Consider the following 285795-nt stretch of genomic DNA (forward strand, 5'->3'; position numbering starts at 1 on the left):
GAAACTCGGGTTTTTTCCACAAACAGCAAATCGACCACAGATCATAAGTAATTTAGCATATTATACACGAATCAATGTGGCCTAAGTTGCTGATGCGCCTAAACCCTGCAACGAACTATCGTTATATAATGTTCATAAATGGCGAGCAATCTATGGTGGGTTTGCCTGTCTTGTTGGATGAAACATTCTAGTTTCGAAGAGGGAAAGATATACAATGACAGCCCAAAACAAACTCTGTCACAGTGTGAAAATATCGCATAGAAAAATTAATCCCTTCTTAACGAGATTCGCACCCAGACCTTTTTCCATGCAGTTGAAAGGACAGCGATCCTAAATACGATGACGCTTTCTGTTGTGATGTTTTCTTTCACTCGTTTGGCCGAGGTCTGTAATCGACATCAAGCAACCCCGCAAAAAAGAGATCGATAGAATCATCGATCTCTTTTTTGCGGGGGTGGCAGTCGCTTCCGAAATGACCACTCAACCGCACCACGATGTGCCATCCATCTGCCGCTTAGGTTCTTCTCCAACCACTGGCTACACGGACAAAATTAAGGATCGCACTGTTCAGCAGGAACCAAACACGTCTAGATATTAAAGGCATTTCATTAATTTAATCTTCCAGTTGTGAGAAGGAGAATCTTCTACCCAATGGAGATTCTCATCGCCAGTACAGTAATTGCGTTTTTGGGTAGGGCCATTAAAATGATTTCAATGATAACGAAAAGGAAAAGTTGTTTATAAAATGTATTATCCTGTGGGCTCTGCTTCCCAGATTTTCTTCCCCTGTAGCAACAAATACACACCAAGTCCCTACCATTATTTCCATCGACATTTTCCCCCTCATTAGGTCCTGTAATGCTTCTTTTATTTCACATTCACTCGACGCATTCTACACAAGTTAAAGAATTCAACTTTATACAGCGACATTCGAGGAATAATTATCTCTAAGTAATCGGATAATGTGAAGCTATCGTTCTGGAAGAACAGATTTTACAAGTTCTCTGGAAGAATGCTTATGTAGCTTTACGAATACATACATTAAATCACAGTATTCTATAAAATGGCAATTCAAATAGAAGCGTAAACAACTCAAAGTTTAGAAAACTAAAAAAAGTACTTCTTTTTTTCAAAAACGGAGGCGGTCCAAGCTTTTATTGAAGCCCTGGTGGCCATTTTATAAAGAAATAAAAACAACGCTCCCAAATCGATGTTAATGCGATGTTCACATCTGTGAGAATCTCGCTAGCCTCCACTCTCACCACTTCTCCGCATCTGGAGCAAAAAAAAGTAAACACGAAATACATTCAGAACGCAGCCACGGAAGACAGGGGCGGATTAATATTTATCTGCCCGTATTCACCAAAGGTGCAAAGAAATTTCACGACTTAAGTTCGTAGTTTCTTGATATTTTCTTAGCACGTCGAATTCATGAGGAATCACACGAATAAGGCACGAGACAGTTCCAAAAAGAATTTCGGTCAATGGAGAAGAATTGATCTTCAACACCGAACAACAAATATTTGAAATAGAAAATACCGACTTTGATGCAATGTCTGAAGAAAAAAACTGATTTGCAAAATCGATTTAATACGAGTCATCTCTGAGGAGAAAAACCATGTCACGAAAGAAAAATAGACACGCACTAAACACGCACATTTTTAACGAAAAAAATTTCTTTACATTGCCCTCGTATATTTTATCTAGTACTGCCCGATAAACTCAACTATTTTTATGATGCGTAACGTTGCAAGTAATCAACTAACATAAAACCCCAAACGTTTTGTATGACACCGTTATTTTGCTTTATCCGTACTGATCAATCACACTGTTCCATTGTCAATAACACACATTAAACAACTGCCAAGTACGCGAATATCTTTGGGCTTGTTGCTTGAAAACTAATGCACATAAAATGTTCTGGTTTTTCTTATTTTATCCATAATATTTGTTTGCCACCGTGGATAACAGAAAGTAGATTGAAGACTTACAGTATGTAAACAACATATTGTTTTCATCGAAGGTTCTGGTCTCTGAATGATACTGGCCACAAACAGAAGAGATCTTGAAGCTGTAATATTGTTGCAATAGTGTTTTTAGGAGCAGAAACAACAACTAAAGATGAAGGCCTAAGGCCTTCATCTTTAGTTGTTGTTGTCAATTTTCTAAGGTCCATTTTCTGTTCGCTGGATGAAAAATCATAGTTGCCGGGAGAAAAAACCATAACTCAGCCACGTTGTGAAAAAGGCCCATAAAATTCCTCACGTCATCGACGGGACTCGGTCTTTTCCACCTGGTGTGGGGAGAACGGTGATTCTACCAACTGTGCTACCCACGTGGGCCTGAGCTTCGTTATTTTATGAACTGCACTGGAAGATCAGTTTTCAATCCTTTTAGCTACACCTCATTTTATTATTTTAGGTTACGACTGCTGGGTGGCAGTCGCAACCAAAATACGATTCACAGTGGTAAAGAAACATTGACAATTCGTTCGTAACTTTGCGAATTTTCAGATTTAGGAGTTGGTTGTGTGACAACTATGCAGAGCTAGAATAGCGAAGCAGAGGCCAAAAGAACGATAAATTCACATTTAACACTGTCACCCTGTTCGAGGACGCTGCATGTTTAGAAAAGCATGAATTCATCTTTATTACTGTCGCTTATATTGTCCCATCCGACGCTCCGTTGGAAGAACGCTCAATATATGTACAGGAGCCATTAAGACCTAATCCTGCCATTCTTCTTGGTCAGCTTTCGTTAAATTGATATTAACTGGGCCATTCGTATACCTTCAATGCCTCAAAATTCCATGTTTCGGTGCGTCATTATTTTTCTCTTACAAACACTAAGGAAGATTTAATGCTATTTTCTGTGCTATAATCAAGGAAGCGGCTGAACTTCACAACCCTACCCAAGCCGGGTACAATTTACAACTTCGCTTCAGGAAAATGCGTGTACAAATGCATAAAACGAAGCTCTTTCCGTTATTGATAAAATTTTAGCTCAGTTTCTGAGTACTGCAAGTTTATTCATGCAGCTCTAATAAGATTTTGCTAATTCGTCTTTCTAATAATCATCCTGTTATTAGAAAAGCGAATGATAAAATCAGTTTTCGTGTTTGACAAACTCTTAGCTAACCTAGGTGATGAGTCGTCGGTAACTTTTTATTTTATTTACGTAAAGTAGAAATGTTCACGTCAGAAACATGAGTAGCTTGAGAAGGCAAGTCCTCGATAACAGTAAAAAATACACTCATGAGCTAAAACAGTATAACCACCTAACTAATTACAAGTTGGTCCGACTTTCGTGTGATAACCGCTTGCACCCAGTGTGGAATCGACTCCATGAGACAGCAGAGCTGCTCTCAGGCATCTGAACCAGTTGGACAGGGCACCAGGAAGTTCGCCAAAGGAAAGAGATGCATTGGCGTAGATTAACGAATGCTGCATTCCACCGCATAAACAATTGTTCAATGGGATCGTTGTCCGGGGAATTTGGGGGACAGGAGAGCACACAAAATGCTTGGACATGATCTTCAAACCATTCCTGCACAATGTGGGCCTTGAGATGGAGCGTTGACTTGTTGAAAGAGTCCAGTGCCATCTGAATATACGGTCACCACAATAAGGTCAAACTTCATTGGAAACAATGAGGAGACAGGATCTGGCGGTGAGAGTGTGTTCAATGGAGATGAAGGGACCTAGTGATGTCCATGAAAACATGATATCACCGCCGCCGGCCTGTTTTCTTCCAACCTTGCAGTCTGGTTGCAGCTATTCACCTGCTCGCAGTGAAATACCCGCACCTTCATCGGCATGATGGATATGGAACCTCGATTCATGAAAACGCGGGACTCTCTTCCAGTCGTCCAATGTCCAGGACCGGGACTCCAGTGCCCACTGTATGGGAAGGTGTCAATGAAGGTCGATCGATATGGATACATGAACAAGTCACTCACTGTTTAGGCCTACCCACAAGAGCGTCCGCTTGATGGTATGCCCTGTTAGTAGTCTGCCGTCAATTGAAGGATCGTGATCGTACGCGACCTTCGAACAGCAGACAATGCCTCGGTTACTGACACGCTGGCCAACCTTTCTAGAGCCGCAAATCATTCCCCGTTCAAACTCCTTCAGGGTCTTCTCTTTCGCATTGTATGGGCTTCGAACTGGCGAACCCACATTCCCCACAGTGAGGGAAGTGCATTAAGCGACAAAGCAATTAAAGTACTGAGGGGTTGGTATATATTGTCTCTAAACTCCATGTATGCTATAGTGGATTTGACTGTTTGCTGGATGAAAAACCAAAGTTTTGAGGATCGAACCCGTACAAGCGTCGCAGTTATTGAGTTTGAGTGTTTTAGGACCGTCAGCGACTGAGCCCATATTGCTCTGTGTTTATGTGTTTATTGTCAACAAATTGAGTGCGTTCTTCTGTGGTTGATTTTCTGTTTACTGGACCACAAATCCGAGTTTCCGGGAGAAAAAACCATGCTACTCTCATCCGAGACCAACAAACTCAACCACTTTGTGAAAAAAGTTCATGAAAATTCCTCATGCCATCGACAAGACTCGAACTCGGTCTTTTCCACCCGGTGTGGGAAGGACAGTGATTCCATCAATTGTGCTACCCACGAGGCGATGTACAAGCGTCGCCTGCGATCAACTAACACAGCCACGTTGTAAAAAAGCCAATAAAAATTCCTCACGTCATTGAGGGGATTCGAACCCAGGCATTTTCTACACAGTGTGAGGAGGCCGATGATAATATCCACTGTGTTACTCAACAAAAGGGAATAAATGATTATATCATATCTATATGTAAATTGTGTACACCGTAGTTAGTACCACGACGGCTGGGTGGTAAAATTGAGGATCGAATTTTAATGAAACAACGCCATTATAATTAACTTCTGGTAACTTACCATGTATGGACATTATGCATTTGACTAACTTATGTCTGCAAATTTTTCTGCACTCTGAAGGTTTTAGTCCTAATTCTTATACAAGTTATTACCCAAGAAACCTCTTATTCTAAAACTAATAGTTCATTTTCCAGAGGACATTAATTAAGCTCATTCTCCAGATACTCAATAGTCTGAATCTGGGACTAGAAGTTTTTGGGAGAGAATGTTCCAAGTGTTCTGTAAACCATCGTGTATATACACGTGTCTGGCCCAGTGGCATAATGTATTTTTTCTGGTAAAAGGCACCATAGCCGTTAAAGGAACGTTGGTGGGTGTACTTACTTCACGATAATGTTTAGATAAATCACACGCTATTACACCTGAAGCGGAGAACCGAAGGATTTTCTGAGCACCGCTGCCATCATCCTGCAATTTGTTGATTATGTTCACTGTCCAGCATCTGACAACAACTGCTATTTACAACACATAAATAACAGTTGTTGGCGATTGCTCGAAAATATCGACCAGATTTAAATCTCTGCTGTTATACACCAAGAAGTGGAGCGTACATAAGCACTGTATCCTATAGGAGATCTGTTTGTACTGCTAGAGATTGTAATCCATGGTGAGTGTCTCCATTCTTACTGGGACATGCACTAAATATTTCACTCTTCTCTCATCCATTACGTCCCCTCTTTCCTTTTACCATATCGCTTGCGATAAGTGGTGTCTTGCCATGAGTTCCCCGGTCCATTGAGAGAGAGAGAAAGAAAGTACTGTACTTTCAACAGTTAGCAGCAGCTTAACAATTAGTTTTAAAATTCAAGTTTATGTGACTGCTGAATCACTACGAATTTCACTTTCTGAAAAACAACTTTCTTCCATCAAATTCGTTTCAGTGAAAGACGAAACTGCCTGCCACTGGGAATCGCTAGCAATTTGTGTGAATGCGGCTGGCACGGCACGGCACCGCTCTTATGAAATAGATTCGCCCGTTGAAAGGCTTCAGGCATTTAACTGAAAATGAGGCAATGACTGAAAGACCACGCGCATTAGGTGCACCCGAAAACACAACCGCTGTGGAAGAACTGATAATGTACGGATATGGCGTGCATATTTGTGAATGTCTAGAGTTCACTATGCAATCACTACGCATGTGCAAAAATCAGTTCGCGGTGGCTGCTAGGAATGCTGGTCGGTTTTAAAAAAAATGGTTTCGCTCGCTATTAAACCAAAAATTAGGAGGGTTTTTTTACACAAAATGACCCACTTCTTGCACAATGCATTTATTTATTTTCTTTTAACGTATAAAAGGGCGAATCCGACTCTAAAATATATTATTAACAATATAAAATGTTAATAACATAATATACTTTTTTAAATGTAATATTATTAAAAAAATAAGGTAATTTGTTCATATACCCTTTATGACCACAATAATTCGGGCACACGCAGGTAGTTGCAAAAAAGGCTTTCAATTCAAAAACATAATGCATAGTAAGGCCACCTTTGGGCTGTAACCTCAGACAGGCTTAGTCCCTTTGGATTGATTTTGGTTCGGCCAAATTCGGCATTCCATTTTGTCCCACAGATGTACAGTGGGGTTGAAGTCGGGCTGTGAGCCTGTCAGTCCACATCTGCGAAGTCACTGTCCACAAATAAGCCCTGTGTGGCACTTATGACATGGAGTATTAACTGGCTGATACTAACAGGAGCTGTTTCCATGGTACTGCCACAGTGTGGGTGACGCATGATTGTCCAAACGCCCAAGTAGGTCATAACTTCCTTGTTTCAGGCACCACTAACAACGGACCAGGTCCGAACCAACTGAAACAGGTCCATATAATCTGATCACTGCTACTAAACCTTGAAACAATGTACTCCGAAGTGCTCTCTGGGCAATCTCCACCATCGAAAACACTTCGCCCTCATGGGTAGCACACTTGATAAATTACCGTCCTCCCAACACCAGGCGAAAAAAACCTCAGTTCGAATCCTGTCAATGACTTGGAGAACTTTTATGAGTCTTTTTACCACAATCAGCTGAGTTATTCGGTCTCAAGCGAGGGTAAAATGGTTTGTTTTGTTTTTTTTGTCCTAGAAACTCGGGTTTGTTTTTTGTCTAGCAAATAGCATACTATATTATCAAATCGCATATTATATACTTCTGTCTGCCTAAGTTGCCGATGCGCCTAAAACCCTACAACAAATAAACAAACAGGTCCATCGGAAAGAAACACTGCGCAGTCTCCTGCCACCGTTTGGAGTCGATGTACATCGGGAATAGCAAAATGCCGTTTCGCAATGGCGACCTTGATAATCTGACATTGATGGGGGACCTCAATAGGTTTGGGTTCCTGCGGCTTCTTGGACAAGTTCTGTGCTCTTCACAGCAGAGACGATATGCATGAGGCTCAAACTACTCCCTTTGGGCCGTGTGTACTGGCTGTAAATTGCTTGTTTTCTGAGATCGATTTTCTGTTTGTTGAACGAAAAACCCGAGTTTCAGGGAGAAAAAACCACGCTACCCTCGTCTGACATCGACTAAATCAGCAACGTTGTGTAAATGGCCCATAAAAATTCCTCACGTCATCGATGGGACTCAAACTAATGTCTTCTTTTCCACCTGGTGTGGGGAGGGCAGCGATCCTACCAACTGAGCTACCTACGAGGGCAGGTGTCACCTACGGTCTTCTATCTTTAAATAATATCCGCCATAGCGGATATTTTTGAAGTCCAGAGAAGTCCCATTTGCCCGCAAAGAAAGGTTACTGATATGGCATCCGACCATTACGCAACGTTTAAAGTCTAATTTCTAATCCACGATCCATAGTAGTTTTTAACATACTGCTTGTACCCAGGCATACCCGCGAGATTTATATTGGTATTTCTTACGCATGCGGGAGGGACTTCCAGCAGAGAATGGACTCGTAGACCTGTTTTATGCTATTCACAGAACAGACAAGTCCAAGATACTACAAGAAGATAAAACTAATCCCACCAGTTACCATTCCATCGCCATATTCAACAATGTAGCCAAAATCTTCAAAACTAATTTTCAAGAATCTCATTGTCTGCCTTATCTGTTTTTTCAGCAGCCACCAAAACAGGTTTCTTCTTAGAGAGAGACATATCGGGTTGAATTCTATTCAACCCGATATGTCTCTCTCTCTCTAAACTTTCCACTGATGGAACATGTTTGTATTTACTGAATCTGCTTGAACAGTTGCTCAGTAATCGGCATTTATCAGTCATCGAAAGTGTACCTTGATTTCCTTTTACTGCAACGCACGGTGTTCCTCGAGGTCTCCCTTTAAAACTTCATCTTATCATCTATCAAATTAAGATAAAAACTGAAAACGAGCCAGCATATAAATATTGCTGGAATCAACTGTAACGTGTTTCAAATGTCCCCATTTTAATGTCACAGTTCATACACCAATGCTAACGAAATAACTGGTCACTAAACGAAAATGAACTAAATTTCTAAATATTTAAAGAAGAATAAGTTCATTATTATAAGTTTTTTATTATAATGGCAACATAGCAGACCTTTATGTGCAAGGCATCCACAAAGGAAGTCCACGATCGCAGAACTTCAATCTTCTATTAGAAAAAACACTTTATAACAAGCACAAACACAAGTGAACAACCGAAAGTAAAGTCCTTCCATTCCACAGTTCACAACATGATGGTGCATTGCTGAGATATTCTTTTGCCATTATAAGGGGCATGAAATCTAAAATTTTAGAATGAACTCCAGTACCTCCTACAAGTCACATTTAGTAAAGGTCTAAAGTGTTCAATCAGCCAATTTACCTTTACATTTTAGCGCTCTTTTGCAAAGACCAATGGGCGTGCTCATATAAATGATTGCAACAAGAAAGAGAAAATTGTTGGCAAAAATAATGTCATCTTCCAATATGAACTGTTTACAAACATAATTTGAAATGTGCAGAAACGTTGTTGTAAGCTTTTAGGCACTTCAGCGACTTAGACCACGTAGGTCTTTAAAAACTGCGTGTGTCATACGGTCGATTTGCCAATTTCCTGGATGAAAAACTCCAGTTTCCCAGAGGGAAACCATACTACTCTCGTCTGAGACCGACTAACTCGGCCACGTTATGAAAAAGACCACAAAATTCCTAAAAAAAAGGAGGAGGAGGGAATAAAAGACAAGGAAGAAGGGAAATATAAACGTATTTACCCTAAAAATTGATCATCCACGTAATGGAATTCTCATTAAGGATTCGAATTGCACTGATTTCTCTTTCCCGTGCCAACGCAATCATACGGTAAGCCATCTTAACCGACATTTTTCCTCGAACAAACTTTCGAAACTGAAACAAATCTTCCCCTACATTTAAATGAAAAGATACCGGAAATTCCCAGCAGTGCCTCCAGTAGTTCACCTCATTCGTCTCATAGTTCATCCTTCCCTGCATGCATTATCGGAGAACAAAGATTTTTATTCACGTTTATCTCGGAATGTTCTGTTTACATAAATAATAAAAAATCTGTCGTATTCCATGCATATTTCATCGAAAACGAAACCTCACTCGAAAAAATCGATACCTTTCGGAAGCGTGAATCAGAAACACATTTAAGGAAGAAACGTTTTTTACCTGCATTTCGTAACACGAATTTGGGTAAAGATTCATACGGTTTCCTTACCATAATACAGATCTCGATTTCTTATTAAAGAAACATAATTTTTCCCTACATTCTGTTACTTAAGAAACGTTTTAAAATCTTAGAAGTCTCTTACATTTTACGAGTGTATCACACACACGATAACACCTCTCAATCGACACAGAAAAAGGAAATAATCTGAGCAGAAACATTACTGAAAATGTTCGCCAGGTGGTGTTTGTTCCTTAATCATATTATGGATTAAAGACAGGCGCAAAAGGTGCAACAGGTCGCAGCCTAAGCATGTGATGCAGCATATAAAATTGCTTAATTCAGAGGTGACCGAATCGTTCGTGTGGTAAATGACGCAGTAGACTTTTCATCTCTTCTAGATGGAGTGAGGTGTTCATTACATCACAGCTGCTGACCCGCAAAGTTGTTCTCCGAATAGTTTCATATACGAGTGGAGATTCCGATTTTCCCAAATACATCGCACAACTCCGCGTCTCTGTAATCCAGTAGCTATCACCAACGGATATAAGAAATTGGACACCGTAGCACACAGCGTGGAAGAAAATGATAAACGACTTTAACCGCGTCATTTATCTGTCTGCAGTGTGGTGAGTGGTCGTAAAGAAGAACTTCATTTTCAAGGGGTATAATATCTGAAATAAAGTACTCCAATAAACAGTCTCTTTCGAGTTTCTTTTCCATCGATTTACTTATATATAATTGAGTTTCTTTTTTCGTCAACCACATCTGTCGTCTGACTGGTTACCAGTCCATCTCATTTTGCGAAGGAAACTTGGGAATATCTAACGAAGTTCTGGAAATAAAAAATAAATAAATAAAATAAAAATTGAACATATTCACGTATTGGTCCAGCTCCCATCTACAGTGGCGAACAAAAAAAAAAAAAACTGCATCATCTTAAAAAAATAGCATTTGTAGAGAAACGTATAAGATATTGTTTGATTACAGTCATTTTGCGTCAGATAACGCTTCTATTGCATCAGACAGTAATTGCAAGGTATTGCATCACTCTATAAATACGGCTTTGGAAGGGTATACACGCTCATTAACATCCTGTTTTGCGGGGGTGTAAGCATGGCTCCATATGTTTAAGTTGACACCAAGAAAAAAAAGTGTAGCTGTTGCTCTGTCCCAGGAAGGACTTTCTACGCGTGCTCGCGCTGATAAAATAGGCTGTCAACAGTATCCCGGGTGCTGAAATTAAAGCGTGGAACCGGTGATGTGAACAAAAGACCGTAAGAGAGTGACTACGCCTTCCCACGATCGATATTTGAAACAGCTATGCCTTCGTAATCATCATGCTAGTGCTCCTGATCTAATACTGGACTTTGAGATGGCCTCTGGTGTTGAAACAAGTGCACGAACTATTCAAAGACGGCTTTCGGAATGTGGTATGCATGCCTATCGACTGAAGAAGAAGAAGCCTTTGTTGACCCAACAAATGAGGATGAAACGATTTACTTGGGCTAAAACGCACGTTTCATGGACCAAAGAGCAATGGGACACTGTCATCTTTTCTGACGAATCGAAATTCAACCTGCATGGCTCAGATGGGAAGCGATATGTCAGAAGACGAAAATCGGAGGCATACCATCCTGACTGCATAACACCGACTGTAAAAAGTTCACCGCCGGTTAGATGGTCTGGGGATGTATAACAAGGAAAGGCGAATTAAGTTTATTAACGGAACGATAAATGAAGAAACCTACTCTGCTGTCTTCGAGGAGTGCCTGCCTGAAACCCGTTATTAGGGATCATTACACAGAGGTCCAAAACCGCATTTTTCAACAGGACTCAACACCTTACCACACAGCCAAATTGGTAATGTTTTTTTTTGTCCGTCACTGTATATAATGAGCTTAAAATGTATATGATATGGAAGTCCTTAAATCGGTATTTATCAAAGTGAGGGTACATCCTTCTCCCCAAATAAAGAAAGAATTGTGCCCTCTGAAGGCACAATTCTTTCTTTATTTGGGGAGAAGGGACCTTGAGATAATCCAACCTATAATTACCGTTCTCAAATTATGGTGCCTCCGCCGAAAATACTGTTCCTATGTAAGAGGTCTGCAAAGAAACCTAATTCTTGTCAATTTTTTTAATTCCTGGGAGTCCAGTAAATCCCAAGGATAAAAGCACCAAAAGCCGGAAGACTTCGTCCTATTTTAATAGGATGAACAACCTTAAAAGGTGAGTTTGGACATCGGTCAAACTCATTTTCATAGAGTCATTAATAAGAGATCGACCACCACGAATATTCTCAATATGTTATTCAAGTTCCAGCACACGCTGAACGCAAAAAAAGCCAAATGTATGTCATATACATCCATTTGGCTTTATATCCCTAGACAAGGTTCGCATTCGATAAGGTTGAAGAGACTTGACTTGACTCCCAGTTCTACTTACAATCCATTTTAAAAGAGCTAAAGAGGGGCGCTTTTATATGAAAAAATAAGCCACCGAAATATTTTCACGTCTATTTAATTTATAGACATCTTATAGCCATTCACCAAGAACATAAACTGGATTTCATCGTATCAAGAGGTATACCACAAAGCATATCTATTGATACGATGATCTGCTTGATACAATGAAAAGATTGATCTCCCCTTTTACCACAAGTGGAGGTCCTCTCGCCGATCCTCTTCGCAATGGCATTAAAGCGATTTCTCTGCTTCCACTCTGGGTTTGTCTCTTATGCTGATGACAAAGTGGTCAGGGACATCCAGACACATCCCGGTAGTAAACAATGATGCAGCACAGCTGCTATCCAGCTTGGAATATGGTGTAGAAGTAAACTGTAAGAAAACAGAGCAGAAGACCTTCATTATAATGATGTCAGTGTACATCGATGGTGAGATGGAACCTGGATTTAATTCGGGATGAGAATATCATATCCCAGCAACACTTCGCTGTTAGAAGGGCAAAGGCCTATGGCAATGTAGATCACCAGACCAGGAATTAGTACGATTCTTAAATACTAAGCTCACTAAACTTACTGCCTTCGTGGTATATGCTTCTGCGGTTTGTTTATCGGCACTTCTTTCCCACCTAAATATTTCTACGGCCTGTAATATTAGATCCAGTGGTGATTTAATAACCACCGGCGAACCTTTCACAGTTTCAAGATCAATCCTATATGCCCACTTGGAAGTGCACTGTGCCTGACGTGAGGAAGGTGCTCGTAGTTCGCATCATGCCGAACCGCAGGTATATTTGAGTATTTCCAATACAACTGAGAAGCAGATTCCAGCAAGACTATATTTTATTTATAATTAACCCATATGTATAAATTAACTAACAAGGGGTTTAATGTGTGACTAAGTTGAATTTTAGGTCAATAAACATGTATATGGATCTAAATTAATGAACAAGACGATTCTGGTGTCATCCACTGAACCGTTTATAAAATTCCACATTTATTTGTACGACTAATTTATCTTATTTGCATTTGGTTGGGATTTTGAAGACGGGAAAAAAACGTGAAGATGGTGAATCCTCAATGAATGGTCTTATAAAAACAAACATGGTAAAAACCAGCAAATGCGAAGTATTTATATTTATTTTAGACTTGAGTACAACTGTAAATGGTGAGGAACCTACTCAGTGAGTTGTTTAAGCGTTCTTGATTTAGACAGCCAAAAACTAATAAATTAGTACGTCATCCGGAAATAAAACACGCTGAAATCTCGTGGTTTCTTCATAAAAGTCACTACGCTTCCATCTCAAGTTCTACTTTCTACCTTCCAAGTGTATTAAAAAAAACTGAGAGATTTGCTGAGTTTATGCTCCTCTCAGCAATTGACTATTACGACAATTATTATAGATTAAACTATCGTAATAATAATAACATAATATTCAACTATTATGAGTGAAACCAGTGAGCAACAATTTAAAAAATCGGCTTTCAAGTGATACAGTATCCCTACAACATATTTATGAGGACCTTAATGAGTAATTTGTCTGAAAAAATATAAGAATCTCCTTGTCTTTCAAGTTAATCAAGTCCTGATACACGAGGACAGAATAATGCTCTTTTAATAGACTACTCTGAGAGAACGCTTACAGTTTTGGATAAAGTACCATGGAGGTTAGTAAAGCTGAAGATCTTTTTAATGATACTGGGAGCTTCAATAAATTTGTATTCAAAATCCTATCGAATTAGAGTGACGAAGAATAAAATATTCAAGGAATTAATCGAATTGGTCCATCCTTTTTCCGATTATGTAGTTGTGTTATACTGCTGATAAAGTTTACTTGGTAAACCAGTTTAAGGCAAGCTTAATGAGGAAGGAAAGAAAAAAAAAAAAAGAGTATATAATTACAGAAATATAGGAAGTTGTGTAATGAAGTAGGAAACTCAAAATATCCTGAATAAAATTCAGGCAGAAGTGGCCTCAAGAAGCCAAAAAAGAATCTGGATTATAGAGTAAGAAGAACTGGATAAACGGGAAATTTTAATTTTGCACGATGCACTTGGCTAGCTTTTAAGACTGCTCAGGATGATTTGTAATAAACAGTCAAAATAAAATAAATAAAATACAAGCTGCACAATAGGGGGTGGATTGGAATGGTTGGATGTCAGTTATATTGTGCCATATAAGAGGTAGCTTCCATCAAGTTTTCTTGCTTCTCAGACGATGCATTTTCCACCCATAATTCTAAAAAACAAGAAATGAATTGCGGGTTTTCAAACCTTGTGACACAAGAAAGCGTCATTCACTGTACACACCCTTGTACACAGTTCGTTTTTAACGCGAAGTAATAACTGCCTCTTTCAAAGTTAGTGGTGAAGAACGAAACATGAATGTACTTTCTTTTCAACAGGTGGAGCTTATAACTAATTCTTCATAACAAAAACAAAAAAAAAACTTTATATTACGTTTCTTATAACAGCAGCGAGATCTGTTGAGGAATTCGCAATTACGTAAATGATGTAATTCGCATGTAGAGGACATCATATAAAAGAAGAAAAGTAGACTTCTTAAAGTACTGGTTATCTAGAGAATGGCGATTAGCAGTTTAAACGACTACTCCTGTGTATACACCCCTTCGCTTCCAAGGTGACCCTAAAACTGAGACTACTTAAAATCTAGAAATAGTTTTTAGGCTACTGTAAAATGTTGATCTTACAAATTAAAATAGAAATATTTGTTTTGCTAAAATAAATCCAGGAAGGGCGATGGAAAATGAGAATTAGTATTAATTCCCGAGTATTAAGTTAAAGATAGTAAGTGTTAAGATTGGATATTTAGTTTTAATGTAAATAAGGTTAAAATTTGAAGAAACACTGGATTTAGGAATGGGCAGTTTTAGGCGTGGGAATTAAAATAGTGGCTAAAGGTAAACAAGTAATTTAAATAATACAAGAGAAGAAATAGAGACATCGCAATTACTAAGAAAGAGGGTGCCATTTGAGAAGAGGCGTGAAAGGATTGCTAAGGTCAAGAACAATATCACCGTGAAACGGGATTACGAAGCGTCTCTTTTGATCTAAGCAACCGTTAGAAAGTAAACAGGAAATTAGTGGACGTCCAGTGTTCGCATCAAAACGAAACGGCATCAAGGTGACTGATATTTGGAAAGTTGGCCATATTTAGCAGAGAAGGTGTGAACACGAAATTGGGTGTTTTGGAGGTGACCGGCAACATGAAAGGGCCATACTAACATGTGAAAAAAATAAGAAATTTCTAGAGAAGGGTCGGTTTGTACGCTAGGGAGACAGATGGGTTGAGTTGTTTTAGCAAATAGGAAGGAATGAAAAAAGTTAAACAGTATGGGGATTGGTTGCAGATTTTTTGGTGGTCTGAGTTCACATCTCGTAGCAGAAGATGAAGAAAAAAAAAACATGAGAAAAAAGAAAGCCTTGTCCGGCTTCAGAGGGCAGTGATAGGCAGTGAAGGCGGTAGTTAAGTTTAAAGATAAATGAGTCAAGAAGAGAAAGAAAACCTGGTTCGGCGTCGGAAGGCAGTGTGCCCAAGAAATGAAAGAAAACCTGTCTGCCATGAAGGAAGCCTGAACGCAAGGAAATTGGAAGTAGCGACCATTCCGGAACGTAAATCTGTGCCTGTTTTTTTCTCGAATCCTGAACTCATAACCTAGCTCTGAAATAACGTAAGGGTAGTAAAGAGGAATGAGTAAGATGGTAACTTAGAGAGTAATTAAGGTGGAATGAGTGATTTGTAGTAAATATTACTGATGTAAGAGGATACCAGTTTTAATATATTCCATGGGTTAAAAGCTAAGAGATCTAACCAAGTAATAAGAGTTGAAATGTGTTTTACTGATGACAGTGATAAAAATTGGTAATGGCAGAGAATGATTGAGTAATCATCGAGGCGTCAAATTAAGTAAAATCCAACTGATACGAACTGATGTTAATAATTTGTAAATTGGGAATAGTTGATGAGAGATAGTGTTTTGTACTGTAGTATGGTTCAAATATATGGAAATTGGTATCATTTTATGTAATTATTTGTGTTTTTTTTTTAATTTAAATGCTGTATACAATATTCATTAAAGGTTGTAAATGTTTTGTAAATAAATGTGTCTTTAAATGTTCTGCTAACACCCATTTTACCACCCTAAAATACAAAGTTTTCTGTGAATTGAAGTCAGATTTGCATAATGTGAGTGTGACTGTGACTTCAGTAGTATGGAAGTGAATTGCAGTTAATCACATTTTTATAAATCCCCCCCCCCACACACACACTACCATATCATCCTGAGAAGAACGTCTAATATCGGCGAATACCCAACTATTTTACTAAAAGCTCACAATTCATTATTTCACCAAACTCTGTCTTCTTCGATTTACTTACAGCAACATCAAAGCATCGCAAACGTTTGTGTCCATAACAGTGTTTGAAGTCAAGGCTATACGTCTGGTACATCCACCTCAATTATTTATTACACCACTTTTCAATGGCCAGGTGTTATAAAAGCAAACCCTACTTCCAAAACCTTGAAAGGAATCCCAGGTCAATTTAGAAAACCAGCAAACGTGATCACTCGCTTCCAAAGCTCATGCGTTTCGTTGACATGCCAAATTCAGTTCCTTAAGATCAACAACTCAAAGCCTCCGTAATGTAAAATCTCTCTCACGCGCGCGCACACACACACACCTTTTCCCTATTTGTGTCCACAGTGATTACGTTTCAAGGCTACTGAGCTATGCTTCCAGAGATAATGGAAATACATAAAGCATTTCTTTCATTGGGAATTTTTCGGCAACTTTCTCCGCTCTGCAACACTTCTGTCACTTCCACTTCTCTGTACAGACATTTCACGCTCTGCTAAAAGCAATTTTGCCATAATGACGAAAAGAAATACGTTTCAACTGGTCTCACGCCACTCGGAGAGATTTTTGCTTGTCTGCTCTTATTTCATTATTGTTATTTGGTTTCTTTATTTTTATTTTCTCGATATTCTTCAGCTTAACTATCGAATTTTAATGCTGCGCATGCCCCAGCCAGATATGCAGAGCTCAATAGCCAGGCAGAAATATGCGGTGAAAGCTGAACTCGATCGCATCAATAATTTGGCTTCATCAGCATTTGGTAGCGGACGCCGATGCGCATGGAAGTTAGGAAATTGCCTTTATTGAATCAGTCTTAAAAACTCGCGAAAATTACGTTAATACAGACTAATTTCAGGGTCCTTGTCAACTTTTATACCATCAGATACCTACACACCCACCGATGAAAAGCCAAATAGCCCTGAAACGGTGTCGGTATCCACTGAGAATAAGTAACAATAGTCTTCTGTATTGGGGAAAAGTTAGTTATTCGAAGTATAATCGAATAGGCAACTCGTTGCGAAGGCATTCAGAAAACGAGACGTAATCAGACGATGCCACTGCAATAACGTCGGTTAATTTATCGGTATTAGACATCTTGCATTTTAACTAACTTATATTTTTGTAAATTTTCCCGCAGTCTAAGGCTTTAGCCGTGAATTTTTATTAAGTATTCTTTTATGAACATTAGAATCCCCAACAGCAACCACGTTAATTTAAAAGCGAACAGATTGTTACTGTACGCATAAAACGCGGATCATTAGAGAGGATTAATATGGAGTATCGCTGTTTCTAATTATTTTTAGAATTGAAGCTCTTTGCTATTGAAGGTACAACCACAGAACTATTTATTTCAGAAGCGTTCAAGACAGCAGGACCTTTATTGTTATTTGATACTTAACGGTCTGGAGAAACTATGGATGTCTCTGTGAGAGTAAAAACAGAAAAACCAGCCTTAAACATGATTATCCGGATAACTAGAAAACAATACAAACAAACTGAGAAGACGATACATGCAATGTAACATCTACTAACAAAGAAAACAGGCACTATTTGTTTAATATTTTAGGATACACCAAAGGATACACGAAAATAATTTCGTGTATCCTTTGGTGGGTTTGTCTGTTTTCTGGACGATAAATCCAAGTTTCTGGGGTGAGGAAAAACCTTGCTATCCTGGCCTAGGACCGACTAACTCAGCAAAAGAGTGAAAAAAATAGCCCATAAAAGTTCATCACGTCATTGGCGGGATTCAAACCTGGGCCTTCTCAATCCAGTCTGAGGAGGACGGTGATTACAACCACTGTGCTACCTACCCGCGTGGACTCTGGTGGAATAGGAAGATCCGGTTGCATGTGCCTTTTTGATCTTTTATGAAGAACGTTTATTTGAAATAATTAACTTTATTCTTCAGAATTGTTTTTGCAAGTAATATGGATTAGTGACATTATCAAAACTGAAGCCTTCTCGCAATGGGTCGCAATTTCTCAGTCTGGCCATAATAACTGCAAAGAATCATTCCCGAATATTGAAATTCTGGAGTTATTCGTGTTTTCGAAAACCTCATGCAAATCAATGAAGCCGAGAAAGTTCGTTTAAATTCCTATATACATCTACAGGTTCATCGGCAGAAATCCAAATGCATTGTGGTCCAATATCACGACGAATTTAGTGAATGATACGTCATAAACAGCATTAAGATCATTTATTCTCAAGAGAGATTCATCTGGAACATTTTGATTTATACAATTTTCTCCTCAAAAAATCATTGGAAACGTGGATTGCTTATATTATTTAAAAGGGATATTGTTATTTATTAAGGTAGGACACAGACTCTTGGAAAAGTTTACTGTCTTCTTCCACAACTTTCATCCATGGCTTGGTTAGGAGTGACTCATCGGGCAACTTTTCTTTCGTTTTTCTACCACAATGTGCGATGTCGTTTTCACGTGTTGATCGATATTTCTTTACGTTATTTTGCAGCAACAACTGAAGTTTCGCTCACCAATTTTCACGCAAACTCATTGTCCAGTGCTCTCGCAAATGGTTAATTAAATGCAGCGCATGGAAAAAACTGACTTCAAACGTCAGAAGCAATCGACTGAACTATAAACACGCTTGGATAGACAATAACGTGTCAGGCGACATTTATCTTGGCACTCCACCCTTCTCAGATCAAGATTGAATGCATATTTTCAATAAATTGCTGGAGAGGTGAGATTTATCGGCGATATGGATTCAATCTCGATACTTTTTTGATCAGCCGTCGTATTCCATTTTTCCATATGCCCTCTGCGTAAATTATAAATTTTTCATATTTCCCATCTCCTCTAGAAAAGTGCAAAGAAGCTTAATTTAATTTAATTTTCAAAATGCTTTTGTTTCTTCCCACGAAATCAACAACTGAATAATTTGTTCTTTTTCTCATAGGAAATTCTTCACCCACTTTAGAACTCCTCTCTCTTTTTCTCATCTATTTTCTTTAGAGACGAGTTCTCAGAGAAACGTGACTACAGTGGAAGAACTCACTGTCCAAGTCTGTGATATTCATTTGAGTTGAAAAGTTTATCTTTTCAGGTTTTCCTAACTCCATAACTACATTTCTAGTGACAGACATTTCTGGACACTTCGTATTTCCTTCGAACAACATTCATTAATATGTCTAAACCAAGAAATTAAAACCTGTCCATCATCCACCACCTCTTAGGCTATATTTCCACCTAATTTCATGCCAATGATGAAAAACTCTATTTTAAGGAAGAAACAAACATGCTACCCTCGCCTGAGACCGACTAACTCAACCACGTTGTGAAAAAGCCCTATAAAAATTCCTCCCATCATCGAAGGGACTCGAACTCAAGTCTCTTCCACCCGGTGTGGGGAGGACGGCGATCCTACCAACTGCGTTACCCACGAGGACACACCATACTGAGCCATCGCCTATTATGTCTGTACAAATGTGTGTATATAGGCCAATTTGCATGCTCGGGCTGAAAAACCCGGAATAACTCACGGGGACCTCTGTTCACTCCACCTGAAATCGGATAACTATAGTTTCGACTGAAAAGAACTGTAAAATTCCTTCATTCTTCCACGGGACTCGAACCTAGACCTCTCCCAAGAGCGACAAGTGATGAAACCAATATACTGTAACAGAGGACATTATTTGCAGTCATACACTGCAGATTAATTAGTATATTACTGATTTAAACTGAATCATTTAACGAGCATGATTCCAACTATTGGCTGATTTTTATTATTTTAAGTATAAAAGCATCATCTAACCAATTATCAATCCCACAACCTTTGTCAACAGCCAGCGCGAGGTTAATCCCACTTTTGAGGGCTTTTATTAGTAATTAATCCCCAAATACTAAATATGTTCCAGAATGCACACCCCTCGGGTCGATCCTCTTGGTTTATATTAGACTTCTCCTCCTTCTCCTCTGGCTTTTCTTAAATATTTCAATTTAAGAAATTAAATTCGAGATTTCATTTAAAACAAAATTATTAAAATCGTAATAAATATTATTAATATCTGATTAATAACGTATCTAATTAACAATATTTTATTATTTGAATTTCATCAGTAAGTACCGTATATTTCATTACACCGCCACCTGACACTTTAGCGCGTTCACCCAGAAAACGTCCTGTTGTTAAAATATGCGAGATTACGAAAGAGAGAGAGAGAGAGAGAAGAACAGATTACAAAAGGCAAACTCACAAGTACACAAAATCACGCTCAACTGCTAAAACCAAACCCCTTTTGAAATCTTATTAAAAATCTTACAGTGCGGACACCAACATCTCGGCTGTCTTTCGACAAACCGCGGTTTCGTAAGCGTTCAGAAACATCTGGGTAATGCGTGACCACACCAGTCCCAATACAGGACACCCCCAGTTTAGTGCGCCTTCCTTCCTTCGCGGTACACAAAGGCATCTGTGTTCCATTCGAGATCACTCTCTTGCGCGAGCTCGGTTATCAGGTCCTGGCCGCGCACACGTGCCTACCATGCCTCGCTTACGTAGTATTTGGTAGTGGAGCTGCGCTGGTCGCCGGCCGTGAATATGTGCGTGAGTGTGTGTGTGTGCGCACGCAGTTTTCTCGCGAACATCGTTAAATCGCTAGCTGTGGTAAAGATGAACAGATATCAGTCAGAATCTTGAAATACGTGAAAGCGCCCGCATTTCTCTGGATGGTGTAGGGAGCTAAAGCATTGACGGTTCACCCATCATCGTAATGGGAGTCTATCATTACTCAATGGTAAGTGTTTCTATTGCGTGATTTGTTGTAGTGTGCCTTTTAAGTGTCACGCGCTGATGGAAATATCCCTTATGACCAACTGTTAGGATTTAACGAGATCGCATTACACTAACCAGACTTCTTCAGCATCTGTTTGTGTTATAACCTCAGCCCATCCCTCCCTCACTTACGTTATCCCAATTATACGCGAATTTCTACAAAAAAAAGTTGAAAATTACTATGGCAATAACAACGTCTAAGTACGATGCCAAGTTTAAAATACAAGTTTGGGACACTCCGCATCAGCGAAAACATCCACCTCACCAAGCTGGGAGGTGACATCAGAATGCCGAAGGCAGCAGCGTGGTGTCGGCAATTCCAAAGTACAAAAGCTAATTACCTTGAAGCAAATGAATTCAGAAAGTGTTTCATTATTTGCAATTGAAAGTGGTAAAAAAAATTGTAATCCGCGTTTCAATAGTCTAATGCAAACCACAAACATCTAACTGGTAAGGTGATAAAAAAATTATTGACTCGTGTTTCTAATGCAAACAGAAACATCCAATTGTTAACTGTTGGTACAACTGCATTTCTAATTTCTCATTGGTGTTGTGTTTCGGCGAGAATTACAATTATTTTAAATGCTAAACAGTGCGTTAGTGTTCCTTTATAACGCTTTTACCGACTTCAAGAAAGTATTGCTCGGGGTGTTTGCTGCTCGCACTTTAAAAATCTGTCCTTAAACAAACGGAGCATTTAAATACACAAAGACTTCCATTTTTTTTCTCTCTTCATTTAATTAAAGTCCCAGATTGTCTCTGTGTTTAGTGTAATCAATTTATGGCATTAAAAAAGTTTAACTTAAGACGAAGATTAATAACGTATTTAAAATAAGTTTTGTATGGGGTATTAATAGGCTTTAATACGAGGATTATTGATCTCGTCATGGAAGTAAACTATAGAAACATATAGATGTAAACGTGATCCATCCATCCTTTGAATCCTATATCTATACCTGGGAATCTTTCCCAAGAAAGACTAATTATTGGCCAGGTACAGAAAATAATTCAATATTACTCAATATTGTAAGAGATATGAGAAATCTCATCAGAATCGAGCTCGCAATTTAAGTGGTCTTGATCACTTTACCACAGCCACGATCACATTTCTGTTATTAATGGAATTCAGGTTTTACACATTATAGACATATTTTTGCAGAGTTAAAAAAAACTATATATGTATCTGACTTCACTGATAATCTCTCAACTTCAGACAAAACAAAAAATCATGTATACTCCAATTCTGTGAGAACATTCCAGATTTGCAGTGGGTTGTTTTCGTTGTAGGGTTTTATGTAAGGTGCTCCGAGTATATTGTCTGTAAACTGAGTGTGTTCTGAGGTTGATTTTCTATTTGCTGGACGAAAAACCCGCGTTCCCGGGAGAAAAAACCAAAACCACGTTACCCTCGCTCGAGACCGACTAACTGGGCCACGTTGTGTAAAAAGCCCGTAAAAATTCCTCACGTCATCGATAGGACTCGAACTGAGGGCTTTTCCACCCGGTGTGGGGATGACCGCGATCCTACCAACTGTGCTACCCACGAGGGGCTTGTAGTGGGCAATTATGACAATGATTTGTTCACTGACGTGTGATTTTAACATAGCGCCATTATGTTCGATCTCTCCAAGGGTAACCGATATAATTTTTGATTCCTGCTTGTATGAATCATTGCAAGAGCTTAAAATTTCGTTAACTTTAATAATTCCCCGGATCAACTGTAAGTTCGTTATGAAACTCATCTTGGTCAGTATGAAGTATAAAGTGGAAAACATCTGGGCAATTATAATTAAATTATTCGTTTTATACAATCATGATCGCCATATACAGATCACAGGAGTTTACAACTATAATTATCCACTGTCAGAATTGCATATTTCTGGAAACTTGCAGATTTAAACGAGCTAAGTGCAGAACTTTGTACATGCACTGACCACTCGTCTACCGCTAGACATTTACTTAAGCTATAAAAACTGAAACAAAATAGATTTTAATTTTCCAGTTGCACAGTTAAGTATAATTCCTGTAGAATTTCCATACTAAAACGAACAGTGGCTGGGGATGAATCTAAGTGTCGTCTAAGATATTCAACGGGTTCACCAATTTTTAAACGGTCATTTGTTATTATTGAGAAATTCGAACGTCTTCGTGTTTTCTTTTAACGAAACAATTCTATACAACGCAACTGAGGTGTACTATCAAAACAGGAAAATCTGACCCTTTAAACGAATACTGGATTCGCCACTAGGCACTCGTTTAGAGAGATCTGGATTCAAATCCCGGCTGAAAGTGGAAGAATTCTTAAACCTCAGTTGGGACTGTAGTTGGACGAACTTTCAGAGGTAGCAGAAAGTAAAAAAGAGCAACCATTAACCCCAGAGTATTATCAAATCTGTCAAGAAATTCTTTAATTTTAAAAACTCAGATAAAAGCACACCCAAATGAACAAATTACTCCGCAGTTCACTGGCATTTTCAACCAACACCAGAGAGTGAACGTTGCATCATGTGTGAATATCAAAGACGATGACTCGTCACTTTCCAACGTTAATACGCAGCACTAAAAGGCAGTATCGTGCATATGCAAAACACCAAAGATGAGAAGATGGGTCGAGCTAGCTATATAAATAAATAAAGAAATAAATAGCAAGAATAAAAGTTTGATGATGGTGGTTTAGAATAACCACCAAGAGACTAAATCCACGAGGCATAGTATATAAAGTCTGTGGGCTGTGTGTGTTCAATGGTCAGTTTGCAAGTTATCTGAGATGAAATAGCTGAACTCAGGTTTCCAGCTTCACTTAACGGCAGCGTGCTCTTGCTGCTACTCAGTTCTGAAAGATGATCCAAAACAGCCGCGGGAGAAACTATTAAAATATAAATCTGAACTACGTACAAAAAAAAAATGAGATGTATTAAAGGGTCTCTATTCTATACGTAATTCTATTGAAATTATATAAACTTCTATAAAAGCAACAGTGGATTTTTTTTTCCTTGAAATTAGTATGTCGTCCGGGAAAACTGAACTTTGACAGTAAATAAAACAAACAGGAATTGAAATTTCCGCACTTTATGACTCTGAGATAATATAAAGTACAAATGATGCTTCCCTTGGGTTACTGTCAAGATAACAGCAGCTGGTGGCCCGGCATAAGATTATAACGTACTCCACTTACAAACGCGCGAGCAGAAAAGATCTGCGATATCCTCCGTAAATTCTCACGTCTCAAAGATAACGCCTATTGTATGTAGATGCTCACGAAGTTCCAAATTCCGTGCAGCCTCCCCCCTCTTATTCCTGATTTTGGCTTCAGAGTATTAATAAACATTAGAGATCGGCCATTTTTAATTACAGGAATTTATATATGTACAGCGTATTTATTATATTGTATCAACATATTTTGGCAAGATACAGAACACGTGATACTATCATTAACCATTTTATTGCTAATATGAGTTTGCTTTACTTGTATTACGTAGCGCTTGCAGTTGGTCGATTAGTTGCGGTACTCTCTATCTACAACCTTAAATTGGGACCGAATGAGTGAATTTTGGACGAATATTTCTTGAATTGTATCGTGTACTGGTAATATAATTCGCAGAATGGCAGCGCCACCGTACAACTACCCGTGTTTCGATGAGCTGTCGATATCTGGCAGGAGAACATAAGTCCAATAATAAACTCTGTAAGGCTAGAAGAGTTCACAAGAGAGAGAAATTGTAAAAAAAAAAAAACACCGTATTTTTATTAAATACGGTGAATGTTTTCTCGTCGGCTTTTATCGCGGTCACTCAAACGCGTGTACTTCTGTACCCTATCGATTGACCACTCGGTTGAACAGGCGCAATAGAGAAGGTCAATAATCTGTGATTGACGACTTGGCGGCCTGAACAGTCCAGGGGTTTCCACCATTCCTGAGGAAATTTCAAAGGCCCAGGAGATTCTGAATGAAGGCAGGAGAAACGCACTCAGTCAGCGAAGCAGCAGAATGTCCACCTCATACGAAAGTGCTACAGATTGTTACAGAGCGCCTTAAAATGTCAGGAATCTGTACTCGCTGGATTCTACACCATTTGAAAACTTATCAGAAGAAACACTGGGGATAACATTGTTTGACAGACACAAAGAACAACTTAGTCGCATTGTGCCTGGACGACAAATGGATCATTCACTTGAACATTACCTTGGAGGAGGAAACTCGCCTTCTTATTGCCCAGATCAACACTAATACATTCAAGAGTTATCACCTCCACCATGTAATTCTGATTTTTCACGGGGCCTGGAGCAGTTGAAGATCCACCGAGGAGACTCAAGGTCAAATACGATGCAACTGGCTACATTCTGTCCCCTTCTCTTTTGAAATCAGAAAGCTGTTCAGCCACTGGAGTACCAAAATTCACCTTAATTGATTCGTTCTCGTAAATAATAACTGGATGCTTAGTGCTCTTCGCAAATATTCGCGGTATGTGAAGTGTTTCCTACATTAGAGACTAATCTTATTCGTTGGACTGTGTTTGCCTTAAAAGCGGTCTTAAATATTTCGCAATTCAATAAAGACGATGCAATTAACCTGTTCGGTCGGTCACGAAATAGGATCTTCTGAAAAACGAAAGCACTGAGCACATTCCAAACAGCTGCGTAGGATGTTTTATCACTGAATCGACACGGGCTGTTCAATGAAATTATCTACCGCAGGCAGTGCAGCTAAAACATTGAAACGAACGGCTATTTCTAATATTAGGTTTCACAAGATGAAACCTGATATTGACTCTTTCTGAGTTCTTCACAAAGCGATTCGCTTCTTAAGTACTAGATGATTGCATGGGCACGTTCGTAAACACTTTGAAATGAGTTTATATCAAATTTTTCAGCCTAATTATTACAGAGTACAAAAAATACTTTAAACAACCCATCAATTAAATGAATAATACCACTCTTCTTCTTTTACCTTTTACCACTCTTAATAGTTTTCAATGTTTTGCAAACTAACAGCTGTTTTTAACTCGGTTTTTTTTATGCTGATTTCAGAAATATTTACAAATCGTTTCAGTTGATGTCATGAATTGTGGTATTGAATGTATTAAGTTAGGAATAAATGCTGGGAATTTGTAAATTAAGTCTTCACATGGTGTCCACACTACCTTCAGGTCATTTGTTTCTTGACCTTGAGAGCTTGCAGCAGTGCTTATCGGTGTGAGCTCTTTTTTGAGGCTATCGTGTCAAACTTGTGCTGAAAAGTGAGTTAAATATTTTCACTCAAGTATTTGAACAATCCAAAGTTATTTTTCTGTAAGTTATGTAGTCCTCAAGCAAATTTCTGTATATATTACAGAATTTGTAAAAAATGTGTATTGTGCTTATTTTGGAGTGAAATTCGGTGACCAAGATAAACAATAGGCTCCACATCAAGTTTGCCGAACCTGTGTTGAAGCATTGAGATTGCGAAAAATGATAAAAAAAAATAGGCTATGCCATTCGCAATTCCCATGATACTTGGACAGCAATCTGGGTGCATAAATATGACTTGCCTTTTGTGTGAGTGGGACAGTCAAGAAAATAAAGCACTGGGATGTCAATGACTGGCCAAAGAGTGTCAGTTTGTTGTCTGGATCAAAGAACATAGTTCACAAACCACTGATAGACCCCAAAACTGTCCTCTTTCCACCCTTGCACATCAAACTGGGTTTGATGAAACAGTTTATGATAGCTTTTGTTCGGGAAGTTCCTTGCTTCAACTGCCTTTGTGCTAAACTCCCATTAATCACCCCAAAGAGTTAAAACAATGTATTTTTGTTGGATTTCAAATTCGCAAACTGATGAAGGACCGAGATTTTGAGGGAACTATGAATTCTTTTATTCATAGTTCCCTCAAAATCTCGGTCCTTCGGAAAAAATTACGAATGCACTTGATTAGTGAGTAAACATTAGACGAATCAGAAAAGTTTTGTGAAATCAGGATAGTCCCCGGCCATACGGGGACATCTTGATCGCTGGATGATTGTTTATTGAAGTTAAATTTTATGAGGTAAAGATTATTAGACCCGCTGACTAAAATTTCAAAACATTTCACAATTTATAATACCATTATGAATAAAATAAAATACCGGATCAATCGAAACAACAAGATTAATAATACTAACAATTTATGAACCCCATTTACATTTATAATTTTAATTAATGTTATACAATACCAATGACAAATTTGGAATTGCTTTTGGAAAACCCAAAAACGAGTATAAATAAATAAAATAACAAAGTAATCTTATTTCGCGATCTTCCTTGCTCATCAGTGACCATTTTATGGTGATTGAAAATATCGACAATGGACTTCAATTTGAAATTCACTGTATTCAAGTAACGTATTAGGATCCGTATCGGTACAGTGAACAAGAAAACCAGCTTGTGTGGCACCAGGAAAAAAAAAAGTAATCAATGTTACCTTCTCTCACTTCATTTATATATTTCTTCCTAGTATTTATTCAATCACTCGTAAAATTTAAATAAACATCAACCACCACAAGATTAAGAAAGTTTTACAGTCAACTTGAAATACCTAAATCAATAATAAATATCAAAAACAGTGAGGGACCAAGAATATAACCTGCTGGAACCCCACTCATAACATTAGTGCATGAAGAGCCATTTACAACTAGTCTCTGTCACCTACCAATTAACCATTCCTTTATCCATACTTGCCCTTAATGCCACACTGCTCCAATTTATATACAACAATCGTTCATATACCAAAAGTACCAATCGTTCATGTACCAATCGCTGTACCAAAAGCTTTACTGAAATCTAAGTAAATGATCTCAGTTATTCCTTCTAATTGTTCAATGGCAATGTCGAATCCATAGTTGATATCAGGCGGGGGTTACATGGTTTTTCTCCCAGAAATTCGAGATTTTCGACCATAAAAAGAACAAATCGGCCACAGAAAATACGAAATTTACAGATACAATATATTGTTTAGTGCCAGCAGCTAAGGCCTCATGGCCTTAGCTGCTGGCACTAAACACACGTCTAAATTAACCGAAATAAGCAAAGAAATCGTTGTTACTGAACACTTTTAGTAGATGATTTGCAAGCTGAATAGTTAAGAAGAAATTTGTTAGCACTAGACTTCATATCAGAAGGTTGGCTGTCACAGGGTGGTAGCAGTATAGAAAATAAAGAAAGAAGGAAAATAACTTTAGATAAACGGCAGTCCGATTCGTTCAGACAATATATACATAAAATATACGCAGTCTCTCAATCCAGCGAAGTCTTAGCAGATTCCAGGATCCGTTTTAATGATTAATCTTCAAAATAAAATTGATGTTTGGTCTCACAGTGAATCTCACCATATCTTTAAAAGGCCGCATGATAATGGAGATAAGAGATAGAACTTTGTTCAGTTGTGACAAACATTGGCTTAGGACGCATTGAGTTTCACACAAGCAAGACAATGGTTTTGCACTAGATGATGAAAATCATCTACCGCCTGTTATTATCACAAGTTCACAGTGTCCCTACCTTCCCTCTGTATGGTATAGATACCGGCACTCGACTCCTACCTAATCGCATATACACCCCTAATTGAACACTGCCAGGTGAACCGTCTTTTGTTTGAGATATACTAGGGTTATCAACAGTCTGACACCCGCATGAGTACAGAGCTAATGGAGAACGACTGACTTGGAGGATTTCTGCACATGAAGGTTGAATGGACTAATGCGTGATCTCATTTTCAGCACTATAAAACTTTCTAAGATTACGAGTTGCGACCGGTTTCTGCGTTACGTGCCTCTCTGATAATCTTTCGAAAGATCTTCATGACCACTCAAGGCCTAAGATTAAACGTAGCTGTCAGTTTTAAGTATGGAAACTTCGTTACTTATAATTAGTATATATGTCACGTTTATGTGCTGTTTTCCGTCTGTGCATATTTTAATATAATGGTTATTGCTTTTTAATTGCCCTTTTAATTACCAATCACTATGTACGCAGAGTGTTTCAGTTGAAAGAACGCCTGGTTGTCGATCTCGTTGATTTTTCGGTTTAGGCTGTTTGTTGTCTGGGTTTTTCTATCAAATTTCGGCTAAAGTTTTTAAGAATTCAATATTAAAATTGGACTAAGTAGAATTCTCGAATTAAAAATCTGCCTAATCAACATTTTTTTTCTCAGTGCGAAAGTTGTTCAAAGTCCACAGTTTAGTCTTAAAACGTCATTGGTATAACAAACGTAAAATGATTTTATTTGAAGAAAAAATGATGTTCCGGTCTTCAGTAAACGAGTTTAGCTGTGTATAACAGTTCGGTGTACAAGGGCAGCTTATACTGCGTATCCTCACGCTATAAGCATCGTATTGTTATTTTTTATTCAAATAAAATCGATTTATGTTCATTTACAAGCACCCCAATTATGTTTTTAAACTATACCGAGGACGGAGAACAACTTCCCCACTATGAAAAAAATGCAGATTAGGCAAAATTTAAATTTATAATTGCCAAAATCTAAACGATAATACTTCGCTCAGTTTTAAAATCAAATTCAAAACTTCTCAGCACGAATACAGCAAAACAATCCAGATGGTAAGTAACCTAAGCCTAAAAATAAGAGAAAATAGACCGTGGTGCCTTTTAATTGAAATAACCTTTTTTTAACTCTTATACAGAGTTGTCAGATTCGATACACAGCACTGTACACAAGTGGTGTCAGATAACAGTACAGAATTACATAAGCTGGATGTTAAGAGTCCACACAATACAAAAAAAAAATAATAATAAAATAAATAAAACTCTTTGCTTTTTGCTCTTTTACGTTTGTAAAAAAATAATAGCCTAGAAGCGATGTCTAGATGTATTACCGAAATAATTACTATTTATAATTACTTAATAAACGAAACCATTAATTATTTAATCCATTATTAAATGGATAGTGGTCAAAATGCAATATTGCGCAAACTTTCCAAAAGAGATTAAATACCGATTCAGAGACTTCTTTAAGTGCTCTTGACCAAGTGATATTTATTACCACTCAAAGCATCTCTCGAATATTTTTGTTTTTTTCCTGTATCGCTGGCAGAATCCTTTTAAATTAAGTTAAATAACAAAGCTCTCAGTGATTTTTATAAATAGTTTAACGTTTAGTTCTGGTGTTTATTTTCGTTCTCAAGAGGACTGTGAAAGAAAAACGCCTTTATACGAGGCAGTATCTCTTTATTCAGCGAGTCACTGCTTTGCATTACACTGCCAGCTGGTGTCGAATCGATTCCCTTTCACCATGTATCCTTTCAGAACGTAACACGAGATGCACCACACTTCAACTTCCCACCATTTAACGCATGTTTGATGCTATCAACACAGATTCAATTCACTACCACTCTTTAAAAGGTCGTATCAAACGTCTGATGAGATGAAGCCACGCTGAGGTTATTTTCTCATTGTGTTCACTGAAACGTGTTCCGTTTTCGTTACTTCAGAGATTGTTACTTTAAAAGTGAATTAAAAAGCTACTAGAGGATCTTTAAACAACTGCACGCACGTCACGTGTTTTGGCCGGTTGTGTTTTTATCGTTATACATACAAAGGGCTACTGAAGTGAAAAGCAACACCGAATGATATCAATTAACCTCTCGACTTCATAACTGCGTCTCTTCCCCTAATTCACAGACTTTATCGGATAACTTGTGGGATGTTTAATGACGCTATCGATCGTTAGTTGGATGTATTATATTTGTTTTATGAAAGGACCTAAGGAGACCCCATAAAAACTTCTTAGCGCACTGAACACTGCCTTAACTTTTATGATTTACCCAAAAAAATCAGCAGACTGCGATGTGCTACAGGGAATGCTCTGTCGCACGCAAGACGTAGTAGAAAGAGTTCTCTTTAACCACATGCTGAAGCCACGTATGAAATAATCCGGGAGAAGTCAAAGAGATATTAATGCAGCTTTTCCAAAACAGATAAGGCAGGCCTTTCTTGGTACAAGGTTGAGGCGACCGCATAACCAAATTAATGTTTCGAATAACACGCAGCCGTTCTCAGAATGCAGCAAATCTCAGTTCATATATTTTTCAATTGTACTTCATAAAAACCACAGCAATGCTACGAAATACAGACAGAAATCCCATTGTTCTATCTCTATAAAACTTACGAATTCAAATGTTACTCCTCAGATAAAAATATTATAATTTTATATAAAATGTATATAATAAAAATACATTTTATGACGTATTATAATATCTATTATAATCATAACGAATTTTACAGCAGTAATATTAAAGTGATAGCAATTTTAATACAGTAGAACGTCGATTATCCGAACGTCAATTAATCGAACCACCGCCCCCCAAAATTACAGTATCTACTTTTAGTGGCCTGATTGTTGTGCTGAAATATTACTCCTGCTGCTTAATGCATTCGTTTCCGATTATTTATTCGACGATGTATGTAGTATAGCATAGAAATAGGCTTGATTTGTCATTATAGGAGTTAAAAATCAAATGGTGGTTTCAGTTACTGTGTGAACCCAGGACAGTCTCCCTTGACCTTCATGAGTCATTGCCTTTGGTACCGCTGTCCGTTGTGAGCGCGGGAGTATGGTGGGGGAACGGGTGTCTTTCTCTCAGTCTGCTGCGAGCCACTGCAGTGTGAGGTTATTGCAGGCGTTTTGTTTCTAATCACTCTATGTTCGGGTTTTTGTTCATGGCTATTTCAAAATGAAATACTGCGTCATTTTGCTTTTTAATTTTGATTAAAAAGCAAAATGACCGCGAAAAAAAAAAGACAATCTCGCATGGTTCAAAGAAAAATTCAAGATTACATATTTTAAAAAATAACCTTCCCAAGATTCATTACTCTTATTTGTGTGCAATTACTTTTTTTTTTTTTTTTTTTTTTTTTACATACATAAACAAGCAAAGTGTGATTTATAGTTGAAACCATGTAAAATAATTAGGTAAGTTCAAAATAAATATAATATATATTGTCTGTTCTAAACGTTTTGGTTATTATTTACAAACTATTTCCTAAATCAATTATTTTTTATAATATTTCATATTTCAAAATACAGTAGTAATAACCTTGCGTACAATAATTGAATTGTAGGCCTAAATTACACCGTTTCTTATAAACTGGGTATTCTCATGTATGTTTGATTATCCGAACTATTTGGTTAAACGAACCAACCCTGGTCCCATTTAGTTCGGATAATCTACGTTCCACTGTATTGCTGTAATTAATATATGATTCGTTATAATCATATGAAAATTTACATGGTCGCAAAGCTGCTAATCATGCATTTCTGCTCTTATATAAAAGTACAAATATTTCTGATTATCGTGTTGTGCTGTTGGCACTGTGCCAACTATTTGCAATAATAGGAATTTGGCTAACGTTCTGACGTTGGTGTTCGTGGATCATGCTGACGTCATCATATGCAACGTTTTAAACTGTCTCGCAGTAGAAACACTTGCTTATGGCATGCAGTCTTAATCCATTACAACAGTTCTAATTTAGATTGAAGTAATTTTATTACGAGAAGACTGGAATGATAATTTGCTATAATTATTTTAAAATATAAGCATTTTACTTCATCTTCGGGCATTCTTCATATTTCTAGGGTTTCTTTATACAATTTATTCCTTTTTAGTGTCATTTTGAATTACTTTCAAAACAATTCGAAATAATAATTATTTCATACACACTGTTCTTTATATCACTGCTTAACGGGTTTACACAAACATTAAAAATAACAGCGCTTACTGCTGAACCAAGGACTCGATCGATTAGAAAAACAGAATCAACAATATTTCTTATCCTATGTATTAGAAAATTAAGGGCCGAATAAGGGTCGTGTCGATCCAAGTGACTACTTAAAATGGGGCTGCGCTTCTAATGTGAATCCCTTCGCTAATCTACACCAGGAATTTGTTTTAAATTCTGTAATAAAAAAGAAAAGACGGTTTTTAGCGAGCCAATTACACTAAAATCTCGAATTAGAAAAACTATTTTAATGTAATTTATTTCTGCTAATTAATACAACCACGATATCTAAGGGGCGCATGAGCGTGGAATGTCACGTGAAGGGGAAGGAAAGAATGAAGTTAAAACATTCATAGTGCTTCAACTGTTTTTACAGCCAATAAAGCTATAAAACAACAATATTTTTTCTGGATTAAAATACAAGTACTGTACTTCTTTTCGGGCTAGCAACAGTGTGTAGTCCGCAATAGGCTTACGCTTTCCATGATACCTGTTCCACAAGTTTCTTTCATATTGCGCTACTAGAACTTCGTAAGGAAATTCTGATGGGCTTCCTGTACAAGAAAGGCTTCGCAACTATTTTTCCAATAACTAAACAGAGTGGGTGGATCAAATCATCAATTTACAGGTGAGAAAAAGCGAGTACACTCAACAGAAGTCTGGGTGATATAAAGCTACTGCGTGTTATTATAGTACTGTTCGCATGACATGTTTTCTATCCATCGAAAATGGGAAAAAAATATTAAAAATCATGGGTTAAGCTAGCAAACACTGGCATACTTTTTCCATGTTTCTTTTTCTTTTTTTGTACACTACACCTTCTAAATTAGCCTTCATTATACATCTAATCTGACACTAATTAACGGGTGGTTTTTTGTTTTGTTTTTTTTTTTATAGGAAAAAGTTTCTGAAGACGGGATGTTTTATCATTAATCGTTTAAAGGACGTAACACATTTGCCGTAATTCCCGCTAATGAAAGCTTTAATTAGATAAGATTATTCAAGCTAAAGAGATTAAAAACGTAGGTTTTTGGGGATAGAAAAACCTAGCTTTTGTCTCGCAACGTACTGTGAATGTAAACTTCAAAATTAGTCATTCGTTTCTTGATTATGTTAAGAAGTTTGTGTTTCAGCCGTGCAACAAGTAAAGGAGCGTGAAATAAAGTTATTATCTCTTAATGACCTTGCAGACTCGTTGTAACTTATTGGGCAATGTGAGGTGCAGCGATCTTGCGTAACGATTATTTCCTCTAAAATTGGAGTCGAGTCCCCATCTGTTAGACTCGAACACGGGCCTTTTCACACAGCGTAAAAGGAGGGAGATCGTAACCGCTGTGCTAGCCGCGAGGGCACCATGGCAGGACTGCTCGAGCTCGAAGTTTACCAAGCAGATTATTTTTATACTTAACAGTTTTGAATATAAAACATTTTTAATGTAGGAACTCTGAAGCAATAAAAATGTGGGGAAAGAAATCAGTATCGAAAAATAAATGAGAATCCACATAGAATATATTATACAGTAATCATCTTGTATGGCAAAATCTCAAATGCTTCAGGGCTAAAGGCACTTCAACATATGTTAATCTTGCTGGTGCTACTACTAGTACCAGTTCACACGAAATAAAGAATTTATTGTTTAATTAAATAACAGCATATAAAAACAACAGCAATATATTAACACTTTGAAACAAAATCCCACATTAGCCTTTGTTTTCAACAAAAATAAGTTATCTTCAATAGATGACGGCAAGTTTCTTACCAGCTCCTGCATTTTCTTTCTACACTTTGCTTTAAAAATTCAACAACTGCAACAAGTAGCTTGCAGCATTTCACTTTAACTCAATTCCTTCAGAAGTCATTTCTACTTGGGAAAAAGCTAGTTTCTTCAGGAGTCTGCACTTCCATTAACACAGGACTTTTTGTCCATCTTTTCTCTGTAGGAATATGCATTTTCAGCTGACTATGCAAGTCATTTCTTTCCTGTTGTAATGCACGGCACAACTTTTCTAGCAACTCAATTCGTTGTTTGGCATTTGTGTCTTCATGGTCTCTCTTTTGTTTATCTTCTGCCATTTCAATTAGTCCACGATTGCTGTTCTCCCACTTCTGTTTCCATCGGCCTGTCTCTTTTTCCAACTTTTTTTTATTTTCTTGGAAGTTGTTTCCATGTCTGCTTTGAATGATGCAAACACCTGGTTGCTTTTATTCAGAACACTCTGAAGCTCTTCATACTTGGATGTATACAAATTTGTATAAACTAAGTTCAGTTCTTAACTGAAGTTCATTAGAAGACAAATCCGAATATCTTTTCTGCAATTCATTCATTTTCTCTAAAAGGAGCAGTTTTTCTCTAAGAAAAGTCTCAGTTTCTTGTTTTTGTTGCAAATTTGACTTTACAAGTTTTGCCTTGTCCAACTGTTCTTCGAGATCCTTTTGTTGAACTACTTTTTCCATATGTTTTTCCCACATTTCATAATGTTCTACTAAGGATTTTAATTTCTTTGCCAGCTCTCCATTTTCTTCTTTTAACTGTGAATTTCTTTGAGAATTCTCTTGCATTAGAGTACTGATATCATTCAAAGTTGTTTGAAACTTGCTAGCCACTTCCTTTCTTTTTTCCTCCTCTTCACGAATTCGTTATAAGCTTTCTTCCTTTAATGCTTTATTTTTTCTCTGAAGTTCACGACACAAACTTTCTAGCCTACTTCTTGCAAGTATTGTAGTAAACTTCAAGTAATTCAACATGTTTTCTACACAGAACTTGTAGATTTTCTTCATATGTAGAATTATTATTCCGTGATTTCAACACTTGCTCAACAGTTTTTTCTCCTTTTTTCTTACTAACACTGCTACTTTTCTGAACCTTTTAGGCGACTTTTCGGCTTCACCTAAAGATGAACTTGACTGCTCTGTAAGTGACGAACTGCTATCTTCTATTTCAGTTTCTAGTGCATTTTCTTGAGAGGTAGATTCTGCATTATAATCTCCACCAGTCAGGCAATCCCTTGTTAAACTACCGAGTTCAGTATTTTCAGGGTTTTTTATATTTATTGTACTATCTTCTTTAGTGTCATCTTTAATATTATTTTCATGCAATGTGTCATTATGACTGGCATTTGTAGATGAGACTGATGTGACATTCTCTGTTAATGAGCTGCTCTGTTGAACTGTCTTTTCAAAATCAGCAATTTTTTCTTTCAGATTTTTAGCTAACTGTGAAGGGAAATCATCAGGTTCAGGTGAAGGCAATGGTATTTGTCGTGATTTAAGAACTTCGGTAATATTCTGCTTAATTTGTTGTGCTGTAGACGAGCAAGCACTCATGATGCTATCTAGAGCAGCTGCTTGGACAAAGTCATTCCACAGGCACTGGATCTCAAGTTCCAGCTTGAGATCCAGTGCCTGTGGAATGGCTTTGTGTGGCTCTAAAGCTCTCGGTCTGCAAAGGAAAACTAAATTTGCCTAATATAGAATATTTGCAAATCCTTCAAGATACTTTAAAGAAATGCCAGCAGCAGAAACTTTTTTAAAATGTAACCTGCAACAAAACCCTCTAATTCAAACGCGAAAAAAAAAGGAATACGAGAAATTTTTCCCTGTTTTTTTGGAACCATAGAGAAATTTGTCTAATACTTCACGATTTCTTCAACATAATAATAAAATTTAAGTGAAAAGTTATTTTTTTTTTTACTGTTATGGTCAACAAAAGGAAAATATTTTGCATTTTTCAAATATTTAAGTGATTTCTACGATTCCCATGCATAATGAGGGTTAATATTTTCCGTACATTTCGTAATTTGATGATTAGGTTATTAAATGCGCATAATTACTTTTACAGGTGCGTTTTCACGCATATAACCATTCTGAGTGCCCACTTGTGTAAAAAGACCTTGTGAACATTGATGGAGGACTGTCCTCTGGATGGTTTTCAGGTGCAACCAGATTCTTTAAATTTCTTTGTCGACCGTACGCAGCAGGAAAATATGAAACTCAATGAAATCTACATAATGACACAATATTCCCAATAAATATTTGGAATACTGTGTTCAAGTACGGAGACTTCATCTGAAAAAAATAATTGCGCTTCTTGAAAGGGTCCAAAGACGGGAAATTCGAATGGAGATCGGGAAAAGGACAACCGTACGAAGAAAGATTCCGATTATGTAGGCTACAGAGCACCTCAGAGGTGACATCATTCGGTTTTGAGACACTGAGAGGGATTAGTAAAATGAACGAATGTGGAGTTCTCGCTGGTATAAAGAATTTCAGGACTAGGGGACATAAATTCAAATTACAGGGGTTGAGGTTTAGATTAGATTGTAGGAAGTTTTCTTTCAGATAGCGAGTTGTTGATTGCTGGAACAGGTTGCCTTCACAGGCAGTTGTGGCTGACAGTGTGCTTAAAAGTAGTTTCAAAGAGGGGCGTAACTACCTAGATGCCCAAGCCCAGCATGGGACCCATTTGTTCCTGTTTACGCTACGCATCACATACATATTCAAACATGAACTCGAGATGAAACATTGTAATAAGAAACCGATAAATTTTCCTCCTTAATTTACGTTTTGGCTATCAATGGCGTCACCATGGGTTTTTAGCATGATCTTGGTCGCTGCTGCGAAATAAGAAGTACTTGTTTCAGTCATATAACTCAAGGATACAAAATACAAAAATAACTCGAGCGCAATGCTAAAAATGCTTTAGTACTCCTGAATTAAATAAATATATACTCTTTAATGAATATGCCACAGCCTATATGTAACAGAAGAAATGTCCAGCGAGCAAGGGGCCAGGGACTAACAGGAAACATCACATGCATATATGTAATGGGGTTTTAATATTCTACTTCAAACTGCAAAATCGGAAAGCCCAATAAACATTGATCAAAACTAAACAAATTCATTGAAGAATTGCCCCAATCCTTGAGGAAACCCCTAATTTGTTTAATTTTCTTCATGACGATACTTTAATTACTTGACAAACCCGGTGAGATACGCCAGTAAGATCAGACCTCACGGAATATATGAGCAAAAGCGAACAGTTTACTATAGTAAGGCGTGTATCATCATCGTGGTATCATCATTGCTCTGATGTAACACATTCTCTTCAGTAGGAAGATACGACCCCGTACCCACATTAATCACCACTAACAACTTAATCATTGCTCCGCTTTGTTTGGGCTACTTGAATCTCTGTGTGACCATTAAACGCACGCACTCATTAATAACATTTAAATACGAGTTCCTTGTGTGAACCGCTGCAGCACTTTACGTATATTTAAGTGATATAATGCTTAAACTATGTCACGCAGCGGGATTCAGTCCTCCATCAACTTAATTTGACTCGAAAATGCTGTTAACTGTCTTAACTTACACATAAAGGTTCGGAGTGCAAAATGGTGGAGTTATTGGAACAGCGCCCCACGCTCGCAGTAATATATTCTATCGCAAAGTAGCTCTAGTGTATCTTGTCCCCCATTAGCAGTCCTGGAAACAACATCGACATCCATGAACATCAGAGCGCTTTAAATAATAAAAACATTCTAACATCCCTTTTTTTGTTCCCGATTTTTTTTTTCTCTTCTACGCTGCTCGACAAAATTAACGGAACAATGTTTTTCATGAATATTTTATTGTGAATAGTGTCACTGAAGGGGAATATTTGATATAATAAGCATTGTGGCATGCTAATTCCGAGTATCCAGTAGGATTCGATTTGCCAACTTACAGAGCAGCACATTATGCAAATTATTCATGCCTATAAAAACAAGGATTATGACCACATCACTTAATTCCCTTTTTTTTTTTTTTCTGGCTAGCTCAGTCTAATTCCCAGTGGAATAGTCACATCTCCTGTACTCAGGATGGCAAGTCATCATCGTTTAGATGATTCTTTGATGATGGCTGGTCGTTGGACGACTTGAAGCCGGGCAAGCGAAGGTAGCACGTGGCTTAATGTGTCACGTAGTGTCATCTCGGCACTATGAAGCGGTTTCAGGAGACCGGAACCATTACAAGAAGAGCTGGCCACGTTCGTCCGAGGACTACGTCAACAAGAACAGACCGCTATCTGGCTCTAACAGCAGGACAGAACACTACGATGTCCTCTCATCACTGTCTCTTGGGATTGCTGCAGCCACAGGTGAAAACATTTCCAACCGGACTTTGTTAAGAAGGCTCACTTCAATTGAGCCTTCTTAACACAATTCAAAAACAGATTCTAGAAGTTATTTCATCTAGAGACAATGCAGGGATTGTGGTACCATCGCTACATCAGAGAAAGGGACACTTATGGTGCAGGCGGTGTTCTCGTGTAGGGCGGAATAATGATCCATAGTCACATCCCTCTTCCTTTTTTATAGGGGTACTGCATCTGCGCAGAGGTACCGAGAACAGATTCCCGAACTCTTTAAAGGTGCGGTTGGCCCAGATTTTCTTTTCGTGCACGACTACGCCACTGCACATAGAGCTCAAGTGGTGGAGGAATATCGAAACTGAAGATATAAAGCGACTGCCGTGGCCAGCACGATAATCAGACTTAAATTCAATTGAACATGCGTGGGACACCCTTGGGCGCATTGCACGCCAACAGCAAACTCCACGGTCACTTAGTGAGTGAAGGTCTGCGCTGGTGGAAGAAAATGGGATTTGTTGCGACAGAATTCACGCCAACAGCAAACTCCACGGTCACTTAGTGAGTGAAGGTCTGCGCTGGTGGAAGAAAATGGGATTTGTTGCGACAGAATCTTACAGACACTCTTATATCGAGAATGGTTGACCGCTGTCAGGCCTGTTTAGCCGTTGGAAGGATCATACCGTACTGATATTATGTGACCATATTTTCGAGCATCTTGCATCGACTTCTGTAATGTGACATATTTGGTAATTCTTATACAAATTTTGTACAACCCCTATAAATGCCCCTTTATACCTGACCAAATTTTCTCGCTCTCATCATTTCCAAATTATGTCCCGCTTCATCGCAAGATGCACGAGTTACACGTTTTTTACGTGTTCCATTAATTTTGTCGAGCAGTGTATCTTTCACAGAAACAACATTACTGGTGTATGCATTAATTAACGTATAAAAATTTCATTTTTATAATCTCATTTGGACAAAAAAATTTTTAAGCTCATTTAGACTTTCATTTTTATGTCTAAATGAGTTTATATTATATGTCTGGGAATCAGACATATAAAAGTTTAATTTTTATACGTCTAATTCCCAGAAAAAGTGCATGAAAACTGTGTTCGAAAAAAACATAGCACGTGTAGGTAAAAACGTCACTCTGTGACATTTCCGCCAGCAAACCGCTTGTTTAATTCACACGTTTCAGTTTGTTTCCTTAATGGGATGCATTCTCATCAGATATTCTTGGCACGTTTGTGAAACCCAGATATGATGTAAACAAAATTACACTTACCACTCACTGCTCCATCCAAAAAAAGACTTTCACTTCTCAACAACAAAAAAAGTGAAACGCAAAGGCTGAATCTCCTTAATCAAATGTCATTTCTGCCTCTCTCGAAAAGAGATAAACCTTAATGTTAACTTTTTAAATCCACTATAATAAATTTGTGGCTAAAAAATGAATGTCCAAGTAGTGCGTTACATTTCAGGAGCGTTCTATTTTTTTTTTTTTTTAATGTAAATTAATTTTTTTTCTTTATTTGCGATTAATAGAAGTGAAAATTACAGTTATTTCCTTATCAATTAATTACTAAGATTATAACTTTATAGAAGACTTAATAGAACTCTTTAGTTTTAGATTCCCTAAACTAATCCGTTCAGTTTAATTACAACTATACATTATTTATTACTCTCCACCACGTTCACGAGGTTTACAAAATAACACACGTGAAGTATGCACGAACTGCCCTAAACTAACAACATTGCATAAAACTCCATTTAATCTATGAATTTCCTTTTCTACATACAAATTGTATGGACACAAGAAACAATAATTGCCGGATTTCTATTTGTCCGATTTTACTGAAATGTAGAATGGCAACGCAAATAATTTTAGAAGGCCCAAATATAATATTTATTTAAAATACGTCCACTGGGAGTATAATTTTTACTTGTGGACAGAAAGACATAGTGAAGACAATAGGCGGACATGCTTAGCTTCAATTTATTTCATATTCTCATCTCTCAATCAATTAACTTATATATGTGTGAATAAACACACCTGAAAATTCATATCGAAAGATTTTACACTGTTATTGATAGGTACAGCGTTGAGGGTACTTTTATTCAGTTAACTGGGAAGTAAATTAAAAAAAACTTAGATGAAATATTTTGAATTACTGTTCTTTTGAATTTCTAATGGCTCATATAAACTGCCTTAAAAGAACGCGCGAACGTTTTTTTTTTTAAATATACAATACAGTATACACAGAGTGGTCAGTTTATTATGTACACCCACCTAATAGCTCTTTTTAGCTCAGACAATCCTCCAGTCGATGAGGCTGTATCCAATTCGATCATCAAAATGCAACTTGGAATGTTGGGCTGCATAACATTCTCTCTTTTTGGAAATGAGCATTCTTGTTTCCTAGCAACGTGCCCGATTCAATTTGTGATATCACGATTGTGTGATTTTTTAATTAATTGAAAGAGATGACACCGATGTTGTTTACTGCTCAGTGGAAACGGAAGGCAGTGGATAACGGAGCATGTTCATTTGTCGCCTTCCCTTACCCATAACAGAAATTGTCTAGCACATTAAGTACAGCTCAAGAGATTTCTAAGTTTGGTGCCCCTTACTATATAAAATGCTCTGTAAGGTGCTGCATAATATGGCTTCAGTTCTGCAAATTGCAGCGCATCGACAATATTTTGTTTTTATTTCTTAAAAATTGGAGCGCGGTATATCATACTATTTCGTGATCATTAATTAACCCAACTGCCCTCTTTTGAATGGAATCTAGAAGCCTGAAAGAGGTTTAGAGAACAGATGTGGGAACAACATTTCATGGTAGGGCGAATTTGTGGTTTGTATAGAGTGAACAGCTGCTTAGAAGAAAATCAACGCCGAGTGCGAAAGAGAAAACCGAGTTTTTTAGACGCAGAGAAAGCAATAGTTGTTCTAATGCCAAAAGAGAGAGAGATTAGAAGTCAGGGTAACCCCCAATAGAGATATATGACCTTGCCTAGAAATCAGAGTGTCATCGAAGATAAGCATAGGAACAGAAGAATCCTTTTTGCAAGATATCAGACAGGACTGAGTTTTAGAATGATTGCAATCAAATATCTTTGCCCCGCTGTAGAATTACCTGGAGATCAGCATTTAAGAATGTCGTAGTGATTATTCGAGAAGTTGAAGCTGTTTGTGCAGAGCAAGGTTCCTCAGACTGGAAGGTGGAATGCAATATGCTATTATCAGCTTGGTTTGGTTTGGTTTGGTTTTGGTTTTATTGGCGCATTAGCTACTAGGGCTATAATGCGCCAAGACCATGTCATTAATAAAAATTTAAACTTTCAGTGACCTAACTAGTTAGGTCACCATGTCAAAATAAATAATAACAAAAGTATAAAAGATAAATCAATGGAAAAGAACAATAAAATGTAAATTTTATATGGCAGTAAAAATGTTTATTGATTTTAAAAAGCTAAAAACAGCAGACACATGGTCATTGTCAGATAAAATCTGACTGAGTGTATAAGGCTCAGCCAGATGACTAAAAACGGTAAAGTATAAATCACGTTCATGTCTAAAACGTGGACATACGGTTAAAATGTGATTAATAGATAAAATGGTGTCGCATTGCTCGCACATAGGACAGTCATCTGCCCTCAGCAGAAAAGAATGTGTAAGATGACTGTGTCCTATGCGGAGACGAGCTAGAACAACTTCCTCCTTACGAATCCTGCGCAGACTAGACTGCCACGGTTCAATTACAGGCTTTATACGATATAATTTATTCGCAGTCTGTCTATTCCACGAATCCTGCCATTGGGAATGTACCTTTTGATGTACTATTTGCCTGTAGTCTGTATAGGGGACTAACAGGCAGCGGTTATTATTGGGAATTGCTGATTTGGCTGCGACGTCAGCCAAATCATTTCCCCTAATCCCAATGTGGCTCGGAATCCAGCAGAAGCGGATGTCATATTCACGATCATGGAGAACGTGAATCTTCTGCTGAATGCTAGACAGAACTGGATGGGGATTATACCTCACAGATATTACAGCCTGTAACATGCTAAGAGAGTCGGAATATAAAATGAACCGTTGGTATTGGCATTTACTAATATGATCCAAGGCTAACTCTACAGCGTGCAGCTCTGCAGTAAATATGCTGCATTCAGAGGGAATCTGCTCTGATATAGTGCTGTCTGTAAAGACAGCAGCAGAGCCCACATATGATTCCGACTTCGAGCCGTCTGTGTAGACTGGCGCGAAGTCGGAATATTCAGTTCGGTGTGCTGAATGAAGCTGCAGGTAGACGCATGATGGAGTGTCCGACTTTCCCCAGTTTCTAAGCGACAAGTCGCATGCCGGGACACGAGCATGCCAGGGTGGAAAGGGTTGCTTGGATGTTTGGGCAACCTTGTCTACCTTGATATCAAGTTCTATGAGTAGCTCTTGGAGACGAATACCAAAAGGACGATTAGCAGTCTTACGGGTATTGTACAAATTTTCCCATCGTGGCTCAAAAACGGATAGCCACGTAGGATGGTCTGGCAGGGATTTCAGTTTAAAAGCGTAGTTTAGACACAACTGCTTACGTCGAAGCGATAACGGTGGTTCGTTTGCTTCGACGTATAAACTCTGGACAGGAGATGTTCTATATGCTCCAGTAGCGATACGAAGAGCCTGGTGATGGACAGGATCCAGCCATCGAAGGGCACTGACTCTGGCTGAAGAATATACCTGGGACCCATAATCAAGTTTGGATCGCACAAGTGCACGGTAAAGCCGAAGAAGCGTGCATCGGTCCGCTCGCCAAGATGTAGAGGAGAGCGAGCGGAGAATATTAAGCCCGCGTGTGCACTTTGTGCGAAGTTGACGGATGTGGTGCAGAAAGGTCAACTTTTTATCAAATACGAGTCCCAAGAATTTTGTGTCCGCTGCTACTGGAATAGCATTTTGTCCGAGCATTAATTCAGGTTCAGGATGAAGATTACGCTTGCGACAAAAGTGTACGCAAACGGTCTTCTCCGGCGAGAACCTGAAGCCATTAGCAAGTGCCCAGGAATTAAGGTGATCAATGGATTTCTGCAGTTGTCTTTCAATAACCCTCATGTTGCATGACTGACAAAATATGCTAAAGTCATCAACATAGAGGGCACAGTTTACAGTTGGAGGAAGTTGTTCTGTGATGGAATTGACTTTGATGGCAAAAAGCGTGACACTTAATACTGATCCTTGTGGTACTCCCTCCTCTTGGCTGAAGGGACGAGAGAGTGAGGATCCCACACGAACTTGGAAAGATCGATTGGCTAAAAAGTTTTTAATAAAAATGGGGAGTTGCCCCCTAAGGCCAAGGCTATGCAGATCTTTTAAGATGCCAAATCTCCAAGTTGTGTCATACGCTTTCTCCATGTCAAAAAACACCGACACCAAGTGTTCGCGTTTTAGGAAAGCATCCCGGATGGATGCTTCCAATCTAATAAGATGGTCCAAAGTGGACCGGTTCCTTCGGAAGCCGCACTGGATGTTGGAGAGAAGGTCATTTGATTCGAGATACCATATTAAACGAGAATTAACCATTCTCTCCAGAATTTTGCACAGACAGCTGGTCAGAGCAATAGGACGATAATTGGTGGTGACTTTTGGATCCTTTCCTGGCTTAGGAAAGGCAAGAACGATTGCCTTTCGCCAGGAGTCCGGAAACTGGCCTTCAATAAAAATTCTGTTATACAGAAGGAGCAGACAATCCATAGATTTTGGTGGGAGATGTTTAATCATTTCATAATGGATGCCATCTGGTCCAACGGCACTTGCTTTGGAAAGAGTGAGGGCTCTTTTTAGTTCCAGAATAGTGAAATCCCCATTGTAGAGGTATATGCTCTTAGATTTAAAGCTAAGTGCCTGTTTTTCGATTTTATATTTCAGGACCAGGAACTCTGGGGAATACGAAGATGTTGCCGAGATGTTAGAGAATGTTTCCCCAAGAGCATTGGCTATTGCAGTTGGATCTGCAATAGCGCATCCATTATAATCTAGGATTGAAGAAGGGTGGGATGTATATTTTCCCTTCATTTTCCGGATTTTATCCCAGACTACCTTAGAATTGGTAGACTGGTTAATAGATGATGTGAAACGGATCCATGATTCCTTTTGACTCTGACGGCGAATGTAGCGTGCTTTGGCTCGTGCACGCTTGAAGGCTATTAGATTAACAGTGGTAGGATATCGACGGAATATCCCCCACGCTTTGTTTTGAGCCTTTTTTGCTGCTGTGCATTGTGAATTCCACCAAGGTTTGGGAAATGGTGGAAACCGGGCAGATGTTTTTGGAACAGCATTCGCAGCTGCTTGGACAATTATTTCTGTGATGTACGTTACTGCGTCATTGATAGGCTCCTGACTGACTGTACTGAGGTCAAAATTTGCCTGATGTTGGAAGGCATTCCAGTCAGCCTTATCAAACTTCCACCGTGGTAACCTAAAAGGAAGACATGGTCTCCCACTGTGTAACAAGGTTATCACAGGGAAGTGATCACTTCCGTATGGATTCTCCTCCACTTCCCAAGTGAGTGAAGGGAGTAGAGAAGGGGAGCAGATAGAGAGATCAATGGCAGAAAAAGTACGGGTAGGCATGTGGAAGAAGGTGTTTGTTCCAGTATTTAGAAGGGAAAGGGCATTGTCATTGAGCATGTGCTCTATGACCCGTCCCCTTCCAGTGATGTTAGCACTACCCCACAGGGTATTATGTCCATTAAAATCCCCAAGAAGTAAGAAAGGGGGAGGCAACTGCGTTACAAGATCATCAAGGTCTTCCTGGGAGATGTCAGTCCCAGGTGGCAAATAAATAGAGCAGACCGTTAATAGAAATCCCACTGTAAGGCGAATTGCAACAGCCTCTATGCTGGTTGTAATTAGCAAGGGCTGAACTGGGGTCTGATTATTCAGAAGGATAGCCACTCCTCCATGAGCAGGACCATCCGCAATTCGATCCTTACGAAAGATTGTGATGTTATGCATGGTGGGATCATCATTTGCCTTTAGATAAGTCTCCTGCAAGCAAAAGCAAACTGGCTCGTGCTTTTGCAGGAGGGCCTTGATGTCATCTGTATTTCGCCGGAATCCACGACAATTCCATTGTAGGAATTTAGCCATTATTTTGGCTTGGTGGGTCCATCAGGCGGCTTCCGAGGTGCTGAGGGCTTACTTTTATCAGTCTTGGCTTTATCTTTTTTGGGGAAGAATGGACGCTGTCCGGTGTCCATTTCTTCCTCCACGAAGAGTTGCAAGACTGAATCATCCGGTACCTCCTTTTCCTCTACATCCATTGATTCTCTTAATTTTGGTTGCTCTTTTTTACCACTTGGTTTTGTTAGTGGTGGAGCACTAGGAGGTACGGATATTGGAGTAGCAGCTGATTGTGTTTTTGTGGTGGGTTTTTGTGAACTCAATAAATAGCGTGCAATCGGCGTGAATGACTCTCTTGGTGGTATAGTCATATCTGTTTGTGTACCGATAGTGCACTTCGCAGAAACCTTCTGAGCATATGAAGGCTTCCCGCTATTTATTGGTTGTATGCGTTTTCTAGCCTCTGGGTAGGAGATGTTAAGCTCCGTTTTTAACTTTTGTATTTCCTTTTCGTCCTTCCACCGCTGGCATGCTCGAGAGTATGCAGGGTGCTCTCCTTGGCAGTTAATACAGTTAGGCTTAGGAGCTATACATTCCTTGCTCTCGTGATCTTTAGCACCACATCGAGCACAGGCAGGGTTACCACGACAAGCTGTTTGTGAGTGGCCGTACTTTTGACATTTAAAACACCTCAGTGGGTTTGGAACGTAAATCCTCACTGGGCAGTTTAAGTACCCTGCCTTGATGGAACTTGGAGGCCTTGGGATGTTGAATGTTAGGATGAGAACTCGGGTAGGGACAAGATTCCCATCCTTACGCATGGATATTCGCTTGACAGCTGTTACTCCTTGTTCTTTTAATTCAGAGCAGATCTCTTCTTCAGAAACGTGAAGAAGATCCCACTCTGATATCACACCTCTTGAAGAGTTCAAAGTTTTGTGAGGGGTTGTGATGATGGGTATTCCCCCTATAGATGTGGCTTTCAAAAACTTTTCAGCTTGATTAACATTTGATGCTTCTATTAGAATATCTCCAGAACGCAGCCGTTTTACGGATTTGGGTGAACCTGCCATCCCTTCTAATCCTTTCTGGATGAAGAAGGGTGACATTTTCCCAAGTGACTGCTCTCCGGTGGAATGGAGAATGAGGAAGAGAGGTGTCACAGATGTTGTTTTCTCCTCAGTTCTGGCTCTTTTAGCTGAATTACTTTCGCTCTCATCTAACGATCGATTAGGTAGGGGCCTTGTTGGGGCCCCAGAAGAAGAATTTAAATTACTCATAGGAGTAAAGAAAAAATGTCTGATGCCTAAGTACCTCACCCACCACGGAGCCCTACGAGGGGGCGCCCACTCGTGAACTAGCAGGTACTGCGTACACGAATGGGACGCCGAGTTCGCTTAGAACACCATACCCACGTTACCAATAAGTCTTTATCCCGTCCCAGGACCAAAGGGAGGGAGACTTATTGGAACGCAGTTGACCCTAGCAGTATAGAACCACCCGCCGATTGATCCCAGTCGAGCCGGTCCGGGACCGCCCGTCTTGTCGAAGCAGGGGCCAAAGTGGTGTATTAAGGCTGGGCCCCTCAACCACCAGGATCCCCCTTTCCGCTTCCACGGGTCGCGGCGCACGGCTGCACACGCCGGATTCCAAAGATGTAACCCTGGAACCAAGGTATGGGCGTTAGATCCCAGTGATGCTAATCTGGAAATCCAGCAGCATCACTGGGAGGTCCCCTCACCACGTACAGGTGCCCACGTCGAGGGGCTATTATCAGCAAAACTATGGATAGGATTTCCAGTCAATGGAAGAAGGTCATCAAAATACAAAAGGAAAAGAGCAGGAGAAAGAACAGAACCTTGGGAAAGACCAGCATTAATGGAAAGATTACAAGACAGAGCCATCTAGCATTACTCGCAGTGAGCGATCAGAGGGAAAACTGAATAACCAATTATAAAACACAGCTGGCAAATCATAAGATGGAAGCTTATTTAGAAGATCTTTATACCAAACATGATCAAAAGCTTTGGAAATGTCAAGAGAAACTGCTTAAGTTTCACCAAACTTTTCCATTGAATTTGTCCATAGATGGGTAATATAAGCCAGAATATCACCAGTGGATCGATACTGACGGAAACCACACTGGCGATCATTAATCAGATGGAAGGTTACCAGATAGTTTAAGATTAATTAAGGTTAAAGTGATCTCTTCATTACTCTAGAAAAAGTAGAAGTAGTTGCAATAGGATGATAATTTTGGATGGGAGGGATTTGTCATCCTTTTTTGTTACTGGTTGGATATGAGCAAATTTCGAAGAAGGAAAAACACCTTTAGAATAAGAAAGTGAATAAAGGTAACAGATAACAGGGGTAAGCTCAGGAGCACAGATTTTGAGACCAAATAGAGAATTTTTTTTTTTTTTTTTTTTGGTAGTTGTTGGTGCATTGGCTTCTGTGGCCATAATTTACCTCCCAAGGTTTTTGCAGTACTTTGATCCAAGCCCGAGGCAGGATTCGAACCCACGACCTTTGGGAAATAGAGAAATACCAACAGGATCTGGAGCTTTGTAAGCATCCAGATTGTTCAAAATCCTTCTAACATCTTTTGGTGTTTGACGAAAAACCACAGGAAGCATCAAATGAGGGTGTACTGGAAACAGTAGGAGGTGGTTTTCAATACATGAAATACAAAAAATAGTAGGATGAAAGTAGGTCTGTTTTATCTTTTCCTGAAGTGGCAACAGAAACAGCTGACTTTGACAGAGGTGGGAATAGAGATCTGCAAAAGTTGCGGCCAGTAGCTTTGGCAAGAGACCAGAATGCTCGACCACCATTTGGACAAAGAGCAAGTTTTCTACTCTTAGCCTGTTCGAAATCCTGTTTGGACTGATTAATAACTGCATTACAATTGTTGCGAGCTTTGATGTGGGCAGAAAATGAAGCTGGAGATTTGGATACAAGCCAACTGCGATATGCAACATTATCTTGAACAGTCTTAGCATATTAATTATAAAAAATTTTAAAAATAACTTATTATATTAGGCCACCCGAATATTTAAATTCATCCCGTACTGCGTTCCTTATGTCTGTTAATTTCGTGTGTTCTATGGTCGAGTTGTCTGTTTTGATGGCCGAAAACGCCAGTTTCTGGGGGGAAAACCTTGATATCTACGCCTGAGACCGACTAACTCAGCCAATGAGTGAAAAAGGCCCATTAAAGTTCCTCGTGTTATCGACCGGACTGGGCGTTTTCCACCCGTTGTGCGGAGGATGGTGACGATACCACTGAGCTACACGCGCAGACAGCACGTTTATTACAAGAATAATTTCACTGACACGATTTGAGCAAACGCTAGAAGATTTTAAACAGTAATCCCACCACGGAAAAGTAATCTCGAAGATCATCCCATTTTGCATTCCTGTAATGTCAAACAACACGAGGTTGAAAATGGCCACGTCAGAAAGGCTCCATTGGAGAAGAGACCATCGCCAATTAGTGATCTGAAGTGCCTACGGGCCACTCACCTCTTCTGTGTACCTTAGAAAGATGTTTGTGAGAAAAAGATCAAGCGTGTTGGCTGCGTTGTTAGGATTGTCTAGTAAGTAAATGAACAATCTTTGCGAGGTCATTAGTAATTGCAAAAGCCTCAGCATCTCCTCGACCAGCTGGGCCAGTGTGACTAGAAAATGGAAGCCAGCTGGAGTTGTGAACATTAGAATCACCAAGGGAAATTGCCTAGCTATTAAGACAGGTAGACCGTGAAATGTAAGTTTCGAAGAGAGGAAGTTAGAGTTCCAAGTGATTAGTGGAGTTGGGAGAACGATAGAGGCGACAGATGAATTTGACAAAATGTGGCAGAGAGATTTTAAGCCAGAGTGGATCGAAAGGAGGAGATTCAAATTACTAAGTCTCTGACAAGAAATATCACAGCGGACATATGCACACGTAACCTTTGAAAATAAAGGAATAATAAAGCGAATAATTTGAACAATTCAGATGGGTAGTGGTTGAATCCACTGATAATCGGTATTCTGTCAGAAAGAGTACATAGTGTTTGGCAGACTAAGTGGAAATGGACATTACTGAGATTGGAACTGAGCCAATAAATATTTGTGAAATGAACGAGGTAGTGCATGGAACGTTTAGATCTTTAAGCAGTTAAGTTTGCTCTATCAGTCCGACAATTCATTATGTATGCATTAGTACGAAAATGTGGGGGGAGGGACATGGTGTATGAAGTAATGAAATTCTTAGATATGGCATACACAAGGCAGGAATGTACCCAGCTCCTAAACATAATGTGTCGTCGTCAATCCCTCCGCATACACACTACTCAGACCCTCCAGTCACTATCTGGCAGAGAAGAAGCAGCGAGATTATACACAAGCTGATCCGGAAGCCTCCAATCAAGTTACCAATAGGTTCGGTCACTGGACTATCTAGCGGCCGGCCTGCAAACATCGTTTTTGAGCTGTACCCTCCAAATATAAGGAAGATTGGGTCTCGCCAGGATGTCCATCATAACCTCAAAAAACATTAATCATACTGCATGATGAAAGAGAGAGTGGAGGGCTGGCGGAGCTTTGTTCTCAAGGCTTACATGGGTTCCACCATTTCAATCCAGCAATAAGAAAAGTGGTGGTATACCACCTGTTGACGGGAATCGTCTACCACTAGTATTGCCTGGTAGCACAGAGGGGTGGCACTCCTCCATTAGCTATGGGGGCCACATCTCGACCACTAATTACGTGTTCGCACCTGGGTAGTCACCTCCGGTATACTAGTTCTGTATTTCAGGACTTGTACATGAGGATTATACTCAGGGTTACTAACAGTCCGACCATCGTAAAGGTGCAAGCAGAGGATTTAGCTGTCGCAGAACGACCAGCCTTTGCCGAAATTGGTCCACTTGACTCGAGTGTCACCTGAATATCAATTCCATCAGCGTTTTAGACTTCCAGGTAGTAACCGCAGCTTACCTGAAAGTACTTGAGGCTGTCTGTGACAGCCTCAAGTACTTTCAAAACTTTGAACCCTCGTGGGTAGCACAGTTGGTAACATCGACATCTATTCTGTATCCCCCACGGGGTGGAAAAGACCTGAGTTCGAGTTGCATCACGTGAGGAATTTTATGGGCCTTTTTCACAACGTGACTGAGTTAGTCGGTCTAAGGCGATAGTTGCATGGTTTTTTTCTCCCAGAAACCGTTCAGTTTTCGTCCAGAAAAACAGAAAATCGACCTCAGAACCCGCGCAATTTACAGACAATCTACACGAAGCACTACGACCTTAATCGCTGATGCACCTAAAACCCTACTACCACAACAATTTCAGAACCTTGAATAATTATGAAAGAACTTTAATTTTTGCAGGAAAAGCAAAAGTCAAGGAAACTAGTATTAATAAAGCCGTACAAAGAATGAAAAAAAAATAAATAAATGAGTTTATATTAAATTTTATTACAAAATTCGGAAAAAAAATAAAGTTATTTTAAATCTGTTTACGGGCTTTATTTTTATCATTTTCGAAATAGTTAGAAATGCTTTCGTAAATATTACAAATAGAAGGTCTAAGGTACTAGTTTACAGATCAAGATATTTTCTTAAAACATCCTTTCGAATCTCATATTGTAGGTATTTGTCATCACTGGATTGTGAGGCCTTTATATTGCCTATCTGCTCAACGATAGGCTCCAGAGCCGAAAGAATTAAAAGCAAGCCGAATGGTAACTCTGCTTCTAGAGGAATCCTCACCAACAATATGCAAATTTTCTTGTTGAAAAAATCCATTGAACTGTTCGTTTTTAATAAGCATTGTCCTCATTATTATTCATTACCTTTTGGTTATACAGCCTCGGACAGAAGTGTCTGCTGCCTATTTCGTTTATTTACATAAAATAATATTTGCATGCTTCACGTGAATGCGAACTGTAAACGATAAATTTATTTTCTTAATTTTAATGGTTATCAAAGGCATATGTCTTCAGACAGTTTCATTTTTCTTGTCTCACGTAATTAATTATAAGAGAGCTGTGGAAAAATAACTGCATTCATTTCAGGTTTATTGCTGCTGATCATGAGTTTATTTTATCTTTATTCTTTTCTGACAAGGTATTTTCTAATTAAATGCTCCATGGATGGTTAATATAAAATACAATAAAGCTCGAATTAGCATTTCATACCGTGAGTCACGCAAGATAAATTATCTTGAAATCATCAGGATTCTTTAACGCAAGTCTTAAAAATTAATTTCTACGTTGCCCAATAATTTTCGCTAAATTTACACGTTTCACCTTTCTCCAAGGAGCTATGAGTACTCACACAGGACCACTGGTTGTCAAGTATTTGATAAAAGGTGGCTTGTGAAAAGTTAACGGAAATCATAATCAGATCGTAATCTATTGGTTGAATGAGTACTTATATTATGAAAGGTGGGAGCACAAAAACTGTTCAATTAGCTTCTTCCAGGCCCGAGGTTCTTCCAGCCTCGGTTTTGTTTAACTCCGTGAAGGATATAACACAATAATTTGCTGAGTGCTCTTTAACTTCCAAGACAAAACAAAAAATCAAATACCAAAAAGGTAGCCGATAAAAATAAATACAAAAAACACCACAAACGCCTCTTCTGTTGATAATCAAAAACATAAGCCTGTACTCTGGTACCTTCGTCTGGCCGCTTTCACCCCCCCCCCCTCACTCCGATCCCTCTCCACACATGCACAAAAGAGATGCGCGAACTTTATATGTACATCAGGGATAAAACAATACTAAATTCAAAAATCCTTCTTTGATCAACACAGTGATCTCTTAATTAAAATCGCAATGCAAAATTTAAAACATTCAATAAACAATAATATTAACATATGTTGATTTTGTTCACATAAACTTTAAATTTTAATCGATTTTAATCTTGATTATACCTACATTTCCGACCAGATAGCAACAGACAAGCGAGAAAATCTGCACTGAGTGGACAGAAATCATGGGATACCTACCTAGTAACGGGTAGGCCCACCTTCTGCCCGGATAAGGGAAGTCACACGGTGAGGCATTGAGTCCACTAGGTTACCCAAGCGTTCCACAGATATTGCCACCCATGCTTGCTTCACTGCTGTCCATAATTCCGTCATTCCTGGGTGGAGGATCCAAAGCTCGAATAGACCTTTCCACGGCATCCCAAAGACGCTCCACAGGGGTTCAGGTCCAGCGAACGGGGAGGTAATTCCATGGTGGTAAAATCTGTGGAATTGTCTTCGTACCATGTTCTAGTCACTACGGCTCTGTGGGATGAAAGAGTTCACTACCCTGTGGGTGCACGATGACCATGAAAAGATGCAGATGGTCTGCAAGGATAGACACGCAAATTGGACCGTTCAGAGACGCGTCTAGACGTATCAGAGGATCCAAAAATGTGCCAGTTGAACACGCCCCAGACCACTGACATGATGGGTGCACAGCTTCTTGCGGTTTCCCCCAGATACGAACCCTCCCGTCCGCTCGAACTAATTGGAGACGGGACTCATCGGATGAGGAGACCCATCTCCAATCGTCCAGGGTCGATGTTCTTTCGCCCAGTTGAAACGTAAAGCCCTGTGTCTGGTGCTAGCAATGGGACTCTTATGGGTCCTCGTATCCTATTGTGGCTAATCATCGTTTGAATGTTTTGGTGGAGACGTTTCTGGCACCTCTCTCGTTGAAGTCGGCGGTAATTTGTGTTACTGTCGCTCCCCGGTTAGCTGAAACAATGCGGGACAGATGTCGACGGCCACGTTCATCCACCACCTTACTCCGCCCACAATGCTGTCCACGATGAGATGTTATTCCGGAAATGGCGTATTCCCGATACACTCTTGATACTGTCGAACGGGGATAGTGCAAATACTGTACCACCTCCGCGAAAGAGTGACCCATGCGTCGGGCACCCACTATCATCCCTCTTTCAAAGTCAGTTAACTCACGTGAAGGCAGTGATGAGGTGTACCTATATACTTGCCAAGCGGTTGGTTCGTTGACTAGCGAGAGAGGTGACAGCGTCGCGTTGCCCAGGAACCCCATGAATTCTGTCCTTTCAGTGACGACATCATTAGAAAGGTCTTTAAACGCAGAACCACCTGCACTGTCAGAAGACTGGGGATCGATTCTCCATGAACCTTAGTGACATCTTAATTCGAGTAGAAGAGTTCAATACCAGTTTCAATCCAGCCAATAATTAGTCCTCTATCCTTTCCAGGTTTGAATTCTCAGTGTAAATTGAACTCAGACTTTCGGTCCTTGGTTTCTCAACTCATCCGATATAGCTTGCGACTTGCGACTTTCTACCATGACATTGCGTGTCACTTTTCCAAGCATTTCTACTCCCTTAATTTAAATGGGCTTCCGTGTTAAGTAGGTTTGTATAAATTACGGTGAGTGAAGTTGTTTTCATTAGTTATGGACGGTATGGTTTCAACGAAGAAAAGTTACAATTTCAGTATTGTCTACCCTGATTTTTCGATATTTGACTGCTTTTTATTTGTTCAATAATAAGCGTGATACTGCTTGAGGTAAAATTTAAATCGCTCTGTCAACGCCCATTCTGGATTCGCGAGGGGTTGGTGTCGTAGAGTATGCGCCGAGTTATAAAAATAAGTCTCTTTTGTTATGTAGCGGTTATTTTATTTTTTTAAAATAAAATTAAGAAAATTATTTTCTTAATATTTCCAATAATCTTAATTGTATCTTAACGGGTAATTTAATTTTATCTTACGGTTTCGTGTACTTAATTCACCGCCCAGTAAGAACTGGGCATCTCCATTATGCAATGGCCTCTTCAAGAGTTGGTCTTTAAAGTTCTTTAAGATATCTTTCACACCACTTAAGCACATTTATAGTTCAAAAATGAAGCGCATCATTAGTAGAGTTTCCTAAATATCGCGTCTAAGCACGAATCGCAAATAACGCGTGTACGTGCTGTTAACATCCTTTTAGCTGATATATCACGTGCCATGAGTGGAGCGCGAAAATGGTCGCGTTATTCACCGTAATGAAAACTTATTAAAGTAGGCCGCGATTGAAGAACAAAACCCATTATGGAGAGGGGCGAGTGAACGCGGAACTATTTTTTATAACACGGTCCGAGGCGCATATGTTAGGCATACAAAAATAAAGTTCTAAAAGCTAAAATTATAGAACAAAAAGTACGTACAGGTGGCGCTGACTGAGCGTGATCATGCTTTGCGAGGTGTCTGAAAATTCGACTGCTTGTTAACCAACTGCGTAGAGAAAAAAAATATAATAATCGCTGTAATTATCAATACCGCGTGCTCAATTTTAGAAAGATAAAGCAAGAATTGGTGGTCCTGAGAAGAGAAAAAAGGTATGAAGTCAATTAAACTGAATAATAATACAGTACCAATAGATTCTAATGCCCATCAAAAGTTCTTGTGATACACAACGAATCATATCTTTTTAAAAGATTGAATTCTTGGCCTTGTTAGAAGTTTGCTCAAAAAGCCTTCACTAGATAGCAATCAAGTCGTGAAAACGTTAAACATTCCAAGAGCCATTCCTTAAGCACGCCAATTACTGTATTTCCTAAACTTGTTAAAGATTCTTTGCTTGATACGATTAATCTCACTGCGAACTAATTAATAAACTGAGCAACATTGTCTTAACGTTAAGAAATTAATGAATCCAGCGCTATTAATGTCCAAAAATGAAGCTTAAATCTAATTAAATATTCTTCTTGCGGTTACATGATTTTATAAACAACAGTCATATAACTGCGCTAATTCACGTGCAAACGAAATTTCGTTTAATTCTAATGCAGCTCTCAGGATAAACTCCAACTTCTTAATAATAATTTTAATAATTCCAGAGGACTCTTAAGTTTAAGGCAATAATTCTTTTTGCCTGGCTAAACGCTAAGAAATTATCTTATCGATAAACTGGCTGACTAAATTAAGCTGCAGCATAACTGCATTATCACGGACCGCGCGTTTCTCAGAAAAGGAGAGTAGAATGTCTGACAGCCCAACTCTCATTAAAATGATTTGTAGCACACGCATTGAAATGACCAAAGCAAAAGTACATTCCCTTGACTGTCCTGGAACTATAATAAGAAATCGTGCGTATTAAAGAAGCTTTCTTTTTTTCTATAACTTCAAATTCTCTCTGACAGCACGCACAACAGAAATCTCATTGGTTCTTCCGCGGGTTTGTTTTGTGTTGAACAGCGTACTTTGTGATACAGGTGATCTTTGGCGTGTTACGTGCTGTCAGGTTGCCTAAAATAGCCTGTGCAGTTCGCTGAGCGCTTTCAGATAGCTCTTTCAGTAATAAGAACACACGTCAACAAAGAAAAAAGGTGCAGAATTAAGAATTTTATAAAATTGTAGAGAGTAAATTAATAATTAAAGTCATTAAGTTCAGGTCAGAAGGGTAATTATAAATTCTGGACTTCCCCCACCGCTCTTAAAAGCAGTACTAAACCATATGGGTGCTGCTTATTCTTGAAGAGGCTCAAAGTGAGGTCTGACCAGGCAGCATCCTAGTTTTGCTGTCTAAAATAGGTTAAAATGATTATAACAACAGACAAATCAAAGCCCACAATCTCTTCACGAGTTAAAGATCAATAAAATATCATTCTAAGTGAATAAATTCGCATTTTGATTAAAAATAGTTGGCAAATCATACTAGGTATTTACTTTCAGAGTTTAGACGAACACGATGAAATCAGAAAGCAGTAACCTTAATTCTGTTCAGGATTCGTTAATTGTTAACGATAATATCAAACTATTTTGGAATTTAGCTAAACTAATAAGTAGAGCGAATACTGAGAATTCCACTTTGTTCACTCTACAATAATAAACGCGAATTTCACTGTGTAGAGCGATATTCGGAATATTTTAACCTATTCCTATGTTAATTACATCTAAACAAAACGTCTCATTATTGGCCTAATGAACAAGCTGAATCCTCGACTAATCTTATCACTAACATCATCAGGTATTATTCATCTTGGTTCTTTGAATGGCCATGATGTATACCATGTTACAGCTCACCTGAAATTAACTGCCGCGTGCGTTCGAAGGGTTTATTTTTTAATTAGCTAGTATGCCAGCTCTACTAATTATGTTCTCTCAAAATGATGTGTTGCTAAATTTTCATTATTCTCAATGGCGCCTTTACAATTCTGATATTAATTAAAATGCAATTTAGCTTCGAAAGTTTCCAGAAGAATTGAGTTAACGCCGTCTCATCTACAACCATGAAAAATCTGCAGACGTGTTAAACTTAAAAGCATTTACTATCGCATGGCATCTGTCAACCGATAATAACCCTCTTGCAACATGGATAATATAATTAATAAAATTCATGGATAATAATATAAATGTTTTTATTTTATTAATAATAATTACACATCGGTTACTGGAAGTATCGGTCTGTGATGACTAACGTAGGATGTATAATTTTTGCATTGAAGAATTCACGACTAAATACGCCATCTATAGTTGTTCCATTACGTGTAGTGTTTACCAAAAGATCTGACGATATGTCCAAGTTGAAGAATGTTTTTTTTTTTTGTATCTTAAAACCTTAATATTTCTGTTTCTAAATTCCTTAGCTTTCCAACGATATGATATATGTCCCCATTATCTCGTTTATTACGTGAGAAAATTTAATTGATCACGTGGTCATATTTTCCACTATCCTGTAAAAACTATTACAATTTTCAGAGGTTTGAAAGTGTTTTCTCTAGTATAGAGCTAAGCTGAAGCTCCGTGCAAAATTTCATCAACTTTGGTCCAGTAGAAGATAAATTAAACTGGAATAAATTTTCGTAACGCTTTTCGCATGACGGTTTTTCGTTACAAAAGTTTTGGAATAACGCCAGTAAAAACGTTTTTTTAACGTCAATAATTCATAAAATGTCTCATTGGGGCCATAGTGCACGTGCGTGTAACACCCCAGAATGTAATCAATGTATTTCAACGCATAAGTCTAAATTAGAGTTTAAAACGTCGCGGTGGAAGACATTCGTTTCAGTGCGCACGGGTAGGACGCTGAATATGACATTCTGCCCGAACTCGCTGATTACAGGGTAATTTTTTTTTAAATTTATCTGAAGTACATAAAATACTGTTTAGAAACGGAAATTAACACTTGAACAATATTTAGCAGTGGTTGGGAAATTTATGCCACAACGTGTTCAATGTATCCTCCACGTTTCTCAATATGTGTCGCATTTGGAGCGTGAACTTGTGAAGGAAATGATCCAACGTTTCCGTCTACACAGAAAAAATTATCTTCAATCGTTGAAGAAAGCGATTGAAGATGGAATGATGAAGTAGGAATGGTGCGTGGATTCTTCTGAAGCACTGTCTTTGAGATAAACCCAGAAATAAGTCATACGGATTTAAATCTGTGATAATGGAGGCCACGCTACTCTTTTACACCATAATCTTGAAGAGCAGCGGTTGGAAACCAACATGTCCCAAATTTTTATGCCTGGCCCTTTCATGTGCTTTTGAAGCCAGCAGTATTTAGGCTGTCTAGTTAACGCAAAGGTTATATCCCTCACATCAGGCAGATCCTGAACTGAAACTGGTTGACAAGACATTGGTTTTTTGGGACAAACTTCGCCTTCGATCATACAACACAATCAATTTATATACATTATATAAGTTGCAACATGGCCTAAGTTGCTGATGCACCTAAAACTCTTCAATAACCAACTAATCTGAACCTGTAGTGCAAGTGTTCATGAACTGCCCAAGTTCGATAGAAGCTTTTCAACCAATATATGACGTATGACGCTGAAAAGATTTTCCTCAAGTGAAACAGCTTACTGCATAGACTGAACCTGTGGGTGATATTTGTGCAGCCATATTTCTGTGTGCTGAAAATCGCCTGCGCTCTTGAGTAAACGACCCTACACTACAAGTTTAGTGTAGGGTCCTTTTTTGTTGAACGATTAATTTTTGTTGAATACATAAATTTTCATGACAATTGGTTGAAAGATGACATAAATCTGTCATCTTTCAACCAATTTGTCAAGTTTTGTATATCAGGAGACCAAAAAACATCGTTCCGATTTTTAAGACAAAATTAAAACAAACGAAAAAAAAAAAAACAAGTTTTGTTCTCTGCTTATATTAGTAAGGTAAGCATGCTCGAATAATTGTGATTGGAGCAGTAATTCTTCTTAAAACTAATAAATCGAATTAAAAATGTTCCCAATGTTAGGAGAATTGAATTTTAATTTTCCACGAGCCAATTAAATAAAAAAAAACGCCTTTATCACAATGCATTTGCGAAACCATAATTTTGCTTCAAAAGGAATCCTTTAGTCAAAAGCCCCATTATAACGCTCTTAACTGTGTACCTTTACTACCTTTTAAAATAATAAATGCATGTCAGACTGTCTTCATCAAAAAAGTAAATTCTGATATTACTTAGCAATAGTTCTTCAAAAAGTATTTTAAGCTTCCGAAATGGAATAACTTTTCCATTAGCTTCGAATTATTTATTTTAACGCAAAAGGGACCCGCTATGGTTACAAATTCCTTGCAACTGGAATTAAAAATCGGGTTTAATGGTACCTCGTCCAAATTATGTTCTTTACTCCAAATCTAGAAAATCTCATTAATTAATCCCAGTGTTTAAATGGAAATATTGCAGCTTGATTGAATCTTTTAATCTTTCACATTTAGTTTCGAAATACGCATTAAACAGATGATCTTTTTTTTAAATTAAAAAAAAAGAAGTTATTATACCATGTCTAGAAACAATATGTTATTAGTTATAAACCTGCTGTAAGACAAATTTCCCATTAATAAGACAGGATATTTCATTAGTCACCATTAACTTAAAGAATACACCTTTTTCATTAAAAAATTTAAATAATGAAAATGGTAGTTACACGTTGCTAGATGTACAAAAGTTCTTATTCAGACAATAGCGTTATACTTTTATAATAATTAAATCTGATTTTCACTGTTTCATTCAGTTTACTGGAAATTAATTTACGATTTTATTTCTTTATACTCGAATAGTAGCTATATGCGCGAATAAATAAATAGCTAAAACTTTGAAATTTAACCAGGAAAACTCGTATGCTTGAAAGAGGAAATTTTCACTGTAAATGAGGTTTCGTCGTATTACAAATGAAATGAATTTAACAGCCAGAACTCATCTAGCAAAGACTTTGAATCGGATCTCGGAACAAAAATGAACTGCTGAAATAACAGTTCATCAGGCTATGAGACGATGGCCCGCTCCATCATCTATACGATTGTCAGCTTAATAGAAAAATGGCCGAATGCTGATAAGAGTCCTGTCTTTCCACCTATTTTTTCCATAAATTCCTTTTCTTTCCACTTACATCCTCTCTTTGCAATGCATTACAAGTGTTTGTGACAGGGTTACGCTGACCCGTGATGCTTGAGTGATAATCGACAAGCGTTTCACTCATGTAGGCTGTTTCTTCGTAAATTGGACTGTGGTTTTCATACTTCGCGCGTAAATTTATTTTCTTGTCTACCTTTTCGAAGTTCATACAGAATTCTAGCTACGCTGGTCGATGTCTAGTTAATATAGACACGCCTTCGCAGTAGATTCATCTTTCATTTCAAAAGGTGCGGTTCATCTTAATTCGTCTCATAAGATGAAAGACGTCTGTATACAGTGTCACCACAATGCCGGCTACGATAATTGAGAGAACTATTATATAAACGCCTTGACATCGGTTAGTCGTGCTAAAATAATTCTGCATAATTAACTGCGAAGTGGAGGAAGATAAATCATTCGCCATTATCATAAAGTTCTCATAAAAGGTGGAAGCGGCTATTCTAAATGCACACGCTGGAATCATCAATCTACTAACATGGAAGGGAGCTTCGCTATTTGAGAAATTCTTTGAGGCAAAAGAGGGGAGGGAGATTATGGCTAGCTGAACTTCAAGTTGTGCCAAAAAAATCTATTTTAAAATGTGGAAATAAATATGGAAATGACTGACTGTTCTACGCGTAAAATACGTTACTGTTTCAGCAGCTGGTGTGTTGTCGTTCAAATCAAACATTTGCATCACGTTGTCACAAAGTCCTCGCAACTTCGGGCAAGGAAGCTAAACGTGCATCCTATCTAAATGAAATAAATAAAATCACTTAACTTCCCCATTTTTTCCTCAATAATCTGTTCAAACCTTCCTTAAATTTATTCAAATTACCCATCTCTATAACGTTAGATGGAAGTTTATTCCAACAATTTGTTGATGTTTAGTTGAAACGGAATTTCAGCCCACCTATTCTGCAAAAAAAATTCCGATTTAAATATATGCGCCCTTGTGTGGGTGGCATTCAGAGTTAAAGATGATATCAGCATTTGGTTAACTTAACCCTTAAAGCACTATACAATTCAATTATGTTACCATAGAGGCTCCCAGTTTCTAGAGACTATTAGAGACCTCAGTTATTCTTGGTACGAAAAAGCTTTTGTACCCCAACTAGCCTCGTTGCTGTTCTCTGCACCCTCCCGAACGAATCTATAACCCTAACCACCAATGCCTTATACAAAGGGGTAATCATCCCTTTGTATAAGGCATTGGTGGAACTATTCTAACAGCCTCTTTGCACTGCTCAAATAATTCCACGTGCAACTACCCCTAGATCTTTTACGTATTCCACTAGCTTGACTGTGGTACTACGCAGGTGGTGTGTTATTCTGGGATAAACAGTAGTACTGCTATTGTGCTTTGCATTTATTACTGTTAAACCATTTTCAGGTGACTCAAAATATATAATTTCAGCTAAATAAAACTCAGTTAGCACTAAACCTGAATACTACTAATAGTAAAGCTAATACAACAGTGATTACACTATTCCCAGCTACTGCAGCAATATGTCTTACGTAAAATTTATAAAACACTACAATATTAACTAATATTCTCACAATCTAACAAAAAAAAATATTCAAGAATTAATGCTTATCCTCCGATTTGTTTACAAACCTTCCACTACATCAATATTGGGGTTTCAAGATGGCAGCGGTCGACCTCACTTATGTTTGACTTTCTAAATAGTCAGATAAATAGAAAAACAAACAGTTCCCCTCCCCGCAATTAAGGCACTTAAAACTATTCCTTTACTACAGATCACAAATTTTTTAAGCAAACCCTCCCCCTCCGAGTTATCACATAGTTCTAAATTTTTATCTCATCAGCGTGAGATAAAAGAATGAAGATAAAGGAAAGCTTAAGAATAAAAGTTAAGATTTCATCTAATTAGCGTACAAGTTAGTGCAATTGCATCATTCATTTAATGAAATTGCATTAAGTTACGAATCTCCACTTAAATCGCACGTAATTTGTGTGGATAACGCGTTGCGCCAGTTCTTCCAGGTTTCGGATGTTTTCGTTGGGAAGTAACGAATTTTCAACACTGAGGAACGGCAACGTTGTTTAGCATCGAGTATATAAATGGATTAATGTTGCTGTGATAAGTTCAAGTATATAAATAGATAAGTTCGAGTATATAAATGGATTAATGTTGCTGTGATAAGTTCAAGCTGATGTTTCACTTTTTAACAACTGCTTTACGCTTGGCGCTTAAGTTTCTTATACAGGCTGATTCTTACTTATATTCAATGGAAAGAGGAATCTTTAAAACAGAAATCCAAGTCTAAAAAACTTTAAATGTTAACAAGTAACGTATTTTCTTTACTTTGTAAGCCCCTGGCAATTTGCTGTGACGGGAATAAAGATTATTCATTTATTTACTTGAAATATCAAATCAAATCAACAAATAGATCATATTTGTGCTGTGACTGTAGAGTTTATTGTTGGACTGGGTTAAAATTGCTATTTTGTCTTTGTCATGTTTGCAGATCATGAAGAACACGAATAGCTAATTGCTAGAGTACACTTTCGAAGAGTTATCTCGTTCTGTATTTGACTTAAGCTACGATAGAGATGAATCTCAGTCGTAGGCATTGACAAACCATTCGTTAGAATAGTCCGTGTCATATGAAAATGGTGCAAAATGCGAATTATTTTAATGGCTCTGGAACTTGTCGCTCATATCGTATTGTTTCATGTCTGCAGAGGTTTGTGTTCAAGGACCGATTTGCATGTTGTGCGGACTGAAAACTCCAGAATAACCCATAGGGGAAATACTTCTTCCTCCGCCTGATATCGGCTAACTGTGGCCTCAATTGAAGACTTCAGAAATTCCTCGAAGTGAATCAACGGAAGTCGACGATGTATGGTGCCGACTAAGTTGTCAACGGAGGACATGAAAGGGGTGTAGTTATTGCTGCATACTGGAAACAGCCATAATGAGTTTTAAACAGGAAGCAGTTTTACCAATAACTAGGTTTTTAGCTGTGGTTTTGTCATGGGCAAAAGCATGCTTCACAAGGATGGAATCCTGAATCTGCATATCCGAAAAATCAAGGATTACCCTGCATACGTTTCCACCAGTAAGGTACTCGGGTAAGAAATCGGCCAAACAATGGCGAATAGATATGGATTGGTTAAAATTTATTTTTAATTATCAAGTAATGATAATTAAAAATAATAAAATAGAAATCGATAACTTCTTTACCATCTAGTGCTTGCAAAGAACCACAAAACTAAAAAACGATTGCTGGAAGCACCAAATTTGAACAGTGCCAGAAGCATGGTTCAGTTTCTAGAAAACGTGCTGTTTCATCAAGACTTCAACAAATTGATCGAAAATTAAAAGGAAACCAAACTGAAAAATCACGCGTACATTAAACTTGCAAACTGAATAATCCGCACACGGATAATTAACATTTTTGTAAAGAGAAAGTGCGACCAGAAAAATGTTTAAGGTTTAATATCAGTTCGTGTTTTCGACTACAGCCGGCCCTTCTTTTGTACCGACTTGGTCAGCGGTACTGATCTCCCCAACTGGGCAAAACAACACACGACACGTGCGGCAAGACATCGCCATATACCCGTGGCATATCGTTTAAGCATAACGTAACGCTAAAAGTTATCCAATTATTATTTTAAGACAGTGGTCGGGTAAAGTGACTTAGTCACCACCACGTACGCGACATTAATTAAATACCAAAGAAACTGACTTCAAATAAACTCGCAAAATTAAGGACAGAAAAATAAAAACAAAATAGTACACTATGGCTATTCTTCAAACGCCTACAAAAAGCTGGTTTAAGGCAAAAATGCTATTACTTAACTTGCTAGAAGCTGATGAAAACCCTATGGTTAAATTTGTATCTTTGCCCACGAGAGTTGAAAAACCTCGGTCCCATGTCTTCCTTTACAATTAAACCAGAAGAAATCACTGCAAATGTTTTTAGATTTCAATACTTTGAATATCTCGGGAATTATGACCTAGAAATTAAATTAATCTAGTTTACGGATAAAGAAATATCAATGGGAGCTTCCAAAAAACGAATATAATCTTATTTCTTCTTGTCGGGTGTCATCTTCACCCAAACCCATGGCAACTGTTGCTCCGATGGACAAATTTATATCCTTAGTGCATATTTTTTCTGTACTGTTTTGGCTTTGTATTCGCAACATCTACCTAGTACCTTGTGGGGGGTACCTTTTCCCTTAATACAGTACGTACACGTCTTGACACGGACTCCACGAGGTGCTGCATGGTGTTCTGTGATAGTGCTACTCATGCGTTGCACAATATGTCCAGTAATATCCGCACAGTCAGGTGGGTTGTCGGAGCATCGAATGTCCTTTTTTTCCGGTAGGTCCCAAATATGTTCAATTGGATTGAGATCGGATGAGAGTTGGGTGGCGGTCATGAGAGGACGGACAATTCGTTGCCACATTCCTAAAACTAATTAGAAATCTACCGGGTCTTGCGGCATGGCGCATTTCCTGTTGACAGACGCGGAGTGGTCTGGATACACCCCATTCATTAAATGGGTGTACTTCTCGGTGACGATTGAAAAGTTGGCCCTCACATTAATCCGTTGATTAACGGTGATCAGAGGATCCAGGGCACGTCATAAAATCAATCCCAAAACCACCCCCTCCAGCCTGCAGAACACCAACAGTGTGTCCAAATACCATGGCATCGTGTCGCTTTCTCCAAAATGCGAATACGCCCATCAGCATGACAGAATTGGAAACGGAATTCCAGCAGGATTTCCACATATCGGTGGTTCAGTGTTGGTGCTGATATGGCGTCTACTACCACAGCCAATGCAAGCTAATGCCAGGCATGTAGTCCATGTGGATATTGGTCTTGCTAGTTCTACATTGTACTGGATGGTTAGCTGTTCCATTGTGCTGTGTTACGAGACGGGTCACACGATGCTCACCATGAACGTCGACCACACGTGGCTGTCCCACGTGTGACCCTTGGCTGGTTACTCGACGGCTGTTGAGCCAGTCACGGTAGACTCGTGACATCTCAGAACGGAAGCCCTTAACCAGCTGTTATCGAGATAATGGCACCTGCATATCTTGCCTTCACAATCATTCCACGTTCGAAGTCGGAAAGATCTCTAAGCCGACCCATTCTTCATCGCAGTCCAAAATCTTAACGTCACGTGTCTTCCTCACTGGTCTGCATTTTTGTTCCATCAGCCATTCCCGAGTTTGACCCTTCAGCGTCACAGACTAGTTTTCTCCTACAAAAGGGGTGTAGCTAATGCAAAGCCAACTCGGCGTAGATTTTAATAAATCAAATCACGTAATACAGTGGACCCCGCTTCAATTGATAATAATAATTGATGGAATAAGAATGCAGCTCTCGGCGTTGTTTGTTGATGCGGAGAGGAAAATACTCTCTCTGCTATTTATTAGAGAAATTCACCAATGTAAATGAAACTGTCAAACGTTTCTGGTATTCCAAGAAAACCATAAAAATTTTTGATATCAAGAATCACAGAACGGTTAATACTCTACTGTAAAACAGTGAGATTGGTAGGAGCACAGATGGGTGTTAGTCGGCATGCTTTAAATTCAGCATGCAAAAAGCTTTCATGATTAAAATGGTTTGTTTTGAAAGTAAAATATCAAATATATTGGGTATAACGACATTTTGATTTTTCGTCATCATTCGGATTTGTAAATTAACCATTTTCATTTTGCTAAAATCATATATTTATTTTAAATTCGGGTGTTTTATCCATAAACAAAGATATGGCACGTAGGCTACATTGATACACTATAAAAAAGAAATATATTTTTTTATTAGCTCGTACACTAACTGAAATGCCAAATTGCTATTCCAGTAGTTGCTTAATTCGATTTCTTAAGAAACCACCCACTTTTTTTTTTTACAATATCCTAGGAAGAAATTCAACAACATAAAAAAGAGAAAGAAAGAAAGAACCTTCCATCCAATTTTCTACTGTTAAATGCCAAGGCTTCTCTAGTGCTCCCTTCTGCGCATTATTTTAGCGCAAACTGAAAGAACGAGACAGAACCGACCCACATCGAACATGCCTCTACAGGACCGCACGGAAAAATAACGGAATTTTATTTATTTGTGTATTTCTCTCCGGTGCCACCAGGGGACACTGACAGATGTCTTTATTTCCGCGCTGTCTCTTCCTTCACCTCAAGAGACAGAGCGGCGAGGCGAGAACAATAGATATTCGTACAAAGCACTTAAATAACGCAGACATCGATGCAAATCTTCTACTCGCCGAGTGAACTCCAGCACCATTTTTCCGCTTTTGCTTTTCGCTGAATCCGCGAACGAACTCGTCCGGTAATTTCTTGAAGGCACAGAACGCAATTGTGAGGGCTGCAGACGTCGTTTTGTCGAAGATAGTCATTTGTAGTACAAAAGTAATCCTTTTGATTCGGCTTTAGAGGTTCCCAGATCTTAAATACAGCTCGTGAGCATTTCTGAAAGGAACCTACGCGCTACTATTTTGCGAGAGATTTCCTCAACTGTACGCATTTTTATTGCCAAGTTCAGAGAATTCCAGAATGACTGCTTTATTCGCTCAACTTCCTTCTACCCGAAGGACGAATGATTACCCGAACGCGAATCAATTAATGATGGAGCGAGCTGCTCGTGTCTCGATAAACAACTCAGTACACCCGTTCTTATGAGTATCTAAATCGAATGATGAAACGTGATACGCTTATTTCTAATCAATAAGCACGTATAGCTTTACAGGTCTTTGCTTCCTTAATGGAAACGATTTTCATTTCACAAATACAAAGTAAATGTCCTCTGCCTAACGATGCACACCTTTTTGTTAGATGGGATCAGAGCAGATGCGACCATTGCCGTTGAAGAAACCTTGAGGTCACTTCTGCCAAAATAACGAAATTAACTCTTCAATGCTCTCGCGGTAGCCCAGTTCGTAGGATCGCAGTCCTCCCCTCACATCGGGTCGAAAGACCTGGGTTCGAGTCCCGCGATGGGGGGAGGGGATTTTTATGAGCCTTTTTCACAACGTGGCTGAGTTAGTCGCTCTCAGGCCAGAGGTTGCGTGGTTTTTCATCCCGGAAACTCGGGGTTTTCATCCAGCAAACAGAAATCAACTTCGGAACACGCAATTTACACGGAGTAATATGGCCTTAGTGGGTGATGCTCCTAAAAACCCCACTACAACAACAACTCTTCATTGAAACGTAATTTCATAACTTACAATTTATAAAATTTTAAATGCAATGATTAAAATTTTCGAAATGATTGTTACCTCGTATTTCACTTCAATCCTCTTAATTATCGTAATCCTAATTTATATTTTAATACTTTACACGATGTGGTTACTAGATCCTACCTATTTTATATTTAATAATATAATTATGCAATTTATTATATTACATAATGTTTAATATGTATAATATAAATTATAAATTTAAATATAATTTATTTAATTATTTAATTGCGCTATAGTTTAAATGTTTAATTATTGTTTTAATGAAGGAGTTTGTTTATGCATGGGTAATGCGCACACATAATTTCTACTACCAAGGTAGTTTTTTTAATGCATCATTTAATTATATCTCATATTGTGAATAACTTCACAACGAGTTGCCATTGTATTGCACTACCTCGAATAAGTAATGCTTCACCGATGGAGAAGACTATTGTTACTTATTCTCGCCGGATACCACCACCCAGACGGTACCGTTTGAAAAATGGTATGGGATAAAACACTATTACCCACATACTGTCCCTGTTAGACATAGGAAAGTGATAGTAGGAGAGGAAAAAGAAGAAATTCCGTCGAAAGAGGAAAGGGACAGTTATTCCTAAATCCTTCGAATAGGTAACCCTTCCCCATTAGGGAAGACTTGTTACCTATTCTCAGTAACTCGAACAGTATCAATCTCCCACAGACAGCATCATTTCAAGGCTTTTTGGCCCCTCTTCGGTGGCTGGGTAGGTATCCTGGTGTTGCAATAATGACAACCCAGTTATGAAGTATAACTGCACAATATGAGAGATGCCTGATGGTGTGGAATGGTTTGGTCTAAATATTCTTCTCTATAGGTGAAGCATTACTTATTCGAGGTAGTGCAATACCATGTAAACTCGTTGTGAAGGTATTCACAATACGAGATATAATTAAAAACACGCATTAAAACTATTTTGGTAGTAGAAATAATGTGTGTATTAACCCATGCATAAGTAAATCCTTCATACCCAGGCTTTAGTCAACAAATGTCTTTTAGACTATTGTTTTCATGTAAGCTTATCTAATATTTTAATGAAATATATATATATATATATATATATATATATATATATATATATATATATATATATATATATATATATATATATATATATATATATTTTGAATAATGATTCAAAACAATCCACATCAACTCTACTTTGAATACGATTATAACGTGACTTCAAAAAAGGCAAACATTAAATAGAACAGAATTCCAGTTATCCGAAATTGCGATTATCTGAAAATATTTTGAAATATAAAAAAAAAAAAAAAAACAATTACCCAGATCATATCTGTCCATCCCTCACTAATAATTTGTCTAATCTTTTCTTAAATTTATTCGGCCTTCCACAGCACCAGAGGGAAGCTTGTTCCAATTCGGATTTCAGAAATTGGCTTTTAAGCAAATTTTGGAAATACGAAATGCTTTACGCTTTTAAACAAGTTTCCGCATTGGACAAAACTGTCAGGTGTTAGACTTTCGTATTTGGTTGTCTATGAAGTTGTCTTTTTCCCTTGCTTTGTAATGCTTTGATGGAAAACATTTTCCTCTCAGATGATTAAATATGAAAAATGAACACTTGCTTCATAGCAAATGTTTAATCTTATTAACTATGTCCACCATAATAGTAGAAAATTCCTCCAAAATCAGAGGAAATCTCTATAAAAGTATTTTCAGAACTGAAACTGCACCAACAACATCGTTTTCTAAATCTGTTCATCAGAAAAAAACCTGATCAGAAACCTCTCTTCCTTTCAAGCACTTTGCTGCTTCCCCCAGATGGAAGTCCATTGGTCCACCTTATTTTCAGAATCACTTGGAATGCTAAACAGAAGAAAATCTCGTTGATTTGTAAACGTCACTCATTTCACACTTTATCTGTAAATTGTCGAATATTCATATGTAGGCAGAATTAACAACTGCAATTAGGAGGGAAAAAAGTGACATGTCCTGATATCGATCAAGGGCCACTTTCATAAAGCATTTATCGCGTTAAGCTTGCAGGTTCGATAACTGACATTTACCGGCAATTAGGCAGACATAAGACTTATGTCTGCCAGTTATAGAACTGACATTGACCACATTCGGCATAACATTGATTGATTTTGATTTGGTAGTTATTGGCGCATCGGCTTCTGTGGCCATATTGCACCTCCCAAGGTTTTTGCAGTACTTTGATCCAAGCCCGAGGCGGGAATCGAACCCGCGACCTTTGGGTTGCCGGGCAGGTACTTTACCCACTCGGTTCGGCATAACAATTCATTGTGAAGTTGTTGAAATTTGATAGTAACCTATTTGGTTAACAATCCTATTGTGTATCTCAGAATCAACAGCACGCATCGATTAGTCAGATTAGATCTAGGTGGCCTTCATCCATTCTTGCAGAAGAACAAGTGTTAGAATTTGTATAAATTAGTCATCCCGGAACGAGTAGGACCGAAAGGAAATAATTTCTTAAATTATGATATTAGGGTCCCCCGCAAATGATTTACATCTACCCATATCTTTATTTTGTATGTAAATTGCGTGTGTTCTCTGGTCGATTTGCCTGTTTTGTTGAACGAAAAAAACCCCAGTTTCTGGGGGGGACCTTACTATCTTCTACCCCTGAGACCAACTAACTCAGCCACGGAGTGAAAAAATCCCATTAAAGTTCCTCGCGTCATCGACGGGATTCGAACCCCGGGCCTTTTCTACCCGGTGTTGTGAGGACAGTGACGATATCACTGTACTACACGCGTAGACAATTTCTTAAGGAAATAATTCATTACATGCGGACGGACTGACAAAAAAATTAATTTTCAGATTTCTATTGGTCCGATCTTATTTAAATTTGGAAACTTCCTACAAATCTTTCTAAAGAGTCAAAATATAAAATTATACGAAAATCCGTCTATTGGGAGTCGAGTTGTTAGACGCAGAAGGACGGACGTGGTTGAAGATAGTACGCGTATTATGCATATATGCTAATACGCCTAAAAAATGAAGTGTTGTGGGGGTGGCGTTTTAATGATGAAACAATCTATCTCTATTTATCCCTGGCTGGGTCGCCAATTGTGGGGGTGGGGTTTCTATCTTATATATATTTTTATATTACCTTTTATTTTGTTATTATTTGTTATTTATATTCCCCACTTTGCATCTGACTGGTTATCTCACAGAAGAATTCCGGTTCTGAGGGAGTTTCTATATTAGAGCACTCCTCCTTTGGGTTTTGCTGTGTGTTCAGAAATGACCAAACTCCCTTTTCATTAAGTGAAATACAATCAGTTTATTATACATACTTACAAATAAAAGATAAGACAAATCATCACACATTATTCACTTCATATATAGGTACAGGGCATGGATCACGTTCCTGGTCATTAGGCTCCCCCATCCATCATCTTCTTCTTACTATAGGCCCACTAACATCTCGTACAATTAGTTTAATTTAACTCTTTCTTAATTACAATTTACATTTATTATTTATCTATTTATATCTTTCTTTTTCATACCTATCTAGCACAATCCTACATTCTTCTTCATGGTTGATACAATTCTTCTTCTGGAATTAAATGTCCACTTTACAAACTATTCTATTCTATTCTCTCCCCAGCACTTTAAAGTTACATGTTAATGAAATATACATGGGATTATTTATTTCTTCATTCCCTCAGGTAAACTTCAGCATATAGCGACTAATTTCTCTACTTCAGTAACATTATATAAATAACATACAACTGTACCTGCTCTATAGGCTAACCCGTCCAAAATTATTACTTTTACTCCATTGATTAATCAGTAAATAAATCATAACTGTAAACCATTCATCATTAACTATTTCTATGATATTTCCTTACTTATCTATACCTTAACTTAACTCTTAACTGTATGCTTCCCTAAATCTCCCTTAATATTTATCTATCATCCCTGCAGTCCTTTGCAATTACATAGAGGTAACTTCGTTGTTTAACCACTTACTTCTGGGGATTTGGATCTTACCGCTAATACAACGTGTGGCCAGTGACTTTCTACTCTGCATCGGGTCCTCCATTGGTTTGGGAACGTTCATCTGGAATGCTAAACTCTGCCAGGGATACTTTTCGCTTTGCCGATCATACTGGTCTCGTATCCTTCTTTGCTGTGCCGGATCATTCAGTAGGGGCCGCTTCCCATCGCTTTATTTCCACAGGACGGTACGGTGTTCTTCTCGCTGTCCTCCTTTCAAATATATCTCTCGGTGGACGCTTTCGGACTTCTGTGTTTCATCTCGAGAAAGTTCCCCTTTCTGTAACTCATCTATACTTCATTAAAACTATCAGAATTTAGTGAACTCACCATAACTGGTTCTACTGGTGGATCGCTTCCGGGGACTGTTTCCTGGGCCTATCTTTCCAAAAAATCACTCTCGAAGAAAACTTTATCATCTTCCGAAAAACTTTATTATCTTCAAAAAAACTTTATCACATCTCGAAAAATCATCTCCGAAAAACTTCATCACATATCTAAAACATCTTATCACACATTTTCACCCTTTCCACACACCGTTTTGCACGCGCTCTTCCCCTTTTATTTCCCAAAATTTAGTAACGCCCCTCCTTTCCTCAACCAATCACTTCTATCTGACCATCATCGTCCCCTTCCGGTGTAGAGAGAACTTCCGTTTCTATAGAATTCTCGAATGTTCTGGAAATGGCCAGAATTTTCTGGAGCTCGGTACCCATCCGGAAAACACCTGCGTCCATTTTCTTGATTCGTCTCGCATTATTATAAAATGACCACACCTGCTCTGTTTGTAGTAAACAAGAGCGCCCCCGCTGGTACCCCTATTGTCATCTCTGGACCAAACCGTCCCTTGCCATACTATCAGTTGACCCCCCACTGTTCCGTCTTGCTATCTTCGCTTGCTGTTTCCGGTGTGGGTACTGATCGTATATCTGTTTCTAATGTTTTTCTTCAAGGTATATTTGCTTGTACATTAAATTTAACCTTCTCTTAAATTAATTCCATTAGGGCGAGACCCATTATCTTAAACAATATTAGTGACTTTAAGTGTTTTCTTTTGTGGTTTACAATATCACTATCTAGCGTTCTTTCTTAAATTATATTTAAATTTAACTTGTAAGACTTTGTGTCTTACAGTGTGCTGTTAAAGTCGAGGAAGTGTTTTAAAAGAAATGAACGGGGATCTCGTCGCTCCCCAAACTTTGAGCTTTCCTCAAAGATCAGTCTTAAGTCATGAGGCACTCTTATGGAGTCTGATTAAGTAATTTTTATACGCTGATTTTTTGATTTTCTTTTCGAAATTAAGTTTTTGTATCTTCAATTTTTTTTATATTAAGTATTAAATCTTTATTGAACAGTGGGGATAATTCTCTTTGTGAGTGGGCCGTTATAATCTTGGGGTATATCTCAAACTTCAGCTGTATTGAAAATTCGAGGGCAAGGGGCTCCGAGGGAATAATTGATTGATATTAAGAACTGTTATTGATTCGTTAGAAAAAAAAACCAAGATTTAACAAACGATATCTTCTAGTGTTAATTGTATTACATACTACACAGCGTGAGGATATTTAAGAATTCTCGTATGAGCTGATGTCATTATCGAATCTGCAAGCTTAAAAGGTCGATAAAAGTTTCAGGCATACCTTAAATGTACCCATTAGCAGCTGTTTGATCTTACTATGAACTCTGTCAACAGTATCACGAGAAAATGCCTCTCAAGAAAGGTCAGCGGAATTCTCTATAAAGGGTTTTTCCACGAGAGGCTATAATCAATCATCCGGAGAGAGGATTCCTGGTTTTTTAACCTTCTGGAAACTTGGGCAAAGTTTTAATCTTTTAAAAATATAACGTCATAAAAAACTGCTTGATTTTCGTTTTCTAAATCCATTAAAAATTCAGTTTCTGTTCTCCCGTTATAAACGAATTCGTAAAACTGATAGGTTTGAACTGTTTAATTAAAATAGTCTGCTCGAAGCAGTCACTAATATATAGTTTATTTCCTGACTTACTGATTTAGTATTACTATTGGCCATACAGTGCAGACAATGATTCCAGTGACTGATGATTCGTTCGCTAAAGGAAGACTTTATTCGACCCTAAAATGAAGAAGAATTACAGAATGGACTGAACAAAGATAGAGTAGGATATATAAACTGGGATTAACAACAAGACCCTCCGTTGGATCAAGGGATGGATAAAAGATAACAGCCAGAGAGTATCATAAATGGACATCCTGCAGGGTGAACCAGTGAAGCAAGTCCCTCAGAACAGTACTGGGGCAACTTCTATTTCTCATCTTCCTTAATGATCTTGATGATGAAGTCTGCTGATGACTTGAAGGTATGAAGGGTGGTTATCGACCAGAACCAGACAGTTTTGCCTCAGAATGGCTGAGTTTAATGCTTCTAAATGTAAGGTTAGTTGAACAGAAATCTTGAAGTTGTTTATAAGCTAGGGGATGCTCCAGGACGAAAACCACTTATGGTTATATGGTTAACGATTGTTATATATGGAATTTTTCGTGCAGTATAAACAGGCGGATAGAAAAGCACACGATGTCCTCTGCGTGATATACTGCCTAAGACCTTGGCAAGTAGGGAGAAAATTGTCATTGCCCCTTTATATAAGGTGATGAGACTGTATTTAGAGTATTGTTTAGGTCTGTTGGCCGCACTTAAAGAAAAATACTATAGTGCTTCTAGATAGAGTTTAAACAAGGGTAACCGAAATGGTGAAGGGATGGGGAGTTCATCAATGCCCCTATGTAGAACGGCTTACTAATTAAATTCGGACTCCAAATTTTGGCAACTACACATCTGGTGAAACCTTAAAGAATTGTTTATGGCCCTGAAGGGAATCGGTAGAATGAAAGAGAGACATATTTTCAGTGGTAGAAGAGATAAGTATGGGACACAAATACCAATTTTGGGGAGGAAACAGAAGGGTGGATCTCATGAAGTTTCTTACGGGCAGCACGTTGTAGATCATTGGACTAAACTGCTTGCCATGATAGCCGAGGCAGAGACTTTGTTAAAATTCAAAGCCCAATTGGACAACCACTTTTTCGCGAAGAGGAAAATGAATGATAGAGATTTTTTTTTCCTTGCATCATTTAATCATACGAATACTTAATCTGAATATATGCCTCCTGGTTCTAGTATCACTTAATACCGTAAAATTCCCTTTTATTAATTTTAATGGTCCCCCCCCCCCCGATCATATTAATTTACTGACAGTTAGCGAGGGATAGTTCATACTCTGAACTATCCCTCGCTAATTCAAGACAATAACTTAGGAAGAGTATAAAGTAGAAATATAATCATGTTGGGCCAAGTATTCTTGTTTGATATACGATCATCGAATTAATCTAAAATTAAACCCAGCCAGCATTCTTTAATCTTAGAGACAAACTCAAGAACTGATCCATAAGTGAGAGTTAATGCAAAAGTCTTACGAAGTACTAGATCATTTGAGGAGACTTCTGAAACGCCATACATAACCCTAATCAAAATGCATTGTTATGAATCTGGATTATCAAAGCTTCTTTTTCCATCCTCCATTCTTTCTCTAACCATATGTCAGGGAAAGATTAAAAAAAACATCCATGCCCATTCACAGCATACGAACTCCTTCGCCGACACTGCAGGTGCCAACGTAGTTGGGATCTTTGCCCAGTGCCCAAGAAACAGATAAATTACTTTATCATCCCACTTAACTTGATTAAGTTCCGCTGTACAAATTGCTCATGGCTAGCAGAGAACATATTTCTTCTGATTTTCTGATACTCGCTTCCGGATTTGTGTGTGTAGTGGGGAAGAAAATTCCCATAGTTTTCGGCAGTGTCAATAAAGCAGCCTTTCTTTGCCACCCTAAAGCAGTTACGTAAAACTGAACAGCGCGTCTCCTGTTAAATTAAACTTGCTAGAACAGAGCTACAATCGAAACTGTGCTCTTCTACCAACGCATTGATTTTAACATGTACTAAAGTAAAATCAGAAAAGCAATCTGAAAACTTAGGTTGCACTTGATTATGGCAGAATGTCATTAAGATGGCTTTAATTCAATCAAAATAAAAAGCCAGTAGACCATATCCCCAAAATGAAGCACAAGGGATTATTCCAACCAAAACTAAATTCCATTTAATAAAAATTCAGTGGTTAAGGAATCGGAGTGGAAAAATAATCAAATTGTAAAACGGGGCTACGAACATTATGGAAATAATTCACTTAAATTGAGCAATTCTCTTTTTGGCTAAGCTGTTCACCTTCGTGGGATATAAAATGAAAACTAGCAATTTTTTAATAGTACTTCACTTTCTTGTATTTCTGGAGCGGTTTTAATCTTATTAATTCATATGCGATCAAGAGCTTCTGGCTTATTAAGTTTCCAGTGTAACGTCACAACGGAACTTGTTTGGAGTCATCGTACACCACTGAAGATAACAGTCCGAGACACAAATAAATAAAATGTTACGTGACATGTAGTTTTTTTTTTTTTTTGAGTTCTTTTTAACGTAATCCCTGATATCGATCCAAGTTACTGTGAACATTCACTGAAGGCTCAAGATGAGTGCTGCTAACTGGAACCATACTGTGATAAACCTCCTTTCCTAGAATAAACTGCATTTTAATGGATGAATGATGAAAAACCAGCAGAATCAATCAAAGAATGTTTTAAATATAAAAGAACCTTAAAATCCTATCTCTCTAATGACAACAGAGAATTTTCCTCTTTTTTTTTTTTTTTTTTTTTTGCAAACAGCAAAACGTGGCTTCTTTGCATCATTTACTAGTCTTTCTTTGTTTTAACCTAGAAAATTTACCAAAAACACACAGAGCTGAACAACAAGTTTAAAGTCAATGATGGCAAACTAATGGCGCATGCCACGAGACATGAATGTGAAAACTTACAGGCAGACGGTACATATTCCGCTTCATCAAACATTCGATTTTAGGATCAAATTTTTATAATATACAGGGGGAGGGCTATTTATTAATTTAATTCTGTTTTTTTCCTCATTACAGCACACAAACTGTCATTTTTATTTATTTGTTCATTTTTGTTTTGGCACGCAGCCCGAAAAGGTTCGCCATAGCTGTTCTGAGAAACCAATTTCTTATTTCTTCCATTACAGTGAATAACGAGCTTGTCCCAACCTTGTTTAAAGATGGCAGTCCGAAAAACCCATGTTAGAATACCTACATGCCTCTCCCCCTCACAAATATGATGTACTACAATTCGATTTGGACAGCACTATCAGCTTCCATCGCAGCTTAGGCGAAACTCTAATTGCCATTTACCGTTTGTTTGGAGAGATCTGGGTTCGAATCCCTTCGATGGCTGGTGGGATTTGTAAAGTCCTCTTCAATCGAAGCTGTACTGAAACAGTCTTAGGCCGAGGGAGTAGGGTTATCCCCCCCCCTTGAGTTATTCCGGGTTTTAAACCCGCATAATACACAATCGGTCTGTGAACACGCTAAAATTCGTCAACAACAATATACACTGTTCGACAAAATTAACAGAACACGTACAAAACGTGATGTAACTTGAGCAGCCTTGCGATGAAGGGGGACATAATTTGATATGGTGGTGTATCATAGAATATCGATGAAATGGGGAGACAGCGAGAAACTTCGGACAAACATAAGAGACATTTACAGGGGTTGTACAAGATTTACCAAAAAGTTCACTTTACAGAAGTCGATACAAGATGCTCGAAAATATGGTCACACTACATCAGTACGGCGTATGATCCCCTCCAAAGGCTAAACAGGCCTGACAGAGATGAACCATGCTCAAAAATAAAGAGTGTCTATAAGATTCTGGGGCAACGAATCCCATTCTTCCATCAGCGCAGACCTTGGCTCACCAAGTGACCCAGGATTTGGCTGTCGACGTGCAGTGTGGGACGCCCTCGAGCGTCCCACACATGTTCCATCTGATTTAAGTATGCTGATCGTGTTGGCCACGGCATAGTGTGCATAGTATTAGGGTCAGGCGCCGCCTGTGGTTTCCCACATCTGCGCCATATGTACACTGTGAAGAAATACAGAACTACTGTAAATGCCAGAAAAATGTTCCGTGTTGAATACGTAGTATTGTGTTGGGTGTCCTGGAATTTGGCCGCAGGGCCCTGGTGGAACCCCACGTTACCCGCACACACCGCTAGGAGGTAGCCAGGCTGTCCATTATTCTCTGGATAGTCTCTGCCAGGGTCGCCTAAGCTTCCTGACAGAGACCAATGTAAAAAAAAAGTTAGTGGGTGGGCTTTAGAGTCGAGAAAGAGGGGACAGGCAGAAGTATGGGGGATGAAGAAGGCGTCCCCCAGGTACAATGGAATACATTCATCAGGGATTTAAGGAGAAAATCAAGCCGAAGTAGCCATGTGGCTGAATATTACTTGCAGCGTTTTAAGCAAACTGGAAAACTAGCTCTAAATCACGAAGACTATCTCTGGAAGACGTCACTGAGACAATCCTCGTGCCACCTACACATAAGGTGACTGCTGTTTGCCTCTAAATGCAAAACCTACGACTTTCCATCAAGGCAACTTGGTTCATGGTTTTCTGGATCTACAAGGGTATTCGTAGCCAATCATACCGTGTACAGAAAGCTCCACAAGAAAGAATTTATGGACGACAACCAATATCTGTGTTTTCTTGGCCCCTTTACACAAAAGAACCCGCATGAATTGGTGCTGACAGCATGTCGACTGAATCCATGGAGACAGGGGTCAATGATGGTCTTAACAAATAAATCAAGATATATTCTTCAGTCGGAATCGCGTCATGCAATAAAAAGTTGTAAATGGTGCCAAGATGCAAAGGAAATTTGATATATTTGTATGTTTGGTTTGAATGGCCTTCCAAACAATTATTATTTAAAGAGATCTAATGTGCAAAAAGTAAGAGGACATGGTTCAAATTTCACGAGGGCAAATGTTGGATACACAGTATCGATTAAGACAGGGGCGTCCAATCTGTCTTGGCTAGGGGCCAAGACAGATAAAACGATGTTGGTTGCAGACCAATGGGTTCTGGCATACAGCAGGCTGCAAGGATAGTCCCTTATCACTAATTACACGTTTTTAGAAATAAAATTTAATTATTTTTATCAATTTGTATTTGCAGTTGTTTTTTCTTTACATTTAATATTAAATTCCAGTAATTCTATATATGACATACTGTTAAATACTTAGAAAGAGACAAAAACATAAGAAAGAAATCAATACATAAACATAGAATATTACTGAATTTTTAATAAATAGACGACAAGTTTTAAATACGTACATGGACAGGTTAATTAATTACAAAATTTGGCTATTGTTTTATATAGTACACAAAATGCTCCAAGGGTGTGTGGGAACTGGGTCTTTTATGTTTTTCCTTATTTAACTATATCTGTCTAATACCCCTATATACCTTGGAACCACTAGTAGTTACTAAGTTTCAATTTAAACAACTGGAATCCTCACCTCCTCCAAGGCCCACAAGCTATCTGACTGCAATAATATCCATTCTCAGAAGATTGTGGGCAAAGAGGAGTTTCTTATTTCCCCCTTTTTGGGATAAGCTTCAGAGGTTTTCTATGGGGCTGCGTGTATTTTCTTGAATGACGAGACATTTTCATTATCAATATAACAAAGTTTATTACACGGGTTAACTTATGTGAGAAATACAAAGTACTAAATAAATCAAAAATACACAATTCTTTCTTCTTCTCTACATAATTATAACCTCTCATATATATTCCTTTCTTTTCCCACACAATCATAACTTTCTAAAATATATAAGCAATAGAAATTACTAAATTAACTTGAATATGCAATCATTCAATTCTTCCTCCTCCACAGTAACACATTTATAACCCCTCATATGTTCTCTTTGTATAATAAAGTATACAGCTCGACCTATCAGTCCTATTTATTGCTTATAAGTTTGACAGAATCAAAATTCCAGAGGACTTACTTTTTCTTTTCTTCCTTACTTTTTTCCCACTCTCTCGATAGGGTTCCTACCTCCTAGTCTCTTTCAAACGGCCATCTTCCTTACTGGTCTTTGCTTATCATTTGCTTGGCTTTCTTTCTCATAAAGCAGCAATCACAAAGGGACTCGACGCTATCTGTATCCTCTTTTCTCTTCCAGCATCTTTATTCCCTCTTCTTTGTCCTGGAAACATTCTGGTTGGTCGGGCTCCTTTATCCATAGCAGCGAATACTTCGATGTTGAGAGGCTTCTAGATCAACTTCTGCTAACGATCTTTGTCCTCTTACCTCTTTCGTTACGCTTTACAGAAGTAACCGCCCCTGAAAGTTTTTTAAATGCGCACTTTGGGGGCGGCCTCTTTATTCCTCACTTCAAAATTCTATTCCTGGCCTGTACTAGAGTTCGGGATCCCTTTCTTCTTTTGGCGTTCTAGCATTTGGTTGCTGGAAAGTGTCCTTCGTTGACCATTACTTAACGAACTGCCTCTCTAAAAGCAATGGCTGCTCTACATTTCCAAAACCCCTAGGTGTCGGGCACTTTATTTACTGGCCCACTCTTACTCAGGCCATTACCAAAGTACTGCATCGCTCGATTCCGGGTAAGTCGCCCTGCTCCTGCAGTTACCCATCTATTGTTTATATTTTCTCCTGGACTCGTTTCCATTATCAAAGATGTACTGCGCTCCCACATCAAACAAAAATCCGCCAAGTGTCTTACGATATGCTCTCTCTTCGTTCAAAGATAGTTTTATAGAATTTATTCCCAAAAAATTATTTAAATTCCGTCAGAAAATAATAAAAAAACAAACCTATAAGATAGGTATCTTACAGATGCACACAAAGGAGTGACTGATGGGCTTCAGCCTCTCACAGACAGTTGATCAAAACGAAAAAAACAAAAACACTTCTGACATTTTCTCCAAAGCAGCAGCTGTGATCCTTTCTTGTCCAACAGATCTTGCTGATATCGTTGAAGTAGGATTTTAGTCGCATCAAAAACTAAGGCCAGATTGCTCCGTGTATATTGTCTGTTAATTGCGTGTGTTCTGGTGTTGATTTTTTATTTGCTGGACGAAAAACCTGAGTTTCCGGGAGAAAAAACCATGCTACCCTTGCCAGAGACCGACTAACTCAACCACGTTGAGAAAAAGACCCATAAAAATTCCTCGTCATAGACGGGACTCGAACTCAGTCTTTCTGATGAATATAACATAATGTGTATCATCTTAGTATTTGATAATCGAATTTAGAAATGTTCTCTCCTAACGTTTTTAGCAACTCCATTATTTTTGCTATTTATTATCAAATCTAAAAAAAATTGTTATTGAAATATAAACAAAATTTTTCAAGTAAAAGATGATGGAAAATCTGAAACCGGCAACATTTAGCAAATTGATACGCTGTTAAGGACAAATAGACATCACGAGGAAATAAAGACATCACCTGAAATAAATACATTAAGGATGTAATCAATGTTATAAAAAAATCCATCTAGCCAAAGGAATTATCTAAATTTAAAATCTCTTCTGTTTTCCGTTCCTTTTAATTCGCATCCCTGTCGACGATCAGCCGAAGAGTACAATCGCCGAGATTTGCTTCCATACGTTAAACTGGTTATTCTTCAGGCAATCGTAGCTTATCGGAGCTAAATAGAGGCTGGTTAGTGAAGTACCCCCAGGATGACACATCTCGCACGTGTTCGCAGCTCTAAATGGGGCTTTATGCAAGGAACGTCGCGTCCTTTCTCAACAAGATAGCTGACGTGCCTTATTATTGAGAGTGATTTATGAGCAATCGCCAGAGACGAAGTTATCTGTGCTAGAAGAACCATTATCCCTCGTGTGTGTGTGTGTGGGGAGGTTCAAGAGTACTGAAAGAAATTCATTCAGCTAGTAAATAAGACTGTCAATCAAACGTCTTCATTGATTTTTCACCAGAACTTAGCAGATGGCTTCGTGAACCGCAGCTAAACGTAAAGCAATGATTAAGTTTTATTATTAATGGATAAACGTACCATTAAAACCATGCGCAAAGTGTCGAGTACCTAAATTGTTCAAATCAGCTGTTATGACTCTTAGAAACGAACTATACGGGACACAATCCAGCGGCTATATTTATCTAAGTTTCTGACAATTTTGATTTACAGAAAATTCTTTTCTCCTATTAAAAGGTGCTAACCCAAAGAGCTACAATTCATTTTCCTTCGAGGTGTCCATGTTACCAGCATTCCCGGTAACAGTAAAGCGGGTTCGAGACTTGTCACTCGTCTGGATTTCGATTCCATCGGAGAGTGAAGGAATTCTTAGACGCATCTTTAGTCGATTCTGTAGTTCAGCGTCACACAAGCCCCGTTTCATTCCTGACTTCACCGGCGGATCGGAATCCAGCATTTGAATCCAACGGAATTCAAACATATCTCAGTTTCCAGAAATTCTCAAGGAATAAAGGCAACTTACCAGTCAGAATTAGTGTAACGGATAAGCAACACCTCGTTTTGCTATGTAATCATTGGGGGCGCACATAATGACCGGAAAGTCTAGCTCCTTGAGGATCCCCACCGACTTTTCCACGGACCACAATCTGCATATAGTCAGACAATTTCAAAACGGAGAAGTGATGATTTTCCCTGCAAGTTATTCGAGCTTTTCAAATCGGATGGAGAACCCATTTGTACAGACATAACACAAGATGAGCCACAACTAGCGTACCATACGCGCATGCTTAAACCAGCAACCTATTTTCGTGATTTACAGTACCAACTCTTGCCATGGATTTACTGGATTTAGATGAGTGTTCTATTTCAATTCAGTCGGTACCTTCCAGGAGAAAAATTAACATCTATAAAGATAAGTATACGCTATTTCAACAACGATTGAGGGTGGAAGCCTAACAATAAGGCTTTATGTACCGCGCTCCAGTTAATACCAGTTATACAAGACGCATGACAAGCACACTAGACAATCTCAACAAATTTGATCGGGCTTGTTTTTACACCTCATTAGTTCTTTGAATCACTTCTTGTGATGCTGATGGGCGACCACTTCTATCGACACGGCTTTCATTATGCGAATAATTCCACCTGTAACGTCTAGACACAAATGCAGACACAAGATCATTTTATCCTGTCTCGCTACTGTTTTCCAGCATTAACCTTATATTTACTGAACCCTCGTTTATATTTTAAGTCATTAAAATACAAACGATTAAAAATATTGATAGCTGGCAACACATTACTCGCATCATCAATTTTCACACCTGGAAGACATCCTTAAACTATTTGAAAAGGTCATTCTTGCGCAATTAATAGACCACTGCTTCACCATAAGCCTCCATACATGCATTCAGCGATCCGTGGGAGATCTACTATTATCAATCTTTTGAAGCCCTGTTCGAAATAGTGGTAGTCCTTAACAAAAAAAAAACCTAATCAGATATAATCTTTCTTGATATTAAGTCTACATATGGTAGAATTTCGGGGCCCGATTTGTTAACATTATTACTTCAGAATAACAAGCTCTATTCTCCCGGGGCTGAGAAAGATCTTACAAGAAAGGCATCTTCTTGTCACTTATCAACGGTTCCAGTAATGCTATACCATCTTCAGAGGGAGTTCCTTAAGGGGTAGTGTTGTCTGTTTCCATTTTTGCTGCAGCGTTGGAACCTCTTCTTGCCAACAGCCCTAACATATTATCGTATGCAACGACCTTCAATTTTTTTTCACCTGTGACAAACCTGAGGAAATACCCACAGTCTTTTAGAATGCAATGAAACAAATATCGTATATCGACAGCTACTTACAGTAAATCAGGATGGAAATAAATCCATCCAAATCGGCGCAGGTGACCTTCACTAAAAGAGGAGGAATATCCCTCTGCCGTGTACCATTGGCGGTGTCTTAATGAGGAACGTCAATTATTACAAACCTCAGCTTGGTACAGGAGAGGAACCTTTCCTTTCAACATCATTTTAGAGAAACAAAAAGTAAAGGGAGGACGAGGAAAGAAAGCATCCTCCAGTTAGTGAGGTGGTGAAGAGCTTCGGATATCCCTGGGTTGAGGAGCCCACCCAGGGAAAGAAAGAAAGGCTGCAGGGATAGAGTGCCGTGCAAAGATGAGAGCGATTTTGGCATGGGACACCGGGAAATGTGGTCGAGAGACTGCTGAAATCCTACCCAGACTGGGTTAACAGATTCTACCCTTTAGTCAGGGTTTGCACGTTGGAGCGGCTAGTCAATCCACTAATCAAGTATTCAGCAGAAATCCAGCAACTAGGGTGGAGTCTGGTTTTGGGATTCACGAAGTGCTCTGTTATCTTCGTCAGATTTTGACATTGAGGCCATTTATAGGGAGGTCTCTATAAATGGCCTCAAGATATAATTGCAGCCATTATAGGAGAGGTTAATGATCTCAAGATTTTCTGGAGATTAATGGCCTTAAGAAAATCTTGAGGCCATTAATCTCAAGAAACTCAAGAAAATATCTCAAGAAAAGGGAAAAGGAAGATATTCCCCGTGGATAAGTAAATCTTGTCCACGGGGAATATCTTAGATCCCTGTGCAGAGGATGGAACCAAGATCTTCGTAGCTTGGACATTCATACGTAAGGTGGTTCCAGTTCTCGATAGTATCGCAGTGATACCTCCTTATTAAAAAGAAACTGCACAAAGAGTGACTATCAAATCTTCTGATTTCTTTATGTAACGAGGTATGAACGCCCGCGAAGAGTATCGTTTTGAATTATGGAAAATCATTCGTTTTTCATAAACGAAACTCCATCAGGTATTTACAACTTTGTTTCCCCAAGGTGAGCGATTATCTTGTGTAAGAACAATGAATTATATTTTTATTGCATATTTTATATTGCTAAACTGGCTAAAATTTGTTGAAGCCCACTATCTAAAAATAAAATGAAAAGATTGATTAAGGGTTATTCGCAAACGAACAATATACACTAGACAATAAAATATTTCTCACCAAATAATTAAAAAAAAAAAGAGTTTAGAATAACATTTATTTTGTACCCATTTATGACCCTGCTGAATGTTGAAATATCTGACATTACGGGCTCGAGAAGAAACAGTAAACTTCTGACAACAAACAAGACGGAGTAGAGAAACATAAAAAACCTTTACCGTGTCGCACTTTACGACTTACAGGATGGATTAGCTTCGTGCACACACACGAGAGTAAACTTACTGCTGCATTGAAGAACCTGCAGCCGTTATTCTCTGTACTGACCAAAAGAGAACAATGTCATAAATTCATGAAGTTTCCTAAATTCATGAAGTTTCCGATTAAATGTACTCGGAGGGTTGAAAATAATATTTCAGCGTAGCATTTTCTAATATCTTTTCTCTCACTAAGCAGGCAAAGATTCCGTGAAACTAGCAGGTATTGCGCAAGCAACATCAACTGAAGCTTTTCACTTAGAGAAACCCATTTCTGTTCTGAATGCAGTTTAATCATTAACACAACATTGACCATTCTACTGCACGCATCTCCGAGGTAACAAAACTAAAATTATAAAAACAGTAAAGTGAATTCTACAGTACGCAATTAAACAATTATATGTCCTGTCAAAGAGGTCTACTTTTACCAGGTTGATCGCGCACTTCACCCAAATCTATTTATAAATTCTGTGCTTGTTGAAATTGCGGACTGCATTTAAACAGTATAATACTGTTTAACTATTGTCACACCTAGAGGTCGCTGTTAATTCAAATAACGTTATTTAATCGCAATAATGCTCGTTTAACTCTTATATTTAATAAACTTCGTGGGCGTGCCATAATAATTCAATAACTATGTCTAGGGTTAATTTATTCAACTAATCCTTCGGGCCACCAGCATCGTTGCATTAATAAGCGGGTATGTTAACACTTACGTATCTACAAATTCTGTACGAATCGTGCTCGGAAAGTAATTAAGGACACGTATGCACTTAACCGAACTGTGTGTTCCACAATATAAGATTTCTACATTCCAACTCACTTCGATACTAAATATTAATTAGCACGCCCTCGAAGAATATCTGCTACGAAGCAGACTTTTCATGAAGGTTCTGATACAGATATAATCGGATAGGATTACTTTACTGGATGTTAGATGATCAAATATTCGGCGAAAATCTATTTTAATCTTTAAGGAGGAAAAAGTCTAATTAATTTATGGCCGTATTACATCCCAGATGTTTCTGAAATATTCTTCGCATCACAGGGTTGAACAAGACTGAATGACGGACTGCTTTATTAAATATTTCAGGGAGAGCTTAAAATTTTAACCTTAACTAATTCGAGATATAGAAAAAAAAAAATGCTAAAAATGACTCTGCAAGCTCGTCATTATTTGAAAAGACTACATACGAATATCTGCAATGATTAAATGCTTCAAATATTTAACACCCTTAAATATTCAAACATTTAATACGTTCAAAGCTTAAATGGCAGTCCAATGTCGACAGATGTCGTTGACTTTGTCTCTTGACAGCAACTCCTGACCGGTTTTCATATCATTTGTTCGCTAGCTGGGGATATCTTGAAAGGCGAACGATCAACGCTCATTTCACAAACGATGCTTTGTCCGAGTGCATTAAATCCGAAATGGTTTGTCAATTTTGTAGTGCAGCCTTTTCTATTACTTATTCAATTCCTGGGGCAATAAAAAATAAATCAACTCCGACATCGTCAAACTCAAGCGTCAGCGCATTCTTGTAAAGCAAATAACTCTCTCTCTTGTGAAGAGTTAGTGACTTGTGTGTTTGGGAGAAAGAATCTTCCTTTTAAGCTCGCAGTGCTGTGTGTCATATGAGAACAGGGGCGGGTTTACTCGAATACAGAATTCCAGTGCTGATATGGTAAGGGACTTTTGTAAAGCGATGAACATTTCAAAGCAGCTACAAACTGCTAAATTTAGATGGCAACAAAGCGAAGAGATCTATTGATCGGAATGTTTTGTCTCTTTCAAAGAACAGAAAAGTGAATTATGAAATAGTTGCGAGTGGTCGAACTAGAAAATGTATCATCACGAAACTGCCACCATGCCTATGAAAATGTTATAGTTTTCAATACGGCAAATATTTATAGATATCGCTACTGCGTATAAAATCTAGAATTATTACACCTCGAGCATTGTAGCGACCTTTCACTTAAATACACTGGTGTGCAAAACTTAAGGATCAACACTATTTCTAAAGGTTGCAGTTATGAGCAAATTACCGAATGGTGAGCACGATTGTTACAGCCGTTCGATTGGTTTCATACAGTGCTACAGACAACGAAATCGCCAGTAGACACATCTGGATGATTCTACCCGGGGTCGAATAATTGGGAAGGTTGAAGTGCGAGGAGTGTGGCTGCAGAGTTCGCTATCGCCCATAGCAGCGTCTCACTTGCGTGGTCGGCCTTCGAACGACAGGTACAGCTGTTCGCAGGACAGTGGTGGTCGTCCACGAAAAACAACGTCCAATGATGACCGCTATATACTCCTACAGGCCAAGAGGGTCCGACACCAGACAGCGGGATCCACTGCAAATCAGCTGCACAGGACGCAAGATATCGCGGTTTATTGTGGCTAGGCGACTCCACAAAGGTGGACTGTTTGCCCGACGGCCATCACGCAGTGTCCATTTAACATCTGCCCATCAGAGACGCCGTTTACAGTGGTGCATCGAAACAAGGACTGGACAGCAGCGCAATGGGGTAAGGAACTCTTTACTGATGAGAGTAGATTCAGTCTCAGCAGCGATTCTGGACGTCATCTAATCTGGCGAGAGGTTGGCACACGGTATCACCCCGCAAACATCACTGAAAGGGATCGATATGGCGGTCGAGGTGCTCTCGTCTGGGAAAGCGTTATCTTGGATGGACGTACGCAACTCCAGATACTGGTAGGCGGTACTGTAACCGGTGCACACTACTGTACTGAGGTAACATTTCCCCATGTACGTCTGTTCCGAAGTGCTATTGGCCCTGAGTTCGTGTTTATGGATGGTAACGCCACGCGCCAGCGCACTGCAGCTGTTGATGTGCTTTTGGAAAGTGCGGACATTGTTCGTATGGATTGGCCTGCCCGACCCCCCCTCGATCTAAATCCTATCGAACACATATGGGACGCTCTGGGGAGAGAGGCCTAGTGGCACGTCCACACCCACCAGAAAATGTTCACCTGCTGAAGATGGCGCTGACAGAGGAATGGACGATGTTACCGCAAGAACTTATCAACAACATTGTTCTAAGTATTGACAGGCGGTGCAAAGCCTGCATCGACATTAGGGGTGGCCATATCTCCTACTGAGGACCATCTCTTCCCTTTGTTCCATCTTTGGCAGTGATGCATCTGTATCATGGCAGCCAGTGCTACGTTGCCATTTTTGAATAAAGTCCCTCGGTACCGTTTTGTGTCTGTGTTGTTTCCTTCATTTCTGTACCTCACTATGTTCCTTTGGTATGCTTTTCCCATATCCGGGCCACTCCTATGAGAAGCTACAGGTGAAAACCTGACTGGTCCTTAAGTTTTGCACACCAGCGTATACCTGAGCACTTCCTTTCTTTTTTGTGGTAACGCATAAGCAGTAACCTATTTCGCTGCGAATTAGTAGTTTATAAATAATATAAGGAGGAAAAACAGGAGCGAATAATGTACGTTTCGATAGCTTGATCCTTTCAAATATAACAGCTGGGACATTTATAAGTGACCACAAGAATAAAATGTCCTTCCAATTAAAAGGTTATTACTAGCATTAATATATGAGCATCTTCTGCTGAAACAGGAACTGTTCTCAAAGTGGCATTGAGAGGCTCTAGTGGAGCCTTTGTGACTATACTGCTTGCAATCAGTTTGCAAACGTGCAACTGCAGCCGTTCAAAAAGTTAATCCGGAGTTTGAGGAGAAGGTCTTATCGGAAATTCCCACCTAGTTTTTCATGGCCCATTTTACAAGACACGCAACTTATAGACATTATATATTGACACGAAGTGTGTGTGTGTGTGTGTGTGTTTTAAATCGCCGAAGAAACCAAGGCTCAAAGGCACCAGTATATTCTGTCTGCAAATTGCGTATAGTCTGTCTGCAAATTGCGTATATTCTGTGGTCGATTTTCTGTTTACTGGAGGAAAATCCCAGTTTCCGGGAGAAAAAGCCATGAACGCTCACTTGAGACCCATTAACTCAGCCACGTTGTAAAAAAAAAAGCCCATAAAAATCCTTGTATCTTTGATAGGAATCGAAGCCCGGCATTTTTCACCAGATGTGGGAAGGACGATGATTATATACAGGGTGTCCCAAAAAGGCGTTACCAATTTTAAATGTTTGTAACAAATGTAATTTTAATGATAGAAACACAAGGATGTCACGCTTCATCATGGTAATTGCATTTGTAATCCTGCGCTTTAAGACTCCGATGTCTGCAATAGGGGTCTTGTAGACTGTGACTTTGATGAATCCCCATAAAAAGAAATCACAAAGAGATAAATCTGGTGAACGTGGGACCATCACGCCCAATCCAACGGCCAGGAAACTTGTCATCAAGATACCTTCTCGCACTCAAAGCCCAATGTGGCGGCGCTCTATCCTGTTGGAAAATAACTGCATTTGGCAGTTCATCCGATTGAGGATACACATAAAGCTCAAGCATGTCCTGGTAATTATCCGCTCTCACAGTCGCTTCTTGAAAGGATTATTAGTTTCCTATTGGTGTATTGCTCATTTAAAATTGGTTACACTTTTTTTTCGTGTGACAAGTGGTGCACACGTTGAATGTCAGTAAAAGCTTCAACTGGTTTTCTCACATTTAGCGCAGGTTTTGTGTTTCTATCATTAAAATTACATTTGTTACAAACATTTAAAATTGGTTACACCTTTTTGGGATACACTGTATTTCTTTATTTTCTTTTTTTAATATTGCACGCTAAACAGGGCGAGTTATAACAGCAAAATACAATTAAAATACAAATAAGTATTAATAACATTAATTAAGAATCCACAAACTTACTATAAAGGAATAACAAATACAACGTAAACTGGATATCTACTTAATAACAAACACTCAGTGATCATAATACCGTGCTGGGTCATCTTTCGGACGGATAATAATCGCTTTCGCAGAGGCATAGACTCCAGGATATGTGTGAAGACGTCTATAGGGATTTGCAGCCATGTTGCCTGCAACGCTTTCCACAGTGTCGGAATAGATAAAGGATGCGTGTCCATACGCCTCGCTTCAATTTCCAAAACATCCCACAGGTGTTCAATTGGATTGAGGTCAAGCAAATCTGGAGACTAATCAAGATGGGTGATATCTTCACTGTGTTACTCGAACCACTCATTCACAGTGCAGCTCAATGAATGGCGTCTTAGAAGATCCTGTTTCTGTACGGGAAAAAATGCAACATGGCAGGGTACAAATGGTATCCTAAGAGTTGTCGGTAGACCTCTCCAGTGAAAAGTTGATCCATACGCCGCAGCGGTCCTAGTTATTGCCAGCAAAACATTCCCCATATTAAGCAGCAATCACCGCCACCTACCTGGATAGTAGGCACCGTGCACGATGGGTCCGTGGACTTGCTTTGCACCAGGATTCATTGGACAGTATATTCGTTTCCATTCCTCCAGTGCACCGTCGACGATGATCAATGGCTAGGAGAGGGTGTCTAGAGTTGTTTGATTTGGAAACTCGTCTGTTTGAGTATGTGATGCATCGTCATTTGGGATATTGTTCTTATGCGACATAGTCCATTACGAATGGAGTGGTGAGAATTCAGTGATCACTGGGTGTATATAATACAGTGGATATATAATATCCACTGTTCTACCGCGATGGCTACGCACTAACGCATCATAACTTGAAGTGCTTTGGATGCTGAACCCAAACAACTGCAGAAATTCTAGGTGTGCTGGAATTATCTCCAACTGAATAAATAAATAAGTGTTATGTTTAAGCTCACTTTTAAATGCAGTGTACTATTTAAAACACAAACAGGTGTCCCCTCCCTTTACACGATTAATAATACCGCCACTCCCGGTTACGTTCCGAATGGACTACTGTACTTTATTTTCAGAAATCTAGACATGTTTTAAAATTAGCAATTATAGTAATGTATAAAGTAATTTAATATTCAATCATTTACATGTTGTAATAAATACAAAAAAATTAAATGTACAAATAACAGTCAAATGTCCAACAAGAATGGTTAAGAACTATTAGAGTGCTTAAAACTCTTGACTAATACAAAGGATGGATTACCAATTAAGTTAAGTTAAATTTAATTTAAAAAAAAACGCTAAAAGGGCTAAACAAGCACTCATAACGTATTCCTTGAACTGAAGAAGAGATATCTTTGTGGGGGGGGGGATAACCTCAGCTGACTAACGGATTCGAGGTTTTTCATTTCGGTGAGCTGCCTGGGGTATTATTGTTCAGTAACAGTAAAACTGCTAAAGGTCTGATCTATCCAAGTCTTTATTCGATATCCGGACAATAGTAAAATGTGATTTCGAAAATCCTTCCACTGCTCCATGTGTTTCTGAATAATACAGGAGCAACGGTGGCTTAAATTTGCAATCACATGATGCGTTTGCACTCATCATCAACTTGAGCTCATTCTTTGAATCCTGAAGTGTGTTGCTGGTCTCAGAAATTGAAGATTCGTTGTAGCATTCTTTTCCAGACTGGTTCTATCTCGATTACACTGAAAACCACCACAGGGGAGGGAGGGGGTACTCACCACTTTCAAAATAAGTAGCGAGTACCTTTCAAGAAGTGCATTAAGTTTGGTAGGAGACTTTACAGCTGTTCCTTGATCGATGCTTCCATATTCGTCAATCATACGAGCACTATAAATACCGTTGTGAGGAGTTTAAAATTTTGCAACCAACTTGAATTGGCGCTAATATTTTAGAAGGACTCCACCAACATCTTGCTTTGCTACATTCAAACAAAGATGCGCTTTATCACGAACGACCGCTTTTCTAAGAATCACGAGTTAATCAAAAAGTTTAGAATGTATCCACAGTGCCAACAGCTTCTTATTTTGAACTGAGTCACACTGGCACTAACAAAAAAAAAAAAAAACCGGAAAAAATATACTAAAGTAGGGTTGGGTGAAATTTTAATGGAAATATCCTATGGTCTTCAGGAAGTGCTGGCACTTTCTGCTTAATTTTATTGCCTCGACAATATGCAGTAAATTAGGGGATGCCAGCCATACATCACTTAGATGTTTCGCTCCCAACAATAATACGCTGGACATAAATATTCCTTATATGTCAATAAACACAGCAGAACAGCCGAGTACATCCTCCGCTGTCACCGTTGTCACAGATATACGGGCTTCACACGTGTCGCCAGCAGGGTTTTCCATTTGGAATGGTATTGTGCGCACAGTAATGATTCTTCATAATAAAAGCTAAGAACGGAAATGCTGCGAGCTTACTTAATAATGTCGCCGTCACCAAGAATTAATTTCAATGGTCCAAAGAATCCACTATTGCAAAGAGTATTATTTCTAGAAGTTCTTCCCCTTGATTGAGATTATTTGTACACAGACTGACATAAAGAGGAGATGTCAAAAAACAGAGTAAAACACAAGTTTCTTATTTACCAAAATAAACTTTGTTTCTTGCGCATGTCTTCTGGTCTGCTATAAATTGCAGTTATTGTTATTATAATTTAAATAACGCATTGGGATCTAAGGCCATATTGCGCTGTAATTTACATCTGCACAATTATCTGTACGATTTGCATGTTATGCGAGCTGAAACGCCTCCATAACCCACAGAGGAACCCTCCTCCTTCAGCATCAGACTGGTAATTACAGCCCGATTGAAGAGATATTTTACGAATTCGTAGTCTTCGACAAGATTTGAGCCTAGATCTTTCCATTTGAGTGATAAGTGGCGAAAATCATTAATATTGTCACGGAGGATGGACATCTCTCCAACAAAAACTTACCGACGAAGAAACATGTCAACAACTGTACGAAAAGGAAAAGCTTACCGTGAAAGAAGAAAAACTCGAAGACGACCCTATCCAAGACAATTTCATGGAGTTATCACAGAATAAAATATTGTTTTGGCTGACAGCGACATCAGGGCGAATCAGTGTACAACAGATGGTAGTGTGGCCCGAGAAATTGATATCAGTCATAGGTCTGGCTACACAATCTTCCATGACAGATTTCAGTACAAATTCAAATTATTATTTTAATGGCACCGGAGATAGTCGCTGACATCCATATGAAAGTTGTGTGTACAAGTGTGTGTTCACAGGCCTACTTGAATGTTCTGAGGGTTAAAACCTCACTCCCTCTGCTATCTACCACATCGATTGAAGAGGACTAGAAATTCCTTCAGTCGGCGAGGGTAATCGAAAACCGAGAGTTCTCTAACGAGTGCTGGCAGACGGCAATGTATCGTCCAGGCTAAACTGCAACGGTGGGCAGATTTCAATACAAAGAATGGGTTCCTAGAGATATTCCTTTAGGACGCTAGGTATTCCTGCGGCTGGAATAAAATAAAAATATTGCGTAATATTTTTATTTTATCCCAGTATTTCGTTATTAATAAATAACGAAATACTGCAAAATTCCTGTAGCGCTATTTCATTTTTCAAAGTTAAAGTAACAATAAATAAATGCATGTTAAATCCTACGTTTTGGGTGCTTGGTTGGTTCTGCTGCGCCAGCGGCAAGTTCCCCACTTTTCCCACCCTACTTACAGCTTTGTAGGTTCAAGTGTCTTACTGATGAACAGGAACATCTGCGAATGTGATTTTGTCTGAAGTATCATGCACGACATGAAAGAAAAGAAATTACTTCTTGTATCGCACAGTAACCAGATAAGACAGCCGCTTTGGGCCAGAGAGCAAGCGACACAATATTAAATAGAAGCATCAGTTATCGCGACAATTCAAGACTTTTGGGCAATGCATGAAGGAAGCCAACAAAGAGTGGTGCTAACGAACAACTATGACTCCTATGGGCAATGTTATTACAAATCCTGATCAGTGATGAAATGTTTTGTTTCAAAAATAAAGTAGTGGTAAAATAAATAATTCTCGCTTTCCATTTTAAGAGCCCCTCGTACCGAAGTGAACCATGAAAACTGTAATGATTTAAAAAATATATGGTACTCTAAATTCGATGTATGCATACAGATCTATCTGTATCCCAGATCTACGTGTGTTAAATGATCAGACATGTGGAGTTAAGATTTTGCAAGCTGTCGAGAGATAACCTTCATTTTCTGTGATAAAATGTTTTTTATGTATGAGGCATGAATATTTCAGTATGAATATATGGTATACCTTATTTTATTTATTTATTTTTTATTTATCGCTACTTTAATCGCTTATTATTTATTACCCAAATCGTTTGTTATTTATTACTTATTTATTATGTTAAGTTACCGTAAAATTTATTTCCAATAAAAAAAATATTTTTTAAATAAAGACAATATTGATATGAGAAATTATATGGTATTGGCGCCATCTCTTGAGTAAGTTTTATACTACAATTTCTGTACACTGAAAACATTTTATCACGCAAAATCAAAAAAATATCATTATTATCATCCTTTTATTTCCACATCTGTAGGCTACCCCCTAATCCATCCGGGTTTAGATATGGTGTACATTGTAGATAATTTTAGCAGTTGCAAAAAATGTTTTTACAAAATTTTACAATTTGTATAAAATTGATTTATTGATTTCAACATAAATTATATTGTATATAATTTACACTACAGAAATATAACGTAAATGAGCCAGATGCACAACAGCAAAGCATCATTTAATCACTATCAAGGAACGATAGTGATTAAATGACTTAATAAATGAACATAGGAAACCTCTGATACTGAACTGTCCTTAGTGTAGCAACAACTGGTCTTTCCGATGATTGGTTGTGGAGACGTGAGTGGAGTTTTTCGTCAATTATTATTGCTCGTGGTTATGCGCTTCTTTCAGAATCTGGTGCCTGTCGAACTTTGAAGTGCACAAATTTATTGCGCAATTTCTAGAATATTTATAGGACCTGATGGCGTTAGCTTTTACAGTAGAGGCAAATTGTGTTATCTTGCTGGATTTAACATCTAAATTCGCTGTCATTTCAAACCATTATATTATTAATAAAAATGTTTAATTTCCACAGGGTACCCGAAGATATGCAGCAATAGATCACTTTTATCAGACATGCTAACTTCCATCCTTCTTCGCTCCAGAAGGCATTCGCTGTCTGTACACGTGGATTAAATGGGAGGGAACTCGCTGCGGTTTGGATTACAAATAAAATATGAGAAAATTAGAAATAATCCAATGAGTGACAAAAACCCACACATGGCACTTCTTAACACATCCTGCGTGTGTGTGTTAAATATGCGAAACTGCCTTAAATACGTCGAAGTTGTGTCCCAAAATGAAACGGCTTATTTTTTACTGATAACAACTAGAAGAATTACGATATGACCAGTCCACGGGTCCATTCCGTTGGAACAGAGTATTCCACTTATTGAATATAAATGCCCTATTTTTCTTTTATTCATATCTTCAAAAAACGAACAACAGGCACGAGTCCAAAGTGAATCTGCGCATAAACACAGCAAGTTGGCACATTGATTATACGAAAATGCAACAATAATGGACGTTTTTAATGTTTTTTTCCCCTAGATAACACTATTTCGTACATAAAACGTTCATAATTACTTTCATTTCATATTTAATAAACGAAACATTAAAACCAACGAAGCTTTGCACCTGCAAACTTTTTGAATTCCTTCTTTATCAAAACTCATTATGAACTGTGTTAAATTGGTATCGCCTATTCGTGCCGGGCACACTTTTGGGACTAGTTACAAACTCGTTGCTGTTAATATCTCTGCAAAATCTGATATTTAATTAGACCGCAAATACGCCTTTAACGCGCTCTTTTCGGTGCAAATAGGAAGTAAAAAGGTATGTAATATCCTTTGATAAGATGTCTACAGCAGCGTACTTGCTGTAATTAAATATAAAATGAGTTTTTCAAGGAACTAAGAAATTATAAATACTTCATTTTAATTTGCAGCGCTAAAACCATTTTCTCTTCGGAAATAAGCTGAAGGAAACCTGATGTTCATTAGTTTCGAGTAGCGTGAATGTATACGTGTTCATATTTCTCGTTAAATTTTTAAAGAACTATACTTTTTAGCGTTGTCTCTCGTATGATTTCTTAGTTGAGTCAAGTCATTCCTCACTGGCGTACTTCTTAAACCTGACTAAAATTTCTCTATAATTATCAAATAAACAAGATATTAATACCGGAAAACATTTAAAACTCACTTTGAAGATTTCCCTAAAACTTTCTAGCAAAATAACTGTTACAAGAAACAAGTCTATTACGAAAGTCCAAACTTGGGTTTCATAAAGTAGGAACCCCAACTGTGGACTATTGCCGACGTTAATCCTGAAACATGCTACTAATCATGTAGTTTCCAGTGATGGTAGTGAACCCCAAAAGGGCAGAGGGAAAAATAGACTGAGTAGACTTAAAAGAACTGCAAGTAGCAATTTATGCATTAAGGTCCATTAATAATTTCCAAACACCAATTTCTTTACGTTTTAAGAGTAGAGATAATCTCTAGTAATGAAAAGGTGGGGATAAAAATAAACAGGAACTATTTTTTAAATCATTTATTATTTTAAATACAACAATTGCGATGTTAATTCCCTTCAAAGTACTCTCCAGCCGCGCCTGTGCAGTGCTCCAATCGCTATTTCCGGGATCTAAAACAGCAACGGAAGTCCTCGAAAGCTGCCTCTTTTATTGCTGCGTTGTATTCTTCTGATTGTCTGCTAAGTCCTCGCGTTTTTCTTTGAGGTGGATTTTAATTTTCGGGAACAGAAAAAAGTCACACGGCACCAGATGTGGGGATTAAGACGGGTGCTCCAATGATGTTGTGATCTTATTTTCCGTTAAAAACTCGACTGCTACAGAGGAATGACCAACTGTATTTTCATGATGCAAAAACCACTTGTCTGGCCATTAATTGGGCCATGTCTTTCGAATTTTTCACTTAGTCTTCCTAACTTCTCATTGTAGAGTCTGATTTGGCGAGACAAATTCATGATGAACAACACCACAACAACAAGCATGGACTTGATCTTCGAGCGAGACATTCTTGCATTCTTTAAACGGAGAAAAGAGGGAATTTGCTACTACATGCTTTATACCCGGGATTCTGTTAACACTTAATCCAAAAAGTCGGGATTTCACGAATTTTTTTTTTTACCAATTTGCACTGCAGACTTCCACAGGCAGAGGCGGATTTAACGGCGGACGGGCGCCCTGGGCCCCGCCTTCTGAAGGGCCCACGCAAAATCCCAACAAATTAGTTGAACATATTAGTTCAACTATTCAAATATAATCAAATTTTATTGGAAATAAAACATTAATAGTACATAATATTTTTTATTTATTTTAAAAAAATGGTTAACATGTATTTTTATTTTCTCTGTCTGTCTCTTTTTTTTTTTAAAGGGCCCAATATTTTCTTCTGCGCCCGGGGCCTCAATCGACCTTAATCCGCTCCTGTCCACAGGCTTCTGCTTTTGATCGTCTGTCAGAGCACGCGGAACCATTCGCGTGCGCACCTTTCTCACGCCCAACGGCTCTGTCCAAATTGTTCTTACTGTTTCCTTGTCTTTGTGTTCTGCGATTAATCGAATATTCATCCGACGGCCTTGGCGCACGATGTCTCGAATTTTTTGTTTTAACATTCTCTTCTTGTCCTCATGGACATCTTTCCGTCACTCTCTGAACCGTTTGTGCCATTCGTACACTTTCCGTAACATCTCAAACATTTCTGCACCGTTCTTACCGCCCTCGTGGGTAGCGCAGTTCATAGGATGGCCGCCTTCCCCACACCGGGTGGAAAAGACCTCAGTTCGAGTCCTGTCGATACCGTGAGGAATTTTTATGGAACTTTTTCAAAACGTGGACGTGGGAGTGAGTCGGTCTCAGACGAGGGTAGCATGGATTTTTCTCCCGGAAACTCTAGTTTTTCGTCCAATAAACAGACTTCAGAACACACGCAATTTACAGACAATGTACTCGGAGCAATATGGCCACAGGCTCTAATGCCTAAACCATACGACAACCATTTTTACCGATTTTCACTAAATTTAATAACAGTTATTTGTCCTACATTACAATCACTCATTTTTCAGCCGAAAGGTTAAAACATGGATTCACTTAAAGAGGCACAGTTCAATCAAAACTTAACCGATTGCAATGAAACAAAAACTGATCTGCAGAGGGAAAAACAAGCTACAGCACAATATGAATGCTATTGACACGGTGAGTAGTAAGGCGTTGGTAAGCAACGGTTTCATTTTAGCCGTACCTTATATTTCCTAGGCTATATGTCATTATTACCATCTATTTTATATTCAGTATTAATTCACAGTATTTTAAGTCAATTCGATTGCTGAAATCATATCCCACTGTTTATACTTCATATAAAAAAAATATGGAGCAATTCACCACCATACCACAGGCAGCATAAAACCTGAAACCTTCATTTCAGTGGGTAAGTACGTCACCCACTGAACCAATTCGGCATTTCGAGTGAACATTTTTGCCAAATTCTGGCAACTATCGTTCTGTAGAGATTATACGAAGACAGCGACTGTATTTTCAAATAAAACTTTTAAAAAGACGGAATTTTTCAAAAAATCAGAACTTTGCCTGCTCTTCTTCGGATGAGCCCGTCATGGTCAACTAGGAATTCCTTCTTATGGACATGACTTTTTTTGCTGACCCTCTTCTTTGCATAACAGAATGGCATTTTATCAGAATACATTCTTGTATAGTCCGGCCCGCCTCCCAGGGCAAGGAGAGCAACCTGTAAATGGTATATTCTGCTACCCTCTAGGCTAAGGGGCCAAGCACTCAACATAAACAATGCAACCCAACAGAGTACACTGCACAGACATATTCACCACCACACTGATCATCTTTGCTTGTACGGTATCTTCATATATACACGGGGGAGGGGTTGTCATTCTCTGGCCTAGGACCGCCTTTACGCAAGGAATAAAAATGGCTGTAATTCATCAGATCACTGGATCCTAAATCTACACTGGTGTTCAAAGAAAGTGCACCACCTATGAATTTCACGTTTCTAACCCTTTTTCGCGATGGTATATTATATTAATGACTAGCACCACAAATAGAAATATAAACAAAAGATATTTATTAAAAGTTAAGGCAAAGCTAAGTAATATTTGACAGGTGCTCTCAAAATATTCCAAAATGAACACTTGCAACCTTTATACAACAGTTTTGGTAAACACGACAAACGACAATTATGGCCGAAATATTATCAGAAGCCCTCAGTTTGCTTCAGTTTATCATTTCAAATGGAAAACAAAATGAAAAGTTCACCAGGGCAAACTAATATTTAGTTGAACGCCTCTGGCCCTGATGACAGCAGCACACCGTCGAGGCAGTGATAAGATCAATTTCTGAAGATAATCAACTGATAGTTCGTGGTTCCAAACACGAATTATGGCTTCCTCAAGTTCACGAAGGGCCTTTGGTTTCTTTCTGGCAACTCCAGATTCCACACGATGTCAACAGTTCTCTATAGGATTCAGGTCCGACCCTGCTGATTCCTGGCCAGCTAACAGTTGTAATGGACCGTTCTTCCAACCATTTTTTCTCCTGTAACAAATGTAAACACATTACTGTCGAACCTCTAATGCTGAAATGAAGCTGAAATAACTACAGCAGTGCCTACTTACACTTTTCGCCCGATGACAAGGAGCAGAGTCGTCCTGAAAGATGCAATTACTTGGCAGGTTGAAATGGTCTCTAATGGCTGGCAGCAATTTGCCTTCCAATATAGCCAGGCATCCATTGGCATTTACGGAACCGTTTATAAACTGCAAGTGATACAAAATGCACCCCCATATCATGTGGCTGGTAGGGAATTTCAATGTAGACACCATACAGTCTGGATGGTAATTCTTCACCACGTTTACTGTGAATCGTTTGTCTTCCATCAGAGCCATCCAGGTTGAATTTTTTCTCATCCGAGAAAATAACTGACTTCCACTGCTCGGGAGTCCATTTGACATGCTCCTTACGCCAAATGAATCGGGCCTTTTTCACTTTTTGTGTGAGGAGGGGACGACGGGCTACAAGTCCATTTTGGAAGAGGTGGCTTTGACTGTTAATGCACTTGCTACCACTTCTTTACGGTTTTTAAGGCATAAGCGCTTCAAAACGCGGTCCTGTTTTGGCGTAGAAACTCGTTTGCGTCCGGTTCCTTTTTTTCCTATCAGCAGAAGCAGTATTGTTGAGTTTGGAAAGAAATCAACTCACTGTGGCCTGATTACAAGACACTCTATAAGCAATATGATGGGAAGAACATCCTTCCTCACGTAAAGCAACAATAGCACTCTTTCTTCGTGGCGTCAACTGCACGTAACTCGCCATCCTGACACAAGCAAGGAATGACTGCAACTCTTGCAGAGCGTGCTTATATAGCTGAAAGTTACAGCTGATGCAATATTACGTCATCACCTACGGGTGTCAATTTTATCTGATGCAATCTGTAAGAAATATTGCCATATACTTACGTTATTCGGACGACAATTACAATTTTAAGGAGTGATGCACTTTCTTCGAACACCAGTGTATATCGGGATCTTTATTCAAGGCTAATTAACCTGGTAACGTGGAGGTTACGTGTCCTCATAATATGGCCTGAATTGCGATGCGCGCCTAAAAGCTAACGATCAGCTTTGGAAGAGTATTTTTAACACCGAGAAGTAACTGCTATCGAGACCGAATAATGATAACTGCGGACTTATTTTGATTTAATGCTACAGAGGATTAACTCCCTCAAGTCCACTAAGACAGCTGGATCGCTCACTTCATGGTAAAGAGTCTCAGCCCATATCTAATTGAACCACTGCAAGCTATTTATAATTCTATCATTGCTAATTGAGTTTTCCCGGAAAACTGGAACGTGCATGCCGTAATCCCTATTCCAAAAATTACTAACTCCAGCCTCATGGAACACTATAGGCCTATATCCACTGCATCCACACTCTTTAAAATACTGGAGAAAGCTCCACTGCCAAAATTGACGCAAGAGATCCGGGCCAGTCAGCCTTCACAAATTCATTTTGCCATATCTAACAGATTAACAATTACAAACCTCCTTACTGTGCAAACCGCGACACTAACGCATTCCAAGCCAGAAATGAAGTGTCAATAATATATGCTGACGTAAAGGCCGCCTTCGACAGGGTGAATGTACATGCTCTACGTCTGTTGCAACATGCCTTCCGAATAAAAGGAAACTTGCTGAAGTTCCTGCAGTCCCTTCTAATTTGCCTTTCCATTTACTTCCATACAGACAGTCTGATCCTCCAACGACTAATCCATGCAGGTGTTCCACAGGGTGGCGTCTTATCGGGACTCCTCTTTACCGCAATGATGATCCCGTTCTACGAGAGCAGGGACGATATATACACGTATGCAGATCGATCATAAACGTATATAGCTATACTTAGATGAATTTGGAATTGACCTCGAAGGGCTGATAGAAGATGCGAAGTCCAGAAAAAAACCGCGATGTGGTTAGCTGAGGTTACTGTCACCTAACAGTTGTGCACGTTTTCTAAGTGTGTGTACTGAATGGTGTGCTTCTTTGAACAAGTGTCTACAGTGTTTTCAGTAGTTGTTATTCTGAGTAACTTGCACGTGAACTGTCAGGACAGAAATGCAGTGCAAATTTATATTTGTTTATATAGTTTTATATGTAAACCCCTGGCATTCACTGCTGTGAAGGGAATTTGTCACTCGCCATTGTAACACCTTATTCAGTACGGTAGGACAAATAAAGATTTATTTATTAACGCTATATTTAAACTAACTCCAGCTCGTGTTTCAAAAACAAGGAAATGAAACTACTAAAACAAAATGGGGAGGACAACCGAAGAGGTACTGCGTTCGCTCGATTGCCTTCCTTTCTGAACCAAGCTGTCTGTCCAAAGTAGTGCGATGCAGGAGTCCTTGCGCTATAAAGTCGCTTTCCATATTTACATAGTTTTAGGTAGAACGAGGCTACAGACAGCCATTCTGAATATTGACGAGCTGCTTATTTGGAGCTGTTGATTCATATTTCCTTGACACGCAATTTCCTAAACGAATTTTAACTCGCTGACGGTGTATTAACGGGTCTAATAATGACAGCCATCATACCAGAAATGTCCGTGTCAAAAAAGGAAATTGAATGACATATTTTCGCCTCTCGTTATCTATCCGCAATTTCAACGGAAATAAAGCTAGTTCTCAATTACTGTTTTCCTAGAACGAGTGCGTTTGATCTCCCAGCGTTGGAAGCTGGTAATTACCGGAGGATCCGTCCCTGTTTTCTGAGCCACCCAGAAAACGTTAACGCAGGTAATTAATCACGATTTATTTTCAGTTAGTTCGATGACGGAAGCAGCGTATCACTTGGACTGTTTTTGAAATGTGTAGCGCGAAAAAGTTTTTAATTTGTTGTCAGTGTTAATAACTGCAAATCGAAGCACCTCGGTGCATAAGGAAATGAGCGAAATCACGCGTGGGTATGCAATATTTAACGCCCCGATAATTACAGTTGTTATTCGGTTAATTATGGTTCATTATCTGCAAAACAGAAAAGTTTTAAAACGATAACTGGAACACCGTTTGATTTTTCGTACTTCTTACGAAATAGAAACCATATTAAACAACGGAATACGAATGGATTTTATACGCCCCTTCCTTCATAGTTCGTTCGTTAAAAATATTCACCTTTTCGATTTTTAAACGAATCCTGAAAAAAAAAAAAAAAAAATTGCGAAATAATGAACACTTAAACCAGCGTGGAGTGTAATCTGCCTTTAATTTCTAAAAGGATTACAGATTATTCTCATACGTTACGTGGTACTTCTTGCGACACTTCTTCAGTGAACACTTGTAATGATGAACTTATGACACGATCAGACTCGCATCATTGTGAGGGCGTATGGGGGAAAGGTAGTTGGATAGGTATAGCATACCAAAGGAACCTCGTGAGGTTCCTTTGGTATATTTTCCCATATCCAGGATGCAATGGATTTAAATAATGTCCCACTCCTGTGAGAAGCTACAGGTGAAAACCTGACTGATCCTTAAGTTTTGCACACCAGTGTATGATCCAACCGCCTTACTGTGAGAAATTAAGTGATATTTCACATAATTCGGAAAAGGGTGCCATTAAATTATCTTCAATTGGATTTTAAATTATAATTTGTTACGTAATATTGTAACTTTTGGCTTGTTCTAAATTATTTTAGGAACTTTTCCTTCTGCAATACCCCCCCCCCCCCCTTTGTGTTATCTTGATACATGGTTCATTTTATTTTCGCTCATTTGGTTTGCCATGCTACTGGCATTGGAATTAATTAATTATTTATACACGAGAGGTTTCCGAAAATTAAGGTAGCATTCTTTTTCTCAATGATGTTTAATAATACGAAGTTGAAATTACACACCAAGAAATAAGTGAACATGCACTACTTCTCCACAAAGTCTCCAGTTGTATTGACGCACTTGTCCCAACGATAGATTTTCAGAGGGCCGAACAAATAGAAGCCTGAAGGCACTAAGTCTAGCCTATAGGGGGGATGTGACAGTTTCCCAACGATTACGGCGCAACCACTCACGAGTGGTGTGGGCAGTGTGTGAAGTTGCGTTGTTGTGCAACAAAATCACGCCACTTCTCAGGAGTCCTGGTCGTTGGCTTTCAGTATTTCCAACGTTGCACAGTAACGTTGTGCATTGATTGTTCCTCCCTTCGGCAAGAAATCCACCAACAGAACGCCTTGGCGGTCCCAGAACACTGTGGCCATGATGTCGATCTTCAATGCGAACACGGCCCGCTTTAACTTCATTACCCACAAATACACCTGCTTCTTTGTCATCACCTTTTCGCTATACACAGCAATCAGTTCACGGTTAATGTCACTTGGTGAAGGCCCTTTTGCTTGCAAAAAGCGAATAACTTCACGAACACCTATTTTGGACCACACTCGCACGATAGCCGCCATTTTGCAAGTGGAATCTTCTGTGAGGCAACAGTACCGCAACACTGCACTGGCGGTATTTTTGAACGTTATTAACGGGCCTATCTGTCCACCATTATCCCTTTTTGTCATCCCATATCTGTCCACCGTTATATTTGTCCCTTTTCCCATTATTAAGAAAAAAATGTGATACCTTACTTTTCGGAAACCCCTCGTGTATACATATGTATATTATTAGCCATACGATGCAAGGAAGCCCAATGCTTATGCTGCACCAGCCAAAAAAATTTCCCGAGTTACCCTGAGAGAGAGAGAGAGGGGGGAAAATCACCAAGAAAGAGAAGGATAATGATATCCAGCTCAGGACTGTGGGTTTGTGAAGCCCATACTGACCAGATATTGAGCCATTGGGGTTAATATATAATCTAAATAGAGATGGTTTCCCTTCACTATGTGCCAGATATAAATCGTTTATTAGGGGTTCAAATCTGGAAAAAAAGCTGCTGCATTTTAATCCCATCCCCTCCTGCTGCTAGCAATGCACATTTTTTTACAAGTGGAGACCAAGACGCGCATTCTTCTGTAAGTCATTTAGGCACCCATCTGTCTGGAATTATGGCGTACCAACATTTACCAAGTTCACTATATCACAAAGAGCTTTATAAAGCTTCTTTTTTTTTCTTTTTAGAGAGAGCAAAAATAAAAAGAAACGCCGTTTAAAAAATTCCTTCCACTTGGCCACACAGTTTTGAAAGTACGCGAGAATTGAACAACATGTTTCTGAAATCATCTTTAAAAACCCGTAAGAATCGCCAGCGTTTTTCGAAGCTAACTACCCTCCCCATCCCCTTTATTCAACAGTATAATTCATCACTTAATTTATACGTAAGCCTGTAAATTCTAATCTTTCCGTTCCATGTTCCTAACATTTGATAAGAAAACAATTAAGAGATATTTAAAACTACAACTTAAATTTAAAATATATGAAATTCATACATTTAAGCATTTAAATACCCAATGGAAACCAAAAAGTAAAATTACAATAATAAAATAAAAATGCTAAAATTGAAAAGCTGAATGCCAAATATACCACACATGAGCAACAAATATGCTTAATATCAAAAATAATGAAGTATGACGTCATGATTTTACAAAAAACAGGGAAAAAATTAAAATACGTCATAATAACACGTCAAAATATATGCTAATCGACAATAGTTCGACGTGCTAATAAGTGCAAATATTAGCGCGTGAACAAAGTTATTGAATGAGCCAGGTTCGAATTGAATAATTCGAATTATTCAATTCGAACCTGGCTCATTCAATAACTTTGTTCACGCGCTAATATTTGCATTTATTAGCACGTCGTCTGCTAAATTTCCAGAGTGGCTTCATGAAAATTTATAATTAAATAAAATTTGAAATATAAATCTAATACAATTCATAGACGCCTACCTAGATTATCCTAGAGGGAGATGATAGTAGACACTTAAAAGAAAGGCTTCATTGTTTTATATGCCCATCAGTGTTGTAAATCAGTAATTAACTAAACATGTCGTCACAAATACCAAATTGGTTGCTTCTTTTCTCGCGTTTGGAAGAACTTCTCGTGAGAGTCGTTATTAAGTAACCAGAAGCGATCCCTGGCGTAATTGTTGGGAATCACAAAGTAATTTTGTAATTTATTACAAAAGTTTATTAGAAATTGTATTAATCTATGGTAAATATGGAAAGAACACTCAAAGTATTTATTTTTAAAGTTCAGTTAAGCGTTTAATGAGCAGTATGAGTACCATCTTCTTCGTATTAAATCCAATCTGATATAATTAGTACTTTAAATTGCGATAAAGTTAAAATTGTTAAATTTTAATGAATTTAAATTTATAATAATTTATATAAATTATAATTATAAATTTTTAATAACTTTAGAATGATTAAAGTTCCCCTTCATTACTTTTTATTTTAAAATTTACTGAAAACTTGAGGCTAACTTAAAAAAAGGAGATACAAATTTAGGCGTCTTTCTGTTCCTTTAGATGCCCAAAATGGTGTAAAAAAGCTAATCCAAGATCTTTATACCTTTTTTATCCAAAAATATCACAATATAATGTAGGGAAAGTTCAAGATCTTGGATTTGAGTTTCTTACATTCGACCATCCACAAGATGAAACAATATTTTTTTCCATAGTGAATCCAGAAAGTCCACAAATGCATATAAATGTTTAGTAAGTTTGATATGTTAAGTATAAGGGCTTTGTAACTTCACAGGACAACAAACTTAAACTTAACTTTCGTAATTAAAAGTGGTATCAAATGTTTCCCGTAATTTAATCTCTTTTTAGTAATTCAACCACATGCGTCCTTCTCCCAAGTTAAGATTCTAAAACACTATTTTATATTGTCTAGAAGTAATAAATAAATATCGTTTGTTAAAGGGTGGGGAGGAAATGCTGTTGCGTTTCTCTGTCTGTAACTGGTCGAACTTAAGATATAAATAAGACCCTCGTGTGAATTGAGAAGTTCAGTACATCCTTTCAAACTACACCAAACCGGTCACGCCAGTGCAGGAGCGAAATGTGAAGGGTCCCAGGTACAGCAGACAATGAAACCGGATTTTTCGGACAGGATGCCCTACAGGACAAGTAGGTAATTTACTTATTTAGGTGTCTGGTGTAGCTTCCTAATGTCCTGAACATATGAGGGGTACTTCAACACTGTGTTGCTGGAGTATGAAACTCTACAAGAGTCCGGCAACTTTACGTAGCTTAATGGTATTAAAACTGAGGTACGTTATATATTTGAGGTGTATATATTTAAAGTGATATATCACTATAAATAATAATGTCTTCCACAACAGGGCCGTTGAATTTAGAAGATAACATTAAGTATACAGAACCCTAGATTTGTTTAAAATCCATATAATTGTAATCTCCATGCATGCTTAGGTACTGTTAACTTTTGTATTAGGTGTTTCTGCATTATAATATGCTTCATTATCTGTTAGCTTTTAGGTGTTTTATGTACACTCAAATCTAAATCTGCCTTCACCTCCTGCATCGACAAGAGGTTGGTTGAGAAGACAAATTCCCAACAAGAAGAATGTAATGAGGAAATTGTCTTCTCAATTGGAAAAGCATAAAAGGTGTACCGGCTTTTCAATAGGCTACTGGTGAATTAGATCCATCAAGAAATTCAGACAGTTAGTATAACATAAATAAAGACGATGTAACTTCAGTTATTGGCGTACTATTTATGAGGATCTACTCATGAGTGAGTCAGCGCCCTGGTACAGACCAATGTTAGCTTCCACTCAGCGGATTTTTTTGCTTCCAAGAGTACCTGTTTTTCTCCCTTCAAATCAGGCTTCCTCAACTAACAAATACGGAAAACTTCTGATTTATGGCGCTCTTTTTAGTTCTGATTTATGGCAATCACTCCTGTCTCGATGCTCCTCGGGAATGAAACTATCATATTTATAGATGTTTAAAACGAAGTAATTTTATAAGGATATTCGTCCAAGGCTGTCCTTCCCTATAATTTCGAAAATCATAAAATGCAAGAAAATACAGCTTCTGTTGAATCTACACCGATGAGCCAAAACATTATGACCAGCTAGTCGTTATGCAAATCGAAGCAACTGCAGGTGAACTATGGCGCGTGCACGGGTCTGGACACGGTATGAAAAACACCTGATACTGAGCTCCGTTAATCAGCGTTACTCTTGTTCTTCAGATGGGAAAGGCAGCGGACTTAAGCGAGTTTGACAAAGGCCAAATTGTAATGGCCAGACGGCTGGGTCAGAGCATATCCAAAAAAAAAAATTTATTTTTAGACCACCCGAATAATTAAATTCATCTGCCGTGCTGTGTCTTATATCTTTTAATTGCGTGTGTTCTATGGTCGATTTGTCTGTTTGCTGGACGAAAAACCCCAGTTTCTGGGGGGGGGGGGAATCTTGCTATCTATGCCTGAGACCGACTAATTCAACTACGGGGTGAAAAAAAGCCCATTAAAGTTCCTCGCGTCATCGACAGGATTCGAACCCAGGCCTTTTCCACCCGGTGTGGGGAGGACGGTGACGATACCACTGTGCTACCCACGCTGACGGTCAGAGCATATCCGAAACGACACGGCTGGTGGGATGCTGACAGTCAGCCGTGGTTAGTACCTACCGAAAGTGGTCCGAGGAGGGAAAACCCTCAAACCGCCGGCGAGACGTTGGACGACCACAGCTCATCGATGCTCGAGGTTAGCGAAGGCTGTCCCGGATGGTATGTGGCAACAGAATGGCGACTATGGCGCAACTCGCCGGTAATTGGAATGCTGATGACCGGAGTAATGTCACAACACACAGTACATCGAACCCTGCTGAAAATGGGGCTCCGTAGCTGCAGGCCGCTCCGAGTGCCCGTGCTATCCACGGTTCACCGGCTACAGCGCCTACAGTGGGCTCGCGAGCATCGAAACTCGATCTTCAGTGATTGAAAGAAGGTCGTCTGGTCCGATGAATCACGTTTCCTGTTGCACCATGTGGACGGCCCAACGTATGCCACGTTTACCTGGGGAAGTGATGCTCCTGAATGCACTGTAGGACGAAAACAAGCCGGTGTGGGCGGTGTCATGCTTTGGGCGATGTTCTGCTGGGATACCTGGGTCCAGTTATCCATGTACCGGGCACTTTGACGTCTACCACCTACCTAAACATCATTGCTGACCAGAATTACACCCTTTCATGGCAACGATCTTCTCCTCTGGCGATGCCGTCTTTCAGCAGGATAATGCGCCATGCCACACCACCCGGATTGTTCGAGATTGGTTCGCGCAGCATGAGGAAGACTTCCAGGTATTGCCCTGGCCTCCAAATTCCAGAAATCAATCCCATCGAGCATCTGTGGTTTGCGTTGGAACAGCAACTCCTATCTGCGGCGTCCCAACCACGGACCTTACAGGAGTTAAAGGATCTGCTGGTTACGTGTTGGTACCAGATACCACAAGATCCATTTAGAAATCTTGTAGCGTCCATGCCTTGCCGGGTACGAGCTGTTTTGGCTGCATGTGGAGAACCAACATCATATTAGGTAGGTGGTCATAATGTTTTGGCTCATCGGTGTATAAACAAGAACCCTTACAAATAAATTGCATCCCTTATATCGCAAGCACTGGTGAAATGGTATCTAGTATCAGTGATCAGGGCCAGACAAGGATTGATTAAATGTATAAGTGACCAGCAGGTATAAAATAAATGAAACACAAATTTTATTCATTCATTCAATGGAATCAATCTCTTTCCTCGCTTCAATACAATCAGGCGAAAATTGCAGTCTTTTCTTCTAGCACTGTTGAAAAAAGTTCAGTGGAGACGTGGAAGGTAATTCGGTGTACTTCTGTTCTATCACCCGCATGAGCCCAAAATAGAATGCGAACAAATTGTCGAAGAAACAAGAAAATATTTACAGAAGTATTCAGAAATTCGTCCCTGGAGGCTGTCCAGCATGGTCCAAAATATCTGTTGTGAAATAAAATTCTGTCCAGAATTTTATTTCACAACAGTTATTTTGCTCCATTTTTTTTTATGTTGTCACTTTCCTGAGTATCTGCAAGTTGAAAATAAGATTTGATTCTGTTTATTCTATTTTTCAGAGTTCCCTTAATTTTAACGTCGCGCGATTATGCCTTTTGTGGGTGAAGAAAAGGATGCAAGATATTAAAAGAAACTTCTAAGAATTAACAGGATTAATGATATGGTTAGGGAATGACGATACGTGCTTACACGTTGGGATAAGATATATGTAAAGTATATATTTTATGCATTTTTCATTTATTTATCCCAACTGCATTTCTTAAGAACTTAAATACAGTCGCTATTCTCCATTTCGATTTACCTGCGTAACATACCACTAAAAGAGACTTAAAGAGATATATACTTGAAAATGTTGTTGTTATTGGGTTTTAGGAGCATTAGCGACTAAGGCCATATTGCTGCGTATGTTCTGTGGTCAATTCTATGTTTGTGGACGAAAAACCCAAGTTTCCTGGAGGAAAAACCACGCCCGAGGCCGACTAACTCAGCTACATTGTGAAAAAGGTCCATACAAATTCCTGCCGTCATCGGCGGGACTCGAACCCAGGTCTTTTCCAGCCGGTGAGGGGAGGATGGCGATTCTCGTGCTACCCACGAGGGCTACTTGAAAATGCTTCAAAAGTGTATAAAAATTCAGCAGTGGAACAACAGGTGAACGGATGTCCATAGACGCACTTCTCAATCGAAGTTCATAATTAGTTGAGTACCAAATTTCACACATAATTAGAAGGGGAGGTTGCATGGTTCCCTCCTGGAAACTAAGGAGAATAAATCCTCCACAAAAAAAGAGAAGAGGAAAAGATTATATTCAGCCTCGTGCGGATCAGAAACACGTAATGAGAATTGGACAATGAGAATTGACAGAATCTCCAGCCATCTTTTATTTCATATCAGGGGATTTTTTTTGTAGGAACATAAAGTGAAATGCATGCAAGGCAATTTGAACAAATTATAAACACCCATTTGCGATGCTAAAGATGTTTCTTAGGCGGTCTGTGTAAAATATCTTTCAATTAAAAACATTCAACGCACGACATACATCTAAATTAGATGCACCCAAAGTAAACTCTAAAATAACTTAAATAATAAGTAATACGATAAAAGCATTGTAAAACAAATTGGTTTTATTTACACAAACACCGTAATATTTGAATATTTAAAATAGGTACTGATTTATGGATCATACTGGAGTTTTATTTGCAGTCTCTGAATATGAGATGAAATGTGCTTCTATTACAAATCTTAATGCACTCATAGACTTTACGGTACCTAAGAGGCTACGACTTAGCCGAGTGGTCAGGGCGAGAGTGCAGTAGCACGCACTCTTTGAGTGGACCGGGGGTTCAAGCCCGTGGCTACTAAATACGATAAACGTTTGTATTGACGTTGGGTGATGGAAACACCAAAATAAAACCAAGAGCGTCAGGACTGGCAAGCCGGCTTATAAACATTCGGCTGGGCATGTCAACATGAGCAACGACAAGCGTTTAATTAATGCCGCTGACCCCTAACCGGGACAACCAGCGCCGATAATTTTTTTTGTTAGACTTTAGGGTACCTAATAGCCTGCTAATTGTAAAGTGGATCCTCTTCACCACGTAGAATAAATATATGTCCTTGTTCAGTCTGACGCCCCCTTACTTTGCCCCCTCAAGTATAAGGTTAATCGTTACCCTATGTAATGATTAACCTTAACCCGTGATGTGGTTTTAGGTGCATCAGCAACTTATACCATACGTTTCGCGCATATCATCAATATTCTTAAAACTGGAACGGTGATATTTATTTAATGCACTTAACCTCACCCCAATCGCATGATTGTTCCTCCATGAGAGTACGCTTGTTTTTCCACTTGTCACTCGTTTGGAGAGGTTTCGGTTCAACTCCCGTCGTAGACTGGAGGAATTTCTAAAATCCTCTTCAATGCCAATTGAAGAGGATTTTAGAAATTTTTACCTGAATCAATTTTTTTTCTAAACCTGTGGATTCCGTTGTTCCTTTATTGAACAACTTTCTTTGAAAACCACTGTTCATGTTCATGTCATTTACCTCTTTTAACCGATATTTCCGATCAAAGATTCTATTCTTTTGGTGTGAAGATTTGTGAGGAAAACAGCTTGATAGGAAGAATCAATTTCTCTTGGTAGAAAACTGCATCTTATTAGCATTACGAAGTAGAGCGCCCAAGAGGCATCTTCTTGTGTGGTGAATGGGGATAGATATTGAAGTCGCACAGAAATGGTGAACGTGGCATTTTGAGCAGGGATTACAAGGATACTGTCCCTCCCTCCTCACGACGTTTCTTATGATATTTGATGATAAATAAACTTGGGATCGCACATACAATGCTACAAAAGGTTGTGCAGCCCTGATCGCAATGTTACCGTACACAAATAACCAAAAATATAAGCTTCTTTTAAAAACTGACGTTTTCTTTGCCTCGAAACCTCCTGTCAGTTTAACATAAGCAGAGATGTTTCTTGACTTCCAATATCTAATCTTTCATCATTCTGTCGAGTATGATTCTGCTCTGAGCCGTCCTTTTCGCAAGGTTCGATCACGTTACCGCCATCGATAACTGCTTGCGACACGCATCCAATGCACCACTGTCAGTTTTGTTTTCGGGGAAATACTTGAGATCTTAATGGGAAACGTTATATCATTCTAAATAAGAAATATAACTATGCAACAAAGGATAGACGAAGACATAAGCGTTTGCAGCGTGCATTATAAATCTCCATTGAGCACAATGGATTTGCTCTATTCGATATTGAAGTCTTTCTCATAACTTTTCATCTTACAAGATATGCTCTTTTACAGCTGGTTCCGATGATATTCGGTATACTCAAATTCAAATCATTACGCGTATTTGCTTTCGTGTGAATATTGGATCATACACTGGTGTAATGTTTGATTGGCAGCGCAATGTTATCATCGGCAGTGTTTAGTTTGCGTGCTGCAGCGCTTCCGTAAAATCCAATGTAATGCAGCTCCCTACTCGTGCCATCCTTGGACTAATATCAGTTCATGCGGCATCCCTGAAGCCCTTGCAGATAACACAGTGGATATAACCGCCATTGACCTACAAAGGGAAGAAAACGCCCGAATTCGTATTCCGTCAGCCATGCGAGGAACTCTTATGAACTTGGCTGGGTTAGTCTGTCTGTCTCAGAGAAGTGTTGCATGTTTTTGTTGTCCTAGAAACTCGGGTTTTTCATCCAGATATATTGTCTAGAGAATACATACAGATAAAGTATACTGACGCCTCATAGACTTAGTTGCTTTGGCACTTGACACAAACACCTAATCCTCCTTGAACTCCTAGTTGACAGTATTCGTGGAGCACTGATGGGACCTGCTCGCCACTGCCCTGGTGAGTAGCACAGTTGGTATAATCACTGTCTTCCCTCACACTGAGTTGAAAACACCTGAGTTCGAATCCTGTCAATGGTGCAAGGAATTTTTAAGGGCCTTTTTCACAACGTGAAGGCAACATGAAGGCAGTTGCTTTTATATCTATTTCTGGTTTGTGGAAGGTGGGTATGATTTATTTTTTCAAAATCATTCCCACCATCCACATCTGTTGGATTTCTAGAATTGGCATCAGGAAGGCAAAGGCCACCAGATGTCACTATTATGATTTTGAGTTTCGTTGTTTTGCAGGATGAAAGATCAGAAATTCTAGAAGAAAAAATACCACGCGCAACCTTGTTCAAGATCGCAAAACAAGGTCACGCTGTGAAAAATGATTTATTTCTTCCGAAAAATGTGCGCAGGAAATATGAAATGTACCTATTTAAAGCTAGCTTTCAATCCACTCTGACTTGTTTTGTTTGTCATTTGTACTTTAAGTCTTGCTTTGAACTGAAAGCTTGGTGTTTTCCTATCAACGTGTGTTTGCTCTTATACGAGACGAAGCTTGGGGATGTAAATACTCGACAGACGCTAAAATTGACTTAAGCAATTGATTCCATAACAGGTCCACTTGAACAAAGCCTGGAGCACTTCTATAAATACAGGTTCTCGTTTCACACTTGCATTCGCGTTTATACGTTCCGTTTATAGTGGGTTGAGAGAGAGAGAGAGAGAGAGAGAGAGAGAGAGAGAGAGAGAGAAAAGCTTAGGTAGTGGAATTTGAAAATTTTCAATGCTTCTATTTCCGGTTTTCTGTATAGAGAATGAAGTAGGTTATGGAAGAGGCACTGAAAAGGAAGAAATGGGTTATTTCTTTTCTTATTCTTCCGATAACCAAATTAACCTGCATAAGGTTAGCTCCTATTTTTTTTTATCTTTCGAAAACTCGGATTTTTAAATGCGCAATTGACACTTCAAGGCTTTAGTTGCCTCGGTATTTATGCAAACTACGCAACCATCACTTTGGTGATTTAATTAGAATATTTAAAGGAACGAGAAATTACTTCTTCAAATTATAGACTAGTTGATTATACCTTAGGTCCAGAGATAATATTCTCTCTGTACATGGTCTTTTTATAGTACAAAGATCATCAGCGAACATTGTTTCACATTTATCTGCTCTTGTCTTGTTTCTACTTTAGCGTGCTACTACAGTTCTTTCTCTTTTGCAGGTGGACGCTTACGTGTGCCCAATAACATGACTAACTTTGATACCCGATGAAGAGGCCGATCCTCAGAGTTCCTTCACTATGGATTTCTCTAATTTCACCCACCAATACGTTTTGGACTCGGACTGGACATCGGAGTTCGACTACGAAGTACACAATGCGACTGACGCTTCCAGTGTCCCCAAATCGGTGGAAGCGCTGATGTACGTCATGTACATAGTCATCTGTGTTGCAGCAGTAGGTGGAAATAGCATTGTCTGCTACATCGTGTTTGCTTTCCAGCGCATGAACACGGTGACGAACTTGTTTATCGTCAATTTGGCTGTCGGTGATATTCTTATGGCTTGTCTGTGTATTCCTTTCGGTTTTGTGTCTAATCTGTTGTTGCAGTACTGGCCATTTGGTGGTGTCATGTGCGTGTTAGTCTCTTATGCTCAAGCAGTATCTGTATTCATCAGTGCATACACCCTCGTTGCGATTAGCATCGACAGGTACACGGCCATCTTGTATCCACTGAGGCCCCGGATGACAAAGCTCCAAGCAAAATGTATCATCCTTCTCGTCTGGGTAGTATCGCTGCTAACGCCCCTTCCGACAGCCATCGTGTCGAAGCTTGGCCAACCGGAGAACTGGGTAAAACACAATATCACGGACAGGTACGCCTGCATGGAAGACTGGGAGACAAATACTCAGCGATATTACTACAGCATGGCACTTATGATTCTGCAGTACTTCTTTCCACTGGCTGTTCTTATCTACACTTACAGCAGGATAGCTATCGTAGTATGGGGGAAAAGAACTCCTGGAGAAGCGGAAGATGCTAGAGACCAAAGAATGGCCGCTTCTAAAAGGAAGGTAAAGTGAAAAGTATTTGAAGTTGCACTTCTAATTAAATGGAAAATTATAAGCATTCGTTAGTTTTAAATTAATAAACAAAGTATATCAGATCTGGACTTAATTCATATTTATTAAATTTGTAATATTGACATTCTTATTTAATAGATTTCACATTTATTAAAAATTATTTTTATGAGTAATATTTATTAAGATTTTTTTTATAAGCGATAAACTTCTTGAAAATGTATATTTTTTGTTGCGTTTGAAAAGTCTGTTTCCAAAATGCATATTAAATAATGTGGGCTATTCTGGACGGCGTATTATTATGGGATAACTTAAGTATTTCTTAGATCTTGGCTCTATCTGATGAGAAAGTTGTTAAATATGTGAATATTTACACACAGTGGCGGCTCGTGACTCGGATAAAAGGGGGTGCTGCTTCTTAAAGTTACATTCAATTGCCTCGGTTATAAGACATGTAGACATAGATGGTAATAGTAATAAGCAAGTTAAAAATACTACAAAACATTAACTGGACACTTACCATTAACAGACTTAGGTAATCTCGAAATTTTATTTAAAAGTAAAATCCATTCTTCGCTTTTTATTCGTTGAAAACAGATTAATAACTTTTTCATTCAGGTTTGGTGCTCTGTTCAGTAGCGAATTCTATAATAATTATAGTAAATGAGCCCTGTTGGGCAACACAGTTGGTATAATCATCGTTCTGCCCCAAATGGGTCAGAAAAAACCAGAGTTCGAATCCCGATGAGGGATTAGGGATTCGAACCGCCAGGAGGAATTTTTATATCTTTTTCAGAGTAAGGCTGAGTTATTCGATCTCAGGAGAAAGTAGCATGGTTTTATTCCCTGGTTTTTCACCCCACAAATAGTAAATCGGTCAAAGAACGCAGTTTACAGATATATTATGTACCGCGCAATGTGGCTTAAGTTGCTGATGCGCCTAAACCCTACTACAACCAGCTAAGTAGTAAACGATATCCGTGTAGTTTCAGCATCAGTTCATGATTTTGCTCTTGTACGTGTTGTTCCACTATAGCGTGCGTCTCTAAGTCCAAAGTATAGCACCCTCACAGGTAGCACGGTGGTTATAATTGCCGTCCTTCCACACACACACAAGGTGGAAAAAAGGCCTGACTTCGAATCCCATCAATGACACGAAGAATTTTTATGAACTTTTTTTCCCAACGTGACTGAGTTAGTCGGTCTCGGCCGTGCGCTGCATGGTTTTTCTCCTGGAAACTAAGGAGAATAAATCCTCCATGAGCTGCAGCAACTTGGACTTCGAACTCGGCCTCATGACGATCAGAAACATGTAATAACGACGACAGTGAGTGAAGATGCAAGTGCTTTTTGTATGCTGAGCCACAATGATCAAAACCTGTTAAAAAGGAGAACTGAGTTCGAAGTCCAAGTTGCTGCAGCTCATGGAACTACAAAATTCTGCCGTTTAAAAGGGGAAGAAAACATTTATTTGTGGAGAATGCCGGTGATTATGTATGATTTTTAATTATTGCTGTTAAAACTCTAGCTAAACCTTTTATTCTATAATGCATACGCTATTTAAATCCATACTAAATCGTATCTGCTTAAAAAATAGAAATATCCCTGTGAGCATTAATACCTGAAATAAAAAAAGATAAATGAAATAATGTTCTACAGTTTTTACAAAATGGTTGTCCAGAATGGCCTTTCCAATTGCCCACATTTATCCCCATAGTGGGGCTATAATAGAAAAGGTTATTAATTTATAAAAAAAATTAATATCGATGTATAAATTATAGAAAAAATCCCGAGTGTGCGTATATTGTGTAACAAAGTTTCATTTACAAAATAACAAAGTTTACTCTCATTTATTTAAACTGGTACTCAGAGTAAAGTAGGGCTATTCTCTGTATTGCTGCATTATTTCTTCTTGTCATATTAACGAGTAAAGTGCAATACCAGAAGCTGAGGGGGAGTATAAAAAGAAACACGAGGTTGACATATCAGAATGCCATTTAACAAACAAAAAATAAACCTGTTATTCAATACCCACTCACTGAACGACTTTTTCTTAGCAAACTTGCTTCCCCTTATTTATCTTTCCGCTCATTCAGTCGTTTCTTTCCATAGAAAATGTGGATGAAGAGTGCACCATTAAGAATGATAATGAGCGGGTTCTTTCAAATGAGGAGAATTTATAATAAGTAGGACAGGAAAGATCACTCTGGCTTTCCAAGTGTAAATAATCGAAACAGAATTTTTGGACAGGCTCTGAATAAGAAACGAATTGCGATATGAAATGGTAAATCTGAATACTTTATAGGCAAACAACGAAAGAATGCTAATGCATCCGTTATGACGTCAACCTTTCTCTATTGGACATCGACGGGTTTGTGAGAGAGAAGCGGATTATTCGATAATTGAAAGTTTTGTACTTTGTTTCTTTTTTTTACCGTCTTTTCTCCTATAGGAGAACCTCGCCCTTAAATGAAAGGTTTCCTCAGAGATAAACAAAGATATTTGGAGAAGAAAGATTTCGTTTTTATAACAAGTTCCATCATTCGAAAAATACTTCTTGTCTTCCGGTTGAAAAATTCAAAAAAGTTTTAAATCATTCTTGGCAGTTTCTTAATGTTGAGATCATGCGATAATTATTCAAACGAAAAAGCGATTTATTTGCTTTTCGATTTGCTATACATTATTTATTTCTTAAAGTAGCTCTTCTCCAGAAAATTCTATACCTAAGTTTAAAAGGTGATTTGGTTGCTGCTGTTTCCTTGCATTGCAGGTTAGTCTTCGCGTCATCTCTCTCTAGAATCGATTATTTCTTCCTTTCCGCCAGACATACAAGTATATACAATATGTATAGATAGCCCCATCACGACATAATTTCATGAGTTTAGAACTATTAGATAACTGTAATTGTAAACTGATGAAACTCAACTAACGAAAATTCGACTCCAAGCTATCAATAAAGAGCACATTAACTTGATACGTTCGAAGCTGACTTCTCTACGGTGGGTAGCCAAGCAACAGCTGCTCCACACCAGTCACCCACAGCTGTTCAAGCGATACATCGCATTCACCCGATCGTTCTATTGGACCTTATCTGTGAAATCCAAAAAAGCGTTTTTGTCGCGCAATTCTGGCTGTTAAAATGAGCCAACCCCAATTTCCTCTTTCCTACAACTCTCAGAACAACACAGTTAGCAGATGCCCTTCAACCGCGCAGATTACGATCCCACATAAGAGAAAGATGGCCACGGTTAAAACAACAGAGCCGTATTTCTGGGAGCAATGCTCTTGGCGAGTTCCTCTGTTTTATTTCCGCTTGTGGGGGGCGGGGTAACGTTTATTACTTATGGGGTTATTTTTTTTGTATATCTTCCTTTTGTATTAATATTTTAATTTTTTTTATTACTTATATCCCCTCTTTATATATGTATATCCCCGTAGTCCAATCCTCCCACTTAGCATCTGACTTGTTTGTTCTCAGAAGATTACCTGACTCGTAGGGGACCTTAATTATTTTAAGTATTTCTCCACAGGATTGGCTGAGTTTCGGAATGACAGACTCCAACACATGAATGTAAAATAAAACAATGTTTATTAACATATCATACAGAAACTAATAATAGTGACTTGTTATTTCATTAACCTTTATATGTGTAAATATCTTGTTCAAACTCAAATGTTTCATCATCAGATATCCTATTCTAATACACATTATTATTTATTATGCTATGGTGTCTCTTCATGTTCTTCACAGGGACTTCGATAGGTCGTGGCATACACTTTACATAGATTCTTCCAACTCTTCTTCTGAACAGTCTATATAATACACCAACAACTACCAGCCAATGAACTGGCTCACAAAAACCTTCAGAGTTCGTGTCTCAATTTGTAAGAAAATTTCATTTATTCAATTAGACACCTTTACTGCAATCAGGTTAACAGGAAATATTAATCAATTCAATTTAACATTACCCTTCAGGACCGTTAATCCTCTATACCTTTATATATATCACTTTTAAGTAGCCCCTACTCAAATCAGAAATACTCTCCACAAATCAACTCATTATAAATCAAAATTTCAACCTTTAACTTCATATATAATATAAAGAAACTTTCCCAACCTTAAACAATTCTCAGTTATCTATTATACCCTCTCCTTCCATCAAGCATTATTATGAGGAGCTTCACTTCAAATTATAGGCTACGTCCGTCTTAAATACATTACACTTTTATACATATATTCATTGCTTAAATCCCCCTCTTTAATTATATATACATATTTCTCCTAAAGTCCTCTCCTTAATAAATTAAGTACACCTATTTCGGTAGACTCTATAGCACTTACATGTTTGGCCTGGAACTTTCCTCTCTGCTCGGCTTCCTTTCATATCGGTCATTCAGGTACTGGAATGCGGGGGCGCTCTTTTGGGGATCTCGGTGATTTATGGTGTCTCCCTAACGGATACTGCGTGGCTGGAATCAATCAGGGTCGTATATTCTTTACCGGTCAGCATTTCGTCTTCCGTGGATAGAGTTGTCTAGTAGGTCAATGGTTCGACCACTCATTAGACTGGCTTTGCCTATATAATTTTCAGGATGTGATTCTTCCTTGCTACGGCTTCCATGCTTACAGGTGAACATTCCTACGGGCTGTCGGGATACGCAGAATTTCTATCGTTGCTTCCATCTACCTCAGGGCTGCAGCTATCACCCAAAGTAGACTACTGCTCTGCTTTGTATCGTTCTCCAACTCATTCAAATCATTCTCCAGACCGCTCCGAGAACTTCTTCCGACTCCTCCGAAAACTTCTTCCGAATGCCCCGAAACTTCTTCCGAATGCCACGAAAGCTTCTCCCTGAATGCCACGAAAACTTCTTCCTAATCTCCCTCTCAAAATTCCCTCCACTTTCTTCCTGGCCAATAGGAGATCTGCGCATCCCTTTACCTGTGCTCTCATTTGTCTCCTCTCATCTTCCGTGGGCGGGTCTTCTTCCCAACTTCCGTGGCCTAGAATATACGAGAACCATCTAGAACGAGAGGCGGAAGTTCAGGTTAACTGAGAAACGTCACAGCTCTTCCCGTGACCTCACGCGCGCACACCTGGTGACGTCGCCCACCTCTAATGGCGTTTCACCGTGAAATTTCTAAGAGAGCCAACTTAAGTGCTCTTGGCCCTTACTATGGTGCATCTGCCTCTGTCTTAATGGGGATTTGTCACGGTTATTTACTTTTACTGACTCGTCAAAGAATTTCCATACAAACAAACTACAACTAAACAGGGAGTGACTGGAAGGTATTTTTGAATTCCAGTGCTACTTAACTGATGTTGTTTTTACCAGAAAACCACTATTCATATTACAGTTAAATTCTCATAATATTTAACAATTTTTATTAATTAATGTAAGGACGGGTCCTTACATAGCATTCCTCTTCCCCTAAAAAAAATTTATATTCCATATATAAATTTTTTTCTTTTCTGTCCTCAGACGGATATTCCTTTATCCCAGATCCACTTTATCGACAGCCAATCTCCTCTAATTGCCTTTCTATATTTTCTAATTACACTTATATACCAGACATTACTTAAACTTATATTAAGCTTCATTAACTACTCCCATCCCATATTTTCGTCGAATACTGCTCCTAGATACATTTGCTGCATCCTGTTTATTTCCTTCAGTTTGTGTGCCTTCTCCTCACTGGAAGCTTCAGTTCTGTAATTTCCTAATCCTTCGATTCCTTTAATTTCTGTTGCTCCATTTAATTTGCGATCCTTCTCATCACAGCCATTCTCTCCCCCTTCATGTGTTTTCTCTCCCGAATGTAAACCGACCCTTTCTCTCGTTTCCAAAATTCCTACGTGTAACACCCTCCCCTTCTCTTGGCACCTTCCCTCATTATTCCTATTTGTTTTGGTGTTCTTATTTAATTTCCATTTGTTTTGTGTAACCAGAACTTTATTATCTGTGCTTGCCTTACACCCTTCTAATTCTTCCCCACTAGCTTCCTTTGGAGTTTCCCCTTTCTCTGGCTCATACTGGGCTCTGACGCCTGCCTTTCGCCTCCTGTCTACCTTTGGACTCGCCTGGGTATTACTGCCGAAGGTAATGCGGCCATTTCTCACATCTATCTTGGCTCTTAACTTCCTTAGGAGGTCCGTGCCTAGTATTGCGTCGTGTCGACGACTGTTTATTCTGTTTGCCACAAAATATGAATGGGCCACCAAGTTATCACACCCCTGTATTCTTACCTTGTCTCTGACAATGTAATCGGTGTGAATTTCTCCAGCACCTACCCCCTCCACAAGAAAATCGCGGCAACATCTTATATCTCCCTTACTCGGCCTTTTGCAGTATTTAATGAGGTAGTCCCACATTAAAATAGACCTCGAGGCTCCTGTGTCCACCAGAAACTTACCTGGTACCCCTCCTAAGCTGCCTCTCACATATAACAGGTCGTTTCTACTGCCCTTAGCACTTACCGCACCTAAAGATATGGCCTTTCCTTTGGCGGTGTTTAAGTGTAATGATGGCCTCCCGCAGCGGGCATGTCTAAAAGATCCATGTCTCTTGACTACGGCATTGTTAATGCGCTCTCGTTCATTCCGATACCCCCCTTGTTTTGCGCAATGCCTTTCCTCCCTGTGCTTGTCCATGTTTCTGGGGTTTTTTACGTGTGGGTACCTGTCTCGTTCCCAATACTCTTCCCTTTCCCAGCTTTCTTTAGCACCCTGTTTCACTTTGCAGTAGCGGGTCCAATGGTCTGAGTTCTGGCACTTATAACACCATTTACGACCGCCGTCCTTGTCTCCTCCCTCGTATGTTCGTGAAACTGTACCCAATCTTTGTTTCACTTCCGTTTGTTGCTGATTTTCTCTAGCATCATTGCTTAAAGAGAGCCTTTCCATCATCCACTCCATCTTTCTTTCGATGCTATTTAAATGTTTAGCTAACCCTTCGATTTCGCTTCTCCCAAAATTTTCGCAGTCCTCGCCGCGTTTCCTACCCTTTCTTGGCATTTTTTTATTTTATATCTATTAATCTCTAGCTATCAACTTTAACTAATCAATATGTCTGCCGATTAATCTTTCTACAATTCTTTAACTATATTAGATAATCCAATTCAATTTACCATTAACATTTACCTGCTTGATCAATAATCAATTAGTAAAATTTCAACACCCAATAATTATAAAACTTATTAAGTTTTTTTACCTATCTATCCTTGAAGTTTCCCTGTCCGGTCTCACTAATTAATTCAATTGTACATAAATAATAATTTCCCGTTCAATGCTAAATCAATACTTGTCTCTAAAATCCACCGTTATTTACCTGTTCCATCTAAAATTCATTCAACAATAATCAACTCAGTAATACATATATAATTCTAACTTACGCTTTCTGGCTCGCCAGCTAAATTTTTTCTATCAGTTTCAGCAACTGGATTGCATGTATATATACGTGTATATATATTTTCCTGTCGTTCTGAACTCAGCCTTCCATTGTGCAGAATTATCCTGGCTTTCGCTCGCCAATTGTGGGGGGCGGGGTAACGTTTATTACTTATGGGGTTATTTTTTTTGTATATCTTCCTTTTGTATTAATATTTTAATTTTTTTTATTACTTATATCCCCTCTTTATATATGTATATCCCCGTAGTCCAATCCTCCCACTTAGCATCTGACTTGTTTGTTCTCAGAAGATTACCTGACTCGTAGGGGACCTTAATTATTTTAAGTATTTCTCCACAGGATTGGCTGAGTTTCGGAATGACAGACTCCAACACATGAATGTAAAATAAAACAATGTTTATTAACATATCATACAGAAACTAATAATAGTGACTTGTTATTTCATTAACCTTTATATGTGTAAATATCTTGTTCAAACTCAAATGTTTCATCATCAGATATCCTATTCTAATACACATTATTATTTATTATGCTATGGTGTCTCTTCATGTTCTTCACAGGGACTTCGATAGGTCGTGGCATACACTTTACATAGATTCTTCCAACTCTTCTTCTGAACAGTCTATATAATACACCAACAACTACCAGCCAATGAACTGGCTCACAAAAACCTTCAGAGTTCGTGTCTCAATTTGTAAGAAAATTTCATTTATTCAATTAGACACCTTTACTGCAATCAGGTTAACAGGAAATATTAATCAATTCAATTTAACATTACCCTTCAGGACCGTTAATCCTCTATACCTTTATATATATCACTTTTAAGTAGCCCCTACTCAAATCAGAAATACTCTCCACAAATCAACTCATTATAAATCAAAATTTCAACCTTTAACTTCATATATAATATAAAGAAACTTTCCCAACCTTAAACAATTCTCAGTTATCTATTATACCCTCTCCTTCCATCAAGCATTATTATGAGGAGCTTCACTTCAAATTATAGGCTACGTCCGTCTTAAATACATTACACTTTTATACATATATTCATTGCTTAAATCCCCCTCTTTAATTATATATACATATTTCTCCTAAAGTCCTCTCCTTAATAAATTAAGTACACCTATTTCGGTAGACTCTATAGCACTTACATGTTTGGCCTGGAACTTTCCTCTCTGCTCGGCTTCCTTTCATATCGGTCATTCAGGTACTGGAATGCGGGGGCGCTCTTTTGGGGATCTCGGTGATTTATGGTGTCTCCCTAACGGATACTGCGTGGCTGGAATCAATCAGGGTCGTATATTCTTTACCGGTCAGCATTTCGTCTTCCGTGGATAGAGTTGTCTAGTAGGTCAATGGTTCGACCACTCATTAGACTGGCTTTGCCTATATAATTTTCAGGATGTGATTCTTCCTTGCTACGGCTTCCATGCTTACAGGTGAACATTCCTACGGGCTGTCGGGATACGCAGAATTTCTATCGTTGCTTCCATCTACCTCAGGGCTGCAGCTATCACCCAAAGTAGACTACTGCTCTGCTTTGTATCGTTCTCCAACTCATTCAAATCATTCTCCAGACCGCTCCGAGAACTTCTTCCGACTCCTCCGAAAACTTCTTCCGAATGCCCCGAAACTTCTTCCGAATGCCACGAAAGCTTCTCCCTGAATGCCACGAAAACTTCTTCCTAATCTCCCTCTCAAAATTCCCTCCACTTTCTTCCTGGCCAATAGGAGATCTGCGCATCCCTTTACCTGTGCTCTCATTTGTCTCCTCTCATCTTCCGTGGGCGGGTCTTCTTCCCAACTTCCGTGGCCTAGAATATACGAGAACCATCTAGAACGAGAGGCGGAAGTTCAGGTTAACTGAGAAACGTCACAGCTCTTCCCGTGACCTCACGCGCGCACACCTGGTGACGTCGCCCACCTCTAATGGCGTTTCACCGTGAAATTTCTAAGAGAGCCAACTTAAGTGCTCTTGGCCCTTACTATGGTGCATCTGCCTCTGTCTTAATGGGGATTTGTCACGGTTATTTACTTTTACTGACTCGTCAAAGAATTTCCATACAAACAAACTACAACTAAACAGGGAGTGACTGGAAGGTATTTTTGAATTCCAGTGCTACTTAACTGATGTTGTTTTTACCAGAAAACCACTATTCATATTACAGTTAAATTCTCATAATATTTAACAATTTTTATTAATTAATGTAAGGACGGGTCCTTACACGCTCTTCAGTACAGCTATTGGCAAACCATAACCGACTAACATTCACCGATAGATTCCTGCAGCAAATGCTGCCCTCACTCCAAGTGATCGGCGCTGACCTCCAAGTAGTGGTACACAACAAGAAATACAGAGCGAAAATCCTCGCTAAATTAAACATTTAGAACGCCACATCCCAGCTAACTGCGCTTTTATCTGCCTAATAGTAACACCCGTGACCATCGCAGACATGTCCTCGAAATGCCAATCGCCGCATGCACTGTGATCCCCGTTAATCAAACTCGAGACACCACCATGACTCTGAGCACTTGTCCATCTGTGCATCTAGGTTCCGAATCCGCACTGTTACATCACACCACTCCGACTCTGAACTGTTATAGTAACAGTATACAATGACAGTTATTCTATAAGAACTCATAGTAATGTGTCTCTAATACTATAATAATATCTCAATGCCAATTTGTGTCAATTTTATTGCAATTGTTTAATTATATATGTATTTGAAACCCCTGAAATCTCCTTTCCGTGGTGGAATTAATTCTATGCGTTATACTGCAATTAAAGATTCCATTCCAGCAGGTAGTTTACGTAATAATCAAATGGAACATGCACAAACAAAAGTCAGAAACTGAGTTGCAAGGCATATAAAGCGCTACATATAAAGACCTGGTCTAAACTAAATCCCGCAGAAAGGCATTTTGCAAATCTCTAGTTGGAGTGGTTGGGTTGCAATTAGTGCCATATATCTAAAAGTTTTTTTGTATTTTAACGCTGTATAACTTGGTACATTTCTTGGAGGATGTTGATCTATTTTCTGTGAATTCCAAATCTGGCAAAAAAAGCTAATAGTTTTGGACGGAAATGTCCTCTGTACACTCATAAGCTGCTTAAGGTTTACTCTTCAGCAGTTAGAAGTCTACTTCTAGGTCCATGTGAGGATTCAGCCATCATTTTGCTACGAGAGAGTATGAACGCCGAAGATATGCCTAATCTGAGAGTTTAGTTAGTGATTGTTCACTTTTTTTATTTAAAAGAAATATGGTAATCGTAAGGAGACAAATCTAGCTTTCCGAATGGATGGATAGAATATTACTGTAATGTTTGTGCAGTGTATAGTTGCATGATGTTGTCTTTTAACAAAATGACATGGAGGATATTTTGAGATAGAACTGACGTCGTGGTTTCAATTTGGGCCATGAAATGACATAGCTGTAAATCCCACAAGTTGAAGAATAGCATGAGCATGTTCCAAGTAATTTTCAAATTTGAGAATTTCGGAAATTGTTGAATTTTTATGGCAACGTTTTTGCTGCGTTACTTTCCTTCACGTATGCTATATCTCATCAGGTGTCATGATCAGGTTCAAGAATGCATTACCTCAACTTCATAGAGAAGTATCAAATATTTACAAACTCCATCCTGTTCCAGTTATTTTCGATCGTTTTGGTATGGACTGTAACCTATCGTAGATGGTACTAAAGGCAGGCCCACATTGGACTGTCCGTTGCATATTCAGCTTTTACGTGACATCCCCGAAAACAATATTTCTTACCGTGATGAGGCGCTCATTGTGAACACTGTCGTGTCTTTGACACCTGTGGCACTAAACGCAGCATCACCCTTGGGTCGCATAATTTATCGTCATTCACCAAAAATCTCATTTGCATTTTACTTGCTCTGTGGTAACTGCAGCCACACAGCAGTTTGTATATAGATTAGAATTCTTATTCTGAAAATGATTATCCACCAGTATTTTCTGCTTCAGTCTTGAAGAACATTATTCTTAAAGACACAACGCTCTATATGTACACCCGTTTTAATCCCTTGTGTGTTTAGCTTCTCTTCGTTTGTTTCAACGCTCTCAGAAAAAATTTACTAGTTTTCAAGAACATCACAATAGCATATGTTGTGATGTCCTTGTTTACAGTACGTGGGGTTTAATCTTAAAATTAACGCGTAATGAATAATTATTGTTTCTAATAGTTTACTATAAAGCAACTTAATGCCATCAGAAGACAAAGTATTTGTTTCCATTTACTCAAGCTCTGGGGAAGGAGCACGAGTGCCCTGATCATCCCACCCTCCTGGAACCAGTGGTGCTGTTTACTTAATTTGTCATACACTCGTAACCTATTTTACAAATGTAGCCAGTTTCTAATGAGAAATGATCTTCGGTTATACAGAAAACTTGCCACTAATCTTTTGTGGACTGAGTTGTCTGTAATTCACTGGCTTAAGCAGTCACACCAACTTCTGACAGCAGTTATGTCGCAGGGAATTGCAAAGGAGGTACCATCCTGGACACTTAAGTGAAACAGAAAAAGATGTTCATTTGTATTCTGTTCAGATGGACGAATATGTCAAGGTTCCATGGGTTTTTGCATGTACATTCAGCAATGTATGTTGCATTCCATAAATCTCCAGCTTGAAAATGATCTTGTGCTTCAAGTTATGATAATCTAATTGCGCTTACTTCTTCTTCCACCTCCCCATAACCGACAAGGACACTGCCTTTTTCGGGGTTGAGGTTGCATTCACCCCTGGGAGCAGCTCTTATAGAGATTTAAAATTTCCTTGTCTTTTTTGGCATATAAGAGAAGCGGCTCAAAAATTAACTTTTACTCTACAGCAGTGGGTGCCTTCCTTATACACTAGATATTTATTTTATGTGTTCCAAAGACTGCAAGGTAAATTCCGTTATCTATTGACAAACTTTCTCCACAAATTCAGGAATACTTTCTTGTATGTCCTAAGAAATAATTTTGTTTTAGGAGTTTGATTACGTCCTGGTCCAGAAGTTTTATGATCAACATCGTGTTTGCAGGAATAAAATAAAGTTGAATATTACTAAAATTGGTGAAGTTTTTTGTCAGCCGCACAATAGCCTAGAAAAAGAACCACTTTTCTGTTCTGATTTTTTCGTCAATAATTGCTGTTCTTGGATATGGTCTCCAAAGGCACTGTACATGATAGTTCAGACATTCTTCAAGATTTATCTTGAAGCAATGCGATGTCATCCCTTTTCCATGTTACCTCTCGGTAACTCAATCTCTCCATTTACTTCCGAGCAGAATTCGTCTTTTAAAGCGAAGATGTGGTGAGGCACATATTACCAAATAGCTGTCCATTTCCGAAGGTGTAGTTGTATAAACTAAATCAGTCATTCTATTCTTGAATCGAACCAACCAGCTATTTCATACCTTGAACTCTATTCGTTTAGTTGAACGCGGTTTCTTCCTGTTTTCCGTCGAAATTCATTCATTAAATGTTTTTGCGACCTTCTATTTCTTAAAACACTCAAGCAAATACTATCAATTCCCTCGTACTATCCAGTTTTCTTTTTCTTGCAATTTGGCATTTTCATCTTCGAACAGAATTTGTATTCTTTTGGACATGGTATTGTATCCAATTTTCGAATAATGTCTGGTTTCTTTTCCAAGAATGTTTTCTGTTTAATTCTACGTTTAGATGCCATGGTCTGTTTTAAGTCCAAAACACGGGAGAAAACGTGTGTACGTTTAGGAGCAATACGGGAAATTAAAATAAAAATCCAAAGATATTACAAGGGAAAACTTAGGAGAGCATTTTTAGGCTATTTTTTCTATATAAAACTGTATCAAAAAACCAACAACCATTTCTCCGTTTGTCTGGGTTTTTAGCTGAAACACAAAGAAAAACTGAATGACTTATGATACTGCGATAACATGTAAATTCGGGCTGCCACAGAAAACCACCCCATGATCATAAAATTCCGTAGTCAAGTTAGCGTAAAATGACGCTTGTAGACGAAACCTCTACGGAGGAAGAATGACGATGATGAATTCTTCCTCTCCCTTGAAACATCTCAGTGGCATAGTTTAAGAACAAAATTAAGTTTACGAAGTGTACTTCACATTTCCAGCTACTGTTTCTAGACTTTATCTTTAATAAAAGCACTTAATCTCCAGTAATAAATTACCCTGTGTCATTTTAGCCAAGGCTCTTATCTTTCTTGGTTATCGGTCAACCCATACAACGATAAAACTTCATTAGATGGCATCCAAATGCATTAACTGAATCTTCTCAGTGTTTGTAGTCGTGCCTGTCCTTTTGAGCTGCTCTTAGACATCTTTGGGAACTTCCTCTGTTGTGTTCACGAGTTTTTTCGATTGTATCCAGTATTCTTTATATCCAAATATGGTTATCGAAATACAGAATAATTGTACAAATAAAATATTCTTAAATGGTTATTGGCCACTTACGACATAATAATAATATTAATAAATACGCTCATAAATGTCCTTGAAAATAGGAGAAGATTGTTAGAATTGTCTCACAGGTACACTAGACCTAATAAAAATTAAGTCATCGTTGGAAAAGGAGGAATACAATGAGTTCGCAGTTTTTAAATCGATCTCTGTGTTGTTAGTCGTACATTCAGCATGCGCCCAAACTTAAATGATCTTATTGATATGCTTTAAAGAGTTTTTTTGAACTAGTACTTGATATAACTGAGATCCAACATTTCTCGAGAGGTTTGTTCTCAACTAAACTCAACAAAAACTCATTGTTGAAGTGACCTAATGAGACTGTCCATGCAAGGAGATTCTCTCTGGACAGTAATGAGTTGTCTGCAGAAGTATGTTAGCCCTCATGGGTAGCACACTTGGTGTAATCAACGTCCTCCACATACCGGGTGGAAAAGACCTGAGTTAGAGTCCCGTCGATGACGAGAGGAATTCTTTTTCTGGGCTTTTTTTTTTTTCACAACGTGGTTGAGTTAGTTGGTCTTGAGAGAGGGTAGCATAGTTTTTTCTCCCGGAAAATCAGGTTTTTCATCCAACAAACAGAAAATCGGCCACAACACACGCAATTTACAGACATATAAACGGTGCAATATGGCCTAAGTTGCTGATGCACCTAAAACCTTACAAGAAATGGTATGTTAAAGTATTGCTCCGCGAATCAAAGTCCCAGTATCAGAAATCCATGTTCGATTACGGTCATTTATGAACCGAAAAAAGCTTCAGAATCTTTCAGACAAAATAATAAACAAAATATTAGAAAAAGTAATACAGAAAACAGAATTCATATTCAAAAAGGAACTTTATTTTTGGAAATATGTAGGAGAATTGATAGCGGATAACAAAATCAGAAAAACGTATTTTTTATTCGGCGAAACCCTAAGTGTAAATGTACAGCAAAGTTTTCATTAGAAACTTTCAAGTATTGTTATCATTTTGTAATATCAATAAAAATTATTAGTTGTAATCAGTTCTTTTCCTATGGTATGCGAAAATAGAACTCTATTTTTGTCTCTTTCTCTCTCTCATCGCATGAATGTGACGAACGTGACTGCGCTAAGGTACTAATCCCATTTCCTGGAAATGAAACATCAACTTGTAAGGACCCGTCCTTACATTAATTAATAAAATTTGTTAAATATTATGTGAATTTAACTGTGATACGAATAGTGGTTTTCTGATAAAAACAACATGGGTTAAGAAGCTCTGGAATTCAAAAATACCTTCCAGTCACTCCCTGTTTAGTTGTAGTTTGTTTGTATGGAAATTCTTTGACGAGTCAGTAAAAGTAAATAACCGTGACAAATCCCCATTAAGACAGAGGCAGATGCACCATAGTAAGGGCCAAGAGCACTTAAGTTGGCTCTCTTAGAAATTTCACGGTGGAACGCTAGTAGAGGTGGGCGACGTCACCAGGTGTGCGCGCGTGAGGTCACGGGAAGAGCTGTGACGTTTCTCAGTTAACCTGAACTTCCGCCTCTCGTTCTAGATGGTTCTCGTATATTCTAGGCCACGGAAGTTGGGAAGAAGACCCGCCCACGGAAGATGAGAGGAGACAAATGAGAGCACAGGTAAAGGGATGCGCAGATCTCCTATTGGCCAGGAAGAAAGTGGAGGGAATTTTGAGAGGGAGATTAGGAAGAAGTTTTCGTGGCATTCAGGGAGAAGTTTTCGGGGCATTCGGAAGAAGTTTTCGGAGGAGTCGGAAGAAGTTCTCGGAGCGGTCTGGAGAATGATTTGAATGAGTTGGAGAACGATACAAAGCAGAGCAGTAGTCTACTTTGGGTGATAGCTGCAGCCCTGAGGTAGATGGAAGAAATGATAGAAATTCTGCGTATCCCGACAGCCCGTAGGAATGTTCACCTGTAAGCATGGAAGCCGTAGCAAGGAAGAATCACATCCTGAAAATTATATAGGCAAAGCCAGTCTAATGAGTGGTCGAACCATTGACCTACTAGACAACTCTATCCACGGAAGACGAAATGCTGACCGGTAAAGAATATACGACCCTGATTGATTCCAGCCACGCAGTATCCGTTAGGGAGACACCATAAATCACCGAGATCCCCAAAAGAGCGCCCCCGCATTCCAGTACCTGAATGACCGATACGAAAGGAAGCCGAGCAGAGAGGAAAGTTCCAGGCCAAACATGTAAGTGCTATAGAGTTTACCGAAATAGGTGTACCTAATTTATTAAGGAGAGGACTTTAGGAGAAATAAGTATATATAGTTAAGGAGGGAGATTTAAGCAATGAATATATGTATAAAAGTGTAATGTATTTAAGACGGACGTAGCCTATAATTTGAAGTGAAGCTCCTCATAATAATGCTTGCTGGAAGGAGAGGTTATAATAGATAATTGAGAATTGTTTAGGGTTGGGAAAGTTTTTTTTATATTATATATGAAGTTAAAGGTTGGAATTTTGATTTATAATGAGTTGATTTGTGGAGAGTATTTCTGATTTGAGTAGGGGCTAATTAAAAGTGATATATATAAAGGTATAGAGGATTAACGGTCCTGAAGGGTAATGTTAAATTGGATTGATTAATATTTCCTGTTAACCTGATTGCAGTAAAGGTGTCTAATTGAATAAATGAAATTTTCGTACAAATTGAGACACGAACTCTGAAGGGTTTTGTGAGCCAGTTCATTGGCTGGTAGTTGTTGGTTTGTTATACAGACTGTTCAGAAGAAGAGTTGGAAGAATCTATGTAAAGTGAATACCACGACCTATTGAAGTCCCTGTAAGGAACATGAAGAGACACCATAGCATAATGAATAATAATGTGTATTAGAATAGGATATCGGATGATAAAACATTGGAGTTTGAACAAGATATTTACACATATAAAGGTTAATGAAATAACAAGTCACTATTATTAGTTTCTGTATGATATGTTAATAAACATTGTTTTATTTTACATTCAAGTGTTGGAGTCTGTCATTCCGAAACTCAGCCAATCCTGTGGAGAAATACTTAAAATAATAAAGGTCCCCTACGAGTCAGGTAATCTTCTGAGAACAAACAAGTCAGATGCTAAGTGGGAGGATTGGACTACGGGGATATACATTAATACAAAAGGAAAAGATACAAAAAAATAACCCCATAAGTAATAAACCTTACCCCGCCCCCCACAAACTATACTATCCATTACGAAAATGGAACCCTAACAATTATTCAGGATCTCGCCGATATCGATTTTTCTTCTGATAATAAGCGAAACGCAAGACGATCACAACCTGGAATGGAAGTCCCTATTCCTCTTAGATGGTTGGTTATTGACAAAATATACAAAGAGAAAATCTCGAACATAAAGCGTAGCCTTCTTTAATCAATACATACAATATGAACGTCTTTGCCTTCATAAAAATAAGATAGACGGCGGCTCATTCACTTATAAAGGGTCCTTTGAAATAAGGACATTGGGGCTTTTAAAACAGATTACAAACCTTCATTTATTAAATGATGTTTGCTGAAAGGCAATGGCATAGATTAAAAGGATGATGGTTCTGTAATTTTAAAGAAATAAAACGTCTTTTATTGAGATGGTCACTACTGAGTGGCTAACAAGATGACGAGAGTATTAAAATTACCATTTGTTAAATTGCCTTTGTGACCAGAAGGTGAAAACCATCCATTGAATTTATGGAAGGACTTCAGGCATAACAAAACTTTGTCTTTATCTTGCACGACAGAGCTAATAAGACATTTGTTATATTAAATTCACTGAAATAAAAACTATCCACTCTTTTTTCCTAACAAGCTTCGCAATCCAATAAATTTTACCAACCAAAAGACATACTGCCAGCAAAGCCTTTTTCTCTAGCAACTCTCCATCTATCTTCTTGATTATCGTCTTTGGTGTTTTCAGCAATTGCACCTTTCTGTCAGAAAAGAGCATGAAAAGAACTAACTCTTTTTCTCTTGCAATTAACCTATTTACAATTTAAACAAGTTATTCCTACAGGAGAATGCTTTGCAATTCGAATTGTTGCTAATTCGTCCAAGACGAAAAAGAATTAGAAAAAAAAAAGACTTTCCAGTAAAAAAATTAATTCGCAGAAACTCTTCGAAGTGTTAGATAAATGGAAATCCTAGCAAGCATGAAAATGTAATCAAATCAGTTAACCATTCTCTAAAAAAGATGTTTCTTTAGAACTTAAAAGTGGCCTAATTGGTCGAATATTTTTTGTCCGATGACTATCCTGATTATTCCTCCAAATAAATACCTGTTCTTTCTTATTATTTTAAATCTTTGATTCGGCATTACAACGATACTTTCTTTTTCGTAAATTTCAAAAGAAAAGATTACTTTTATAAAATGGCAAGGTGAATAATCAATTAATATGGCTCAACAAATGGTTTATTTGTTCAGTTAGATGGAACATTTTAATATTTGGAAAAAGGATTTGGACTGTTCGGTCCACTCTGTGTTTTTCATCCAGCTAATTTTAAACTGAAATGAATATCGAGATGGGCTTGGTACTCATAATGCAATAAAGTTCGTGACCCCATAAGTTGCCTAGTATTACACACTCTTATTTTCAAATAAATGGTATCTCTGAAAGGCTAGTCTACTATTTGTTTAAAAACTAAGACCAATTAGAACTTATTTATTTTAATAACCCTAAAAGAACGCTCGCCACGTTTCTGGATTATAATCTAATGACGATATCAAGGTGGACTGATGATAGATTAAAAAATTAATCCAAAAACGTAGCCAGCATTGTTTTGAAGTTATTATAAGGCTCTTGAAACACACACACACACTTGAAGCTGTTTAATCTGGTGGACATTTGAAAACGAATCGTCCTTCTAAGAAGAGTAAAAATAAAAATTCCTTTGAATATTTTATTAGCAACGGCTGGAATAAAACGCTCTATTTCGTGATTTTATTGACATGTAGTTTATTAAAACTGCATGTTTAGAAGGTAATTAAACTCATATGGACACTTCCGTGACTTCAATTATTTTCTTGTTCGTTATTTCACGCATTCCTTGATAAGTGTACTTCGTCTTTGATGAATAGAAGCCCATAATTCCAGTGGACAGCTTCATAAAGCAGTGTCTCTAATTATGCGATAGCTTGTAGGAATTAATAAGATAATTTTAAGGATAATGTGAGCGATGGAATTTCTGGAATTTTTAAAGTACTGGGCAGTTACTGTGCGATGTATTTCAATGGTGGTTTCCACTAGTTGAGTTATCGAATAATTCAAGGACATTTGGTATTTCTTAGTGTTAAAAATCCGAAATGCTGTTAGTGTTACCAAAAAGGTTGCGATCATTTTAAGATATTTATAAGTTAAGATATATTGATCCTGGAGAGTTATGTAATATTAGTGAAAATTCAAGGTTAGGCTACTTGCCAAAACTCTCCATTCTGACCTTGATTAAGATGGTTAGAGGTAATGGTGGTAAACTGCACTTCATCTGCACGGACTGGAGCTTGTGCATTTAATAGTAGAATATTGTGCTCACTGGACTTTACTGAGTTGACAAGTGTTGATAATATTGAAACGTTGATGAAATTATTGACTTATTACTGATCACTTAAGGACCACTCCTCTTCAGTTCCTTTCCCAAGTTAAGTAATTCAAATATGGGATGTTTATAGGCCAATATCGTAAGAAATATGCATTTCACGGTTCTTAAACGCTTCTTGTAGGACTCAGTTTCCCTAGATTTCTCTGAAGGGTTGGTCAGTTGACTGGATGCATTCTTTATTGTGAAATCGTTGGAAAACCTGTCCCATAGGATACCATTGGAGCAGTCATCTTGTCTTCCTCACTTCTCTATGACGTTTTTATTTATTTATTGGGACAATGCCACCTGGATTTTAACTTGGTTCAACTAAGATTGAAATATTATCGAGTTACCCCCTGCTACTGTGATTGAAGGTGTTATTGTAATTTTATATTTAATTTGTTTTATTAAATGCCAATATTGATATAATGTCACGGGTTCAATTGATATGGATTTAGGTATTGATGCTTATGGAACTGATGATATGCCGAGTCTTAAGTAGTGAGAAAGTATACAAACAGCTATGAAATTTCTCAAAAAGGAATGCGGCTGTCTCGGAAAAGAAACTTCAGAGAATTGTTTTCACTTGACAAAGAAATTGGTTTATCTTTTCTAAACGATTTTCTTTCTGAATGTTTATTCTAAATTTTTCTAAAATTTCTAAATGATTTCCTTATGAAATTAGAAAAAAAAACATTTAGATAATGGTGATGAAAGCTGATGATGATCAAAGTTTCATAGGATCTGATGACCGTGAAGGTTGCCTTTAGGAAGATTTAACGTTCATAATTACTAATGACATAAAATGTTTGCTTCTTCTTATTAACCCAGAGATTAAATGAGTCATATGACTGAATTACTGTTCTGTCCCGTTGCTCAGGGTCGTTCCTTCGCAGATAGCAAAATGGATATAACCGACGTCCACCCCCACTGGGTAGAAAAGGACCAAGTTCGAATCTCATCAAGGGCTTTTGCAGACTTTTTTTTTTTCTAAAAGTGGCTGAGTTAATCGGTTCCAGGTGAGGGTTGCCTTTTTATTTTCTGATTCTCTTCTGCACTTTTCAAAAAATTTTAGAAACAGTACAGGACATAAGAGGATCATAGAAACTTCTTCAAAGTTCCGAGTCTTTTTATAAACATGTGAACGAATATTTATAGGTTGGAGGAGTTATGTATTTAAACGATTCTACTTGGCTACCATGTGCTTTCGTTGTTTTTGCTGTGGACATACTGCTGCACGATGCTACAGTAATGAAATAATATATGCGCACTGCACGGGTGAGGGAATATTGTCGTCAGCAATGTACACTGAGTGGACAGAAATCATGGGATACCTACCTAGAAAAGGGTAGGCCCACCTTTCGCCCGCCCGGATAAGAGCAGTCAAACGGCGAGGCATTAAGTCCACTACTTCACGAAAGCGTTTCACAGGTATTTCTATCCATGCTTGCTGCGCCACTGTCCGTAATTCCGTCTCATTCCTGGGTGGAGGATCCAAAGCTCGAACGGAGCTATCCATAGCATCCCAAAGATGCTCAACAGGGTTCATGTCCAATGAACGGGGAGGCCATTCCATGGTGGTAAAATCTGCGGAAAGCTCTTCGAACCATCTTCTAGTCTCTGTGGGGAGGCGCATTCTCCTGCTGGAAGAGTCCACTGCCATATGGATGCACGATGACCATGAAGAGACAGATGGTCTGCAAGGATTGGCATACACCGTTCAGAGATGCATCTAGGCGTATCAGAGATCCTAACGTATGAAGTGTATTGATGTCTAGTGGCACTAGGGGTTCCCCCATCTCCGCGTTTCTTTCATTGTTGGTGTATCAGTTCGCTGGGAAGGCCACAGATTTAAGTGTGTAGATTTTGTATATGCTTAGTGTTGTGTATCATTGTTCATCTGGCCGTTTAGCCGCTGGACCCCTGCTGAGGCCCAACGTTGCCCGTGCTTGGCCCCGTGGAGGAAGACCAGATACCCAGTAGTATGAAATCTTTACTCTGGCAGGCCCTGCCACCTAGTTTCCTGAGATTTCAGTGACTAGGGCCTAAACAAAAACTCGCTAAAGGTGAGCACTGGAATTAGAAAAGCCAAATGTGGTTTATACTGTTTAATTTGGACGAAATTAAGTTTTTGCAGTTTGTGTGAGGTATACGCTATCGTATTAGGCAGAGTAGGAGGATACTGAAGGCTGGGGGAAAGCAGGAGTATGGAGATAATACGGAAGGTGACTCCGGGATGTTCAGTGAGGCAAACCAAACCTGTGCCCCACCAGGAGAAGAATAAGGGCTGGCAGGGGAGGGAGAATAAAGGTACAAGGCAAGGGAGCCTGATATAGATCGCCATCAGGCTTTGGCAGTAGAGAGCACGTTGTCATTGCTGGTGAAGAGTCTAAGTTAGGTATCTGGTCCGATTTGGCGTCATTTATGGGAAAGAGGTCCTGTCCGGGATAGCTTGATCAAAAAAAAAAAAAAATTAGGGTCCCCTGGAAATGATTACATCTACCCATATTTATTTTGTCTGTAAATTGCGTGTGTTCTCTGGTCGATGTCGATTTGCCTGTTTGCTGGCGAAAATCCCCCGGTTTCTGGAGGGAAACCTTGCTATCTACGCCTGAGACCGACTAACTCAGCCACGGAGTGAAAAAAGCCCATTAAAGTTCCTCGCGTCATCGACGGGATTCGAACCCGGGCCTTTTCCACCCTGTGTGGGGAGGACGGTGACGATACCACTGTGCTACCCGCACCGACAGGAATAGATTTATCAGGAGTATCTTAAAGTGGGTGGTGGTTCCAGTCGATTTCGATGGCAGAATACGTTAAAAAAACGTACCTACTGCGGCTTATGATCGCCTGATAGTCTTAGTGGAGATGTTTCTGGCACCTCTCTCGTTGAAGTCGGCTTTAATTTGTGCCACTGTCGCTCTCCGGTTGACTGAAACAATGCGAGACAGACGTCGACGACCACGTTCATCCACTATCTTTCCTCGCCCACAGTGCTGTCCATGATGAGATGTTATTCCAGAAATGGCGTATTCTTGATACTATCGAACGTGGATAGCGCAATTACCACCTTCTCGATATTGTGACCCATGCGTCGGGCACCCATTATGATCCCTCTTTCAAAGTCGGTTAACTCACGACGTTTATCCATACTGACATCGAATTACCTTCTACGTGAATGCAGCGATGCAGTGTACCTATATACCTGACAAACAGCTGATTATATCCAGTAGCTAGAGGGGTGACAGCGTCGCGTTGTCCAGGAACCAGGTACACCATTAATTCTGTCCTTTCAGTGTAAGACCATGAACAATAGTTCAAAGTGTGTAAATCATCTTGAGAGGAAGTGTGAAATAAGACCTGTTCTATTCATATGATGATAATCAAACGTTAGTGAATAAAATGAAGACAAATAGTTGGATGGTGTGATAAAGGAAAATATTTTACAACAGTTTTTTATTGAATGTATGTGTTATTGTCATTGAAGTGAACTGAGTATTGAACTCTAGCTTTCTTCAAATTGTATGTTGGACTGCGGGATAGCAGGAGCGATCTTATTATCTCCTTCCACCTCATTTTGTTGTGCTTCCCTTCATTTCCTTGTTCACTTCACTTACGCTTTGGCCACGGTTGGCATCCAACTCAAATTGATCTGCAAATAACAATGGTTCTTACCTTGGTATGCCTTGAGTTAAGCTAGCTACGTATGCCATGGACGAAACCAGAGGTTTACAGTATTCTGGACTAAATCACCAAGACTACCGTGAAAATTGAGATGAATTTTTTTATCAGAAATTTATATGATGTAAACAATTAAATGCAATAATATGTTTAAAAATAAGTAAATTTATTATGTCATTGCTGAAGAAAAGATATATAAGTCAACCTGTATATTTTTTATCTCTTTAATTATTAAGATCAATTTTATTTTGAAGTGAATAGCTTGCAGTTAAGTAAATATAATTATCTTTTTAATACCGTTACGGTAAATATCTTGAAAATTCGTATAAAACTGTATGATGTATATTTAAAAATATCTGTACACCTTGGATAAATAAACTGATAATAATTCTGGAGGCCTCTGGGTTAAGAGGCCAATCTTAACAACACAAACAGCATATCGAGACATTACGTTACATTAATTGGTCTTTTCCATGCACGGTATCTCCACTCTTATGCGAGGTCGTCCGATGGTCGGGACCGTCTGCATTATAGAAATAAATATGCGAAGCTCAATGCAGACCACCAGTTTTTTTGGGGCTCTTTAACTTTGCCAATTAATGGTAAAGGGCGCGTAGATTTTCCGAGCCTATTGCCACGACGGTTAATTGTGCGAAAAGTGATTAGAGAGCTTCTTGCTAATTGATTAAGAGCACATCACTTCATTCATCGGTCAAGCCATCGTGCAAGGCTTCTTGAAGTTTTCCTGGTGACCACTCCCCGTTGGCAGATGAATTATGGAATTAGCATCATTACAAAATGACAATCCCCTATTACACTAAAGTGGTTTTGTAACATGTCACTCGTTTAGGGACCATGGTTCCAGCCTTATGATTGATAATAGATTTAATGGTTAATGATTGTATTCATTGTTAAAATGATTAACTCGTCTGTGGCCCCTCGAGATTGGCCAATGGCTGCGATCGTTGTTCTTTCACATATCTCATAAGAAAGACTAGGTTTGATTCCTGTTCTGAAAAGAACCTTTATAGGTTTTTTATTTCTTTTTTTCATACCATGGCCAAGTTGTTCGCCCCAAGCAAGACAGTTCTTGCCCGCCTCCGGAAATTTGAGTTTTTCAAGCTGCAAAATTGAAAAATCGACCATAGAATACACAATTTATAGATGCTTGTTCTAAAAATGAAAGTCCTTTCCAAGCAGCAGTAGTCGTGAATTACATTAAGTCCAAAATACTGTACGCATACCCAGTTCACAATCATACACGAAAGCAACGTCACAATTACTTTTGCGATGTAAAGCTGAACGTCATTATCAGTTTCCGTTAGGGGATTCTGTTGCAGATGCTTCTGAAGAAGACAAGAGGGCATCAAATGTCATTTATTGAGGAGTCAGCAATCAGAAACGAAATAAATGTTGGACATTCTTATGCTATCTCTGCCATAATGAAGCATTGAAAAAAAGTAACGAACTTCGAGTAAAGAAATAAACTTTAATGATTTCTATTTTTATTATATTTGATCATTTGGATCGTATTGTCTTGTCTGCTATTATGAACTTGTGTCGTTTTATTCTAGTTTGCTAAGGGTTTCTCAAATATCGTGGATATCATGGATCCTTCCCCCTTTTTTAAGCAGTGTAACTGTTGGCGTAGTTAACGAAGCTACTTTCAACGTGGCTGATGTTTAGAATGATAAATTGTGGGGTTTTTTGTTCGACAAAATTTAAGTTTTATGGATTACAGTAGCGAACAAAAAATATTCTTTTCGCATCTCATCAATGAAAATATGTGATTCTGGTGGAAATAAACACGCTGATTCCGAAAATCACCGTAAAAAGTCTCTACCACGTCTACATCAAAAAATGTACCAACGTTTAAGGTCAAAATAAAGGGATATATATACGTATAGTTCAATTTTGTAATACAATATTATGCGTTCTATCATATTTTGGTAAAACGTAACTCCCTCTATATTTAATAACTGTGAATTGATGTGAAACTATCATGGTGATTTTCGAAATCTACGCATAAAAATTGGTGAAAAATAGCATTAAGTTCTTGGAGGTAAAATTCGTGTTTGTTAGTGTTATCTTTCGAAAATAGCCATCACAGACATAAACCGAGAAATTTTAGTTTAACAACTAATGTGTATTTTTTTTACGAAAACCCCAAACACAAGAGGTATTGGAACTTATAAGTTCCAATACTTATAAGTACTTAGTACTGTGTTTGGGTTGGAGGTTGAGAAGACGAAAGAAGATATTTTTTGATATTGGACTTGAACTTCTGTAGACTGTAATTTTCAGGAAATACGTATGAAGGAAGGTTGTTCCAGAAAAGGGAAGTTGATTGAATAATTGAGGAAGAAGAAAAGTTGGTTCTGTCAGTTGTTTGGAAGCAAAGTAACGCCGAGAGCGAAAGCAAAAACCCAGTTTTTTAGACGCAGAGAAAGCAATATTAGTAATGAGCTTATACCAAGAGAGATTAGAAGTCAGGATAATCCCCAATAGAAATATATGAGTTTGCCTAGAAATCGCAATGTCGTCAAAGATAAGCATAGGAACAGAAGAATCCTTCTTGCGAGACATAAGACTGGACTGAGTTTTATAAAGATTAAAATCAACTAGGTTAACATTGCCCCGCTGGTGATCAGCATATAAGGAATTGGTTGTGGATATTCGAGAAGTTGAAGCTATTTGAGCAGGGCAAGGTTTCTCAAACTGGAAAGTGGAATGCAATGTGCTATCATCGGCAAAATTATGGATAGAATTTCCGGTCAATTGAAGAAGGTCGTTAATAAACAAGAGAAAAAGAATTGGGGAAAGAACTAAACCTCATGGGACACCGGCATTAGTGGAGAAGTTGGAAGACAGAGAGCCATCTACCGTCACCCTCAGTGAGCGGTCAGAGAGAAAACTGGATAACCAATTACAAAAAACAGTTGGCAAACCATATGATGGAAGCTTGTTTAGAAGACCTTTATGCCAAACACGACCGAAAGCCTTCGATATTTCAAGAGCAACTGCTTGTCTTTCCCCCAACGTTTCCATTGAATTTATCCATGAATGGGTGGCGCATTATAGCCATAGAAGCTGATGGGCCAGTAAAATATCCAATCCAAACAAACAATCCATGAATGGGTAACATAAGCTAGAATATCACCAGTGGATCGACACTGACGGAATCCATACTGGCGATTGTCGATCAGAAGGAAGGTTTCTAAATAGTTGGATAGGAGTGATTTGTCACCCTTTTTAGGAACTGTCTGGATATGAGCAAATTTCCAAGCAGAAGGAAAAACACCTTTCGAATAAGAAAGTGAAAAAAGGCGGCAAAGAATAGGAGTAAGTTCAGGAGCACAGGTTTTGAGAACAAGTGGAGAAATACCATCAGGACCTCGAGCTTTCTTAGCATCAAGATTTCGTCAAAATCCTTCTGACATCCTTTTGACAGAAGACCACAGGAGGCATTGAATGGAGCGTGTTGGGAATGGTGGGAGGTGTTTTACCAAGATCATTAATAAACAAATTGGAAGAAAAATAGGATGCTAGCACGTCAGCTTTATCCTTGGCTGAAGTGACAACAGAACCATCTGGTTTTGACAGAGGTGGGAGCAGAGATGGGCAAAAGTTGCGGCCAATAGCTTTGGCAAGAGACCAGAATGCTCGCTACCATTAGGGCAAGAAGCAAGTTTCCTACTCTTAGCCTGTTCAAAATCTAGTTTGGACTGTTTAATAACTGAACTGCTTTACAATTGTTGCGAGCTTTTGTGTAGGCAGAAAATTAAACTGAAGAATTGGAAACAAACCAATTACGATATGCAACATTCTTCCCTTGAACAGCCTTGACACATTTATTGGAAAACCAAGGTTTAGATAAAGGATGAGATTTTAAGGTGGTGTGTAGAATGAATGATTCCTTCCCTACAAGAATAATATCACTGATACGATCCGAGCAAACGTTGACACCAGAAGTTTTGAAACAGTAATCCGACCAAGGAAAAGAAGAAAAGAAATCTCGCAGGTCATCCCATTTTGCATTCTTGTAATGCCAAAAAACACGAGGTTGGAAATGGCCATGAGAGAAAGGCTGCATTGGAGAAGAGGCCATCACCAATTTGTCATCTGATGTACCTAGAGGACCACTCACCTCGACTGTGTACTTAGAAGGGTTGTTTGTGAGAAAAATATCAAGTGTGTTGGCTGTATGGTTAGGATTGTCCGGTATTCTTGTAGGTAAATGAACAATCTGTGCGAGGTCATTAGTAATTGCAAAAGCCTCAGCATCTCGATCATCTGGGTCCGTATGACTAGAAAACGGAAGCCAGCTGGAGTTGGTTGATTGGTTGTTGTAGGGTTTTAGGCGCATCGGCAACTTATGCCACATTGCGGTGACCAGCTGGAGTTGCGAACCATCAAGTCACCGAGGAAAATTACGTTACCTCACTGTTAGAAAAGTTGGGCTAGAGAAATCAAGTTTCAAAGAGTTCCAAATGATTCGTGAAGTTGGGAGAACGGTAGAGGTAGAGATAACAGATGAATTTGACTTAATGTAGTGGATAGATTTTAAGACAAAGAAGATTGAAAAGAGGATATTCCAAATTACTGTCTTTGACAGGGAATATCAGAATGGACATATGTACAAGTACCGCCTTTGAAGGGAGGCGAATTACACAACAAATAATTCGGACAACTGACATGAAAAGTGGTTGAATCAGCCGATAACCAAGGTTCTGTCAGAAAACTTATCTGGGGTTTGGCAGACTTTAAGTGTAAATGGACATCATTGAGATTAGAACTGAGACCACGTATGAATGGATGAAATGAATGGGGAGAGCTTTGGCATGTTTAGATCTTTCGCAGATAAGTTTGCTCTATTAGTTTGACAATTCATGGAATATTCAATAGTAAGAAAAGGTGGGGGGAAATGCTGTATGAAGTAATGAAATTTTTGGATATGGCGTACAAATAGTAAGAATATACCCCAGATCCTTGCCATAACATGGCCTCGACAGTGTCCCCTTCCCGCATGCACACTACTCGGACTCCCTCCAGTCACTATCTGGCAGAGAGCTTATACGCTAGCTGATCCGGAAGCCTCCCAGATAGATTCCTTCCGGTGTACTAACTAGCAGCTGGCCTGCGAACACCATTTTAGAGCTGTTCCCTCGAAATGTAAGGAAGGTTTGATCTTGCCATGATGTCCATCATAACTTCAAAAGTCATCAATCATACTGCATGATGGAGGAGATGGGGAAGGGTTGACCGCAACTCATCTCTGGAGACTAAACATGGGTTCCACCACTTGAAGCCTCCAATAAGTAAAGTGGTGGTATTGCACCTGTTAATGAGCCTTTTTCACAGCGTGGCTGAGTTGGTCTGTCTCAAATGAGGGTGGTATGTGTTTCTTTATCTCGGAAACTCGGATTTTTCATCCAGTAAACAGAAAATCGACCAGAGAACAACCGCAATGTATATATAGAGAGTATATGTAGTATATTTATATGGTATATATACTTTTGTACTCATATTTATACTGATGCTCCTAATTTATCGTGCTTTAATTAATGTTTAGCGTGATTGTTTGTGACAAAAAGAAAATTATTTAGAAAACGTTACACTCCTATCAATTGATTTATAATGTTATTCGATTATTGAGTATAAGAATATGAAAATACCTCAGAGTAGCCCGAAATAGCTATGGTTTTTTATTTGCGTTTGTGTATAATGTGAAGAAGTTGTGTATACGTATAATCCAAATAATCTATAAGCTTATTCACAATGTTGAGTGCACTGTTTTCCTTAGCTTCATAAGTATTCGAAATGGCCACAAAGTAAACAACTTTGAATGCCAGGACTAAAAGGTCGGCTTCCTTGTCAGTCACCAAAATAAAAAATATATATAATCCTATTGTTAAGATTGCAGGGGCGCGTAGGTTTTCAGGAAAGGTCACGAATCACTATAAGGAAGTCATCATCGATGGTTTATAATTTATTAAACATTTGACCTTCTACCGTATGATTTGGTAATCCCTTCTGCCTTCCTGTTGACTTACCCTGACAAGGCTAATAATGTAGAAAGGAACTACAAGTCACCACTACGCCAGGAGTAATCCCCCACGAAGTATAAACACCTCAAAGAAAGCTTTTTCGATTTCTTGGTTCGTTAGGTGAATTAATCGCATCTTTCTGTCTCTTTTCTCTCGACATACGACCTACCGCATTATGGCACGTATCGTCAGGTTTCTGATTCTGAGGAAATTGAAGATTATCTGTCAAGGTGAAGACGTTGAGAGATTCCAAGTTACATTAACTGTAAGTGTATCACCATCAAGAGAAGTATGGATCACCGGAAAACCTCGGCAAAATGATTTATTAAAAGCAATACCGAATCTTAGCAATTGGAAAACAGAAGTGGGTTCTCTGCATGTTAATATAGATCTAGAAAGTGTCTCGCGTTGCTATGCTAAATAATTTTCGAAGTTTTCTATTTATACTTCGAGGAAATCGTAGATTTTTCTCACAACACAACAGGGACGCGTAACTACCGGTTTTCGCAACAACCAGACAGTACTCACTGTTAACAGTTGATTACATAATTTATACCCTTTTCAGTCATGCCCTTTTCGCCCTCGTGGGTAGCAGAGTTGGTAGGATGGCCGTCCTCCCTACACCAGATGAAAAAGACCTGAGTTGAGTCCCATAAAAATCCCTCAGTCAATGACTGAGGGATTTTTATGGGCCATTTTCATAACGTGGCCGAGTTAGTCGGTCTCAGTGAGGGTAGCATGATTTCTTTTTCCCAGAAACTCGGGTTTTCCGTCTAGCAAACAGAAAATCGACTACAGAACACATGCAGTTTACAGACAATATGGCTTTAGTCGCTGATGCTCCTAAAACCCTACTACAAAGCGACTAACGCCATCGAGCATTGGTCTGTGGTGTCTATAAGTTCCATATATTCCATGATCGATTTGTTTTTTCCTGTTTTCAGAAGGAAAATTCTGGTTTTCAGTTAAAATCTATTCAACGCTTAACACAAGACCGATTAACTCGGTCACAGGATGAAAACTGTCCATAAAAATTCCTTCCGCGTTATGTTACTTCTGTTAGAACGCACACAGTTAATTGTAAAAATGGGATCAGGAAGGGTAGGGAAATCCCTGCAGAAAATTAGGTTTAGCTGATCATCGACAGATAAGGAAAAGTCTAGAATCGAATTCTGGGAAGAAGTAGAAGGAGAGGGTAGATCCGAATCACATTTCAGTTCTGTTCTAGGACTTACTGCAGAAAACAATCAAGTTTTTTCGCTCAATACTACACCCCTAGTATAGCACGTTCATCAGTTATTAGAAAGAATGGGAGAAAGCATCTCTGATCGACTCGTTACTTGTGGTACTGCTAAGTGAAAAAGGCAGCAATTACCTTCAGGAAATGGAAGTCCAAGGGGGCCATAATTGAACGTAATGAACCTTGGAAATGATGACAGGCGGCAACATCACTTACATAAAAAGCTAATCACCGTCCTCTCTGTCTTCTTACGTTCGTTTCTCTTTTCTTTACCTTTCACTATTTCTTTATTTGTCTCTGTTTTCATTAATTAAAGCAGCTGCAAAATGAGAAGACCTAATTTCTTTCTGCGAGTTGCACTCGCATTAATAATTCGTTTCTTTTCTTTTTTTTTTTTTTTTGATTAAAGTAAGGAGGTTTTATTGGAAAAAGTTCGTGGAGGTGGCTCTGGTGATAAGAAAACAAGCTAAGGATACGTTTGATTTCTCCATGGATTTCTTACTTTAATACTCGAACAAAATATCTAGAAAACCACTTTTAAATATTCCAGACTAATTTGGAAAAACTGCGTCACTTTTACGAACCCCAATTTTGGATTTTCTCTGTTTTAGGTGTGTTTTTATTGGTCTAGAAGAAATCCCGGAAGAATAGAGTTAAATTCTCCATGAAATTACGTTTCTAGTTATTTTCTGTACCTTCAACCCTGTGTTCATTTGCTACGCTTTATCATCAAGGAGGTTATAAAAAAACATAGCTGCAACAAGGCATCTCATTTTTAGCACCCTGACTGCATTCGTAATTCACCAACATACGTTTTATTTGTGAGTTCCAGTAGTCAGGCCCACATTTATGAATAGCAACTACGTACAGCGTTAAATAAGCTGGAACATTCCGCGCAACTACTGAAATTCTGTGTTCTAAATTTTAATAAAAGGTGGAAATGATAAATTACTCTATTCAGCATCCGATGAAAGAACTGGAGAGGAAATGGAAAATATTTTTGCTATGTAGATGGCAGAGTTGCCTGCGAGAAGAAAAACAAAATATGCTGTTTATAATAGCGCTTTTGTTAAACGTTTCCCAAATACGTCTCCATTTCTAGAATTCGCCATATTTTTATAGTTTTAGTTTTCGTGAAACGCGCGAGAGTTTAAATACATTAACAAATAAAATTGGTATTTGTAAAGGTGATGTTTCAGATGAAATTGTTTCTCTTGTTTTCAAAATTAAAGGTACCGAATCGCAGATTTAAATTTAAATTGGTATTATGTGCTATCTGAAGAACAGCCACCATAACCATGCTACTCTCGTGGTTATCATAGTGGTTATAAATGCTAACCTTCCAGTGAGTGAAAAAAGCTTGGCCTTTTTGAAAAAGACCTTTACGGTCTTTTTCACAACGTGGCAGAGTTGGTCAGTCTTGTACGAGGATGGCACAGTTTCTTCAGAGAATTTTTTGGGGGTTAGCGTCATCTGAAGAGAACCAGTAAGTCTTGAAATTGTCCCTGAGGTGCCTTGGATTTCAAATGAAGAGAGAATTAACATCTTTTGGCGATGCTGTCCAATTCAAAATGACATCAGCAACAGAGATCGATTGGTGTCGAGTCTAAAAGTGGACGAAGCCCAAGTCTTGTCACTGGAGGGAGCAGAGTGAACCAAAGGCACAAAATGAAAGGCAATGATGCATAGCTTCATTATTTTAATGCCTACACTGATACCACTACGCAACCTTCACTACTTTAATCCAGCTTTATTTATTTTATTCGGAAAATTGCTGACAGGGGCAGCGATATAAACCTACTTGCAAAGTTAGCATAAAGTTAGAGGATAACTTTGAAATTTATCACAAAAAAGTGCTTTTCTTGCTTCCTGAACGATTCCCAATAACAAAAGATCCTTTCAGAGCCTGCTGTTAGCCTAACTGAAAAGATTAATAAAATTATGGTTTTTCTATCACGCAGTTCTTTTCCAACCTCTCCTGATCCCCGAAAATTATCCGGATTATGAGAGGAGGTAATTCATAAAATAACTGTCAAGACCTAAAGGTAATTCCTTAAATATCTATAATAAGACTAACTTTATTTCCTCTGCTACTAACTGCTGTTTTCTTTTTTCTAGCTCTTCCTTTCTATCGCTTCTCTTGCAACTATTTTACTTTCTTTCTCTTGCAGATGGTCAAAATGATGATAACTTGCGTCACTGTGTTCACCCTCTGCTGGCTTCCGCTAAACACCCTAGTAGTGGCGGGTGACCAGCACCCCGAGATCTACACGATGCCTGGAATTATCTACGTGTGGTTTTTGTGCCACTGGCTTGCCATGAGCCACGCCTGTTGCAACCCCATCATCTACTGCTGGATGAACACCAAGTTCCGGGAAGGCTTTCTTCAGGTGATGCATTGTTTACCATGCTTGCACGTGCGCCACAGGCCCCAGTTCCTACCACAGTCCACCATTGTAGCCTCCACAACAATGCTCAGCTTACACAGAAGCGCCACTCGTGATCAAGGCGTGCATCTTCGAGATGCATGCAACAGCAACGCATGGGGCAAACCTCATCTAAGTACGCCAGTTTATTGATGCATTATTTTCAAACTGTAGCTTCTCTCTCTCTCTCTCTCTCTCTCTCTCTCTCTCTCTCTCTCTCTCTCTCTCTCTCTCTACACTCATGAGCCAAAACATTATGACCACTCCTGGATGGATTCCACAAAATCTAGGAGTAACGTATATAAAGACTACACATGTAATACTTATCAGTACGAAGCTCGTGCCATGGGGAACAAGGAATGATTTGCGGCGCTAGCAACATTGGACCTAGCATCTGAGCAACCGCAGGGATGACAGTCGAAGCGAACGGTGGTTGGCGCGTTCTGCTCAAGACAACAGACAACATTGTACAACCAGTGGGCACAGAGAAACGTTTCCGAGCACACCATCCAGTGGACACTGTTGTGGATAGGCCTAGGACGGAATAGGCGATCTGTTCATGTGTCCATATTGACCGACCGTCATAGATGCCTCCGTCTTCAATGGGGCATGGGAGCACCGTTCCTGGACATTGGACGAGTAAAGAGATTTGTTTGGTCCGATGAATCAAGGTTCCAGCTCCATCATGCCAGTGGATGGTGCGTGTTCGATGGCGAGTAGGTGAACAGCTACAACCAGACTGCCTATCTGAACGAAAACAGGCCGTTGGCGGTGATCTCATGATTTGGGGGATGTTTTCATGGATGTCACTGGGTCCCCTTATCCCATTGAACAAACCCTCACTCCCACATCCGACCTCGGCATTGTTTCGGACCAAGTTTGCCCTACATGGTGACCGTGCATATCTATATGACACTGGACTCTTTCAACAAGAGAACACCTCGCTTCACAAGATCCCCATTGTGCAGGAACGTAGCATTCGCCAGTCTACGCCAGGCCTTACTCCATTTCCGATCTTAGGAACTTCTATCCAGGATACCTGAGGACGCCCTCGCGGTGTCGTGAAGTCGATACCACTCTAGGTGAAAACGGTTATCACGGCGAAGGGCGGCCCAACACGCTATTAGGTAGGTGGTTATAATGTTTTGGCTCAGGAGTGTATCTCTCTTTGTGCATACAGATGCTTCGCAGATACAATAATAAACACTTCGTACAATCAATTATAAACATACCTCGCATTCTGATTAATGAACGAAGATGCGCTCAGTCTACCAAGGTTATCTATAAATAGATGTTAGTCAGTTATCAATATTAGGTTTGTACGCAGCAGTCGAAGTGATTGAGTTTTTGCTGGTTCCATAGTAACAGAATCGGGATAATTTTCTGTTTCTTTCAACATATCTGACGGTACACCGCATACTAGTGCAATATAATATAGAAAGAAGCAAGTATTTTCCAAGATGGAAGGAAACAGGAATAACTTTATTCCTCCACTTCTTCTTTTTTTATCTTATTCATAGAGGAATGGTTTTTCTGTAAGTGGAGGAATGCATTTCAGTTCTCAAAACTCTAACTTAATAACAAATTCCACTGTTATATCATTGAGTGAAACCCATGATCTCCTAAAAACCTGGATTTGAGGATTCTTGACCACCCACCCACCTGGACCTACTCTCCCCACACGGCTTAAATTCGTTATGGACTAATTTAAGAGGCTACTTAGAAAATAAGTCAATTCAAATGGCAGTAAGAATAAAAAAAAAATGGTTGATTCTCAGTTTGAAAAAAAAATAGTCCTCGATGTCTTTCTTGAACAAATCTATCAATTTACATTCGTTTAAACATTTGTGCAAAGCAACCGAGGTAATCATAGTACTTTTGCGAGGTGATCTAATTGAGTTGTATAAAGCCTTGAATGGTTTGAGCATGCTCAATGCTGATGGATTATTCCTCTTGCTCAGAATAATCGCCTGAGAGGGCATAAATTCAAATATTGAGGAAAGACAGATGTAGGATAGACGTGCGGAAATTTGCCTTTAGCCAGCGTTGCCTTTAGCCAGTCTGTTCCACCAACCAATTGGTTGGTTGGTGGAACAGACTTCCATCCCTTGTCGTGGAAGTTGATAGCCTAAATAAGTTTAAGGCTCAGCTGGACAGGTATTTTGAACAAACAGAGGGATTAAATGGGAGCGGGTTTTTTTGGCTGATGCTGCATAAGCTTGCTTTCTTGCGTCATATGCCTCTACTAATGTTAATATGTTCTGTATATTACTGTGAGTTAACAGTTTCATTGAAGAAGAAGGGTTTGATTAAACCCTAACTTGACAGGACTACTTATATGATCCTGCCCAGGTAGCTGACAAACTGAATGAGTATTTTGCATCTACATTCAGCGAGGGGAATGCCAGAAGTTTATCAAACTCTGCAGGGAGCTAAATGATTTTGTAATAACTGAGAGCAAAGCGGAGGAGAAATTGCTGAAGTTAAACATAAGGAAGGCACCTGGGGTGGTTGGGATCTATCCAGTTATACAGTGGATTCCGTTTATTTTGGCCACCGGTTAATCGGGGCAGCCGTTTATTTGGAACAAATCTCCAAGGACAGAACGTAATCGAGAAAATAGCCAGGGTTTACTTCGCTTAATTGGGACAAAATGCCGTTTAATTGGGGCAGGAGACCGCAGCACTCGCGATTACCCTACAATTGTATCCGACCATACCACGGTTTTTGGTCAGATTTATTGGAGGTCACAACCATAAAACAATAAAAAAATAATTAGCAGTCCCCTGTTATTGGGCGTTTCTGTTAGTGCAATCTGATAATAAAAATCGATCTTATTTAATTCGCGATAATACCAACAGCTGGAATTCTGTGGGTTATTATGATTAAATGGGTTAACCCTTCCATGAAATCTTCTCTTATTCCTATTTCTTAAGCTTCATAACTTGTTACTCCGTTCTCACTTGCACGTATTGTGTTGCTTGTAATTTGTGTATGTCGTGTTCTTTGTTATTGATTGCTTATCTTTTTACTGTTTTAAACTTTACCCCCCCCCCCCACATGTTAGTGAACAGAAATATAAATTAGTCAGTATATACACATTACAGTACATATTAAGCTATACACGTAATCGTAAATTTATTTTTATTTTGCTAATCTGTGGAAAATATTCTTGCGATTTTCACATATCATTTAATTTTTTAATTGGTATGGTAATAACGTGTAAATTTTTACTTGATATATCTTTACTTTTATAGCTTGTGGATCATATTCCTCCCATTTTCGCTGATTAGAATCGCTGTTTAATAGAATTAAAATTCAATTCACAAATGTGATCACAATGACCGGTGCTTACTGCATATCGTATAGCGAATGGTACTTTACTGTGGTGAGTCCAACATAACGTGATTTGATCGTACAGAAAATCAATCATAAAGCTGTATTTTTAACTCTTTGCATGAAACTTCGCATTATTCGGGCAGCTGCTTAATCGGGCCAAAATGCACCAGTCTGGATGTGTCCCAAATAACTGGAATCCACTGTATTAAAGGAGGCAGCAAAGGAAGAAAGCAGGCCCTTAATGTGATTATGAGAGCATCCTTGGACTCGGAGGAGGTCCCCACGGACTGGAGATGTGCAAATGTATCCCCAATTCACAAAGAGAATCGAAGGGTGACACGAGTAATTACAGACCAGTTAGTTTAACTTCTGTTCCGGGTAAAATAATGGGGTCAGTGGTTAAAGACGTAATGCAGGATCATCAAGACAAGATTGCAGTTATAGTTCAGACATAACATAGGTTTGTTAAGGGGAATTCTTCTCTGACCAATCTGATTGGATACTACGATGTGATCACAAAGGAAATGGATGCAAAGAATAACTTTGATATCATATATTTGGATTTTAGGAAAGCTTTTGATACTGTTGCGCATGGAAGACTACTATACAAGTTGGATCAGTATGGCATTAAGGGCAAGTTGCTACAATGGATAAATGGATGGTTGAGTGGGAAAAGACAGAGTGGTAAACAGTGGACACTGCTCTTCATGGACTAATGTTATTAGTGGAGTTCTCCAGGGGTCTGTTTTGGGCCCTTTTTTTGTTTTCTCTATTTATCAATGATATTGATGAAAGTATATCAGGCTTAATGTCCAAATCTGCAGATGATTCGACGGTTGGTAGGGTTATTAATGACAGTAATTAAGGTACACTACTGCAGACGGCCTCCGTAGCCGAGTGGGCAGGAGCGGGAGTGCAGTAGCACACGCTCTTTGAGTAGACCGGGGTTCAAGCCCCTGACTGCTGAATACGGTCGATCTGCCAACCCGCACTGGACCAGCGTGGCAGATTATGGTCCATTTCCCTCAGCATGAATTGTTGAGGAGGCTTCCCCCCTGCAGTGGGTTGATAATGGCTGCACTTTACTTTTTACTTTTTACTGCAACAGGGCCTAGAAAAGTTGAGCAGATGGGCTGAGAGGTGGCAACGAAAGTTTAACATCGACAAATTCAAAGTACTGCATATGGTTAGCAGTAACCCCAGAGTAATATATCAACTGTGTGGTACTACACTCACGGTAGTGGAGAATAAAAAAGACCTGGTGGGAGGGCGGGTAATTTCACAGTCAGATATGAAGTTTTCTAAGCAGTGTAGACAGGCTGGGGAGGTTCTGTTTGGGTCTTTTCAATGATCTATAGGAATTTTTCTAGCAGGGATAAGGAGGTGATTATTCCCTTGTATAAGGCAATGGTCAGGCCACACCTCGGGTACTGCATACAGGTCTGGAGGCCTCATTTTAGGAAAGGTGTTGAGCTACTAGAAAGAGTGCAGAGAAGGGCAATGAGATTAGTGAGTGAATGGAACAAAGGGTTGCTGTTACGAAGGTAGGCTTAAGTTCTGCAAATTGCAGTATCTGGAGACTAGACACCTGCAAGGTGATCTGATTGAGGTGTATAAACCCTTGTATGGTTTGAACAAGCTCAATGCTGATGGGATTCTTCCTCTTGCTCAGATTCTACCGCACATAAGGGAACATAAATTCAAATTGATAAAAGATGGTTGTAGAACAGATGTGCAGAAATTTGCCTTTAGCCAGCGGGTGGTTGATTGCTGGAAAAAATTTCCGTCTGGCATTGTGGAAGTCGACAGCTTAAATAAATTCAAGGCTTGTTTTCTTGCATCATATGCCTCTACTAATGCTAAATCCACAACGTGAATACAAGGAAAAATCAATATTTTTATACTGTATTGTATATTGATTTCATATTAAGGATTTTAAATTCTTGTCGACGTCAACTTCGCATTCTGACTCCTTTCTCCATTCTAGATTTCTGTACAGAAACCTAGAATGGAGAAATGTCGAACTTTATGCACCCAGTGACAACACGAATTGCTGAAACGGCATTGTATGAATGGATAGTTCAACCTATCTGGTATTGAAAATTTGATTGAAAACTAACTAGTTTATTCCGTTGAAGAGACTCGGTGGGTCTTTGTATGCCTGAGTTTTGCAATAAACTCCTTCATATTTTCCGCATGAATTCTCGTGATTTTGGAAGAGGGAATCGATTCTTTAAGTACTGGAATTACATAGTTGTAATTCCTGTGCTGGTTTTCCAGTATTGAGCACTGGAATTGTATAGTTTCTAAATGAATTTCTGGAAATGCTATTTCTGTCATTGAATACAAACAAATTTAATCATACGAGCATGGAACGTTTTTTACTAAAATCAGAGTAGGAGTCAAAATATCAAAAAAAAAACATTCAAGCCTTTCATATCTTCATAATGTTGTTATTTATATTTCTCAAATGTCATAGAATAGCGAACTACGCAGTAAACACATTTTGTTTATTCTGTTATGAAGTTTTACCGCATACTATAGAACCACGATTAGTTTAATGTCGACATGGGAAGAATAGAAAATATTTCGTCGTGACCAAGTATCTGTAGGTATTCTTTTAAACTTCGAAATTGAGAAGCACACTTCGCTATCGATATTTCAAGATGATTTCGATTTGCTGCCATATCGTCCTCCTTAAAAGTACACTGAGTTCGTCACTCGTTTGAATATTCTTCGGTGTGAATGCCTAACAGACAGGACGAATTCTTAAAAACCCCTTCATCTGACGTCGTAGTTGTTGATGTCAAAAGGAGTGAATAAGGTTTTTTCCATCTTACAGAACAACATCAAATTGTTCCTCACACACACACACACACACACTGAATGACCACTTCATTACGTACATCTATCTATTAGCGAGTAGCTTTGTCTTTAGTCTTCAGAATATTTGAATGTTTTTGAAGCCAGCAGCGCTCTTTAAACTCTCGCTGCCTCTTTGGGTCTCCTCCTCACAAAGTTTTTGTGGGGAGGAGTTTAAAACTTTAAAGTTGCATAACCAGAAAAATAATGCTGGAATGTGTTTATGATCAAGATTTCATCTCGAATTGTTCTCTTTTTAATTCTGTCCTTTTTTTTTTGTAGGTGGGTGTTCATAAAGCAGCACAGCATATGCATGGTGAGGTGGGAGGAATACTGAGTAGTGTTAATCATCACACCCATCCATAACCAAAAAAAAAAAAGATAGTGTTAATAATAAACCTCGTGCCATTCATGGCCTGCATGCTTCCGGTTGAGAACACGCAGTTCTGCTGGGACGATCAAATTCCAGAGATTTGCCAGTAAAACATAAAGTAGTTGAAGAAAAAGGGAAAAAAAACTTTGGGGAGGTGAGGAACTTGAGCGCAATGAAGTACCAGTTTGGGCAACCGGATGCTTTTACCACAATTATGGCCATTTCAAAGCACCCTTAAAATGAAAGTAGAATTAACTGCCACACTTTGTTCTGCTAAGTGCTATACGCACTTACGACTTTTGACAGTTTTAACACCTTCTTTCAATTCCATTGCACGCTCTCTGACTATCGCAAGAGCTTTTGTTTTTGTTGCGAATTGAGATCTCTTTCTCTCTGTCTCTCTCTCTCCATGCACACAAATCTGTCTCTTTCTTGCTTTCTCCATTTTTATTCGTCAAACGAAATGGCAGCTTCTTTATTTCAGTGGGGGGAAAGTTGCCTCAGGCTTTTAGTAGCAACCTCTTCTGTCAGCCCACTGATAAAAATAAGCAATCTGCAAGTCGTCGCCATGACAACACAAGTGTACATTTGTTCCTATAGGATTTCTGCCTACCTTTATACACAGACTGTACGCGACAGCTTCATGTTGCTAAGGGCTTTTGCCACAACCAGAAAATGTAAAACCTTTGTTTACTAGTAGAAATTGAAACGTCTCTCTTTAGTCCTGAGTATCATATTGGTCGATGCGCAAACCAGAAAAGCCACCTGTCTCGTTCCCTATTTACATTAATAAATAGTGAGATGGGAATATCAACGGATTACGAAATACGCGTACAATCGGTGGCTCAGAAATTTCAGGACTGATTTTTCTTTTAACAATGATGAAGCTCAGCTGAATCTGTTAACAGCGAATTAGAACTAATTTTTTGGACTTTAATGCAAGTTTGGATGCGTCAGTTCGAGTTGCTGAGGAACGAAGAACGAAAGTGGACAAGCAATGAGTGACCATTAAATTTTCATTGAAGTTGGTAAAAATGCAACGGAATATATCAGACTTGCATTTCTGCAGAGTTATCGCATTTCGATGGTACTTTTAAATTATTTGACACTAGCCATGCACTGTTGAGGGGAAGGGCTTGATGTTATATACACTAAATGGATATTCATTTATTTATATATACATTTTCATGAATATTCCTTAAAGTGCTTTCCAGAGCTGCTTCACATCTTCGGCACGATGTATCAGTGCAGATGGTGGCTACTTTGAAGGAAAGAAATGTCGCTAATTCGCGAGTATCTTGTATATCGGTGTGTTTTTTATGTACACTTAATACAGGTTGATCCAAAAGTCTGTAAAAAGATACTGAACATTTTATGGAAAGGAAAAATATAATGTCGTATGCAAGGAAAAAAACAACATTGTCCTACTGTGTGACCTTTCTTTCTTCTTGCATAATTTAGGTGTTAGAAATGTCCACCACCAATTTACCTACACGTTGTCACTCGGTAGTACGTTTGAAATACAACGTAAACTAGCCAGGATTGCTTTTTTAATATTTGGTAATGTTTCTTTAGATTGTTTTCAAAGGTATAAATCTTCTGAGATACCACGATCCCCAAACACTGAGCAATCTCAGGAATTGCAATGTGAGACTCCTAACTTTTGCATCGTATCTTATAAACTGAATAAATAATAATAAGACTGAAGACAGGTCACATACATATAACATTAAATAGTGCATGAATATAATAAAATACAAAATTACAAAGGACTATTATAAAGAACTCTATAGCAAAGTGGCGTACTAAATAGTAAGTTAAACAATGTTACATGATATTATAAAATAAATATAGCACGAGAACTATATACGCATTATATAGAGCATTACTTGAGCTCAAATACAGGTGTCAATGATCAGTGGTCACGAGATAAACAGGAACACAGAGAATGCTCAGATAAGTGGGCTCAATCTTGGCCATCAATTTCAGAGTAGGAGTAACGTCATAGAAGTCGAAAATATTGCTTAGAGCAGCGGTCCTCAAAGCATAAGTGGCCATCGCTAGTAGGATGAGCATGATGGAGCTGATATAGCATTGCCATCCTCTGAGGCGTTTTTAACGAAACCAATGGCTTCCGTAAAAGCAGGCAATATCAGAATCACTGGAAGGCCAACTAAGCACTGCCTGTCTATAGGCACGATCAGTCGCAAACATTTTCAAGTCTGCATCATGGATTTCAATCCTGGGAGAGCATCTGATACGGTAGACCTCTATTAGAGAGATGTTCAGGGACATTTCAGAAAGGAATGCATTAAATTACACGAGGTACATTCTCGTGTAAAAATATTCCAAAAGAAATATTGTGATTCGTAAAGAATCGGAAGAAAGTTAAAAAATAAAAAGAAGTGAGCATCTGAAATACATATTAATGCTGAGATGCCACATGGAACGATGCTGAAAGTAACTCAGAAGTAAAACGCGGAGAAATTCTAGAGAATAATCCAGTTGAATAATACCTCAAAGTGGCCAAGTTAACAGAACTGAAAACAGAAACGGGAACACAATAGGAAGTTCGCTGTCGCCCGAATGCTTTAATATACACTGAGTATCAACTTTATTAGGTTACCTAATAGTAAGTAGGTCTCCCTTAGCCTGTATTCGTGGTGGCATGGACTCAACGAATTGCCAAAAGTGCTTTAGGGATGCTGGTCCACGTTAACTCATTTTTTTTCCACAGTTGTTGTAAATTGGATTGTTTCAGGACTCTACTCCAAACAGCTTTTCTTTAATTTATAATTAGTACCCTCCGTAAAAAGTCACTAATATCGAATGGCAGTAAACGCTTCTTCCAGGAAGTGAAACAGAAACTTATTTCATTTATTTCATTTCATCTGGTCAATTCTATAAATAAATATTTCATGTCTACAAATGCGAAGAAGCCTAGATTTTTATCCATTTTCTTGGGCTTGGAAATTTTGAGATATTAATGGTATAAATTGAAGAGGGCGCCGTTATGTCTAGCTGACAAAGACTTCGCATTATTTTTAAAGGAACATAAATGTACAATGATAATCAACATCAAAATAAACACTAAAAATAGCTACAGAATGAAGAATAAACTGAAAGAATAGCGCAGAACGATCAATTTAAGAAATAATCTAATGCTTATTTTCTAAAGAAATTTAAAATATGCATAATTATTCAATTACAACTACTGTAATTCTGGCTACTAGTTTTGTAATTTTTCCAGTTCCTAAAATGTAAAAAAAAAATTCATTCTGTTTTGAGGCGAATGTGATATGATTGTATATTATTATATGCTTTTTAAAATGTATGTACTCGTAACTTAGTCTATTAAAATATATTAAATACTTGTATAATATACACCAAAATCTTTCTTTTAAACTAAAAAAAAATGCAATTATTGCGCAGACAAAATTATAATTAATCTATTATATCCGTGGTGAATATCTCTCTTTCTCAATTTTATTACAAAAGGAATCGCGTCAAAACTTGTTTGGCCTTTGAGTCATTCAAGTTCAAAGAACGTTCCGGACAGGGGGATTAAACAAATCATTATACAGATTTCTATATACCGCATTAAAATATGCTCGTCATCGATCATTTACCATCCCCTGTATTGAACTATGAGGTTAAGATCCTAAAATGGAAATTAAAAATAGCAAAAAGTTCTTGCAGTATTATTTTGCTAATAAATTACTTTTTTATTCAAAAAGAGATTAATAATACGTATTTTACGTGATAGCTTTCATGATTGCTTTCACAACCATACCCCGTCTCCAAAAAATAAAATAAATAATAATAATAATCTCCGAGATTTTAAAAAGGTGGCAACTCTAATGTATTTCACCCATTCAGCTTCATGTGATAATCTAAACTTTTCCTTACTGTGTAAATATGTTGTTCTGTTATTAAGCCTACAACAAACTGATAACGCTTCGTCTCTTTCAGATGATAAAAATGATGATCACCGTAGTCACTGTGTTTACCCTCTGCTGGCTTCCCCTTAATACTCTGATAGTGGTAGCTGACCAAGATGAGCGCGTGTGGCAGTTCAAGGACATCATCTATGTCTGGTTCGTGTGCCATTGGCTGGCAATGAGTCACGCATCTTACAACCCTATCATCTACTGCTGGATGAACTCCAAATTCCGAGACGGATTCCGTCAGTTCTTTTGCCGACTCGTCAGAGCTCGTTCGCATCACTACTATCGGAAGGACAGCGGCAGCGCGAGGCGATTCCACACCTGCACAACTTACTCCAGCGTTCGAACGATCAGCCTTCGCGGGTCGAATTCCCTCACCAAGACGCATCCATTGCAGAAGGACAGTTTTACACGGGCAAAAGGAGAAGAGAAGAAACCGATGGCTGACATCGCCGGCAAAAAACGTCTCGAGGAGAACGGGACATCTGATTCTAATATTTAATGGAAATTTTAGCTGGTATCGAGACGAAAGGTCAAAAGTTATGTTCGAGGTTTACTACAAAATGACAAGACTGACTTCGTGGCGACTACAATTTATAAAACATTAACTAATTTATTCATCTTCTCATATTTGTACTTTTTTTTCTCTCTCTATTTGTAAAGTTTGTCTCTGCATCACTTCATATTTATGAAGCACTTGTCCAGTCAGTCGACGTACTTTGATCCTCTAACGTGGTCAATAACAATATGGTTAAAGGAAAAAAACCATTAACCACATTGCTTTCACAAAGAAACCGGTTAACACAGTTGGCCAATATATATATATACAAAACTGACCATCTTCGGGGCCTCCTTTTGCTAACTCTTAATTGTGAAATCGATTCGTTGTGAACCACTTCCCAACTGAAGAACTTATTGTGAACCACCAGTTGTCTACGATGGCACCGACGTGATAAAATAGTGTCACGTTGCTGAAAACAGGTGCCATGTTTCCACGCACACATCTGTATTATGACGAGAAGTTGTATGAAATTAATTTATTAAACAGCTGTCACCAAGATGGTAGCTAAGCCTTCTATATTCTTGAAATAATCTTATAAAAGGACATCTGTATTTTATCTCCACAAATTTGTTTGTGGCAACATGTTTCCTGCCTCCAAATAAATTATTGTATTTATTGTATCCAATCAGATTTTATTTCGATATACCACAACTTCCAATTTCCTTATATTCTAGAATCGAGAATCTGTATGTATCACTGGTATGGTACTTAAAATGAGACACGGCGTATCGTTGAAACCTCCAATTCTAAAAGGCCCTTACAACTGATTGTATTACTGATAAAATTGGAACGTACCCAAAGTTGCTCTGCAAAATGACAATACTTTCCTCGTGGTAGCGCAAGGGTTATGATCGTTGTGTAGAGAAGGCCCACACAACGCCTGGGCTCGAATTTCGCCCATATTGGAGAAAATTTTAAAGATTTGTTTAAAGATGGAATTCCACTCTACAGAAATTCGTGGTTTTTCATCCACTAAACTGATCATGGAATTTACAGTAAACAGACACAATACCCGACACAATAGCCTTAATTAATGGACTGTGGGGGGGAATAAAAGGAATTTTTTTAATTTTATTTTTTTTATTAATAATAATAATTCTTTATTAAATATTCCTTATTTGTTCTGTTCCCTTATAACTATATAGACCTCTTTATTCTCACACCCCCCACTTACACATCTGACTTTGCTTCACAGGAGAATTCCAGGTTCAAGGGAACTCCTCAATTATGTATAATTCCCTTCGGAAAGGCTGAGTGTTCAGGAATAACAAACTCACTAATTAATAAACAACAAAGTTTATTTACATATATAAATATATATATGTAAATATGATATACAAAGTTAAATCAAAGATACCTTGCATATATTATTCTTATTAGTGTTTCCCTTCACTAGCTAATCTGAGTTGAACATTATATGAAAACACTTCATTCATTCTTCTTACCCTAACTCCCTCCTAACACTTATACATTCACTATACCTATTTCACTTACTCCTGGATACAATTCTGTTTCATATATTAACAATCAAATATGCTACTTTCATCATTATACTCTGTGTTCTCACCACTCTGTTACAATATACTTGTAAACCAATCTTAACCTTCCTAAAGTCTCTATTTGTTATTAGACTTTCAGATAAACCTACAAATCTTCATCAATACTAACACTATATTCAGAGTTGCTCACAACTCAGTTATCTTCATTAGAACATATTCAAAATTTCTCATATAAACCTCATTATCCTTCTAAGACATTATAATCATTTTAACAACAACTTAATCTATTACTCATCCTTCGTTTCCCTTGCATTTTACAATAACCTTTTTAAACATAATAACTCTGTTAGTATATATAAATTACTTCAGAGATAATTTATCTATCAATTTACTTCTAGTGCTACCCCCCCTTTTTTTTATTACTATACTGTTTCACTGACAGTCCTTGTTAACTTACAGTACTTAATACATATCTCACCTACTTCTATCTTTTTTCTTTCCTTTCCTTTCTGGGGAGGTTTCAAACTTACATTTTTGGCTCTATGAGGATCTCCTTCATCTGCTACACCTGAATTTGCTACAGATAATTCTCCGGAACTCTTGGCTGCATGGGTCTGGCGTCCTTTCTCCGTCTTATTCGGGCTACCTTCCAATCTCTGCTTCCTTCCTTCTCATCGAACTACTAATTCCGCATTTTCGCTCCTTCTCTCGAGCTACTAATTTTGCGGATTTCGCTCCTTCTCTCTCCACCTTATTAAAACTTATTCACAAAAAGAAAACTCACAGGGCATCTCACACTAACTCCTTCTCTACTCCACTTTTTACAGCTCATCCACAAGGAGATAGCTCATAGGGTGCCACCTTCGCTTCTTCGCTCCACCTTTTAAAAACTTTCTTATTAAATTAAGAAATATTTCACAGCGCTCGTTTGCGTACGGGTCACCACCCTTGCCTTTCTTCCGATAATGGATTAGACTAATTGCAAAACGACCAATTCTCTTGCCTTCCAATGATGGACAGGCTTATTCTCCTTACACTCCATAATTTCTAACACGACAAAAAACTCAACTGTCAACTGTTACCAACTCATATTTTGTACCACGACCAAACACTCAACTGTCCATGTTACTAACTCATTGTTACTTACACCGACGAAAAAACTCAACTGTCTGTCCTAACTCATTTCCCAAACGCCAACAAGAATCTAAACTTTGTCTCCCCTTAACTCATTTCCATACACACCGACATAAACTCAACTCAGGGTTCTGTGTCTCTATAATTTCTAACACGACAAAAAACTCAACTGTCTGTCCTAACTCATTTTCCCAAACGCCGACGAGAAAATAAATTTTGTCTCCCCCTAACTCATTTCCATAAACACCCACATGAATCTCAACTTTGGGTTCTGACTCCTCCTCTCCCTGTTCACTCGCTTTTTTCATCTCAACTACGTACCACCCCTTTGTGTCAGGCACGCCCTTGTTCTGAGTCTTAACCAATCTTTCTCATTTTATCAACTTCCACTCTGTCCTAATTCGCCCATGTTATTTTCTCAAGCTGATTCCTTATTGCTCGATCTAACTTCTTATTTTAAGAAATTTGTAAAATTTCTCAGGCTGTCTGTACCTTTGAAGTCAGCCGCTTATAGTTATACTTCAGCAGACTTATTTCACACGATCTACAAAACTTGCCATCACCGACAGCCAGACGCCAGTCTTAACTCTAATTCCAGCATTTGTCCCGTATTTACTTCCTGTCTCTTCTCCAGATGTCACTGATCAAGAAATGTCCCGACAGTACCATGGTCCACCGCACCATTGTTTTCCAGAGTTAACATCTATTACCAATAGCAGTTGCTACTCGTTTCCATTGTTTTGGTTTGTCCCTGTGTGCTGGGAACCGAAGGTCACCCCTATTGCCTTTCAGCTTACCGCTCCCCCTCTATAAACGTTGTCTAATTTAATCCCTTGTGAGTGACCTTAGTAATATTCTTGACTTGTAGGGTTTCACTCCCCCATATTGCTTTATTATAAGTTTTACTTTAAATTAATCTCACTTTTCAATAAAATATTATACTTGTAAGATTTTACATCTTACAGGACGTACCTTTTTTTTTTTTTTTGCTGAGACAATCTATGAAATCTCAGTATAATTCTGAAATTAATAAAGGGGCTCCTCAAATTCAATGATTGGAACCTCAAGATTATAAAACACTAGCGTATGTTAAGTCACATTCTGACGGTGTATGGTGGGTGACGATTAATTTGGCAAAATTAGCAGCTTTTGGACTGGTCCTTTTTTTGAATTGTTTTCATTTCATGCACAAGGAGTGCGTATTTTGGCATCGCAAATTATAAAACCGTATTTTGGCTTCCCTGTATCGTCAATTCATTTAATAATATCATTTTTATCAAATTCTTCTCGAGAAAATGTCTTGATGGAGACTTGATGTTTTTTCAAATTTTATTTCTTAATTTCATGACAGTTAATTATTATTTGTATGCCAATTTAAGTTCGTGTATTATAATTTAGTCTCCCACTATTTGAAAAGGGTTGTTTCGTAATAATAAATATTTAGGCAGCACTAGGAAATGCTGTTTTTATAAGCCATTTCTTCCACCAGACTGGAACACTCACCACCAACAGGATAAAATTAACAAAAGCGTTGGACATTGGGGGAAAAGTACAGTATTACGAAAACACAAAACGTTTTGGAAACTTTTCATCCAAGAGTCGCCATTCCTACTAACACCGTCTCGGTGGCGATAAAACTATGTACAAAGAAAGAAATAACCTACCTTCAAATCCTTGATATTGCAACCCATTATTGCCTACATTTCTATTTAGTCGTGTGAATAAGTATAACAGTACACAAAATCGATATTTCTTTTCGTAAATCGTAATTAGCTCTTTTATTACTACAGGAAAGAGAAAGAAAGAAAAAGAAACAGAGTGAGAGATTAAATTATTCGCTTGTGTTCCGTCTAGGACCACAAAAAAGTAAAGCTAATATACTTGTATCTGGACAAGGTTATTCTTAAAAAATTCCAAAACCATCTGGCGCTTTCTAATGGTACTACAACGTCTAATTAAGTCCATCTTTCAATAAAAACTCCCACATTATCAACTTCAGCAGGGCACAATTATATTTGCTCACTGCCTATTGTTGGTTGCTTTGAATAACATTCAACTATAGGCCCGATTATGGTTATTCATTCGTTCAAAGAGACCATTTTAAGTAAGCTACACGTACAATGGATATTCTGATTGTAATCTTTTAACCAAGATGAATTGTAACTTTTGTTAAACCTTCGTGCACTGATTGATCGCGTTACTTCAAGCTGCCACCTGAATAGAAGACACGGATCTTTGTGTGCGCGATTCCTCTTTATTTTAAACGCACCATACACTAAAATAATGTTTTATTCAAACCTATAACGGCGTTATTCTTTTCGCCTAAGGGGACAACGTGGCCTGGACTCATTATGTAATTCAGTCGCGCGGAGGATAAACATAATAGTGGTGGGAGAAAAGAAAGCACTAGAACCACTTTCTCCAATTCTTAAAAGTCAACAAGAAGTACACGAGTTTTCTTTTATACTGAAGTAGCCAAGAAAACTTTGGTCATTAGTTATGCGAGTATTAAGTTATGACTTCGGTTTCTCCGAAGGCTTGATGAAACTTGCACGAGCTTCATTTAGCGTCAAAGGCAGTGCTCATCACAAATTACATATTTTACTGCCCACTTTGCATGTTCTTGTCAACTGTTATAATATTTCATCGCTGTTACGTGTTCTTGTTAATGACAGATACTGACGTACATGCATCGACGTATGCAGACCTACAATTACTTCATTTTTCTTCTTTTCTAAGGCATAATTTTTAAAGATGTCGCTGCAGTCAATTTTTCTTGCAGGTTGCCTTTCGATGGGTGTGACAATCGTTCCTTTTCTTCTGTAAACCTCACGCTGTTCTTTATTTGCTGAAACTGCGGTCTGCCTCAGCAAGATCAGCGAAAACAATACAAATTTTGCCTACATTTTTTGTCAGTGCAACGATCATGGGCCATTGAACATCCAAAGAGCTGCTTCAGATACAATATTTCACTACCGAAGCTTTTAATCAAATCGGTTGGATATTTTTAATATTTTTTTTTCTTAAAAGAAGCTGAATTTATGACTTTGCAGCTTCGCAATTTGACCACTCATTTTTGAAGGTAGGTTTCCTTCGAAGATTAGAAGATACTTTTTCTTTCTAGTTATGCTAAATCTGTTGGTGACTCGATCCGTTCCTCCCCACTCTTCCATAGTTGGATTCTCCGAATATGGAGTTTTGATGCCAAAGAAATCTAGCACAGCAGAAACTTAATTTCGTTTCTATTGTCTTCATGTCCGTCTGTCAGTTAAAATGTAACAACTCGACAATCTCTGGATGGATTTTCTTGAAATTTTATATTTAAGCTTTTTAGAAATATTTGTCGAGCCATTCCAAATTTCATTAAAATCAAATCAACCTGACAATTATTATTTCTTTGTCTGTCCGTCCGCATGTAATAAATCGACTCCCATTGCATAAATTTTTATGAAATTATATATTTGAGCTTTTTAGGAAGATTTGCCGAGTCATTCCAAATTTCATTATATTTGGAGCAATATATATATATTTTTTTTATTCGTGTTACCTAGGCTATTCATATACCGTATATTGTAGCTGAAGCCAGGGGCGGGCCGTCCTGGGGTTGAAAGAGGTGCACTACCCCCGGGCGCAAACGTTCAAGGGGGCACCTACAAACCTGAAACTTGCACACACATACGAAGAACATTTTAAAGGGCGCAAAATTTCAATTGCCAACCGAGCGCCATATACCCTAGGAACACCCCTGGCTGAAGCACTAGATATTGTTTTGTGAGGGAGGGATATATTTTAATTTTATTTTATTATCTATTTTTATTATATATCTCACAGAATCACAGAAGACTTTTATTAAGTGCCCTCACACCTATCAAGGCCCACCTTTTGCCACCTGACTGCTATACTCTGTATATATATCACAGAAGATTCTCAAGATCTTGAGGGTAATTTCTTTTGATTCCCCTTAATCAGTGACCAGGACTCAAATTTAAAACAAAACATGAAATTTATTACATATACAACTGAATTAGAAAGCATACAGTACAGTCCTAATATACAACGTTGACTCAGAGATACTTTGCATATATTATTCTAATTACAGATTCCATTTACTAGTTATTCTGATTTGACAATTATATAAAAAAACACCTGATTCATTCTACTTTCGTTATTCCTCAACTAACTCCTAACTCTTGTACATTCACTATACCTATTTCACTTACTCCTGGATACAATTCTGTTTCATCTATTAACAATCAAATATGCTACATTCGTCATTCAGCTCTGTGTAATTTCTGCACTGTCCGACTTACTTTTCTCACTCTCCATCTCCACGACCACCCCTTTAGCCACTTTAGCCACTCTTACTCTTGCCATTGGAGGAATGAATGAGCAGTATGGCGGATGCGCAGAAACTAAATATTCTGTTCACGCATATGAAACTTGAGAAGCTCGATTTTGTTATTAGTTTATTTAATATACGAATCTTGAATTTATTATTTTCTTATTGTATTAATCATAGCAAAAACACGAAACGTGTATTATCTTTCAATTGTTATTAAAATCCAGGAGGAATAAGTAAAGCGCATAACAAAGATGTTGACTACTTAGTACGATCTGAAATACGTGTTGCTATTTGTTATTTTATTAAATCACAGATCTGTGAAGTACGCGTTGCATTTAAAATTTTCATGAAATCTGGAATGATTCCAGAAATATTTTTGAAATAAATTAACGTACGAAGCGCGTTACATTTCAGGCCTGTTCGACTTTTATTTTTTAAATTAATTGAACTGTCTTCCTTTTTATGTCATTAACAGAAGTGAAAAGAAATAACTAATTATCGTGTTACTGATTAACTAAAATATATAAAAGTAATTATTTTCACTTTGCTACGTATTTCACATTTTAATTTTCCCTCCAAGTTTCTGTAATACTTTTTTTTTATTTCTTCCTGTTTTTTTTAAATAATAAACTCTGCTAACTCAATTCGTACATTATGCAAATTCTCGGGTTTGTTTGTTTGTTTTTAATATGACGGAGTTAAAACCTTCTTTTCAATTTTTCTAATTAAGTAATGGACTTTCCTAACTAATTTAAATAACGAAGATGTCAGGAAAAACAAAGAGGATGCCACATTTGCTCTTCCTTCAAGACTCAAATTATTGTTTAATGGATTTTTACTGGGCAATTCATACAGAAATAAATTAGACGCACACTTTTAAGCCATCCAAAGGTACTTTCAAAATTTCTTTTCTTACACTTGGAAGGATATTCGTTTGATATTTGATATCGCCACATCTTAAGCTCTGGAGACGATATTCCAATTCTACTTATCTATTTAAATGTTTATCCCCTACATCCTACTGGAAGCACAATTTTGCTGTATCCAAGTTTATCCCTACCCACAAACACCCTTGTCTCTTATCGCTGCTTTTTCGATTACCACTTGCGTTACCATGACTACCCAGAAAAATTTACCATTACATTTTAAACTCGTATATCCGACTATTGGTTAATCAATTATTTCGCAATTCAGTTAAATCCATAGCTGTCTTCTGGTCAAAGCAAGCAAGCTTTTCTCTTCTTTTTTTTTAATTTAGATTTTAACTCTCAAAAAATAAAACAACAACTACTCTCCTTTCCTCCTCACAGTTTGTTGGGGAGGTGTTTCTTTCTGGTACCAAGCAAGCTCGACGCTTCTTAACTTTGGTGATCGGACGGGAAACGAAATATTAAGTCAAGTGGGACATTCGGTTGATACTGGAATTCGATGGATTTTATTTACGATAACGGCGCTATATATGATTATTTCATTTTCCTTCTGGAGTAGAATTCCTTCCTTTTGAAAAATCTGAAACGAATGGAGAAAGGTTAAGCTTTTTCTAAACAAACCAGGAAAGAATCATCTTTCTGGTTTTCACTGAGAATTGATTAAAATCGATTTTGTATCTTTGTCTGAAGACACAACGTCGATTCGTTGTAAAATTGATCTTAAATCAATTTAAAGGCGAATTTTAATATACAAATAACAAAGAAAGATCCTGATTGGGAGTGGAAGCTGTTTTCCTGCCCTCCCGACTTCATTTGGGAATTCATTTTCCATTTCTACAAACTTGGTTAAGAAGTGGGAAATACACTTTAAAATAACTTAATTATGAACTTGTTGCTAAGAGTTGAATGTTTGAGCTGAGTTAAATTTCAGTATTAGTTCCAGTAATTTGAATTACTGCAGTATAAAACAGAACAGCGTAAATGCATTTGCAGCACCTATTTTCAGGAGTTGGGGAGGATCTGTCTGCCTTTCTGAATTTTTAAAATTGGAGGAGGGCTGATGACATATATTTACTCTTTGCATTTTTTTTTTTTTTTTTTTTTTTTGTAACCATGTAGCACTCCCTTGTGTTGTACACCCACTCGCCCACCAATCTCATTGGTTTTTATTTATATATAACTTATACACTTGGTGGAGTTGAACAAAGCCGGTGGTGGAGGAAAGGGACTTTGGTATTACGATACGATCAGATATGAAGTTCGAGCATTGTAGACTGGTTGCAAGGAGGGCCCATGGCGATTTATCGAACAATCGCTAATAGATATAAGGACGTCATAATCCCATTATATAAGACTATTGGTAGACCACACTCGGAATACTGTGTTCAAGTACGGAGACCGCACCTAAAGAAAGACATTGTTCATCGTGAAAAGGTCCAGTCTTGGGGTTGAGCCAAGCCCAAGTTTACTCCAACTTTGTTGCATTTGTTGAATAATGTATATCTATCACTTTTTTATTCGTAATACATATAAGAATTGCAGTGGCACTTTTCTCTCTTTGTTGTCAGAGTAGCACCATACTGTGGTACTGTCTAAGATTAATGAAAATCAAAATAACGTTACTTTAATTCACTGTATTTATTTCTATTCATTGCCTAATTCGTTAATTTATTACAATGATTGAAAGAAATACTGTGATTTTAACATTCCTTTACACCCCAAAGATTTTAAAATTGATATATCACATATTATTCGATCTTGAAGCATTTCGTATGTTAATATTCGAATATATTGTTTGTTCTAATGTTAACTATTATAGTTCACTATAATAGTTAACAATAAATGCGCATTAAAGATTATGCGCCTTTCTGTTATACCGACTAATATTCTTTTGAGATGGAACAACGAAATGCCATTACAAATCATTGGCGAAGGCTCTCTTGGATCTGATCTTTACAATAACGAAACTTCTTTACTGTAAAGGTCACAATGTTCCCCAATCCTGTGCTGTAAAACTCCACCGTGGTTCTCCCCCAGGTCTTTACGCAACTTATCTAATAACTGGGCATGGTTCGATCGATCAAAAATTGACTTCCATGGGTATAATAAATAATCCCTATTGCTCTTGTGGAGAAATCGAGGACGGGAACCATTTACTGTACCTCTGCCAACTCTATGAGGACCTTCTTAGCATCTTTTACACTAGGATCCAAGACGTACCACAGGGATATGAACACTTGCTCATTACAGAACAGTGCTATCATGCGTTCACCAAATTTGCCCAAGATCTGATCTCAAGACGGAAGACCCTACCGCCTACTCATACTGCGACTCATGATGATGCCCAGACTTGAGCTAGCTGAATATCATATGGTTCAAAGGTTGTACACTGCCGAATATCTGCTAACCCCGATCTTATCGGGGTAGGATTTGCTAACCCTGTCTTTGGACAGAGTAAGATTGAACACTCGGCTTCCTTGCTGTGTGACTTTCTTCCCTTTCATGGGACTTGTTCCCTTCCCCTGGTGGACCTTGCTCCACTGAACTTGTATGGCTGCCTTCTCTACAGCCGATGCACTCTCTCCCAGCTTTATTCCCTTCTTGCACTATACCCCCGTGCTCTACTATAACTATTATTTTTAAAAATTTTTATTTATTATTTTATTTATTAATCTATTTATTATTATATATTTTTTTTTTACTTGGTCTCCGTTCAAGAAGCTCAGGCAACCCTGACGGAGACTTGCCAGAGAAAAATGGGCAGCCTGGCTACCTCCTAGTGGTGTTTGGCAACGTGGGGTCCCACTAGGTACCACGCGGCCAAATGCCAGGACACATAACAGAACCCAACACAAAACTACACATTCAACACCTTTCTGGCATTTACAGGAGTATGTACTGCATGTCTTCACAGCGTATATATGGTGCAGATGTGGGAAACTACAGGTGGTTCCTGACCCTAACACTATAACCATAAAAAAATCAACCGTCGGGTTCTTTGACTCTTGTACTCCTTACCACTCCTCGGAGTAGCGCACCTAACGATTTTGTTGTTTCACCACTGGATCTTAAGAAACTAAATCGAGTTTGAAATTGTACTGGAAGGCATAATACTTAAGAGCAGATAAAATTAAAAGGAATGCGAGCGAATCTCCAAAAGAATTTGGAGTTTCCAAATGTAATAAAACTTTGTATGAGATTGGAACAAACAGATAAAACTCCGTGTCAAAATATTGCGTAAAAAAGAAACAGCCTGAGGCTGCTTCAATTAAAGGGAATTGTTCTTTATTATTATTTTTATTTTAGATAACTCCCATCTCTGCGAGAGAATCATCGAACTACAAATCTTCATTGAATTGCTCTGAGATTTTAATCTTCGCCGTCCAATGATTTTTTCAGAGATATGGCATTTAATTGCTCTTAAGTACTGTTCCTTTCAGTGCAACATCAAATGTGTTCCAGTATTAATGATTGTGTTATGCATTGTGTTGAACTCGTATTTGATGGATAGTGATAAAGCATGCATGGATTGGATTAAGTATTGAAAAATCAGTGAAGCTGCAAGTCAATCGTTCAACAGTTCCTCAAATTTTAGGCGACACAGACAGATAACCAATTTATGGAACTGGACCGGATTCTGAAATCTTAAAATTTGGCTTAACTGAAAATTGTATGCTCCAGTTTCCTTCACTTTTGCGTTTAAAATTTATTGACCATTACTTATAGCATTGCATACACGATGACTCAAGTTTCTTTAATTATATAAAATATTCTTTCGTTGTGCATACTTTACTTGTTACGACTATACAGTGATTGTATAATAGCATTTTCACCTGAAGAAGGAGCGTAAAAAATGGGCTAGGAAACGTAGAAGCAGTAAATCTACAGTTTTTCATTTCGTGTAGTAAATGAGCAGTAAATAATAATCATGGCTGCGTTTAAAGGATACGCAGGAGCACGAGGCAGTGTTCATCGCTAATGAATAGCAATATTAAATAAAATCGCGAGGTTAATAACCATCGTAGTGAAAGTAAACGTGTATTAATTGAATGAAAATAGATTTATAAAAGAAGTTGGTTTTGCTTAATTTCTTTGGGTGTGAGGAAAATGATTTCCAGATTTTACCAACACACTTTTCTTCCTACTATCTTTTATACGTCTATTTTACTTTTTTTATAAACTGCTCACAATGTCCTCACTCCAAAAAAAAAAGAAGAAAAATCGAAATCGAGTTTTGCTATTGGGTTTCATTACTCACTTTTATCTGAGATTAGTTTTGTAGCCTTTCAGCAAACCCATGAATTATACAAACTCTACAAAGTTGACGTACCGCAACAGTAATCTAGAAACTCGTATGAAAGAATTTGACAACTTCCGGCAATGTGCAGATACGCTCCATTGGAAAACTCGGTTCAGTAAAGAAAAAATGTCACGTGCATTTTTCTGCATTATTTATGCATAGTTCAGGTAACACGGAGGAGGGATGAGGAAGAGCGATCGCTTGGAATTTGGCATTTTTCGTGCTTAAAAATGGGGCTTTTGACGGACTGCTCCTTTCTGTCTGATCTTAAACTGCCTTGCGCAGCTCACGTGATATGACATCTCCAAGTTGAAACTTCGTTCGAATCCCGATCCTGCGTGACTACAGTTAGAGGTTCTTTGGAAATAAAGTTGCGAGAGCGAGAGATAAATAGGTTTTATTTGTTCTTCTAGCCATGAGGATACCGTGCTTGTTTTCGTGACAAAATGTGAGGATACTTGACGTAGCACACACAGCACGAAGGAAATCGAAAAGAATCTGTGTACGTTTTCTTGTTATTTGGATGCAACGCTAGGAGTCGTTTGTAGGCAAACCTCTGACGACATCTGGACTGGAAACCTGCGGGCAAATTGGTGTCGAAGTAGGAACAGGGCTTGTCTTCTTTGCTAAAGCAGAAAAATCAAACAACACTGCTTTAACTAAATTATATTGCAATAACTGTTAATTGATTCGAATAAAATTAGTTTTTTTTTTTTAATTTCTTTGAGTGCGAGTGTAGTAATTTCAGTGTTCTACTAAATTAGTTTTCTTTCTACTTTGTATACTTAACTGCTAATATTTAGCTTCTATCTTATACTTTAAACTACTCAGAGTTCTCCACTAGAAAAAAATCGAGTTTTGCTATTCGGTTTCATTACATTATTCGCTTTTTATCTGAGATTAGTTTTGCACCCTTCAGCAAAACTAAGCTTCTGAAAGGAAGTTTTCTTTTTTTAATTAAGCAGAACTAACACTAAACCAAATTAGTTCTCAACTAATAAAAAGAAATACAGCGGAAAGTTACCTGTATGTTCCTATGATTATATAATTTATAATAAGTTATTAAATTGAATCCGTCTTTCTTAATACACCCTCCCTAATTACTTCTACAAGAGGAAGTAATGACTACCTCATCTCCTAACAACCGAGCCCTTATTATAAAGTTCGTGTTGATGTAATGATGTTAACCTTGCACTTTCATCTGCTCTAATAAAACGGGAATTATTTTTTAATCCGAGTTTGTGAAAGTTTCGTTCTTTTTTTTTACCCTCTCGAAACTGCTTTCCATCACCGAAATTTATGCGTGACCTTTTACGAACATTACATATTCTACAGAAGTTAAATGAACTGAAGGCCTGAAATCGCTTAGAAATTGCGTTCAAAGGGAAATGGGAGTTTTAATTCTTGGTAGGTGAAGCGTAAAAAATCTGTACTTCAGCTGAAAACTGATGATGAATTAGAATAAAGTGAGGTTAACCGGTGTTCTTGTTTATGCCAATTAAAAACTACCTTAAATGTTCAATAAAGTTATTTTAAAGTTTTCAGAGCTACGTTCCTCTCTTTCTTAGACGTGTATCATTATACGCACATTATGGAGCTGGCATACCTACCACTTTTGTAAATAGGAAAACCTGAAAACTTCTAATTCAGATCATCTTTCAGCTTTCCAGAACAACCTTTCTTCCAGATTAATTAATGCATGATCAGACAAGAAATTCAATAAATCATACTATAAAGTTATTTTCTTCGTTTACTTCATTTCATTCTACTTGTTGAATTACGTAGTATTGGAAGTCTTTGAACTCAAAAGCTTTCAACAACTAATGCTATCGAATGCACTTGGTCTTATTCACCAGTTCACGTAGTTTTTCATGTATTATGCCAAACGTGTGTTTAAATTGATTTTCAGTTTATGCAGACTGAAAACTCAGACTAAGGAAGATGGAATCCTTACTCCTTTCGTGTAGATCGGCCGATAGTTCCATTGAACAAGTGGCAAAACTAATACTTTCATGAAGGACTTTCTGTCAAATAATTCGGTGTATAACAGTGCTAAATGAAATATTTAGCGAACCTTCAGCATTCCAATCTGGTAAGCAAAAATATGGTGAACATGGTGTGGTTATTGATATATTTTGTTGAAAATTCCACAATCTGTAGGCTGCATTTTCTTTTATGGTGATTCCATTAAAAAGTCCCACTAGTGGATTGAAGGTTGGAAAAGCATAACTTGTTCACACCGAAGTTAAATTTTTTGTAGATATAATTTTCAGAAAACAAATGAAGGTTGGTTAATCCAAAAAACAGAAACAGCAGGAACTGAACCATGAACGGATGCTGACGTAAGTTTTGAAACCCGCATTACCTTTTTTAATGGTAACTGTTGGCATGATAGCACCGTCAATGGGTTGAGGAAACTTTACGAATGGATATGATCTCGGTGTTCAACTAGTGCGGACTAAAACAAACAAAAAGTAGTTAACTTCTTTATTTACGTAGTGTCTATGAAGGTTTCGCAGCTGTCACTCAAGTTACGTTTTAAAGTAAAGATCTACATTGGGAAAATAACTTAAGAATAACGCATACACTTGGGGTGGTTGAGCTAAAAGATGTAAATAAAGAAACAGACTCCAGTCTTTTGATGCAATCAGACAGGAAGGTTAGTGCGAGGTGTAAGCAAGCAGCCAGTAAAGCACACAGTGTCTTATCGATGATTTACTTGAGAAGGAGATTAATTCTCCAGTAAAAGAGATTAAATAAATAAATCTTTATTTGTCCCACCATGGAAAAGTCTTTCCACAGTAGCAGTAGTCATGCGATATTCACTTTATTGGCAAAGATTTCACATAATATTTACAAACACTACATTACACTTGTTTAGTGTAGTACAGAAAGTGCTGCTCCTCCATTTCCTTTACTCAAAAACTCCAAAGTATTATTGATTTAAAAACAATGATAAATATTGTGCAAATTTTTTTGCAACGGTTACTGTGGGAAGACTTTTCGATCACCCTGTACAAGCCAATGGTGAGAGTGAGTTAATGGCGAGGCCGCGTTTGGAATACTGTCAGGTTTCAAGACAGAATTTAAAAAATAATAATTGAGCTTCTTGTTAGAGAGATTACAAAATCCGTGAATTACACACTTTGCGTTTTTATAATTCTTTTTAACCGGACTGCCACGTTCATTCGGTAAAAAAAAGGAATGCTAAGTGTCTTCCTGGTATACACCTAGCTCACCAGTCTACCCCTTGCTTTCGCTGTCCTGGATGGCTTTCCTTGGCCAGTATCTACAATACGGCACTAACTTTGATCCTCTTCAGTGGCTGTTCACATATTGATGGTGAATCAGCTTTTGTATTTATGGTTGAGCTCAAATGCGAGATGAATACAAAGTTAAGTCAAATTTCTTACTGCGGACAGAACGTTAAGGCGCACAAAGTTACTTAAAAACAAAAAAAGCGCTAAAAATCTTGCACTCTAGTTTATGGCCTCCATTCTCCGAAAAGAGCAGGTTCTTGGGTAATTGGGAATAACTTAAGTTATTTACTTAAAAGAACTTACTCGCAAATTTCCGCCATTACAGTCTGAACATAATCGATGTCATTCACAACGAATGCCCACTGGTTTTTATCGTTGACAGCGGCTTTCGGATAAAACATCTTACTCAACTGACCGCACACCGATTCCTCCGATAGATCGTCCGGACCAATCTGCGTACGAGGATGTATTCCTGGTGCTCCGAATAACTCCTTGAATTCATCGGTTGAGAACTGGATGGCTTTCCTTATCGTGAGACTGAAAGTAAAAAAATAATAATAAATAAATAATAAAAAATACATGTACACACGCGAACAGTTCAAATACCGGTGACTCTGATGTTTTTATTTATTGATTTATTCGCTAAACTACCATAACAGATTTAAGTCAGTTACAGATGTTTTATTTTCGATCCATGAAAGCTGTGGATCTAAGCTTTCATGTTCATTTTCCCTAGTAGGAAACTAGTAGCAAATATATGCGAAAAGCTTTAAAAGTTTTACAAGCTTTAAAACATTTCACCTGCTGTGTCCAGTCTGAATCGAATAAGAAAATTCCAATATATTAAAAGAAATAAAATCGAAATGATCCGAACGGATGTTTTCCAAGTCATTCAACGCACGTCAATAGGACGCACACCCCGTTGCACAAGTTTTTATGAAAGCGTGGCACGTTTCCGTATGTTTCAAGTAGATCTGTACTCGAATTTCATGTAATTTGATTGCCGAGTTAATGCAGGTGGTGTCAACACGCGCAACTTTAACTCTGTTGGGAATTCAAGATAGCCGAAGAAACTAAATTTCATTCTGTAAAGAGTATTTACGCTTTTAAACCTCATTCCTAGCAAAAGTTTTTTTTTTTTTTTCGCTCTATGTTCACCAGCAATGATAACATTTTAGACGAATCAGATTTCTCTTCTTGGAACAACCATAACAGTTAACAATTTTGCCACAGCAATCTTTTAAGTCCATAACAAAGTCTTTTCGCTTTCATTTCGTGGTTGTTCCTCTTCTGCACATTTGTAAACTATAATCTGTACATCCATTTTAACTAAAACACGTGGCAGTCTGTTCCCATTTGTGGGTTTGATGTGGTCCTAAGACCTCCCTGAAACGTTTGTCTCTGTACATATTAGCCAACAACCCCCGCTCACTGAATTACTCTACTCCGAATTCCACAAACTAAGAGTTTCTGAATGGTACCTTTTCGAGAGATATTCCCATACTCTGTTCGCCCAAATGGTAGTTCAAGCCCTTCATTCCTTCCCAAATGCATCGGAACAGGGATGGTTGTCATCTATTCAAAGTTCAACTTTAAATTCGCTTAATGAATCCCCCAACATATACAGTGACCTTCCTCTACCTCTGTTCTTTGGATTAATCTTTCTCCGTATACTCCTTACCCGCGCGAGATTAATCTAAATTGATCCCAGTACTAAAACAAAAGTTTTATTAATAAGGTAATATGGACGTGAATTTTATTTCAAGAATTAAATTATTTCTCGGTGAACTGGCATATAACTCGTCCTGCAGATTATACACACATACAAGCATACATATATTAGTATTTCTATAGCTTTCCAAACTTGAAGCCAACCAGGTAGCACAGATTCGAAAACCTTATATGTTCCGTATTATCACAAAAAAATATTACACTAGAGGTGCGAAAAGGGTCCTTAATGCATGAGAATAATAAGTTTTAAATAGCGAGCACATATATGAAAATGTTTGACGGTAACACTTCGTCTCTTCTGGCGTTGTGCAAGGCTAGCAGTAAATTATAACTAAATAACGACTGGCCATGCCCCGTTCATTGTCCATCATATAAGGATCGAGTTCACTAAAAGTGAAATCACGTCCTGGTGAGCGAAGTGTTGTTAATCGAAGTAAATTGCTCTTTTGTGAACTGTGCCCAAACAGTAAAACTCCATAGATTTTTTGGTACACTCTTTCCGCTAGATTTGCTGCATCGACCTCGTGTTCCCTATGTGACGAGCTTTATCTGAAGAAGATTTCCGTGGAACGGACATAGCCAATCCTTTCCTACACACGCCACAACAACCTAATGGCCAAGTCTTTAATCATTCAGAACTTACGTTCAAAGATAACTGAAATGAGACTGACTTCGATAATTAAAATGCAGACTAAGAAAACTTACGTCCAGCAACACTTTTCTGCTGGAGGATTCTCACCCCCCCCGCCAAAACCAGGACTCAGATCCACTTCAAATATATGCTCTAACTCGGAGACTATCATCAGATAGCTCCATCCCTGGGCAAATGCTCGAATAGGCAGTCCCTGGAGATATATCCTAATTGCTTGGCTCGTGGCAAGAAATACAGGCATTCAATTATTAACCTACTGAAACCTCTCCTCCCACCCAGATGATTAGCTATTCTTCTTAGCGTGACTCCACGATCGGCTGCATCCATGTCACCGAGTTAGATGAACGGACTATGATTTTCACTTCAAATCAACCACAATACAGTTTTACAGTATTGATCCTTTACATGTAGTGTCAATGTTACTACGCTCACCAATCTGAATGAGTTTGTGTATAATAAAACAAACCCCGTGCTTTCTCTGTTATTGATCGCGAATTTTATTGTGTAAACTGAGTAAAAAGTTGAGCTAATCATTTATCATAATAAAATCTGACACCATTTTGTGTCTGATTTCAATATACAAAATATGGTGACCTTTTAACTGCGCCAAACAGTAGGAGAATAAAGCAAGCGTTAAAAATCAAACCTTCGAAATCCCGCATAAGGAGAGCTCAGTAGAAAAGTTTGCGAATCGCTGTAATTTTCACATTCGTGAAACACATTTAAGTTTGTAAGTGCGATAACGAGATCATTTACCGGCAGTCTGGTATACTAGTCACGTGACAGATAAAAATTATATTCGTACCAAACTGGCAGTAAATGATGTCAGTTGTCGAATCTACAAACTCAAGTGAAATTATCAGAAGGCGCTAATGCCATTAAGATAATTTGCCTCTCATATTCATTTAATACATTTTATCTGCAGAAGTCTGTGTTCAGGGGCCGATTTGCACATCGTGCGGTTGAAAAACCCGGAATAAGTTGTGGAAACAACCAATCTCCCTTAACCTGAGATCGGTTAACTACAGCTTCCATTGAAGAGGTCTTTAAAAATTCGTCGTTTCTGATGAGATTCGAACCCAGACTTATCCAAACGCGTAGCAGACGAGAGTGATTTCGGCTGATTTCGTTGCGAGAAAGCATGGCGAAACCTAACCTCTTAGCAAAACGTTATTCATCTGGCCCTAAAGGGATAAAGAGCAAAATCACGGCTTTTCTGTCTAAAGAAGCAATAAATTTTAAACACGATGTAAAGTACTTTTAAATTTAGTTAATACTCTTAATTTTTGCATACAGTATTATCTTTTTTTTAGCTTGCGGCAATAACGTGCTCTCACGGGGTCAAAACGAGAGTAGGAATTATAACGAAACAAAATAAATGCTCTTTGGGACTAACAAACATTTTTGCCCACAGCTTGGTTACAGAACGCGTTAATTTTCTAGTTTTTCTTTTTTTCGTTGCAAACACATTAAAAACCACTTCCTGCTAGAAGCTGAGTAATTCTCGTCTCTTGTTGTTTACTCTTCCCAGCAATTTTATCGCCTTCTCTGCTGAATCATTTTTTTTTTTTTTTACACATTTCCTGAAACGTGGTTCTCTCCTCAGGTTTCTGACTCTGCTTCACAAGCCGTTTGTTGTTAACGTTTCTCTTGCTGAGCAAGTGAATTTGTTTGGCAAGAACTTACAGTTTATACTGGTCTGTACTCAGTAACTTTTAGCGTCAATTTAGATCAGGTAAATAGAGTTCCTCGTGACATTGTAAGGACGAACATTCATTCGTTAACCTACATTACATTTATTTTATATAATAAAATTGCTTTTTTTTTAATTAAAGGCGCGTAGTTAGCAAAAACATTTGTTGAAAGCAGGGAAAGTGGGCAGTGGAAAGCACTGTTTCTATAAATACGGCGTTGGAAGGGTATACACCCACATTAGTATCCTGTTTTGCGGAGATGTAAATCACCTTAATAAAGCAGAAATACAGTATAGTTCTCCATTAAAGTAGTGCAATACCAAAGCCCTCGTGGGTTTGTTTGTTTGTTTATTTGGGGATTTTTTTGGCGCATGGGCGTCTATGGCCATAGTGCGCCAGCCCTCGTGGATAGCACAGTTGGTACACTGGACGGAAAATACCCCAGTTCGAATCCCGTTGATGACGAGAGGAATATTTATAGGTCTTTTTCACAATGTGGCTGAGTTAATCAGCATCAGGCGAGGGTAGCATGGTTTTTTCATCCAGCAAACAGAAAATCGACCTCAGAAACACGCAATTTACAGATAATATACACGGAGCAACATGGCCTTAATCGCTAATGCTTCTAAAACCCAACAATAACAGCAATACCAAGGCAACTCGTGGCGAAGGTGCCTCCCTAAAATGTGATCAGCGCACTAAGTAGCAAAGTTTACTCAGTGCTACGTATTACTCAGTGTTACTCACTGATATAGTGTGAATAAGTGTAAAATATAATAAATTTCATTAAATCCTGAGTCACTAGATTTCTACAAAAGTCACTAAAACATACAGTGGCGGACAAAAAAGCTGCATCACCTTAAAAAAAAGCAACATTTGTAGTGAAACGTATAAGATATTGTTTGATTACAGTCATTTTATTTGTCGCAAAGCAAAGGTATAGCGTCAGATAACGCTTCTATTGCATCAGCCGTTTCTATAAATACGGCGTTGGAAGGTATACACGCTTATTAGTGTCCTGTTTTGCGGAGGTTTAAGCTCCATATGTTCAGTTGACACAAAAAAAAAAAAAAAAAGTGTAGCTGTTGCTCTGTCCCACAAAGGGCTTTCTATGCGTGCTATCGCTGATAAAGAAAGCTGCCACCAGTCAACCAGTCAACAGTATCCCGGGTGCTGAAATTAAACCGTGAAATCGGTGATGTGAAGAGGAGACCTGGATCAGGCCGTAAGAGAGCGACTACGCCTTCCAAAGGTCGATATTTGAAACGACTATACTTTAGTAATCGCCATGCTAGTGCTCTGATCTAAAACTGGACTTTGAGATGGCCTCTGGTGTTGAAACGAGTGCACGAACTATCCAAAGACGGCTTTCGGAATGTGGTCTGCCTACCTATCGGCCCAAGAAGAAGAAGAAGAAGCGACTGGCTTCGGCTAAAACGCAAGTTTCGTGGACAAAAGAGCAATGGGACACCGTCATCTTTTCTGACGAATAGAAATTCAACCTGACTGGCTCGGATGGGAAACGATATGTCAGAAGACGAAAATCGGAGGCATACCATCCTGACTGCATAACACCGACTGTAAAGTTCCCCGCCGGTCAGATGGTCTGGGGATGCATAACAAGCAAAGGGGTGAGACAAATTAAGTTTATTAACGGAACGGTGAATGCAGAAACCTACACTGCTATCTTGGAGGAGTGCCTGGAACCCGTTATTAGGGACCACCACACAGACGTCCAAAACTGCATTTTTCAACAGAATTCAGCACCTTCCCACACAGAAAAATTGGTAAGTTTTATGCTATTTAGATTTAATGATGAGTTTGTCTTCTTATCTCACAAGGTTTAAAACATCTTGCACCAATGTTCTCCCTCAAGGTTGTTCTGGGTTGGCCCATGTTGTATTGGGTAGTCAACTCTTCAACAATTCTGCGCCTGACCGTCTGTACGAGTCGTCGGACCCGGCGCTCACCTCTAACATCAACCTTTCGCTGACCTTTACAGTTTTTCAGTCGGGTCGTTGTTTGACCATTTTGACGCCAGTCCTGGTACACTTTAACAACAGCGGCTCTCGAACACCCCACCAATTCAGTCGTTTGGGAAATCTAGGCACCAGCTCGTCGAGCACCCACAATCTGTCCTTTATCGAACAGTCCGATAAATCTTTCCTTTTACCCATCACACTCGGAATTTTATTACCTATTGAACCATTGACACCTTATATATGCTACGTAGGTCGACCAACTCCGCACTCTGGTACCTCACTTGGTCAACGGGTCGCAGTCAGTTTTCATAAGGTGATCCTAATTCAGTGATCACTCAGTGTATATCCCATCTAACAAATGCATTTCGAACATTTCTGCAACCCACAATGCAGAGCAAAACACATTATTTGCAAAATTCACAAGCAATGCAGTTTTTTTTTTTCCCACCACTGTATTTAAAATTTGACAAACAAAAGGAACTCAATTTATTAATGTAATGGTTGGATTTAATAAAAAATATATTTTTTAAAGTGTTATTTTACTTTTTTTTATTAAAAAAACTAATTGATAATAATAAATATTACTTGGTGATAAAAGATATTTATATTAGAGTTAAAAAAAATTCCGGGAAAATCTTAAAAATATGCCACATGAAATTTTAAAGATTCTGTAATTTTTCGTAAGGTATATTTATTCGTTTTAATTATATATTCTTCGCAAACCTCATTGATATTCGCAAACTTCATCATTCGTACTTCACTTATTTCTTTGAAACGTAATATATTAATTCGCAAATATCTATAATAAATATAACAGAGGAAAACCAACGTTCGTGAGAATTTACCGTTCTGTATGGTACACACAAGGATAGTGACGAAGATGACACAAACAGGTTGAGTTTCCTGTGACGCTCCACTTTATGGTCTCTGGCTTCTGCTATGTAATGCTGTTGCTGTGGGCTTCTGTTCGATTGCACAATCACCAAACAGTACCTGCGCCTTTTTAATGAATTCGCCAACCAGCTAAAGTTTAGCTGGTTGGCGAAGGTCCGCGGACCACCGGTGGTCCGCGAGAGAATTTTGGTAGTCAGCAGAGTAATCTGAATATATTTGCAATTTTCGTGTTTATTAAAATGTTTCATTATATTCTGATTCTACTTTTTTGCAATTTTCGCCTTATTACGTTGCATGTTTATAGAAGGTCCAGTGCAATATCCGGTATTAGCGATGCTTTTATTGTAAAAAAATATAGAAAGCTATTTCTATTTCTTATCGATGGCCTAGCCTGGGCACGGCGCAGTTCGCAGGTAAGTGACCAGTGATATTTTTATTTTAACTGTGCACAGTGTGATATTTAATGGCATCAAAGAGCTTGAGTTTGATAACTATCTTATTTCTTGTTTGGTTTTAGATTCAAATAAAATAACCCCAATGAGTGAGAAAAAGCAAGCAAGCATTTTGCGCTTCTTAGGTAATACATCGCGTTGTCATGAGTTGGTTAATGAATCGTTAGTGTTAGTTATTTGGTTTTTAGGAGCATTAGCAACTAAGGCCATATTGCTCCGGGATATGCGGTGGTCATTCCCTGACCTTTCCGCATCCTCCGTATTTGGTGGTGACGGGCTCGAACCCCGGTCTAATCAAAAAGTGTGTGCTACACACTGCTGCTCCTTCCCACCTGGCTACGGAGGCACCCAATTTAATGAATCAGAGCCTCCGCAGCCACCGCAAGGCATCATCAGGAAGGACATTAGAACTGGAGGCGGAGAGAAGAAAAAGTTCAAAGTTTCAAGAAAATATGATGCGGACTACTTGAAATTTGGATTTATTCAAGAACCTGGAAGTGAACTGGATCCACGGCCGCTTTGTATTATATGTTCTGAGCGTTTATCCAATGATGCCATGAAACCTTCGAAACTCGGCAGGCACTTGCAGTCAAAACACCCAGATTTAGCTAAAAAGCCAGTTGAATACTTCCAAAGGATGCGTGAAAATTTGCAAAAGCAAAAAAGTCCATTAGCAACAATGATTGTTGAAGATAAGTCCTTAGTAAAATCTTCTCATTTGATAGCACTTTAAATCGCGAGATGTAAAAAGCCGTATGCGATTGGAGAAGAATTAATTAAGCCTTGCTTGTTACAAGCCTGTGAAGAGGTTTTGGGGATACAGGCTCTCCAGAAACTGAAAGGAATTCCTATGTCCACTAACACTGAAGCGCAGAATTGAAGACATAGCCAAAGATATTGAAAATCAAGTGATTGCACTTGTGAAAAATTCTACGTTTTATTTAATTCAACTTGACGAATCAACAGGCATAACTAACAAGGCAGTTCTTCTTTGTTTTGTGAGGTTTGATTGTGCCAAAGAGAATTAAAGGAAGAACTCCTGTGTTCGCTAGTCTTGTCGGGTAGAACAACAGGCTCTGAAATCTTCAGTGCACTTAATGGTTATTTCCTGAAACAGTATTGAATGGAAGAAATGTGTTGGGATATGCACAGACGGTGCCGCAAGCATGACTGGACATCGTTCAGGAGTTGTTGCAAAAGTGAAAGATGTTGGACACCCAGACATCTTGTTTACTCATTGTATTATACATCGTGAGCAACTTGTGGCGAAAAGATTATCTCCAGAACTGCACGAAGTACTCTCTGGTGTTTAATTAAAATGATAATTAAAATTGTAAACGAAATTCGCCACAAAGTGCTCAAGGCTCTCTCAACATACTCATGTTCTTCTTCACGCTGAGGTGAGATGGCTGTCGAGGGGCAAAGTACTAACCCGATTGTTCGACCTGCGCCAAGAAGTCAAGTTATTCTTCCAGCTGAAAAATAATTCGAGGTTCCGTGATCTCTTGTCCGACAATGATTGGCTAGCCAAGCTTGCATACCTGGCAGATATTTTTTTTCTCTGTTAAACGAGCTGAACACGTCCTTGCAAGGACAGCTTACGGACGTCTTCACACTGCGAGGCAAAATGGATGCATTTCAAAAGAAGATATTGCTGTGGCAAACGCGGTTGGCTGAAGAAGATCTGTAAATGTTCTCAAATTTTGATGATTATATGAAACAGGAGGATGTCAACCGACAGGTAACAACTCTTGTTTGATTGCACTTACAGTCGCTCACTGACTCTTTTGGTCTTTATTACCCAAAGGAACAGGACCCCATACATGGAAATACGTGGATAATAGATCCATTTTCGGCGAAAATCGAGGATAGTAAGTTGAACATGAAAGAAAAAGAAAGAAAAAGAAAGCCTAATCGATCTATCATCCAACAACAGTCTCAAAGGTAAATTCCACTCGTCCCTAACAAGATCTCATTTTTGGCTTTCCGTAAAAAGTGAGTACCAAGCGCTGAGTGAAAAGGCCATCAAAATACAAACGGCTCTTGGTGTTGCAGTAACGTCATTGGAGCCAAGAATCCAACAGCTTATTTCAAACAAGCATCAACAAATGTCACACTGATTATTTTGCTATAATTAATCCTTTATACACCTCTATGTCGAGGTGCACTCGATATTTGATAATTGTTAATATTAATTGTTTCTGTTAATTCTTTTTTAATAAAATGAAATTTGAAATGTTTTTTTTTTTTGCATTTTTCATAATAAATATATCTGCGTTTATTAATATACTTTTTTTTATCATTATATACGGTCATTGATGCTGTCCACTGAGGGGTGGGTATTCGTATACCAGAGAAACATCCTAAATGGATATTGAGGATTTTTTTTTTAATGAATGTCTACTGGAATCCACTGGAGAAAAGCTGCTTCATCTTTTACATTGCGAAGTTGTTACACTTTCATTGTAAGCGTAAATAGAATCTATACTTCTCACTTTAAAATTAATGCAAGAAACCTTAAGCTTAATACGGTGCACATTCTGAGGTGCGTTTTTGTGTACAAATATGCATAAACTTACTCAGGATAATTTTCCACATTCTCGCAGAACGTGTCCCGTGAAGAAGAAGCGCAGAGAGGTTGTCCGTAACTATCGACAGGAGGAGCAAGAGGTCGCGCCCCACCGACGTAAGATACTTGTTCTAATTCTGGTCTGTCGGGAAAAACTGGCAGGTCAGGTTCTTCTGTAGTATTAGGAAACACTAGCGGTCTCTCGGGGCGAGGATATGAAGCACTCGGTGGAATAACGGCAAGAAACGTTGATATCTGCAAAAAGAAAATTAGAGGTCATACTTGGTGCGAGTCCTGGTTTACAACAACACACGATTTGTCAGTCAACGATGAAAGATAATATCTATTTAAAAGTCAATGAATTCTAACTTAAAAAGTCGACAATAAAGTCATTTTATCTAGTAATTTGCGGGAAGTTGTAAACAACAAAACTAATTTTTAAATTATCATTTAAAGCTAATTCGTGGACACCACTTTCTTCTGAAGAGCAATGATCGCTTTCCAGCTGATGAAGCCTAGCGTGCACAGCAAAGATTGGAAATGGCGTATGAGAAAAATATAATTTAATTAGCGATATATCAAAGGCATATTAGTTCCTTGCACTTTCGCGATAATCTTCTTCTGTTGTTCAATTAAAATGACTATGCAGAATTATTTTTTTATAATCAAAATATCAATTAAGACAGAGAAAAGAGTTCATATTAAAAATAATAATAAATTCAAAATCAATACGAAGACCCGATAAAATATAATGGCGCACGTATAAGGATGCAATCGAGTTATGGGGTTTTGTGACTACCACAGAGAAAAATTCCCCCTCTAATTCAAGCACAAATCTTAACAAATTGATTCAAATAAACTTCTTGATTATAAAAAAAAAAAGTTTCCGTCCAAGCTAGCACAGTATTCGTATTGAATAGCTAATGGAGAAACAACTTCTCGTTGAGAAAATATAAATTATCGTAAAATTATAAACCTAATATCCTAAATCTCTTAGCTAAAATAAGACTTCTTTATGTCTTTGATTATGAATTCAGTTATTGACATTCACTAGCATGAATTCAGCTGTTTTCTTTAATTAATCTTACTAAATTGCTTATTCAAAATTTCAAATCTAATAGGGAAAAACAAAATAAAAAGTGCTTTATATTTTAATTATCCAGCTTGTCTTTCTATATATCAGTTTAGCATTAGCACACCAACTCATTTCTGTATCTGCATAATAATTGTTCCAAATCCCAACCTGCCACCCCTCGTTTTTCATTACATTGAAACGTAACTAGTGTCTCCGTCACGTGACAATATGCGCGTGCGTGTTACTGTAGCAACTTTGGTCAGATTGTCCTGATTGCATGCAACCGTGAATATCAAAAATAAGTAGGCTTCTTTCTGACATTAATTATAGCCCGATGACTGCTACTTCCTAATCGAATATTAAAAATAGAAAGAGCTTATTGTTAAGTAACTCATGTCCTGAGGCGAGTTAATTAAAAAGGAAGCTTATGCTATTTTTAAAGTTAGAGTAGGTTTACTTCATAATTCCCCCAGGTTCTTTAATTTGTTTTAAAACCAACTGATTTTAATGCTTATTTATACAAGGGTTTTTTCTGTGTGTACGTGCTGCAAATGAGCAGTTAATTAGTAATTACGTAATAAGTGTAATCCTGCATGGTATAGCCAAGTGTCGGTGACACCCACACGGAATTTCATGAATGTGTCTACGTCATCCCTTTTCAAGATGATTTTTCTCAAGCCATGTTCCTGAAATACATAAAGGTAAGCGTTCTGTTAGTTGCAATCCACCATTATCCTGCTAGTTTAGTTTCATTTTTCATATTATTTTTTAGATTTTTTAAAATTTATTCTCTCTCTGCAGCTGCATTCAGCTGGAGAACTGAACACTTTCTCGCTATCCTATACTTACTACCCACTGTTTACTTCGTACGGTATTTTGCTTTTATAATTCTTTCTATTATTTCTCTAATATGCAATTAGAATTATATTTATTACAGTTCATACGAATAATGCTTACATATGTACCTAGCTTTCATGAAGTATGAATGAAATACGCAGAGACTACTTTATTGGTCAGAATTCAGATAGTACAGCAGCTTCCCCCCCCCCCCCATGGCTTCAGAATATCGCTCCGCTAAGGGATCATTTTAATCACCTCCTTGCATTCTAAGTCCACTATGTTCATCTAGCTGCAACTCTACCTGTGTACATCAACCTATTAAATCTGAGCGTTAGCTTCGATTATTTCGAGACCAGCTGCTGAACTAAAGAATTGGAGGTTAATTGTATTCGACAATTCATTACCAGTAATGAGATCTAGCATTAACTGCCACAACCCTGAACTGCTACAATCTGAAACAAAATTAATAAATAAAATAAGTTAAGTTCAAATCTGTGCAAGAGACAAGTATTTCGGGTTGACAGTATACCGGCAAGTGTAATGAGACGTGGAATCAAATGCATCAGACCACAAACAGCGAGCGCTATTCGATCGGGTAAAATAGGTGAACGAATATGCAGAGATAACTATGTCTACAGTGAAACTGAGGTGCGAAGAGGCGCATAGAGAGCCTCTCATAACATAGCCTAGAACAAGGGATCGAAATAATCAATCTAGGAAAACGCGACTGTGCGAATTCTGTTCATGTGGAAAATTTAGAATTGCAATTTTACTTCTTCCATTCTATGATAAATGGAGCGAGTTCAACAACTCCATCAAAGAAAAGACGCTGTAGTATTAGCAAATGATGCAAGAAAGAAAGCTTACACGCCATCAGCCAAAAAAAAAAAATATTTTTTTTGTCTGAATTGCTTATTTAAGTATTCAACTAACAGAAATTGTCGTAGAACACGGGTTCTTATACTTTTGGATAAAACACTAAATGAATTTGTATGCCCTCCCTGCGGATAAAACTGGTTTAATTTTGGTCAGAATTGGGTAAGAAGTAAATATATACTGCTTTTTTTTTATTACGCTTTAATCAAAGCAAAGGCTGAAATTTATGAACAGCGGATTTAAATATTTTCTAAAATATATATGCAAAGTATTAAAAAATAGCGTTTTTTAGCAATATATAATAATTTAAAGAATACTGCTATTGGCAGTTTAGCATTAGCAGAGGCATACGATGCAAGAAAGCAAGCTTATACAGCATTAGCCACAAAAAAAAAAAAAAAACCCTTCCACTCATTCATTGATTCCAAATGTCTTGTCTAGTTCTGCCTTGAATTTATTTAAGCTGTTATTAGAACCCTTGTACCAGTAAGCAGGTGGAAAACAAATTCGGAAGCGTAGTATCATAAGAAGTCTAAGCTCGACTGTCTGAGACAAAATTTTAAAAAAAATTTCAACCCCCTTTAAAGTTGCTCATCCCCTCATACTGAAGAAGTTCGTAACACAGTTGAGAAGCCCTCATGTAAAACTTACTTATTACTGATCAGTGGTGCCCTCTAGTGGAGTATTCCGTAAGCAGTTATGAAAAAAAATGCCTACGCTCTATCAACGTATGTTATACTGTAGGCAGGGCCGGCTCGAGGGCATGTGGCGCTCCTAGGCCTGTTTGGTTTTCAGTGCCTGATCATTTTTTTTAATTTTAAATTTTTAAGCTTTATAAATTTTACAAAAGGGTCATGTCGTTATAGAACATTTAAAAAATCATACATAAAATTAAATTTACAAACTTTTATTTACGAAAGGTATATAACAACAATAAATTATTCGAAAACTAAACAAAAAAATTCTTGAATAAAATATTTAAAATTATACTTATAAAATAGGTGTATAATAATAATAAATGTAACAATTTTGCAAAAACAAAGCAAAAAAAAATCTTAAATAAAGTATATAAGCTGTCTATAAAGTATAAGAATAATTATTGAAAATCGTAGCAAAAAACAATTTTTTAACTAAATTAACACTTTTCTGGCCTTTACTGTCACAAAATTTATCAATTCTTCCATATCAAGTTATTTTAAAATATCTCGTTCAATCAATAATATTGTTAAACCGTCTAATCTTTCCTGAATTAGTTGTTCTCAAATGAGTTTTAATAAATTTCGGTTTCGAAAAACTCCTTTCCGCGCTAGCCACAGAGACAGGCAACGTTAGGAAAATGCGGATAGCAATGAATAGGTTTGGTAAGGAAGATGTTAATTGCTGATCACAAATGAATTGGAGAATTTTCGAGGGTGACATTTCTTCATTTGAATATGAACAGTAAAGATATCTAATTTCGGTTATTTAATTTTTCTAGTTTATTGAATGCTCCAGACTGGTTCACAGCTGTAGCGTGATAAAACGGAGTTTGGTGCGAAAAGTGAAATAGGTGCCCCAAAAATAAAATATTTGATCAAAACGGAGCCCCATGCAATACGGCGCCTGGTACGAAAAATCAAATAGGCAAACCAAAAACAAAAAATGCTAAAAACGACGCCCCTTGCAATACTGCTTTGAGGGGGGGGGGCACTGCTCCTACCACCAACTCTTCGATTCTCTGGTCCTCTTTAATACTATTACTTTTTCTACGATGTTGGCGCTCCAAAGCCTTTGCGCCCCTAGAGCCGGCCCTGACGTATGTGTAAAAGTAATGTTAATTAACTGTAGCGTGGGTTGAGTGAGATTTAAATAGATTTTCAAGGAATTAGCCATTTACACATTGGTTAATAATTTTGAAGAATGATGCTCGGAAAATCTGCCAGATATATAGTCGCTCTATAGTCTGGCTTAATATAAACGCCAGCCACTGTTCAATAAGACAAAAACGTTTCTGACAAAATTGGGACGCAAAAAGTGTTCGCGAACAATGTTGACAGATGGGAGATTCAACGTTCACGATCTATTTGGACATTTTTTAAAAAGAATATCTAACTGGACTTAATAAGTACACTGGCATGAAAAAGTTAAGATAAATGGTGACAGAAGTGGAATAGTGAGCAAAATAATTGGTTCAAAAGTATATTATGTTATGACGTAACACTCATAAGATAATGTACTTTCTAAAATGAGCAGATTACCTCACGCGTACCTTACATCTTAATATCGAGTGCAATAACCGCTAACAGCCAGGAAGTACACACGCACACACACGCAAGGGACTCTTGTGCTGTGAGTGTAAAAATCCAATTTTAATTGAAGTATTTCTCTCTCAGGAGAACAGCTCATAACTTACGGAATGAGGCTTACTGAAGCTTCTGTCTTACTAAAAGAAACAATTCAAATCTCAAAGGAGAGAACTAATTCGAATGCCAAATCCAAATTTTGTAGGCATGGGAAGTTTAATGGAGCGAGTTTTATTATGATAATTCCTGAAGCTTATCTATTCTACTCTCCACGCTATATTTTCTTAATTAATTTGTTCTACTTCATTCTGTTCCCTCAATATAAAAACATCTAAAGCTTGGCAACCATTCTCGATTATACAGCATTACTCTGTGCTGTTTTCTGATGTGAAAATGTAATTTTAATGATATTCTCCAGACGCAGTTCGCAATTATTCGGTCATTTTTTCTTTAGATTTCAAGTAAGCCTGAGAACAAAAAAATGACTTTCTCGTTAAAAGATTTCATAAAGATTATGTGGAGCAGAAGAAAAGAAATTTAGTTAATTATAGCTATTATCAGAAGCAACTATTTTGTAATCCGTACAACCCCTGGGTTTTACCGTGGTGCCATCTAGTACCATTATTTGAAATTTATTCGCTCGGAATAAACCATCCGAATTGTAGGAGTGGATTTTTATACTTAATTGTTAAAAAATAAAATGCAGATAGTTTACCAAAGAATGAATTCTCAAAACTACGGAAAACTTTGGAATAATATTAAAATAATATTATAATTTTGCGAGCAACAAAAATAAAGTCCTTCAGAATCAATTAGACATCGTTCACAGCCACTCAGAAACACTTATTGGAATAATGTTTGTGGGATATTGTGCAGTATTTCTGCATACAGATGAACTAGTGTTTATCGCTGTAAATGTATGCATTACTCCAGAAAATAATTCGCCAAGGTGTTGGTCCTGACATGTGCACTGTGCCAGAGGCGCATGCGCTGATTTGGGTGTCAGAGGCCAAGTTTGCATCTTCTTCGGGAAGAAAACCTTGAATCCTCACCTGAGACCGGCTTACTACGTCTACTTGTAAAAAGACGTGATTCTTCCAGATGTCAGCCGGAATCGAAGAAACATTTTTCTAAACAGGTAGTAAGCAACAAAACAATGGAAGCTACCAGAAATGGGCGTTTCTCTTTTTTATACGCGAAGTTTATTTATTTATTTTTTTTAAAGTGAGTTATTGCTTATTTCTGTATTTGTAGTAGGAGAAAAGATAAGGTCGCTGAATGTTGTTTGTTTGAAGTATTTTTAAAATGATTATTTAGTCAACAGACTTGTTTTGAAACAGGAAATTATTATAACACTGAAAAACTAGTTTTGTTTTGTTTTTATCAGTATCGATCAATGCTATTATTTAAATAATCAAGAGATTAATGCTGATTTACTCCACCGATTTTTAAAATCGGCTAAAACAATTCTTTCTGTAGAACTACCAAAGCATCTGCGTGTCTTTGCCTTCTTCGTTTATCTTTGCGCATTAACGAAATAGTTAATGCTCAAGGCTCTATATGTGCAGACAAGATTTTTATCTCTCAACGTGTTCCGAATAAAAATAATCTAAATTTTCGAAAACAAAAATAGTATATCCTTTCTTCCTGAAAAAATTCGAACTATACCTTGTTTTTATTTTTGTTTAAATCTATAAATAGTGTCAACTGCCGCGTTTCTTAACATACGTTGCGAGGATAAACATTCAACAGGTGCACATTTTACTGTGCACCTGTACTATTACTTTTTCTATCTTTCTTTAAATTATACCCCTTGTGAGCCGGCCTCGATTCTTGGATGTTTTTCGTAACCTCCCCAAAGCAAATCTTATGCATGGCTTCATATCGAGAATCGACTTTTGAATAGCTCAGCTGTGTATGGTAACGTTCATATTGATAATTATTATTTTGACACTATTTCGTATAAATTTGGAGCATTAAGTATCAAGATAAGGAAGTTATATCGCGCTACTTGACGGCATTTTAATTAATTGGGATTTGTCACCCAAAATGCAGAAAATTCGGCTTAATGAGTACACCTATTGTAAAAACTTTATAATGAATGGCAGCGAAGTTTTAAGGTAATTGCGCGAATAGCACTTTAACTACGCAAAATAAATATATAAAGTTATTATATTAATGAGATTTTCGTTATGGTAAGTCTTTTGCCCATTCTGTATTTCTGGCACGTCCTTATTGCGGTTGTGAGGTTGTGGTAATTGCGATGTCACTCAGTTCTTTTTAATGTCAGTGGATAAGAAAATGGGAGTGTAGAAGTAAGTACAGAAAACCAGTCTTAGTAAGCTTCCTGTTTTTTTTTTTTTTCTCGTCAATAATTCTGTGGAACTAAGAAGTAACAACGCAATGCTGAACTGGAGCATTTATGAAAAATCCACGTACAGCATTCACTGTCATATTAGAATTCTTGTTCTTTGCACTGCATCCTTAAAGCATTTCTTGCAAATTGTGCATCGATCGGAGGATGCACAATTTGCAAGAAACTAACAACGACATTTACAATTTAAAATAAAGCTTATAAAATTCTTCAGCTCTGTTCCACAGCGCGCTAACTAAAAAGTTTTTTAAATTGCTTTTGAAATTGGAAATGATAGAGGACTTAACTTCCACGCTACTTCACAACTTTCTAAAAACTTTCAAACTTTTTATCCTATAATTCTAATGTTTCTTTTACTTTTCTTTGTAATGATATCGCCATGGTATTGCACTATAAATAAATATCATTTCGCTTATGAGAAGTATAATAGGATGCTACCACCTTTTCGCTGGTTATGATTGTCTTCTCTGAGAAGATGGGCAGGCACTTTTCCGTGCTAACTTAGTTGAAATCTTGAGTACGTAATTTCAAATTACTTGAAAAATTTTAACGATCAAAATCCCTTCCATTTGTCCAATTCAGTAAAGAAAACACATGCTACAAAGACCGTTTTTTCTTCTTTTTTTTTTTTTTTTCACCAGCCATTTTGAAATTCCTTTTAAATTTTCCTAAAAAGTGAATGAAAATGTCCAGGATAGAAATGATGTCTTATGTAAATAGAGCCATTTCTCGAATAAAATCTTACATTTCAGATTGACAAACTGTCAGACTTTGCGAGACACTCCTCTCCTGATATCATCTTTATCAGCGTTATTCTGGTTATTTAGATCTTCGACTCATTCGCTCTGAAAATTATTAAGAAATGGGAAAATCTAGGACGAATTTTAAAACAGTTGGTGAAAGTACAGTATAAGCTTTCCTATAATTCCGCTATTTCTTTTCTGTTTTGTTTTCGATTTTTTTATTTCGCTTTTTATTATTTTTCAAAATAAGCAAGGCGCATTGTCGAAGTGCACGACTCCTGAGCACGTGTTCACAGGTTGATATTTAGGTTTCGCAGACTGAAAAATCCTACCTACCTCCTGGAATCTGGTTCCTTCACAAATTGTACACTTCGTCATTTCATTTTCTCAGGTGTGTGTTTATGAATATCTGCTCAAATTCCTTATCATATTAACCTCGACCTCCCTTAATGCTACATCTTTTGTTCTATTCTGTGGCCTCCGTAGCACTCAGTCAGTTACCACCCCCATTTAATTTGTAGCCAATGAGATAAGATCGTTAATGCCCAGTAGGAAAAGCGTAGGTAAAAGAACAGAACTCTGGAAAACATCAGTAGTTTAAATTATAAGGCATAGAGCCATCACACGCAGTGAGCGGTTAGAGAAAACTGACTACCCACTTCCAAAAGTTGGAAGGCAAACCATGAGATGGAAGCTTGTTTAGAAGGCCTTTATGCCAAACACGATTAAAAGGATTAGAAAAAGGAGTTACATTGTCCAAAGCAACTGCTCGAATTTCTCCAAACTTAACCATGGAATTTATCCACAGGTGAGTAAAGTTAGCCAGGTTGTTAGAAGTGAATTAGCACTTGAATTCATATTGGCGACAGTTGTTAGGCCTGACGTAGCCGAGTGGTCAATGGCAAGAGTGAAGGAGCACACGCTGTTTAATTGGATCCAACTGGTTCAAGCCCGTCACTGCATAATACGATTAACGATTGTATTCATGATTTATTGTAAACTCCCCTGACCTGGTGGTTTTGCTTGAGTATAAACAAAGATAACCATTTAGGCCTGACGTAGCCGAGTGGTCAAGGGCGCGAGCGCAGTAGCACATGCTCTTTGAGCGGACCAGTATTCAAGTTCGTGGCTGCTAAATACGATTAACATTAATTTTGTATTGATTCATTTATTGTAAACTCCACTGATCGGAGTATAAACAAGAACTTTTTTTTTTTAATCAAATGGGAAGTTTTGAGAGAGAGAGCTCAAAGGTTGATCTACATACGAACGATACAGGTTCCGCATATTAACTTCTTTTTAATAGATTATAGCGAGCTTTTTTTTTATTTCTCTGAAATAATACAGCAGTCACCGAGTTTTTAAAAACGATGCCACCTGATTTTGGTGATGTAGCGGACAAAAAATAAATTTGAGAAACTTGGCAATTGCTCATTAACGTTTTCGAGGGTTCGTTTCTTCTTGACAGGGTATTTTCAGACAATCAGGAATTTCCCTCAATTGTCTTTGGACGTGCGTCATTTTCAAAATATAAAACACTGCTAAAAATGTGTGGAAAGAAAGGCTAAAGAGCATAACTAGTAATGTATTTTATCGTTAAGTGCGCATTTAATAGGTTATCATGCTCCTTTACAATTCTTTCCACATTAATAAAAGAATAAAATCCAAATATCTTAAAAGCAGAATGAATTAAACCCGATTGCTGCAATGCTAAAAATTGCATGGCCTATTTATTATACACTGTGAGTGATCACTGAATTATGACCGCCCCTATGAAAACTGAATGTGACCCGTTGACCACGTGAGGTACGAGAGTGAGGAGTTAGTTGACCTACATAGCATAGATAGGGTGTCAGTGGTTCAGTTGGTAGTAAAATTCCGAGCGTGATGGGTAAAAGGAAGGATTTATCGGACTTCGATAAAGGACAGATTGTGGGTGCTCGACGAGCTGGTGCCTCGATTTCCCAAACGGATGAACTGATGGGGCGTTCGAGAGCCGCCGTTGTTAAAGTGTACCGGGACTGGCGTCAAAATGGTCAAACAACGACCCGACGGCAAACTGCAAAGGTCAGCAAAAGGTTGATGTTAGAGGTGAGCACCGGATCCGACGACGCGAACAGGCGCAGCACTGTTGAAGAGTTGCCTAACCAATACAAAAAATGGGCCAACCCGGAACAATATCTGGCATGATCAAGCGTCGCACGCTTGCACGTATGGGCTATACCAGCAGACGACCCCTGCATCCTCTCCTAACCAAGGTTCATCGGCGTAAAAGATTCGCCTGGTGCAAAGAGCATGCAAGTTGGACGTTAGTAGAGAAGAAGGTGTGCTGGTCGGATGAGGTGCACGGATTTGGCGTCAACATGAGGCTCTTCATCCATTACGAATGGTATCAAAAGTGGAGGCGGTTGTATGGTGTGGGGCATGTTTCACTGGCAGGAACTTGGACCCCTGGTGCATGTGGAACAACGTATCACTGGTCTCCGCTATCGTCAACTGCTTGCTGACTGTGTACACCCCGCTATGTTACACTTTTTCCGGAATGGCGATGGTGTCTTTCAAGATGACAATGCGCCGAGCCATCGGGCACTTGTTGTGCAGGAATGGTTTGAGGAACAGTTCTGACTTGCAGCATATCGATTGGCCTCCAAACTCCATCGATATCAATCCCATAGAGCACTTGTGTGACACTATAGAAAAGCATATCAGGCGTCTGGATACACTAATCACTTCCATACCTGCATTTCTGACCGCAATTACACACAGCTTGGTTGACCATACCTTCCGAACGCTTCCGACATCTTGTTAAATCAATGCCACTTCGGATAGCTGCTGTACTGAGGGCAAAAGGAGGACCCACGAAGTATTATGTAGGTGGTCATAATTCAGTGATCACTCGGTGTATATTGCAGCAACCGTGCGTCCGGGAATGCCCTGCAGTTGAACAAAGCGCTACTTCTCCGCCCAGCTGCATGTTACGTTCTGCTGATTCATTCAGGCACAAAGCACTTATCTGCGCAATTTACGAAGAAATTCCAAATGGATGTTTATAAAACAGAGGGAGGCCATTTTAAAACGGAAGTTGATATTCATAACTGAGCAGAAATGAGTTTAAGTCTAAAATCCGGGACAGTTTAAAAATAATCCGAAAAATGAAAATACACCATGCTTAGGTACTCTAAAATTAAAACAAAAAAAAAATTAAGACAGATAAAGTATGGTTTAACTTTAATATATCGTAAAATTAATGACTTTAATATATTTGAGGAATAATTTAAAAATACTTCAATGAAATAAAGCCGAAGCTTAGGTTTTTTACTTAAATATATTATTGAATGTTTTCTTGCCTAATCATTTTGATCATGTTATAAAACATATCCATACTTCAAACTTTACATAATAATAAATTTTAGTTGTTATTTTTACATTCAGACAGTGCCGTTCATCTGACCACTGAACATTTATTTATGAAAATATTCTTTCAACATTTCCATTGTGTGTGGAATGGTAAACAAAAAGCCACATAATTTTTCGATTTCTGAAGTTTGGTATTGAAACAAACTTCAAGTCAAAACACGCACATACTCATGGACTGTAACAAGATCTGTTAGTCCAGCATCATTTCTCGATTTCCGCTCTTCTGAAGTGAAAGAAAACTGACTAAATAAACCAGTCTTTCAATTTGAAATGCATATAAATCATCTTTTTATACCTCCTAAATTGGTGTACCTTATAAAAGCATCCATTCCACAAATTCGAATTTACTGAAGGGTTCGGCCCATTTTTCTAGGTACCCTCACAGGTCATTCTGTAGATACCAGCTGTTTCATCCATAAATTATATCATTTGTTTCATTCTGAATCTGTGATCAGTTAAAAATTTTCAAGCACTTTCTTCACTCCCTTTACAAGCAAGGGAGAAAATTTTTCTTAAATGTCTAATTTCAAAATATTGATCATTTGATGAGCGTAACTCATGTTCCGAGAGAGAAGTGGGGCGAAAATCGGGGCTTCTGGTCACGGAAACCTAAAGCTAGTTGCGCTGTGCTTATTATGTCTGTACAAGCAAACTTTAACAGTTTTGAAGTGTGTTGCGCAGAGATGAAAAACCCGAAATAGCTCGCTGGAAAAACCATCCTTCCGCCTCAGGTCGGCCAACTACAGCCCCGATTGAAGAAGCCTTAAAGTCATCCAGTCTACGACTGTAAGTATAAGTTCACAGGTTTTGAGTGCCGAAAAACCCAGAATATCTCTCTGGAAAAACCCTACGCCTTCGCCTTGCATTGGCAACTACAACCCTGAGCGAAAAGACAGTAATACGAATTCCTTTGACCACCCATGAGATTTGAACCTTGACCTTTAGTGACAAGTGGTGAAATCTCTATATTGTCAAGGAGAATAAAGCTATGATTAACGTCATGGGTAATAAGTACCTCTTGGAAACCACGGTTTGTTTTTTTGTTTTTTTAATTGTCTACACTGAAAAATAATATCCATTTGTGTCCCTCACAAAAATCAATACCTATACAGTACTGGCACTGATTTTTGTGAGCGGCTGCCGTAAAATGTATCTTTAGAATACCTTCAGTAAAAAGAAAACGTTTTCTTCTTTGTATAAATAAGGGTGTCATCGTTTCTTTGATGTTCCTGAATCATGCTTACATCCTTGCATAAGTCCGTGAAAACAGCTGCATACCCCAACAAACACAGTGATCAAATACTCATAGTGCAAACTCTATTCAGATGCTAAACTCGTTACACATTCACGTCACTGTCCACAAGCGGAAGCTAATGACCTGAGTCGCAAAATGAGTTGCGCCATGAAAGCAGTAAGACGGGCAGCACAAACAGCATTCCAGTTTTCGATCATTATTGCAAACATCACTCTTTGATCAAACCTGTTATTCGCATAGCGTTATTCGCATTCGTTATGCACAATGTCACGAGTACTACAGTGCAGAGACAAATACAGAGCATGCACTGAAACATCCACTTTGGACTGCGAAGGAAAGAACGCGGAACAGTGTACTAACATTGTAATATCATGACTAAAAGAGTTACTTAGAGAAATGATTCCGTCGTAGCTTATGTATTTAATAGGTTAATGGAAGAGACCAATCAGTGTTACTAGGATAACTAATTCGAATCCACAATAAAGCTAAATAAAAATTGGTCCGAGCATCGACTTGGCCGAATGCACGCAATATAATACTCTACTTCAACATTATGTTAGTGTTGCATGGACACCCGGAGAAGTCTACATGCTCTTTTGCTTCAAGGATAGGTGGCAGGTGTTACTAAACATATCAATGAATATAGTAGTCCCACAATATAAAAGAGGACTTATCTGAACTTTACTTTTCTTAAATAATTGACCGTTAGTAGCCATAGGCAACGCTGCTCTGCAAATCAGTAAAAATATATACTGTATATATAAATAAGTTAATTACGAAATTTTATTTTCTGTATATCTGCAATGATTATTTCAAAAATAACAGACCTTTTGTTCCATCACGTCAACTTGCCATTATTGAAAATTGAGATGTACTTTTTCTTAAACCAGGGTGTTTCAGAATTGCATTCTACACATACTCTAAAATAAGTTCCTAGTAAACGTGTCTCAAAAGTCTTTATTTCTGACATATTAAGCATTAAACATAAATTAGAAAACATAAAAAGAAACTAAAATAAACCTCTAAAAAGAAAGCACCTGAAGCAGCTGTTCAAAGTGACCTTCGTTTTGTTCAATGCTGCGTTCAGCATGACATAATAAAATAAAATAAATCGTGTATTTCATGTGATCCACACAAAGTAATCTAAGGTCGTCTACTGTGTTAGGTTGGGTAATCGTGTTGAACATCGTTCAGAGCCATTGCCATGATTTTTCCTTAGCCATTGCCATGATATCATTTACAGAAATCTTTCTCCCTTTTTCGTTGGTTATACCAAGAATTTCGGAAGAGTAGCAAAAATGGGATGCAGTATGTAAATCTTCAAACTCATACTGCGCCTGACTCTTGAAATATAAAGATTGTTTTCATCAATCATTTTGAATTTAGATACTGCCTTGTTTTCCAATAAATTCTGAGTAACGTTTTTGAAGTCGATCAGTAGGCTCTTGTCTTTCAGCTTGATTCATTATTCCTTCAAGCTGTTCATCCAATGTTACTTCTTGCTTACAGATCCCACAGACACTCACTTAAATTTCTTGTAGGTTACAGTTCGGAATTATGTCACCATTTTATTATTCAGTTCTTTCACAAACCGCTTCGACGACCGCAGTTTTATGAAGAGTGAAGGTGACAGCACTTTGGTTAAATCAACCAACTTTTTCAGGAATATTTTTTTCGAACCATGTATTGAATTGCGCTTGGTGGCCACTGCTTCTTGCGGTGCAATGCTGACGTCTTACTTTGATGTCCTATTGGCACACAAACAGCGTTTTCATGTGATCAGATGATATCAAGCAGAATGTACAATGCTTTCAGGTTTCCGTATACAATAAACTCGTGCTCATTTTGCCAAACCTTTTCAAGGTTTTCACACGGTTCAGGGCCTTGTGCCTGAGGAGGCCATGGACAGCCTCCGTTCACTTTGTTGACGGGAGTTCCTAAGCAACCGTTAGTGGAACAGCATCACAGCAGTAGACAATGGATCTTTCTGGGGGAAAATATAGAACAAATTCTGTCAGATTTTCTCTAACAAGAATTGGATGTACTTGGAAAGAACAAGTTCTTGTTTTGTATACTGGAAAAGCATAAATTCTATACTGGCACGTACCAACGTTATATAAATTACATGGCTATTCAAAAAAAAAATAATAATAATAAATAAAATAAAAATAAACTTTACAGAAATGGATCATTCTCGGATTCTGCATACAATACTTGGTATAAACCACTTATGAATGTAAAAGCAACAAACCACACAGACCAGTATAACAGGATTGACTTAACAAATGAATTCAGGAGACAGTTTTATGCTAGCAGAATACAGGGTGTCTCAAAAATATTGGTACAAACGTTTAGGGGAGGTAGGTAACATCTAAAGGAATGTGAATCGCATAGGAACCCATAACCGGAAACGTCACGGGAAAGTAATAGCAGAGGCACAAGAAGCAGAAATGACACAAGACAGTAATTAGTGGCAAACATTTATTTGACATAATATTAACAGTGGAGTACGAGATGGATGCATTTCATGATGTTACAACAGATGCTCGAAGGTTCTACCATGAGACGCGATGCATGCGTGACACCGACGCAGCATGGATTGGCGGACACGGTCGAACACATCTGGAGTTTCTTTGACATTCGCAGACGAGTCTCGCCACGCGAGATCCATTTCCGTCTCATTTCACAGGCGATTCATACATGATAGATTTGAGGGCCCCCCCACAGAAAGAAATCAAGGCTCGATAAATCAGGTGAGCGTGGGGACCAGGCAATGGGTCCACCACGGCCAATCCATCGTCGCCCAAAACGCCTGTTCAAATGGTCACGAACACACCTTCCATAATGGGCAGGCGCCCCGTCATGTTGAAACCAAATGTGGCGTCTCACATTTGCTAGAACATCGTCAAGTAACCCTGGTAGAACTTGTGCAAGAACGATCCGATATATAGCGGAGTTCATGCGGGATAGTAACAGGTATGGGCCGACTAAGCAGTCACCGACCATACCTTCCCACACATTTATTGCGAAGCGATGTTGTGCCGCATGGGGGCGCACACCGTGTGGATTTTCGTGAGCCCACACATGAGCATTGTGCCGATTGAATAAGCCTTCCCGAGTGAAATAAGCCTCATCCGTGACCAAAACAGGCTGAAAATTTCAATCTTACACACTTTCTTGGAGAAATCACTGCGCAAAAGCCACACGTGCAGGATGATCTTGGGGGAGCAGTAACTGAACCCTTTGGAAATGAAAGGGGTGTAAGGAATCGTCGTGCTGTACACTGCAACGAGACACTCCTAAGGCAGATGCAACGGCACATGTGCTGGTAGTAGGATTATTCTGAACGGCATTCAACACACTTTCTTCCATGGCGGGAGTTCGCGTCGAAAGTAGTCTGCCCGCACTACTCCTGTTACCTCTAAATGATCCATAATCGCACAAATTTTGATGCACACGAGCAAACAAACGGTGGACCGGTGCATGTCTGTCTGGGAAGCGTTCTCCATAAATTCGTTGAGCGGCTCGTCCATTGCCCTCTGCTAATCTATACACTAGGTGCATGTCTGCCAGCTCACAGTTCGTATATCGATGCATGCTCTTCGTGCGGCGACTAATGCTTGAATGAGTAAACCAGAAATTTTCGTTCTCGCGAACTGATGAACAGCGCCGTGTACCGACTTACGGTGACGTTTCCGGTTATGGGTTCCTATGGCATTCATATTCCTTTATATGTTACCTACCCCCCATAAACGTTTGTACCAATATTTTTGAGACACCCTGTATAAGTAAAAATACTCAGCATCAAAAGTGCTGTATCTGAGTAAGATGTTTTTCTGCACCATATATAGATTTCTGTTGAGGGGGTGCTGTTGCACAAACTTGACAGCAGATATTGCATCTTTCAATATTCTGGCAAAAGACTTCAAATATGGGGCTATTCAGAAGAAACAAGCTGAACGACACAGCAAACTAATTAAGGTAGGTGATGCCTGAGAAACTGATTCGAAAATCTGTTCTCTCCAGAGGAACCATATAAACTTATGATACGAACAGGGCTTGTATATGATTCTCACTGTTAATATTGACTATCTAATGCAGGTATTTTCATACACTGGTGTACAAAACTTAAGGACCGGTCCGGTTTTCACCTGTAGCTTCTCATAAGGATGGCCTGCTTATGGGAAAAGCATACTAAAGGAACCTCGTGAGGTAGAGAAATGACGGAAACAACACTGACACAACAACGAAAACAAAATGGTACAGAGTGATTTTATTCAAAAATGGCAACATGACACTGGCTGCCATGATATAGATGCATCACTGCCAAAGATGGAACAAAGGGAAGAGGTGGTCCTCAGTAGGAGATATGGCCATCCCTAATGTCGATGCAGGCTTTGCACCGCCTGTCCATACTTAGAACAATGTTGTTGATAAGTTCTTGCAGTAACATCGTCCATTCCTCTGTCAACGCTATCTTCAACTGGTGAACATTTTCTGGTGAGTGAGGACGTAGGTGCCGCTAGGCGTCTCCCCAGAGCGTCCCATGTGTGTTCGATGGGATTTAGATCGATGAAACGGGCAGGCCAATCCATACGAACAATGTTCTCACTTTTAAAAGCATATCAAATAAAGTTCGATGGGGTGTGGCGTTATCATCCATAAACACGAACTCGGAGCCAATGGCACCTCGGAACAGACGCACATGGGGAAGGATTACATCAGTACAGTAAAGTGCACCGGTTACAGTACCGCCTTCGAGTATCTGGAGTTGTGTGCGTCCATCCAAGATAACGCCTCCCCAGACGAGAACACCTCGATCGCTATATCGATCCCTTTCAGTGATGTTTGCAGAGTGATGCCGTGTGCCAACCTCTCGCCAGATTAGCTGACGTCCAGAACTGAGACTGAATCTACTCTCATCAGTAAAGAGTTCCTTACCCCATTGCGCTGCTGTCCAGTCCTTGCGTTCAATGCACCACTGTAAACGGTGTCTCCGATGGGCAGGTGTTAAAGGGACACAGCGTACTAGCCGTCGGGCAAACAGTCCATCTTTGTGGAGTCGTCTGACCACAGTAAACCGCGATATCCTGCGTCCTCTGCTTCTGTGTAGCTGGTTTGCAGTGGATCCCGCTGTCCGGTGTCGGTCCCTCTTGCCCTGTAGGAGTATATAGCGGTCATCATTGGGCGTTGTTTTTCGTGGATGACCATCACTGGTCCTTCGAACAGCTGTACCTGTCGTTCTGAAGGCCGACCACGCACGTGAGACGATGCTATGGGCGATACCGAACTCTGCAGCCACACTCTTCGCACTTCGACCTTCCCAATTATTCAACCCCATGTAAAGTCATCCAGATGTTGTCTACTGGCGATTTCGTTGTCTGTGCACTGTATGAAACCAATCGAACGTCTGTAACAATCGTGCTCACCATTCGGTAATTTGCACAAAACTGCTGAACTGCTGCTTTTATCTGTTCATGTGAGTCCTCTCATCAAGATTCAAATTTTTGCATGTGCACCAGCTTTCTACTGAACGGCCACAGTTATGCAAGTTTCCACAGGCTGTTTCGTTTGCTTTTTCGGTTGTAACCTTTAGAAATAGTGTTGGTCCTTAAGTTTTGCACACCGGTGTATATACGGTTTGCATAAAGTTCTTTTGTCTTTCGGACAACTTGATAGCTATTCGCTTAATTTCTCGCTTTGGGTCAAGTCGTTACCTCATCATAATTGACAAATAACCTATCCAAAATATTTTGCAGCAAATGGACGTAATAAAACTCAAATTTTAAAACAAGGTTTGTGTATAAATACATGGAAATTTTAAATAAATTTTTTCTGTTTATACTCCGGCACGACAACCAAGTCAGTAGAGTTTACAATAAATCGTCAATACAAATATTTATCGTATTTAGTAGTCATGGGCTTGAACCCCGGTCCACTCAAGGAACGCGTGCTATGCACTCTCGCTTCTGACCACTGGGCTACGTCAGGCCTTTTTCAGTAATAAGGTATCCCTCAATAGAGATAGCAGAAAAATTAAAACCTCGTTGAAGTTGCAATTCATTGATATCAGTAGGTCTGATTCAAACTAAAGTAATTATTATTTTACCATCATTCATAGTGATTTATGCTCCAATAGAAATCTGAATACAAATGTGTGTGCATTGTCTGTAAATATTTGTATTCTGGGCTGGTTGCATATTACAAGACGAATAAAAAAAAAAAAAAAGATCCCAACTAACTCGCGAAGTGGGGCGGACTACATCGTCGTTTCAGAGTGGCTATGCTGAGTTAAGGACTTAAGATAGTCCTTCCACTGTTCACGGGATTTGAACTTGGAACTTCCAGATTAGTGACACCGGACAAAACTACTATACTATCATGGAGGACTGTCCATCTGAGCTGCTGAAGGAAAGAATACTTCATTCAGATTGTAAAAAAATAGATAGAGTTGTTAAAATATTATTATAATATTTAATTACAAAAATAATTGATTACAAAAATAAATAAATAAAAAATATTGATTACAAAAATTAAAAATGCATGCCATTTAGTAATTTTTTAACATAACTAAATAAAACAGGTGGCAGTACTACATCAGATCTTCGAATATGTAACATTTAAGGAACATCAACGTCTCAAATATAATTTTTTTTTATAAACTACCAAGATTAGTTTCTCATATCTTTGTATAAATATAAAATATAAACATGATAACCTTTGTATAAATCTCCTTTACGAAACTGGAGAACTTTCCATCAAAAGTCACCATTTGAATTCTTAATATGAATATGAAATTTGGAATGAAAGGATAAAAATTTTAAAGTTAGTGATGAATCTATGTATTCATTAACTGATAGTTCAATATGTGCACATGCTAACTAGAGGAAAGGGCGAAATAGAAGTGAAATACTCCAATAATCTGGACAAGAAACTTGCAGTTTGATGTATCCATCAGCACTGAAAAGTGAAAATTGCAGCTTCAGCTGCATGCAAAGATTGCATGTATGAAAAGTCATGATGGAGATGCATATAACTGGTATTACCAGGTGTGGAGCTCAGACCAGGAAAATTAGTTCTTTCTGGTTTCCATATGTATGAAATTTGTGCTTGTGCTCTTGGTTGCTTCTATTTAGATAATCTTAATAGTTTAGACGGCAATTTTAATCGCCAATTTTAATGTAGTTTCAATTCAAACAAATGCCAGCTAAGCTCAGCTGGCCAGTAATGACCGCCATAACTTAATCTGTGATAATTGGGTCATATTTGTTGTCAAATGGTAGCCGAACTTCATATGTTAAGAGAAAAATGTTCCTAGAGTCCTTCGAGTGGTCTGGGAAAGTTAGACTTAGTTGGATGTTTCTGACGAGAGAATAAATCATGAAAGTTATGTAGGACTGAGCTGGACAGTTTAATTATCAATGAATCGAATATAACAATTTTAATATTTGTATTGTAAAATCTGCTACTGTGATGATGTCTCTGGGTCTGTTGCTCTTGTTTTTTTTTTTTATTAATTATATCATATGTTTTGTCTAATTTTGAGCAATTGAAGAGAGTAATTTTCATATTTTATTGGTTGATCTTAATTACATAAAAAGATAAGAAGAACTGGAATACCTTATTTTATCCACAAAATAATTGTTACCATAAATATAATAAAAGATACACGTTGGAATTCCCTTCTGATGGCGAGAACTTCTTATTCCTAAGTTCTCCACACCGCTCAAATTAATGAATTAATAAATAATCAGTAATCATTTATAGGAGCAAAATCATATCATGACCCTGGCGAGGACTGAATAAAATTCGTGCGTTATAAACAGAAATGTGTAAACTCACAAGATTAACCGTCAGAAAAGTATCGATAACATATTGCAGAATTTCATTAAAAATAATTTTTTTTGTCTGTTTACACTGCGGAACTGCTTTATACCCATAATAATCATATTTTGAGGTGTCCTAGGATTCGAACATACAGTGTGAGTATTAGCATTATGAAAAGATGCTTTTCGCAGCTCACTGATAAAACTGGTCTAGCAGCGATGCTTTTCAAGACAAAAAAATTTAAATATACAACGTAGCATTTTTTTTCGTCTATGTCTCGAAGTTTTCAGAATAAGTTCACTGGGCTGCTGAAGGGAAAAGACTTAGAAAGACTAAATTAGGGGTTATTTCCAAGCTTATCTGCAGTCGAAATCAGGAAGAGCATTCGACCTTAACTCAGTTCAATCATTGTTGAAGAGCGCTGAAGGTCTGGGAATCAGTCACAGGAACGGAGTGTATAAAATCCATTTAAGTGCCTATTTTCCAGTGCTTAAGTATCTATTAAACAGATTTCGTTTTCTAAATAATGCAGTAACATAAACGAAAAATAACTACAGTTTATCACCAGTGTCACGCTTCCTAAGTCATACAATTAAATAGAAAGAACTTTCTTATGGAAATATACACTGGTGTCCAAAAGTTAAGCAAAAAAAAACAAAAAAAAAACAGATATCTCAAAATATATACTGCATTTCAATAAATCTTTTAAAAGGGATTTGGTTGTGTGACAGAAAAGGGCCCAAAAATCTAGTCATTGACTACTACATGAACATGAGTAGCAATCTGAGTAATGTGTCAATTAGAGAATCACAGTGATATCGAATTCGATCTTTTTTCATGCCAAACACATGCCTAGAACACCTTATGCTTAGAAGCATAAATCCCCATTTCTCCGCTATTCACGGATAAATTACGCTGATCACCTCATAAATTTTATACGTGTAACATGTAGGTTTTGGTTCCCAAAGTGAGCTATGTGGTATATCCCCTATTAAAAATTCCGACCAACGGCACATCTGCAAAGTCTACATAAGCATCTCAAGGTTTAACTTCGGCTCAGAAAGATGTGGAGGTCCGTGCGAAGCAGTGAGCGATGTCTGCCCACACAAACCTCAAAAGACAGGCTATAGCAACTTCCCCGTTCCTCCAGATGAGAATCGATTTGTACGCGAAATTCTTATTCATGTTTGAAGATGACATCTCCGTATTGTCATTCCAGGCCAACGGCGCTACCTTAGACTCATCGCGCTGTGATTCGCCTGCCGTGATAGTATATGACTATGCCACTTTCCTCTCATCCGGAAAGGTTTCAGTTCGGTAAACCATAGGAACAAACTACTCTAGTCTATAGCCAGGGTGGAGTGGTTTATTCCTGTGGGTTAGGCAGGAACTTCTGTAATTATTTTCAAAGGTGAATGATTTAGTGTTATGTTGATGTGCAGTATACGGCATCTTACAGACTGTGCTGTGAATATCATGGAAAAACCGGTACACGTTTCGATTTTTTACATGACCAAGTAGTCATGAAATCTCCTTGGCGACATCCTTGTGGAATATTTTATGCTTTTTTTATTGTTTTTGTAATTACATTTAAAGGTGATGATTACAGTCGCTCCTGGGCCTACCCAACACAATACTACACATACAACACTTTTCTGGCATTTACATTAGTACTGTATTTCTTAACAGTGTAGATGTGGGAAGCAGAAAGACAAGAATTAGCCATTCTTGTCTTTCTGCTTTAGCTCCAAGTTTTGGTCTGCTTTTACCCTCCCTATTGCTTCCGCCCTATCTTCATCTCAAAAATTCGTCTGAGCGGTAACATGAAATTTTTAAAACTGCATACGTTACTTAGTTTTTAAGTTGACATTCCAAACATGGGAACAGAATACTGGATCAACATAATTGGAAATGACCTACAGGTTGTGCATCTGAGCAATTTCTTAAACTAATAGAGCAAAGCTAGCGATTTTTTTCTCAGCCTCTTAGGCATAAACTGAACGTTTTCATATCAGTAGGAACCTCCATATTCTCACTGATTAATTTTGTTTGCCTGCAATTCAAAATTATGAAATAGTTATAAGGCTTTTGGAGTTATTGAAGTTATATGGAGTTACAAAGATTGTCCTGTCTTATGTTTTTTAGCCAGCAGGACCTTAACTTCTTAATTAAATGGGCTTTAATGCTCTTAGCAGGACGGGTTGTAAAAGCAAACTAGTTACATTAGTATTGCACTACTTTCAAACGAATGACATCCCCAAAAGATTAATCTGTCATTTTATTGTTTCATCTTTTAAATAAATTATATGAATTATTTTGGAAGTAGCTCAGTACTTTCAAACATTTGATATGTCCAAAACACTAATCTTATGTTTATTATGTATCATTTTCTAAATAAATTCGTTCGGAAGTAATGCAGTACCATGACAATTAGTTTTGAGTGCAAAGTTTGTTCTGTTGTCACCATTAAGATCATTGCATTAACTAAGCGATCTAAATCCTACTGGCTGCTATAAAACTGGACAGGATAATCCTCTTAATTTCGTCGATAAAGTTCTAAAATAACAATTTTGGCATTTCTTTTAAAATCACTAAACTCAGTTGTCTTTCGTATCTACAGTGATAGAGGAATGAATATAAACAGAGGTTTATATTCATTTTTAGATACAATCGAAAAACTTTCATTGACGAATTTCAGTTCCAAGACGTTGTTCGTTGTGTATATCTTGCATTCCTGAGTTTTTACGATACGTATCGTATACGTTAGCAGTCATTTTAAAGCATTAATGTACTAAACATCGAATGGTCTATACAATACGTTTTATTATAATGTATGTATGCGTTATGGTTTATCGTATACGATACGTAACGTAAAATAAAATAAGAAAAGAATGAAAAAAACCAAGATATCGTACTTTTTAATTTTGATTAAAAACATAGAGTTACAAAATGGAAATAAAGAAAATGAGTACTAACATAATATATATGTACTATATATTACATAATTTATATATATTACTATATATTACTATATATTACATAATATATATGTAATATATACTGTACATACATATGTATTCAACTTTTACTCGTCAATTTTTTTCATCAGATTTTAACATTTTCCACATAAGTGACACTAGGTGCAGATGAAGTAGATGGAAGGGCGTCTGATAATGAAGAAACAGCTGGGTTTTCCATTTTTTAAAAATATGTTTTGCACAGTTAGTTTCTTTGTTTTTTTTTTCTTCAAAAATCTCACTGCAGCATGCTAGACGGTCATAAACGCCTCTTTTCACTTTTTGCAATTATTTCCATATTTGCGTCTTCTTCTTCAAAGATTGCCAACCCCTCAGAAATTGATTTAAAAGCTGCAGCCATTTTCTGCCTTGTAAATGTTCTGGGAGGCTGTGGAATATCAGGTTCTTCTGTTACTTCAGAATTTAGATATCTCTATTTCAATTATTTCATCGGTTGTTAATTCATGAAAATGCGAGTCCAAAAGCTCTCTCACATCAAGGTCGAGGTCCATTTTATTGCCCACTTCAACAGTTTCTTCAGTCAGGATTCTATTGGCCCCTCAAAATCACTTAAATTATTCGCAAACTGTGGACACAAGTTTTTCCACACACCACTTTTAGTTTTATCAACCAAGAACAGTTCAGTATAATTATCATATAATAATTTTATGATAATTATTGCAATAAATGCATTTTTTAAAAGTTTATTTATTAAAATCTTACAATTATGTTCACTATACGTTTGGCATTTCGTTTAATAAGTAACTCTATCTATTGGCAACTTTAAGAAATTTTGAATGAATTGTGACGTTCATTATAGCGAATGTTCGTAAATCGAACGTTCGTAAACCGAGAATTGACTGTATTTAGCAGATAATGATTATTTTAGTCTTGGTGGAATAAATGTCATATTACAGGAAAGTCCCTGCATTGTAATAATAATAAAAAATATAACATTAATTAATTATTATACATATTGTCTACTAATGAAAGAATTGCGAAGAAAATGTTTACGAATATTAAAGAAAAATAAACTTTTATCCCACACTAATCATAAATAGTTTTACATATAAATGCAGATTTCAAAATAACGAAAATTCGACATATTTAACAGAATTAAAAATGATTCTCATAAAATAAATATAAATATTTCTATTAAGATATAAATGTTCGACGTATGAAGCTATAGTTGTCTACAAATGAAATAACCAGTGTATTTATTGGCGGTTCTTTCACAACCTCCATATTGTGATGTAAATATACTGTAAGTGGAATGTTACTGTGTTGATCTCCATTTCAATTCTTTTTCAGCTGTTATTACCTGCAGTCTTCTGTTTAACATACAACTTGCAATAGTTAGCGCTTCCTTTTCATCCCAGTTTTTACATAATTGTTCAATATCGGAATGTACAAAATAATTCCATTTTGGCTCACTTAAAAAATTATGAATACATTTAGGAACAGAACATTACTAAATAAAATTAAGTTTAGAAATAATTAGATGTCACCATTAACTAAAATTACGCTACTGTACAACTGAACAAATTTAGTAGATATATATACTTAGCGCCCTCATGCGGTAAATTTAAAACTTGTAAAATATATGGTTTGCATATTCATTTATTAAGCTATAAAAACAGAAACAAATGATGTGATGTGAAAAAAAAAATAAATAATACTAGTTTCTTTTCCCTCTTTAGGGAAGAAGCTTATCAAAATAATGTCGAAACTTTCGTATGTTGGAAATAACTTGTACAGTCAATGTCGTAACTTTTTAGCCTGTGTAAGGTAAATGAAAAAAGGAAAGGTATACTTACCAGATCGAAAAAGAACGGGTTTACGAGCATAGCAACCACCTTCCGAACGTCTTTGAATGTGATGAGCTCCGTTTCAGCTGTCGCACACGTTACGACTGCGAAGTTTGTAGTCCGTAGAAGCACATGCGCCGAACTTGTGCAACCCCAAGGTCACACAAAACACGAGGCTGACGTAGAAGAGGACAGGTCGGAAGTGATCCTGTTAGTTAGACGACAGTGGATGAAATGTAAATAAGTAGGAAGTCTTCCTATTTTCAAGTCCTCACACTGAATGTTTAATCGGGGCTTCTTTTCTGATGTTGGTTTTTTTTTTTTTTAACCCCATTTCAAATATCAAGGTATGACTTCTTTCTTCCTTGAGAGCATTAAAGGTGTCATGAAGTAAACACACGCACATACACAGGGTGTTTCAAAATTGCAGGGAAAAAATGTAGGGGTATATTTAACAGCTAAAAATAAGAAAAAAGTTACTACAAACATACAAGGTGTGACCAAAAAGATCGGAGACTGAAAATGAGCCACTTTACTGAACAAGGAGTTTGTATCAAATTTTATTTCAAATTATGTAAAAGTGCAATAGAAACTTACGAAATGTTAAAAACAGCTTTTGGAGATGTGTATTGTTGAAAGGCTTTTCAGTGGTTTGCAAAGTTTAAAGAAGCCCTTGATCCGACTGCCCCTTCAGCTTCAGAAAGCAATGATTCAGTCGCTCGTGTCCTCAATATGATCAGGAGTGATCGTCATTTAACTATCTATTCGCGAAGTTGCTGGTGGAATCGGTGTTTCTTATGGAATATGGTAATCAATTATAACACGAGATTTGGAAATGCGACACATCTCAGCCAAATTTGTGCCTTGCGTCTTCACAACGGATGTGGCGAAGTTCTCACATGTGAGGATTTTTATCAATGCCGTGCCAGATTAAGGCATAGGCTAGCAGGGCCCTTGCCAGGGACGCCATCCTTTAAGAGGCGCCAAATTTTTACAAACCCTGAAAAAAAAAAAAAAAAAAAAATACACATATATATATATATCCTTAGTAACGATGGTGCCGAAAAATCTTTCTGCCCTGGGCACGAAAATACCTTGGTCTGCCACTGATCAATGTGGTGTCGTCGACACATCCTTTTTCTTTAATCATAACTGGTTACAAATCGTTTGTATTTCGCAATAACCTGGAAACAAAAGCCCAGCCCTCCCAGTGGAAGACTCCAAAAAGACAATCGCAATCAAATATGAAGATCATATATTGTATTTTTGATTGGCAGAGCATTGTTAATTATGAATTTGTTTCGCATGGTCAATCAGTGAACAAGGAATACTACAGAACAGTTCTGCGGAGATTGCGCAATGCTATTCGAAAAAAGCTGCCGGAAAGTGGGCTTCACGGAATTGGCACTTGCATTATGACCACTCCTTTGCACTCGGGGATCTCAATTCAAGAATTTCTGGTGAAGCACTCCAACACTATGCCCCCCCCCCCAATCCGTCATATTCATTAGATTTAGCACCCCCCCCCCCTTTTTACCAAGTTTAAAGTCCCCCTCAAAGTCAAAGATTTACAACGACTGAGAAAATTATTCAGAATGCGACATGTCTGCGTACTATTAGCAGTTCCAAAAGAAGTCTATCAGGACTACTTCCAAGTTTCAGGATCGTTGGAATTGGCGTATACAGTAAAGTTGTATACTTATAAAGGTATTATCTAAATAGCTCGGAAGCTATATTTCTTCATTTTGTGGGTATTGATGCCTTCCGCTCCTTCTACACATTCTACATCAAGCCTAAATTTTATTAATGGAATTGATCTATTTAACTCTAAGATACCTAAGTATCATATTACAAATAAATATTTCCTCTTTGAGAACTTACCTTTATAAATTGCTACCACATATCTGCGTTAGTTTCATCAGAAGGTGGTTCCATCTATAGCCTAGTGGTAAAACCTGAGGTAAATTTATACATGCATTTGAGTTTACCGTGGTTCAAGCCTACGTGACTACTAAATACAGCTATATTATTGTATGCTCTCCCTTGTGAACTGTTCTATCCTTCTGTGGTCGTTTTGGAGCACAGACAGAAAATTTATTATTATTTATTATCTGTAGAAACTTAACCCAATGACGATTTAAAACAGCAACGTTAAGAGTGACCAAATGCTATAATTTTTCAAAAAACATATTTATTAAATTATTTTAAAAATTAAATTAATAAAATTAAAAATAAATAAAAGAATTGGATTATATTAATTTATTAAATTATAATTTTTCAAAGACTCGTATAATTCTGTGTCAACCTAAGGTTGCCACAAAATTGTAGCGATGAACACCAGGGCGCTGAATCTCTTTAAAAGTTACAGCTGACAGTTACAGGCTCCGCAAAAAACATAAGTGTTTGCCTTTTATTTACATGATTGTTATTTTATATTGTACTTAATACGTAGTCATATAGTTATAGTTACGCTGGTTATTTTTTATTTTTAATTTAGATAAAGAGTTTTTGTGGATTTTACTTACGATAGGTAAAACCGTTATTTCGTTCCATTTTGTAGCCATTGTTTTTGGATATAGTGGTAGGGAATTCAAATTTTTTAATTGAGGTAGCTAGGTAGCTCTAACGCATAATTATATAGTAATACGCTTCACTGTTTCTATTTAATAGTTTCTATTCAAATACTATTGATATTTAATTTATTGATTTTATTAATTTAAACTACCATGCCCCAGACTAGAGCAGCAAAGCAACGGGCACAAAGTGGCAGGAGTGCTGTGAATCGGGGGAGAACTGAGGGGGGCAATTCTCCAACGCATCACAGCCTAAAAAAATGTGCAACTTGTGAAATGTTTGCCGAACTCTCTGGAACGGAACATGATATTGCCATGGGGGATGTCTTTGTGTGTGCGCGATGTAAGGAAATCAGGCGACAACTCAGCGTTGTTATGGGCCTATATGAGAGTTTGAAGGACAGGGTGGATGCCCTCGAAAGATCTAAATTGAGGGGCCCATCAGGCTCTCAGCTGCCCAACTCAACGCCAGAGCTCACTCCTGGGCATCAGGCAACACAGCGGCAATCTCCAAAGCAGAATGCGCTGGTCCCAAAGGAACTAGTTATTGTTGGTGACTCTATTGTCAGGGAGACGGGGAATATATTTTGTAAAAAGGATAGGTGGAACAGGACCAGGGTATGTCTGCCAGGGGCAAAGGTTGATGACGTTGTAGAGCGGATATCATCTTTCAAGGGCACAAAAGGTGATATAGTTGTACACGTTGGCACTAATGATATTAAGAGTAGGAGACCGGCGGAATTACTCAACAAGTACAGGTCACTGTTGAAAAAAAGCCGTGAAATAGAATTGAATTTGAAAGTGTCTGCAATTCTGCCCAGACACGATAGGAGGGAGTATATGATGAGAGCCTTGTCGATCAATTCGGCCCTGGAAAGATTGTGCAAGGCTCAAGGGGTAGAATTTTTTTCAGCCTGGACTGTACTTGTTAACAGGAGAGATTGCTTCTACAGGGATGGGATACACTTAAATAGAAAGGGTGCAAGAATATTTGCTGATGCTATCGAGGCAGTGTTAGGTGGGTCGGAAAACTGCTAGTTTGGGGGGATACAAAGACTAATAGTTTAACAGTAACCGCAGGCAGAGGTGAAGGTGATTCTTGCACAACTTCTATTAGAATAAGAAGCGACCTGGAGCGAGGGGTGTTGGGGGTTTCAGGGACGGATGGCAGTCATCATGGAATAGTTGGGTATATGGGATGTGTTAGGGTAACAAGGAATAGGCATAGGAGCATGTATGCTTGCATGTATACCAATGCTAGAAGTATAGTAAATAAATTTGATGAATTTGAAGTGTTGGTCAAGACATCAAAGGCGGATATTGTTGGGATAGCAGAGACGTGGTGTCACAAAAATATAAGGAATGCAGAACTGGAATTTGGGGAGTACAATGTGTACAGAAAGGATAGACAGGACAGAAAGGGAGGGGGTGTTATGCTGTTAATTAAGAAAAACATAAAATCAAAGGAAGTGCACCCAGTTAATATAGATGAACAGTGCTCTGTTGAGTCAGTTTGGTGTGAGATAAGCACTGCGAAAGGAAAAATAAGAGTAGGAGTGTGTTATAGGCCTAATGACTTGAATGAGTACAATGAACAATTGTACAGAGAAATAGAGTGGGCCAGTAAATCAGAATGTCTTATAATGGGGGATTTTAACTTCCCAGATATTGACTGGAACTTGTGGGTTGGTCACTCACACACTAGTCAGACTTTTGTGGAGTTATTGGATGATTGTTTTCTGCAGCAGCATGTTCGAGAGGCAACCAGAGAAAGTAACACTCTTGATCTGGTTATCAGCAGTGATCATTCGTGTATTAAGAATTTGCAGATAAAGGAACCACTAGGTGGCAGTGATCACAGTGTGCTGAAGTGGGATTTACTCAAAGAGGTAACTACCGTCAGGGGTAAAGGAAAGGGTTTTTGCTTCCGTAAAGGGGAGTACAGTGGTCTCAGACAGTTTTTAAATTCTGTACAGTGGGATCAACTGACGATGTTACAAACAGTAAATTCTAAGTGGGAAGCATTCAAAGAATTAATCGTGGAAGCTACTAGACTTTATATACCGATTAAGAAATATCGTTCAAAGTTTAGGCCTAAATGGTTATCAAATGAACTAATGAGACTCGTGACAGAGAAGAAAAATGCATGGGATGCATATAAATTATCAGGTGACGCAGAAGCCTGTGGCAGATATAAGCTAGTCTGTAATCAGGTCACAAAGGAGGTTCGGCAGGCGAAGGCGGATTACGAGAAATCTTTGGCAAAAGATGCTAAGAAAAACAGCAAGGATTTCTTTACTTATATAAACTCTAAAAGGAAGGGGATGAATCTGATTGGTCCACTTGACATCGATGGTTCGACTGTTGATGATCCTGCTCAGATAGCAAACAAACTGAATGAGTATTTTGCATCTACATTCACACGTGAGGAATTATTACAATTTGAAAATGGAAGAAGGTTATCAAATTGTAGTAGTGTGCTTAATGATTTTGTAATAACTGAGAGCAAAGTGGAGGAGAAATTGTTGAAGTTAAACATAAGAAAGGCACCTGGGGTGGATGGGATCTATCCAGTTATTTTAAAGGAGGCGGCAAAGCAACTAAGCAAACCCTTAGCCATAATTATGAGAGCATCCTTGGACTCAGGGGAGGTTTCCACGGACTGGAGATGTGCAAATGTGTCCCCAATTCACAAAGGTGGATCGAAGGGTGACACGAGTAATTACAGACCAGTTAGTTTAACTTCTGTTCCGGGTAAAATGATGGAGTCGCTGGTTAAAGATGCATTGCAGGATCATCTAGACAAGACTGCAGCAATAATTCAAACACAGCATGGGTTTGTTAAGGGAAAGTCTTGTCTGACAAATTTGATTGGTTATTATGATGTGGTCACAAAGGAACTGGATGCAAAAAATAATTTTGATATCATATACAGTACTTGGATTTCAGGAAAGCTTTTGACACTGTTGCGCATGGAAGACTACTGTACAAATTGGAGCAGAATGGTATTAAGGGTAAGTTGCTACAATGGATAAAAGGATGGTTAAGTGGGAGAAGACAGAGGGTGGTAATCAATGGGTGCTGCTCTTCGTGGACTAATGTTATTAGTGGAGTCCCACAGGGTTCGGTGTTGGGTCCACTGTTGTTTTGTGTATTTATCAATGATATTGATGAAGGTATATCAGGCTTAATGTCGAAGTTTGCAGATGACACAAAGGTTGGCAGGGTTGTTAATGACAGTAATGGCAGTGTGCTACTGCAACAGGATCTAGATAATTTGGGCAGACGGGCTAAGAAGTGGCAACTGAAATTCAACCTTGACAAATGCAAAGTACTGCATATGGGTAGAAGTAACCCCAGAGAAACGTACCAACTGTGTGGTACTACACTTAAGGTGGTAGAAAATGAAAAAGACCTGGGAGTAATTGTGCAGTCAGATATGAAGTTTTCTGAGCAGTGAAGACAGGCTGCTAGGGCGGGTCATGGGGTTTTGTCAATGATATATAGGAATTTTGCTAGCAGGGAAAAGGAGGTGATTGTCCCTCTGTATAAGGCAATGGTCAGGCCACGCCTTGAGTACTGCGTACAGGTCTGGAGGCCTCATTTTAGGAAGGATGTAGATTTGCTTGAGCGTGTACAGAGAAGAGCAACACGATTGGTGAGGGGAATGAAGGGATTCTCTTACCAAGAGAGGCTTAAGTTCTGCAAATTGCAGTGGCTGGAGACTAGGCACCTGCGCGGTGATCTGATTGAGGTCTATAAGGCCTTGAATGGGTTGAGCACGCTGAATTCTGATGGGATCCTTCCACTTGTTCAGATTACCAACCTACGGGGACATAAGTTCAAATTAAGAAAGGACAGATGTAGAATAGATGTGCGGAAATTTGCCTTTAGCCAGCGGGTGGTTAATTGCTGGAACAAACTTCCATCTGTCGTTGTAGAAGTTGATAGGTTAAATAAATTTAAGGAGGAACTGGACAGGCATTTGGAGGGAATGGTGTGATTTTTTTTTTTTTTTATTTTGGCTGATGCTGCATAAGCTCCTACACTTGCTTTCTTGCATCATGTGCCACTACTACTACTACTACCACCACTTTAGAACGTGGTGTGTTCATTCTAGTAGGTTAGTTGAATTCTAGTTCTGAAATTACTACTCAAGTAGAAATTGTCAGTTGTTAAAACCTTGCTTATCTCTTAACCACATTACATAGCTTCTTTTACATTTAATGTCAAAAATGATTCATTCTGTTGTTCGTAGTAATACTCGCCGCTGGTAGTTAAAAAGCAGTTTCGAATTAATTTCATTTAAATTCATAACACGTTCACCGAAATATTTAATTCTCCAAAAATGCGATTTGCACAATTTTGATCCTAAAGAAATTGAAAAATATTTGGCTAGGTTAAAAACAGAGAATTCTCTGAAATGTAATTTCGGAGAAAATCTTTCTGTTGATCAATATTTTTTCAGTACTGTATAAATTTCAAGAAAATCGCAGTGACTGTGTTCTTGAATCTAAATGCAATCACTTAACTGTTGTAAATTTTTGTAAGACTTTTCAGATTAACATTACGTTTCAATTGTCTGGCTCGCCCGCATTTCTTTCTTTCTTTATTTTTCTACGGGTTCTTTAATGCCACATTTTTTTTTCGGTGTTACTCTAAAAGCATCAGTAGTCAATGTGATTGGTGCTGGCCTGTAGTATATCAAGTAATATATCTGCGAAGGAAAGTAATTCTGCAAAATACATTTCAGAAGAAATTGAACTACTTCGTTGGAACTAGAATATTTCACATACTAAGAATAGAGCTACTTCGCAACTGAAAATCATAAATTGAATCTTCGACCAAAATTCAGAAATTGCATCTAAATAATTTTTACTCTTAAAATAAGAGATTATTGCCCGTTTACGTGATTCATAAGGACAACATTACCATAATACCATAATTCTGAGCAATCAACTTACTTTCAAGCGCTGTAATTTCGAAAATTGTAGTGGGACAAAAGGTGCTTGAAGCAACTAATTTTCAGAAATATTTCTGAAACCGAAAAATATTTCTTGCACGTGTCCATCTAGTGGATAACAAAAGGAAACATTTGAAGTATAAAAGTTATTACGTTGGTTGCTTAATCTACAATTGCCCAAGAGAATATGCCTAATTTGCATTTTGATTTCAGCAAATTCGTCTAGTCTTCCAACGGCCAGCTAATGTGTCATAGAAAAATAATGTATTTCTTCAACATTTCATCAACAGATTATGGCCCATTGGGTGAGTAACTAACTTAATTTAAATATTGCTATTTTAATTATCAGTACTGAAATGCAAAACAACAGATAACTACCTAAGTAGATCATTGCCGATAATATGTTTTGCAAAAATATTAGCGCCTGTTATACGTAACTCAAGTGAATTTCATTAATATTCAATTTGCGAAGTAATTTGCACTTAAATGAAAGAAGAAACGAAGCCTTAACTTTTTTTTTTTCTAGTTGTGCATCTTTTGAATTTTTGTATACGCAACAGTACAGAAAATGCTCCTCCACCATCAGAGTAGTACCAAGTAAATATTAGGTTAAATCAGAAAATTTAGAAAATTATTCACCAGCTTGCATTTTTGGTACGTATTGTAGATCCTGGTTGTGAATAATCCAAAACCAGAAAGGGAAGTGGAAGAGGCTTTTTACGTTATCTTCATAGACTTCGAATGACTGTTAATAACAGTGCTTATTTTTCTGTCAGGCGTCCTGAAAACCATCGAATCCTGATTTAGAGTTTCTAGTTACTGACTTTGTCCACCAAAATTCAAGTCTAAATATTTTAAAAATATAGCTGCTCGCAGTTATGCTTTTCCATCACTAAGAGGATTCGAACCCCTTTTAGATGGAAAAAATTTTATGGGCTTTTTTCAGCTGGCCACGTTGATCTCTCTCGGGCAAGTGTTATATGGGTTTTTAATCCTCTCCCAGAAACATTTGGTTTTTCATCAAGCAAAACAACACCATAAAATATACTCGATTTGCAGATACAATACACTGATCATAGCCTTAGTTGTAAATACTAAGCAACTCAGTCCAACGCTTCCGCCTCACCCATCTATTCCGTTGTAATGCTTTCCGTCTCCTCTGCAAACCTGAACCTACGTCTATTCAAGAGCTATGCTATTCCATTCCGGAAGATCGGGGATGCCGTGTTTCGTAGAATAGAAAACAAGTCGCTGCGATAAATACAACCAAGTCTGCGTTTTCAGGCCTCCATAAATGTCAAGGTTGCATGGCTTTCCCCTCCTGAAACTCGTGTTTTTTTTTTTTAAATTATTTTTCGTCCAGCAAAATAATAAAATATATAATTATTTTGTATATATATAATATGTAATTATACAATACGAGTATATCAATAAATAGATAAACTAATAGCTCGTGATTTTTAGCTGCCTCTGCGTCTAACAAACTGACTGAATGCTCTTGCTCGAACTAGTCATCGGCAAAGTATATGCGTACATGCACGAAAATGATGTGCGTAAATGCATTGTGGCCCATCCGTGGTTGTTTCGACAGTTCCAAAACGTTTTATTCTACTTATAATCACACCAAGATTTCCGGAAATATTTATTCCTTTTCAGCGTTCATCTGTAACTAGATTTGTAAAAGACATTTAAGTTTTCAATCGTATTCGTCCTTATTCCCGTCACTTGTGACTCTTTTGAAAAAGTCTGGGTTTATGTCTGGGCTGTAGCTAGAGCCGATCTCAGCTTATTAGCCTGTTAATTGAAAACAATTAATAATCTAAATTCTAATAAATTCTTTTATTTTAAAACGTATTTAATAAAACCGTGACTACAAATATAAAATATTTGTTTTCACTATTTTATTATGGGAAAGAGGCGCGTCATTGCAAACAACCTGTGGGAAAAGGGGACTTTGCCAAGGTGTATTGGGCTGTACCTTCGGTAAAAACACGTTCTTGTTGTTTGTCTCTTTTCTGTCATAAACAAGGCGAGGTTTCGGGGTTCACATAATGGCCAGAGGCATAACAAACACGATTTCCAAAATACCTAACCGGAAGACATGCCGGCATTTGCTTCCCGTCAGTTGTGACACAGCTTAAAACGTGTACTGCACTGACATGGTGAATACAGTTCGTTTCTGTTTCCTGAGTAATCCTCCAGGGTTCTTCTCATTATACTCCCTTTTTAAAATTTGCATATTAGTATTATAGCGGCATAACATACAGAGAAGCAAAGCCTTTTAGTATCTGCTATCGATAAAATAACAACTTTATAAATGGTTATTTAAATATAGGGACTTTTTCTGAAAAAAGAAGCTGGAATAAGAGGTTTCAATTTTATTATTCAGTTTTGTCCTCTTGGCTCAAGGGCCATCAAGGGCTGATTGCACTGTTGTAGTTTCTCTACTTCTAAACCGCAAAAAAATAAAAAATAAATAAAAATAAAAAAAACCTTAGGAAAATGACAATCCGTGTTGATCCCTGCAACACGGATTGTCATTATCCACCAATTTTCTCTTAAAAAAACTGAAATCATGAAGTATGCTATGTCCACCGCCCTCTATATTTAAAATAAAGAAACATAGCATGCAAAATGCAAAAGTTGAACATCAACTGAGCCAATCGACAGGTCAAAACCAAATGCAAACATGCATATTAAACAGAATCATAATAAATCGGATTAACAAATAATTATATTAAATCAAATATAATCGAGCAATTAAAACAATTAAAGAAACAAGTGATGGTCATGAACTTCCAAAATAAAGAAGAATGGGTAGGAAAGGATAAAGCACACAAATCAAGAAGGGATGGGGAAGAAATACCCGAATATTCGTACTCGATAGTAGAACTGTACCTTGAAAATATAATCCTAATTGTCATTAAGTGTCATAATTATTTTGTGTTACTTTTTTGTAAAAACAGATTTGGAGAATTAACCATATTTGCTTTCATAGTACACAGCTCTCCCACTAGATCTGCTGTTTCAAGAGAGCCAGCCGTGGTGGCACAAAAATCATTCCTTTTTCGAATTACGACAAATCTAAGCATTTCTCCAGGCTTTTTACAATTACCAGTTTACGAATGTTGCGCTTGTTTAGTTCTTTCAGAATGGAGGATCATATTTCAAACGCCAATGCGTTTATTATGTAAATATTAATATGCATAAAACATTGTGGCCGACTTTGGGCTAAGCTTATGGATAGTATCAAAATATCGCCCGAAAATCAAACTGATTTATATAAATTGAAAAAATAATACCGCGTGGCAATCATTCAGCATGCAGAAAATCATTTCGAAACACTTCCAAATGCATTAGCTCTCCAAAGTAAAAGAACTGATCTGGTTTGCTATCATTTTCGTTATTATGACAGCTCGTGATCAATATAACTCTAGTTATTGCCAGCAGATACACGTGGAAATTAACCCAATTATTTATTGATATTAATTTATATTTGTTAATCCGGTGTAATCACTATTAATTAATCATTATACGAACCGGAAAAGGAGTTCATAAATGTTGGGATAGAATAAAATAACAATTCAAGGAAGCAAGGTTTGAGAAAATTTGAGTGATCGTTTGTTTATTTAATTGAATTTAAAATGTTGATAAGCATATGGGGAAAAATACTTTTGGTAAATCGTTATGAAAGAGAAACACTCAAGATTCTTTTAAAAAACGAGTTTAGTTAAAAGTTAGCGAAGAGATATCCCATACCCTGGAAGTTAATGAACAGCTCCAGGATTTCGCGTTGGCATCGTAATTGTCATATCTCCCTTTAGGAATGAAGTAATAATCGAGGGTCACCTTCGTGTCACTTCCACATGCGATAGGCTGTCAGATAAAATAAATCTGCGAATCGTCTCCTGCATACCAATGATACGCACATTAATAACAAAACACACATAAAATGGCAGGGGCGGACTTAGAAATTTCCTAGCTATACACAAAATACCCAGGTATCTAATGCTCCTTAAAATTATTCACACTAACGGAAAGAAATTTTTTTCACATCTGTCGTACAACTATCCTTTTGCAATTTAAATGTGTCCCCTTATGTGAGTCGTCCCAGAGAGTATAAAGATATTATCAACATTTAGTTTACTCAATTCACTTAAAGCCTTAAACACTTCGATCAGGTCTCCTCACAGGTGCTGAAATTTTCAGAACTGAACGCTTTCTTGGTAAGAGTACTCGTTTGTGTCCACCACTAATCTTGTTACTTCTCTTTGGATCCGTTCCACAAGGGATACACATCCTACCCTAAAATTAGGCTTCCAGATCTGTATGCAGTACTCAAGTGCAATACCTATCGTTCTCCGAGTAAATCGAAGAGCGAACAAGACTTAAGAATGTAAAGAACGCTGAGTTACTTTTGTGAACACGAGAAGAGCCATGCATAAAATAGACAGGGGCATAAAAAGTTAGTAAATCAAAAGAATTATGGGCAGTAAACAAAAGAGTTATATAAACAACATTCGAGTGGATAGAAAAAAAAACAAAAAAAAAAAAACAGTAAAAATGGAAAGCTACATCATCTAAACAAAGAGAAGGACATATTTGATTCCATGAAATAAATAAGGACTTGCTTATAAAAGCCATAAATAAACTACCAAATAAACAAACGGCAGGATCTGATAAGATTCCACTTTTCATAATCAAATCGCTAACCCTTTAATTTTTGAATATCTGGACACTCATATTCAGGAAATATATTGAAAGAGGTTATGGTTACTACCCGACAGAATGGAAATTCCCAGTCGGGCTGTTGCCCAAAATAGAGACACCTGAATCAACTAAAGATGCCATACCACTCTCAACAAGTAACGAATTGCCAAAAATCATGGAAAATGCAATTAAGTCAACTCTGGAGAAGGACTGCTTTTACCGCCGCACACAAAACATGCACACAATTCTTGAAGGAAGGTCCGCGATTACAAACCTCACATAATTCAAGGATGTACTGATTGTACTACACAGTGGAGTAGATGGATTGTGATATTTCTCTTATTAGCAGTAGTAGCGTACGACAATGTAAATATGATGGCAATAGGCTAGATACTTCAGTACTTTGATGTACAAAGAAAGTTCTTGGGGATGCTCATTAAAAAGTAATTGCTAGCAGAACACTGAAGTTCAGCTAATGAAATGAAGGCTAAAGTTAAAATTAACCGAGTCTTATCTCGCGGAGGAGTTTTCTCTGGGTTCTTCTTTGCCGTTGCTTTGGAATGTTTTCCCTTTTCTGAAAGAAAGCAATAACATATGCAAATGACCTCAAGATCGTCATATATTCAAATAAAAAGACAGTTAAAGAATAATTACAAGATCGAATCAACAGGACCTCAAAAATTTGAGAAAGTTACCTAAATCAGATAAATCCACGAAAGAATAGACTGAATTCCCAGTCACGCTGTTGCCCAAAATAGAGAAACCCGAAACAACTAAAGATCTCGTGCCAATCTCAACAAGTAACGCACTGCCAAAAATCATGGAAAGAGCCTGACTGAGTATTCACTCCATTCTGTCGGGTAGTAACCATAACCTCTTTCAATATATTTCCTGAATATGCGTGCCTGCCTGTGCAAAAGCCAGAACAAATAACCTTCATACAAATGAAAAATTCAGTAATACTGAACTGAATAAGTGGGGAACAGGTGAAGAGGGCTGAACACAGAATAATAAGCTCACATTTAAGAAGCATACTTGTGGGCAATCAAGCAAGAAGTTACAGGAATGTCAGATCCCTAGCTAATAATCTGCACTTTACAAGATACGTGTACCCAATTGCGATGTATGGTGCCATTATCCGCTCTTCAGTGCCCTATAAGCAAATCAAGAAGATAAGGCAGCTGTCTATTGGCTGTTAAGGTACTGAACAAAGTTACTTGCCAACCATACATACAAACTTAAAAGTTAAACCGTGGAAATACAAATTGCAAAAAATAAATAAAAGCACGATTGCTAAACTGATGACCAAAGAAATTAATACTCTGGATCTTGACATTATTCATTAACAGGAAACCAGAACAAAAAACATGGGAGAAAAAAAAATACAGGAAATGGTTACTAGAGGGGAACATAGAAGACACACATTAAACCTCCAATCAGCTATCCATTTCCCAGGCCGAAGCCTATCCATGGTTTTAGGCTAATTGGGTTCTTATATCATAGTCTTTAGAATTCAACTTATAACACAAAATAATAAATTTTAACTCAACTCAAAATATAAAATTTATAATACTTTAGCCACTTAGCCTCATGAAAGAAAGATCTAATATAAAATTACTTCATTGATCTTAATGTCAAGAGTTACCGCCCCTGCCGCTATGAGCCGTGGCTCTACTAGCTAGCTGTAGATGCCCTCTTCTTTTAAAAACCGCGGCCACATAATTATTGAAATAGGAAAATAACCGTTTATCTGTGAATAGGGTCCACAAGGTCCCCTTCCAAGATTTCCCATAGAAACCTCCAATTCATGTCTCAAATCAGCATAGACTGCACAATCTAACATCATATGCATGGATGTTTCCAATTCACCACAAGTGCAAAACCCATCATTCCTCAGCCCCAACTGACAAAATCTCAAGGAAGTCTCAAGTCCCCGTGTCCCGGAACATACAAGACAGAGGAAATAATTGATGAAGATGTAAGAGCAAACAATTATGAACAATAACAAAAATAAAACCATGTATGTGGTGTTGCAATGACTGCTGTTAAGTGTATACGATCAGTAAGATCAACTGAAAGATGAACTTTACATGTTAAATGTTAAAAGAATGCTTAAGAATCTGATGGATATCATCTAATTTATTAAATAGATATTATATCTAATCTAATTTATTAAGAATCTTATCTAATTTATAATCTGTAAAGGAAATGAAAGAAGTACAATTAAGCAGTTAAAAGGAATTTCAATCAGATTATTTTAAACTATTAAACTATGTTGTTGCCAAAAATAATTTTGTATTAATTATATTAATACTATAAATACGAGGCTTGTCAGAGAAGTAATGAGATTAATTTTGTAACAAATGACGCTCAACAACACGTAGCATGGTCCATCCACTAACCTATTGTGTGTTTCCACTCGATAGAGACAGTACTCCTAGTCCTCTCTCCAACGTCGTATTCATCGGACGTCGCTCCATGTGATTACTTTTTGTTCCCAAAACTGAAAAAGAAACTAAAAGGAAACCATGAGTCGATAAAGACAATTCAAAAGGCTGTAACCGACACTATAAAAAATCTGACAGATGAAGACTACCAGTCTTACTTTAACTACTGGAAATGCCATTGCAGATGTTGTGTAGCTGCAGAGGGAACTTATTTACAGGGTGACCATTGTTATTCTGCATAAAATTCAAAATATTTTTTTTTATTGATTTAATCTCATTGCTTTTCTGACAGGCCTCGTTTTTAAAAATTGAACTGTTAATCTTAAAGGTTAATGGTTTAATAAATTAATTAGGCACTCTTTATCTTGCTCTAATAGTTTTTATTTAATGTAAAATACGTATGTTTTTTTTTTTTCTGTGAATACTTATCTCTCTCCGAAATGTGTATTCGTGTAAGGAGCTGCCATGATGTTTTTGTCTGTTATAAGTTTAAAAATTTTCTGTTAAAAATAATTAAAAAACGGACGTATATATAGTTAGTGCTTCTTTGGTTGATCATCGATTTCTAACGATGCAATTAACTGTTAATGATATCGTGTGTTTATTGTATACCATCGTCTTATTATGATCAACCGAAGTTTTGGACTACCGAGAGAGTTTTTCGCTCGTTTTGCTCCAAAACAAATATAAACTGGAAGAAACAAATGAGAGCATTCGCTTCCACCGGTCAAGATTAATCAGTTGTTCGATTGATTAATCTTGTTTCAACACTTCGAACTTAATCAATTTTGAAGTGTTGAATAATGCAACCAGCATTGTTAAAATAGTAAACTATTCTCTACAAAGCATATTTCACGTTTCTTCCTCCATTTCCATCACGAACTGCCAAGTACAGAGCGGGGGGGGGGGAGAGAAACAGCTGCAGCTTAAGGACATTGACTAGGTGGGGAATGACCTTGAGCCGTGACTATAACATCAATCGATCACGTACAGTACTACCATCTCGAGTTCGCGATGTCTCTAGACTTCGCGAGAAATTCGCCAGAAATCCCTTACAATGTGACCCCTCGGCCTTAGACATAATATACAACTTCGGAACTCATAAAAGAAATCTTGATTTCAAAAGGTAGTTTAAAGAAACATAAACGTCCAAAATAGTATTTAATTAAAGCTGAGTGGGTAACTTTATTGGAGATCTCCAACCAAGTTACAGAACCCCACATCTGCCGTCAGCGACAGTATATTGGTTTCGCCACTCGTTTGGAGAGGTGTTTGTTCGATTCCCACCTACGACTTGAATAATTTCTGAAGTCTTCTTCAATCGAGACTGTAGACAGCCGATCTCAGAAGGCGGTTGGTTGTTGTAGGGTTTTAGGCGCATCAGTAACTTAGGTCATTTTGTGCCGTATTATAATATGGCTATAAATTGCGTGTTTTCTGTGGTCAATTTACTGTTCGGTGGACAAAAATCCCGAAGTTCCGAGAGGGAAAAACCACTCCTGAGACCCACTAACTGAATCATGTTGTGAAAAAAAGACCTAAAAATTCCTCGAGTCATTGATGGGATTCGAAGTCAGGTCTTTTCCACCGACGACTGTATGGGGAGAACGGAAATTATACCAATTGTGCTACCCACGAGGGACACACATTAGCAGACATTTATAACGGCTCAACATGGTCTAAGTAGCTAATACGCTTTAAACCAAAAACTCCATTGGATGTCTGTATACGCAAACAACTTGTGTATGCAGGCATCCCACGAGAATTGAATGCTTTAAATGAAACATCATAAACTCAAGTAGTCAAAGGTTGAAATGGAAAATTTTACGATACAGAAAGCGCGCTAAATAAAATGCGTTATTTTTAATAAATAAGTAGACATTACCGATGCTGGTGACAAACCGGAATAGCCTTCCGAAACCTCTGATCTATACCGAGCCTAACCAGTAACAGAACTTTTGAAAACAAAGATATGCCTTGTTGCAACGAACAGACTATACACGAAAAAGGCTAGATTGAGTAGTCAATAGAACATGTGTCACATAACTGTGACTTAATCTGGAATGATTTCGCTTCCTTACTGGTGAGATCAGTTTGTTTTTATCACTTAAGGAGATTAGGACGGCACGACTTTTAAATTGTGCTGTCTGTCCATTCCCAAACTGCAGTCCGTTAGCTTTGAGCAGAATAAAATCGTATTATTCATATCTGTAAGCACATAAAAGGACCAAATGTAAATAAAGCTAACAATATGTACCAGTTATATATTGTGCTTCCTTACACCACACTGAGAATTATTCAAAGCTATACAATTACTTTGTACGCAGACACTTAGTGGTCATCATTTTGAAGTGTGCAAAACAGATTGCTGTTTGAATAACGTGAAAACGCCTCATTAACCTGTCTTCCATGTTTCAAAGTACAATGGTTCATGAATAATTGAATGAAACGGATTTACCCCCTAAAATTCTTCCTTATCTGCCTGTACAGCGACATTAAAGAAAGCTGACGTAACTGGACCTGTTCATTACTATTCTGCTCATGTCTGCGACACGAGTCATTGCCAATGCAGTCAATGATTCCTTAATACCTCGCGTATCGCAGAAATTTCCCCAGGTATCCTGAGAGTGAAAACACTCTGGATTCAAAACAAAAAAAAAAAAAAAAAAAAGCGGTCAAGGTGGTCTGTTGTCCCATAGCACATTTTGGTACAAGTTTCCTTCGGCTTCAATATAGAAACCTTGAGCTGTTTTCGAATTTATGAACTATATTTAATCGTTTCTTTAAGGTGTGTATGTAAAATGTAACCTTCCTACATACTAACTGTGAGAAAAAGCTTGTCTTTTACTTGATAACAGATTAGAGTGAAAAACAACTTGATCTTTAAGTTGTTTTTCGCTCTAATCTCTCCGTTTTGGCATATGACTATGTAGAAATATCCCCGAAGTGCTCCAGATAATTTTTCCTTTGTTCTATAAAAACCAGCATTTCTTTGAGTTTCTTTTCTGGGGGTGGGACACTTAAAACAATTGATACCCATTAACTTACTAAGAAAATGGTATAATCTGGATTCTACTTCCCATTCGGTAAGCCTTCTGTGACATAGGATAATGCTCTTTTTGAATTGTAAACGTATTTCACAACCGAATAAATGAGACTGGCACCATCCCAACAGTAACTTTACAATTGGACTGTTACGTTTGGCAAAGGAAACTGAAACCATGGCATGTACCGTATTTAGTAATGAAAAACGGGGTTTCGTCAGTGAGAAAACCTCGGTTATTAACAGACTAGATTGTTAATTATTAACAGACTAATACTAGAAAAGTCCCAGTCATCAGCAAAATCCGAATCAAGACATTTTCGCTCAGCTCAAATCGTTATTTACTTACAAGAAACTTATCAAACGTACATTGTATATACAGTATAATGGAAGATACCACATAGATTAAGGGTTTTTTTATTGCTGGGATTGATTTTAATTTAAAATTCATGATAACAGCTCCTGTTTTGTAATACCAGGGAATTTGAACATGTGTGTATGGTTTGAGCGCTAAGGCCATGAGGCGTCAGTATATTTCTTGCCTTTTCCACCCCGTGTGAGGAAGACCGCGATATCAACTGCGCTGACTACATTTCTTTATTTGATGGTGATCAGTTTTTGAAATGTGTAAAAACTCGGGAACTGGACTCTGGTTTTGATAAGTTTACTTTTCAAAATTTAGTTCAAATCGTGCCGGCTGTTAAATTTCCCATGAAAGTAGGTTTCCAAATGTTAAGATGATCATTGCCCATTACAAGTTCGAGCAAATGTCAGAACCAAACCAATGAAAACTGTTTTTTTTTTTTTTTTTTTTTAAAAAGCGTTTAATTTTATTTTCGTTGCCAGATATTAGTGTTCCAGTTGTTAATATTTTCCATTACGAGTGAAATCGCAACAAATATGTTTATAGTGATTTTAACCTTGTTCAACAAATTCAGAGCCATATTTATTCATATTCAAACTATGTATTAATAATAAATTATTGTTAGATTGATATTCTGAATAACATCATTAATAATGTAAAAAATCTTACTTAAAATTGCTTCATGAATGAAACCAGAAACGTGATATTGTGAATAGTATTCTGTCTGTCTTGTGAACTCCTCTGACCGTGTGGTCGTCCCGAAATATACTCTAAGCCGCCCTCATACGATAAACAAGGCAAGGCTGCGATATCTTAGCTATCCCCCATAGACTCGTTCTGCGCGTGCGGTAATACAGTTTTATTCTGTGATTGGCATGAAGGAAACTTAGTTCTCTGTGATAATTTGAGCCATTCTCTTCCTGTGTTAGAATGTATTTGGTGATGAGTGAAGGGTGGCAAATTCCCGTAAGATTCTGATTCGGTAAAAACTGCAAACCCTGGCTTAACCCAAGCTTATACACGATGTTCTTACTATCAGGACATGGTAGCCTGAACTTCAAGCTCTACTCCTTCAACTTGACAGCGTCCCCAAACTGCCACTGTGGCTCCCCAGAGACAGTACAACACATCCTATTCGACTGCACACAATATACGGACCTGAGGATGCCGCTGCAACTTGTTACTAATGTTTACTTGCCAAGTGAGCTACCAATATTGGTGGCCTCCCCGGACCATTTCTCTGCCCTCTCCCTATTTGCAGAAAAGGTCTTCTCCCGCAGATCAAGACTACTGAACGCAAGAGAACAGACCTAGGTCGAAACTTGATGGAGGTCTGCACTCTACATCTGTATGAAACTGTAAGTAGCTGGTGAGTACAGCCGCATTGCCTACCAAGTAGAAGACTCAGTCAATGTGGGCACATGCCTGAATAGGAAACTCAAACCTGTTGTTGACAAGTGCGTGAAGTGAGTGATTGTGACCAGCATAACCACATCCAAAAAACCATTAAAAAACTGACAGCAACTTAAAGACTGACTACAAGAAGAGGTTGAACACTCAACCTACTGACTGTTAGGTAACTGATTCTGATGCACATAAACTGGTGGATCAGATACTCTTCCTTGTACTAGACAATAACTAACACAAACAACCAAACACAGGCTGCCAGCTCTAGGACAGGATGCGCCCTGCGGGAACTGTGCTGAAGCCTGCCATGTCAAACAGCCACAACCACTAGAAGAATCAGAGACAAGAATGGTGGACACAACCATATACTATGCCCCACTCTGGACAGGACTGAGCCCTGCGAGCTGAGGGACGAGTCTCAACACACTGGACTCATGCGACAGGATTCTAAGCCATGCACTGAAGCAACTGGCTCAGTACAGGTAAACCTTGTAATAGCTTTCTCCTCCCTCCCTCACCCAACTGCTGGGTGTGCCAGTTCCAGGACAGGATTGGGCCCTGCAGGAACAATGCATGTTTAGGGATTTTATTATTCTATTACACATTGTTATTAGCTAAAATAGTAGAACCTGGCTGCCTCCTCGTGGCTAGGGATGGGAGCGGGGGGGGGTTGGGGCACACCTCGCCTTCGACCCCCTGCTGCTAAATGCCAGGCGCCAGCCACAACCAACATAAAACAACACACAACTCACACTAACCTACCCAACTAGTAATCAATAAATTAAAATCAGAACAATTAAACATAAATTCAAACTTAAACTCGAACTCAAACTTAAATCTAAACTTTATCAATAACTCAATCTTAACTTAGACTTAAACTTGAACTTAAAATTAATCTTAACCTCAACTCTAACCCTAACTTCAACATAAACTAAAACTTAAACTTAAAACTGAACCTTAATCTAAACTTAAACTTGAACTTTAATTTAAACGAAAACAATAAATTAAACTTCAACTTACTTCAAACCTTAGCTTGAACCTAACTTAAACGTTAATCTAAACCTTAACTTAACCTTATTAGTGGAATTTCACAACACTGCTGGCAACAAAAAACGCTTAACATACGGCGGACATAGGGGACACCCTGGAAACCGCCAGTAACCTACATAAATACTTTGCAGTGTCACTACATTACTTGGCAAAAAGCCTTGTAAATGTAAATGTCATCACATTACTTGGCAAAAAGCCTAACAAACGGCGGATATAGGGGAAACCCTGGAAGCCGCTAATAACTCACAAATACTGTACACTTTTTCTGTATACATGTCGCGAATGGATATATATGTGAGAATGTATATAAATTGTATATAAATCTTGTATCATGTATATATAAATGGATGTATATAAATCTTGAGAATGTATATAGAATTGTGTGTATAAATAAAATGTAAATGTACGGAAGGAGGGAAATGCCTAGGTTGTCTATTTCAAATTCTTTTATTAATTTTTAATTTTCTTCTTAATATAATTTTATTATTATTATTTTTTTTTTTTTTTTTTTTTTTTTTTTTTGGCTGGTGCAGCATAAGCCATAGGCTTATGCATAGGCTTTCTTGCACCATGTGGCCATTTGCTAATAATTAAGCTAAGCTATACCTACGAGGTAGTCATTTGCTAATACTAATGATTTGGTAAGTATTCTTAAGTGCTTGATTCCTGTATCTTTAAGATCGTATCTGTAGCGAAAGCATTACAAAGATTGATGGCGTCAAATTGTTTTGACGGTATCCCGTAGTGAAAATCTCGTGTTGCTTCGTTTTTGGCCGATAAAGTTTGGGCACCTAAATTGATTTTCCCTGCGATGAATTTTGCCAGCAGGTGTATTTTTCAGCTGTAATCTGTAGTTTTCATGAGGATAGGCCGAATTTGGAATGTACAATCGATCTTGAGATTAACATCATCTAGTTAGCCGGTTCACACACACCTCGGAATCCAATAATCGAGCTCATTGTATCTGCTGAGCTGTGCTTCTGAAGTTGAGGACCAAATAACAGAAGCATAGAGGGAGTCAGAAACAGGCGTCTTTGGATGTACACTGAGTGGACAGAAATCATCAGATACCTACATAGTAACGGGTAGGCCCACCTTTCGCCCCGATAAAAGAGCAGTCACGCGGCGAGGCATTGAGTCCACTAGTTCACGAAAGCGTTCCACAGATGTCCATGCTTGCTGCACCGCTGTCCATAATTCCGTCGCATTCCTGGGTGGAGGATCCAAAGATCGAATAGACCTTTCCACAGCAACCCAAAGATGCTCTACAGTGTTCATGTCCGGTGAACGGGGAGGCAATTCCATGATGGTAAAATCTGCAGAATGCTCTTCGGACCATGTTCTAGTCACAACGGCTCTGTGGGGGGCGCATTGTTCTGCTGTAAGATTCCATTGCCCAGTGGGTGCACGATGACCATGAAAGGATGCAGATGGCCTGTAAGGATGGACACGTAACCTGAACCGTTCAGAGATGCGTCTAGACGTACCAGAGGTCCCAACGTGTGCCAGTTGAACACGCCCCGGACCATTACCAAACGTCCTCCTGCCTGAACAGTTCCTTGTTGACATGACGGGTGCATAGCTTCGTGTGGCTTCCACCAGATACATACCCTCCCATCCACTTGAAATAACTGGAAACGGGACTCGTCGGACCAGGAGACCCGTCTCCAATCATCCAAGGTCCGGTGCCGATGTTCTTTCGCCTAGTTGAGGCGTGGAGTCCTTTGTCGTGGTGTTAGCAATGAGACTCTGGTATGTCGGCGGCTACTATAATCTAATGCGGCTAATGATCGCCTGATGGCCTTGGTGAAGGCGTTTCTGGCACTTCTCTCGTTGAAGTCGGCAGTGGTTTGCGCCCCCGTCGCTTTCCGATTGGCTGGAGCAATGCAAGACAGACGTCCACGGCCACGTTCACCCATCACCTTTCTCCGCCCAAAGCGCTGTCTACGGTGAGATGTTATTACGTAAATGGCGTATTCCCAATATACTCTTGATACTGTCGAACGGGGATAATGCAATTTCTCTAGCACCTCCGCGATAGAGTGACTCATGCTTCGGGCACCCACTATCATTCCTCTTTCAAAGTCGGTAAACTCACGATGTTTATCCATACTGATATCGAATTACCGTCTACTTGAATTCAGTGTACCTATATACCTGCCAAGTGTTGGGTTCGTCCATTAGTGAGAGAGGTGACAGCGTCGCGTTGCTCAGGAACCAGGTATCCCATGAATTCTGTCCTTTTAGTGTATTGTTCCATTAATGTTTAGGCTCCCTTCGTCTCACCAGTTTCTGCCTAATCACCCACATAGCTGCGTAGATCCCGATCTCCATGCTATCAAAACGCCATCCAAAAGTCAAGTCTTCTCCTCACATCAAACCTAGGTCCGTGTAAAAGGAAATTTGTGTATCAGTGTTTGTTTTTCTTTATTTTCTTTGTTACTATCAGTTGGACTGATTTGGTTGGGTTAACTCCAAGACCAATTGAGTTTAAGTAAGAAGGTGGCAGCACTTGCTTGTATTTATCTGCTTATCTTTTCCTGTGTTGGCTGCTTCTTATAAGCTTGGAATGCTATTTGCTTGGTGTGAAACTGAAGTTTGATTGCTGATGAAAATCATTGTTTAGTCCCGCTGCACATACAGACTTTTTTGACTTCATTCTGAACAGCAGTGTTCCTGAGAAAGTTGAAGTGCAAATAGCTTTCTGGGAGTGGGAATTCATAGTGATGTCGGACCATTTAATGATCTGAGTAACTCGAGTACATTTCGTAGAGAAAATAACTTTGTGAGAGGAAGGCTGTTGTGACTTGAGAATATCCATCATGGTAAATATCTCTAAAACAACTGTGTGATGGTCGGACGAAAGCTGCAGGGGCTTTTTTATTGTTTTTGTAATTCTTTCAATTATTATGGAAAATTATGTCTCAACGTTGCATGCCTCTAGTAGGTGAAGTTGTGAGTAACCTAAGACATATGAATGGAAATGGGTGGCCTACTGCATATTATTTTGTTTATCTGAGGAGGAGCATGTTGAAATCACCCATAACTGTGGGAAGAGTCCATGTTTAGAGAGATCCAACATGGAAACCCACTTCATGAATCTTAGTTATGATCTCGTGGAATATAGATGGAAGCAAGTTGTAGGTGCGTATCTCGAGCATGGAGTTGGCGTATCAAGATGATAGCCAGGGATTCAAAATTGTGTTGCTTTTTTGCGATTGGAAGTTGTGCTTGTTTGTTGACACAGACCAAAACTCCATCCCCTCCTTTTTGTTGCAGCGGTCATTAGTGATTTAAAAAATAGTTGCTGCCTCCACTAATGAGTGTGATTTGTTTGTATGAGCTAAGCCAGGTCTCCACTAGACATATTTGAACTGATGAACTTCTCTTGTCGCTTTGAGAGATGACAGACTATCTAGAAAGAGTGATATATGAAGCGGCTTGCTTTTATCTGTATGCCATACTTTTCAAGAATAAGTGTATAGAGATAATAGTGGATAGATCCAGTTTAGTGAAAAATATCCATTCAGTAGAGGTGGCTGCTTTCAGATTGGAGTGTCTGTCGTCTCCGCGGATGAAGCTGATACATCCTCAATAGGGAAGATCTGCTGAGATGTATACATGTTGTGAACTATAATAATATTTGTACCACACTTTGGCTCCTTCCATACCTGCTAGTCTCTTGATGTGAGTCTGAGGAGAGGAGTACGCGAGAGCGAAACTCGTTTTTTTGAGGTAGCGTTGGACGGCAGTTAGATGATCATCAATTTGTAATACTTAAGTGTCCAGGATGTTCAGTGCAGTGTCTCCACTGAACACCCAGGACACCTAGCAGAGCCTGCGGAGGTTCGTTTAGGATGTGACTGAGGAGCGAAGACCTCTTTGTTTATGCGGCTGTGACAAGTAGACAACCATGCAAGTCGATGGCGTCCAGGACAGAGGGAGATAGAGAAAGGCTGTTGTTGATCTCTGTTGGTATCCCAGTTAACAGGGGGTTGGTGGGAAGATTGTCATTGGAGGAACAAGTCGACTCATGTTCCCTCTTGTGGCAATGAGGTCTTTGGTTCACTAACTTAGGTAGTATCTGTTGTGTTGGCCGATCTCACTAGTTGAATGTTTGCTATGATTTGTGTGAACGATTCCTTTCTACATTCGGTTTACGTTTCCTTCTAGAAAGCGATTTCTCAGATGATCTATTTCGATTTTCTGGGAGTGTTGGCACATGTCTGTCAACCATTCAGTTTGTGAATAATTATAATTAGACGTACAGTTCTAGCTTGGGGATTTGTGATGAGAGGGTTGTTGTTTTTGTAGGATTTTAGGCGCATTAGCAACTTAAGTCATACTGCGCCGTATATAATATGTCTGTAAATTGCTCGTGTTTTGTGGTCGAGTCAATGTTTGATGGACGAAAGCCCCGAGTTTTCAGGAGAAAACCATTCTAACCATCGCCTGAGACCGACTAACTCAGCTACGTTGTGAAAAGGATCCATAAAATTTTCTCCCGTCGTAGAAGTGATTCGAACTTGGGTCTTTAGACCAGTTGTGTGGAGGAGTGTGATTATACAAACTGTGCTAGCCTCGTGAACCAAACAGCTGGAAGGAGATATATCGTGATTTTCTCGTGTAGCATTTGTGGTCTACCGAGGTGAGACTTTCGTGGGGGCTGTTTACAGCTTGGTTATTTCCTTCTTTGGCTTCTCGTAGGTACCTTTCACATTTCAACTCCATTTTCAGTGTGTATTACAGGTTTTTTTTGTTTTTTTTTTTTTTTCATCTGAAGAATATGGAGAACACTATTCTCAAATATGCGCTTTGGGATAACGCAATTAATCGTGGATTCTGAAACGATCAGGCACTGGTACAGGGTAGATTTGCGATAGACTATTTTATTTATATATTATTATTATTTTTTGTTTCTCTGGCTTTGCGATATAGTTACTATGTGTTTATATTTTTTGCGATTCAAATTAGTTCTGCAAATTTAGGATATTGGTTATGGTTGTTGGGTCGTTTAACTTCTTAAATATAATTTTCGTAAAAATGCTCAGTAGAACATGTTTAATATCCTTATTTATTCGGTGCAAAGCTGTAGTCGATAAGCTCTGCAACTCGTGCCTTAATAGTTTGCGTTATTTTCTTAGTCGGTTTTGCTATGTATTTTTTTCAATAGCCAAGTAGTTCTATGTACGGTCAAACTTAACTGGGTTAATGTGGACGTTTCATGAAGCAGGCTTAAGCAGCGGGTGGTATCTCTGTCCACCCGCAATTTTGTGAGCACAAAGAAACGTTGAGCAAGAGTTTCGGAATGTGACTGCAAGTACGCTATAGCTTTAATTTTTGAATAGAGAAATAATAATATTAAGTTTTTACCTCATTGCTTGAGGATACCGCTTAAATACTAACTTGATATTTTCAGCCTTAAGTAGGTCATCCGCCGCAATGTTGAGATTGGGATAGAAGCTCAGAGAGGCTTCTATCCCAAGCGCATTAAATTTTGTGGTCCTCGTCAGCCATCTGACTTCAAAGATACAAAAAATATATAAACTCTCTAATTAGAATCGTCAAGACCGAATGGGGATTAAATAGGAAAACTCTATATTACATGGCAGTTTTTGTCCGTATTGCCACATACGCATCGGGTGCGTGGTTTCACAGGGCAACCAATATCAAATTTAAAGCTAAATTGATCACACTTCAAAGATCTATGCTCCTTTCCATGCTTGGCCTGCAGGACAATGACCTCTGCTGCTCTGCAGGTGTACTTCCATTGGACCTTAACATTGTGTACAAAGTTTTTTGCCACAGAAATTCTTAGTATAACCTATCTTCTAGATGCAGACATCAAGTAAGAAAAACTCAGGATATGGGAAAATTTGAAAAACACCTAGCAAATCACGTGGGATACTAGCCACACTGGACACCTAACACGAATTATACCAGAAGGTATGTTAAAAGATGGTTCAGCCATACTCTTCATTCTTAACCACTGGTCACAGGTCCATCAATTCAAAATTATTTCAATTCGGTTTTGGCAACTCAGGCCTTTGTTCCTGCGAGTCCGACGAAACTTGTGCTCACGTGAGCTCTCATTGTTTCAATTACAGTGACCAAAGATCAACATTAAAATCGTATTATAATAATTATGCTGAAGGAAATTAAGCTATTCTCGTTGAAAATGAAGAATCCTTTCAGGTATTCCAAAGATTTGCCCTAGAAATATTTACAAAAACAAACAGCCGCTAGCTGATTCGCCCTCCTACTTCCTTGCTAATTGTCGGACCTCTGGCAAACATATCCACGCCTTCTACAGCTACTTCACAAACTTCCAACATAGTACTTTGCGTGTATGTTATCTGTTCTACAGACTTGAAATTTTAGAAACATATTCATCTGTATGATAAAATGCAGAACTCGCAATTGATTTGGAAAAGTATCCATAAACTTCAAAAGTAAAAAAAAAGTATACTTCAAACCATAGACTTAATCTTGATTTAGATCCTTGGAGTCTGCTAAAACTATTACTTACGAATTCTCCGTACCTATCACATTATTATAATTAAAAAATAGACATACTTTCCTACCTGACGGGACGCACCTAGATAGAATGCTTGCTGGATATTCTCATTTCCTAGAACTAATTTCAATCTGACTTTACCTTGGCCAATTTACGATAGGACGCACCTGACTGGACCACCTGGCTTGTATGTACCTGATCATGTGGACTTGCTTCTCCTTTTATGGATCGGAGATTTTTTTTTTTTTTTTTTTTTTGATTCTCCCCAGCCTCTTAGGGTACAAGGTGTATTTGTTTAATTGCGGTCTCCGGGGTTTCTCCTATATACCGCTGTAGCATCTGAAAAGGCAAAAGGCCAAGGCTGGCAAGTGTGTATGTAGGTATGCAAGTATGTGTTGTTATGATGTTTGAGTACCGGCACTTGGAGACGCCTCCGTAGCCAGGTGGGCAGGAGCGGCAGTGCGTAGCACACGCTTCTTGATTAGACCGGGGTTCAAGCCCGTGACCACCAAATACGGAGGATGCGGAAAGGTCAGGGAATGACCACCGCATATCCCGGAGCAATATGGCTTTAGTTGCTAATGCTCCTAAAAACCAAACAACAACAACAGCTCCTAAAAACCAAATAAAAAACGAACAACCGGCACTTGGCGACTTCGCGGGCAGGGAACACCAGGCCCCCTGACTCCTAGCCTTGGCCACGAGGACGCGCGCCAGGGTCCACTTTCTACCTGAGTTACTCAATGGTATCACGCAAGCCTGGGCGCCCCGAATTTTTAACTGAAAAGTTGTTGTTATTGTTGTTGTTATTTGGTTTTTAGGAGCATTAGCAACTAAGGCCATATTGCTCCGGGATATGCGGTGGTCATTCCCTGACCTTTCCGCATCCTCCGTATTTGGTGGTGACGGGCTCGAACCCCGGTCTAATCAAGAAGCGTGTGCCACGCACTGCTGCTCCTTCCCACCTGGCTACGGAGGCGCCTTTTAACTTTTAGGGAGATGGGAGGGGAGGGAAAGCAGATAGAAGAAGGGGAAGAAGAAGAACACATCCCCGAAAATGAAGAAATTAGAAAAGAAAGTTTAAAGTGAAAGACAGAAAAACCATAAAAATAATTATTTACATAGGCGTCATATCAAGGCCTCCGTAGCCGAGTGTTAGGAGCTCGAGTGCAGTAGCACAATCTTCTTGAGTAGACTGGGGTTCAAGCCCCTGATTGCTAAATACGGTCGATCTGCCAACCCGCACTGGACCAGCGTGGCAGATTATGGTCCATTTCCCTCAACATGAATTGTTGAGGAAGCTTGCGTCCTGCAGTTGATTGATAATGGCTGCAGTTTACCATATCAAACTTAAGTTTTTGTCAAAACAAAACCACTAACCCAGCAGGGCCCAACCAGCTTACTAGTACACACCAATTAGCCCTAAAAAAAAACAAAAAAACCTGTACATACCAAATACATAAAACTATTTACATTTATACAAACATGCTTAACAGTCAGTGGAATGAATATCGCTAACATCCAACTCCATAACCAAGCCTGCAATCTATACGCTAGCCATACGTAATAAAGCTCCATCATTTCAACAAACCCACAGAACAGAAAGTTCTACACCAAAACAGCGCGTAATTGCAATAGGCATAGAGTGCAAAACAAAATGCCATAACACCAATGGGCCAATTGTCAACAACTGAGGTTTAGTTATTATTATGATTTCCTATATTCAATAACCGTTTCCTGCGCTTAAACAATTTCTCTGCGAAGTCAGGAAACGCAGTGAAGTTTTCTATTCAAACAATAAACCTTGGAATATCATCAGGCATGTAAATACTTGTTAACAATTGCAATTCATTCCTAATATCAGAATAAGTTATACAGTAGAAAATGAGGTGCTTCACCATTTCAGAAGCACCACAATGACATGGAGGAAAGTTAGCCAGCCAAACGCAATGAATATAATATACAGGGTGTCTCAAAAATATTGGTACAAACGTTTAGGGGAGGTAGGTAACATCGGAAGGAATGTGAATCGCATAGAAACCCATAACTGGAAACGTCACCGTAATTCGGTAGACGGCGCTGTTCATCAGTTCGTGAGAGGGAAAATTTCTGGTTTACTCATTCAAGCAGTAGTCGCCGCACGAAGAGCATGCATCGATATACGAACTGTGAGCTGGCAGACATGCACCTAGTGTATGGATTAGCAGAGGGCCCACACGGTGTGCGCCCCCATGCGGCACAACATCGCTTCTCAATAAATGTGTGGGCAGGTATGGTCGTTGACTGCTTAGTCGGCCCATACCTGTTACCATCCCGCATGAACTCCGCTAAATATCGGATCTTTCTTGAACAAGTTCTACCAGGGTTACTTGACGATGTTCTAGCAAATGTGAGACGCAACATTTGGTTTCAACATGACGGGGCGACTGCCCATTATGGAAGGTGTGTTCGTGACCATTTGAACAGGCGTTTTGGGCGTCGATGGATTGGCCGTGGTGGACCCGTTGCCTGGTCCCTACGCTCACTTGATTTATCGAGCCTTGATTTCTTTCTGTGGGGGGGGCCCTCAAATATATCGTGTATGAATCGCCTGTGGAGACGGAAAAGGATCTCGTGGCGAGACTCGTCTGCGCTGCTGCTACTGTCAAAGAAACTCCAGGTGTGTTCGACCGTGTCCGCCAATCCATGCTGCGTCGGTGTCACGCATGCATCGCGTCTCATGGTGGAACCTTCGAGCATCTGTTGTAACATCATGAAATGCATCCATCTCGTACTCCATTGTTAATATTATGTCAAATAAATGTTTGCCACTAATTACTGTCTTGTGTCATTTCTTCTTCTTGTGCCTCTGCTACTACTTTCCCGTGACGTTTCCGGTTATGGGTTCCTATGCGATTCACAATCCTTTAGATGTTACCTACCTCTCCTAAACGTTTGTACCAATATTTTCGAGACACCCTGTATAATTCAGACTCCCATGACCTGTAATTAGGAAGGTTACAAAAAGACCTAGATAAAACCAGGCAAGCTGGTTTTCATATTCAGGGATCACAGGAAGAAATGTTTTGGTGATTCTACCGAGATTATAGTTAGTCCAAGAACTTTTCCATTCATTAACAAATGCAATTCGAAGTCTTTTAATTATCCCCTTTCTCCTGCAGCTCCAAATTATAAGCATAATTACCCACACAAGCAAGGAGAGCTTTCCGACGATGATATAGTAAATATTTCAGAATTACTTCAAACTGAATGGGAACTCTATGACATAGGACCTGCAATGCAGCGGTAGACACGATTCTACATGATCGACTTACAGCAACCAAGATAAAACGCTGCGCTTGAACAATATATTTTTTGACCATATAATGATTAACTCTGGATCCCCTAGCTCCAGCAGCAGCATAACAAATATGGGGTATAAAAATACACGAATAATACATTTTAAGTGTGGAGGGTTTAATACTGTGGAAGTAATTCTGATGCTTTTGCTAAACAGAATTTTAATTTTCCGTAAAACATATTTGCCTTGCCCAATAAAATTAATACAATCATCCAAAAATAAACCAAGGTATTTATAAGATCTTGTAATTTTGATTGACTCCCCATAAAGTCTTATATTAGGAGGTCTGTTGATATTTAAGTTTCCCTTTAATAACACGCGCTTATTCTTGCTAATAGATATTGTTAATCTGTGTATCCTACACCAGGAATTTAAATCGTCAAGAAACTCATTAGCTCTGCATTCCAACTCCTACAACCTAGAGTCACCAGGATTCAAAGCAGCCGTGTATCGGCATAAGCGACTTGAGGGATGTTTATTATTATAATTAGCCATATGGTGCAAGGAAGCCCGAGGCTTTTGCTGCACCAGCCAAAAAAATTTTTTGAGTTCCCCTGAGAGAGAGAGAGAGAGAGAGAGAGAGAGAGAGAGAAGGGAATCACCAAGTAAGAGAATGATGATGATATCAAGCTCAGAACCCTAGGTGTGCCAAACCCATACTCACCAGTTGTGCGCCGCTGGGGGTGGGGTGTTGTCATGATCCGAAGCGAGCTAACCATCAAGGACCACGTTCCAGCACAGGTCCAAGAACGGATCCCTGAAGGTAGCCCCTAGTAACAGATCTAGAGACCAAACAGAAACCAGAAGTGACAGAAATTGTGGCCTCTTGTATCTCCAACAGGTGGAACTTTTGATAGTACCCAGGATTTGGGTCTCCTGGTACGGAATTGGAGGTTCGCGCTGTGGTTGCTGGAATTCTTTTTATTCTACTTATTTTTAATAATTTATTTAGTTATTTTTCCTCTCCTATTCCTATTTTAATTTACTTATTATTATTATTATTATTATCATTATTATTATTATCATCTTTATTATATATACACCGATGAGCCAAAACATTATGACCACTTACCTAATATGATGTTGGTTCTCCACGTGCAGCCAAAACAGCTCGTACCCGGCGAGGCATGGACGCTATAAGATTTCTAAATGTGTCTTGTGGAATCTGGTACCAACACATAACCAGCAGATCCTTTAACTCCTGTAAGGTCCGTGGTTGAGACACCGCAGATTGGAGTTGCTGTTCCAACACAAACCACAGATGCTCGATAGGATTGATGTCTGGGGAATTTCGAGGCCAGGGCAATACCTGGAAGTCTTCCTCATTTTCCACGAACCAGTCTAGAACAATCCGAGCGGTGTGGCATGGCCCATTATCCTGCTGAAAGACGGCATCGCCAGAGGGGAAGACCATTGCCGTGAAAGGGTGTACCTAGTCACCAGTGATGTTTAGGTAAAAGTGTAAAGTGTGTTTAGGGTCTAACGGCACGAGGGGTTTCCCCCATCTCTGCATAGTCTACATTGTTGTGTGTCACAGAACACTGTAAAGGCCAGAGATTTAAAAGTGTATGGATATTGTTGTGTGTAGTGTCGTGTACCATTGTTCATCTGGCCATTTAGCTGCTGAACCCTTACGGAGACCCAACGTTGCCCACACTTAGCCCCATGAGGCAGACCAGGTACACCAATATTTTTAAATAAGTATTCTGGCAGGTCCTGCCACCTAATTTCCTGGGATATCATTTCAGTAGTGAGCTGCATGAAGATATATTTGGTAGAATCAGTCCAAGAGGGTCAAATCCGGGTAGTGTCAATCCTGGGACAGACAAGTCCCGTCCAGGTAGTGGAGTCATTTCAATGGTGAGTAAACTTGGTGGGGGGCGAAGCCGGAGTGGCAGTCATGGTAGATCGAGGTTACATTGAGGATGCATTGTAAAGGCACGTTTATTGCGCAGGTTGAAAGTCTTCACGGGGATTGCTGAAGCAAGTAGTGGTCTTGACACATGGCTGATTAGGCCGTATCATTGTCTGATTCTGAGGTTGTGGCAAGGTTTTCTGCCTCGTGAAGAGGCCCTGAGCAACGTTAGAAAAGGCTGTATAGGTATGGTGAGCAACGTTAGAAAAGGGTGTATAGGTATGGTGGTGGTCTCTCGGGATGAAATGGATTTGTGTGATGAGAGAAGATCTAAGGTCATCATATAGTAGGCAGTCATGCGTCAAGTGGTCCCAGATCTCCTGAGCACCACTGGTGCAAAGGGAGCTGTCGGAAAGTCCAAGAAGGTTCAGTTTGCTGCGAAAGGCACTGTGCTCTGTTAGGAGGTACGTGGTTAAATGGACATTCATTTCATTTATTTACACGCTCAAATATCAAATATTACAATCTCAAGAAACATATACAATAATTTATATACAATTTTATGTACATTTTCATTCTCATATATAATTATCCTAGTATATATTTATTGTTCAAACTACAGTAGAGGAAACACAGTACAAAACACGTGTGTGTGTGTCCTGGCATCAAGGGTGGCCTCTAGGCATAGCCCATCTCCACCGAAGGTGTAGACTGGTGGTAGACGTCAGAGTGCCTTTCCCATCTGAAGAACAAGAGTAACACTGATTAACCGAGCTCAGTATCAGGTGTTTTTATGCCGTGTCCCGACCCGCCCGCGCACACGCCGTAATTCACTTGCAGTTGCTTCGATTTGCATAACGACTTGCTGGTCATAATGTTCTGGCTCATCGGTATATATATATATATATATATATTTCTTCCCCGTTTGGATTATGGTGCTCCAGTTTATATTTCTGCCCAAAGAAGTGTATTACGTTGGCTCGATCACACTGCATTGACGATTGCACTTGGTGCTTATAGGACATCTCCAACCTATAGTCTATACATTGAAGCATTAGCATTAGTAGAGGCATATGATGCCAGAAAGCAAGCTTATGCAGCATCAGCCAAAAAAAAAAACACTTCCACTTCTCACCCCTCCGTTCGTTCGAAATACCTGTCCAGCTGAGCCTTAAATTTATTTAGGCTATCAACTTCCACGACAAGGGATGGAAGTCTGTTCCACCAACCAACTACAACCTCTGGCTAAAGGCAAATTTCCGCACGTCTATCCTACATCTGTCTTTCCTCGATTTGAATTTATGCCCTCTCAGGTGATTATTCTGAGCAAGAGGGAAAATCCCATCAGTATTGAGCATGCTCAAACCATTCAAGGCTTTATACACCTCTATCAGATCACCTCGCTGGTGCCTAGTCTCCAGATACTGTAATTTGCAAAACTTAAGCCTTTCTTCGTAAGAGCACCCCTTTGTTCCATTCACTAATCTTGTTGCCCTTCTCTGTACTCGTTCCAGCAGCTCTACATCCTTCTTGAAATGAGGCCTCCAGACCTGTATACAGTACTCAAGGTGTGGCCTGACCATTGCCTTATACAAGGGAATAATCACCTCCTTATCCCTGCTAGAAAAATTCCTGTATATCATTGACAAAACACCATGAGCTACTCTTGCAACCCGTCTGCACTGCTCAGAGAACTTCATATCTGCCTGCACAATTACCCCAGGTCCTTTTCATTCTCTACCACTGTACCACAGTGTAGTACCATAGAGTTGATACGTTGCTCTGGGGTTGCTGTTTCCCATATGTAGTACTTTACATTTGTCAATGTTAAACTTCATTTGCCACCTCTCAGCCCATCTGCTCAACCTTTCCAGATCCTGTTGCAGCAGCATAGTGTCAGTAGTGTCCTTGACAACCCTGCCAACCTTTGTATCGTCTGCAAAGCTTGATATACCATCATCAATATCATTTATAAATACAGAAAACAATAATGGACCCAACAATGCGCTACAGTGCTCATGAACCCCCTCTGTACCTTCGCAGAAGAATGTTATTACTTAAATATGCAGCCAAAATTCAAAGTTGCTCTCCGCATCCTATGCAACCATACCTCTTTAATCCACCATTTCACAATTTTTTAGAAATAAACCAAATAAAATACGACCAGCAGGCCTACTGCTCCTTGAAATAACACAGAATTTGAATGTTCCTCTCCACAATAGGCAACAGGTAAAAAATTACTCTCATCCACCATGGACCATCTTTTCTCAACTGACATGTGATACATATTTTCTTCAATGGGGAAAGAACTGTCTACCGACTCTAAATGTGCATCAACTCCATGCTAGCCATATTCAAAACAATTTTGACTTCTTACCGATATATACTGATGGTTCCAAATCTCATTCAACTGTTGGAGCAGTAGCAGTGTTTCCCTTTGCTATCATATCAGCTTCTCTTCCACCTGAGTGCAGCAGCTTTTCAGCAGAACTATATGCAATACAATTAGCTCTATAAATTTTGATTCTCACCCATCTGCAAAATATTTAGTTTACACCGACACTCTCTCAGCTCAATGAGAGCAATGTAGAATCCCTGTCATAAGGATCACCCTGTTTTAAATCAAATCAGGAGTTTGCTGTTGAAAATTGAAGATCGTCAGCAACTAGTGAACTTTTGTTGGATTAGAATAGGCCATACGTATCTACTCGCAGGCGATGATCCTCCTCAGTGTTCACACTGCTTGGAACATCTAACAGTCAAACATATTTTGATTGACTGTCCACATTATCAACAACATCGAACTTCAATATTTCTTTCTCTGGCTAATCTCCGTGAATCGATGACATTAAATCATATCATTGGAGAGAAGGTAAATATTAATGAACTTTACTGTTTTTTGAAACAAATTGGAATTTATGATCGAATATGAATAGTTTTTGAGCTGAAATGAAATTGAGCTGGCTTCATATTAATTATTTCTTAACATTTCCATGAATAGGCGCACTATAGCCACAGCAGCTTGTGCGCCATTAAACACAAACACACACACACACACACACACACACACACACATTATTTTTTTTTTATTTCGCCTTTTCACTCTTGTGCAAGGACAAATATTTTGCTGGTACTTTTTGATTGGGTCTTAATTAATGGTATGGGAATGCTGGCACCCACAGAACTTACGCTACTGCCTGTGTATGTGGGATTTTAGTCTCCAAAGGACAGTTCGTACACATAGTTATGGTCTGCCTTCTCTTGGCGTCGACGGGTATTGGAAGCAACCTTCCTAGTAATCGCTGCTTCCCAATAGCACAGTGGCCAGAAGCAACAGAGAGAGAGAGAGAGGGCACAAACATAGCACTATCTCATTTCTGGCCATTTAACAGGTTTGTATATCATCACAGAGTAACAAGGTGGAGTTGAACTAATGTTTAGGGGCCACCCTAAACGTTAGTTCAATGTGTTGTCTTATGTGTTGATTACCTACATAAGACAACACATGTACACATACACACTCCAAGCGCATTGATACTGTTCAGCTTAAGTGCAGAAAATTCTTTAAAACTATTTTATTCTGGAAAATACAGTACTTAGATTTTAGATTTAAAGTGGAGAGCACAAAAAAAAAAAAAAAAAAAAAAGAAAGAAAGAAAGAAAGAAAAGAAAAATATAATAAATAAATAACGACCGAAAGGTTTCAAACTACACGAAAAATTACTTTTTTTTTTAGATAAACTTTTACCAACGTTCAGGAAAGTTTTTTGTTTCATAACATTATTATTAGTGAATCTTGAATGCTATCCTGGGACATTGCAACAGATGCACAGTCACGCTTTCGTTGGGTGATATCGATGACACGTCACTTTTGTCAAGTTTTCCCAGGAAATACTGTCATCCGCTGCTACTTATTTCAGTACAGCAGGTACTATCATTTGATAAGACCACATCAAACACAAAGATTTATGTGTTTGACATTCTAAAGAAGAATTGTATTATGAAACACATCCGGGATTCATGCCCTGAGACATTCAAACATGTGCATGGAACAGTGCAGAAAACTAACATTTTGGATTAGTGCATTAATAACGTTTTGTATCAATGTATTAGTGTATTCGTATTGAACACGCAATTACTAGTAATCTATAGTTTATCCTCTTTATTTTAGTGTTGTCTATCTTTTTGCTTCGTCATTTTCCTCATTTTTATCCAACAGTTTCTCACTAAGTCATTTTTGTGGTGAGTAATGTTTCATGAGCACGAATTCTATGGTCGCATAATTTACAGAAGTAACCTGTTGTTTGTTGTCATGAGATTCAAAGTTGACATCATTGAAGAACTCGGGTTTTTTGACGCTTTTTTTATGTTCATTTTAGAATCGTATCTGACTTTTTTTTTTTTTTTTTTTTTTTTGTTAAGCATATTACTAATGATACATTCAGTGCTATGCGCTAGTTCCACCTAGGGATATTTGAAGAAAATCTTTCAAGGCTTTCAAATCTTTTAAAGAATTAAAACTATTCCTTTTAGTTTTCTGTTTTAGTACTTTGGAACAGGCGCCAAACAAGAAAAATTTTACATCAACATTTTCACGGCAGTTAATAAAACAGCATTCAGTTTTCAATGGACTGTGCAATTTTTGTGGTTTCTTATTGATTGATTCGCGCGTCAGGGAGCTAGCTCCAGAACTAGGTACCTCTGCACCTAGGACAAAATATTAAGTATGCGACCCCCACCCAACTATAGAACGCCTCCAGTTATATTTTGTATGGATTGAATGACTCTGTGCCTAATATCGTGTTTGGCCGCCTTTCGCTATGATAACCGCTTGCACCCGGCGTGGCATCGACTCCACGAGACAGCGGGAGGTGTTCTCAGGTATGTGGACTGGTGAATTCTGCTCTCCACCGCATCCCACAAATATTGGATTTGATTGATATCGGAGGAGTTTGGCTACCAAGGGAACACACGAAATGCTTGGATATGATCTTAGAAGCATTCCTTTACAATGCGGGCCTTGTGAGTCGAGGCGTTGTTTTGTTGAAGGAAGCCAGTGCCATCTGGATACATGATCACCATCTAGGGCAAATCTTGGTCCAAAACAATGCCGAGGCAGACATGTATGGTAGCTTATGTAGGACGTTACCAGAATGTTAGTTCAATTCTGCCGTAGTACACTGTGATGTTACAGGGATCTGCAAAATGGCCACAAATGTGTGTTATGTTATGTTTGTAGAGTGTAAGTATTGTTTTTGTTTTTCTGACCACTTTGCCACCAGAAAGCAATCACTTGGAAAGCCTACTTAGTGCTTGTCTATACCACGAGGAGGTGGGCCTCAACTAGGCTTTGAGGTCATTCATTAACGTTAACGATGTTGGAATATCATCGGTTTGGCTGAAACAAGAAGAAGAAATGAATCACTTATAAGTAAGTTTATCAAGTGGAAATCTGCTGTACACCAATGGAAACAGTGAAAGGAGTGAAGGTGGAGTTGGGTTTCTGGTCCATAAAGATTTTAAAAACAACATTTTGGAATTCAAAAGTACATCACCAAGGGTGTCAAGACTAATACTCAAGATTTCTAAGAGGTACAGGCTAAAGATTATAATGATTTATGCACCAACATCGAGCCATGATGATGAAGAGGTTGAAGAAATGTACACTGAAATTGAGAGTCTTCTAGATGAGCAGAAAACCCACTACACTATTATTATGGGGGACTTCAATGCTAAGGTTGGAAAAAGGCAAAACAGCGCAGAAAGAGGAACTATAGGAAATTTTGGAATTGGTGAAAGAAATAAAAGAGGTGAAAGACTTGTGGAATTTGCAGAATCTCAAGGAAGGTCAGTAATGAACACTTTTTTCAAGAAAAGGGTAAACAGAAAGTGGACATGGAAGAGTCCAAATGGATTAACAACTAATGAAATCGACTTCATCCTCACTAACAGAAGATATATTGTGAATGATGTTACCGTCCTGAATAAGGTAAATGTTGGAAGTGATCACAGAATGGTAAGATGTACACTTGATATAGATGTAGGAAAGGAAAGGAAAAAACTGACTCGAGTAAATAATACAAAGGTCTTTGAAATAACAGAGGAGGAGAAAAAGCAGTATGTACTGGAACTTAAGAACAAGTTTGAGCTTCTGCAGACTGCTCAGGACCAAGATATCGACGAGGAATATTACAACTTTCTGAAAGTGATAAAGCCCAAGAAACCTATAGGGAAACAGAAATCCAAAGAAGAAAAAATTAGTCAAGAAACACTTGTCATGATGAACCAAAGACGACAAATGAAGAGCAAGAAAAACACTGACAGGGAGAAAATTGAGTATACTGAGTTATGCAAAGCCATTAGAAAGAGACTCAGAGAGGACATAAGAAGATTTAACACAAGAAAAGTAGAACAAGCATTAAGGGAAAACAAAGGATTTAAATCAGCAGCCATGAGCAGTAATACAGAAAGACAAATGATACTGAAACTGAAGAATAGCGATGGTGTACTTATAAACAGCAGAGAAGGCATAATTCAAATAGCAGAAGACTACTATAGAGAATTATACAAGGAGCGAGGGAATGATGCCAGCAGTGGGGAAGATGGATTGCAAAGTAACAACACATACGACATACCCGATATTCTTCCTGATGAGGTAGAACATACATTGAAGAAAATGAAGAATCCGAAAGCCCCCTTGGAAGATGAAGTTACTGTAGAGTTGTTAAAATTGGGAGGAAGAGACATAACACAAAAACTGGCAAGGCTCTTCACAAAGTGCATTAGAAAAGGTGTGATGCCTAAGCAGTGGAATAATGCAATCATAGTTTTACTGCATAAGAAAGGAGATAAATCAGAAATTGGAAATTATAGACCAATTAGCTTGTTATCCCATATCTACAAGTTGTTCACAAGGGTCATTACTAACAGATTAGAAAGAATACTTGATGAGAATCAACCGAAAGAGAAAGCTGGCTTTAGGACAGGATTCTCAACTATGGATCACCTTCACGTAATATCACAGCTAATGGAGAAAGCAAATGAATATAAAACACCATTATGCCTGGCATTTGTGGATTATGAAAAGGCATTTGACTCCATACAGCATAAGGCAATGTTTCGGGCACTGGAAAGACAAGGCATAGATACTCCATATATTATGATTTTGAAGAAAATATATGAGAGTGCTACATCCTTTATTAGACTAGACAAAGACAGTAGCAAATTTAAAATCGAGAAAGGAGTTCGACAAGGAGACACAATATCTCCGAAGCTGTTTACTGCTGCCCTTGAGGAAGCTTTCAGAAGATTAGACTGGTCGCAGAAAGGAGTCAATGTGAACGGAGAGTACCTAAATCATTTACGATTTGCAGATGACATTGTGGTCATAAGCCACGATCCCAAAGAATTAGAGGAAAATCTTAATCAGTTATGCACAGTTAGTAAGGATTTTGGACTAAAGATGAATATGGCTAAAACAAAAGTAATGATGAACAAGTATGCCACGGGAAGGGAAATAATGATTGAAGGAGCAGTAATTGAAAAGGTGGAGTCATATACTTATCTGGGACACGTTATTAGCTGTAATAATGATAAATGGCTGGAAGTCAAGAGAAGAATAAATTTTGGATGGATAGCATTCAGGAAATATAGTCACATACTGAAGAGCAATATACCAGTTTGTCTGAAACGTAAAATAATGAATCAATGTATACCCCCCACCATGACTTATGGAAGTGAAACTTGGGCACTCACCAAAAGAATGGAAGAGAAGCTAAGAACTACACAGCGAAGAATGGAACGAATTATATTGGGAATCAGACTGTTAGATAAGAAGAGAAACACATGGATTAGGCAGCAAACTCAAGTAAAGGACATTCTTATCAAAACTAAAGAACTAAAATGGTCTTGGGCAGGACACATAGCTCTAAGACATTATGACAGATGGACTACGAAAATAACAGAATGGTACCCAAGAGGAGCTAGAAGAAAAGCTGGAAGACAAAGGCGGAGATGGATAGATGAAATTCATGAGGTTTTGAGTAGTAAATGGATGGCCAGTGCTCAAAACAGAAGGAACTGGAAAGTTGCTGGAGAGGCCTTCATCCTGCAGTGGATTGAAAATGGCTGATGATGATGATGATGATGATTAACGTTGTCTACAGAGACAGAGTAAAGTATGAAAAGGGTGGAAGGAAGCAAGCTAGGCCAGCCTGGAGTGGAGCCATTTTCGATGAGAATAAAAAGAGTAACTTTCATCAAATACGTTTATAGGATTCATTCCTCAGTCCTGTCTGCGCTTCAGCTTCCGCAGCATGCAGTCCGATGAATATTGGATGATCAGGTGGCTTGCACGCAAATATAACCTCACAAATGACTTTCACACTACCACCATTATAGGAGCCCTCAGTTACACAACTATGAAAAACAAAGGTTAAAGAAAGAAGACTGAATGCCACCATAAGACTGATTACAGGCTACATCATTTTTTCCGATTTCTGGAACATTTGCTATTGGAGGATCCCACATAAAATCCTCAGAGCCCCCCCCCCCCTCTCTCTCTCTCTCTCTCTCTCTGCAGCGACTGAAATAGGCTACACCTAGCTGACCCACAAGCGTACTTCGGACTGTTAAGAACCTGGATGCAGATCTCCATAAATTTATATGTAACAAAAAATACCATTGCAGGATATCAACAGAAGATGTCATTGCAAGTATAACATTGTAGGACAATAAGGTTACATAAGATTCACGCCAATATGATAAAACAGGAAGTACAGTTGTAAAGAGTCATCCACGGTTGTCTTTTTCTAATTTTCCTATGATTTTTATCTTACTTTATTCTTTGTAGTAATCTAATTTAACTCTATAATTTATGTAGTATTTTGACAAATTACACCAGAGGTCTAGAGACATGTCTTATTTCAGTATTCGATGTAAAACTCCTGGCTATTGGCCTTGAAAGGTTGTATTATTGCAATGCAATAAAGATAGATAAGAACCACTTTTACACGGCACACTGTAAGATAAAAGAATCGTGAGGAACGAATTGGGAGGTAACAACGCTGTAACATCTATGTTTCTTAGATGTTACAGATGAACAATCCTGCCGTTGTTGAAGAAGAGAAGTAAGTCCCAGCAGCGCTTTTTTCTCAGTCTTAATATTATTTTGTAGATCAATAGTAATGCCAGAATAGCTAATTGCAGAGTCCCCCCATAAGAAAGGAAGAGGTCAAGAGATGCGCATCCATTAGCCAACTGCAAATCAGAGCTGGAAACGGTTTGGCAACTCGACACATGGCAAGTAACATGCTTCTTTGGATAGAGAAAAGCTTCGTAGCAACATTGATTTTTTTCATGAATGTATAGAACATACTGAAAATTTAGTTTGTTTACGTAAGATCTAGCGGTGAGAGTGTGTGTTCAATGGGGAAAGAGATCCAGTAATGTCCATGAACACATCCCCCAAACCATGATACCACTGCCGCCGTCCAGTTTTTATTCAACCGTGCAATTTGGTTGCAGCTGTTCACCTGCTTGCCGTCGAATACGCATCCGTCCATCGACATGATCGAGCTGGAACTTTTGATTCATCAGACAGGACGCTTTTCCAGGCGTCCAACGTCCAGGAATGGTGCTCCTGTGGACACTGCAGTCAGAAGTGTCAAAGACAATTGGTCAACATGGGCAACAACAAGTAGGCTATGGAGCAGGCCTATCCGCAAGAGCATCCGCTTGATAGTATGCGCGGAAAAGTTTCTCTGTGCGCTCTGGTTATAGTCTGCCGTTAATTAAGGGATCGTGACTGTCTGTTGTCCCGGAAAGCACGTACCAACCGCCGTTGACCTCAATTGTCAATCAGTGGTGATCTGCACATCCCAGTACGTTGGATGGTTGTGTCCCCTCTTCGGACCATTTCTGCCCCACCTTCACTACAGCGACCTTCTAACGTTCGTTAATCCCTGTGGTTGCTGAAATGCTCGCCCCTTCTTCCTAGCGCCTCAAATCATTCCCCGTTCATCATCAGGTCCTCCCTTTCCCCCATTGCACGAGCTTCGTACTGACGAACTGACAGGCACTACCATGCCGTCACTGTACATGCTTCGCTGGTCACTGAAGGCACTCCTAGGTGCTGTGAGATGCGTCCACGCATGGAGATAGGAGTGGTCAATATTTTGGCTCATGAGTGTACGAGTTGGTTTGATGGATGAATAATCAGAATTTCCGGAAAGGGAAAAAAACACTCGCCCTCTCCTAATACAGACTCATTCGGTCACTATGTGAGAGACTGTTTACACGGGGGTTGTCTTTATTGGTGAGGCAAGTTTCTGTTTGGGGTTTGCGATGGAAGAAGGGTCCAAGTGCTGCGATGTTCTAGTGAAAGACTCTCTCTTCGTGGTGGCAGGGGGGGGGGCTAAAACGCCCCAGAATTGTAGTCACGTGTGGATACTTGCAAATTGTACTATGTGGAACGTATGTCCCCTGACAAAACTTCCTGGTGTGCCACTCGCTCTTCAACAAAGTTATTCAAATATAACACCATTAATCACGATGTTATGGCAGTTCTCCTATGATATCCGTCCACCATTTTTTTTCTTAATAATCTCACACGTGGACAATTCGTGAAACTGTTTTCTCCTATCATTTTTCTATTCTTTCTAAATTTATATAACCTTTTTATTCAAACAAAACAGTGCTTGGGAATAATATTGTCAGGTAGTGTTTCAGTGCAATATCGACATGTTTTCCGTTTGGTAGATCCTCTAATTTTCCTCCTGAGCATGTGTGGGATAACGTGCGACGGCACCTAGAGGCACACATCACTTAGCGTAAACCACAGGGGATTTGAGTACAGTACACCCAGGAAGAGGTATTTCTCAAGATGAGATTATGTGCCTCATTAATTCAATGCATAAAGACTGCATTGCCGCTGAGGTGTTGTGGTCTTCTACAGTTCGTGCAAAAATTCCATGCGAGCTAATGTAGAAGATAGTACCATTGCTGTGCCATACAGAGTGCAAAAGGCATAGATTCAATTCCTGGCATTTGTTAAGGCTGATCAAGTTGGTTTGTTTCGGACGAGGGACGAATGTGTTTCCCCTTTCGAACTCGGATTTTTCAACCCCCAAAACAGAAAAATCGGCCATTTACAGACGATATCTTTACGCTGAATGACATTAGTTGATTCGCCCATAATTTCATATAATGCAACTCTGCTAAAATTAGCTATGTATCTAAGAACCGACGTCTTCACATTTAATGCCGCTGTTTTGTTTCTTCCTTTCTACCTTTTAAATAGTTTGATTTCAACTCTAATTTTAAGTTATTGTTTAATTTTTTCATATAGATTTCAGTTTGTCAGATGCATAGTTTTTCGTATTTCTGGTCGTCTTTAATATCATATGCACATTCTGAACGACTACTCTTTAATAACAAACCAAAATACCTTTGTAATTATATCGGGGTTCTTCCTCCTCTTCCAGCACGTACTCATTAAGTTAGCTTGCTTTTACAGCCTTGAAAAAGCTAATTTTTAAATCTCAATTTTCCACTTCGTATATGAGTCATTTCGTGGTTACGTTCCTTAGAGGTGTGCAATTAATGGACAAAGTTCCTTGAGGTAAATGACAGCGTTGTTGCCCGGAGAAGAAAATTTCAAGTTCTGTCTTTTATCATATCCTGTGGATAAAGAGCATGGTACATCAGTTCATCGTTAGTAAGATGACTTGCTGCAGATATGAACGTTAATTTTCTTAATTATTGGTTGGTTTCTTGTATGGAACAGTGAGCAATAATCTTGTGAAAACAATTTGAACACTTCCTACAACTCGCATGCGTACCACACTAAAAAAAGAGGGAGAAAAAAAGCTGCACAACTGGTTTTTAATTGCATTTTTCTTACATATGTAAAGCTGTTATTGAATAATTAATTTTGCATGATCATATTCTCGAGTTGACTTTTGCGTCTACAGATATGTCATACAACCATATTATTGAAAAGGTGTGGGACTAATTTTATGATAACCAAAATTAAATTAATTTTTAATGACTCCTCAAGGTTAGGAGAGTAAAGTGGACCGCTTGAGTATTTTAGCTTGCAGCGGATCTCAAAAAGGGCTTATTTTAATGAAAATAGTAAAAAGGTTAGGCCTGATGTAGCCGAGTGGTCATGGGAAAGAGCGGTCAGGATCTTTGAGTGGGCCGTAGTTCAAGCTCGGATTACTGCTAAATATGATTAATGATTGTATTCATGATTTATTATAAATTCCTCTGACCTGGTGGTCATGCCGGAGTATAAACACGAATTAGGATACGAGGTATAACAATAAAGTTCACGGACTGGTGCAATAAAAAGAACATCAAGTGAAGAAGCCCATGGTTTTATTTTTATTCTAAATAATCACCACCTGATTGAGTGCACTTATTACACCGTTGTAAAAGTTTCTGAAAAGAGTCAGCGTCCAAAGAGATGACGTTCAGTTCGGTGGTTACGTTTTTCTTGGTTTTTTCAACATCCTGAGATCTCTTTCCTTTGAAGGCAGTTTTTACCTTAGGAAAGAGGAATAATTCCGCTGGTTCTGGATCGAAAGAATAGTGTGTATGACCGATCTGTACATTACCATGTTTCGTCAGGAAAAAACTTCAAGTACGGAATGGGCGGGGTTATTGACACGTTGAAGGGCCTCCGTAGCCAAGTGGTCAGGAGCGGGAGTGCAGTAGCACACGCTCTTTGAGTAGACCGGGGTTCAAGCCCCTGACTGCTGAATACGGTCGATCTGCCAACCCGCACTGGACCAGCGTTGCAGATTATGGTCCATTTCCCTCAGCATGAATTGTTGAGGAGGCTTCCATCCTGCAGTGGGTTGATAATGGCTGCACTTTACTTTTATTGACACGTGCCAGTCGCCTTTCGCTCGAAATTGCGGCTTCACCTGGGAAATGCGCTTCAATAGTCTTCAAACTCCTGTACATAGAACGCAACATTGACTCTTCCTTTCAGGTACAAATTCCTTCTGAACCCTGGTTGTCGAAAAGCATGATCAACATCGTTTTGATCTCAGACTTCTCTAAATTAAACTTTTTGGGCTTTGGTCATGATTTTGAAGTCCACTGCATGCTCTGACCCTTCGTCTCTGGGTTGTACTAAAAACACCCAACGCTTATTTCTAGTGACAATACAGACTATGAAATTGATTGTCTTAACAAGTCTAGATGAAGTCTTCGCATAATGACATTCTTCGTTGCTTCTGCTCATCAGTAGGGCTGTATTCTGGTCATCAGTAAGAAGAATTTTGCACAGACCTTCATTTTTCTCTAAATCTTCGTGCAGAATTTGATGAATAGTCTTCTTATTCATATCCAACTCATCAGCCATCATTCTGAGGGTCAAACGATGACACCTCTTTCCCCAATTTCCCGAACTTTTGAAACTCTGTCCTCGTTTCGAGAGGTCGATAGACGCTCGCTTCTCGGGTCATCGCGAACATCCTCACATCCGTCTTCGAACCGCTTATACCATTCATACACACTGGTACGACTTAATGTTTCATCACCATAAATACTTTTTAACATTTCATACGATTCTGTTGCAGATTTTCCCAGTTTAAAGAAAATTTGATGTTCGTTTTTTTGCCCCGTAGCGAAATCATGACAGAGAATGTTAACGCTAACGAAACTGGTTGTTCCTTACAAACTTGTTGCAGTTTGAACTACAGCACACCACTTTCGTTTATTTTCAGAGTTATCGAACATGACTGCAACAGCACCAGTCCCTGAACTTTATTGCAGCATCTCTGGCGATAACCATGGATGCTGATATTGTTAAAAAGAAAATATGTAGAAGAATGAATTCAGTGTATACCATTTGTTAATGTATGACATGCAAGCTAAGGGTTACCCCCTTATAATTTGTAATTTTTTTTATTAAAAAATTGAAGTATTTCGAAGCAAATATATTATATATTCATAAATGAGAAAGCACATCGCCGAGAAATAAAGTTTACGAATTAAATCAATTAACCCTAACGTTAAAATGTAAATTTCTTTTAACAAAAAAAGAAATAATAAATAAATAAATAAAGGAAAAGGGAAAAATATGTAAACGACTTATTCAAAAATACTACACTAACAAACTACCCAACAGAATTATTAAGCTAGTATACAGCATAGGATGTAAGTCTCGGGGACTTAAATCCTATGCTGTATACTGTGCTTAAATTCTACCATTAAGAGAATCATCTAAAGATCTAAAAATAATAAAGAAAGGGCGTACTGCTGTAATAATAGATAAAAGCGATTATGCCACAATATGAAATCGATGCATTTAGTAGCAGTGTTTTTTAGCCCTCTTAGCATAAAGTCTTCGTCTTGTTTAAAAGCACAAATGAACTTTAAGCTACAAGAAAAACAGTATAATTTTTAAAGAATTTGTCTGAATTTAAATCAGAAGTGTTTCTGAGGAGAAAATAAAATTTTTTTGTTACGTAAAATTATTCAAATCGTTGATGGAGAATGAAATGTTACATGGGTGCTCACCTGGAGGAGTCAAATGAATCAGTCGGACACCCCTTGGAAAATTACTATCTGAGATACGAGTAATCACTAATTTCCTATTTTAACCTTAATGATTCCCTCCCCATCTTCCTCTCCCTATTAAAACTTCTGGCAATACCCACGATTGACAGAAAAGAAAAAGGAAATAGTTTTTTTCTCCTTGATTGAAAATAAGGTGAACAGCTATACTTTGGCGTTCACCGACAGACCAACAAATAAACAGTAAATATAAACTGGCAATAAATTCTTCGCTTAGGTCACCCGTAATCCTATTTCAAACGCCAGATCGTATCCGAAGATAAAGTACGCAAGCTGAAAGGTCTGCTGATAGCCTTCTTGTGCCCTATAGCTATAAAACGAAAATAAAAACAGCAGAATGTAAACAAGTATACCGGTAATGGTTTAATCTCTTTTAGCTTTTAAGAGGAAATATATCCACACTTATCTTTAGGCATGCAGTGGTTCTGATGAATTTAAAACAATACGCCTTTGTTTTCTGTTCTTTACGTAATCTAAAATTGATTAATGGCAGCATCTTAACGTAGAAGACTGTTTTGTTTCCTATCGTCACGAAGCATTTTTCCCTCAGGAAATTCTACTGATTACATTACGGAAAGTCAGCTTCTAGTTTGTTGTTTACCAAGAGAAACCTATGGGCCAAAGGCTATATCTGTAAACAGCACGTGAGTTGAATTCATTAGCAGACCGTAGTTCACTAGATGCCCTTCCAGGTGTCTTGTCTCTTTTGAGCTAAAATTTTTTACATGATCGGTAATATCCCATTAAGCTTTGTAGTATATAATACACTTTTTTTAATAAGCAAAGGCTGTTCCGGATATCCATAAAATTATTGAACATCATGAAAAGTTAGGTTAGCAGCATATCGCTATTAGAAATTATTTCTGGAGAACGTGTGGTGAGAATTGGTTAAGATTTAAGATTACCTATAGAAAATAGAGAAAGGTTCAGTATATTCTCAAGACATCTTTTAACTTTAGTAATTGGTATGTTCACAATTAAAACAGCTCGCAAGAGGTCTCCCCCACCCCCAATCCAAAAGTTTAGAAGAGCTAAACGTTCAAATTGCGGTGCGGGGAGGGAAGACTCTTACAAACATACCACATTATTTAGAACAGAAAAAACTAGCTACCTCGTGTAACTTACTATAACTTAAATAATTGAAATTAGTCAATATTCAGAGCTACTGGACAATATTTATAATGCTACAATCAGTTTGTATATAGAGGGTAATTCGGAACTCTCCTGCCAAACATCTGGATGTATATAGAGGTATGTATATAGAGGGTAATTCGGAACTCTCCCGCCAAACATCTGGATGTTGAGATAACGAAATAAGCTCTTATGAAGACGAATTCGAAAACCTTTGGATGAATGAAGTACTGATTGGGTTATAAACGGTACCATTCTGAATCAGTTCAGTAAGTTGTGGTATTTAGTTAACTACAGCGCCAATTTGTAAATAAATTCTGGCACACTGTAGTCATATAAAACAAAAATAAAGCCAAAACAACTACAAGAAAGCCAGACTCAAACAATTAACAAAATTAATTTTTAAACGAATATTTTTGATGTGTTCATGATTTATTTATAACAAGCAGGGTATGTTTCTAACGAAACTGGAAGGGCAAGCTGGTGCCATTCCGGTTTAGACTCGTGCTGCCCTGTTCTCCTTTAAAGATTCGGCAAGTTCAAAGATGTCTTGATTTCGGCTTTGTTGGGTGTTTTTTTTTTTTTTTTTTTCTTTTTGTTTGTTTTTGAGGAAGTAAACACGGAATATTCAATTTAATTTTGCATTTTTCCAAAGCTATCAGCACAACTACCCACTTGAAAACGGGGCCGTAACGGTGAAGATTTCGCCTTCATTCATTTTACTGTCCCCTCTCCGAGACTTATAGACCTTGATGGATCCCTTCTGGTTGCCAGACTCAGTAACCCGCATTTTAAGTCTTTCTTCGTATTGGTGCCCTTTTTCAGATCTTACCAAGTCAGTTCCCAGCCAGTCTTTGGACCCCTCAAGAAGTTCGAACTATTTTTTAAGGTACGGAATTCTGATCTCCCTATTTCTTTCTTTCCATCTATCTACTGAAGTTCTGTCCGTCAGTGTAGACAGAACTTCATGTCAGATCGTATCAAAACTCCCAAATCTCCTTTCTTCTCCTATTGTTTTTAATGAAACCCACCAAGTATGTAGAGTTATCTTGTGGTTGCTCTTCCCCAGGTACGTGCATATAATCTTGACTTTGCTGAATTAAAACATAATTGATACTTTTCTGGTTGTTCTGGAATTCTGAGTCGTACTGAAGAAGCGCTGCTTGGCGCTGATCATTAACCACTCTCCCAATCAAAATATCTGCATATTTTTACATCACGCCCTCTATCCCTTCCTGGATGTCACATAAGAAAATCAGAAACAACAGTGGTCCCAGAATAGACCCTTCAGAGAGCACTCTTCTAACTTTAGACCAAACTGTAAATTAATCATAATACTACCATTTGCCTCCTGCAGCCATTCTGTGTTGGTAGTTCAGAACTCTCCCGTTAATCATCATCAGCCATTTTCAATCCACTGCAGGATGAAGTCCTCTCCAGCAACTTTCCACTTCCTTCTGTTTTGTGCAATGGTCATCCATTTACTACCCACGAATTCGTAAATTTCATTTGTCCATCTCCGTCGTTGTCTTCAAGGTTTTCTTTTAGCTCCTCTTGGGTTCCATTCTGTTATTTTCTTAGTCCATGTGTCATGTCTTCGAGCTATGTGTCCTGCCCGAGACCATTTTAGTTCTTTAATTTAGATAAGAATGTCCTTTACTTGAGTTTGCTGCCTAATCCATGTGTTTCTCTTCTTATCTAACAGTCTGATTCCCAATATAATTCGATCCATTCTTCGCTGTGTAGTTCTCAGCTTCTCTTCCATTCCTTTGGTGAGTGCCCAAATTTCATTTCCATAAGTCATGGTGCGGAGTATACATTGGTTCATTATTTTACATTTCAGACAAATTGGGATATTGCTCCTCAGTATGTAACTATTTCCTGAATGCTGTTCATCCAAAATTTATTCTTCTCTTGACTTCCAGCCATTTATCATTATTACAGCTAATAACTTGTCCCAGATAAGTATATGAATCCACCTTTTCAATTACTGCTCCTTCAATGATTATATCCCTTACTGTGGCATACTTGTTCATCCTTACTTTTGTTTTAGCCATATTCATCTTTAGTCCAAAATCCTTACTAACTGTGCATAACTGATTAAGATTTTCCTCTAATTCTTTGAGATCATGGCTTATGATCACAATGTCATCTGCAAATCGTAAATGGTTTAGGTACTCTCGATTCACATTGACTCCTTTCTGCGACCAGTCTAATCTTCTGAAAGCTTCCTCAAGGGCAGCAATAAACAACATCGGAGATATTGTGTCTCCTTGTCGAGCTCCTTTCTCGATTTTAAATTTCCTACTGTCTTTGTCTAGTCTGATAAAGGAGGTAGCACTCTCATATATTTTCTTCAAAATCATAATATATGGGTTATCTATACTTTGTCTTATGTTGTATGGAGTCAAATGCCTTTTCATAATCCACAAATGCCAGGCATGACGGTGTTTTATATTCATTTTCTTTCTCCATTAGCTGTGATATTACGTGAAGGTGGTCCTAAAGCCAGCTTGCTCTTTCGGTTGATTCTCATCAAGTATTCTTTCTAATCTGTTAGTAACGACCCTTGTGAACAACTTGTAGATGTGGGATAACAAGCTGATTGATCTTAATTTCCGGTTTCTGATTTATTTCCTTTCTTATGTAGCAAAGCTCTTATTGCATTATTCCACTCCTTAGGCGTCACGCCTTCTCTAATTTATTTTGTGAAGAGACTTGCCAGTTTCTGTGTCATGTCTCTCCCTCTCAATTTTAACAACTCTACAGTAACTTCATCTTCCCCCTGGGTTTTCTGATTCTTCATTTTCCTCAACGCATCTTTTACTTCATCAGGAAAGATATAGGGTATGCTGTATGTGTTACTAATTTATGATTTCAAAAAGTTGTAGTATTCCTCGTGGATATCTTGGTCCTCAACAGTCTGCAGAAGCTCAAGATTGTTAAGTTCCAGTACATACTGCTTTTTCTCTTCTGTTATCTCAAAGACCTTCGTATTATTTATTCGAGTCAGTTTTTTCCTTTCTTTTCTTACATGTATATCAAGTGTGCATCTTACCATTCTGTGACCTTGTTCAGAACGGTAACATCATTTACGATATATCTTCAGTTAGTGAGAATGAAGTCGATTTCATTAGTTGTTAATCCATTTGGGCTCTTCCATGTCCACTTTCTGTTCACCCTTTTCTTGAAAAAAGTGTTCATTACTGACATTCTTCGAGATTCGGCAAATTCCACATGTCTTTAATTTCTTTCACCAATTTCAAAATTTCCTATAGTTCCTCTTTCTGCACTCTCTCTCTCTTTCCAACCTTAGCATTGAAGTCCCCCATAATGTTAGTGTAGTGGGTTTTCTGCTCATCTAGAAGACTCTAAATTTTGGTGTGTTCATTTCTTCAACCTCTTCATCATCATGGCTCAATGTTGGTGCATAAATCATTATAATCTTTAGCTTGTACTTCTTAGACATCCTGAGTAGTAGTCTTGACACCCTTAGTGATGTACCTTTGAATTCCAAAATGTTGCTTTTTTTTATGTTTATGGACCAGACAGCCAACTCCTCCTTCGGTCCTTTCACTTTTTACATTGTTTCAGCCAAACCGATGATATTCTAATTCACATTTTCTAATTCCTTTTCCAGCTCTATATTATATCTTCACCGATGAGCGATCTTACTTTGTAACAGGCCAAGTTCAGTTTCCGTGCATGGCAGCCTGGTCGTACCCAGAGATTCTTAGCACCCTCTGCTTCCACTCTGATCCTCTCGCTGCCGTAAGAAGGGGAGTAAAAGCCGATGGGGACTGGGGGCCATTTGTTTCGTCGTGCTGTCATGTGCTGGAGGGTTTTGTCTTTTCCTCTTCATGTTAACCAGACGTCTTGAAGGGAACCACTCTACACGTTCGTTGCCACCTAAGACGTAACAGGGCTTACCATCGAGAAGGTGTGCATGAGTGGATTTTAGGGAGGCAGACCAACCGGACTTCTCCTAAATCTTCTGAAATAGAAAGATATTGGATCCATCAGTGTTTTGGACTGAGTGTCTGATAACAAACAGAATGCTTGTTCCCTCTAAGCCCAGTTAAATTTCGTGCATAGAGGATGAATTTGGTTTCATTCGGGAAAAAGTTCTTTACCAAGGACTAAAAAAGTAGAAAAATAAATAAGATTTTGAAATTGAGGCCATATTTTTGTTAACCTTAACAATGGACTTATTTTATTTTGCAGTAATCGGGTTATATTTCTAATGTTTGTTTTATGCACTCGTAAACGGTTAAATGAAGAGCAAACCCATTTCTGGGTCTAACGTCAGATGGTCCCATTTTTTTTGCAATCTACATAGATGCATCTTTGCTACACAAAAAGCTGGTAAAGTACAGTAATTAAATAAATGTAATTCATAGTTTTGTTATTAACTCTTTCGAAAGTTGAGTTCGTATATGAACAAATAAAAAAAATAATAAAAAAAACAGAATTGTGTATTTATATATTTATGAACCTTTCACCCATCATTTAAATTTATTCCACTGAAACTATATAGACCAGTCTCTTTTGATAGAAATGATTACCTTGGAAGCGTCGTATTCCTTGTAATTTTTAACCATAAATAATCTGTCTGATAATTATGTAGTGGAATAATGGTGCACCGCTATCTATACGTCCTGAAATTATATTTTGAAACTATCTGTAGAGATCACGGTGCTGTATTTTATACTTGGCTCTCTTCTAACGGGCTGTCACACTTTCCCTCCGCCTGCTATTTATAAGAGCGTGGAGACAAGCTACTTGAAAGCATCATTTTAAATCCTCTAATATAATCCCCTTAAAGTGTGTGGGTTGTATGTGCTAGTCTGTTATCACGGCTGCTTAGCTATCTCACGATTACTCACCTCAGGAAACTTATCTTATAAATCCCTTGTAATCTATTTGCAGTTCTTAATTCCCTTTACATTTCCAATTAATCTTACCACACCGCTCTCGACAATAAAAAAAACAAAAGAAAGCTTCTTGAGCTGTTCTTCAGGCCCCGTGCCAAAAGGCTGCTGAGGTACCATAAGTAACATTAGTGCTTTGGAGAAGAGGAAACGGGCCACCATTATAGAGGCTAATTCCCCGGTCATCAAGCAAACAATTAGACATGAAATCCCATCTTAATGATTCCCCGTGAAAATAGCGTAACAAAATAAAACAACCTTGCTGGAGAGCGAAAAAATGTCTCGAGCAATCTGAGACACTGATGGGTCAGAAATCGGCGATGGGTGGTGGAAAATTGAGTTTTCCACGCTGATAGGAATCTTAATCCTCGAAGAAATCGCGATATGCATCCGGACATATTTGACATTTCTACTCCTTTTCCTCCAGTTAGAAGGATTACTTTCTGGTTTGAACCTATAACTTCATTGTCTCGACAGGATTTCCCTTTTTCCCCGACCTTTGATTGCGTCGTCCACATTGCACACATCAGACCGCACAAAAAACATAAATTTATTTAATACCCACCAATTTTGGGATTAGAAACTCGCACAAGAGACGCGCTCTGCTTGACTGTTCCGATGTAACAGTTTCTCTTACCGCCCTTCACGCGCCACAGAATTTTCATCAATGTCTGTATCCTGTGTCTTCGTGAACCGAATTAACTATAAGGAATATGAACAGAACAGGCCACTAGGTGGCACCGATTGGAAATACTGAGAGAGTATTCGTTGAGTACAAACTATGGCAATTACATTCTCAATTCCATGCCGAACGAAAATAAGAAAGAAATAATAAACTTGTAATAGTATATTCAAATAAATGAAATGATTTATATTTTTGCTCCTTCCAAACTGTTCGTAGAAAACGGAAGTTAGAAAAAACAATTAAGCAAACATTTCCGGTTAGTTTTAATTAAAAAGAAATTATTATCAACGGTGTTTTATTCAGTAAAAATGTAAAAAAAAAAAAAAAAAAATATATATATATATATATATATATATATATATATATATATATACAATCATTGAATTATATTAAATATTACCATAAGTTAAATTATAATAAAGTGAATAAATAAATAAATAAATAAATAAATAAATAAGCATTCATTAGAAGCAGCGACATGCAATTCTTCCATATGAAGCTGAAATACATCCAATATTTTAAATTAAATAAAATAAAACATAAGCCAGTAGTATGGCAAAAACTGTAGAGCGAAAATTTTATATATATATATATATATATATATATAAACTGCACGAAATTTATCTTTCACGATTACGTAATATTTAAAATCCAATAAATCCCAGTTAGTTGAATATAAAAAATACTCCGATTTCACTCATATAAATTAGAAATAAATATTAATCGTGATTAGCTTTAAATTGTTGAGGCAGTAATGTTTGAAGCACGAACCGGTGAGGTATGATCTGCTTTTGTTTTGGCATTAATTTTTAGAAGCGTTCGCATATGCTTAAAACAACCTGTGGTTATCCTTCCGCATGTATTACTCAACTACCAGTGACGGATTTTCATAAAATTTTATATTTACCTCTTTTAGAAAGTTTTGTTGAACCATCCTAAATTTCATTAAAATCGGTCATAGTGTTTGGTGGAAGGAGCCACCGGTGGTTTCCCACATCTGCGCCATGGTACTTTGTGAAGAAGTATAGAATCTCTGTAAAAGCCAGAAAAGTGTAATGTCTCGTTTGTGTCAGAGTAGCGATGTTCTGTTGTTTCTCTGGCTTCTTGGCCGCAGGGCTCCTAGTGGGTCCCTGAGTTGCCCGCCACTACCACTGGGAGGTAAGCCAGGCTGCCTCTCATACTCTGACTGCTCTCTGCTAGGGTCACTGAGCTTCCTGTCAGAGGCCAAAAAAAAAAATAAATAAATAAATAAAAAATAATTTGTTGAAAGGAGGCACTAGGTAAGAGAAGTAGAGAGGCCAGAATGAGGGAAAAAATATCAAAGAAAAAAAAAAAATCCCATCCCCAAACCCAAATTTCGCCTAATTAGGCGAATGGGATTATAAAGTTACAGTGGGCAGGTGCCCCTGTAAGGGGATAGGGAAGAGGGATAAAAGTTACAGGGTACACAGGAACTGTCCCTGTGTAATTGCAAGAGGCCAATGGCACCCTGTAATCCTGCGCCCCAGGGAGTGCAGGATTACAGGGTGCCGTTCAGAGTGATTTGTTATTCTGCTGGCACCTCCTGGTGCCAGCAGAATCCTACCCGGACGGGTTAGCGTAGCATCCCGCCCTCCAGAGGGGTCTGGAGGGCCAGCGATCTCGAAGCCTTGGAGGTGTCGGCGGAATCCTAACATAATTTGTGGGTTCGCACTGAATCCCGCAGACAGTCAGCAATCCCATAACATTTCGGTGCCAGCATTATCCTACCCTAACGGGTTTGCATGTATCCCGCTCTCTGTAGAGCAGCCCACAGAGAGTGGGCAATCCTACATTAAGACGTTGCAGACAGTTTAAACCCTTGAAGTCATGCCAGTCGCGTCATGGTAGCTTCTATACCAGTCAGGTTAAAATCGGACAAACAGAAAATGGAATTCTTACAAAGTCACGTAATCCATATATTTCACCTGAACCACTGGATATTGTTTGTTTCTGTGCGCCATATTGCCCATTCATTGGAGGAATGAACGGGCAGTATGACGGATGCACAAAAAATAAATGTTCTCAGTTAACGCATATGAAGTGGTTGCTTTTTGATAATTTTTTTTATCAGTTAATTAAACATATAAATCATGAATTATTACGCTCTTCTTTATTATATGAATTATCTTTCATTTATTAATATAAAAATTTTGATTTGTTATTTTGTACCAAAGTGTTGACTGTATACCCTGAGATACATTCTGCTAGTGGTGCAGATTTTGTCTGCAACTGCTGTGCCATCCTGTAGATCACCCTCCAATAGGCTAAAAGGCGAAATTCCACAGGGACAATCTGGCTTGCAATCTTCATTGATCTTTCTAAAGGATGCAATGTTATTGCTATTACTTATTCGTCGAACATTTTAATTTTGAGATTTTGTGCTTCAGAAAATGTAACATTATAATAAGTTGTTGACAAATTAAAACTGGTTAAGTTTACACCAAGCGATCGATCGAGTATTCAATTTTTCTTGCGGAAGAACAGCTGCCGAAATTTATATTATTTTTATTTTATTTTATTATTGTTTATTTATTATTATTTTTTTTGAATCACCATTAAATGAAACGTACAGTACTTCCATGTTACCAACAGTGTTCTTGGCATATTCAATGAGCAATTACTAAAAATTGAATGTTCCGAAAATTTTAGAGGTCATGAGGTTATGTGTGAATCAGATGATCAGAATGCTTATATTACGCATTGATAATAATAAAAAAAAAAGTTCCCTTAAGTGCTTGCTAAAATTTAACTCATCGCAAATTCAGAGTGAAGAAATGATATCCTTCAAAGAACGAAATATTAGATATGCATAAAACGACGTGTGAATATCTGGAGAAATGGGCCAAAATATTATTGATATGAAATATCAATTGAATAATACTTACTCAGTTTTGCTTACTTAAAAATTTCTATTTTAGATTTGAAAGAAGAGAATGATGATGGCAGTGGTCTTGTTACGGTTGGTGGTCATTCTTTGGGGACGAACTCATACTATCCCCCTCGTATAATTTTTTTTTTATTTATTTACATAAACAAAAATACATAAACAGAAAACACTCTCGATTTATAATCATTCGAACCTGTGTAAGAAACTCCATCAGAAGATCGAGCTTCTCTTACAAAATTGTAAAATGCAACAAAACTCTCTGACGCAAAAGTAAAAGAAATACAAGTATACACACTCAATGACATTTGTATATGTATGTCGCCTGTTTGTAGTGGCTCCAGGACCTGGGTCCATCTCCGCAAATTGTCTCTGTCTTGTCTACAGAATCTGTGTAAACAGGGCCCGAAATGTGAGCAGCCAACACCTGAGCAACTGCTGCCTGCTGCCCGTCCCAAGGCACGCGGAGCCGGGCAACTCAGCTATCTGCGTCTTAGCAGTGCGCTAAAACCCGCATCCACTGGAAGTAGTGCAATACCACTGGATGCCAGTAATCCCCTACTCAGGATGCCCACCAATAGAGAGGGAAATAAATAAGTAAAAAATAATAAGAAGAATTAAAAAAAAGATAATAAATTTAAAAAAATAATAAAATAAATAAATTAATAATAATAATAAGAAGAAGAAGAAAAAAAAAAAAGGAAAAAATTGCCTATCCAAGTCTTCCTTCAATTTTGCCAACCTTGCAGAAAATTTATTCCAAATTTCCACAACACGCCACCTGAAAGTAAACTAATGATGGAAAATAATGGTTGTAGTTTACCTTTACCTGTTTTTTGCGATGAATGTAGATCGATTTTTTTTTTTCTGCTTTCATTTACACATTTCCAAAATGCTCGGATATCGTTATTTTTATTTAGGTTATCTAATAAAGAAGTAATAGTATTTTTCCTAACTAAGACCAGCAGATATTTAACCATCCTTCTAAGGGAAATAAAAGTTCCCCTATTAATAGAGGTATTGGACAGCTTCAAATATTTACGGGCTTTTTCTTTTAATTTTATAGGTTTTCAATTCAGAGAAGTACCATATATGAAATTTAGGTTTAGGGTGCCAGACTTTAGGTAATTTGAGTGAAAATGCCATTAATTACATCAAAAAATTGCTAGTTGCTTCGTTTAGATTGGATTCAGAGATAACAGTATTCCAATTGACTTTGGATAACAGGTTAGGCCAATCGAAAGGCCAATCGGCCTTTCGAAAATTTCTAGTCTCCCTGTAAATATTTGTAACATTTTAAAAATGAAGTAACTTTTACAAGGAAATTATCGAATTCCCCAAGTAGCGATGGGACGGGGTAAATAGACTAGTACAAATAATATGGTTTCTTTCTTATTTTTAAGTTCAATATAGGCTCTTAAATTGGAGAAGCTATCATAGTTTAGATTACTCTTAAGATTTTTGTGCCATATTGCGATTCATCCAACTGCGTGTCTGGTAGTTCGATCTCTTCGAAGTACACAATACTCAGGTGTAATAATCTCACTATCGAGAACAGAGGAGTTTAGCCAATTTCAGCGAAAAAGAATGTCATAATCTTTTTTTAATTGGGGATTTAATAATGTACTTATCTCACAACACTACAATTATGTAGGTAGCAATCAATGTGTTGGCGAGAATGAGGATGATTTGATAATGCTGTGTAGTACTAGTTATACTAGTACTAGGATATACCAGTTCTGACGGATTCTTGAAATTTGTTAATTAAGGTTCCCGAGGGCCAGTTCATAGGATTACTGATCAAATTATAATGATCAGGAAAACCGTGTAAACAGAATGAGTTATAATTAGGATATTTAGTCTTCAATTTTATGACGTGTACAGAAATTTTGAATGCCTCCATAAAATAGCTTGATATTTGATGGATTATTACATTTCGATCCAAACTAGAGATGGAAACCTTACTTTCAGGCTGAAGTGATGTGTTTATTCTGCAGCTTTATTAACTTATTTTCTTGAGGTTTTTTGTTATGTAGGCTTGTTGTATTAAATAAATTATTAGATACGATTGGGGCAACTGAGTAATTTGAGAATAGGTTGTCTTAAGTTCAGACGAGCTATTAGATGGAACTGTCTGCGTTAGATGAACTGAACAATAGAAGTAACTGGAAGTATTGACTTCGGGAGGGAGAATACTCCTCTGGTACATTATGCAATGTTTTAAGGATAGTTTCAGTGTCATCAAATCGATTAGAAAAATATTTGGGAGATTTAGGATTGTTCGTGTTTGGATGGATGGATTTATTATTTTATTATTATTATTAGCATATGGTGCAAGGAAGCCTGACGCTTATGCTGCACCAGCCAAACAAAAAAAATAAAAAAAAATTTCTGAATTACCCTGAGAGAGAGAGAGAGAGAGAGAGAGAGAGAGAGAGAGAGAAAAAAAACAAGAAATCAAAAGGGAATCGCCAAGAAAGAGAAAAATGATGATATCCAGTTCAGGACTAGGGCTGCTGCAACCCGATGTGCCGCCCCGAAATATTTAGATTAAAATTTAAAATAAAGCTTAAATAATTATTATTCATTTATTTAAAAAGAAAAGAATTACAACTTACCTCACATATAGTATAATGAAACAACAAACAAAAATAACAAAATCATTTTGAAATTTTGGAAATAAACTCAAAATTCTAAATCACAATAATCGTATTCTATCACAATAATAAAATAAAAGGAAAATTATAACGTTTAAAAAAAATTATACAAATTTATGTTGTCTTTCTTTAAGAAATGCGAATTTATTAATTATTTCATTTATGTTTATTTTTTCCAAAAGATCATTTTCCATTGAAATTATTGCCAAATTAGATATTTGTTGTTGACACATTGTCGATCGTAAATAATTTTTGATTAATTTTAATTTTTAAAAACTCAGTTCACCCCAGCCAACTGAAACTGGTAAAGTCGGAAAAATTCTTAATGCAATTGCTACACTTTGAAAAGTATCTGTAAAATCGTTTTTAAAAATATATTGTAATACTGTACTTCAAATGGAGTAATATTGTCTTTAATATAAATTTAAATCTAATTATTCAAATAATGCTAAACCATCCGTATCAGACTCATTACAATCGATGTCACTTAATTTAATATGTAAATATTTCTACATGTTCTTTCATATTTGTAAACCTTTCAGTTAACGAGAAAATTTTCGAAAACTGTACAGATTTGGTTTAATTTCATTAAAATAACATTAAAACAAGTTGTTGCAAACAAAATTATCTTTATTGTTCATTATTTGCTTTCAGTATTTCAATGAATCTGTTTCTGCTCTTTGCACCAAAATTGATATTTCGTCCAAAAACACTTGACCATAAATCCTGACTTGATAATTTTGTATCATGATTGGTTCCCATTAGTATCAGAAATGCATACATCTCAGTATCGTTAGTTTTCTCAACACCTTTTCTCTCTGCTCCATCATTAGTAAACCGAACAATTGTATCTATAATTTCTATTGGCAAGAACATTTTGAAGGCGCCTAACACACTGTTGGTTTTACCTTTGTTTGTCAAACCTCTAAATCGAACTATATTTTGTGGAGCTCTAAGATTTGCTCTTGGTACAACTGTGCTATTTTGCGTCCACCTTTTGCAGTCAAAACACTTATATGATTTGATCAACAATCTTTTTCATCAGATGAATCTTGTGATTCTGTCTCACTTTCTACCACGTTTATTTCATTTTCACTTTCAGAAACATCTTCGTCCAGATCACTATCATAAAAGTCACTTTGTTGGAATAATTTCTTCAAGCTCTCGTTCAGTGAAAGATGTCCTATCCTTTGCACTCATTTTTCACTAGTGATCCGAAGGGTACAGTAATAAATTGCTCAACTGAGAGATAAATGTGTAGGTACATTTCAAAACGCAGTTTCTGTAAATTGCTCCTTCTTGTATAAATGAGGATTTCCTATGCTTATATGCAATTATGTTTAAAAAATGAGGTCTGTTCTCCACTAAGGTACAAGGCATGGGTGAATCCGTTTAGCAAAACGTAAATTTATTGTAAGTAGCAGTACCTATGTCAGATAAAGATCGGTAACGTCTAATCCCCGTGGTAAAATATGTACCTGTTTTTCTGAAAAAAAGTAACGCAGTTGTACTACATAGTGTGCATAGTATTAGGGTCAGGCGCCACCTGTGGTTTCCCAGATCTGCGCCTTATGTTCGCTGTGAAGAAATACAGTACTACTGTAAATGCCAGAAAAGTGTTGTGTATGACATATTGCGTTAGGTTCTGTTGTGTGTCCTGGCATTTGGCCGCACTCCACGTTGCCCGCACACACACCACTAGGAGGTAGCCAGGCTGCCCATTATTCTCTAGCTTGTCTTCGCCAGAGCTTCCTGGACGGAGATAAAAAAAAAAAGTAGAGTCGGTGAAGTACAGAGTGTACGCAAGAAAGGAGGGTATAGCTAGAAATATGGAGGATGTAGGCGAAGGCATCATCCAGGTTATCAATGGAGCAATAAGCGCCATCAGGTGAAAGGGGAACCCGGGAAGGAGGATAAATAAGACACAGCAAGAGAGCTGCGTGTAAGTTGCCACTGAGGAATCAGGTGGCGCCATAGGCCTAGGCCAGTTGATTCTATTCAGTTATACTACAATGTATGTAGACATGTATAGTACTTATGTAGGACGGCACGTGAACGAAAGGTCAACTCCGCCTTTGTACACTGTGATGGTTACAGAGCACTGTAACAGGCCAGAAATGTGTGTAATATTATGTTTGTGCAGCGTGTGTGTGTGTTGTTGTTTAGTTGCTTCTGGCCGTTTTGTCACCAGGCAGGAAATCACGTGGAAAGCCTGCCCAGTGTCCGTCTGCAGCACGGGGAGGTAGGCCACAACTACGCAACAACCATGGGCAACCTCAACAGTCACGCACTGAATGTCCAAGGAGAGTTTGGAGCCATTCAAAAGAACCCCGTGCCAGCAACAGCGCGCGCGCACACACATACACACACACAGTCATCCCCAGGAGACAGGACAGCAGAAGACGAAGAAATAAGGAAGGGAATAGCATAAAGTAAAAAAAAAAATAATAATAATAAATAAAATAAAATAAAAATAAGATCTTTATCCATGTCTTTGCCCACATCTTTATGCAGTGCTGCCCAAAGTAGTCTACAAAGATAAAAGGTGTACTGTCAAACAGAGGTAGTAATGTTATTCAAACAACATCAGCAGGAACAAGTTCTACATATAATTCTGTTAATCTGGAGTGGTATCAGAGATCTCTGTTCGATGACGGTATCACTGAGCAGAGGAAGGATTTAGTTGCAGAGTCTTGATAAAGGATGAGTCAGAAAAGTGCAGCATCTGTTAAATCCTTTGCGTGTTCTTGAAAACCACAAAACTTTGGTATATGACGTCATCAGGACGACAGACGAGGCAATAGGCTGTATTATGATTTATGATGTGTTTTCAGTTTGATTTCTTGAATTAACATTGAGGTTGAAAGCCTTCCTGCGATTAAAAGCAGCATTGCAGAAGGTTTGAAGGGCCTGGAAATTGTTGACAGAAATGAGTATCTTCTCACCTCTGGGATACAAGTTTAGTACAGTTGCCTTAGGAGACTATCTTAAGTCCTCGTAAATGGAGCATTCAAAAAGTACGCGAGGAGAGTCTTCCGGTAGTCCACATCGACAGGAGACTGTATTAGAAAGTCTGAATTGGTAGGGTTTTGCGTTAAGCGAACCATGTCCAGTTAGTATATAGGAGGTAAGCAGTGAGGATGAAAACCATTTTCTTGTGGATGATGAAGGTAGTGCAGTCACGTCGGGAACGAATTTTTTTGTAATAGCTCCTTTTTCGGGAGAATTCCATCTATTCTTCCAGGTGTTCATTAACAAATTCCAGCATCGGATTCGTTCAGTTTTGGGATCAGCCTGAGGGCTAACAGTGATTTCCTGAAATTCCGTAGATAATACCTCTGCGGATAAAAAAGCAAAGCCCTCTGAACACAACATGCAGGTCAAGTGGTATAGTGCCTGCAAGAGTCTGTAGAGCTGGAGTTGATACTGTCGGCAAACGTGAAGTAGGCTGAGGATAAAACAACGTTGAATAGTAGATAACTTAGTTTGTACAGTTTTAAGTGCAGTACGTCTAAACCAAAGGCTGGCACCATAGGTTGTAATTGGGATTATGACAGCATTATAAAATAGATGTAAGGTTTTAGTGTTCAATCCCCAGTCTTGTCTAGTAATTTGGAGCAGCATTGCGGTACAATTCTTAATTTTGACGGACAGATGTTGAATATGTAAAGGAAAAGCGGTCGTCGATGATGACTCCTAAAAATTTGATGCTTCGGACAAGTGGAAATGATTTCTTGTCTAGTTTTACAAATGGTGGTCTGCCATAGTCTAGTTTGTGTTTAAATATCATGATCTTCGATTTGGTTCGGGATAATTTCAGTTTGTTTTTAGAGGACCAAGACGATAGTTCAAAGAGTACTTTATTGGCTTAGAGTTCTAAATCAGATCTTGAGTTTCCATTTACCAAAATGATAAAGTCATCTGCATACGCAAGTTGTTGCACATTTTCAAAATTCAGTCGTCCTAAGCAGCCAATCATCAAGAACTAGTTTCCAAATCAAAGGACCCAAAATTGATTCTTGGGGGCAACCACGGGAGATAGATCTGTGAATCTTCTGCTTTTAGTGATGACGGTGACTGTGCGATCAGAAAAGTAGTTTCTAACAAGTTTATACAGCTGAAGAAAGCAATTGGCAAAGACAAATCAGCTGATTGGAACGGAGTCTACTGAGGGCGCTCTCCCACCATAAAGAATCAAAAGCGCCCTCAAAATCAATAAAGATCGCATAACATATTTGGAAGTGGAGCTATCAATAAGGTGATGAAGTTCTAATAAGGCGTCTTCGAATCCAAGCCCTTGCCTAAAACCGTATTGAAGAGAGGATGTGGAGCTTGTAGTTCCCTGCAGTGTGGTAATTTTATTAGCGATTAGTCTCTCTAACACTTTTCCCAGGTGAGAGAGCAAGGCTATGGGGTGGCAGGATCTAGCATTGTCTAGTGACTTACCAGGTTTATGTAAAATCTTAAGAATGGCGTGTTTCCATGGTTTGGGAAACGTTCCAGTATTTAAGCAGTTGTTGAATAATTTAAGTAGAACTTAGGTCATAAAAATGTTTGATAAATATATTGTCAATCAGGTCATCGCCAGGACATTTGTTTGACCGAATTTTATTCAAGATTGAATTAAGTTCCTCTGCAGTGAATGGACTTGTTTCTTCTAAAGGAAGGTATTTTTGGTTCAAATCTCGAATAGATAGATGGTATGAAGTGTCAATAGTGAGATCATCATTAGGCAGCAGTTGGTCCAAGATGGCATTTATGGAGTCTGTTAATATTTGTAAAATAATAAGAGAAGTTTACCTCAATATAGTACGTATAACTCTCCAGAAATTAAAACGAAAAACTTACATTAGAGTAGCAAATAATTTTAAAAAATAATTAAAAATCAATTTAACACAATTAAAAATAGGAAAATTAATTAAAAGAATTTAACGAAAAAAATTGCAAAACGATTTTCCTTCCTTAGTCTATTAATGTAAGAGTTTCCATACTGTTGGAGGTAATGGAGTTAAAAATGTCACCTGGGGTCATTTTATTTTTAGCAATTTTATAAATGACACCCCAAGGATTATTATTCCCAGATGTACGGACAAAATTGTGCCAGGATTGTAATTTGCTTTCATAAATCAATTTTACGTATTTTCTTTTGCGAGTTTTGCATTCTTCATGTAATCTGTTAACTTCTTCTTGAGGCCGAATACGCCGTTTGCGCTGAAAATTTCTTTTGGCTTTATGTACAGGTTTCCGAGTAGAGGAAAGTTCGTTATTCCACCAAAGTGTGCACTTAGTTTTTAGCTTCTTTTTATGCGTAGATTTCTGAATTGCAGTAATGATAATGTTTTGAATCTGCAGTGCTAGTTGTTCGGTGGTAAGAGAATTAAAATTTTCTAGGTTGTCTTCAGACAAATCAGAGTGAACAGAACGATTAAAACGATCCCATTTTATGTTTCTAAGAGAGTAACTCCAGGGGCTCACATCTGGTGAGTATGGGCTTGGCAAACCCAGTGTCCTGAGCTGAATATCATAATTTTTCTCTTTCTTGGTGATTCCCTTCTACTTCTCTCTCTCGCTCAGAGTAATGTGGAATTTTTTTTTTTTTTTTTTTTGGCTGGTGCAGCATAAGCCTCAGACTTCCTTGCGCCATATGGCTAATAATAATAATAATAAGATTACGAAGAGGAAGAGTTGATCCCAGCAGTAAGACGATAGAGCGATGGTCACTTGTTGTTAGGTCAGTTTCTACATGCCAATCAGTAATATAAGGAGCAATACGGGCTGTCGCCAGAGAAATGTCTATATTTGATTCATCCAGGGAATTAGAAAAGGTACATGGCTGGTTTGGTTGATTCAAGACAGTAAGCTGATGGGAGAAGATGGTATCCTCAAGCAGTAATCCCCGAGCATCTGTGAAAGAACTATGCCACAGTGCAGACTTGGAGTTTTGAGTCGAGTAAAATTAACAGAGAAATAGGGTCTAATAATCTGAATACGGAATCGGTATAGTGTGAGGAATTATGTCAGATGATGGAGGGCAGTACATTGAGATAACATAGGTCGAGTGATTAGGGCTCAAGACTTGAATACAAATGGCATGCTGTGATGTTAAACAGGACAAAAGTAAAACGTCAACATTTTTATTAAATATTACGATGGCTACCTTAGGATCTGGATGAGTCGGTTGTAAAATTCGAAAACAGTAAGGATATCCGACAATTCGTCCTTTACTATATGGTTCTTGAAGAATAAGAATGTCAGTGAGTAAAATAAGAATGTCAGTGAGTAAAATAAGAATGAATAAGAATGTCAGTGAGTAAAATAAGAATGAATAAGAATGTCAGTGAGTAAAACGTAGCTCATTTGCCACGGTGCGTGAATAGTGAGCATTGGCTTGCAGAAAATTTAAGTTGACAGTCGAGATATTTGGCTGGGAAGCGCTTGAACTCGATAAGACTGTGATATTAGAAGGGAATTGTTCGTTGCCTTACTGTGTCTTGAGCCTTTATGTATTCAGGACAGTTGATGTCTCTGACATCAACTGTCCTGAATGATTAGCATCATGTTTGTGCCTCTTGCAATTAATGCAAACAGGCGGTTGATCCTTGCTGGGGCACTCAGCAAAGATATGGCCTTGTTTGCCACAATGTCCACAAGAAGGTCTTTCTTGTTTACACGTACTTGAAGTGTGTCCGAAAGCTAGACAACAATAACACTTCATCACAACAATGAAAGGCTTAAATCGGTGAGCGGTCCACTCAATAAATAACCTGTCTAAAGTAGAAATATCTGAAAAAATAGGTGGGGTAAAATCAAACACCCAATTAGAAGTGTTCTTTGATTTGGAGCTAATTTTAAATGGAAAAGTGATCTCTTGTGAGATTTCTTCACGTGTGAAATTAAATTCTTTCAGGTTTTTGAAGTAGAAATCATCAAGTATTTCCTCTTTGGCTAAATCATTATCAATATTGTATACCAATAGGGTTGGATTCAATTTCTTAGGTATCTCAGGGGCGATTCCAACGTCAGACAGGCTTTTTGAGGAAGAGATGGTATCCAAATCTTTACAGGAATTAGTTTCTAAAATTATGCCTTTGTTTTTAATGAGACGGAGAGCTTTAACTTTGACTTCTTTCAAGTCTTGCTTTATGGTTTTGACTACACGTTAAGTAGTTTTAACATTAGCGGATTGCAGACTGTCTGTTTGGTTAATAGAAATTTTTGCAAGGGATTGTGCAGTAGCCTCAGAGAAGTTTTCAGGAGAAACTACGTTCATAGAAGTATCAACTAATTCTGTAGAAGTTGAAGATTTTGCCACAGAAGCATATAAGAGAGGTGTGGGCATAGTTTTTGAGTCATCACTTCTTAAGTTATACTGCAATGAAAAGTATACCTTAAATGACAATTGCACTTATTTTAGAGATTTTTCAATGAAAACTTTAGGAGATACAGGAAGAATTAAAAGCTGCGGGCAATTTTACACTCCCTTGGGAGTTCTAGGGTTAATGTGGTGTGATCCATAAAGGTCTTAATTTAAATCTCATTAATGTTGCTGAGTATTCACTGCCACAAATCCCCTTGCCTCATGCTCTGTCCAGCCTGAAATAAAGTTTATAATTGTTAATTTAAAAACAATTAACTGTACAAAAATAAATAAATAAATAAATAAACCCAATTAGAAATCAGTCTTTATTGTTCCTTTGTAACAATATAGTGTGTGGCATGAAATGAGCCTTTACATCAACAGTTAACGTTGCGCTCTTAATTGCTAACACTGATTAATAAATTAAAGGTTGAATGCCAAATATAAATTTTTTTTAAAAAATGCTGCTGTGTTAAAGCATACAATTATGTATACCATATATGACACACATCCTGAATGAAACAGAGTTAGTCTTAATAACACGTAGGAAAATGCTTAACTTCAGTTCAAACGTCCAAATATTGATTATGAGGAGCATGTAGCGAATGCGTCTTACGCGAAACGGTCACATCTCGAATACTGCACAATGCAGTATTCGCTGTAACCAGTAGTACTATGTTTATTGTGTTTTTGAGTCAGTTAAATTTTACGTTTTCATTCTGAATTATTATAAAGTATAAACAATTTAGAAATTAAATTTCTAAAGCGAAGAAACAGTAGAATTAGTAAAATTTTAAAAAGTTCAATTTAGAAATGTACTCGAATTCGAGTACCGTGGCTTCAGTTTAGCTGAAATGTGGATGTGCTATTAACACGCCTTTTCCACTTTAGCTCAGTTTCTTACAGATATGTTGAGTAAAAGGCATACTTTTACTCAACATATCTGTAATGGGAATTAAGAATAGCACATAACTTCATGGAAGTATTGATCAAAAGTATCAGTATATTGCACGGTCTGATTCTTAGCAAAAAAAGAGCAATCTGCTCCTATGTTCAGCTTCAATGAAACTCAGATTCCTAGACAAGATTACACATCTCTATTAGGGATTACCCTGACTTATAATCTGTCTTGGCATAGGACAACTCTTAAAAAAACTTTTCTCTTTCGCTCTTCGAGTTAATTTTCTTCTAAACAGTTCATTCTGTACAAATCTGCCCTACAATATTGTTACCACATCTGGAGCGGTGCCCCGCCCCAAACCTCTCTCAGGCTTTTAGATTCCATTTAAGAAGGAAGTTAGGCTAATGAATGACTCGTCTCTAACAGAGCCTCTCCACTCTGTCTCATAGCCGTTCAGTGTCTGCTGCATCTTTTTTCTGTAGGTACTTCCACTGGCATTGTTCTGAATTGGAGTTTGTAATTTCCCCACTATCTTCCACACCAGTTCGAACACGTGCTGGAAAAAGTCAGCACATTCACTGTCTAACTCCAAACTCACAGCCTTATAAACTTGAGTAAGGTCCTCTCAAAGGTATGTGGTTATCAAATTCTATAACCTACGTATCAGATGTCGCCTAGTATGGGCACTCTTTTAAGGATCTCTTCACGTGTTCTCTGTCTTCGGACATTTTTACGGAAATCTCTTTGTGTGCGCGCGCGCCATACCTAGATATATTGTTCCGAGTGCAGTCTCACAATTGCTCTTTTTTATAATTGAATTATTTCTTTTTACAAGCAATTGCTTTCACTTTTTTTTTTTTTTTTTTTGCCTGCTTTTGTGAAAGTAATTTTTTAAACCCGACCACTTGGTTTGGTTTTTTAGATGATAATCCACAGATACAGCGGTACTCTCAACGCTAGTAAAATGTCTCCTAAAGTAGTGGTGATAGACACAGTGCTCATGAGCTCACCAGTGTGGCATTACTAAGAGAAATATGTCATGACCAGTAAAATTTATGAAGATTCGTAAATTCATGATTTTTCTTTTTGTTAAAGCAAAAGTGGCATTCATAAATCATTTTCCCTCCGAACTGAAGCAGATTATGTAGCTTAGGGTATAATCTTTGTTTGGTCATATGAAAAACTGGCATTTTTCTGAAGATAACAGCTATGTGAGAGCAGAAAACAAAGATATGTAACGCAAACACCAACACTACCAGTGCTCATAATGTTGTTGCAGTGGCTGATTCGGGGTATTCTGGCAATGAAGGAATTTTGACGATTCTGATATTCCTGAAGAGCCATAGTACGAGGATCAGGTTGTACCTTCTTGTGTTGTGGTGCAGATAATCACTCTCAGTGATTCTGGTAATGGACAAAATCGCAACGCCAAAAAGCAAATTGAATTACGTGAAACTTGTTTTCAGTTATGTCAGGTAGAAAAGATTGATCACAAATTCCTTATATCTGGACATTCTTAATTGCTTAATAATGTAGATTTTGGCAGCTACTGAATCCCATATTTGGCAATATGGGATAATTCTTAGCACTCCGCCTATCTAGTCATCCTTATTGCACCTTCTCTAGTAGTCCTACATTTAAGGGTGGTCAACTATTATGCAGTGTATCACTTAGTGACACATCCAGAAACAAACGGAATCAGTCCCCTCACTGGTCCGCTCCTGGTGCCACCAGCTTTTTTTGCTTACAATATAAAGAAATTTTCTGCTAAACGCTTGTAATATATATATATATTAGTATAGGTTAACGAATAAATGTTCGTTCTAATAAATCGATGTCAAGGAATTACGAGCCCCTATTTACCTGCGCTAAATAACTCTGAAAGGTGGTAAACACGAACCTGTAGGTTCCCCTCATAAGTTCTGGTATAAATATGTTTAGATTCATTTTTGATCTTATCTTTAAAATCGGTTGGCCACTTTTGGTCTTTTTCATTAGATGAGGCCTCTAGACTTGGATACAGTATTCCAAGTGTGGCCGCACCATTGTCTCTTATACAGAGGTATAATGACCGCCTTCACTATACTTGCATAATTTCGATAAATCGTAGTTACACCATGCCTGTTTACACTATATGTTGGACTTCATATCTTTCTGGTAAAGCGTGCAATAAAAATATGTCCAAGAAACTATTTACTGTAAATCACTCAACTTTGTAGAAACAGAAGGCCTATCACTTCTCACAGGGGGAAGGAAGGAAGGGACGATATATTGTATCTCTTGTAGTTTATACATCCCCATTCACCAAGAAATACTTCGAAGATGAAGACGACTTCGGTTCACTTGAACCACTTTCTGATGATGATGACTCTGATTGTATTATTCCAATTAATTTCCTAAAGCTGATTTTTCCTTTAATGTTAAATGTTCTTCCCATAGTTTACCATCATAGGTGAAAAAGGAATCGCCTTATAAGTCAGCAATTATATGAAATGAAACCTTGATATCATAAGGATAGCATTTTTTTTTTTTTCATATATCGATAAGGAAAATCCATCCTTTGAGCATTTATTATAACTGAAAAATCTGTGCCACTTTTGCTTTGAAACCATCAGATATCAACATTTACATTTATCTTCATATATGTTTAATACTGTTAACCTGCAGTCTAACAACACTTGGGGGTGCCCAGTAAACGTTTCTGAGCCAGTCTGACATGCCCACCATAGAAACTAGCTTCTTTCATTTTAACTCTAAAAATTCTTTGCCCTCTTTCTATACTGCTGTAGATGTCCATAACTGTACTGAGCTCGAACTTGTCTTGTTAGAACACCAGCATCCTTATGCAGTTATGGATATTACTACAGCGAAAAACCTTTAGACAATTGAAGTTCGAGTGGATGTTATTCTCTACAGAAGCGAACGCTCTCCTAGCTTATGTTTAGAAACTCATCTTCGCACTGATGATCAAAGTCTAGATTGAAAGTCAAGAAAGATTTTCTTTAATATCTCTTAGCATCGTAACGTTAAATAACTATAAAGAACCAAAGACAATATCGTTATCATCGAGCGCAATCTTCTTTTGCTAAAACTGACAACTTACAACCAGAGTATTCCTTTAAATTTCTTCAATGGAACTGCCAAAAATGAAACAATGAAATTTCTATCCGTTTTAGCTACAAACTATCTAGAAGACTATCTCTCTGAAATTATATGGAATTCACAATTTCGTTTTAAAAAAAGTAATAAAACTGTGAGTACTAGTTTCATTAGGTGCACATTTCCTTTTCTAAAGATGATGATGATGCTGATAGTTGGCAATTGAGTTTAATGGATGTTCTCAAGCTGACACTGAAAACAAAAATTACAACGGGTATACAAGTAGTAGTTATCAACACAATGTCTAAATTTAAATTTTCCTTAAACTGAGCACAGCAATACGAAATATTCACTCTACACGAGGGCATCGTGCTTCTGACAAATTCACTTTCTCCTGCCGATCTCATGTGAAGGGCCGGTACATGCATTTCCATAGATCCTTCACTGCTGCTGGACACCAGTTATCATCATATAATATTCGTAAGCAAAATTCTTCTCGTGAAATAACCGTTACGCCTTACCTCATGCTTGCATTCGATGACAGATCCGCATATCACATTTTCTGAATTATTACTCCCAAAGCGTTTGATGAAAACAAAAATTATATTACAAATCGCACTTCTTCCCCTTTCTAAAAATAAATTTCTTGAGTCCATATATACTTTAAAAGAAAACGGCAAACTCCCGAATATAACTTGCGTTTCTACAACCGCTCTCTGACTACATCTGTCACAGCTAATATGCTTGGGAGACGACGCTACATTAAAAACTACTGTCATTACACCGGTATGCTAATCCGACACTAATCTTTGCTACGTAATACCTTTCTAATCCTGGTGTGCTGACGAAGCACACGCTAGTGTTATGCACGCACCAATGAAAAGGCAACATGAGAAATCCCTCACAGAAAAACCCAAGCTTTCCAGTTATAATTTACAACTCTGATCTCTGATAAGAAGGGGTCTTTAAATTTCAGTAAAAAGTTATTGGGTATTAGAGTGAACTTCGGGTATCGAATAGCAAAATAAAATATCCTAAAATTTAGACACACAGTATCTCAAAAAAAGGCAGCAAGGCTTTAAAAAATTCAAGAGGTAACTTATGAATTACCGCTTGAATTTTACGATTTATGCATTTAAATATTTTCTGGTTAATTGCTTTTTCTCAATGGGAAAGTTATTCCCAGTCTCCTGTTTAATCTCACGTCGATGTACTTTTGAAACGAATGTCAATGGAGATTTTATTTGATGTTCTCTTCACGTGTTTAACTGTGTAGAACAGCAAGTTAAACGAGGGCGTTGCTCTATTGTCTCATCTACCTATATCCATTGTTTTTTTTTTTTTTTTTAATTATCAAATAAAATCGATTTACGTTTGTTTCAGAAGTACGGTGGTGACTTTTAGATTAAAGAGAAGACGGAGAACATCTTTCCAACTGGGCAATTGATTAAGCAAAATTTAAACTTAGAAATTGTAAAATCTAAATGACGATAATTTATCCAATTTTATCATCATATTTAAAAATTTCTGCCCAGACAAGACAAAAATAGTCAACAACACGTTCTCCATAACAGTACAGGGACAGAATATAAGAACTCTGATAATCATGGATTTCTTCAAATATTGGAAGACAATGAAAAATCAGTGATACTTTAACTTGTGCATTTTTATTGTCAAAAAATCTTTTACAGTATATTAGTTTTTTTCCCCACTCTCCCAGTATGTATATACAGACTACAAGGAGTTCCCTTTCCACTCCTTAAACTGTGTGCACCAAAAGGTTCCTTATGAATTACATGCTGAGAGTACCCTAATCTGGCACTGGATGTTGAAGTACAAAGCAGTTACACATACATTTGGATTTTTTTTTTTTTTAACCATTCTGGATCCACAGATTCACAAAATAATTATTATTGAATTGAATGATTTTTGACAGTCCTCTGTAATAGTCAACAATCCTGTTTCAACTTTTACTTCTGGTATCCAGTATAAGCAGCTGCACACATCCAGATCTCATTTCAAGGTGCACTGACTGAATGAAAGTTGCAGCCAGAAATTAAGGATTCAGGATTTAGCAATAACCATAAATAGGGTGTAAACTGATTGGAGAATTGAACAGTTAAAGTTTTTTTTTTTTTTTTAATCTTTAAGGCAGGAATCTTGAAGTGACTTAGTTCGTATGAGAAAGTTTTAAACGTGCGTCTCAACCTCTACACCATAGTAATCAGTCAAATAGCAGGATGACACAACAGTGGTCTGAAGAAGAGAATATCAGAACACATCACACAATAGATCAGGCCGTGTCACAGATGGGGTACAGCAGCAGACTGCCTTACAAGGTTCCGCTCTTGTCAGTTATACACAACCAGCCATAGGTACAGGACACCAGATATTTCAAGAATGATAAACATATTGCATAATCTCAATTCCATTTGCTGCTCTGTGCTGACAGAGCCCGAGTTAATGCACACGCTGTGCCACGTGTCAACCCTGCAGGCCAGAAACGAAAGTGATAATATGGGGAATGTTTTAATGGTACATGTTAGGACCCCCCCCCAATACCAGTGGATCAGGTATTTGGCTACCACAGCCTATTTGAACACTGCTGCAGAACAGATGCATCCCTTCACATTCAATTTATCCATCTGATAATAGCTACTTCCGCTGGGGGCAGCTATTTATCAGATCTGTGCCATGTCACTAGGCATGGATTGTTTGAGACTGGCTCTCAGAGCATGATGAAGGTTGAGATCTGAATGAGCATTTATGGGATAAGATAGAACAAACTGTTCATGGCAAGGATTTGCTCATCTAATCTAAGTCAATTGAGATGGGTTATCAACTCCATGGAACACTTCCAGCATCTTGCTGGAATCCATGCCTCAACTGCTTAGTTTGTCCCAAGGGCTAAAGGTGAGTGCTATTCACTATTGATGATGTACCTAATAAACTGGCCACCCAGTTCAGTTGGTGGGCAAATGTGCAAAGACGACACTTGCAAAACCATAATGCTTCACAAAACCTATCCACTTGGGAAGCTATCCCAGGAAATTGGACTGAAACTGCATGCAAGTTGACTCATCTGTCTGGCGAGAAGGATAATGATTACTGGATGATTTAGTGAGGATCATTGAAGAAATTGCAATTGGTCACAATTCTGCTGAAATGTGATCAGTTCCAATTCTACAGATGTCTTATTTGGCTTGTACTGATGCTCAACAAGATGCCTGTAAGCCATTTTATTTTACAATGGGAATAAATTTCCATCAACTCATATAGTTTCTTCATATGAGTCAATGGTACCATTGACTCATATGAAAGAGACTGACTTTCGTATGTTACACTTTCTAACATATGAAAACATATAGACTATATGACTTTCATATAGTCAGTCTCTAACATATGTTATGGCATATGTTAGAGACTGACTACAGATGGAATAGTTGTCGGAGACTAAAAGACGCTGTGATTTCCCTAGTTTTAAGGAGTTTAAGCTAAGCATTCTTGTTTTCTTGCCTAGGTGACAGCATTGTCAGATAGGAATTACAATCTGATGAATAAAATGGGTTTAACAATGCTCTTGTTGCATTCTTATTTCATTAAGCCAAGGCTAGTGATGCAAGTTGTTAAAGTTTTGGATGCTTAAAATGGTGCTTTCTAGAATATGTGAATATGCCTCTATTCCCTTTTACCCTAAAATTAGTTTTTCTCCAAAATTTGTTTGGAGTAAAAGCAAATAGAGGCATGTTCAGCTGACCACGAATTGAGACTATGCTGGCTTCTAAAAAATAGGAAAACAAAATGACTGTCAAGCAAGCATTTAGAATTGTAGTGCATGGGTTTCTGAATAACAAAAAAGGGCCACTTTAAAATTTGATTGACCAGTAGAGAAAACTGGCCTCCTGCATATCCCAAAGCTATATTATTTACACTTTCATACTATATATATATATATATTTTTTTTTTCCAGACCAAATTTGGGTGACTTGAATGAAGAGGGAATGGTTTGTTATTCTGAGAAGCTTTATAGACTTCATTTGATGAAGGGATGTTTTGTCTTTCTGCAAATTAGATAAAGATAAATCTTGATAATAAATTAATAACTGCATTCCTCTTACAATTTCCACCTTTAATAATATCACTGTAGTAATTATAGAACTGCTCAAACTTCTTAAGATGAAAAATGAGTGCAATTCTGGTTTTTTTTTTTTTTAACAAAAGTTGTATATAGCACTACAATTGTTTAATTCATAATGGTGCAGAAACTATAAAACTAGGGGAGGGGGAAAGCCAGATAATGAAAATATTAAATCAAAAAAAAAAAAAAAACAGCATATAAATACAAAAACTACAAAATTGTTTTAAATGTAAACATCCTCAAGCAAATAAACACATCAGTGTGCCATATACTGGTGATTGTCATACTGACCAACACTTAAACTTCACTGAAAGCAACGTAATTATATACATGAAGACAGATACATGTTATGCAGAAATTGCCAGTACATCCTGTATTTTACACAGCCCAGAGGCATCATGTGATATGGTAATCTAGACAGCCATGACCTGGGACAAGCAAGTATGATCTACTCCTGTCATGAATAGCCAGTCAGGCATAGTGACTGTGAATTTCTCTTAAACTGTTGATTGAGGTGTTTAAGGCTCTGAATGGCTTGAGCAAACTCAGTGCTGATGGGATTCTACCTCTTGCTCAGACTATCCACTTTAAGGGGCATAAATTCAAAGGAAGTTTGTCTTCAGCCAATGGGTGGTTGACTGTTGGAACAAACTTCCTGTAGTATTGTAGATGCTCTAGTTCTGGTCACGGCACCCTCAGTGTCCCAGTAATTTTTTCCTGGGCCAAAAGAAATACCTAACACAGTGGTTCCTGACCTTTTAGTAATCCGATTCTCTCTGTGTATACATATAATATTAAAAAAATATGTTATACGATAATTGTTATAATAATATAATTATAAACAAAATTACAATTCATATTATAAATTATATATAGTTATATAATAATTTTATTTTTTATATAGAAGTACTAAATAAACATCAATTATAGATCACCCGAAAATTAAAAAGATACAGTACAACGGATACTGTACACCTTTTTATAATGAAATAAATATTATTATTTTTAAGTAACTTAAACCCAAATTACATGGAACCCCTGGAATGTTGTTGTGATACCCTGGTTGAAAACCACTGTTCTAGTTCATAGAAGAACTAAACAAACTATTGGAGAGGATGGATAGCTGAAATGTTTTTTTTTTTTTTTTTTTTTTTTTGTCTAAGACAGTTAAGGAGAAAGTTCTATTAACTTGCAACAGGAGCACGGTAATCTTACATATATCATCACCTAGGTGATAATTACTTGCCACCTATATTACAATACTAAATTTCAGTATGAAAATGCAGCAGTATCTTATAAAAAAACATTATCTCTGCCTGAAAGGAAAGCACAACAAATAGTTCCTCTAAGTTTGAATT

At 38.1% G+C, this 285795-nt stretch overlaps 3 protein-coding genes across 4 annotated transcripts; 1 reads left to right on the forward strand and 2 right to left on the reverse strand.

The window, feature by feature from the left end:
• The first annotated feature begins 20948 nt into the window (after positions 1-20948).
• LOC150081571 (RYamide receptor-like) lies at positions 20949-159445 on the forward strand. Of its 2 annotated transcripts, XM_090379415.1 has the most exons (4): positions 20949-21132; positions 114041-114892; positions 147483-147873; positions 158284-158450. In XM_090379415.1, exons 2-4 carry the CDS (start codon positions 114119-114121, stop codon positions 158340-158342), a joined length of 1224 nt encoding a protein of 407 aa, XP_090235541.1. In that variant the 5' UTR covers positions 20949-21132; positions 114041-114118; the 3' UTR covers positions 158343-158450. The 2 variants fall into 2 exon arrangements, with proteins under 2 accessions (XP_090235541.1, XP_090235538.1); XM_090379412.1 differs by lacking the exon at positions 147483-147873 and having other exon boundaries at positions 158284-159445.
• Positions 35148-35480, reverse strand: LOC150081572 (gamma-taxilin-like). The gene has a single exon (XM_090380247.1). The coding sequence runs from the start codon at positions 35478-35480 to the stop codon at positions 35148-35150; it is 333 nt and encodes a 110-aa protein (XP_090236373.1).
• Positions 159446-171405: 11960 nt separating the features above from the next.
• On the reverse strand, positions 171406-209891 carry LOC150081573 (protein spaetzle-like). The gene is made up of 4 exons (XM_090379418.1): positions 209782-209891; positions 184269-184513; positions 174588-174821; positions 171406-171650 (listed from the first exon to the last, which is right to left on the reverse strand). The coding sequence occupies exons 1-4, from the start codon at positions 209809-209811 to the stop codon at positions 171434-171436; spliced, it is 726 nt and encodes a 241-aa protein (XP_090235544.1). The 5' UTR covers positions 209812-209891; the 3' UTR covers positions 171406-171433.
• Between the last annotated feature and the right edge of the window lie 75904 nt (positions 209892-285795).

Source organism: Mastigoproctus giganteus, chromosome 8, assembly GCF_048544385.1.
Source record: "Mastigoproctus giganteus isolate SK-2022 chromosome 8, ASM4854438v1, whole genome shotgun sequence".
Lineage (NCBI taxonomy): Eukaryota > Metazoa > Arthropoda > Arachnida > Uropygi > Thelyphonidae > Mastigoproctus > Mastigoproctus giganteus.

Excerpts from the sequence above, each read along its gene's own strand:
- LOC150081572 (XM_090380247.1), bottom strand. The coding sequence starts at position 35,480 with ATGCAAGAGAATTCTCAAAGAAATTCACAGTTAAAAGAAGAAAATGGA.
- LOC150081571 (XM_090379412.1), top strand. The coding sequence starts at position 114,119 with ATGGATTTCTCTAATTTCACCCACCAATACGTTTTGGACTCGGACTGG. Across the intron at positions 114,893-158,283 it reads TGGCCGCTTCTAAAAGGAAG|ATGATAAAAATGATGATCAC; the intron begins GTAAAGTGAAAA and ends CGTCTCTTTCAG.
- LOC150081573 (XM_090379418.1), bottom strand. The coding sequence starts at position 209,811 with ATGCTCGTAAACCCGTTCTTTTTCGATCTG. Across the intron at positions 174,822-184,268 it reads AATGTGGAAAATTATCCTGA|TCTCACGATAAGGAAAGCCA; the intron begins GTAAGTTTATGC and ends TTTTACTTTCAG. Across the intron at positions 171,651-174,587 it reads GTAATGGCGGAAATTTGCGA|CAAAGAAGACAAGCCCTGTT; the intron begins GTAAGTTCTTTT and ends TTTCTGCTTTAG.